Source organism: Rhinatrema bivittatum, chromosome 2, assembly GCF_901001135.1.
Source record: "Rhinatrema bivittatum chromosome 2, aRhiBiv1.1, whole genome shotgun sequence".
NCBI lineage: Eukaryota > Metazoa > Chordata > Amphibia > Gymnophiona > Rhinatrematidae > Rhinatrema > Rhinatrema bivittatum.
This window is the reverse complement of record NC_042616.1, coordinates 412,021,570-412,309,927: the sequence shown is the minus strand read 5'-3', so window position 1 is coordinate 412,309,927 and position 288,358 is coordinate 412,021,570. Positions and strand designations below refer to the sequence as shown.

At 46.0% G+C, this 288,358-nt stretch overlaps 1 protein-coding gene across 8 annotated transcripts; it reads right to left on the bottom strand.

The window, feature by feature from the left end:
• Positions 1-52,566: 52,566 nt before the first annotated feature.
• Positions 52,567-249,821, bottom strand: TRIOBP (TRIO and F-actin binding protein). 8 transcript variants are annotated; one of them, XM_029590109.1, is made up of 26 exons: positions 249,669-249,821; positions 243,390-243,526; positions 242,891-242,975; positions 222,926-223,025; positions 206,761-207,202; positions 198,688-198,808; positions 194,501-194,572; positions 188,825-188,899; positions 188,561-188,644; positions 174,635-174,721; positions 164,670-164,753; positions 163,856-163,951; positions 160,795-161,580; positions 136,337-136,393; positions 134,790-134,858; positions 131,806-131,895; positions 131,216-131,325; positions 123,735-124,308; positions 94,151-94,282; positions 86,951-87,098; positions 82,259-82,379; positions 81,963-82,122; positions 81,540-81,656; positions 80,614-80,700; positions 61,810-61,970; positions 52,567-54,263 (listed from the first exon to the last, which is right to left on the bottom strand). In XM_029590109.1, exons 4-25 carry the CDS (start codon positions 223,014-223,016, stop codon positions 61,812-61,814), a joined length of 3,762 nt encoding a protein of 1,253 aa, XP_029445969.1. In that variant the 5' UTR covers positions 223,017-223,025; positions 242,891-242,975; positions 243,390-243,526; positions 249,669-249,821; the 3' UTR covers positions 52,567-54,263; positions 61,810-61,811. The 8 variants fall into 8 exon arrangements, with proteins under 8 accessions (XP_029445969.1, XP_029445973.1, XP_029445976.1 ...); XM_029590113.1 differs by lacking the exons at positions 160,795-161,580; positions 163,856-163,951; positions 164,670-164,753; ... (8 more) ...; positions 243,390-243,526; positions 249,669-249,821 and adding an exon at positions 138,542-138,797; XM_029590116.1 differs by lacking the exons at positions 160,795-161,580; positions 163,856-163,951; positions 164,670-164,753; ... (8 more) ...; positions 243,390-243,526; positions 249,669-249,821 and adding an exon at positions 138,459-138,513.
• Positions 249,822-288,358: the final 38,537 nt, after the last annotated feature.

Below are 288,358 nucleotides of genomic sequence, written 5' to 3'. Positions count from 1 at the left end.
AGCCGGCGCCATTTTCCAAAATGGCGCCGAAAAATGGCGGCGGCCATAGACGAAAAAGATTGGACGGCAGGAGGTCCTTCCGGACCCCCGCTGGACTTTTGGCAAGTCTCGTGGGGGTCAGGAGGCCCCCCACAAGCTGGCCAAAAGTTCCTGGAGGTCCAGCGGGGGTCAGGGAGCGATTTCCCGCCGCGAATCGTTTTCGTACGGAAAATGGCGCCGGCAGGAGATCGACTGCAGGAGGTCGTTCAGCGAGGGTTCCGGCGCCTCGCTGAACGACCTCCTGCAGTCGATCTCCTGCCGGCGCCATTTTCCGTACGAAAATGATTCGCGGCGGGAAATCGCTCCCTGACCCCCGCTGGACCTCCAGGAACTTTTGGCCAGCTTGTGGGGGGCCTCCTGACCCCCACGAGACTTGCCAAAAGTCCAGCGGGGGTCCGGAAGGACCTCCTGCCGTCCAATCTTTTTCGTCTATGGCCGCCGCCATTTTTCGGCGCCATTTTGGAAAATGGCGCCGGCTGAAGACGACAAGATTCAGAGCAGGAGCCCGTTCCGGACCGCTGCCGTTCCGGACCGCCGCTGGACCCGCAGGTTATTTAAGTTATTTGGGGGGGGTTCGGGAGGGTGGGGAATTTAATTTAAAGGGTCGGGGGTGGGTTTTAGGGGGTTTTAATGTGCCGGTTTTTCGATTTTTCGATTTTTCGATTTTTCACGATTTTTAACGATTTTTCACAATATTTTACCCCCCCAAACGGCAACAATACGATTCCCTCCCCCTCCCAGCCGAAATCGATCGTTAAGACGATCGAGGACACGATTCACATCCCTAGAATTTGTACACCCCATGAATGGACGAGTGTTCAGACTTTTTTCCTCATCTGACTGTACCACAAGAGGTGTCATTTATGTCATTAAATGCCCCTGTGGCCTTCTTTATGTTGGAAAAACCTCCCGCATGCTTAAGACACGCATGATCGAACATTGTTCGAATATCAGGTCTCTTAGAGTGGATGAACCCCTAGTCACCCATTGGATACGATTTGGTCATCCCATCTCTGCTCTCGCCTTTCTAGTGTTGGAAGTAGTCCTGTGCCCCGTTCGGGGAGGGGACTACCCCAGCATACTGGGTCGGAGGGAGCAGCGATGGATCTTCATCCTCGACACAGTTGCTCCGAAAGGACTTAATAAGGATATAGAATGGCACCTGTTCTGCTAAGAGAATAGTTCCGCTAGCTCTCGCGAGATTTTTCCTTTCGTGCCTTTTTTGTGTTTGTTTAGCGTTTAAATGGCTGTCAAATGCTTGAGGGTGCTTGCGTTCCGGACACTAAAGTTTAAAGGTATGTGACAGCTTGTGCAACATATTTCCCGTAGTCTTTTGCTTCCATTATTGATTTTAGTTTATAATTTTGTTATATTGTAGATTTTGACTGTATATTGGTCCCTCCCGATGCAGCAAGTGCGAAACACGGGACCGAGTCGGGGGACTTCAAGGAAACTATGCTATTACTGATGGAGTTGCTATAATGAACTTTTGTTATTTTCCATATTTTGAATAAACATTTTTCATTGGTATTCACTTTTGTGGAAGTGAGAACTTTTTCCTGCACCAGTGTTTCTGTGGTAATTGAAATCTCCCATTATTACCGCACTACCAATTTGGTTAGCTTTCCTAATTTCTCTTAGCATTTCACTGTCCGTCTCACCATCTTGACCAGGTGGACGGTAGTATACCCCTATCACTATAGTCTTCCCCGACACACAAGGGATTTCTATCCACAAAGATTCTATTGTGCATTTAGTCTCATGCAGGATGTTTATCCTGTTGGACTCTATGCCATCCCGGACATAAAGCACCACACTGCCTCCTGGGTGCTCCTCTCTGTCATTGCGATATAATTTGTACCCCGGTATTGCACTGTCCCACTGGTTATCCTCCTTCCACCATGTCTCTGAGATGCCAATTAAGTCTAAGTCATCATTCACTGCTATACATTCTAATTCTCCCATCTTACTTCTTAGACTTCTGGCATTAGCAAACAAACATTTCAAAGTTTGTTTTTTGTTTGTATTTTCATTCTGCTTTTTCATTGATAGGGATAAGTTAGAATTTTTTTTAGCTCAGGTGAGTTTTTAGTTACAGGCACTTGGACTACTTTTCTTATTATTGGAACCTCACTGTCGGGATGCCCTAATTCTAATGCATCATTAGTATCCTTTGAAGATACCTCTCTCCGAACCATACGCTGCTGAGCGACTGTCGGCTTTCCCCTTTGTTCTAGTTTAAAAGCTGCTCTAATCTCCTTTTTAAAGGTTAGCGCCAGCAGTCTGGTTCCACCCTGGTTAAGGTGGAGCCCATCCCTTCGGAAGAGACTCCCCCTTCCCCAAAAGGTTCCCCAGTTCCTAACAAAACTGAATCCCTCTTCCTTGCACCATCTTCTCATCCACGCATTGAGACTCCAGAGCTCTGCCTGTCCCTGGGGACCTGCGCGTGGAACAGGAAGCATTTCAGTGAATGCTACCCTGGAGGTTCTGGATTTATGCTTTCTACCTAAGAGCCTAAATTTGGCTTCCAGAACCTCCCTCCCACATTTTCCTATGTCGTTAGTGCCCACATGTACCACGACAGCCGGCTCCTCACCAGCACTGTCTAAAATCCTATCTAGGTGACGCGTGAGGTCCGCCACCTTCGCACCAGGTAGGCATGTTACCAGGCGATCCTCACGCCCACCAGCCACCCAGCTATCTACATTCCTAATAATCGAATCACCAACTATGACGGCCGACCTAACCCTTCCCTCCTTGGCAGTAGGCCTTGGAGACACATCCTTCCTGCAAAAGGACAATGCACCACCTGGAGAGCAGGTCCTTGCTGCAGGATCCTTTCCTGCTGCACCAAGTTGATGCTCTCCAATCATGAGACCTTCTTCCTCCAAGGCAGAAACTAAGCCTAGGGCCTGTTGTGAGCCAGCGCAGGATCAGTCTGTGCAGTGACCACCCCCCGTTTCCTAAGTAACAGGAAGCCCGTGCAGCAGGAGAGGGACAGGGTCACTTCAGGAGCTGTGCACGCTGGCTCACAGCAGGCCCTGTTGCTTATTTTCTATTTTTTCCCTTCTTCAGCTGCAGTATGGGCTTTGTGCAAAGGCAACATTCATCCCCATAGTCTTCCTGGATAAACTGAACCAAGCCAGATGACGGAGGAGGACCCAGGATGGGGCTGTGGAAGATACTTGGCAGGGGGTTGTGGAGGAAAGAGGGTAGAAAGTGATGGAAGGTGTTGGGCAGGGGTGGAGTGGCGTGGAGAAGAGAGTTATGGGAGATACTGGGAGGGCAGAGTGATGGGAGATTCTGTACAAGAGGTTATTGAGAGGGGTTGAAGCTGGGAGGGGGAGAAATTGATGGGAGATGCTGGATGGGGGGATAGAGAGAGATGGGGAGAGTGATGGGGTGTACTAGGCAGGGGGTGAAGGGGAATGCTGTGAAAGGGAAGGGGGAGATGTTGAGCAGGGAAGAGAGAGGAGGGGGATACTGGGAAGGGGAGGTGGAGAGATACAGGGCAGGAAGAAAATCAACGTCACTCAGATGTAGGGGAGGAAGTGAAGAAAACGAGGAAAAAGAAGGCAGGAGATTCTGGAAAAGGAGTTAAAAGATAGATAAGAGCAAAGCTGCGAACAAGAGACCAGGATCAATGTGATTAAACCAAGAAAATATGCAGACAGAAAAGGTAGAAAACCAAACATTTTATTTTCACTTTAATGATGGGAATATGCCAGCTTTGTCAATGGGCACCTCTTATATCTTTATATTTTGCTCAGTTCAGGAGAAAATACATTTGTGTTTGTTTCTCCCGCATTGCACTGTGTGTCTAGCTTCTTGGAGACCCGTTTCATTATTTGGTCTGCATATTTCAAATTTGTGGTCGCTTCTTTTCTATTGGGTGAGAGATTCTGCCCAGGCTGCTCTCTAACGTGTGCGCATGTGCAGCCGCGCAGAATCCTTCATGCGGCCGTACCCAGTGCACATCTGCCCGCGCACGATCCGGACCAAGGAGAGAGGGGAGGGGAGGAGAAGAGAGCCGAGCCGAGCCTCTTCCGCCGCTCGTCTGAAACTCGTGAGGCTGGTACTTCCTCCCTACCGATCTCAGGATGCTTGCGGTCAGCACGGAGGAAGCACCGGCCCCACGTGTTTCGAGCGCGCTGCAGCAGGACTGGCATACAAGAAGGAGCAGTGGAACAGGCTCCTCTCCTTCAGCGATCCTCCCCACTTCCTGCAGAAGAGAGAGAGAGAGGGAGGTCCCCGTCGCCAGATTCCATCCCAGCAGCGGCCGAAGAAAGGAAGATGTGAGAGAAGCTGTGGCTGAAGAAAGAAAGGAAGGAAGGAGAGAGAGCGAGCTTGTGTGAGTTTATGTGAAAATGACTTTTCCACGCTTATCTTTCGCCCAGTGATGCAATGCTGCTTCTCCGGTGGATAAATAAAAGGAGACTATCCGCCAATTGTGCACAGTTGATAACATTTTAAAAGAAAAGTTGGTCATTTTAACAATTTATATTTGGAACATTGCGATAGCTTCTATTATGGTTTAGTAGATCATCATTTTAAGCCAAAAGACTGTAAATTAAGTGTGGCCATTGAATACACTGGCACATGATTATTATCTACGGTGGATCACAGCCATTTGTCTTTGGTGTATTATCACCTTGTATGATACCAGTTCTAATAAATTGATTTAAGGTAGTGATAACCTCGTGAGTGGAGATGAGAGTAAATTGATTGATACACTGTGACCCTATTTTTGTACAGTTATCTTGCATTTTACAGAGATGATGATGGAGACCATCAAACTCACAAATGATGATCCTGTGTTCCAAAATCCGTTGTTGTAGCCTCCGCAACGTATAGCAATTGCATAGAAAGGTGCAATCCAGTGTTGCACGCAGAAAAGGGCAGGAGGCCATGCCCTGGGGGTATGCATGATGTGTGGAAATGTTGCTTTGACTTGCCCCTCCATTGCTTCCTGCTGCCCCCCCCCCCCCCCCTCAAAATACCTCTAACTAGGGACAACACTAGTTCTGTCGGGAAGGTGGGGTGAGGGAAGGAGTGGGCCCAGAGCCAGACTCCAATTTAGATATCTTGGGAGATGGGGCCTCAAGCTGCTATGGCCCACTATGTGGTTTTTTTTCAATTAATTTGGAGGGTTGGGATCAGGAACTGTGTCCCAACATAGTTGTACATATATTTGAGAGGTGGGGGGCTAGGGGTTTGCTCTGTTTGCCTGCCACTCTATTTTATTATTATTTTTTACTTAATTGACTATATGCTGTATGTAGCTAGTTAACCCTCAATTTATCTGGTAACTTTAGGAAAGTATATATTCAGCAGGACATATACCTCCTGCTTCAATGGAAACAGGATGCTGGGCTTGATGGACCCTTGGTCTGACACAGTATGGCATATTCTTAAGGTAACCCGGTTAATTTTAACTGGGTAACTTGCTTCTCTCTTCCTTCTGAATATGGACCTCAAAGATTTTAGATAGCCATGCTAAATATTTGGACATAGGGTTCACAGGAGCCAATGAAGATCCATGTCCTCTCTCAGGATCTGGGGCAGGGGGGGGGGGGGGATGATATTAGATTGGGGTTCTAGGAAAGGGAGGGCAGGTGAAAGGAAGGATATAAAAAGTACCTTCATAGATTTGCACCCTCTCAAAGGAAGGTGCAAATGTATGCATTTAAACATGAATAAGTTTTGAAAATCCGATGAATGTATATAGTTTTCTCCTCTGACAAAATCATGCACCTGGGAACACCTACCATTTGAGTAGCTAAATATACCTGCCTAATGACTCTAGGGTTATATTTAGCTGCTCCAGCAGGGAACTGTAATCAGGACGTCAGGTCTAGCCAGTTAACTCCTTTCCTAGCTGGCTAGATCCATTTAAAAACTGCCTGTAGCATACTTAGTTTTCTATCTTCCCCAGCTGTTATGTGGACTGCAATACCATGTCACAAAACCAGTATAAAATGGCATGCCGGTAGGGATGATTGTAAATTGTGTTTGGCTATGATGTAGATTTGAAATTTTATTTTGTTACTTAGGCTTTGACTTTAAAAAAAAAAAAAAATCAAGAGCTTGGCTAAGCGAGTGGGCTTTCCCAGTGCTGGAAATGAGCCTTTCCACTTTTAAATACCCCCTTTCTTGCTTACTTTCTGTAGTTGACCTTACTTTGTATCCGACTTGGCGTTTTCTGTTTAATTAGCCATGTCTGTCCATTGAGCTTTCACTTACCCTGAATTTCCCTCTTCAAAGTTGTACCCACTTTCTCAGTTCACATCCCGGGGCTAATGCAATAAAGTGTACCCAGCCTAGCTAAAAGGTTTACGCGTGTTTTGTACATCCTAGATTAGCACACAATGCAGTGAGGAGATTAGGGTGTCCAAAACGTGCGCCCAAACAAATGCGTAGCCCATCGCATGTAAATTCAATGTAGATGAGGCAGAAAATCGCTGGGCGCCCATCGTGCACTTCTCAACGCGGCAAAATGAAATCCAGCCCCGGAGCTGGTGTTCAGTCAATCCCCGAGTGAAGGGCTATTTACAAATTAAAAATACTGTCTTCTGTGGTTCCTCTGTATCGTTGTGATACCTAATCTACTGCTTGCAGAGTTTAAGAATAAAGGTTTGATGGGTGTGCAAAAAAAAAAAAAAAAAAAATCAGGATGCACAACATACACACTCCAAGCTGATTTTGCCCCTTGCTATTTTGCGTGTATATCATGTATGTATATTGGGCAAAATTGACCTGAAGCGGGATAAAACGAATGCTCATACTGAGTGCCCGTTGCAATTGTGGGCACCCAGCCACGTTTCCTGGGCACCTGATGCATTTCAGCACTAGGTACTCGTAATTCTTCCCTAGCGCGTCCGTTTTAACGCAGTAGCTCACTAAAATATTGCATCGAGCGCTCAGGAGAAGCGACTGTGTGCACATTAGGAAAACGGGCGCTCGATACAGGTGCCCATTTTAAGACGTGTCTCATTGCATCAGCCCGTCAGTGGGCTGGGATGGCAGCTGGAACTGTTCTCTGTTTAGTGACAGTAAAGCTTGACAAGGCACCAGATACATACAACGGGCTTCTTGGACAGTCTGTGTTCACCTGCTCTTCCATAGTCTCTTTGAAGGTTTCAAGAGCAGCCACTGCATGACATGTGGGATGTCTAATCCGGCAGCATGGAATGGATCTCTCTCTCTCAGCTGGTAGAGTTTATCCTTTGAGTATGTGCAGGAATTCCCACACGGGCATTGCTTCATGAGCCCCCTTTAGTTTTTTTTTCCGTCTGGAGCACCAGCACAGACATGTACGTCTATCTTTCTGGGAAGTAAATGTTACTGTGGTGCCCCCTTGGGTCAGCCTTTAGATGGCCCTAGATCCCTGCTTAGAAACCTCAGCCCTGTGAGCCTTCCATCCTTTTCGGCTCCTCCCAACCAGGAGAGCTTGGATTGTTTGCCTCAGCCTATTCAATGCATCTAGTTTAGTGCACTGTGTGGTCATTTGAGTTAGCCTCGGAGCAGTGAGGATGCAGTTTTTTATACTCCCTGGAGAGGCCTCCCAGCTTGGTTATGAATTCTGTTTTTGAAGATGTTCCTGTCTGAAGATCTCCTAATTCTTTGCAGTGAGAGATATTTTCTGGAGCTCTTTTGGGACTTTCATTCAAAGGGATTAAGATCTCGGAACTCCACTCTACTCCCCAGGTGGGCAAGACCAGTGACAGCATCTTCCGAGTGAGATTTTTGATGGCCAAGATGTATTCTGTTTTTTTCAGAAGGGTCATAAGAACATGCCATAGTGGGTCAGACCAAGGGTCCATCAAGCCCAGCATCCTGTTTCCAACAGTGGCCAATCCAGGCCACAAGAAGGTGGCAAGTACCCAAAAACTAAACTGGTTGAGAACAGGTGAAATGTGATCAGCTTTTCTTTTACCTGTTAGAACTCTGGCAGCAGCATTCTGAAGAAGCTGCAAGGGTCTGAAAGATGTTTTTGAAAGGCCGATCAATAGGGAGTTGCAGTAATCCAAGCTGGAAAATATGAGGGCTTGTAGGACGGTTTTGAAATCATGGGGGTGGAGCAGTGGTTTTAGGTGTTTTATTATTTGAAGTTTGTGAAAGCCTTCTTTTATTTTTGTAGAGATGTGTTTTTTGTAGTTTAGATCAATGTCTAACCAAAATCCCAGGTCTTTAACGCTCTCTTTCTATCTGATAAGATGCTGTTAGAAGTTCTTTCCCATTTTTTGTAACCACCTAATGCTATTTTATTGGCAGAATTCAGTCTGTCATTATTTGTGCTTGTAGGTGATACATATCCTTGATATATTTCCTTGAATTGTGTTAAGATCCCCATATGGTGGACTGAGATTGAATTTGGCATTGTTTTGTTTTGTTTTTTTGTGTGTGGTTCTCGAGTTCTTCTTTTTTTTTTTTTTCGTTTTTCTTCTTTTCTGTTTTCACAACAAGAGGATTCTTGGTTTTTGTAATGTAAAATTGCATAAATAAAAAAATTTAAAGGGTGATAATCTATTCTGCCTCATACCCATGGCCAGGGATTCTACTCCCATTACTTTCCTATCTCAAAAAAAAAAAATAAATCCAGAGGATTGAGATAAATCCTGGATTTAAGAAGTCAAACATACTCTGGGAGAAATTCAAAATTAACTCTCTCCACACAGTTCTTCCCTTTATCCACAAAGGAGAGTGAAGGTGTGCTCTAGATCTGAAGGCTACTTATGCTCATATTCCCATCTAGCCCACCCACTGGCATTACCTATGTTTCATGGTGGACTTCTCCCACTATCAGTACAGAGTGCTCCTCTTTGGCCTATCAGCAGCACTGAGGGTATTCACCAAATGCCTAGTGATGGTAGCAGCAAGGCATCAGATTCTTACCATATTTGGATGACTGGCTTGTGATGGTGAAGTCCCCAAAAAGGCATGTTAACCTCCCTGAAAATATCAATATAACTGCTTCAGTTGTTTAGGATTCCTGGTGAATTTTGAGAAATCTTCTCTAATTCCTTGCCAGAAAATAAAATTCAATGGCGCCTGGATACTCTGTCCAAGAGAGAGCTTATCTTCCAACAGATAAAGCGTGTACACTCTCAGATCCATAGTGGATAATCTGTTGAACAAAGATCAGTCGCTGGCCAGAGACATAACAGTGGTTCTCTGCCATATGGCAGCACCAGTACATGTGGTTCCACTAACCTGCCTTCACATATGATTCCTGTGTTGGGACCTTTGTTCCCAATGGGACAAACTCACTCTTACCTTTGGCAACAATAGTGCAGATTTCCAGAGAAATGAAACAAGAATTGCACTGGTGACTAGACTTCTTCATGAAGGAGTAGCCCTTTGGCTACCTCCTCACCAAGTAACATTGGCAGCAGATGCCTCCATAAAAGGTTGGGGAGCCCACACAGGGCTCTTTCGAACTCAAGGGACTTGGCCATTCATAGAAAAATTAAATACAAATCAGCCTTCTAGAACTGAGACCGATCAGGTATGCTCGGACAGCCTTTGCTCATTTTCTACAGGGGAAGAGCATTCTCATTCAAACAGATAACCAGATAGTCACGTTCTGTGTGAACAAACAAGGAGACCACAGGATCATGGGCTGTTTGCCAAGAAGCAATAAAGGTATGGGAATGGGTATGCAGACATCAAGCCATTTTGCAAGTGACTTAACTCCCAGGGGTCTCCAACCCATTGGCAGACCTCCTCAGCAGAGTATTTTGACCACACAAATGGTCTCTATAGCAGTTGACAGCCGACAAAGTACCGTATTTGCCGACGTATAGGATGCACTTTTTCCCCCTCAAAATAGGGGAAAAATGAGTGCATCCTATGTCCAGGTAATTAAATAAATAGCGTCCGGTGGGGGGAGGGGGGAGTGTTGCGGTGGCATAGGGGAGTGAGGGTGTGGTGCCCAATTGGCCGGTGCTGGGCAAAGGGGGCTTGCCGATTGGGGAGTGTTACCGGTGCATAGGACCTGCAGAATCGCTCCCTGATTTATTTTTTTCCTTAAAAATATGTATAAAAAAGGGGGGGTGTCTTATATGCCACTGCGTCCTATGCGCCTGCAAATACGGTACTTAGTTAATGGGGACTTCCAGCCATTGATCTATGTGCATCAGAGCAAAATGGAAAGTTTTGCTCCATTCTTGCCAGCAAACTCAGCTCTACTCAGGATGCTTTTTTGCTCAGTTGGAATGCAAATCTCATGGTCATGTAAACACCCTTGGGCACAAAACTACTTCAGGCACTGTCAAGTTGGTAGCCAGATAGTTAAGCTATTGGGGTTTCCACTTTTAAAAGATGTTATGGAAACAGTTTGAACACCCAACGTGTGTTCACTGTGAAATAGTTAAAATAGAAAAATGATCTCAAAGGCACGTCTATGATCAAATTAATCTTATTTTGTTGGCAAATGGATAACTTTTCAGGTTCTTCACTTCTAGAAACAAGTTTAATTATTGAACAGAATAAACACTTCAATTTTCAATGAAAAATATTTTACTTCTGATGTACAAAACATTTTTTAAATGTTATTCTCACTCTTTTTTTTTTTTTTAACACACTATTTTAAATAGAAACCGGCTCCTTTACAAGGATTACTTCTCACCAAGATGCTATCAGATAAGTATTTTCTTTATTTAGTTTTTCTTAATGGGAACAAGTGTTGTAACTTCAACTTTAATCCAAGAAAATCTGATTCTTTGTGCTAACTTTTTATCGTTACAGACTCTGCAGGATAATTCTAGAATTCTCCAGGCTTCTCCTTCAGGTAAGTATGAACCATGTTTTTTTTCTTTCCTCGCTCTTTTCTGTATATGTGTTGCACTAGCTTACTAATGCAATTAACCACATTTTGTCACAGTTTGTTGGTGTGCGCTATTTTCATTTTACTTCGGGGTAATACATTTTGAGAGTGAAGCTTGTGAATGCTGGATAGAGACTGCTGACTCAGAAATGAAGTGAAGCTTTAGTGGCTTATCAGGGAATAGAGTATGCTGCTTGATAGTGCCGATTGGAATCGACTTCCACTCTTGATTGTGAAGTCTCAGGATACAAAGTTTTACCTAGTATGTTAACTAAAATCAGATAATTTTAGCATCCATTCAGATGAATCCAGGACCAGTGGGTTATGCAACTCTACCAGCAGATGGAGACAGAGCAAACTGACATCACAGATTATATACACATGCAGTTATATCAGCCTGCCAGTATTCTCGGTCTCCAGCAGATGGTGGATGTGCACCTCCATATTGGGGATTGCTTCAGCTTTTAGAAGGAAAATTAATTACCCTACTCTCCGGTGATACCTCATGGTCCCTCCCCCAGTTGTGAATTCCTGAGGTGATTTCCAAGTCCCTCAGATGTGTGCCTTGGTCTGGTAACTGGTATTTCCTAGCATGTAGCAGATGGACTCAGGACCAATGGGTATAGTGTGCTCCTGATAGCAGTTGGAGACAGAGTCAGCTTTCAGTCTGACGTCAGCACTACATATACCCGTACACGAGGCTCTGTTCTTCTTTAAAGAAGAAACAAATCCTTACCTCCAAAACGAGCCCCATTCTCCTGCGGTGATACCTAAAGAGTCCCTCCCTCAATCGAGATTTCCTGAGGTGATTTCAGAGATCCCTCAGAAGTAAGCCTCTGTTCCGGCGTGGACTTAGCCCCCTGAAAAGGGAGCGGATGAGAGGCAGCGGGTACAAAACCGAGCACGGCGGTGAAGATAATTCCCTCTTTCCCCCCGCAGCCGGAGACCGCCCGGCAGAGGACCGGGAAGCGCCGAGACAAGGTAAGGTAGAAAACTTTCTCTAAATCTCTGGTCTCCGAGGCTCAGACAGCTGCACAGATCATCCCTCCAGCATCTGTACAATCGGGTTGAGCAGCCCCGTCCGGACTAGACCCCGATCCGGCAAGGGTGCCCACCCCCCACCTCCAAGTTGCTCCTCCCTGTCGTTGTGATATAGTTTGTACCCGGGTATAGTTCTATCCCATTGGTTATCCTCCTTCCACCATGTCTCCCATCTTTTTAGACTTCTGGCATTGGCATACAGATATTTCAAAGTGCGTATTTTGTTTGTATTAACAGCCTGCTTTTCAATTGACAAGGGATAATTTTGGATTCTTTTAGCTCGGGTGACTTTTACTTACAGGCACAATGAATACTTTTTGCTTTTATTAAAACCTCTGTTGGTTTGCCCTAACTTTCCTGCTTCATTAGTATCCTTTGAAGATATCTCCCTCTGAACCATGCGCTGTTGAACTGCTGTCTTCCCAAAACATGAGAAACCATAGCTTTAAAACATCTTTATTCCTGCAAGTGGTAAACATGAGGCCTTTATTGTGCAGTGCCTGAGTCACATTCCTGCTAAACAGCATTTGGAAACACCCAAGCTAGGTCACAGGAAAGGGAGGTAGAACATCTGGGATGTTGAGAGGTGTGGCACAAACTCTTCCACTGACTCACTGTGACTGGCAGTAATAGTATTTATCTTAACATTAATATCACAGGTAGTGATTTGAGGTGAATATCCAGAGTTGTCAACCATGAAGGAAAATGTTTACGTTCTAGTGATGCAGAGATTAACATTTTTATCATAGGGCAACACGTTTTCATAAGAACATCAGAAGTGCCATGTTGGGTCAGATCAATGGTCAATCAAGCCCAGAATCCTGTTTAATCCAAGTCACTGTTTCCTATAGTAGATGGGACTTTGCTGTGCCTGCAGCTGCAGATCTCCGTCTGGTATCGGTGAGCTGTTACCTCTCTGGTCTGTCATGCTTAGCCCCAAACTTCCTACAGGTGTCCCATCAATTCTGTTCCTCACGAATCCTCTACTCTCCGTGCTTGGGCATGCATTTTCACAGTAGGGATTGCTCGGCCTGGTAGTTGAGCCATGTGTATGCTGTCCATAGCAGCCTCATGAAGCTGGCCTCTCAGCCACTCACAGATCCACACAATTACGGTGATAGAGAGTTCCTTCAACATCCACCAAATATGAGTGGCATGTGACCTTTTGTATGCAGGTAGTCAGCCTTCAACAGTTTGTTAGCTCTCTCAGTAACGGTTTCATGCAGTTTAGCTCACCAGTATTCAACTTGGGCACATCCTAGCAGGTACCGCTTAGCATGACTTACAGGCTTGCCTCTTGTGTCACAGCCTTTCTGATTCACCTTGTATCACACAGGGCTCAGGTAGTTTATTTATTTATTTATTGAACGGCTTTTTTATACCGACATTAAAATACACATCATATCGGTTTATATTGTAACGAAAGGTAGAAATTACAACGAACGGGGAGTGGGGAAACAAGAGAACAATAAACAATAGAAAAGGGGCTATGAGGAGGAGCCAGATATCAAGCTAGAGAAACTACAGAAGGGGGGGGGGAGAGGGATATAAACATATTTACAAAAATTGGAAATGATGCTACATAATATATAACATATTTACAAAATAATTCAGGGAAGGTAAGAGAAATGATTACTGAAATGATGATATTGGTCTTCTTAACAGACTCTGTTCTGGACTGCAATCCATACCTTTATTAATGTTTCTCCAATGGAGTATACCTTTCCAGGGGTCTTTGCCATCTATTTTAACCTTCTTGCCTAGGTTTTCACTATCTTCACAGCTGATTTCAGCTTTACCATTAGCTTACGGATGCCATGGTGATGCAGTGTGACACGCTCACATCCCCAATTGGTAGCAAACCAATTAAATTGCATGTATGAAAATAGAGGCCCATTATCCAAAATCACCTTAACTTGCAAACTATCAGGCAGATGCAGTATCATGTGCTCAGCCTAACGCACCGGTTAACTCTTGATTGGACGCATGTTTTGAATGCGCTAGGCTAACTCCTGATGCAAAAAGGGGATTAGCGTGTCCAAAATGCAAGTCCAAACACGCTCGTAATTAATAACACTCATCACATGCAAATGACATGTAGATGAGGCTATTAGCTATTGCCCCCGATGCAAAAAAATAACAGTGCACATTTTAACATGCAAGAATTAACGCCAGCTTGGAGCTGGCGTAAAGTCTTGCCTCACATCAAGGGCTCATGAAAAATTATTTTCTGTGGCTCCTCATACACAGGAGGCTGTCAGGAGCTAATCGTGGCGCTGCCACTTCTCTCCCTGATGCGCCCTCATCACCGCCACCTATCACCGGTGCCAAACTAGAGGCCAAGGCCATCCTGCTTGCTTCCCTGACAGGCTGGAGAAAGATTGCACTGGCCCATTATTAGAAGCTAGGATCTCCTGGGGAAACAACCCCCTGCAGGGATGGGTAAGCCAGATGCCTTACTGGATCACTGGGTGGTGGAAGCAATCACTGTCCCCAACCACCTGGAGGTGATTTAGCCCAGCGATAGATCCAATCCTAATACCAGAGAAGGTGAGAGCTCCTTAATGAAATCCCAGTAGTCCCGTAATTAACCAGCACACTGGTGAGTGGCCTCCCTATTTTTGCAACTCGGGCTAGAGGTTGCTGTGTAGCCAAGCGAAACCACACCAGAGTTCTCAGCATCCATCTTCTAGGAGATCGAAGTTATCAAGAGGATTGTGTTAAAGTTATTCTCACCCAGCGTGAGTGGCAGTGTGTTGGGAGGTGTTGTGTGCTGGCAGCCTTGGTTGTTCCCCCATGGTCCCAATCAGCTGTCAAAGGGGCAAAGGGGTTACTGAGAGGAAGCGTGCGTGCCGATGCAAAACGCGCAAATAGGCAACCCTGGGTGCCTAATGTGTGTTAATGAAGCAGCTCATTAAAATATAGCATTACACGCCCAGGAAAGGTGGACATGTGCGCGTTGAAAAACACAGGAGCCCACTTTGGACGCACATTCTTATGTGCTCGTCTTATTGATTTGGCCTGATTATCGTGCAGTACTTGATCGTTGCTTCCATAGATATGTCACGTCTGATTAGTAATCAACAGGAAATCTGTCCCAGCAAAGTTGAATAAGTTCATGCTGATAATCTGCTAAGGCTGTGTTGGTATGTCATGTGACAGTTTCCTTCTGTTGCTTGTACTCATGTTTGTTGCAGATAGAATAATGTTGATGTCTTTGATCTCACCTTGCTTGTTAGGCCAGTATCGAGTATTGTGTGTCTCTCTGAAACATGCTTCCCCATCGAAGTGGCTGAAATGTATACATGTTAACAGCTCTGAGGTCCATATTCCGTCACGGTCTGGATAACAAAGTTAGCCAGATAAACTTATCCGGTTAACTTTGGAGGTATAGAGTTCTGTATTCAGTGCCACTTAGCTAGATAAGTCAAAATTTATCAGGCTAAGTGGTAGCAGCTGACTATGTGCCCAGGATCAGTGGCTGCCACTTAGCTAGATAACTACTAATTTGGCTAAATAGTTGGCTTAGTGTCAGGCGAAGCGAGGGTGTAACTGAGAGGAGCTGAATTAGCCCGATAATTATCCAGCTAACTCTGATATCCAGAGTTAGCCGGATAACTCCAACTAATAGGGAGATTTATCAAGCCGTGATTAGGGCTCTAATGCACATTAAACAATGAATATCACGCAATATACGTGGTTTATTGTGCGATAGACGCCTATCACAGATCACGCGATATTTTGCATATTCCTGCTCAGATTCCCTCCTCTTATTACAGTGAGCTGCTTTGCATGCGATTTGCATGCATGAATTTTGCAAATGCATGCAAAACAGCTCATGATTAGGTAAGCTGATATTAATTAACACTGCTGACTCAGAAATTTGTCAGCCCTGGAAGTTTAACACCTCCTGGCCCCAGTCATCAACCGTGCGCTGGTTATTTTTACATGGTGTCCGGCTTTCGTCGGTGCTTCCAGTGCCCGCAGATCATGTCTATCACGGATCTGCATGAGGTTTGCATCCTCCACCTGGGGGGGCCTTGCACAACATTAGAGGGTGTCAGCTGTGTGACCAGATGACCCCCAAGGGCTGTGGTCCCAAATCTCTTGTGTTAGATTTAAAGGGTCATGCAAAATATTGGAAAAAAAAGCCTGTAAAAATCATAAAAAGGTGTGGGGGGGTTAAAGCTGGACCCCCTCCCTTCTAACCCCAGGACCACAACTTGAGGCAGCCCTGACTAACGGGCCGATTCAGTAAAGTCCACGCTAGGAAAATCAAATTTTCATCCCTCACCATGTGTGAACATCAATGCAGCAGAACCTGTTTCTCCAAGACTAACAAAAATGCACCCGATGATGCATGCACGTACCTCAAGTGCAGTGGGTGTCTCATCAGGTCAGGATAAAACAGGAAGGCAGACTCCCTGGCCAAACAAGAACACTTACCTGCCTGAACCCTAGGTCCATGTCAGACCTAGAAAACACAAGCACCTAGACAGCATAATATATAGGGAAGGTCAGGAGCAAAAAGAAATGATGGAGAAGGGTGAAACAATAGCTGCCTTCACCTGCAGAGGTGTGCAAAGTAAACAAGTTTTACCTCATCAGGTAAGCAATGATGAGTCTTGGAGGGGAAATGCCAACAATCTTTTGCCTTTTCCCTTTCACACAGAAATGCATTTTCTCAATATGAGCTATTTCCATGGCAAAAATTTCTCCAGTATGCTAAAGAAGGTTTGTCTTCCAATAAGCTGCAATTATAAAATTAGCTGCCAGCAGGAAGAGACCAGAGCTCTGCGATTTCTAGAAATTGACTATCCCTCCCATCTAGCTAGCAACTCCAGGAAATGGATCTTCAGCTTGGACAAGAGATGACTGAGAAGGGATATGACAGAGGTGTATTAAATCATGATGAGGGTAGAACAGGTAAATAGGGAATGGTTATTTACCTTTACAGATAGTCCTAAGACTAAGTGCAGTTGCTTACCTGTAACAGGTGTTCTCCTAGTCCTCGCAGATGGGTGACATCAGATGGAGCCCGATACGGAAAACTTTTGTCAAACGTTTCTAGAAACTTTGACTGGCACACTGGACATGCCGAGCATGCCACTATCCGCGCCTCCATGCAAGGTCCCCCTTCAGTCTAGTAACATAGCGAAAAATACTAGCAAAAAAAATAAAACAAAAATGGAAGGAGAACCCAACTCCATAGGGTGGCGGGCGGGATTCCTGAGGACTAACATCCTATTGTCCTAGAACACCACCTGTTACAGGTAAGCAACTGCGCTTTCTCCTAGGACAAGCAAGATGGTAGTCCTCACAGATGGGTGAATTCCAAGCTCCAGGCTATCCCTGTCAGCAAGTGAGATCAACAGTTACTGAACAAAGTGCCAACAGGCACAACAATAACTGTGGTGCTGTTGCTCAGCAGGGGACGGCCTGGTTCCAACCAGGGGCTCTAGGCAGGAAGAGTTGGGTTTAAGTATGCAAGAGATTACGCAGGACAGACTGGCCGAAGGCAGTGTCCTGACAACCATCTTTGTCCAAGCAGTAGTGGGCTGCAAACGTGTGAAGGGAACTCCACACTGCTGGCCGGCAAATTTTGGCAAGGGGGACCGCTTGCAGGGGGGCCACCAAGGTTGCCATGGCACGTACAGAATGAGCTTTGATTCGGCCTGCCAGCTGAAGGCCCGCTTGTGCGTAGCAGAAGGCGATGCAATCCGCCAGTCAGTTGGATAGAGTCTGCTTACCCACCACCACTCCCAATCTATTGGTATCGAAGGACTGCCTGTGACCGGCTTTGTGTTCTAAATAGAAAGCCAAGGCCCTCTTACAGTCCAAAGTATGAAGAGCCTGTTCCCCTGGATGGGAGTGAGGCCTGGGAAAGAAGGTGGGAAAAAGCAATGGACTGACTGATGTGGAAATCAGTCATGACCTTAGGTAGGAACTTGGGGTGGGTACGCAAGACCACATGATCATGAAAAAGCCTTGTGTATGGCAGGTACATAACCAAGGCCTGAAGCTCACTGACCCCATGCACTGAAGTAATTGCCACTAGGAATATAAAACTTTCCAGGTGAGGAACTTCGGGTCACATGAGGATGCATGAGCCGTGCCGGGACATAACAGGAGGCCGAAGAGGGGGCTTCAATTGAAGTAGACCCCTCAAAGCGACCCACTAAAGGCTGCACAGATATGGGGTGTGCCAGCAACACCTCAATGGTAGGCATTCTCGGCACTAAGATGAACCCTGACTGAGCTGGTTTGAAGCCCAGACTCGGAAAGATGCCACAAATAGTGCAAGAACTTGGGGAGGGGGCGTGTGAATGGATCTAAGCCATGCCCCGCACACCAACTGGAGAATTTTCTCCATTTTAATCTATAAGATTTCCTGATGGAAGGCTTTCTAGAAGCCACCAGCACCTTGGAGACACTTTCCGAGAGGGCCAGGGGCTGAAGAACTAGGCACTCAACATTCACATCGTTAGGGCCAATGCCTGGAGGTTTGGATGGCACAGGGTGTCCTGGTTCAGATTGGGCGTGGTCCCCAGCCGGATGGGATCTCTGATCCTGAAGGAGAGGGAACCAGATCTGCCAGGGCCAGTAGGGTGCCACAAGTATCATGGTCCCCCTGTCCTGTTGAAGCTTCAGGAGAGTCTTCAAGAGGAGTGGGAGAGGAGGGTATGCATACAGAAGACCCTTCCCCCAGTGAAGGGAGGTGTCGGAGGCCAGATGCCAGTCCCGTGGCAACAGGGAGCAGAAATTGCTCATCTTGTAGTTGTATAGGGAGGCGAAGAGGTCTACAGCTGGAGTTCCCCACCGATGAAAAATCCTGGCTGCTACCACCAGATTTAGGCACCATTCGTGTGGCTGGAAGAAGCGGTTCAGCCAGTCCAGCAGTACATTCAGAGTCCCGGGCAGGTATGTCGCTCGCAGTGACATCCTTTGTACAGGGCCCAGGACCACACCTGTACCGTCTCATGAAAGAGGAGGAACGATCCCGTGCCTCATTTGTTGATGTACCACATCATGACTTGGTTGTTTGTCGAATCAGGACTTCCATTTGTGACAGTCAGTCCCGGAATGCCCAGAGGGCATAACTAATTGCCCAAAACTCTATGAAGTCTATTTGATAAAGAGCTTCTTGAGCGGTCTAGAGACTTTGTGTGTTGAAGCCATCTACATGGGCTCTCCAGTTCTGAGGAGAGGCATTGGGGGCGAGGACCACTTGAGGCAGGGCAGCCTAGAAGGGGATTCCCCGCTCCAAGTTGGAGAGGTTCTCCTACCAGGACAGAGAGATCCTCAGAGATTCCGTGACGGAGAGACAGGTCTCGAGGTCCTGGGAAGCCTGCTGCCATTGCGACCGTAACGTCCATTGTGCCCTTTGCATGCACAAGTGGGCGAGTGGGGTAACATGGACTGAAGCCACCATGTGGCCCAACAAGTGGACCAGAAGGCAGGCACTCACATGGCAGCTGCTGCGCACAAAGGTTGCCAACGAAGTGAGGGCATGAGCCCGATCGCGGGGCAGAAACGCTTTCACCTGCTCAGTGTCCAGCCTGGTTCCTATAAAGTCCAGTTGAGGAGACGGACAGAGGTGAAATTTCGAGTAGTTGATGACAAACCCCAAGGATTGTAGTGTCTGCATGGTCAGGGCTAAAGCGTTCAGTGCCCCTGTGCATGAGTTGCTCTTGATCAACCAGTCGTCCAGGTATGGGAAGATGTGCACCGCACAGCGCCTGAGATGCGCAGCCACCACCGCTAGGCATTTGGTGAAAATGCAAGGAGCCAAGGCCAACCCAAAAGGCAGTACCTTGTACTGGTAGTGAGCCTTCCCCACCACAAAGCAAAGGTATTTTCTGTGGCCGGGGAAGATAGCTATGTGAGCGTAAGCTTCCTTGAGATCGAGGGAGCAGAGCCAGTCTCCTTTTTTGAGGAGAGGGATCAGAGTGTCCAGAGAAACCATCTTGAACTTTTCTTTTAAGAGAAATCGGTTTAACGCCCTGAGGTCGAGAATGGGGTGTAAGCCTCCGGTTCTCTTCGGTACAAGGAAATACCTCGACTAGAACCCTCGATCCTGCTAAGGGCGAGGAATGGGCTCTACTGCTCCTGTCATGAGAAGGGCAGACAGTTCTGTCCGAAGTATGACCTGCTGGGTGGATGAACCCCACGAATTAATATGGGGGAGAGTTCTCTGAAGTCTTCTGAAAGAGAGACTGTACCCCTGGCGGACTATGGTAAGAACCCATTAGTCCAAGTGATGGTCCTCCAAGTGATGGACCATCACTTGGATTAATGGGCGAAGCAAATAAGCCTGGGGGATCCAGTACCAGGAGTATGTTCTGCAGACTCCTGCTGCCAGTCAAAAACCCATAGCTGGGGCTTGCTCGGGTGCCACCTGGGGCCTAGGTGCCCGCTGTTGCTGGGAGCGGCCCCTGGAGCTAGTATGCAGCTGCCTGTAAAAGGCTTCCTGGTGCTTGGCCTGGAAGACTTCCTGGCAGAGGAAAGTGCATCTGAAGTGCTAGCAGAGAGCTGTTGGAGGGTTTCGTGGTGATCTTTCAACTGAGCTACTGCATCTCTAACCTTATCCCCAATAAGGTTGTCACCTGTGCATGGGAGGTCAGCCAGCTTCTCCTGCACCTCTGGGTGGAGGTTGGAAGCCTGGAGCCAGGCTATTCTAGGGCACCAATGCCCACGGTGGCTACTCGGGCCGCTGTCTCAAACAATATCGTAGGTGGATCTCACCTAGTATTTTCCAGCATCCAGACCCTGCAGGTTAATGGCAAAGAGTGACTCCTATTGTTGTTGCAGCAGGCCCTCTGCAAGGTCGTGAACCTGCTTCCACAGCTTTCGGTTGTATTGGGTCACATACAACTGGTAGGCAGCGATACGGGCAATGAGCATAGTGCCCTGAAAGACCTTCCTACCCAGAGCATCTAGATCCCTATGTTCTTGCCTCAAAGAGGTGGAGGCATAGGTGCGGGAGTGCTTGGCCTACTTGAGGGCAGAATTCACGATCACAGACTGGTGAGGGAGGTAACGCCTCTCAAAACCTAAGGCCTGCTGTACCAATTAGGTGGCATCTGCCTTCCTATTTACCAGAAATATGGAGATTGGATGTTCCCACATCTGAAGGAGAAGATCCTTAAAGATGGGAACTGCCACAATTTCCCTAGGAGCATTGACAAATTGGGAGTACTTCCAACATCTTATGTTGCGCATCCTCCTCCGTGAGAAGCTGGAAGGGAATAGCTTCAGCCATGGTCCTGATGAACCCTGCAAAGGAGAGGTCCTCTGGGAGGAAGGGGGGGGGGCCCATACACCTTTCCTCCAGTGGGGAAGGCTCAGAGGGGGGTCGTCCAAGAATTCGGATGAAGACTCCAAGGAATCATCCCCCCCATGGGCCATCTTCTTCATTAAGTCCATCGTGGGGCTTACATGAGAGGCCTGTGGAAGAACCTTAGCCCTGGACTCCAAAGGCACCGCGGGAGGCCAGAGGGCCCAGGTGAAGGCTCGGGGAATCAAGGCCTTGGGAACATGGCACCGGCTGCATCTTCCTCCTCGGAGGACCCAATAATGGGAATCACTCCTGAGGGGGGGGGGGGGGGGGGCCATGGTGGCCGCTGGGGAACCAAAGGTCCCTTGGGCACTGGTTGCATCAGAAGGGTACAGAAAAGGACATCCAGACGCTTGAGAGCAGTGCCAGAATAGACGGCAAAGGCTCCAGCACCAGCATGGGGACAGATGGCAGGGCGGCTCGATGCTCCGCAGAGCTCGGAGCACCTTCTCCTGAAAGTCCAGTGAGGCCAGGAGTGAAGGAGGGGGTGAGGCATCACTGGTGCTTCCCCAGTTCTCAGAGGAGGTACGGGTGCCTGGTACAGATATCTGTGGGGACACCTGGGACTCCAGATATCGAAGAATGAGGCCTCTGAACCATGGGGTCACTTTGGCAGTAAGGCAGCTGCCGGTAACACACTGGAACCAGAGCAGTGTGCCAATGACATCAATGCTTGCGGGAACTCCCACGGTGCTTGACCCGGTCTTTCCCTGGTGCCGAGAAAGCAGAGGATCCCGATGTCCTGGAAACTGGTGAGATCATGGACCACCGCTCACTGTTCCCTCGGTTTTTTGAAGATGTAGTCTGAGGAGTAGCAAGAGGGAGCGTATCGAGAGCCTCCCCTTGACCCCCCCCCCCCCCGGCTGTCGAGGACTCAGGCGGGTGTGGATGGAGAGGACATTTTGGAACTGAAAAACTTCTCCATTTTGTCCAGGCACGCACGACAGCCCTTGGGGGTCATCAGGTCACACAGCTGACACCCTCTAATGTTGTGCACGGCCCCCAGGTGGAGGATGCAAACCTCATGCAGATCCGTGATGGACATGGTCCGCAGGCACTGGAGGCACCGACGAAAGCCGGACACCATGTAAAAATAACCAGCGCACGGTCGAGGACTAGGGCCACCGAGAAGTGGGATCCTGGGAATTGACTGCGAAAAAGGAGAAATGTTCTTCTGTTCTTACCTACCATGCAAAGCAGGGACACAGAGGGACACAGACTATGAAGGGGGACCCAATAACGGAACAGGGAAAAAAATCCAGATTTTTAGACAGAAAGATGAAAAAGAAGCAGAACTCCAAAAACCGAGAGGCAACTGTACTACAAAAGAGACTGAAGGGGGGACCTTGCATGGATAGTGGCATGCAGGCCCCAACACTGGATCGTTTTTGGAATTTGGAGGTTAGGGGGTGCAGGAGGGTGGTGGATTCTAAACTAGAACCCAACAAGTTTTTGAACCATTTGAGGGATCTGGTAGGATTAGGGAGACGTTCCAAGATATTATGGTATTGAAAGGGGGTGGGGGGGGATACACTTTATTGAATTTTGATAGGGTTGGGGAGCTGTCACGCAAACTTTTTTTTTTTTTTTTTTACACTTAGTATCAGGCCGATACAGTACAGTGTGCTCTGACCGAGCGCACTGTTAACCCGCCACTGGACGCGCGTTTTCCCTTACCCCTTATTCAGTAAGGGGCCAAAAACGCGCGTCCAATCCGCAGAACCTAATAGCACCCACAACATACAAATGCATGTTGTTGGCCCTATTAGGTATTCCCACACGATTCAGAAAATAAAATGTGCAGCCAAGCCGCACATTTTACTTTCAGAAATTAGCGCCTACCCAAAGGTAGGCATTAATTTCTCTCGGCACCAGGAAAGGGCACAGAAAAGCAGTAAAAACTGCTTTTCTGTGCACCCTCTGACTTAATATCATGGCGGAGGTCCCGAAACTTTCCAAAAGTTAAAAAAAAAAAAAATGAAATCGGCCGGCGGGTTGAAAACCGGACGCTCAATTTTGCCGGCGTCCAGTTTCCGAGCCCATGGCTGTCAATGGGCTCGAGAACCGACGCCGGCAAAATTGAGCATCGGCTGTCAAACCTGCTGACAGCTGCCGCTACTTTTGCCCGTTTTTACCACCGGGCCTCATTTAAATACAGACTCGCACACACAGGTAGACTTCAGAGAGATCCAGGGAGGTTAGGCACTCTCCTGGTTGTACTGCCATTATTACGGATCGGAGGGTCTCCATGCGGAAGTAGTATCCGCAGATGACGGTTGACATTCTTGAGATCCAAGATGGGTCTGAATGATCCTTCTTTCTTTGAGACGATAAAATAGATGGAATATTTGTTGGGGCGTAGGAACTGGAGTTATAGCCTTCAGATTGAGTAGTCTTGTCAAAGTGCCTTCCACTGCCAGTCTCTTGGTGTGGGAGTGGCAGGATGATATAAATTTGTTCCGAGGGATGCTGCGGAACTCCAAAGAGTAACTTTATCGAATGATGTTTAGCACCCATTTGTCAGACGTGATCTCGACCCATCGTTGGTAGAAGAGGGAAAGTCAACCCCCTATTTCCTCTTCCTGTGGATGGGTTGTCCCATTCTCATTGGATAGCATGGCTGGAGCCTGCCCCCGGGCCTGCTCCTCTCTTGGTTTGTCGGTTCCGAAAGGGCTGGACCTTCCTGAGGGATGAGGTGCCTGGAACTGCGAGTTCCTGTAGGGACAAAAGCATGGAGAGCCTCTGCCCCTAGTTCTTCTGGGGGAGGGGCACTAGAGATTCATCCCACTTGCTAGCTAACTTCTCCAATTCACATCCGAATAAGAGAGATCTTTTAAAGGGCATTCTTGTGAGATTCGCTTTAGAGGTCGCGTCAGCAGACCAATTCTGCAACCATAACTGTATTCTGGCCGCCACTACAGAGGCTACTCCTCTGGCTGAGGTACGCACCAGATCTGAGCTTGCGTCTGTCAGGAAGGCTTCTGCAGGTTCAATAGTTTCACCAGCATACATGCTGGAGTTATTTGCCTCTCTCGAGAAGAGCAAGCAGGAACATGCCACCAGTGCACAGCAGGAAGCAATCTGCAGTGTCATTGCTGTTGCATCGAAGGCCTACTTAAGAATGGATTCTAATCATCTATCCTGAGTATCCTTCAATGCAGCCCCTCCCTCAATGGGAATGGTTGTTCTCTTTGAGACTGTGCAGACCATGGCATCCTCTTTCGGGAAAAGCAGGTGTTCCTTGGTTGCTGGTTCCCGAGAGTACAAGGCTTCTAAGGCCCAGCCTCCTTTAAAGCTGGCCTCCAGAGCATCCCACTCCAGATCAATCAGTTCCTGGATGGCTTCCATCATTGGGAAGTAGCATGAGGCCTTATGAAGGGATATCAATATGGGGTTCTTCTTTGGTTCTGCCATAGGATCCGTGCCTGGGATACCCAGAGTCTTCAGAGTCTGGGAAACAAGGGCTGGTAATTCATCCCTGTGGAAGAAGTGAAGCATGGTTCTGTATGGTTCCAGGCCTGGAGGGATTTCTCCTTCTTCCAGAGAGCCACCATCATCTGAGGTGTCCAGGTCCCTGTCAGGGAAATTCTTGGTTAGGCGAGGCATGTCTTGAGGCATCCGAGCAAGGCCGGGAAGATCTTATTGCGCCTGAATAAAGGCTTGCAGCTCCTGGAAAAATTCTAACCAGGAAAAGGTCCCTGGGTCCATGTTAGTCCCAGGGGGAGTCAGAGTAGGTGCCCTCTTGTGGAGAAGCCATTTCGGAGTTGTATAGATCTGGGATGCTATCGTATGTAGTAGTTCAGGACCTATCCTCAGACAGTGAGGACCAGGCTCTGGTCCCCTCAGGGCTTCTTCGCAATGATGACACAGACAGGACTCCAGTTCAGGCTGCGCAGCTCTGATGTGGCAGGCTGTGCAAAGTGAGTGCATTCTGGGCTGCTTAGACAATGGTGCCATTGCCTCTGTATAAAGGTGCACAGGTAATGTGCTGTAATATGCGCGGATATGCGCGAGAAAACAATGCTCGTGTGTAGTTTTAAGCGCGGCTATGCGTGTAGTTATGCGCACAGGTGTGCGCGCGTCTACGTTAAAGGCACACAAGATAGGCACACAGACCGTCCGGTCTGCCCCGCACGTACCGCCGGTCAAGAAGGGAAGATGGCGCAGACGCCCCCCCCCCCGTATGTAAGATGGCGCCACCTCAAGGGTCTCCTGCACCGGACCAGGGCCTAGCCCAACCAAGGCTGCTCAACCCGATCGGTGCTCCCTTTTACCTCACCGGATGAAATACTAAATTGGTACAGCACTCCAAGTCCCAGAGACCTTAATTTAAGGTTTTCAGCTTACCTGGTCTCGGCGCCTACCCTTCTCGTGCCGGGACGGTTTCCAGCTGCGGGGGGGGGGGGGGGGGAAAGAGTTTTACCTTCACTGCCTCGCTCGGTTGTGCACCCGCTGCTTTTCAGCCGCTCTAGGGGCTAAGTCCATGCCGAGTTGCCAGCTACCAGACCAAGGCACACCTCTAAGGGATCTTGAAAATCACCTCAGGAATTCTCAACCGGGGGAAGGATCCTTACAGGAGAGCGGGGCTTGATCTTAGTCAAGGTAAATTGTCTTCTTTGCTGTAATTTCTTAACACTATGCTAGTGTGTGGGATAGTGTCCGCATCTGCTAGGAGATGGAGAGGTGCTGAGGTCATTGCAGGTGTATATCTAGGGTGACATCAGCTTTGAAATCTGACTCAGTCTCTCATCTGCTAGCAGAAGAGCACTTAACCCACTGGCCCTGAGTCCATCTGTCTACACTAAGGAAAACAAAATTATCAGGTAAGTAATTTCTCCAATGTTTGGTGGGCTTCTCTCGCGGAATGCTGCACTCACCACCTCTGTTGGCCATCCTTCCCGGTCTCTCCCCAACACGGTGAAGGCCACTGTTCAATCACAAAGCAAAACTCCATCAGCGAGATGCTGCTGACTTCCTCCTGCCATGACCTGCCATAGGCACATGTGCCCAAAGTTGCTTTATTTAAGGGGCCCGTGGTGGGAAAAGCCCCGTGGTGCTCACTGATGGATCTCATTCAGTCAGGCCTATAATAGGGCCCTCTCACCCTCCCTCTCATTGCCTCAGCAACAGGTCTATCTGCTCTGTAGTAGTGCGAGTTGCCTAAGTGTCTGGACTTCAGTGGCTTATCTTCAGTTCCAGTGTCTTCAGTGTCTTGTGTTAAGAGGTCCTTGCCTGCCTGCCCTGCCTATCCGCCCCTATTCTCCTTTCCTTTTGGATAAAGTTTTGGTCTGACCTCAGCTTGTTCTTGATTCCTCTGACCGCTGTCTACATCTGACCATTGCCCGGACCTTGAACTTATCTGATTTCCACCTGCTGTGACCCAAGCTTACCACGGACCTCCGCCCTTATGTTCAGCAGAGACCCCCACCTAAGTCCTGCCAGCCCTGGCACCCAAGGGCTCAACCCGAGGGAAACGAGGGCTGATATAGGCAAAGGCCCTGACTGGTCTCTGCTGTGCCTGAGTCCACCTGCCGATGGTGAGGACCTGCAGGGCCCCTCCCTGCAGCAGTACCAACCTTGCCTTGGCCCAAGGGTCTACTAACGCAACACAGTTGCCTTGCAGAAGCAGAGAAGAGGTGATAATTGCTTTGTTTAGTTGGTCAAAACCTTTTGGGGAAAGGGTGGTGGTAATGCCTTTGCTTTGCATTCCTGGTCATTTGCATGTGTCAACTGTTGCTGTCTGCGCTCTCCTTTTGTCTTTTGGCTCTGTTCCCTGCGTTTGGCTTTCTGCATGATCATGCTGTTTAGCTGCATGCAGTGACTTATTTTTCCAAAAATTATTTTGAGATACTTGTACAATAATTTATTTCAGGTTTGGGAACCAGAAAATAGGTAAATTGTCACAGTATAGAAAGGAGTTGGAGTCTGATCCAGATCTGAATACATGGATTGCCCCCATTTCAACTGATGAGACAAAGGCCCGTTAATCCATGCACATCATCAAGATTTAAGAATGCATGCAGCAACAAATGAGCATCGTGCGAATTGTACACCTTCTGCAGGATTGATAACATTTTTTGGTGTTGCTGCTGCTTGACCAAGTACCAGAAACACCAGGCATTAAAGATCGCAACTTAGCTGCTAAACATCTATAAATGCAGTGGATGAGTTGGAGGAAATTCTTCAGGATGAAACTTTAAAATGCATCACATAACATGCACAGCAATTAACTTCATTTTACAACCACATTTCAGACAGTTGCTTAATGTCAGCACAACTCCATATTCTCTACTGATTGATAAATCAACTGACATTTCCGTGCAGAAACGTCAGGCATGTCAACCAGAAGTTTGTCAACACATTCCTTGGCAGTATTGAATTATCACAAGCAAGTGCAACTGATACAGCACATGCTATTGTTATTTTCTTACAAGATACTGCTACAGATGAAGCTAGTGTAATATGTGGCAGGAATCACTCTGGGAACAATTTTAAGAGGCAGCCTGCTCTACAACTGATATAGTGTGTTTGCGTTTGCCATTCCCTTGTTACTGCTAAAAAAAAAAAAAAGCCAAGCAAAGCCTCCCTAACATATAACTTTTTCTTATTTTGCAAAAAGATGGGCTGAATACAGAGAGTTATACCAAACATTAGATGGAACCTTGCTACTTAAAGTAAGTTCTCCTAACTGATGGCTTGTTTCGACAGATTGTGATGAGTGGATCTTGCAACGATTTGATGCACTGAAGTTGCACTTCAGCCAGCCATCCTATGTGGAGCACTGCTATTCTGCTCGGCTGCTAAATTTAAAGGTACAAAGAGGAGGTGAACTTTCTTTACTTGACTTTTCTGAAGCCCATCCTATTTACATAGTAACATAGTAATGATGGCAGAAGAAGATAAAATGGTCTGTCCAGTCTGCCCAGCAAGTTTGTTATGGAAGTAATTGCCACTTCGAGCTTTCTGTTAAGGGTAGTAACTGCCTCTTTCTTTAAATTTTAAAGTAGTCTATGGTATTTTACAGCTGGAATCAGAAGCTATATCAGCCATATTCCGTGATCTGCATAGGTGTTATGTCAACTTATGAACAGGGCTTAATATGTAGATGAAAAGGAAGTGGAACTTGAAGGATGTGAGATTACACACACACACACACCCCACACACCCACACCCCTGTTCTGGGTTGTTGTGTCAGACGTTAAGCCCTTGGTAATAGACACACAAAGCAGCTGGATTAATACAAGTTTGAAAGTTGTGAGCAGTAGTGCCATTCAGAAAGGCCAGGGTTGAAGCCTGGACAATTGGCATTCCTGCTCACAAGTTTCACATTTTGTGCTAATTCAAACCTTTTTTTTTTTTGGGGCCTGTTCTTTGCTCTGCAGTGTCTGCTTCTGTATCACCCCCATCCTCTTCTGTTCCCTGCAATACAGGAGAAGAGGTGGGGGAGGGGTAAAGAGGAGATGGGTTGGATTAGGGAACAGAGTGGATGTTTTCTTCACCCCCTCTCTTATATTTCCTGCAGACTGCCTAGAGGGGAGGGCCTGGAGCAAAATATCCGCTGCTGCTCTCTCTCAAGACTGAAAAGATATGCTGGAGTTGTGGGTATACATATTCAGATCCTTCAGCTTCTCCTCAAGTCTTCCGATACAGACCCCATATCCTTTTGGTCACCCTTCTCTGGACCACCTCCATCCTGTGTCTATCCTTTTTGAGATATGGGCTTCAGAATGGAACACAGTACTCCAGGTGAGGCCTGGCCAAGGACCTCTCTCTATGCAGCCCAGCATTCTTCTGGCTTTAGCTATCGCCTTGTCACATTGCTTTGCAATCTTCAGATCTCCAAACACTACTACGCCAAGATCCCTCTCTTGATCTGTGTGCAACAGTCTTTCACCACCCCGTCACATGCATGACTCAGCACTTCTTGGCACTGAATCCCCACTGCCAAGTCTTTTTCACCACTCTTCAAGCTTTCTTAAATCACGTCTCATTCTCTCTACTCCTTCAGGTGTGTCCACTCTGTTCCAGATCTTAGTAACCTCTGCAAATTGACAAACTTTGCCTTCTATCCCTTCTGCAATGTTGCTCACAAAGATATTGAACAGAACCAGTCCCAACACTGATCCCTGTGGCACTCTGCATAACACAGTTCTCTTTTCAGAATAAATCCCATTCACCGTTACATGCTGTCTCCTATTAGTCAACCAATTTGTAATCTCTGGCACTTACTCCCTAGCTTCTCATTTTATTCTCAGGCTTCCTATGCGGGACCGTATCAAAAGCTTTGCTGAAATCTTAGTAAATCACATTGAGTGTTTTTCCTTGATCCAATTCTTTAGTCACGCAATCAAAAGAAATCAGATTTATCTGACAGGACCTTCCCCTGGTAAAATTCAAGCTGCCTCTGGTTCAGCAACCCACTGGATTGTAGATGGTTCACTATCCTTTCCTTCAGCAGAGTCTCCATTAATTTACCCACCACCGAGGTGAGGCTAACCGGTCTGTAGTTTCCAGCCTCCTCTCTGCTCCCACTCTTTTGAAGCAGGAATACTACCACTCTTCTCCAATCTTGCAGCACCACTCCTTTTACTAGGGATCTATTGAACAGGTCCTTCAGCAGACCCACTAGCACATCTCTGAGCTCTCTCAGTATCCTGGGGTGTGTATCATCTGGCCCCATGGCCTTGTCCACTTTCATTTTTCCTAGCTCCTCCCAAACATTCTCTTCTGTAAATGGAGTTTCTCTATCCCATCCCCATCCTACGGTCTTGTGAACCAGCAATGGTCCTTCTCCAAGTTCTTCTGTAGAAATACTGAACTGAAGTATTTTTTAAACATTGCCTTTACCACCAATTCTTTTTCTCTCTCCACACATTGCTCCTCTTCACTTTTCAGTTTCCCTATACCACTTCTGGTCTCCCTTCTTTCTCTCTCCACCCATTGCTCCTCTTCACTTTTCAGTTTCCCTATACCACTTCTGGTCTCCCTTCTTTCTCTATCTGAAAAATGTTTTGTCACCTTGCTTTACCTCTTTCGTAATTTTCTTCCACTTGACCTTTTGCTTTCCTTATTTTTCTTCGTTTCACCAGATATTCTTCCTTGTATCCCTCTCTTGTGATCCTTTATACTTCTTGAACACTGTTCTTTTTGCCTTTATTTTTTTCAGCCACCTCATTAGAGAACCAGAATGGTTTACTTTTCCTCTTACTCTTGTTTACTTTTCTAACATATAGATTTGTTGACTTTGTAATAACTCCTTTTAATTTGGCCCACTGTTGTTCCACCTCATCCATTTTTCTCCCAGTTTTCCAATTCTTCCTCCAGTTATGTCCCTATTTTGACAGTCTGCATTTGTGAAATTCAGAGCTCGGGTTTTTGTGTGACTTCTGTGTATCCTGTTTAATCTCGAACCGTACCGCCTGATAATCTCTGGTGCTCAGCTGAGCCCCTACCTGAACATTAGAGACATTATCCCTATTAGTGAGCACTAGATCGCGGATCACACCCTCCCTCTTGGGTTTCAGTACCATTTGTTTGAGCAGAGCCCCTTGAAAGGGCATCCACTACCTCTACTTCTTATACATGCTGTGGAAGGGATACTCCAATCCATATCTGGCAGATTAAAATCTCCAATGAACAGCGCTTAGCCCTTCTTTCCCACCTTTTGGATGTATTGGATGAGTTCTCTGTCCAGTTCTTCAGTATAGTAAAATAAACATTACCAGTACTACGTGCATAGAGTTCATAAAGGTGCTGCTTATCCAGTGTCAAATGTGACTTCCGGTATCATTGGATATGCTGAAGAAACTAGGGATGAGAATCGTTTTTAGTGTTCGGGTCGGGCGCTCCGCGGAAAATATCTTTCTTAGGCTCGGTATTTTTTTTTTGGCATTTTGTCGACGAAGTGCGTTAGTGCATCCTAATAGAACTTACAGTGCACTAAGTATGTAGTAGTGCGCTACAACTAATGTTAGTGCGCACTAAAAAATTGCAACTTAAAAATTAAAATGTATCAATTCAGAGGAGTTAGCTAGAAAGACAGTGCGCACTAATAGATATGTAGTGCGCAGTAACTCCGTTAGTGTGCACCAACATGAAATACGATTTTTTGCCGAATTTTTGTCAAAATGTGCTTCGGTTTTTGGGGCTAATGAACAATCATGAATTAGACAATATCATTGATATTTTCTAATTTGTGAAAAACAAATGCACATCCCTAGAATAAACGAGCTTTTAAGCCCAAAAGTGACTGTCTAATGTAAAACCATCTGTGACTGAACTTCCAAGATGTTTTTTTTAAATATCTGACGGAAGAGCGTGAATCACAATGGCAGGCCATGTCTTCATGTAAATTTGTAGAATAGAAAAACATGGAAGGATTCCAGATAGTGCCATACAAATACACAGTTGCTGCTGCAGCTTTTGAGGTGGTGTTGGGCATGATCAGGATGCTATCACTTCCAGTGTCAAAAGCCCAAGTATAGCAATTTGTTTTTCAGATGATGCTTCTGAAAGATAGTAGCACCTGTAACAGATTGGGACTGAAACTATTCTCATATACTGCACATTCAACTTGGATGGTACAAAAATGGCTTGAGCTCAGCATCATTTGTGCCTCCTCATGAGCTGCTGACAAAATTTGACAGTTCCATGTATGACAGGTAAATTTGAATTTTTTTGCATGAAAATGACTTTTGAAAATGTTCATATTGTACAAAGTATTGTGAACACTTAAGGATTTTTTCACTACAAAGTTTCTTTCAGTTTTGCTTGATGCAATTTTATATCCCGCTATTGCCATACTGCAAGTACACGACAAGTTTGTATGTTTAATACATCAGAAATAAAATGATTATTGAAACTGACATTTATATTAGCTTTTATTTCATCTCTTGAAGATTGGGCTACTTTTTGGGCTTGATCTTCCTTTCTGTGAGTTGCTTTTGCTAATTTTGGGATAAAATGTCTTATCTTGGGCCCTAAAACCTATTTAAAATCTGGCTACACTGGCAGGAGATGAAGCTGACTGCCACGGCAGAGGCGGTCCGATATCGTGATGTGGGACCCAAGCTGAGAAGCTTCACTTTAGAGGACCAGACTGGCTAGCTTAAAACTGTCATGCTCTTCTTCAGAATATTGTCCTGTCTGCTAAAGCTGAGAATCTGGAAAATGCCAGCAGGAGGAACTGATGAATTTCTTCAGTTTAGATCACCTCTCTGAGAGATGTTTAAGCACTATTTATGAGACGCATTGAGTGCTATCTCCCTACAGCTAAATGCTGCTGTAAAGACCAAAAGGTAAGCAGCTGATGGACAGTTTAGCACTGTCCCAATTCTTGGAATCCTTCCTGGACGAAGGATTTACTAAGGCTACCCTTATGGTAACACTTGCACTGGAGTCTGATAAGGAACTGATTTGATTTACTTAAAAATTGTATAACCTGCTTATCACCAGTTCTTGGCAGATAACAATACATACATTAAACTTTGTGGGGGTTTTTTGGAAATAGAACTAATAGGCTATAATGTTTTGGTTATTCCCAGATGTGTCAGGTGATTCAGGTTAGGCACAAGAAGTTCTTAGTGTTGTGCAAGCAGTGACACCTCTTGGGGGGGGGGTTGAGGGATTTTTCTTCTAAAATTCCCTCACAAGTGCCTGCTCACTTTGCAGGGGAACTGTGCTGTCTTGTTGTACCCTGCTCAGTTAGATACATTCTTAAAGGGTAGGGCTGCTCTTCCCTAGAACTGCTGATTGTTTGGGGAATGTTTTGAGGGAGAAGGGGGGTTACCAAGATGGTTTTGAGATGCTAGAGGGGAAATGTATTTATATACATTTGGATAGGGTTACTTATTCTGCTATGCTTATTTCTTTTATCTTCTTTGAGGTTGGATCCTCTCTCCTCATTTGAGGACTTGATAGCGCTGTTTATTTTACCCTTTAATGGCTGAATTTTCAAACGCGCTTGTGTGCATAAAACACAATTTTGTGTGTAACTGGGCTTTTGAAAATTGCACTTTTGTGCTAAAACCTCAGGGGCATACAGAAGCGATTGCGTGCATGCTTTTACGCGCGCTGCAACGAGGTGTTCTAGGACCCAGAATTAGGGTGGGGGGGATACTGTTTTACAAACATACTTGTGATTTTTCTAAAGTATGTGTGCAAATCTACTCTCACACATTTACGCCAGCTAACAAGCAGGTGTCCGTATGCTGCATGGCATTGGGCGCGTACTTGCTAATTTTTAAAGCGGACTTGTGCCCATAAGTCCACTTTGCAATTTCAGGTTAAAGTCTGCAGGTGCCACAGACCTGCAGACTTTAGCCCTCCGTGGGCCACCAAAAATTCCTCTCCCTATTTTGGGGGAAGGGCTACTATGGTGACACTATAATGTTATCTTTTTTTTTTTTGCTGTAAGAAATTGATATTTCTTGTGTTCAAGCTATTTTGAAAGCATTATAAATAAAAGTAATAGATTAGAATAAAGGGTGGGTGAAATCGGGACATGGGCATGTCAGATGGTAACCTTCTCAGCCAGTGGAGAGCCAGGCAACATTTTAAGCATACAAGAAGAAAAGCAGATACTGTGCTTCTCTTTCAATGAACCACACCATTTCTTGAACGGCCAGCTGAATACTAGTCAAGGTGAAGCTGGACTCATCGTTTTCCTCCAGGACTAAATAAAAATAAAATAAAAAATAAAATCTTGAGTTTCACAACTCAGTTATAAGTATTATTGCATATGATTTAATGTTACAGGGTAAGAAGTGCTGAGAGCACACAGAAAAACATCTGCGTGCCAAACAAAAAATTATAGAAGTTCATAGACTGCACATATTGGGCTGAATTTTGAAAGCCTTTTATGCACATAACACACAGCTGTATGTCTGTAAATGCCTGTTCTAAAATAGCCTGGGGCTCAGTGTAAAAGTGTTGCATGTGACCTGATTTTGCACTTTTTACATGCACTGGAAGAGGCGTTCCAGCAGTGGCACTTAGTGCACACTTTTTAAAATAGAGAAGAAGAGGTAATTTTGTGCTGGTGAGTTTATGCGTATGCTGGTACGCTTACAGAGGAGTTTCCAAAACAAACTTACACACGTGAGTTCACTTTGAAAACATGCGGTAGAGCCTGTGTACATCGCATTGATTTACATTTGGTTAAGAAGTTGTGATAAATAAAGAGGTGAATTAGGTGACACGCACATCAATTAGGGGATTTGCAAAGAGGATGGGCCAGCATGCGTCGAGCAGATTTTAAAATGTGCATATCTTCCACCACGCATACAAACAAATTTCTGAAAAGTTTGGTGTGTGGGCATTCTTGGATTTCAAGTTCAAACTTGCAGGTGAATACCTGTGCACACAGGCATGTGTCACAGTCCCCTGCCATTTAACTTTACTTCTGATATGGAGGATGTGTAAGCAATAAAAGAGAGAAAAATAGATCAGCGGGGTTTTAAAGGTAGGCGCTTCTAACCGGAAATGGGAGGCTATTAAACTAGGAGGGTTTGGAAGTCCTATCCCTTGTCTGGGCAAATTGGGAACAAACTGCGAAAACTGGAACTGGCGCCATGCATGTCTACTAAAATCTTCCTGCTTACACAGTAGAAGCGGCATTTGCATGCATAGGCATGTGCCCACTTAAAATTGTGTGCACGCAGTCAGTCTGTTTTATAAGATATGCGCATATACGCACGTATCTTTATAAAACAGCAGCATCCCCAGACGCGGGCCGAACGTGCACCTGTGCCTGTTTAAAAGTTTCGGTCTTGGTAAATAAATGAGTAAGAAAAGTTTGAACTGTGCATGGAACTAGATAAAGGAGCCGGTGGAGTGACTTGAGAGTATTAAATGGTTGCAGCAAGATTGGTGAAAAAGTTGTACAGCTGCATTGTGAATAGATCATAGTGGAGAGAGATGGTCAGTGGAGACTTGAGAGGAACGGGTTACAGCAGCCTAAGTGGGACATCTTTGTGAGGTTCGCTTTAGAGGTAGTGTCCGCTGACCAGTTTTGCAACCTTAGCTGTCTTTTGGCTGCCACCACTGAGGCTACTCCTCTGGCTGAGGTGCATACTAGGTCCGAGCTTGCATCCACTAGGAAGGCTGCGGCGGACTCAAGTCTCTCTGATATGTGCCCCTGAGCTATCTGCCTCTTGAGAGAAGCAGACACGAACGAGCCATCAAGGCACAACAGGAAACGATATGCAGCGTCATTGCTGTCGCGAAGGCCTGCTTAAGGATGGATTTCAACAGCCTATCATGAGAATCCTTCAAGGCCACGCCTCCCTCTACTGGGATAGTTGTTCGCTTTGAGACGGCAGAGACCAGGGCATCCAATTTTGGGAAAGGTAGGCGTTCTTTGGCCTCCGGGTCCAGGGCCCGACCTTCTTTAGAAGTGGCTTCCAGGGCATCCCAATCCAGGTCAATCAACTCCTGGATGGTTTCCAGCATCGGGCAATAGCAAGAGGCTTTCTGTAGACACACCAGGATAGGATTCTTCCTTGGTTCTAACAGAGTCCCATGCCAGGAACTCCCAGGGTCTGGGAAACCAGGGCTGGTAATTCATCTGTGGAAAAATCAAAGCATTATCTGGTAAGGCTCCAGGCCTGGAGGGATTTCCCCATCCTCCAATGAATCTGCATCCCCTTCACCATCCAGGTCCCTGTTAGGGATACACAGTGAGGTGAGGATTGTCCCGAGGCATGCTGATAGGGCTGGGAGGGTGAGGCCTTCCCAGCTGGAGCTCTGGCCAGGAAAGGGCAGTAGCCAACTGCACCTGAACAAAGGCTTATAAGGACCTGAAAGAATTCCAACCAAGAGGTCACTGGATCCATATTTAGCCCAGGAACTGGGGCAGGTGCCACTGACCTGCCTCTCCTGGGGGGGGGGGGGGGGGGACACCACCCCCCCAGAATTGCTTAGGTCCAGGGTACTGCCTGTTAAGTGTGGATGACCCATCCTCCGACTGGGAAGGGCCAGACTTGGAAAAGTTCTGAGAGTCCAGCCCTCCCTGGGCTTCCTCAGTGTTGACACAAGGATTCCAGGTCAGACTGTACAGCCCCAATATGGCAGGTAGCACAAAGGGAGTGTCATTTGAGCTTCTTTGCTGCCGGTGCCATAATACTCTATAGCTTGTGCGTTCAGCCGGATAGTGTCTATTGAGCACACACAGGCCCTCAGCACGCGTAGATCTGAGCGGCTGGTTGTGTGCGCAGTTATGCGCACAGGAGTGCGTGTTAGGTACACAAGGGCCAGCCTGCACCACTCGTACAGACAGACAATGGGGGAAAATGGCACCTCCATGGCCAGCCATGTGGAATGTCCACTGAGCCTGGAGTGGGGCCTAGCCCATCAGGAGTCGTTCAACCAGCTCGGAAACCCCCTTCCTTTGCCCTATCCAGGGTCGGGAACAACGTCAAAATGGTGTGCCGAACAAGGAGTCCGGAGGAAAGACTTACCAAAGCCCTTCCATGGCTCTGGATAAGAGGAGGAGTTCTCTACTTACCTGGGCTGAGTAGAGATGGTCTTTGGCTTGGGAGGGTGGGGCGCTTAGGCCATCACTGCCGCACTTGGCTTCCTGCACCTGCTGCTTCAGCAGCAAAGTCCATGCTGGGAACCAGCTACCGGACCAAGACAAACGTGAGGGATCTCAGAAAATCGCCTCAACAATTCTTAACTGGGGGAGGAACCCTTAGGTATCACTGCAGGAAAGTAGGGCTCGATCTTCTCCAATTTAAAATTAGAAATTTGAAGGTAAATTTTCCTCATCTAAAGAGTACTGTGTTCCAGGTAGGAGACAATCCACATCTGCTAGGAGACAGATACTGAATGGCTGCGGTCACTGCAGGGGTATATCTAGGGTGACGTCAGCTTTGAAACCTGCCACAGTCTACATCTGTTAGTAGGGGAGCACATAACCCATTGGTCCTGAGTCCATCTGGTTACAAGCTACGGAATTAACAAATAGAACAAATAGTTAAAAACTTTAAAATGTTCCAAACACCCATACATATTTCAAAACAAATACCCAATAATTAAAATTAGTAATAATTTTAAAGAATTCCCCCCTCTCTATACCTAGGAAAATTTGATTTCCACATGCCCTGAGATTTGCCATGGATTAGCAGGCAGAGAGGAAGGGGGGTCGTTGCACACATGTTTGCTTTCTCACCCTCCCACACATGAAGTCATCCACCCTTATTGGAAGAAATGTCTCAGACCAAACCATCGCCCACAACTCTCTTCTAATCAACAACATATCCATACCTCTAAAAAGCTCAACAAAGGACCTCGGCGTATGGATCGATAAAGATCTCAACCTAAAAACACACATAGCAGCCAAAACCAAGGAAGGTTTCTATAAACTTCATGTACTAAAACACCTAAAGCCGCTCCTCCACCATCAGGAATTCCGAACAGTTCTACAATCCCTGATCTTCAGCAGCTTAGACTACTGCAACTCAATGTTATTAGGTCTCCCCAAATCCATCTTAAAACTGCTGCAGTTACTGCAGAATGCCGCTGCAAGAGTACTGTCCGGAAATAAAAAATCGGATCACATCACCCCAATACTAAAAAGCCTACACTGGCTACCAATCATTCAGAGAATTGAATACAAAACCCTGACGATCATCCACGACGCATTACACAATTCAGTTAACTCCGCAGTCAGTAAAATGTTCCACCCCCACAAACCTCAACGGAACACCAGAACTTCTGATAAACGTCTACTCGAAATACCCACATATCCCATGGCTAAGCTTACTAACACCAGAAATAGAGCTCTCTCCATAGCGGGGCCTAAACTCTGGAACGCCCTACCATGCTACCTCACCACTATCATCGAAAATAAATCATTCAAAAAAGAACTGAAAACCTGGATCTTCAGCCAGACTTTCAATGATGATTTAAGCAATCCACAATTGTGATGCCTTAAGCTTCTCATCCTTCTCCCCTCTTCTCCTCATACCTACCCCTTCCTCCTTCCATTACCTACCCCATCCCCCCCCATCTCCTTCTTTTCCCATTCAGACTTTCTTGTATTCAGAGCACGAGTTTGTATATACCTTCCTCGTTTTTCGTTTCTATTTTCATTTTCGTTATTTGAATTAAATTATTTTTAGTTATTTCCTGTTACATCCTTCTCCATATGCTAGTTGCATATACTTTTGTTTCTCAAATTGTTCTATGTATCATTGTTTCGTTCCAATGTAAACCGGGGTGAAGGCATGTGCTAAACCTCGGTATATAAAAGCTTCAAATAAATAAAAAAATAAATAAATAAATGTTCTTTCACCCACACCTACTAACTCTGGCTCCCTAACACACACACAGTAGCCTCAGAGCCTTTTATTCCTCCACTGCCATTGTCACCGTGTGTCATTTGTGCTGCTGCTCCTCCTCTGCAGGCACCGTGGTACTAAAAATTTGCAAATATAGCACTTCCTCCATGTTGATCCTGTGTATCGTGAGATCAGCACGGAGAAAGTGCTGCCCTCATGAGCTTTTAGTACTGAGAGGTCTGCACACATGACAAGATGGGTTGTTTGCCTGGCAGTGCAGATGTGCAGGTTCTGCACCATCAGGCAAACTGAAGATATGGGTCTCTTCTCTTCAGGTAGGATGGGGTCCACCAGCAGCCCCATTGCACTTTTTAATTGGTGGACACTAGGGCCATGTGGCTTTCCCTACACTACCAATGAGAGATGCATCCCCTCCAGCCACCAACATTCAGATCAAAGTAATCCACTAAGGCCTGCTATGTCAGGCCATTGTTTATACCATCACCATAACACGGCAAGATTCGCTGTAGCCTGAGTTATTGCGAACAAAGAGACCTCATACAAATGTGGCCGGGTTACCGTTTGCAGTGCCCAAGACGCCACTCAGGTTGTGCGGTGATAACTTTTCAGAGTACACCGTCATCAAAGTTCAAATCATCGGTCTCTTTGTTGAAGGATGAAAGTAAGGACAACTTGTGTCGGTTTACTAGGAAAAGTTAGGCAGTGAGAAATTATTATCATAACGTTTTACTTATCGTAGCGTTGGTAGCGTTGTAGCGGAGTGTGCAGTAAGGATATAAATGTTGGCCCGACACGGCTCGTGTTTCTTGCACCAGCTTCCTCAGGGGCCTCACAATGCCACTACTGAAAATAGAAATGCACAGTTATCAATTCCTTACTAAACTGCAAAAAGTAAAGTCCGCAATGCTTAATACCTACGATTCCAAGCACTGCCGCTCTGCTCTGCTACTAGGCTGCAGCTCTTATCGGGCAGCCGGATCCGCCATTTTACTCAATGATTATATACCTACCGCGATAGGAGGAACTCATTAATTATGACGTCAGAGGGAATTAAATTGAAACAGACGGAGTTACTTAGATAAGCGATGTCCATTCAACAGAGTCGTTCAGACCATTAGGTGATGTAGATGCCAAAGTGAAAATCCACCACTGTTCACGCATATTAAGAATTTGATTGATATCGCCACCCCGGGTATTGGGTACAATATGTTCAAGGATTGTCTCTTTACAATTGTTTTTTCTTTGGGTCAACACAATAGACAAGGATTTACAATTCACCACACAGTACAGTTCCACAAACTTAGCGTTTTTAGATATTGCCATCTCTATTGTTAATCAGCATCTCCATACGTCCATTCACCGCAAACAAACAGAAAGGAACAACCTGCTCAGATATCACAGCTTCCATCCCAGAGCGTTCAAACAAGGTTTACCCGTGAGCCAAATTTTTAGGCTCAGACGCCTATGTTCATCGGATGGCGATTTCAAACTACAAGCTGGCAAACTGGCAGAAAGATTCTTCTCCAGAGGATATCCGTATGGTGCTGTCTACAAAGCCTTTAAGAGAGCATGGCACTCCCCACGGACAGCTCTATTGGAATATAAAGTACAAGACCCGGTGACTTCGGATATATGTGTCCTTACACATACGGAAAAATCCTACTTAATCGTCAAAAGCATTCAACAACATTGGCACATCCTTCAGCTGCATCATGTATTTACTGACCTGCCAATTTTTGCTTATCAGCGGAGTAAAAACTTAAAAGATTGTGTAGTACATGCGGCTGTCACCCCATGTGATACTGACCGCTCGCAAGGATTGCACACTGCTTGTGGCAACTGCGATATGTGCTCCATTACTATGGAGGGACCGTCATGGCAACATCCCAAAACGGGTTACATCTTTTATAAACGATCAGTTACAACTTGTAACTCCACTTTTGTGATATACCTGATACAGTGCCCCTGTAAATTAGTATATGTGGGTAGAACCAGCAGAAAAATCAAAACTCGGCTCTTTGAACATCGGAGTCGTTTGAACACACTCAGTATGGAAGCACCTATGGTAACACACTGCACCACTTTGAACCACACGTTCGACCAACTCCGCTGGACAATCCTTGAACATATTGTACCCAATACCCGGGGTGGCGATATCAATCAAATTCTTAATATGCGTGAACAGTGGGGGATTTTCACTTTGGCATCTACATCACCTAATGGTCTGAACAACTCTGTTGAATGGACATCGCTTATCTAAGTAACTCCGTCTGTTTCAATTTAATTCCCTCTGACGTCATAATTAATGAGTTCCTCCTATCGCGGTAGGTATATAATCATTGAGTAAAATGGCGGATCCGGCTGCCCGATAAGAGCTGCAGCCTAGTAGCAGAGCAGAGCGGCAGTGCTTGGAATCGTAGGTATTAAGCATTGCGGACTTTACTTTTTGCAGTTTAGTAAGGAATTGATAACTGTGCATTTCTATTTTCAGTAGTGGCATTGTGAGGCCCCTGAGGAAGCTGGTGCAAGAAACACGAGCCGTGTCGGGCCAGTGCCAACATTTATATCCTTACTGCACACTCCGCTACAACGCTACCAACGCTACGATAAGTAAAACGTTATGATAATAATTTCTCACTGCCTAACTTTTCCTAGTAAACCGACACAAGTTGTCCTTACTTTCATCCTTCAACAAAGAGACCGATGATTTGAACTTTGATGACGGTGTACTCTGAAAAGTTATCACCGCACAACCTGAGTGGCGTCTTGGGCACTGCAAACGGTAACCCGGCCACATTTGTATGAGGTCTCTTTGTTTGCAATAACTCAGGCTACAGCGAATCTTGCCGTGTTATGGTGATGGTATTTAGAAATTGGTCAGTTTAAGATTCCATCTCTTTGACAGTTTTTTGTTTTTTCAGGCCATTGTTTATGACATTGTTGCAAGATGCCAGCAGGTCAGCGATAAAAGGGGTAAATTGAGGAGGGCAGGAAAATCTGTCGACCTGCAGGTTGTAGTTTGCCCATCCCAGTACTAAACCAAGCCTCATTTTCCTTTTTTTTTTTTTGAGCATTCAGCTCTGCAGGAAATCTTTGTATCAACTACAAAACCCCCCCTCCCCTTTAGCCCTATTATAATATCACTAATGAAAATAGGGAACAGAACCTAACCCTGGCTTGATCCTTATTGCAGCCTCCTGATTAACCCCCACTGTAATTGTAAAGCATTAGAGGATGTTTAGTGGATGGACTGGGGAGGTACTTCTGCAGAAAAATTGCAATATAAAATGCAGCATATAGGAAAATTGGTTTTTACCTGCTAATTTTCATTCCTGTAGTACCATGGATCAATCCAGACAGTGGGTTATGTCCCCCATCCAGCAGATGGAGTCAGACAAGGCTTCGGAGGGTGCTGCCATATGAACCAGTGCACCCTCTGAGTCCTCAGTATAGAAGATATCAGAGCCAGAGAAGGATGGATCGAGCTCACCAATCACACCATCGTATGAGAGAGAAAAATCACATGTAAAGGAAGCAACTGGTGCCACAACTTGAACTTGCAAAAAGAACTGTAAAACAGCCTCGAAAATGCAGAGGTGAAAACCTGAATAAGATAACCAGAATAGAGAATTCAGATAGATCGAGCAGGAAAAGACCCCAATCCCCAAAATTGTTAAGGAGGGCATCTGGACTGATCCATGGTACTACAGGAACAAAAATTAGCAGGTAAGGAATAATTTTCTTTTCCCTGTATGTACCAGGATCAGGCCAGACAGATGTACCAAAGCTTTCCTACATAGGGTGGGCCCCTGAAAGCCCTGCTTGAATGATCCTGTCACCAAAATAACCTGAAGCTGACGACTGGAGCTGTAACCGATAATGCCTTGCACATGTATGCAATGACTTCCAAGTGGCCACCCGGCAGATCTCCTGAGAGGAAACAGACTGACTTTCCGCCCAGGACGTCGCCTGAGACCGAAGGGAATGGGCTTTGACACTTGGAGGTGGTGGACCTGCTCCTATGTATGCCACCATAATAGCTTCCTTGAGCCATCTAGTGATCGTTGTCTTTGTAGCCTTAGAGCTCTTCTTTGGTCCTGACCAAAGGAAAAACAAATGGTCCGAGACCCAAAATTCATTTGTGACCACTAAGTAGCGGATCAGGCTGCGCTTGACATCAAAGTGGCAGAGAGACAGTGACTCGTTGGCCGAGAAGGACGGGAGTTCTATCTGATTCAGATGAAATGCCGAGACCACCTTCGGTAGGAAGGAAGGCACTGTACGCAAGGAGACCCCCCCCCCCCCCCCCCCGAGTCAGTAAAACAGAGATAAGGCTCCCTGCATGACAGTGCTTGTAGCTCTGAGACCCTGCATGCAGAACAACTGGCCACCAAGAAGACCGTCTTGAGAGTGAGATCCTTGAGGGTGGCGGCACGTAGAGGGTCAAAGGGAGGGCCTACCAGAATCCTGAGAACTAAGTTGAGGCTCCAGGAAGGACAAGGATGCTGGAGTGGAGGCCTCAGGTGTTTCGCCCCCTTGAGGAAGTGGGTGAGACAAAAGTGAAAGATGGTCAGGCAACTGAACCAGTGAGCCAAGAGCAGACACTTGTTACTTGCAAGGAGTTGTAGGCGAGTCCCTTCTCTAGGCCGTCCTGTAGGAACGCAAGGATCTGAGGCACAGAGGCCGTTCTAGGTACACCAGGATTCGAACACCTTCCAGACTCTTACGTAAGCGACTGAGGTTGAAGTCTTCCTAGCCTTGAGAAGGGTCTTGACTACTGCGTCACGGTATCCTTTGCGCTGAAGACGCTGCCTTTCAAAAGCCAGGCCACAAGACAGAAGCGTTCTGCCTGTTCGAAAAATACTGGACCTTGGTGTAGTAGGCGAGGAAGATGGCCCAGGCGTAGAGGGCCATCCAGCACAAGATTGATTAGGTCCGCGAACCAAGGACGGCATGGCTATTCCGGGGCCACCAGAATGACAAGACTCTAGTGCAGTTCTATTCTCCGAAGGACTTTGCCCACTAGTGGCCACGGGGGAAAACACGTATAGAAGGAGATGACGTGGCCAGGGAAGTACCAGCACGTCCATGCCCTCTGCGCCGTGCTCCCGTCTGCAACTGAAGAATCGCAGTGCCTTGGTGTTGTGGAGAATGGCCATGAGATCCAGGCGAGGGGTCCCCAAGCAAAGAATGAGAAGCTGTATCGCCTCTTCGGAAAGTGACCACGCCCCGGGATCTATTTAACACTTTTCTATACCGACCTTCATGGACAAGAACCATATCGGATCGGTTTACATCGAACAGGGTAAACAACTGTAGTGCCAACTAACTTAAATCAACAAAAGTGTGGAAGAGGCAAAGTTACATTCAACAGGGAGTAAGAACTTGGGAGCTTAATCAGCTGGAAAGATAGGTTAGAGCAGGCCGAAATTTATAAATATAATACCATTGTTAAGATAGACCCCCGATACTCCTAAGCACCTTATGCACTATCATACAGGCAGAAAATAAGGCTGTCATTCAGGCATAGAGTAAGGGCAGACTAGTGAATATCAGGGGGTCGGCTCAAGAAGTCCACCTGAATGTTGTCCATGTCCACAATGTGGGAGGCTGCCAGATGGGAGAGATGAATCTCCACCCACGACATCAGGTGGGCCGTTTCCAGCTAGACATGCTGACTCCTCAGGCCACCCTGGCGGTTGATGTACACTATGGTCACGTTGTCAGAGAGGATCCTGACCGCACGAGCGGGAGGAAGCGTATGAGTGCCAGCCAGAGTGCTCGTTTCTAGACAATGATTGGCCACATTGCCTGGGTCTTTGTCCACTGCCCTTGTGCTGAACTCATTTGGCACACTGCCAAATGCCCCAACCAGCCAGGTTGGCATCGGTGGTGACCACCACCCAGTCAGGAATTTCTAGTGGCATGCCCTGTGCCAGATGGAGCGGGTCTAGCCACCAGCTCAAGTTGGCTTTGACGAGCTGGGGGAGAAGGACGAGCTGGTAGTCCTGCGAGACCAGTTTCCAGCGAGAGTAGTGCCCCCTGTAACATGCGCATGTGTGCAAATGCCCACTGTACAAGATAGATAGTAGATGCCATGGATCCTAGGACCTGTAGGTAATCCCAGGCTGGGAGAGGGAAGACGGGCAAAGTGTTGAATCTGTTCCCGGAGCAGTGTCAAAGCGTGCCCCCAGAAAGTCCAAGGACTGTAAGGGACAGACTGCTCTTGGCGAAGTTGACAACCCAGCCTAGGGATTGAAGAAGTTGTACTACCCAGGTGACTGCTGCATGACCCTGTGAGTGTGTCTTTGCCCAGATATGGATGAACTAGGATCCCCTCCCGGAGAGCTGCCGCCACAACTACCATGATCTTCGTGTACGTCCGCGGGGCTGTCGCAAGGCAGACGGGGAGGGCTTGGAATTGAAAATGCTGTCCAAAGATCTTGAAGCGGAGGAAAACACTGATGCGCTTTGAAAATCGGGGGTATGAAGATAGGCCTCCATCAGATCGAGAGAAGCAAGGAATTCTCCCTGATGTACCACCGCAATTTACTGAGCGCAGAGTCTCCATCCGAAAATGAAGCACCTTGAGATCCAAGTTTGGACGAAAAGATCCTTCCTTTTTGGGTACTACGAAGTAGATGGAATAACGACCCGAGCCCACCTCGGAAGGGACAGGAAGGATGGCCCCGAGATCCAGGAGTCTGTCCAGAGTCTGCCGTACAATGAGCTGTTTGGACGTGGTCCGCAGGGAAAGAAGAGAAACCTGTCCCTTGGGGGGGGAGGGGGGGGGGGTGTTCGAACAAAATCCAATGCGTAACCTCGCCTTAGGATGTCTAGAACCCACTGATCTGAGGTGATTCGAGCCCACTCATAAAAAAGTGAAATTCGCCGCCCCCCCCTGGGGGTTGAAGATTGGACAAGTCTGGCATCATTGAAAGGACTTGGGGGAGCCCCTTGGGCAGCCCTGTCCCTAGATGGTCTGCAGCCTCGAAAGGAACGAGGCCACGACTGAGATCTGGACGAGGGAGTCCGAGGCATCGTCTGTCTAGGATTGCGATATACCAGCATTGTGCGGGACCGGCTTCTAGAGGGATTAAATGATCTCAAGGATCACGGACAGTCCTCTGGCAGGCGATGTACCACATTCTCACCAAAGGACTTAATGATCTGGTCAAGATCCTCCCCGAAAAGAAATGTGCCCTTAAAGGGAAGAGATCCCAGAGTGGACTTGGAGGAATCAGCTGACCAGTTGCGAAGTCAGAGAAGCAGACTCGCCGCTATCACCGAAACCATGGATCTTGCCAGTACGCCTAAGGTGGTCATACAGGGAATCCGCTCCGTAGGCTATGACAGCCTCTAGGGGGTCTGCCTGGCTTGCTTCCTCCGGTGGTAGGTCCTGAGAGGTGAGGAGTTGCGGAACCCAGCGGAGCCCCACTCTTTGCGCCAGTGAACTACAAATGGCCACTCGGACTCCAAAGCAGAAACCTCAAATACCCTTTTGAGGTAGACTTCCAGCTTCCTGTCCTGTAGATCCCGCAGGGCCGTGCCTCCTGTAACCAGGATAGTTGTCCGCTTAGTAACTGCTGAAACCGCGGAGTCCACCTTCGGAACCTTAAGATCTAGGAAGACTTGGGAAGAGGATATAGCTTTTCCATCGCTCTGCTGATCTTAAGTGAGGCCTCGGGCCTATCCCATTCCCTGACCAACAGCTGTAGAAAGGTGGGATGGGTAGGGAAGGCCCTGGACAGAGGGCGTAGACCTAGTAGGACTGGATCCCCCTTCTTGCTCGAGGAGGAGGTGCCCGAGGTGGAGGGTCCCGGTGGATCCTGGGGAGGCTCGATGTTCAGCTCTTGTAGAATATGAGGAATGAGGGCATCCAACTCATCCTTCTGAAAAATCAGGAGCACCCTCGGGTCATCACCTTCCATCTGTGCAGCAAGCAAGGAATCATCCTGGCCAGGCAGGGGGTCATCCCCAGCCGGATCCGGGGCTGGGCCAGCCCCTCCTGCCAGTGGAAGGGTGAAACGCACCCGGGAGGTCCTGTGAGTGGCCCCCGGTGCCCTCCCCCCACTGGGTCCTGGACTCCCAGGGGGGTATCCGCTGCCCTGGGGACTTTGGATGGAGGAGGTCCCGCTGTGGGTTCCGTGGACTGGCCCAGCCTTGCCCGGTAGGCATTGCGCATTAGCAAGATAAAGTCCATAGAAAACGGGGGAGGACCCGGGGGGGGACAGGTTAGCAGAGTCTCCTGACTGTGCCTGGGGTCCCAGTGGCGGAACCGGAGTCAAAAATCCGCAGGGGGATATCCAAAAAAATCATCCCCGTCTTCCCCTGATGGCTCCTGCATTACTGGCTCCGGGACCAAGATGGCCACCGCTCCCGCACGAAGTGGCAACGGGGCCGGCCCCTGCTTCCTAAGGTGCACTTGATCGCACGAATCAAGAAGTCCCAGCGGATGTGAGGTGCCCTCCCCACCACAAGCCCCGTTCCCCACACGCCGAGCAACGGAAGGCCCTCTGCATGCTGACGCTTGGAGGGGGAGAAATCGAGAGCCGCTGCAGATCCTGGAAAATGCCGCAGTTAGCGGGAAAACGCGTCCACTTCGCCTCTGACCCCATCAGTGGCAGCAGAGGAATGTGACCTTTCTGCTGTGGCAGCCCTGGGGAATGCGCGTCTCAGGACCGCGGGTTGGGCCTCGGCGAGGGGGAGGAGAGGTTGAAACCTCCAACATCCACCCCCAAAGACGAGAAGTCCAGGGAACTAGGAGAGAGATTTGCAAAGAGAAATCACAACAAAGTAAACACCAGGAACTTACCCCACCAGGGAGAGAATTGAGAGAGAGAAGAGAGGTTAAAGACAGAACCGTCTGCAAGCCAATAGGAAATCCCTATGCTTGAAAACCCCCCCCCCCTTTTTTTTTTTATAACTTGATCCATCTTAAGTAAAAAACACAAGATAAGAAGTAAAAAAAGAAGTAAAGAGAACAAAGTGTCTCCAAGACAGGGGAAGCCAAGGTTCCCCTATTCCTATCTGCTGGAGTCAGGAAGATACGGAGGACTCACAGAGGTTGCACTGGTTCATATGGCAGCACCCTCAGAAGCCTTGTCTGACTCCATCTGCTGGACGGGGGGACATAACCCACCATCTGGACTGATCCTGGTATATACATGGAACGCAAGTTTTGCACCACCTCCATCTGCTGGAGAAAGAGAAATACTGAAGAGATGTAGGTGGCACACCGGGTTACAAGGCGATGCCTGAGAAATTTTCTGTCTCCATCTGCTGGAAGGGAAGCAAAACCCAGGAATCTGGACTGGTCTGGTTATGTACAAGGAAACACCTTTAAGATGTAGTAAGCAGTGCTGGAATTAGAGTAGGATTAAATGGTCTGTTTTCATAGTAGAAATAGGTAAACAGTGAGTACCTCAGGGATCTGTACTAGGACTGGTGCTTTTAAATATATTTATAAATAATCTGGAAAGTGACGAGTAGGGTGATCAAATTTGTAGATGACAAAATTATTCAGAGTAGTTAAATCACATGCGGCATGCAATAAATTGCAGTATGACCTTGCAAGACTGAGCATCCAAATGGCAGATGAAATTTAATGTGGACAAATGCAAGGTGATGCATATAGGGAAAAATAACCTATGCTGAAGTTACATGATGTTAGGGTCCTTAGTAGGAGTTACCACCCAGGAAAGATATGGGCGTCATAGTTGATATTACATTGAAATCATTGGCTTGGTGTGCTGTAGTGGTCAATAAAGCAAACAAAAAATTTTAGTAATTAATGATGGGAAATGCAAATAAAAAGGAGGATGTCAATGCCTCTGTACTGCTCCAGTTAGACCAGGGGTCGGGAACCCATGGCTCGCGAGCCAGATATGGCTCTTTTGAGGGCTGCATCTGGCTCGCAGACACTGTCGCCATACTTCGCGGTTCCCCGCTGACCCAGCTGCTCCCCGGTCCTCCGCCGCCCGGGCTTAAAATGCTGTCAGCCCGGGCGGAACGCGGCAGGACAGCTGGAGTCAGCGGCACCGGCGTGCTCTCTTCTCCTCCCCCCCCCCCCGCGGCCCGGAAGAGGAAGTGGAGAGCATCGGGTGCCTGCGCGGGAAGAAGAGACCACACTAGCGTGGTCTCTTCTTCCGCGCAGGCACCCGATGCTCACCACTTCCTCTTCCGGGCCGCGGGGGGGAGGAGAAGAGAGCACGCCGACTGGAGTCATCCGGGTGCCTGCGCGGGAGTCATCGGGTGTCAGCCGGGTGCCAGCGCTGGAGTCATCGGGTGCCTGCGCGGGTCTTCCCGCGCAGGCACCCGATGCTCTCCACTTCCTCTTCCGGGCCGCGGGAAGAAGAGAGCACGCCGGTGCTCTCTTCTTCCCGCGGCCCGGAAGAGGAAGTGGAGAGCATCGGGTGCCTGCGCGGGAAGAAGACTGCAGCGCGGCTCGGAGGAAAATGAAAATCTTCAACCGCGGCCGATGGGACTCCGCCTTCGCCTCCGCGAGGGCTGAAAATGAAGGAGGTTAGCGTTGGGAGGTGGCTGCTGCTGCCGCGAGTTCCCGGGGGGGGGGGGGGGGGGGGAAGGGGGAGAGAGAGAGTGAATGAGCGAGCAAGCATGTGTGTTTGAGATCCTGTGTGTGTGAGTGAGAGATTGCATGTATGTGAATGATTGAGAGCCTGTATATGTGAAAGAGAGTATGTCTGTGATTGAGATCCTGCCTGTGAGAGAGAGAGCATGAAAGTAAGTTTACCATTGGGAACCTGTATGTGTAAGTTTGTAATTGAAAACCTGTTTGTTTGAAAGAGTATGTGTGTATGATTGAGATCCTTTGTGTGTGAGAGAGATCATGTGTATGTATGATTAAGAGCCTGTGTGTATAAGTAAGAGAGAGATCATGTGTGTCTGTGTCTGATTGACAGCTGGTTTAGGTGATGGAGCATGTGAGTATGTGATTGAGAGCCTGTGTTTAAATGAGAGAGAGAGACCATGTGTGTGTGTGATTGAGAGCTGATTTAGGTGAGGGAGCATGTGAGTATGTGATTGAGAGCCTGTGTGTAAATGAGAGAAAGAGAGGACATGTTTGTAAGCATGTGAATGAGAGTCTGTGTGTGAGAGAAAAAGACAGCATGTATTTATGTGATTGAAAGCCTGTGTGTGTGTAAGCGTGAAAAGATAGACAGCATGTGTGTAAATGTGTAATTAAGAGCCTATATAAGTGAGAGAGAAAAAACATTTGTATATGTGAGTGACTGAGAGCATGTGTGTATAGGTGTGTCATTGAGAGCCAGTGTGAGAGAGAGCGCTGGTATGTGACTGAGAGAGGAGAAAGTTCCAAGCAAACCACCCCACCTCCTGCTAATTCAGAACAATCTCAGGACACCTGGATATCAAACGTTCCCAGGTATGCAGAGCAAAAAAATTTTTGTATCCTTATTATTTTTCATTACTGGATCTTTGTGTCTGCTATTTTGAAATATTTTGTTGGTATCTGGAAATGTTTTATATGAGTTTTTAATTATTGGATATTCCACTCATCAGCTGTTTCGAAATATGTTCTTTTTGTTAGTACAGTTTTACTGCTGATGATTTTATATTTCTTGATTTGTTTTATAAGGATGTGTGATGTTTCTTTTTTCCTTTGTTACACTGCATACAGAGACTCTGGCTTGTTGCAGTTTCCAATTCAGTTTTTGTCTGCATGCTTCTTGTTATGCGTTTTGGTCTCTTTATTCTATGTTAGGTGAGGGGCAGCACGTGATTCAGGTGAGGTTTTCTGCTGGCGTGTAGTTTCTGTGTAGGACTCTATAGCAGCCTGACTTGGTCCGTTTTCCTAATAGGAGATGTATTGGTGTCTTAAGGCCTGGTGTAATATTTTCAGAGACTTATTGTACTTTAAAAGTGTGATCTTACATAAAATGCACACATTTACTTGTATTTAGTTTTAAACATATTGTATGGCTCTCATGGAATTACATTTTAAAATATGTGGCGTTTATGGCTCTCTCAGCCAAAAAGGTTCCTGACCCCTGAGTTAGACTGTACTTTGAATACTGTGAAATTCTGATCACCACATCTCAAAAAGATATAGTTGCACTGGAGAAGGTACAGAGAAGGGCAATGAAAATGATAAAGGGGATAGAACTGCTCCCCTATGAGGAAAGGCTAAAGAGTTTAGGGCTGTTCAGCTGGGAACAGATGGTCGAAGGGGGATATGAGAGGTCTACAAAATCATGAAAGGACTTGAATTGGTAAATGTGAACTGTTATTTACTCTTTTGGATAACACAAGTACCATATTAGGGGGCACTCTATGAAGTCAGCAAGTAGCACATTTAAAACAAAATTCTCTCACTCAAAGTCTGATACTTCACTTTCAACGCATAGCCAGCATAGCTCTCTGCTTCAATGGCAGGGGCAATATAGAAAAGAGCTACAACCCAAGAAAGAGATCTAGGTGTCATAGTGGATAACACATTGAAATCGGTTTAGTGTGCTGCGGCAGTCAAAAAAGCAAACAGAATGTTGGGAATTAGAAAGGGAATGGTGAATAAAACGGAAAATGTCATAATGCCTCTGTATCGCTCCATGGGGAGACTGCACCTTGAATACTGTGTACAATTCTGGTCGCCGCATCTCAAAAAAGATATAATTGCGATGGAGAAGGTACAGAGAAGGGCTACCAAAATGATAAGGGGAATGGAATAACTCCCCTACAAGGAAAGACTAAAGAGGTTAGGACTTTTCAGCTTGGAGAAGAGACGGCTGAGGGGGGATATGATAGAGATGTTTAAAATCATGAGAGGTCTAGAACGGGTAGATGTGAACCGGTTATTTACTCTTTCGGATAGTAGAAAGACTAGGGGGCACTCCATGAAGTTAGCATGGGGCACATTTAAAACTAATCGGAGAAAGTTCTTTTTTACTCAACGCACAATTAAACTCTGGAATTTGTTGCCAGAGAATGTGGTTAGTGCAGTTAGTATAGCTGTGTTTAAAAAAGGATTGGATAAGTTCTTGGAGGAGAAGTCCATTACCTGCTATTAAGTTCACTTAGAGAATAGCCACTGCCATTAGCAATGGTAACATGGAATAGACTTAGTTTTTGGGTACTTGCCAGGTTCTTATGGCCTGGATTGGCCACTGTTGGAAACAGGATGCTGGGCTTGATGGACCCTTGGTCTGACCCAGAATGGCATGTTATGTTAGGATCTATATATAGACAACAACCAACAAGGACTGAATTACATAGTCGAGTAAACAAAAGCATGGGTGTTGCTTGCTTATTGAGGCAGTTACTACCCCTAACTAAGCTACATATTCAATTAGATGCAGTTCCAACACTGCTCTCTGCATTAATGGTGGGGTGGAAGGGAAATAGAACTAAAAGGTACTAAGAGCCAAGCGTAACAAGTAAGAGGGAAAAAAATGCATAGCTTGCTGGGAAGACTGGATGGGCCGTTTGGTCTTCTTCTGCCGTCATTTCTATGTTTAATTAAGTTCTGGAATTTGTTGCCAGAGGATGTGATTAAGGCAACTAGTGTAGCTGGGTTTAAAAAAAGGTTTGGATAAGCTCCTGGAGAAGACTTTAAACTGCTATCAACAGGGAACCACCAGTACTTGTTGCTGGCAATAGTAGCATGGGATCTATTTAATGTTTGGGTACTTGCCAGGTATCTATAACTTGGATTGGCTACTGTAAGACAGAGGATACTGGCTTGACAGACCCTTGGTCTGACTCAGTATGGCATATCTTATGTTCTTATGTAAAGTTTTTAAATTATAAAACCAAGGCAGCCAACCATGATATAAGAAAAGCCATACTGAGTCAGATCAACAGTCTATCAAGGCAAGCATCTTGTGTCTGTCAGTGGCTAATCGGGTCACTTGGAAGTAAACAACAGATCCTAAATGGGGAGATCCAGTCCCTGGTGCTCACATCCAGCTCCCGACATTTAAGGGGTCATGTTCCCCAAGCTTATCCAGAAACACTGTATTAAAGAACTATAGCAGAGCTCATTTCATATTGTACAATTTTATTAAGTTATAGAAGTCTGTGGTTTAACAACCTTTGAGATAAGGTGAAGCAGTCATTCACTTGTGCTCCGGCAATCAGTCTTAACGTCAAAGCCGGCAATCCTTCACCGAGGGGGGGGGGGGGGGGGGGGGGGCGGCACAAGATTACATGCCTTTGCAGGCCAACTGATGAAAAAACAGCAGCACACTTCACTGAGGAAGCCTCCTACCCAGACACCACCACCTATGTGTCCTGCAATATGTTGCAAGCCAAGTAGTATAAAACTTGCATCAAATGTTCACATGGTAAGATGTAGGACACACCCAGATTGCAAATTTAACAAAGAAAGAGGAAGTTTAGGCTGTTGCCCACACATGAAATGGGCTGTCAGTAGTGTCACAAGAGATGACAAATTAATCCATACAGGCAATGATCTAACTGAACACTGGAGTACGCACACCCATTTGTATGGTGTCATCAGCAACAGGACCAAGAACACAGCTACCAGAGGATTTGTACATGAGCTGTTTAAAGACACCAAACCAACTCTTGCCAAAGCACCAGGCTGCACAGAAAGGAAGCTGTACAGCCTTCAGATATCCCTGCATAGGATCTGCCAAGACTTCTGTAAAGGGGAGACCTAAGCAGCTAAGTTACAAGATGCATGCATACAGGAAAGTACAGGGGCTACACATTTATTCTATTTCACAGATTCTTACCCCAAGCTACAACTGCAGTCTAATAAAACGTGCCCATAGGCAAACAAATGCATTGGCAGGGTAGGCAATTTGGCTGCTCTCTATGCATGAGGCTCCGTGTAGAGTCCATGGAACTTCCCAAATCACGGCATTCCCAAGTTCACTTGTGCTGGAGTTTTCCTGTAAAAATCAATTCCTTAAAGCATAATTTCTAATTCACAGAACAGGTACTTCTGCTCAACCATGAAAACCTCTTAAATCTTACATATTAAGCTTTTGTCAGGATAGCTTATTTCTCATCATGCCATGGGTGGTAATACTAATTAAAAAAAAAAATATAGTTACAACTGTCCAGTAATAAAAAGCCTCAGTTTTACTGGGGCAATAAAATTGGAAATAAATATAACCTAAAACAGAGTCCAACCCAACCCCCTCTCCCTCCACCTTCCTTGTTCTTGTCCACCATTTTCATAATCCTGGACACACAAAAAAAAAAAAAAAAAAAAGCAAACGCGTCACACTTCAGCCAACATTCGCGCACACAGAACACCACCACAATGCTCCTCGCTATGTATGTACAGACGCAGGTGGACATCCTGGTCCCAAAACCTATGGGTGGGTGGGTGGCTGCCTGCCTCCCCATCTGCAAGGGGATGGGAGCCCACAGAAAAAAAACCAAAAACATTTTGAACAGTTTTGAATCCAAAGAGGTAAATTCAGGATTTCCCACAAAAGTTAAAAAGTTCATTTCAAAATTGTTTCTTGGGGCAGGGAGGGAGAGGGAGAGAAGGGTTTAAAAATTTCCATATAAAAATCCTGAAAAAGGTGCATGTGGCGCATGGTAGAAAAGTTGTGCTCAGCAGTTTATTTCGTTCTGGATGCGTCCTCTCAATGCTCTTGCTGTGATCAGCTGCGGGGCTGACAGAACGTGATCCCTAGTTGGCTGGGGGAAGGCACTTTTCAGGAGTCCCTGGAGATGCTCTGCAGGAGTGAGGAAGCATCTGGAAGCAAACAGATGGCAGGTTATAAAATAGGGCTGGCTAAGGGCTTTACACTGCCTCCCCACCCCCTCTCCTATTCCTGCTGAGAGGAATAGGACAGCAGGACCAGTTTGGCTCTTGCACGGCACCCAAGTTACCCCCCTAGGGTGAAGGTGAAAATGGAAAAGGGATGAATTCCTTTAAGTCAGGAACAATGGAAAATGCAAGCACCAAAAAAAAATTTACATTTTCTATTGGTTTAAAAAAAATATATCACAATAGTTTTGTGTGTTCTATCACAATAGTTTTTTTCTTCACGGGTCCATACCACACTTTAGGCTGTTCTTTGTTGAAGTGTGAGCAGGCAGGATAGGAAAGGGGGAAACAGGATACATCAGAAGCAGATAAAGGAAACAGGTTAGTTAAAAGGGGAAAACAAGAAGCCACCACCAGAATGGCAAAGTAGACTTAACATCTTTCAGCAGACTAAAGTTTAATTTTATTTTGAAAATTCAGAGGTTCTATCAACTTCTAGCTTTTTTCTTAAAACAGCTATTCCAATACAGTTGATTAAAATTGTGCTATGTTGAACTGTGCTGCCACCGATTTTAGGCAAATTTTAAAGTGCAAAAGGTAAAATTAGATTTCAAACGTGCTAATTTTCTTTCCTCGAGTCCTACCAGACCAGTCCAGATGCACGGGCTTAGTACCCCTGCCAGCAGATGGCGCTAGCACAAAAGCTTTGCTGGAAGCAGCCTGCAGTCTCTCAGTATTTCTTTCCCAAAGCAGACTTTGTGAACCTTTCAAACAAATGGACCTTAAAGACCAAGAGGTATAAGATATTATATATATATGATTTGTTAGGACGCAAGGAAAGAAAATTAGCAGGTAAGAATTTTTACCTTCATCATCCATACCATACCAGTCCAGCACATGGGATGCACCCAAGCCACTCCAATCTGGGAGGGACCCTGAAAGTCCTGCTCTCAAGATGCTCCCCTCAAAAGAAGGCTATGCCCTGAGCATTCACATCCAGATGTCATTCGATTAATCCCAGAGATTAAAGCAGTTAAGGAAGCTCTTAAACATTATCTGTTCCTCCAAGCCTTCCCTGATCTGTGTACCACATACATCTCTTACAGATTTTATTTCTCATGATAGTTTTAAGCTAACATATAATCTAAAATGAAATCATGTTATTTTTGTTTTTAGTCTGTAATGTTAGTTTTAACCATATCATGTATCTTTGTAACCTGCTCCGAACCTTGGAGGGACAGGATATAAATGCTTTTAAATAAATAAATCTGGTAAAGGACTGTAATGAGGACCAAGCAGCAGCCCTACAAATTCCCTGTGGTGACACCAGAAACGTTGCCCATGAAGTCACATGGGCTCTTGTGCACCCACCGACCTTCCGGAAGCATCAGGCCTTTGCAAATGAAAACAGAAGCAATTGTTGCTCTAAGCCATCTAGCAATAGTAGCTTTTAGAAGCCTGCTGACCTCTTTTCTCTCCTAAATAGCACATACAAATCATCCAACCCGCAGAAACCATTCACCACCTTCCAATACCTCGATAGCGTTCTATGCACAACCAAAAATGTTCTGAAACAAAGGAAAAACCACCTCTGGCAAACATGACAGTATCGAATCAAGACCTCTTCCTTCAAAATCTTTACAAAGAGGTCCCTGCTGGACGAGGCTTGTAGCTCCAATACACAAAGCTTAGCTCCTCCATTGGACCCTTGTCCTTTTGGGGTTCTTGTAGGTTTGAGAGACTCCTTCATAAAGATCCTGAGCAGACATGGAAGGGGCATTTGCAGATTGTTTTTTGTAACGCCCCGTTTTAAAGAGTGCTCAGCTAGCACTAGATAGCCCTGCCAGTTACAGGGTGCTTTCAATACTCCCCCTTCTTTAGGGAAAATTGAAATAATTATCCCGGTTTGATAACTGGAACACAATATTCTCCACGTGAAACTATGTGGTTTTTGTGCCAGTAACGGCACTGAGACCCTTTTGATTTCAGTCTAATTTTTTGTAAGTTGGACCAGAAACAACCTGTTATTGCTATCTTCCTAGATGTTTTGGCCACCTTTGACTCTATATCACACACCGTCCTGTTACAGCGCTGGACTGAGATTGGGTTGGGTGGAGCTGTCTAATTGGTTTCAATCTTATTTAGATAATTGCCATCAAGGTTTTGTCTTTTTTTTTTTTTTTTTTTTTTTAATAAAGCATTGGACAAAAATCCTCAGACTGGTCTCAGATACTCTAGTGTGCCTCAGGGGTCCTGTCTTTCCTCTCTTTTTAATGTTTATGCATGCCTCTATGTGAAATCTTGGCGTTCATTTTAAAATATATGCTAATGATATATAGCTTCTGTTTCCAGTTTCAATGGGAGTGCCTGAGATGCTTCCCTTGGTGTGCCGGGTTTTAAATTTGATTAAGTATTAATCAAATTTAAAACCCGGCACACCAAGGGAAGCATCTCAGGCACTGGATGAAACCACCTTTTGCTGAACTTGGCAAAAACAGAAGCTATACAGATTGTACATGCTCCTCTGTAAGCGTTGACGTCTTCATTAACTGACACTTCTATTCTTTTTTCTAGTGTAGTTTGTAACTTAGGAGTGTTTGATTCTTCGCTCAAATTTAACTCCCAGTTGAAATCAAAGGGGCTTTTTAAAATTAAGGCATTAGAGAAATCTGAAATATACAGTGGCTTGCAAAAGTATTCCACCCCCTAAATAGTCAGTAGATTTTACAAATGACACAGATTGTTCGACAGTATATTTATTGCAAACCAGTATGTTCTTAAAGTATATTTTCAAATTCATTTTTCTGCATTTTTTGTAAAATAAACCAAAAAATGCTGCTTGTATTAAATATTCAACCCTTTCAGATTAGTACTTGGTAGAACCACCTTTTGCTGTTTAAGTCTGTTGGGGTAAGTTTCTACCAGCTTTGTATACAGAGTGATTTTTGACCATTCTTCCTGGCAGATTTGCTCTAGGTTGTTCAGGTTGCTTGTAAGACACTTACAGACTCCAGTTTTCAAGTAGTGCCACAGATTCTCGATTGGATTGAGATCTGGATTTTCACTTGGCCATTGTAGAACATTTACCTTTTTGTTCAGCCACTTCTTGTTGCTTGGGATCACTGTCCTGCTGAAAGATGAACTTTCTCCCAAGTTTAAGTTTGAGCAGACTGAAGCAGGTTGACTTGCAACATCTCCCTGTATGTTGCACCACCCATCAGAAGAACATGCCATACTGGGTCAGACCAAGGGTCCATCAAGCCCAGCATCCTGTTTCCAACAGTGGCCAATCCAGGCCATAAGAACCTGGCAAGTACCCAAAAACAAAGTCTATTCCATGTTACCATTGCTAATGGTAGTGGCTATTCTCTAAGTGAATTTAATAGCAGGTAATTGACTTCTCCTCCATCCATTCTTCAATTTTAATGCCCATTGCGGAAAAGTATTCCCACAACATAATGCCGCCACCCCCATACTACTGTTGGGATGGTGTTTGCTGAAGAATGGGCAGTGTTAGGTTTGCACCACACAGTGTTTTCAATTTTGACCAAAAAGCTCCATTTTTGTCTAATCTCACCACAAAACTTTATCCTACATTTTAGCTGGGTCTCTGATGTTTTCTGGCAAACTCCAGATGTGCTTTGATGTGGTTTTTCTTCAATAATGGCTTCTTTCCAGCCACCTTCCCATGCAGGCCAGTTGTATGCAGAGCTCTTGATATGACTGATTGTTGCACCTCCACTCCAGTCTCAGCCACTGAACTCTGTAGCTCCTTCAAATTGATTGTCAGCCTCTCTGTGGCTTCCCTCACAAGTCTCCTCCTTGCTGAGACGCTGAGCTTTGAGGGACAACCTTGTATAAGCAGTGTCTGAGTGGTATATGATGCAGCTTCCATTTCCTCACAACTGATCCAACAATACTCACTGGGATATTCAAGCACTTGGATATTTTGTAGCCTTTTCCTATCTTGTGCATGTCTATAGCTTTATCTTTACTTAGAATGGTCTTTGGTCTTCATTTTCACAGCTTTCTTTCAGATGCACAGCCTGATCAGTGACACTGGAATTAGAGGGTCTTATGCAGAAAAAAAAAAAAAAAGATAGATAGATATGAAAGGTAGAGGGCCAACTGTAAGCTAATTGTTAGGGCGATGATATCTTTGTAAGCTTGGGAACTTCCATAGCACATGGGGTTAAATATTTATGCAAGCAGCATTTTTCAGTTAATTGTATTTCACAAAAAATGCAGAGAAATAATGAATTGTGACTTTGAAAATGTACTTTAAGAGCATACTGGTTTGCAATAAACAATACTGTCTAGAACAATAAGTGTCATTTGTAATCAACACAAATCTGACTTTTTAGGGGTCTGAATACTTTTGCAAGTCACTATTTTAGACCTCAGTGATTTTAGAGCTGTAGAAAAACTGAAGAAAGATCGCATGGGGGTCATACAGACCCATTTCGCTTATTAATGTAGACAAAAATCTTAGCAAAAACACTGGCCTGGAGATTGGTAGCTTTAGCATCTTTGTTGAAACATAATGATAAAACAGTGTGGTTTTTTTGTCCAATACTTAATTTTTTGATGATTATCTAAATAAGATAGATACCAACTAAAGACAGCTCCACCCAACCTCAGTCAAACACTGTAAAAGGCCTGTGTGTGATATCAAATGAAAGGTGGCCGAAACATTTAGGAAGATGGCAACAGGCTGTTTATTGACCTTGGGAGAAAGGACGGAAGGTCACAGCATCTGATGAAGTCACCAGAAATAATTCAAGACAAAGCTTGGAGCTCTGAGACATGACGTGTGGCATAGATATCCACCAGAAAACCCCTCTTTCAATGACAGATCCTTCAATGAAATCTATATCAAGGTTTGAATGAAACCCCCACCAGGGCCCTCAAAGCCAAATCAAAGTCCCAAGGGGGCACACCAATGGGCCAAAAAGATGGCCAACATCCACTTCACCCCCCATCAAAAGTCAGGACACATCTAAGTGTGCAGCAATGGAAATGCCACCCACCTGACCCAGTAGCATGAAATAGCCACCACCTGCACCTTCAAAGAAGGTGCGGCCAGCCCTTATCTAAACTGCCTTGAAGGAATGCCAAATACACTGCACTGTGGCGAATCACAGAATCATCCTCTGGCCCCGAAGGAACACCCCCCCCCCCCTTCCAAGGATGCCGAGCTATTGGCATCCCTGGGATTCTCTGCATCCTCCCCACGAGAGCCCTGAAGCCTCAATGACACCCTGTGTCCTCTTAGTGGGAACCTGGGGGGACAAATCAGACAGCAAGCCTTCAGAAGCCTTCTCCCCAGCGCCATGTGGGGCCTCCCCTGGCTAGGAAAAAGCACAGAAGGCCTCCTGTAGAAAGTGGAAAAACTCTGGGGAAAAATCTCCACTGGACTCTAGAATCACCAAGGATGAATTCTCCATCAAGGATCCCACTGGAACCACAGCCAGCACAGAGTAGGTGGTGTGTCTGGTACCCCACAAGCATCAGCCACATCTTGAAGCCAGAGGCCTATATGCAATGTAGAAGCTACTAAAATGGCTGCTGGCTCTGAAGTACATGTGGCCAGCCACATGTCTGCCTTGGTGCAGAGAGAGAAAACTACTGGGAGGAGAAGGAGCTAATCCAGCCATGGAGCAAATCACTGGGCTTCTCCTTGGTCCTGACACATGCAAGGCAAATGGGCCCCTTCTTAGCCGCTGCCCCATAGGCCTCTCAGCACTGCATACAGGCCCACTCCATCCCCCCTCTGTCTTGACGCTAGCGCTACAAACAAGCCACACAGCCCCCCCAGCTGCCAGGCATTCTCTCCTCCCAGAGCCATGACCTCAGACTAACTTACACTCAGTTGTCTCAATACAAGTCCTGCAGACTGACTTTGCCTCTTTTTTCCAATAAACATTACACACATGGAGGCTAGGCTGGAGACTACAAGGGAGGAGAAGACAGGGCAGGAGAGCTTAAAAACTTCCTCTCAGAAAGACAGGAAAATACAAAAATTCTTTTTCCCTGTTACTGCTCCTTTCATCAAGCTCAACCACACACCAATCTGGGACCAGAAGCGGTGTGGTGGGATTCACTTCTGGCTGAAACCAATGGCCAGGCCCCAAGATCTGATCACGGATCCAACAAGCTGCTGCACCAACCAGCCCAACCATCTGCTGGAGGCAGAAGATACTGGATTCTGCTGCTGGCAGGAATCCAGTATCTTCTGGATTCCTGCCAGCAGCAGGAAAAACCAAAAAAAAAACCACCCCATAACTGTCTCCATCTGCTGGAATGGAGGCAAAATCCAGGAGTCTGGACAGATCTGGGTATGTACAGGGAAAGCCGGTCTTCCTTTAAAATGGCCACTTCAGAAGCTCACACCAGTTCTCCCCTCAAGGAGCCTGTACATGTAAAGTAGGTACAGCCAGACAGGTTTCCCACTGCAATACCATGATGTAGCAGCCCCCACAAGCGAGACATTGTTTTCCTGTATTCTGTGGAAGTGACCATCTTGGTTGCACAGTGCATTTCTCAAGAGGCCTCCTGCCACACAAGTCTACCTCTGTCTCGCCCCGAAATTCTTCCAAAACTCCCCCCCCCCCCTCCCTTGCATGGCAGGGCTGTCAGGTTTCAGCCCTACACCTCCAGGTCCTCCATACAGACTTCATTTTTTTTTCTCCTCTGAAGATACAGGCAGTCAGCAAAAAGAGACTCAGGAACACCCTCCCCACCCCGAATAAAGAAAAAGGGTACTTCCCTTCTCCGGTGTCTTCTTATTCCAGAGGTCACAAGGCCAGCGTCACATGGAGGTAGGGGGAAGAGCTAGTCCCACTGGTTTTCAGTTTCTCACCAATATCGGGGCATAGCCAGAAAAAGTCAAACCCCCCCCCCCTGCTCGTCTCTTCTCAATCAGTGGATAGTGGGTGGGCCCAACTATGCCACCCCACTGAGAGTATATCCAAGTCCTCATGACTGCAGGTTTGGCCCCTCTACCACCTGCCAGAGGCAAATACTGAGAGGCTGCAGGTGGCACAGTCCCCGCTAAGGCTTCCAGCAAAGCTTTTGTTCTCCATCTCCATCTGCTGGTAGGGAAGGAAAACCCAGGTGTCTGGACTGATCTGGTATGGACTGAGGAATTAGCCTTTTCTTGTCTGGAGGGCAATATGCAATGGCCCCAGCAGCTCATACAAGTGCCAGCAGTTAAAGGGCTGACTGAAAAGCAGTCATCTCCAGAGGATTTCAGAGCATAAAATAACCATGTGATGGCACAACAGGTGGGGGTGGGGAGCAGGACATACTGCTTCTGCCTTTCCTGTAGCGATACAAACTAATTTAAAACAGGACAGGTTCAAGTTACTGTCAAGCACCCTGGGAATAAGAAGTCAATCTGACATGGAACCAAGCATGACTGGAGATGAGCAAAACCATTCATAACCAGAATATCAAAGTCACAGGAACTACTAGTTCATTTTTCAGCTAATAATCAAACAAATCCCAGTGTCGCAGTTTCAAGTCTCACCATCACTCAATGCTGTTGCGCACTGTGGCCTCCTCTTGGAGTGCAGCCATGGCAAGTCGCAGGTGCTCCTTCAGCTGCTCAATCTCCCGCTCCGAGCGTGTTTTGATGTTGTTCAGCTCTACATAGATATCGTTATACTTATTTGACGCATATCGTTTATCCTGCCACAAATGAACACAGAAACCATACAAGTTAGAACACGAGCAACGGGAACCACTAAGAGGTCTACTCAAATCTATCAGTACCACAATTCACATACTGAGAAATGATTACTTACCTGATAAAAGAAAATTATTACTTACCTGCTAATTTTCGTTCCTGTAGTACCATGGATCAGTCCAGACAGTGGGTTATGTCCCCAATCCAGCAGATGGAGTCAGTCAAAGCTTCGAGGGGGCGTCACCATGAGTACTACTACCCCCTCTGCAGGAGTTCAGTATCGAGAATATCAAAGCCCGAGTAAGCAAAGAACCCCCAAATTGGATCAAGTTTAAAGTAACGGCAACCATAAGCCGCATAACATAAGCAACTAAACCGAGCCCGTCCCACCAACGGGAGGGAGGTCGGAAGGTCAGCGTGCCAACCCCAAAACGGAACTGTGACAAACAGTGAAAAACTGAGAAATCGTGAGAGACAGAAGGCACTACCGTCCCATAGAGGAAAAGACAGTCGAGCAGGAATAGGACCCAAATGTGGTGGGCGTCTGGACTGATCCATGGTACTACAGGAACGAAAATTAGCAGGTAAGTAATAATTTTCTTTTCCCTGTACGTACCTGGATCAGTCCAGACAGTGGGATGTACCCAAGCTTCCCTAAACCGGGTGGGGTCCTGCGAGACCCGCTCGTAAAACCTGCTCCCCAAAGTGTCCGGAGACCGATGAAGCAAGGTGTAGACGATAGTGTCTCGAGAACGTGTGTAACGACTTCCAGGTGGCCGCTCTACAGATTTCTTGAGAGGAGACCGAGCGAGTCTCCACCCAAGAGGCCGCCTGAGATCGTGTAGAATGAGCTACGATACCGGGCGGGGGAGTCCGCCCCACCCCAATGTAAGAAGCGGCAATGCCGGCCTTCAACCATCTGGCAATGGTCGTCTTCGAGGCCCGAGATCCTTTCCGAGGGCCGGACCAAAGGACGAAGAGATGGTCAGAAGTCCGAAAATCATTCGTAGCCTCCAGATAGAGGCGCAGGGTGCGCTTGACGTCCAGTAGCCGGAGAGACCTCGGCTCCGAAGAGGAAAAGGAAGGAAGTTCCACCGTCTGATTCACATGGAACGCGGACACCACCTTCGGAAGAAAAGAGGGAACAGTGCGAATCGAAACCCCGGAATCCGAGAACCGGAGATAGGGCTCTCTGCACGACAGGGCCTGCAGCTCCGAGATGCGCCGAGCGGAACAGATAGCCACCAGAAACACCGTCTTAAGAGTGAGATCCTTGAGCGTCGCATTCCGCAGTGGTTCAAACGGAGGTTCCGACATGGCCCGTAGCACAAGGTTGAGACTCCAGGAGGGACAAGGATTCCGCAACGGCAGCCGCAAGTGCTTGACACCCTTGAGAAAACGAAGAATGTCCGGGTGTTGTAGCAGAGAACTCCCGTCCCGCAGGAGCGACCCAAGGGCGGCCACCTGAACCCGGAGTGAGTTGAAGGCAAGCCCCTTGTCCACCCCCGCTTGCAGGAACTGAAGGATCTGAGGAACCGAAGCCTCCGTGGGACTCGTGTTCAGTCCGGCACACCACAGCTCGAACACCTTCCAGACACGCACATAGGCCACAGACATCGAAGTCTTTCGAGAACGCAGCAGCGTTGACACTACCGCCTCCTGGTAGCCCCGGCGGCGGAGGCGGTGCCTCTCAAAAGCCAGGCCGCAAGACAGAAGAGTTCTGCCTGGTCGAAAAATACCGGGCCTTGGTGAAGGAGGCGGGGGAGATGTCCCAGACGGATGGGTCCGTCGATCACCAGTTGAAGCAGGTCCGCAAACCAAGGTCGTCTTGGCCACTCCGGAGCGACGCAGATCACAGGTCCCTGGTGGGCCTCTACGCGGCGGAGTAGTCTTCCTACCAGTGGCCACGGGGGAAACGCGTAAAGCAGCAGGTCGGTCGGCCACGGGAGCACGAGAGCGTCCACGCCCTCCGCCCCTCGCTCTCTCCGGCGGCTGAAGAACCGGGGCGCCTTGGTGTTTCGTGCGGACGCCATGAGATCCAGGTGGGGGGGGTCCCCACCGCCGGACGAGCAGCTGCATTGCCTCGGAGAGGGACCATTCCCCGGGATCCAAAAGCTGATGGCTGAGGAAATCCGCCTGTACGTTGTCCACGCCCGCGATGTGCGAAGCCGCCAAGCGGGCCAGATGTCGTTCCGCCCACTGCATCAACATCTCTGCCTCGAGCGCGACCTGCGGACTGCGGGTGCCCCCCTGTCGGTTGATATAGGCCACCGTCGTCGCGTTGTCCAATAGGATCCTGACCTCCCGGTTCCGAAAGAGTGGCAGGAAGTGCTGGAGCGCTAGTCTGACCGCTCTGGTCTCCAGTCGATTGATGGACCACTTCGATTCCTCCGCGGACCACGTCCCCTGCGTGGCGCTGCGGTTGCAGACCGCTCCCCAGCCCAGGAGACTGGCGTCGGTGGTTACCACGACCCAATTTGGGAGATCGAGAGACATGCCGCGGGCCAACTTCTCCGGATCCATCCACCAGGTTAGACTGTTCCTGGCAAACTGCGGTAGAGGAGCACCTGATAGTCCTGCGAGAGCGGTTTCCACCGGGATAGCAGTGCCCTCTGTAGAGGCCTGAGGCGCGCAAAAGCCCAAGGGACCATGTCGATGGTGGAACCCATCACCCCCAGGAGCTGCAGATAGTCCCAGGAGGTGGGAACCGATAACGCAGAGAACCGTTGTATGTGTTCCCGCAGTGCCTGCGCCTTGTCCTGACGTAGGAAAACCGCGCCAAGACGGGTGTCGAAGGTCGCCCCCAGGAAATCCAAGCGCTGCGAGGGTACCAGGGAGCTCTTTGAGAAGTTCACCACCCATCCCAGGGACTGCAGAAACTCTATGACTCTGGCCACAGCCGCTTGCCCCTGGCGAAAAGACTTCGCTCGGATGAGCCAATCGTCCAGGTAAGGATGAACTAGAATCCCCTCCTTCCGCAAGGCAGCCGCTACCACCACCATGATCTTGGTGAAAGTACGCGGCGCCGTTGCGAGCCCGAACGGGAGAGCCACAAACTGGAAATGTTGATCTAGGATCTTGAATCGTAGAAGACAATGATGCTCCTGGCGAATGGGGATGTGTAGGTAGGCCTCCGTCAGGTCCAAGGAGGCCAGGAATTCCCCCCGATGCACCGCCGCGATCACCGACCGCAGCGTTTCCATGCGGAACCGAACTACCCGGAGTGATTTGTTGACTTCCTTCAAGTCCAGGATGGGGCGGTAGGATCCGTCCTTCTTTGGTACCACGAAGTAGATTGAATAATGGCCCGAGCCCACCTCTCCGAAGGGCACGGGCGCAATAGCGCCTATCTCCCAGAGCCTGTCCAGAGTCGACTGCACCGCCCTTCGCTTGGTGTCCGAGCCGCAAGGGGAGAATATGAACCGTCCCCTTGGAGCGCGGGCAAATTCCAACGCGTAACCTTGTCCGATGGTATCCAAGACCCACTGGTCCGAGGTGATCCGCGCCCACTCCTCGTAGAAGAACGCCAGCCGCCCCCCGATCCTGGGGACGGCGGAGTGGGCGAGCTGAACATCATTGTGAGGACTTGGGAGATGGCTGTCCGGCTGTGGGAGCGGGACACGCGGGACGGCGCCCGCGAAAGGAGCGAGACCAGGGTTGAGACCTGGGGGTTGAGACCTGGGGGCCGAGGACCTGGCGGCCGCCGGTCTGTAGCTCCGGTAGCGCCGTTGCGCCCTGGCTCTGGTCCGAGAGGAGGAAAACGCCCTGGTGGAGCGATATCTGTCTTCCGGCAGGCGATGAACCGCGTTTTCCCCCAGCGACTTGATGATTTGATCCAGATCCTCCCCGAACAGAAACTTGCCCCTGAATGGCAGGGATCCCAGACTCGACTTGGAGGACGTGTCCGCCGCCCAGTTGCGGAGCCATAGGAGTCGGCGTGCTGCTACCACCGAGGCCATGGTGCGGGCGAGGACCCGAAACAGGTCATAGGAGGCATCAGCCCCATACGCAACTGCCGCTTCCAACCTATCCGCCTGGGCGGCCTCCCCGGCCGGTAGAACCTGGGAGGTGAGCAGCTGTTGCACCCAGAGAAGGCTGGCCCGCTGTGCCAGCGAACTACACATCACCGCCCGCAATCCTACCGCGGAGACCTCGAAGACCCGCTTGAGGAACACTTCCAGCTTGCGATCCTGTGTGTCTCTTAAGGCCGCTCCCCCCCGTCACTGGGATGGTCGTCCTCTTCGTGACCGCTGTCACCGCGGAGTCCACTTTAGGTACCTTGATGAGATCTAGGAAATCTTCCGGCAGCGGATACAGCTTCTCCATGGCTCGGCTGCCCTTAAGTGAAGCTTCCGGGGCATCCCATTCCCTGGTGAGGAGCTGAAGGAAAGACTCATGAATGGGAAAAGCCCGAGCTCTCGGTCTCAGGGCTGCCAAGACCGGATCCCCCTTCTTTGAGGAAGTGACCACAGCGGGCGCTACGGGAGCGGGCGGCTCCGGCGGTGGATAGAGGTCCAATTCTTTAATAATTTGTGGGAGTAGGTCATCCAGCTCTTCCCGCTGGAACAGACGCAGCGTGTGCGGATCATCACCCTCGGAAGTGGAGTCCCCTTGACCCGGGTCCGCCGGGTCCGATCCAGGGGAACCTGGTCCTGTGGCCGCTGCCCCCGAGCCCACCGGGAGCCGGGCGCGAGCGGGGGGTAGGGGGGCCCCCACGCCCGCCGGAGCGGGGGGGGGCCGGGGAAGGTAGCGAGGGCCGCGGTATCTTATTTGGAGGAGGTCCCGTGGGAGCCTCCAGGCCCTGCAGATATGCAGTGTGCATCAAAAGAATAACTGCCGGGGAAAACCCCGGTCTACCCGAGGGGACCTCCGAGGGGGGGGGCCCCGGGGAGCCCTGCCCCCGCGTGACCGTCTCCGGGTCCGATTCCGGAAGCAAGCGTGGAGGAGAATCCTCTGCATCCCCGGCCCCAAGCGCTGCCTGTTCCCCTTCAGGGCGCATAGCATGTAAAATGGCCGCCGTTCCCGCCAGGAATGGGGGAGGGGCCGGCCCACGCCGCCCGGGCAAGCCTGCCATCCGAGGGAAATCGTTGAGGGGCCCCGAGGTGCCTTCCTCCCCGGGGAGACACCTCGCACAGATGCCCTCCCTAGAAATCCGCGAGCCGGGCTCGCCGCAGGCCGAGCAGCGCGCTGGCCGTGGCATCGGAGCCGTCAGAAAGCACAGCCCCGGCAGGCAAACGAAAAACCACCCGGCAGAGCCTCGGGGGGGGCGGGGGGAGGGGCTGAGAGAGAAAGCGCCGCCGCGGGGGGCCCGGACGGCCTGCACAACCTGCCGAAAAACGGAGCGGCACTGCGGGGGGGCCTTCCTGGCCGCGCGACCCGCCGACGATCTCCCTGCCTGCCTCTGCAGCCCACAAGGAGCCGCGAAAATGGCCGCGGGCAAGGGAGAGAACGCGGCGAGGCCGGTCCTACTGGCCTCCGCGAGTCCCTCTGTCGACGAAAAGCTGCAGGGAAAAAGCAAACCAAAAATACTGCACTTACCCCGCTCGCAATAGAGAAGAAGTAGAGAGCAAACAAACACAGAGGGAAGCCACGCCTCCCAATTAGAACCCTCTAACCTCTATTTTTTTTTTTTTTTTTGTCAAACAAACTTGATCCAACAAGAAGTAGGCAGAGGAAAACAAAACCAGATAAGAAGTACCAGAAATACAAGAAATACAAGAAATGCCTAAGGTAATCGGGAGCAACCCGAGTTCACTACTCGCATCTGCTGGAGTCAGAAGATACTGAACTCCTGCAGAGGGGGTAGTAGTACTCATGGTCACGCCCCCTCGAAGCTTTGACTGACTCCATCTGCTGGATTGGGGACATAACCCACTGTCTGGACTGATCCAGGTATGTACAGGGAATTTCCTTTTCTTTAGGACAGTCAGATGAATCCAGAACAAGTGGATTATGTACCTCTACCAGCAGATGGAGCAAACTAATGTCACAGTATATATATATATACAGCTGCAGTGACATCAGCCTGCCAGTATTCTCTTCAAAAGAAATTGTGGACAGACTAACAAACACTTGATTAAAAACAGAACCATTTCAGTACTCTGCCAATAGAAACACTGAGCTCAGATTAAGAATGTAAGAACATTAGACTAGGAACTGGACCAATAATCCCTGTCATATGTAGTCATACAGGAGGACCATACAACAATCATCTGGCAGCCAAGGGAGGGAAGCTGGATTCATCTGAGTGTCCTAAAGAAAAGGAAATTATCAGGTAAATAGCAATTTCTCATTTCTTAGCATCCAGACAGATAAATCCAGAACCAGTGAGATGTATCCAAGCTGCTCCCAAATAGGGCAGGAGGTTGCCCACGGTCCTGTCAAAACTGCATGTGGGCCCCTCCTGGGCCTGCACTTACACCTTTTCCAGGTATTATCGTCTGCAAGGAGGACCACGTTGTAGCTCGGCAAATGACGGGAGAAAATCTAAGTTCCGCCCATGATACTGCCTGAGACCTAGTGGAAAGGAAAATTAGTTTCTTACCTGATAATTTTCGTTCCTGTAGTACCAAGGATCAGTCCAGGACACCTGGGTTGTGACTCCGCACCAGTAGATGGAGACAGACTAAAACTTGTGGGCGGAGCCATATATGCCCCTGTGCCAGTCACAGCCCCTCAGTCTTACGGAATGTCAAAGTAGAACACAACCAGAGAAGGAAACCAAACTAGATACCGCTAACTAACGGGGAAAGAAACACCCCTTCTGGAAACGGACTCTCCAACCGAGAGAGCGAACAAGCGGAACAGAGCAAATCAAAAAACACAGAGCGGACTCTCCATTACTTCAGCGCAGCACTGCGGGCGGGATCCTGGACTGATCCTTGGTACTACAGGAACGAAAATTATCAGGTAAGAAACTAATTTTCCTTTCCCTGTACGTACCAGGATCAGTCCAGGACACCTGGGATGTACCAGAGCAACCTACTGAGGGTGGGAAGCAGAGAGTCCCGCTCGGAGTACCCTCTCTCCAAAACCCCCAGAATCGGTAGCCCGGACATCCAGCCGGTAATGCCGGATAAAAGTATGCAACGACTTCCAGGTGGCCGCCCTACAAATCTCTTGAGGCGACACCTGAGAAGCTTCCGCCCAAGACGCTGCTTGAGAACGAGTCGAGTGAGCCCGCAGCCCCACGGGAAGAGGTTTGCCCCGCACCAAGTAAGCCGAACCAATGGCCTCCTTGAGCCAACGAGCAATCGTTGTGCGGGACGCTGCAGCTCCTTTCTTTGGTCCAGAAAACAGGACAAACAGATGATCTGTGACCCGAAACGGATTAGTGACCTCCAGATATCGGAGAAGGGATCTCCGCACGTCAAGCTTCCGTAACTCCCTCTCTTCAGTAGTAGAGGAGTCTCCGCACGCAAAGGCGGGCAACTCCACCGATTGATTAACGTGAAAGGACGAGACCACTTTCGGTAGAAAGGAAGGGACCGTCCGTAAGGAAACCCCCGATTCAGAGATACGCAAGAAGGGTTCCCTACAGGACAGGGCCTGTAACTCGGAAACACGCCGTGCCGAGGCAATCGCCACTAAGAATGCCGTTTTTAAAGTGAGATCCTTAAGAGTCGCGCGTTTCAAGGGCTCAAACGGCGCCATGCATAGAGCGGAGAGAACCCAATTGAGGTTCCAAGCCGGACAAGGCAGACGTAACGGGGGGCGAAGGTGTTTAGCACCCCGAAGGAAACGAGCAATATCCGGGTGAATCGCCAGAGACTTACCTCGCAAACACCCCAGCGCCGCCACTTGGACTCGTAGGGAACTGCACGCCAGACCTTTGGCCAGACCCGCCTGGAGGAACGCCAGAACCTCAGCGACGGAAGCCGAAGTGGGGTCCACCCCGCGCTGCACGCACCAGTCCTCAAAGACAACCCAGACACGGACGTAAGCCAAAGACGTCGACTGCTTCCTGGAACGCAGTAGCGTGGCCACCACCGCATCTGAATAACCTTTTCTCTTCAGTCGATTCCTCTCAAAAGCCATGCCGCGAGACAGAAGTGATCCGCATCCTCCAAACAGACGGGGCCCTGATGAAGTAGGGCCGCCATTCCCTGGAACCGAAGGGGTGCCGCCACTGCCAGTTGTACGAGGTCTGCGAACCACGGCCGGCGAGGCCACTCCGGTGCCACCAAGATCACGTTGGCCGGATGCAACTCTATGCGCCGTAGAATCTTGCCGATCATCGGCCATGGGGGAAACACGTAGAGCAGCACATCCGTCGGCCAGGGAAGCACCAGCGCATCGACGCCCTCTGCCCCCCGCTCTCGACGTCGACTGTAAAATCGCGGGGCCTTCGCGTTGTGCCACGTGGCCATCAGATCCATGTGGGGTACTCCCCACATTTCGCAAATGAGAAGAAAAGCTTCGTCCCCCAGCTCCCACTCTCCGGGATCTAGACGATGACGGCTGAGATAGTCCGCCTGCACGTTGTCGACTCCCGCAATGTGAGACGCTGCGAGGTTGCTGAGATGTAGCTCCGACCAGGCCATCAAGCGCTGAGCTTCCTCCGCCACCTGGGGGCTCCGGGTCCCCCCCTGCCGGTTGATGTATGCCACGGTGGTCGCATTGTCCGACAACACTCGGACCGCCTTTCCCCTCAGCAATGGTAGAAAAGCCTGCAGGGCCAGACGGACCGCTCTGGTCTCTAGGCGATTGATAGACCACTGGGCTTGCGACACCGACCATAGGCCTTGAACTGAGCTCCCTAGGCAGACCGCTCCCCAACCGGAGAGGCTGGCATCCGTGGTCACCACTGTCCAACTGGGCACCAGGAGGGAGACTCCGGCGGAAAGGTGACTGGGGTCCAGCCACCAACGCAGGCTGGATCTCGCGTGTCCCGGTAGAGGAAGTGGTAAGTGGAAATCCTCCGAGACCGGCTTCCAGCGGGAAAGCAAGGATGACTGTAAAGGTCGCAGATGAGCGAACGCCCATGGCACCAGCGCCAGCGTGGAAGCCATAGACCCTAGGACCGTAAGGTAGTCGCAGACTCGTGTTTGGCGGAGAGACAACAAGCGTTGTACCTGAGTTTGCAGTTTGACCATCCGTTCGAGGGAAAGAAACACCTTGCCCTGCTTTGTGTCGAAAAGAGCTCCCAGATATTCCAGGGTCTGCGTTGGTGTCAGATGACTCTTGCTGAAGTTGACCACCCATCCCAGGGACTGCAACAGATGGAGGACCCTGGCCACCGCCATCCGACACTGATCCTCGGATTTCGCCCGAATCAACCAGTCGTCCAGGTACGGATGGACATGGAGACCTTCTCGGCGCAGTTGCGCCGCCACCACGACCATCACCTTCGTGAAAATACGAGGGGCCGTTGCGAGCCCAAAAGGGAGCGCCCGAAACTGGTAATGCCGACCCAGAATGCAGAATCTGAGGAAGCGTTGGAATGACGGCTGGATACCTATGTGAAGATACGCTTCCGTGAGGTCCAGGGAGGCCAGGAACTCGCCTGGCCGGACCGCGGCGATGACGGACCGGATGGTCTCCATTTTGAAGCGAGGAACGCGTAGGCATCGGTTCACCCCTTTGAGATCCAGGATTGGTCGGGACGTGCCGTCCTTCTTCGGAACGATGAAGTAAATGGAGTAACGGCCCTTTCCTTGTTGGCTGACAGGAACGGGGGAGATGGCTCCCAAGTCCTCTAAGCGGCGGATGGTGTCTAGCACCGCCGCCTTCTTCTCGGGAGCCTTGCAGGGTGAGACCAGGAACTTGTCCACTGGAATGCGAGCAAAATCTAATGCGTAGCCGTGTCTTATCACGGTGAGGACCCACTGGTCCGACGTTATTCCGGCCCATCTCTCGTAAAACGACAGCAATCGCGCCCCGACGTTGGGAACAGCGTGCCGAGGCTGCTGCGGGAGAAGGGCCGACCCTCTTTCATTGTGAAGACTTGGGCGCCGTGATGGCCAGGGCACCCCCTGGTCTACCAAAACGCCTCCCACGAAAGGACTGCTGCTGCTGCTGCTGCCACTGTGGGGTACGGGAGGAGGCAGACCTGAACGAGTGCCCCGACGACCTTTGAGGCCGTGCCCTCCTGGGCCCACGAAAGCGGGACCTGGCTGAAAAGGAAGGCCGCGACCTGGATCTATCTTCGGGCAACCTGAGAGCCCTATTTTCCCCCAGGGAAGCCATCAAGTCATCTAATTCCTTGCCGAACAGCAATTTACCCTTGAATGGCAGCGCCCCGAGGTGAGCCTTTGAAGAGCCATCCGCCGCCCAGTTGCGTAGCCACAGGAGGCGGCGAGCCGAGACCGACGCCACCATGGATCTAGACGAAGTGCGCAGTAGATCGTGGAGTGCATCTGCGCCATATGCTATTACCGCTTCCAACTTATCCGCTTGCGCTGCCTCGTCTGCCGAAAGGTCCGCATTGGCTTGAAGGACCTGAGCCCAGCGTAAGCCCGCTCTCAAAGCGAAATTCGTACACATGGCGGCCCGAATTCCTAGCGCTGAAACCTCAAAAATCTTCTTGAGCTGTACTTCCAGCTTCCTGTCCTGAAGGTCCCGAAGGGCTGTAGCACCCGTAACCGGGATAGTAGATCTTTTCGTTACCGCCGAAACCGCCGAATCCACCTTGGGAAACTTGAGAAGGTCCAGCGCATCCTCCGGAAGCGGGTAAAGTTTGTCCATGGCCTTGCTGACCTTCAACCCTAACTCCGGGGTGTCCCATTCCCGGAACATGATGTCTGTTGAGGAAAAATGGAACGGAAAAGCAACTGCTGGACCCGTGAGGCCTAACAGGACCGGATCCATGTTCGCTTCCTGACGAACCACCGCCGGAGGGGGGTTTATTCCCAGTTCCTGGATAATAGCTGGAATTAGAGGTGGCAATTCATCCCTACGGAAGAGCCTGACCACTTTGGGATCGTCTCCTTCCACAGCCTGTGAGCCTTTGGCTACGCCGGACGTAGCGGAGCCGTCCGCTCCTACATCGTCGGGCCCCTTCTGGGTCTCTTCAGGGGAATCAGCGTCCTCCTCGGGGGAGGAATCGGTGTCGGCCTCCTGCGGAACGCCACGTGGAGGCCGCTTCCCCCGCGAGGTGCCCTGGGGTCCCTCCGCGACCCCCGAAGGCTTCCGGGACCTCTTCAGCGGTGGAGCTCTGCGAGCCTCACTCCGGCCGCGCTTGCTTTTTTTGTATTTTAGGACCTTGCGCAACAAAAGCGCAAGGTCCTCCGAAAGAGAGCCCGAATCAGATGAAAAATCATCGGGACTCCCCGGGGACCCTGTGTCCCCCGAGGGACCCCTTCCGACCGCGATTCGCTGCGGGGAAAGCGCGGGAGGCAAGGCCGAAGGCCCTGCCGATTCCCGCGCCATTTCGCGGCCCGTGAAGAAAAAAATTCGAACGGCCTCCCCCCGTCGGCGGCGCCCCCCCTGCGAGCGGCGCCGCGAAGCAAGAGAGAGCCGGCAGAAAATAAAAGCAAACCTTTTTTTTTTTTTTTTTTAACAAGAAAGCCTGTCGCTGTCCACGGTCCTGGAGCCCTAATCCAGCAGGGGTGAGTGAACCGGGCTCCCCGGTGTCACCCCTGACGCTGCTACTAGGCCAGCTGGGTCCTCGACCCTAGCAGCGGCCTCAACCAGGGGGGGGTGGTCCCCTCAGAACCTCGCAACCCCCCTGGGAGGCAGGGCGAAGGGACCTAAGGGACAATTTGGAAAATTACCCAAACAGAAAACAACGTAGCCTAACTGGCCTAAAGGAATAAAAAAAGAACCGACCCTGACGGAGTACCAGAACCAGGGCAGGCAGGGCTGTGACCGGACCTGCACCATCTACTGGAGACAGAGTAAGACTGAGGGGCTGTGACTGGCACAGGGGCATATATGGCTCCGCCCACAAGTTTTAGTCTGTCTCCATCTACTGGTGCGGAGTCACAACCCAGGTGTCCTGGACTGATCCTGGTACGTACAGGGAATGCGCCTTAACCTTACAGCTAACAGCTTGCCAGCATCAACTTATGCTTCCATGACTACCTCCTTAATCCAGCAGGCTATTGTAGCCCATGAGGCCAGTGCTCGTCTAATACTGCCGTGAAGAACAAATAGGCGATCTATTTTCCGTAATGGCTCAGTAACCTACAGATACTGGATGATACATAAGAACATGCCATACTGGGTCAGACCAAGGGTCCATCAAGCCCAGCATCCTGTTTCCAACAGTGGCCAGTCCAGGCCACAAGAACCTGGCAAGTACCCAAAAACTAAGTCTATCCCATGCTACTGATGCTAGTAATAGCAGTGGCTATTTTCTAAGTCAGCTTGATTAATAGCAGATAATGGACTTCTCCAAGAACTTACCCAAACCTTTTTTAAACACAGCTACACTAACCACATCCCCTGGCAACAAATTCCAGAGTTTAATTGTGCGTTGAGTGAAAAAGAACTTTCTCCAATTAGTTTTAAATATGCTACATGCTAACTTCATAGAGTGCCCCCTAGTCATCCTATTATCCAAAAGAGTAAACAGATTCACATTTACCCATTCTAGATCTCTCATGATTTTAAACACCTCTATCATATCCCCCCTCAGCAGTCTTCAAGCTAAAGAGTACTAACCTCTTTAGTCTTTCCTCATAGGGGAGCTGTTCCATCCCCTTTATCATTTTGGTTGCCCTTCTCTGTACCTTCTCCATCCCAACTATATCTTTTCAGATGCAGCAACTAGAATTGTGCACAGAATTCAAGGTGCGGTCTCACCATGAAGCGATAGAGGCATTATGACATTTTCTGTTTTATTCACCATTCCCTTCCTAATAATTCCTAACGTTGTTTGCTTTTTTTTTTTTTGACTGCTGCATCACACTGAGCCGAAGATTTCAGTGTGTTATCCACTATGACACCTAGATCTCTTTCTTGGGTTGTAGCACCTAATATGGAACCTAACATTGTGTAACTATAGCATGGGTTATTTTTCCCTATATGCATCACCTTGCACTTATCCACATTAAATTTCATCTGCCATTTTGATGCCCAATTTTCCAGTCTCAAAAGGTCCTCCTGCAATTTATCACAATCTGCTTGTGATTTAATTACCCTGAATAATTTTGTATCATCTGCAAATTTGATTACCTCAATTGTATTTCTTTCCAGATCATTTATAAATATATTGAAAAGCTCGGGTCCCAATACAGATCCCCGAGGCACTCCACTGAGAAAATTATCCATGTAATCCTACTTTGTTTCCTGTCTTTTAACCAATTTGTAATCCATTAAAGGACATCGCCTCCTATCCCATGACTTTTTACTTTTCCTAGAAGCCTCTCATGAGGAACTTTGTCAAACGCCTTCTGAAAATCCAAATACACTACATCTCCCGGTTCACCTTTATCCACATGTTTATTAACCCCTTCAAAAAAGTGAAGCAGATTTGTGAGGCAAGACTTACCCTCGGTAAAGCCATGCTGACTTTGTTCCATTAAACCATGTCTTTCTATATGTTCTGTGATTTTGATCTTTAGAACACTTTCCACTATTTTTCCTAGCACTTAAGTCAGGCTCACTGGTCTGTAGTTTCCCGGATCACCCCTGGAGCCCTTTTAAAATATTGGGGTTACATTAGCCACCCTTCTCCAGTCTTCAGATGCAATGGATTTTAATGATGTTTCAAATTTTTACTAACAGATCTGAAATTTCATCTTTGAGTTCCTTCAGAAGCCTAGGTGTATACCATCTGGTCCAGGTGATTTACTACTCTTCAGTTTGTCAATCAGGCTTACTACATCTTCTAGGTTTACTGTGATTTGGTTCAGTCCATCTGAATCATTACCCATGAAAACTTTCTCCGAACGGGTATCTCCCCAACATACTCTTCAGTAAACACAGAAGCAAAGAAATTGTTTAATCTTTCCGCAATGGCCTTATCTTCTCTAAATGCCCCTTTAACCCCTCGATTATCTTACAGTCCAACTGACTCCCTCACAGGCTTTCTGCTTCAGATATATTTTAAAAAGTTTTTGCTGTGACAGCAGAGAGTGTTGGAGTGGCCATGTGTGCCCTCGCCCACGGTACTATTTCCAGGGTTGACGCCATCAGGCCGAGGATCTGGAGATAGCTTCACACCCTGGGGTACACTGTGTTAGTCAACCAACGTACTTCATACATCAGTTTCCTTATCCTCGAGGGAGGGAGGAGACAGTGCCCCGCTTGGTGTCGAACCAGACACCCAGGTACTCTAAGGACTGGGAGGGCTTGAGGCTACTCTTGTCTATGTTCACGACCCAACCGAGTTCCTGTAGGAGGGACCTGACCCTGCTGGTCACCTGGTGGCTCTCTTCCAACAACTTGGCCCAGATCAGCCAGTTGTCTAAGTAAGGATGCACCAGGATTCCTTCTTTCCTCAGTGCCACTGCCACGACCACCAAAATTTTGGAGAATGTTTTGGGGGCAGTTGCCATGTCAAAGGATAATGCTCAGAACTGATAATGGCGGCCCAGTACCGCAAAGCGTAGGAAATGCTGGTGGTCTTGACTGATTGGAATATAAAAGGTAGGCCTCCAAGAGGTCCAGGGAGGTTAAGAACGCTCCTGGTTGTATGACCATTATAGGTAAGATGAAATAGATGGAATAACACCCCGTATTTACTTGGGTTGTAGGTACCAGGGTTATAGCCCTCAGACTGAGGAGCCTTATCAATGTGGATTCCACTGCATGTTTTGTGCTGGGAATGGCAAGGTGACAAATATGTCCCTAGGATGCTGCGAAATTCGAGAATCTCTCTCGTATGATGTCCAGTACCTATTTGTCCAACGTGATCTCAACCCACCACTGATATCCACCGCTGACATCCCTCTTCTATCTCCTTGTCCCGTGGAGAGTCGACCAAACTTCATTGGGAAGTTTGGGTCGAACCTGAGCCTTAACCAGTTCCTCTTTTTGGTTTTCGGCTCTGAAAGGACTGAGACTTTCCTGAGGGCCAAGATGTCTGAAATGACGAGTTTCTGTAGGGCTGGAAGTGCTGTGAGCCCCTGGCCTGACCTCTCATGGACGAGGGGCACTGTGACCTCTTTCTTATCTTCCAGTAGCCGAGGCACTGGAGATTCACCCCACTTACTGGCTAGCTTTTCCAATTTGCTTCCGAATAGTAGGGATCCCTTAAAAGGGCATCTTTGTGAGGTTTGCCTTAGGGTGAGGCCCTCCCAGCTGGGGCTCAGACCAAGCAGGGGCAGTAGCTGACTGTGCCTGAACAAAGGCTTGAGGTCCTGAAAGATTTTGAACCAAGAAAAGGCTGCCAGGTCCATATTTAGCTCAGGAGGAACTGGAGTAGGACGCAGCCCCAGAATTACTCAGGTCCGGGGTGCTACCAGATAAGGTCGTGGCTGACTCGTCCTCCGACTGGGAGGGGCCAGCATTGGAAAGGTTCTGAGAGTCCAGCCCTCCCTGGGCTTCCTCAGTGCTGACAGGAATGATTCCAGGTTAGACTGTGCAGCCCTAATATGGCAGGCAGCACAAAGGGAGTGTCGTTTGTGCTTCTTTGCTACCGTGGCCATAGTACTCTGTAGCTTATGCGTTCAGCCAGTTAGCGCCTCTTTAGCACGCACAAACCCGCCTCAACACATGTAAGTCTAAGCAGCTGGTTATGCGCCAATGAATGCATGTGCTTATGCACGCACGAAAGGCGCACAAAGGGCCAGCCCATGCCGCGCTTACCAACGGACAATGGGGGAAAATGGTGCCGCAACAAACCACGTGCAAGATGGCACCGCTGCAGCCCTCCACGTGGAGTGCCCACTGAGCCTGAAGCGGGGCCTAGCCCATTAGGGGGCCGCTCACCCTGCTCAGAAACCCTCTTCCCCTAACGGGATCTGGAACGATGTCGGTACGGCACTCCGAGCAAGGAGACTGGAAGAAAACTTAGCAAAGCCCTTCCATGTCTCTGAATAGGAGTTCTTCTCTACTTACCTGAGCTCAGCGCTTACTAGCTGAGTACAGAGATGGTGTCCGGCTGCGGGTGGGGAGAGGGATTAGGCTATCACTGCCGCGCTCTGCTTCCTGCACCTGCTGCCTTTCAGCTGCAACCTCTATGCCGGGAACCAGCTGCTGGACCCAAGGCACACCTCCTGAGGGATCTCCGAAATCACCTCAGGCATTCTCAACTGGTGGAGGGACCCTCTAGGTATCACCGCAGGAGAGCAGGACTATCTTTCTCCCAATTTATAGGTAAAATTTGAATTCTTTCTTCAAACTAGTGCTGCAATCCCGCTAAACACTGCTGCTGGTGCGGGGATAGCACATCCATATCTGCTAGGAGACGGACAGATACTGAATGGCTGAGGTCACTGCAGGGGTATATCTAGTGACGTCAGCTTTGAAACCTGACTCCATCTCCATGTGATAGCAGGGGGAACATAAACCCACTGGTCTTGAGTCCATCTGTCTACATGCTAGGAAAATGTGATTTCTCTTTGGCTCAGACACTGAAGCTGCCCCAGGAACTCCAAGCATTTTCAAGGTCTGGGAAATCAGAGCTGGTAGTTCATCTTTATGACAGAACTGTAACAGTTCTATATGGTTCTAATCTGGGTGGAATTTCACCATCCTCAAGGGAGTCAAGATCGGCATAGTCATCCGTGCCACCCGGATCTCTATCTGGAGGTCCCACTGCCTCTCTAGTACTTCTGCGCTTCATAAGAGGTCCAAGCAAAGGTACCCACTTGCACCTCTGCTTTGGGAGCATTGGTCAGGGCTAAGGACTGTGCCTGAATAAAGGATTGCAACCCCTGGAAAAATTCTACCCAGGAAAAAGGTAGAAGTATCCAGACCAAGAGGTACCTGAGGAGTACTCTGAGCAACCTTCCCCTGCTGATGAACCAGCCAGGGGAGTTGCAAGGTCAGGCGCTCCATCTGAGTCATCTTTACCCAGACCCACATCCTGAGAAGAACCAGGCTTAGTAAAATCAGAGTAAGACAATTCTCCCTGAGCCTCCAAACAGTGCTGGCACTCCAAGCTAAGATGCCCAAATATGACAGAAAGTGCAAAGAGAAAGATGCTTAGGCTTCTTGGTACGGGTGCCATAATGCCTGACAGCATGTTGAGCGGCGGCCGGAGGCCTACATCTAGCTGGGTTTTTTTTTTATATATATATATGCACTCAACTAGGCACTCCAAAATTATATGTGTCCAAGACGTAGGCACATACACCTAGGTACTTACCTAGGTGGCCAAAATAAGTTACGCACATAGGAACTTGGGCGCCCAGCACTATCTGGATGCATAGACTACATGGTCCAACAGTGCGCTCAAAACTGAGCACACAACCTGGCCCGAAAATCCTGTAGAGGGAAGCCTTAGGAAGTGTATGAAAAGCTGTTGTGGCCAATCGTCCAGCGAAACACCTCGGAGCAGGGCCTAACCTAAGGAGGCTGCTCAACCCTCCCACGTCACTCAACCTCCACAGAGTGGGACAAATATCAGACCGACACACCAAGCACGGAGACTGGAGGAGAAGAAAGCCCTACACAATACAAAACCTCCTAGTAAGTCTCTGTATAATTTTTTTTTTTTTTTAATTTACCGGCGCTCAGCCTTACCTGGCTGAGTACAGAGATGGTCTCCGGCTGTGCGAGGGGAGGGTATCTGCTATCACTGCCGTGCTCAGCTTTCTGCACACGCTGCCTTTCAGCTGCTCAAGCAGCTAAGTCCACGCCAGCTGAAAATCAGCTAACGGACCAAGGCACTCATCTGAGGGAGCATGGAAATCACCTCAGGAATTCTCAAAGAGGGGAGAGACCAATTGGTATCACCGCAGGAGAGTGGGGAAAATTTACATACCTTATTTCTCCTTTTTCAAACCGAAGCAATCCCCAGTAGGGAGATGCACGTCCATCAACTGCTGGCGATGGAGAACACAGGCAGGCTGATGTCACTACAGAGGTATACATACTGTGACGTCAGTTTGCTGTCTCCATCTACTGATAGATGTGCATAACCCCACTTATACTGGATTCACCTGACTGGATGCTAAGAAATCAAGAGTGTGAACAGAGGGAGGTTTATATTGCGCCTGGTTGTGCTAAGCAAGGAAATGCAAACCCCTCAAAAACAGAATTCATAGCTCAGGAGATGGGAGATTCACTTCCAGAATATTTAATCTTGAAACTCCTCATCCTTTGGTGTCCTTTATTTCCTACTGCTCAAATCACCTTCCACACAAATTCTGGGTGTTTTTTTTTAATGCGATGTTTGCTCAGATACTGATCAGATTACACTCTATGAACTCTAGCAGCTAACATTTTCATTAAAAATGTTACTTCCTAAACTCATTCAGTGGCTGCAATTGGGCTTCCCTGATTTATCTCTGTGCCCTTCAGATACTCCTGAAAAGCAAATCCCCTCAGTGGGTGTTCCATGAAACATCATGACACAAAATGCCTCAAGCAAGCATAAAAAACATTGCAGTCACCTGGCAAGGCTGGACATTCATTTAATCCAAGTCTTTTTTTCCACCATAGCCTGATCCATTTTTTTTTTTTTTTTTTTAAATTCTAAATGGCACCTTATCCCATTCACCCCTAGGTTTCCTGTTCTAGCCCCAGGAGACTCCCTCATTCCCCAAGCAGAACTGGGCGGGGGAAGGTATTCAGGTCCATCTCACGTACATTCTGCATAGTCTGAATCTCTTCCCTCAGGCAGCCAACTTGCTGCTTCAGGTACTGCAGTTCTTTCTCCTTCACTCGCAGTAGAACCTGGGAAACCCCAAAGGGAGGAGGCAGAACAGAGCAACACATTCAGTAACAGAAGAGAGAAAGGCAAAATAAATTCTCTATCTATATATAAAGGGCATGAATCATACTGTCAAAATGATAGCTTGGACACATTGGAAACTGTTGGAAACTGGAGGAAGTCTGTTTTATGGCCCAGAAGCATGAAAGGACTGCTGTGTTGGGGAGACCCATTTAAGTCTCAGACCCCCCCCCTTCTGCTCAGTGGGCTACGAGGCTGCAATTACAGACATGGAGGGAGGATTCCCAGTCAGCACTCAAACGTTAAAAAAACAAAACATACAGACTGGATTCAGGGTGCACGCACACACAGGTTTAAGCGCCAGTCAAGTGTCTACATTTCCTTCAATCAAAGAGTAGTCACCATGATGGCTGGTCTATACAGAGCAAGGGGGTAGGGTGAAGGCAGGAGCTCTGCTTCAAGACACTTCATCTGGTGTAAGAAGGACTGGAGCAAGTTATACCAGTCTGAAAGTCCAGGTGTGGCATAAGGTCAGCCAGCTCCCCTTCCACTGGAGCTTAAGCCAATACACGTACTTCCAAGAAATACGATAAATTAGGACAACTATAAAGACTGCAGAATTTGTAACCTTTGCTCGTTCTTCCTCCCCTGCACCCCTATTTCAGCCTTTAGAAAAATATGCATCTCTCCCTCTATCAAATCAAGACAATGCTGCAGGAGGCGGCCAGGGAAACTCCTGGGGGGGATCTAGCTCCACCGCCTCCCTCCTCCCCGCAGCAAGTTCTCGCCCTGCTCAGGTCATTAGCATTGCTTTCAGAACGGCTACCAAATGCTCTCTTGCCTCAAGTTCATAGGAGCTTCTACCACTGTTCTGGGACAGCACGTCACCATCGGCACGATGCTGTGCCATAAACGAACGTAGCTTTTCGATCTCTTCCGACAGGCGACTGTTCAGCTCCTGGGAACAAGAGTTAAAAGGAATCAACATTCAAGCTGCACACTCCAAAGCCGCTCAGGCAGCACTGGATGCAGAAACGGACAGGAAAGCGAATGCCTATCACTGGTAAGCTGTTACTAAGGGGTTAGGTATTTATCCCTAGGGTTTTATAATAGCTTATTCTCCTTGGAACTACTACTAAAACGGCCCTGGATCTGGGGGATCCGAGACAAATACTTAAATCACACCCCCATGCCTCTAAACAGTTTTGTAATGTTCCTGAACCCCAGTCATGAGAATAAGAGTGGCACGCAGGTACTGCCTCACCTGATTCTGCCGCAGCAGCTCTCGCCCTTCTTGCTGACACCTCAGTAACGTTCGATCTCTTTCCTCAGCTGTTTGAGTCAAGGCATTAATCTCCAAGCACTTCTGTGAGTAACGCTCCGAGAGGGCTTGCAGGTCCCGTTTCAGGGACTCCACATCTGACCTGCCAGGCACAAGAAGGAAAGACATCTCAGCACTGGTTTTAATTTTCAAGGCTCAAACTTTCACGCGTGGCTCCTCAAATCCCCAAACCCCCCCCTAAAAGCCAGTGAAGCATGCAAAGTACAAAAGTTCCATACTGGTGCTGCCGACGAAACGCCTCTTGGCTTGAGCTGCTGCTTCCCCCCTTTGGGAAATTCTGAGCTTTCTCCAGCTCCCGCTGAAGTTCCTCTTTGTGCGCTTTCCTCATGGCTTCAATGGCTGCAAAAAAAGAGGAGGTGAGAAAAAAAGTAATAAAAGTGAGTTAAAAAAAAAAAGTATGTTTTAGTTTAATCATTTTCTTGCTTGCCTCTGACGTGAAAAAGCAATTTACAAAATTCAAAATGAACAATGCAAAACAAACTAAATTCAAAACATTGATAAACAAAAGTGATCAGAATATACCTTTTCCAGTAGATTCACAAAGGAAGTTAAAAACTATCAAATTGAACAGGCTTTTAAAAGCTAGATTAAATAACCTGGCTTTAATCTGTTTCCTGAATTTAAAGTACTCTGTAAAGAATCCTCAGAGGAGAGGCATAAGAAAACCTAGGCTCCCCTCCAGTCTAATCTCCTTAGAAGGCCTTGGAGAAATTACTTACCTGATAAAGCAGAGTTTCTTACCTGTAACAGGTGTTCTCCAAGGACAGCAGCATACTAGTCCTCCCACATGGGTGACATCAGATAGAGCCCAGCACAGAAAACTTTTGGCAAAGTTTCTAGAAACTTTGATAGACACACTGAGCATGCTGCTAACCACATTTCCACACGAGGTCTCCCTCTTCAGTCTTATAACATAGGGTTTGCAAAACATAAAACAAAACCAAAAGAAACCCAACTCTGCAGGGTGGTGGGTGGGTTTCGTGAAGACTAACATCCTGCTGTTCTTGGAGAACACCTGTTACAGGTAAGCAACTCTGCTTTCTCCAAGGACAAGCAGGATGGTAGTCTTCACACATGGGTGATTATGTAGCTATAGGCTGCTCCCAACATAAGCAGCATAGAATAGGTGCCAACATGAATAACTAGAGCTGCTAGAACCAGGGGAGCAAGCCTTCACACCCAAGGAAAGGGCCCAAGGCAGGAAGAGTTGGGTTTTCATGGCTGAAAAAGGATTAGAGGATTGACTGACCAAAATGACTGTCAAGTCGTCCATCTTTGTCCAGACAATGAGAGGCGAATGTTTGGAGGGAACACCAGGTTGCCACCCTGCTTAACTTGGGAATGGGGATGGCACACAAGTGAGCCACCGAAACTGACATGGCTCAAACAGAATGAGCCTTGACGTGACCTTCAAGCTGCAGGCCCCCTTTGAGCATAGCAATAGGAAATACAGTCCGCTAGTCAATGAGATAAGGTCTGCTTAGACACTGACTCCCAACTTGTTTTTGTTGAAAGAGACAAAAACTGAGTGGACAGGCGCGAGGCACTGTCCGTTCAAGGTAAAAAGCCAGGGCCCTTTAACAATCCAGAGTATGCAGTGCACATGTGCCCTTGGGGAATAAAGGAAGGCAACACAATGGGCTGATTGAGACTGAATTCTGTGACCACCTTTGGAAGAAATTTCGAATACGTACGCAAGACCACCTTATGACAAAACTTTGTATAAGGGGGGTACAACACCAGAGCCTGCAGCTCACTAACCCTGCGCGCTGAAGTAACTACCACCAAGACAACGATCTTCCAGAACAGGTACTTCAGATTGCAAGACTGCAGGGGCTCAAATGAAGCCTTCATGAGCTGGGACAGGACTACACTGAAGTCCCGGGAGACTGCTGGGGGCCGAGTAGGAGGCTTAAGTTGTAACAAGCCTCGCATGAACCACCCCATTAACAGATGGGTGGAAATGGAAGCACACCATCCCTCCCCTAGTGGTATGCTCCGATAGCACTAAGGTGAGCTCTCACCAAAGTTGTTTGCAAGCCAGAGTCGGAGAGGTGCAAAAGGTAGTCCCAAAAGCTTCGGGAGGGAACAAGAGAAGGGATCCGAACCGCGCCCAGAACACCATGCTGAAAACCTCCTCCATTTGAGACCGTAAGATCTTCTTGTGGAAGGTTTCCTGAATTCCAAGAGGACTCTAAACACGCCTTCCAAAAGGCCCAGTGCACTTCCAAGCAATGAGGGACAAGGCTTGGAGGTTGGCATGACGAAGCCTGCCCTGATTGATCAGATCGGAACAGTCCCCAGCCGGATCGAAGGGCGAGAGGTCAGCTCCCGTAGAAGAGGGAACCAGACCTTGCGTGGCCTTAAGGATGCAACCAGGATCATGGTGCCTCGGTCCTGTCGGAGCTTTTGGAGTATTTGAGATTAACAGAAGGGGAGGATAAGCATACAGCAGACCAGTGCCCTAGTGACGTGAAAAGGCATCCGACAATCTCCTACCGCCCATCTCAGCAAGCAGAAATTGATCCACAGTCTTGTTTTCTGGGGAAGCGAACAGATCTATGTCTGGGGTCCCCATAGGTGCAAGATGAGGTTCGCTACCTCTTGATTCAGGGACCATGTGTGGGATCGGAAGGCCCACCTGAAAGAGTTCCAAGATGTTGTCCATCCCGGGGAGATACATAGTCCAGAGGAAGATGCTGTTCGAGGGCACATGACCAGATCTGGACTGCCTCTTGGCAAAGCAGGTACGACCTTGACCCTCCCTGCTTGTCCAGATACCACAATCACCACCTGATTGTTGGTCTGAACCAGAACCACTTTGTTGTGTAGGTGCTCCCTGAACACCTTCAGGGAGTAACAGATCGCCATAACTCTAGGACATTTATCTGGGAATACCTTTCCTGCAGGGACCAAAGATTAAGTGTGGAGATCTGAAACATGGGCCCCCCAAAACTGTGTGAGATGTGTCTGTGGTGAGTTCGATCTGAGCTGCGGGCTCCCAGAAGGTCATTTCTCGCTCTAGATTGGATAGGGTTTCCCACTACACAAGGGACTGCCAGAAGGGAGTGGTGATCAGAACACAAGTCTGAAGATCCTGGGTGGCTCGACACCACTGGGAACGTAACGTCCACTGCACCCTGCGCATGTGAAGCCGAGCAAATGGAATGACATGCACCGTTGCCACCATATGTCCCAGAAGCCTCAGAAACTTTTGCGGCAAGACATGGGGGCACCCGGAGACTACTTGAGCAAGGGCAACAAGGGTTTCTGCCCTGCCTTGAGGCAGAAAGGTCTTCTGAACAATGTTCAGTCTGGCCCTGATGAAGTCCAGTTGCAATGATGGCTGTAGATGTGATCAGAAATCCCAGATTTTCCAAGGCATGTCTGGTGGACTGCAGGGAATGCAGTGCGCCATGCCTGGAGACACTCTTGATAAGCCAATCGTCAAGGTAAAGGAAGACTTACTCCTTACCTCTGAAGATAAGCCCCCATTATCGCCAGACATTTGGTGAAGATGTGGGGCGCTGATGCGAGGCCAAAAGGCAGTACACAATACTGGTAGTGCTCTTCCTCTATCAGGAACCGTAGATACTGCTGATATTCCGAAGAAATGGGGATATGGGCGTATGCGTCTGACATTGAGGGAGCACAGCCAGTCCCCAGCTTTGAAGAAGGGGATCAAAGTGCCCACAAGACCATCTTGAACTTTTCTCTGACCAGAAACCGGTTTAATGCCCTCAAGTACAGAATGGGACGAAGGCCACCAGTTTTCTTGGGGAAATATAAGGCAAAAGACCTAAACGCAATGTAATGCACAAGGATTTTGAACCTTTTTCAAATGAAGGTGACATGATCATACTTTTACTTCCCAAAAATAAAGTTTGGCAGCAGTATTTTGTAAAATCTGAATTCTTAAGCAACTTAAAAGACAGACCTTGATAAAGAGAATTGCAACGGTCAACATGACTAATAACCAAAGAATAAGCATTTTCAGGTCGTGTGGATCTAAGAATGGACACAACCTTCGAATAAAACATATGAAAGAATGAATTTTGACCAATATTTGAAATTTGATGGGCAAAAACTAGATCTGAATCAATATTGACCCCTAAGAACACAACTAGATTTTTAAGTGAAATCAAGCATCCTGTCATGCAATGTGACAGGATGCAGAGTTATCCTCTCTCCACATGGCTTCATATTTATCATGATTTAACTTTTGAGTTTAGACTGAAAACATTCAGCAATATTCAGACAGTCATGGAATTTAACAATTCAGATGAATTTTACCTAAAAATGATATCTGTATTCTGTCAGCATAAAAAACAGCTATAACAGCTCTTACTTAGCTGCTCTGGATGGGTGACAAAGATTGAAAAGTGCGGGCAAGAGTCGCGAACTCTGTGGTACCCCAAGCTTCCGTAGATTTGAATGTTCTACTCCTTTACATACATGATAACCTCTTATCACTAAGAAAAAAAATTAACCAGTTTAGAACAATTTCTTTTAAACCAGCATCCTAAGATACCAAATTAAAAGCTGGTGATCAATAGTATCAAATGCCAAACTCGCAGCTAGAAAAATTTGCGAATCCAGTTTAGCGAGCATGTAACGCAAGATCCACAGCATAAGCAGCAGAAGTTAATTGTGTCAGTAGCAAAATCAGATCAAGTTTTATGAATTTTAGCCTCAAAAGCATCTGCAGACATTTCCAGAGGGCTAAAGTTAGATGAATTTGCGGCAGCACCAGAAATTAGTTTAAAAACCTTTGAGATCTGTTCTCTTACTTTTGTCTTTAGCATAAGGAAAAAATAAATAAAAGTTTGTTACTTAGCCCCAGAAGAGTATTGCAGAAAAGTAACCAATAAATACAAAAAGGTAAAGACCAAGCTGCTCCCAGCCCTTACCTGCAACTGTTGCTGCCGTCTCTTCTGCCAGCAGCTCCTCTTTCTCTTGCCTCAATCTCTCCAGCTCCCGCTGGTGATGCCGCTGTAGCTCTGCCATGGCCTGCTGATGGGAAGATTCCATTTCTACCAGGCTACGCTCGCATGCCTCCTGAGAAAAGGAGTTTCGCAATCAAAAAGGGGCAGCTAGAGGATGGATGTAAAGGATAAACTATGTCTCTAGAGTTAATAACCTCAGAAGACAGCATTAAAAAAGTGTTGGGACAGACAGGGCTCAGAATCCAACTACTCACACATCTCCCAAACTTACATTTAAGAAATTCTCAGCCACTAAGTGGCATTAGAGCTAGAGCAACCTCTGTGCTTAGACAGAACGCCCCCCCCCCCCCCTTTGACCATGGCTATTCATCCGCAGCAACAACTTAAGAGCAGTTTCCAATCCCATCTTCAAGTATGTCTTAGCCAGTCAAGCAGCAATGAATACCTACTTAAAGTGGAGGCAGTGCACACAAATATATTCCATGCATATTCACTGTGGATAAGCTGAAAACTACCGACTGTGGGTCCCTGACGACTGGTCTTGTACTCAATGATTTAGAGTTTGGTTTTTTTTTACTGGAGAAAATGGAGAACAGTTAAACAAACTAACGATAAGACTCCTGAACAGTTACATACAAGTGAGATTAGCTACCTAAGAGCTGTCTAATAAAAGACGACGAGGAAAGTTAACAAAAAAAAAAAAAAAAAGCAAGTTTGCTTACTGTAAACAGGATTTGCCTTAATCAGCAGGATGAATTAGGCATGACACTTGGGTGTCATTCGGCAGTGCCAAACGGACACTCCTCCTGGGTCAAGTAAACTCGTGGATGCCAAAGACCAGAGGCATCAAGAAGCATATGTGATCTGGCATCACCAGAAAATTCCTTACTTGAAGAGTAAGGACGGAGATGAGGACAGAGATGGAGAGAGATAAGTAGTTAAACCACCCTCAGCGCCCCTTGATATTTCCTGCCTCAAATGCACTGACTGAGCCGGGTACTGATGCTCCAAATAGGAAGATTGGTTCTTACCTAATTTTCGTTCCTGTAGAAACATGGATCATTCCAGGCTCCTAGGTTTATGCATCCGTGCCAGCAGATGGAGATAGAGTGTGTAACTGACACTGCTTGATAAGCATTGGTGCTACCTGCAGTTCCTCAGAATTGATATGTACCCAATCACAAAACCTCACTTGCAAAAACTTGTAAAAAAAAACACAAAAAAAACAAACTTGAACACTTGTTAAAGCTCTGAAGAAAAATCTGCATAGCAAAAAGAGCACAGCTGAGTGGAAGACTCTCCACCTCCATCAAGCGGGCGGGCTCTGGAACGATCCGTGGTACTACAGGAACGAAAATTAGAAGGTAAGAACCAATTTTCCTTTCCCTGTACATACCTGGATCATTCCAGACTCCTGGGATGTACCAAAGCCCCCTAGCTGGGGTGGGACCTGGAGAGTCCTGCTCGCAAAACGCTTGCCGAAAGAATGAGTTTCCGGATCCCGGACGTCTAGGTGATAGTGTCTTGAAAAAGTATGCAGCGACATCCATGTAGCCTCCCGACAAATCTCTTGTGGTGACACCAACTGAACCTACGCCCATGAGGCTGCTTGCGATAGAGTAGAATGAGCCCGTAAACTGTCCGGCAGCTGGCGGCTCTTAAGAATACAGGCTGACCCAATAGCCTCCTTGAGCCACCTCAATGGTAGCTTTGGAAGCCTGGAGCCCTTTCTTTGTGCCGCTCCACAAAACAAATAGGTGATCAGATCTCCAAAAGGCATTGGTCACCTCCAGATCTCTCAGTAAGGCCCTCCAAATGCCCGAGTTCCCTTGCATGAGGAGAAGCAGCATCCAAATTGGGAAAAGTTGGAAGTCTGGCCATCCGATTAACATTAAAAGCTGAGTCCACTTTGGGAAGAAAAGATGGAACCGTCCATAAGGACACCCCCCGAATCCAAAATCTATAGGAACGGGTCCCTGCAACTCAGATATTCTCCACGCCAAACAAATGGCTACCAGGAAAACAACCTTCAAGGTCAAATCCTTAAGAGTTGCCCTACAAAGAGGCTCAAAAGGTGGTTCACACAAAGCTTGAAGGACCAGATTAAGATTCCAAGATGGACAAACCTTCCATACTGGAGCACGTAAATTCTTGACCCCTCGTAGAAACTGTACAACATCAGGATGAGAGGACAAAGATCTTCCATCAATCGTCCCTCGCAAAGAGGTCAGAGCTGCTACCTGAACTCTGAGTTAAATGCTAAGCCTTTGCCCAAGCCATCTTGCGGGGAGGGTAAAATCTGGGACAGCGAAGCTCACAAAGCCGCAACACCTTTGGCCACACAAAGCCTCAAAAACCTTCCAGACTAACGTAAGACGAGGTAAATGTGTGCTTTGCATGCAGAAGGGTAGTAACAACTGGATCTGGGTACCCCCTGTGCCTTAAACGTCACCTCTCAAAAGTGAAGCCGCTAGACAGAAGCGATCTGCCTGATTGAAAAATATGGGACCTTGATGGAGCAGATGAGAGGTGACTGAACCATATCGGGCAGTCCACGGCCAAGTTGTCGAGATCTGCAAACCACGGACAACATGACCACTCCGGAAACACCAATACAACATTCCCCGGGTGTCATTCTGTGCAAAATCTTGCCCGCCAGAGGCCACGGGGGAAACACGTAAAAGAAAACTCCCTGAGGCCAAGGAATCACTAGAGCGTCGGCTTCCTCGGCTCCATAATCTCTTCTGTGGCTGAAAAATTGTGGTGCGACACCAGATCTACATGTGGACAACCCCACTTTTCACGAATGAGCTGCATTACAGACTGACAGTTCCCATTCGCCCGGATCTAGAAGACTGCGACTTAGAAAATCTACCTGGACATTCTCGTTGCCCGCAATATAAGAGGCCACTATCTGGGTCAGAGTGTGCCTCGGCCCAGATCATTAACTCCCGAGCCTCTTGAGCTACTATCTGGCTCTTGATACCATCATCTTGTCAACTGATATAAGCCATGGTCATCGCATTGTCCAACAGAATTCTGACAACGACCTTGGACCATCGGTAGAAAGGCCAGCAACACTAATCACGCCGCCCTGGTCTCCAAGCAGTTGGTAGACCAGGAGCGCTCTTCCGGCAACCACACACCCTCAGCCAAACTGGCAAACTGCTCCCCAACCAGACTGGCATCGGTAGTAACAACGATCCAATCCAATATCTCTAGAGCAACCCCCCCCCCACCCCGAGGTGGTGAGATGTTTGGAGCCACCAAGAGAGACTCTCCCTTATAGGAACATCCAGCGATACCGGCTATTGAAAAAGCTCCATCAGTGGATTCCATTGTGCCAACAGAGCTTTCTGTAATGGTCTCATATGCGCAAAATCCCAGGGAACCAATTCGAGGGTAGAAGCCATGGATCCCAGAACCTGCAAAAAAAAAAATCCCAAACTCTGAGCACCCGCTACACCAATAGCCGGTGGATCTTTGACTGCAATTTGTTCACATTCTCGTCTGTCAAGAACACCTTGCCCACGCTCGTGTCGAACCGGGCTCACAGATACTAGAGACACTGGGTCGGATTTCGATGGCTCTTGGCAAAATTCACCACCCTAGTGACTGAAGGAGTTGAATGATCTTCCTGACCGCTGAGTGACGACTGGCCTCCGACTTTGCCCTGATGAGCCAATTGTCGAGATAAGGATGTACCAGAACTCCCTTGTGCCATAAGGCCACCACCACTACTGCTGACCGAGAACCATGAACCCCATGACGCTGGTGATCCCAACGAATGGGGATATGAAGATACGTCTCCGTTAGATCCAAGGAAGCTAGGAACTACCGCAATCACAGACCTTAGGGTTTCCATGCGAAATCTTGGAGCTTTCAGCGCTGCATTTACTCTTTTTAGGTCTAGAATAGGCCAAAATGTGCCCTCCTTTTTGGGAATCACAAAACAAACGGAATACCGCCCGGTGTCCCGTTCTTCCAGGGAAACTGGCACCACAGCTCCTAAACCCTGCAACCTGTCCAAGGTCTCCCGAACTGTGCATCGCTTTATCAACGAACCACAAGGGGAGACCAAAAAGTTTGCGGATGGGATGAGCAAATTCTAAAGCGTAATGGTCTCTTATGATCGAGAGGACCCACTTTTCCTGAATGAGACTGGCCCACTCCTCACAAGGGGGCATCTAGTGCTGCGGCTAATTCAGTGCTGCTTATCAACAGATAACAGAACAAAGACAACCCCAGGAGATGAAAACAAAAAAAGATGAAAGGCAAAGTATTATTTCAGAAATAACCCCTCAAATTCATTCAAGATAAATGTAAAGTCCTGATAGCCAGGGTCTAGGTAGTGTTTTACTTGCATAGACTGAACTCCATGCTGCAACTCAATTTCAGTAGTGCAGGCTGACCTGAATGTTTAATGAGGTTACCATCAACTATGCAGAAATGGCCTTCGTGTTTCCCCATCAGTTTCAAGTTTGCCAGGGCTTAATGAAGAGATACAATCTGGTAGTTCTCAGAAGCCAAGTAACAAGAAGGCATCTTTTATCAGCAGGGCCAAAACACTGATATTCTAAGACAGTTAGGTTTACAAATGGAGATATCAAATGAAAGTTTATATAAATCAAACAAGACAAAAATATGGAAATGCCAACTGAGGGAGCTTAACTTTAACACTTTAAGGATTTCTTTCCTAAAGTCTAGCTGGTAGCATGTGAAGAGGGAATTAAAGGTTCATCGGCTTGCCAAATAAAGATCCCTAAAATATTAAACCTGTGAATACCTACTCTAGGGATGGGGGTGTACCCCCCCCCCCCCCCAGTCTGAGGACCACAAACCACTCTGCTTTTCATGCCTAATGAATATGCATGAGATAGCTTTGCATACAATTAAGGCGGTGCGACTGCAAAGATATCAAAATGTATATTCATTAGGAATATCTGGAAAACCTGACTGTGTGTGACCATCAAGGATTGGAGATTCCCCATCCCTGCTCAACCCTAATTAAACTAGGCTGGGGAGATTTGGATCTGAGGTTATGCCCTGAGTTCTGAGATATTTGTTGCGGCAAGGCAGCTCATCGAATGGGATATGCTAAAGGCTCACTTGGCCAATAAGGGGCAATCAACATCAAACCTCTTTCTCCTGAGCTCTGGCAACACATCTAAGAAAAGGAAGACAGAACACTCAAAGGGAGCAGTCAACCGCAGCCAGAGAACCTTCCAATTTCCTTTTAAATAGAAAGCTAGTATATTCCCATACAGAAATTAGGGGGGGGGGAAAAAAACTACATCAGGTTTCTCTTTTCTTCACTTCACAAGACAGATCTCATTTGCAATTCCCTGAACAAGGGCTCATTAATGAGGGTGCAGTAGATCTTGGTTTGCTCATCTACTAGAACGTTTCTTTACCTCACCAAGTTTATGGTCAGTAGGACAGGCTCAATATGCAGTCCTACACCTTGAGAATGTCCTGATATAAAAAGGTGGAATCCTATTTCTTCTCATTGGCTCAAGCAGAATGGATTACTTGGCTGGTTAAAATAACTTTCATTGATCACCATTTCCGAAAACCTCTAACATGTTCGAGATAGCCCTCATCTCCAGAAGGTTTGACATCTAGTTTCCTGCAGGGACTAGGAACCCATGTTCATAGCTCTAAGCAAGCTTCAGCCTCCAACACTGTTACATCTACAGTCAGAACTATTTGAGGAACTAATACTTGGAAGGGAAAGTCTCAGACTAGAACAGGATGACCAAGACTGATCTACAACTCTATGACCTATGAGTGATCCTAGCAGCATCAAGTGATCTGCAACCTTAATATTCACTGGGGTTATTTCATGTGAAGACAAGCCACAAGAATGACAGATGCTGGTTATTAGACCTATCATCATCATCATCAGTAGAGATCTGACAGTTGTGGGACAACTATGAATTTCCGTGGCTCAAGTCAAAGAGGCATTTCTAACCAAACATCCAGGAAGGAAAAAATGCACACATTTGTGCAGATGAGCCACAACAGCTTTTGGTGAACACATGTAGTACCAATACCAAGCCAAAAGGCAGAATATGATAGTGGTAGCATTATGCGCATACATTAGATCTTTAAATACACCCAATTTAAGGGAAGTTATTTGAGTAAGCCACCTCAAAGTCCACACAAATATTATCCGATTTAAGAGGCATCTCCCAGCCCAGAAGCAGTGCTGTACACTATCAGATGGTGAGCCAGGACTCTGCTTCTCAGACTGGTTGAAGTTGGGGGAAGCTGAGGCAGCAGCATTCACAGATCCTGGGAGGCCAAGTACCATACGATACCTAGTGGCCAGATTTAAGTCCATCATTGCAGAGCTCCACAATTTTAGTTGAGGCCTATTGCTGCAATGAACAAACTAAAGTTGAGAGGGGACAAAAAAAAAAATAGGGGGAAAAAAAATCCCCATATAGCTGCAAATCAAGGTTCATGGCACTGGGTACCAGGTCCAGTTTAGATTGATCTGCAATGCCAAAAGGAGAAAAAAAAAAAAAACTGGCAATAAGAATCCAATGACATACAAAAAAAACAAACCAAACTCTGCCCTTTCCAGATAGAACCTCCAGAGTGTGGCCTGCCATAAAAGTAAAGGTGTTGAAGATCAGTCCAAAAAAAAAAAAAAACCCAAAAAAACTCAACACTAAAGTCTAGGACACAGTTTTATTGTCTTTAGCAAAAAGCTGAGGCACACTGGTACAAGAACCTCATGCGAGTTGCAGAACTCTGAGGTAGCTCCTCTCATCGGCATCTGACCAGTCAGTACAACCATCCAAGCCGGGGGTGGGGAGCCTGCAACGGAACGAGCCACGCTTGCAAATGCTTGCCATGGACTGTACTGCAAGTTCTGCGCAACCATAGTATTTACAGAAAGCATCAAGGTTGCCCAAAAATTGGCTATTATAGGATTGCTGCAAGAACTGCAAACCTCCCCATCTAAGGGACTTGTAAGCTTCCATGCAACCACGATCGAGAGCTGCGAGTTTCCTGTTACTATAGCAACAGGAAGGTCTACAGCAAGGCCCTGCCCTCCCTCATTTTTCAGGCAAGCCAGGAAGCCGCACTATGAATTATGAGCCGAGCTTTGGGCAACGGGATTCAAGAACACCTCCCCACCCCCCCACTTACCTGAGAAATGTAGCCTCTGGGCACGTGCGCCTCCTTGCGCGATTTCACTTGCTCATGGACGCGACCATTGTGCGTACGGTAAGAGTTCAGTTCTTGCTGCGCGCTCTCCAACTGCGCCTTCAGGGTTTGGATCTGCAATGAAAATGGCAATCGAGTCAGTGAAAGCAAGGTCTGAAATGTCATCAAAATTATAGTCACACAGAATCAATGGTGGGCGAGGATGAAGAGACTAAGTGGTGAAGAAAAAAAAGGGAGCAAATGCTCCTGATGGTAATAGAAAGTGAGGCTGCCCAAGAGGCATGGAGGGCACAGCCAGATCGAGGTTTAGCTGCTGTCAATGGGTATATACATGTAGAAAGCACGAACCCTAATATTTAACCATGGGAATACCTAAAAAAAAAAAAGTGGATACTTACAGCTGAGAAGAGATGAAAAACTAATGTAGCTGGATTTCTTCTATCCTTACAATCACAGCAATGCAACCACTCTTAAGGCTAAGAGGAGGCGGATAAAGTTTTGTTTATATCCAGTGTCATAATGCTTAGACAATCCTTCCTCCAAATGTGAGCTGTGAGATCCAAGCCTAGGGGGGAACCCACGCAAAGCTCCAAGTTTGGTTGCTTCAAGATTTACCACTGAATCATAATTCATCCTCACGGCTGCACAACAATAAAACGTTTGTACTTGAAAAACCTGCTGAGGCAGAGCTTGAGTTAACAGTTGGAAGCATAATTTTACTTTAAAAAGTCCAAATAAGAAAAAGTATTTTAAGATTTCCTTCCTGGGCCATGAGGTTGCCTCATTTCCACAGGGAAGACGACATACAACTACAGAAGTACAATGTAAACAGGGATGGGATGGAATTAGGAATATCTGTAGAGGCCAGGTGACCCCCAACTAATTTTAGGGGCAAATATGGAGTCCAGGATCCCTAAAGGCTTTCAATATAGTTTTCATAGGCACACAACGGAGAACAGTCCACGTTGAAGTTTCTAAAGTGTTTTTTTTCCCCCCACCTTTCACTCATTTCTTCTCACCAACCTTCTTCATCTCCCATTTATTCCTCTACTCCTTTCAATTCTCTTCCCTTTCTATCTTGCCATTCTCCCTTCAGTACTAATGACAGATTTGTACTGAAATGTTAAGTCATGCAATATAGTGCCTTGTAAAAATCTTACATTATACAGGGTGGCCCATGGAAAGGTAGCCCACCTCCAATACCAGTGGATTGGAGACAGGCTGCTTTTCCATGGGCCACCCTGTACGTTTTCACATTCAGCTGTCAAATACAAATCAAAACGCAAAGAGCTTTGTTTCACTGATCTACGCAACACACTACACTTTCATCATGAAATTACAGAACTATTCCGAAAGAATAAAAAGAACTTGATTGCATAAGTTCACCAGTTGTATCATAGCAAGCTCAAATGAGCTCCAGTTCACAAAAAAGTCACCTTAAAAGTCCATAACGTAAATAGAGCTCATCTGTCCAATCATAGTGGCTGAGCCAATTCAAATACTCCTGGATAAAGAATCAAGCTGTTTCTACGAAATGAATTTGAAACATATCATCAAAACCTGTCAAAAATGGAGTTGCCAAAAGAACTCCAGGATAAAGTTGTTCAAATGTACAGACTGAAAGGCTATAAAGAACATTTCAACGTTTGAATACTCCTTCCAGCACTGTCAGGTCCATCACTGTAAGGTGGAAATGGTCTGGCATCACCAAGACACTGCCGCAATCAGGTTGCGACTCCAAAAGTTAAGATTAAGGAAGCTAAGGAAGGTAACAGAGGCCTAAGTTTACTTTAAAAGCAATAGAGAGATCTCTGCCTAAGACCAGGGAAAATGTTGGCTATTCAACAAGTTAAAGATTACCTCACAAATATGGCTTGTACGGGAGGGTGGCAAGAAGGAAGCCACTGCTGAAGAAAAGCTATGGGATGTGCTGCACTGTGTTTGCAAAAAACACACATAGGGGAGGCACTGCACACACGTGGTAGACCAAAGTTGAACTTTTAGGTCTCAATACTAAGGATATGTGTGGTGTAAACCATAGCACATCCTCCTGGACAGGGAGACTCCCGAAGACTGAATGGAAGATGGATGCTGCCAAGTACAGGCAGATCCCAGAGGAAAACTTGTTCGACCGCCTGGGACAGAGAAGATCCACCTTTCAGCAGGACAAGGATCTTAAGCACAAAGCAAAAGTCACAGCGGAGTGGCTCAGCAGAAGAAAGGGAAGGCCTCCAAGTGAAAGCGCAGACCTGAAGACTGCAGTCCACAGATGATCCCCAGCCAACTTGAAAGAGCTTGAGATTTCTGCTCTGAAGAACAGGCAAAAACCGCATCATCCCACTTATCCCAACTCATTCATGGCTATTACCACTGCATCAAGAGGTGCAAAGAGATTCAGGACTTTGGTTTTTCTTAACTTGCGGGTCTGATATCTAGGCCACTTATCTAGCTCAATTTAGCCAAATAAAAAAGGGGTGTTCTGGGGTGCAGCTACATTACCCAGCTAATTTAGCAGCTGATTTTCAGCTGTATCGGGCTAAGTTAGCCAGATAATTTCAGGCCTGCCTTAAAGCAGTCCTAAAGCTAGCTGCAATGTTTGGCCAGAGGCACCCAGGTCTTTCAAGCCAATTTCCAGCTCCACCTCTGATCAATGTTTACAAAAAAATGTGCCTTACTGGTCTGTGCCTCTCTCCACCAACTCCCTCAAACACCTCCAATTTCAGTTAAAGAAAATGGGCTTGCAGCATCTCACGATCCCAGCACGATCCCCCCCGAGTTAAGCTGCTGCCTAAACTGGGGCAGCGGGAGGCTAGCAGCAACCTATTGTTTTCTTTAAAAATAAATAAACTGGGCTTGAAGGGGTTGGAGGGGACAGGGAGGTCAGCACAGCAGGGGACATTTTAAACACTGAACAGGGGCGAGCTGGAAATTGGATCGATAAGTTATTCAAAAGATAGCTGGTTAGGTTTTAAAGTTATCCTGCTAAAAGATGGCCAGATAACTTTAATTCAGGGATATTCAGCGGAACGTTTATCCCGCTGACTTCTCCAGCGAACTTTCCATTGTTCTTTCACAATGAAAGTGTAATACTGCTGGGCAGATCAACAAAACGCCTACTTTCATGCATTTTGATTTTGGTTTTTTTTAGACCCAAATGTAAAAAATGTACAGGGGTGTGAAGATTTACAAAGCACTGTATATGCTGTGCCTGTATTTACAGACCTTCCAACCTTCTGGTTCTCCAAACACGGGACAGCCGACATTATTCAGACAGATGTAAAAAGCTAAGTTTCAGAGTGATGCATGCTGCCACTAAGTCTGAGAAATTTAAATGCTTGCTTTCACAAACAGCAACATTTCAAAGTTCAATGAGAGCTGGGGCAAATTAATATACTAAGTAGGACTGCAAGACTGCATACCCGCCAATTTTGGAAATTACAAATTGGAGTATTACTGTGAACTGATTATAACCCCTCTCATACAGATGTTCAGATGAGACTCCCTCCCTTCAAATTTGTGTCTAGTTTTTCAATTACGTTTCTCCTTTCCCCGTGTCAGTTCACTGCTTCATCTATTTTAGTCTGTTCCATTACCTTTCTTTTGTGCCCATGTTTCTTATTTGTTTGTATCTTTCCTCCGTCTCCCCACACTTGAAGCCTGTCTGCTCTCTTCTCGAGTGGGTTGGAGGAAACTCCCAGCCCACACTGACTTTAGGCTCTCCAACTCACTAGTAATCTGCCAGTTTGTGGCAGAGCTGGTGAGCAGACAGGACTGTCCTCCTCTTCCTGCCTCTTACCAGATTAACTACAACTCTGGTTTCACACCAAAACCTACTACTGCTCCCAGACTGTCCAAATCAGGGCAGGGAGGCACCGAGTAAGACTTATGCGCAATCTACTCCCCACCTCTTACCAATTAAAAGAAAAAGCCTGCCAGATTATAGATGTGCCACCTGCCAATTACACAAATAGCTTAAACTATTTTTAAGACTGTACAAAGCAAAGGTTTAAAAAAAAGAAAAGAAAAAAAAAAAGAATTCCACCTGTGTTTCTATAGAAACTATGCAAACCACAATTATTTGAAAAGTGATGGTGAGCAGTCGTGACTAGGACTCAGAAAAGCTTTATCTCAATAGCTGTTTTGTTAGCATCCTTCATTATAGCCACAGGTCTATAACTTAGATGACACCAAACAGTGATGAATTAAAAAAAAAAAAAAAAAAAAAGTTAGCCTGTGAAATGTTTCTCTTGAAATCGTGCTGTTTTAAGTCCATAACACTACTCAGCCATTCAACAGTGGTTGCACTGACTGTGCAACAAAATCACGCGATTCACTGAATACAGTGCACTAGCCCAAAAACTAGCCATTCGGGTTAGGCTCACTGAACAGAGAAATTTACATACCAGGAAGAGACAGGCTCCGACAGTCAATCATTTAATGCTTCAGCATGTGTTTGATCAATTAAAGTGGACTATTGAGTATGTTCCTGAATGTGGCAATGAGGTTCGGCTTAAGCATAGAGATCTTGGAACCTTTACACAATGTACAGCCACAAGGACTCCATGAAGTGAGCGACGGGTATAGTTTATGATGCAATCTTTTTCCAGGAACAGTATTCCACTTATTTGACATTTTTATATACCGAATATTTGTTTATCACTTCATGTCTGTTCACAATATGATGGGGCCAGGTCTTAATCTTAGTCCAATACAACAAATAAATTAATTTTAGTCCAATACAACAAATAAAAGTTAACTATATAAAATTAAAATTAGCATTGTAAATAGATTTATAAGATGTAAAATAACTTAAAATAAAATAGGAAGCCCAGTAAAAATCCTAAATTAAATATAAAGTTACCCGATTAAATGAGATTACAAACTTAAAATACAAAAGTTTTTATAAAACCTGCATAAGGCCAGTAACTAAAAATACTAACCTTCCTGTCAAACTAAAAACCAAATAAATAATGGGAGTGTCAGCAAAGAGGATTAACCAGTTGGAAAATAGGACTGCTCAAATAACCATGTTTTTAACATTTTTTTGAAAGAATGTATGTTTGTTTGTCGGATATCTAGCGGAAGTGAGTTCCAAAGTTTTGGTCCAGCTCTCTCTGAGTTCAGATGAGCGGATTTTGTAGAGGGTATGGAAAGAAATGCCTTGCCTAAGGATCTTAGATTACAAGCAGGTGTATGTATTCATAAGGATGCATTTAACCAGTGTTTTATCCATGAACAGTTTTTTGAATTAATGTGTGTCACTCTGTGACAAGCTCTTTAATGAAGCTGGCAGACTAATTTGCAGTCCCTGTTCCTTGTGCAGATATATGCTGGATTGCAGAGATATTATCATCCCCTGGAGTACATTCTTTGAAACAATACTGTTGAGTGGTACAAGCAACATAAATTTCAAGAGAAGCATTTCAGAAGTTATAATTTTTTTTTTTTTAAATTCATCACTGTTTGGTGTCAATAGTTTTGTGCACTATTATGTAGACCGATGGCTATAACGAAGGATGCTAACAAACAGCTAATGAAGAAATATACCTATTCTGAGTCCTAATCATGACTGTTCATCGCTTTCTCCAAAACAATCGTGGTTTGCATAATTTCTATAGAAATAAGAAATTGGATTTTTTTTTTTTTAATATATATTTGTTTCCATTTTTATTGGGTTCTTTTTTTCTCCTCTCAAAAAACTTACAAAACCAAAACCAAGTATATAAACTGAATATACATTGTGCATTCAATTTGCATTTTTCCCCCATTGTTCTGTGTTTCTCCCCTCTGCCTCCACCCTGCTTATTCTCCTTCCCTTTCACTTAACCTTTCCGTATATGTATGCCTTTTCCAGAGTGGAAAGAGTGAAATTTGTTCCCATTTGATCATTTCCTTTTCTTGAATCCAGCTAGAGCAGTTCAGATACATGGCCTATTGCCCCTCCGTACAGATGAAGACAGATCAGACTCGCTGACACATCTATATAGGTTCCAGTCTCAGCCTTCCTGTAATAAGCTAAGAAGATTACACCAAAAATCTCCCTCCCTACCCAGGAAGCTTCTAAAGGATAAAAGAGTAATGACAAATCTTAACACAAAATTCAGATTTACCTGAATCAAGATAAAAAATAATGGTCTAAAAATTTAAAGTATTTGCATAAAACTGTGTTTGGCAGATTAGGGTGGGTCCTTGAATGGTCTGACAATTCAAGGAAAGGAAATCAGGCAAGAACAAGTTTCATTTTCCTCTTCATCCAGCCAGACCAGTCTAGATGCATGGATGTATGTAAGCTACTCCTCGAGAGGACGGGGATATCGCCAAATCTGCTCTTAAGACCTCAGAGCCAAACACAGCCTCCTTTTTGGCTCAAATGTCAAAACAATGCTTAACAAAACAATGCAAAAGATAACCATGTTGCCACCCTGCAAATCTGCAACAGTGACACCAACCGAAGCTCTGCCCACAAAGCTGCTTGTGCTCTGGTGCACAGAAGCCTTTACTGTTTTAGCTAACAGACCTCTCTGTACATAGGTTGCACAGATAATTTCCTTAATCCAGCGTGCTAAAGAACCCGTTGAAGCCACTTCTTTCCTGGACCTGGCAAACAGGAAACAAATGGTTTGACTTCCTAAATCCATTTGTGACCTTTAAAGAACACAGTAGTATTCTGATTACATCTAATGCAGGGCTTCCCAAACCCGTCCTGGGGACCCCCAAGCCAGTCAGGTTTTCTGGATATCCACAATGAATATGTATGAGATAAATTTGCATATACCAAGTTTCCATGGGTATGCAAACGGATCTCATGCATATTCATTGTGGATATCCAGAAAACTGACAGGTTTGAGAAGCCCTGATCTAATGTATGGAGCTGAGGAAATGTCCACACAACTGCTTATGAAAGGAAGACAGACACTATACTAAGGTGAAACAAGACCACCTTTAGATGGATTGACAAAACTAACTCCCGGGGGAATTCTGCGCAAAAGGTTTTTTTAAATTCTGCAAACATATTGGTCAAAATATCACAATTTACATGACAGTCTAAGTAATTACAAATTAAATTAATACAGAAAAAAGTTATTAAAGATGCAGAATTTTAAATATTTTGAGCAGAATTTCCCTAGAAATTCACTGTAAGAGTGTCCCTTCCACTCACTCTCCCTACTCCCCTGGCCACTTTGCCCTCTCAGGCCCCCAAATCTTCCACCTGCCAGTATCTCTCCCCTCCACTCTATCACCAGTCCCAGAGTTTGACCCCATTCTCAGTACTGCCCCTCACACAGGCTCCCTCTGTCTGTCCCTCCCTCACACACATGCTCCCTTCTCTCTAGTACACACACACACTCTCATACAGACTCCCTCACACACATACATATCCCCTCATACAGGACCCTCTCAAGCTCCTGTTCTCTTTCATGCATTCATCCTCACACAGGCTACCTATATCTTGTCTCACATATGCACCCCTTCACACAGGCTCTCACACATACACAATCCCTTCATACAGGCTAGCACCCTCACATACACATGAGCTCCCAATCTCTCACACACATACACACTCCTTCACAATCTCCTCATACAGGCTCCCTCTTTGAAACCCACTCAAGCACCCCCCACACCCTCTTACCTCCCATGCTCACACCCTCCTGCTCTCACCCTCCCCCACACCACCTCGCCTCTCACCGGGGCCTTCCATTTTCACCGCAAACTGCACACCCGGGCCTTCATCTTCACTGAAAATGGCAATTCTGCGCTCCGCAGTAGCACAGATCTCCCCCGAGACTAAATACTGTATGAATCTTTACTATGTATCAGTGTGCTGCAGCAGTCAAAAAAGCAAACAATGTTAGGAATTATTAGGAAGGGAATGATTAATAAAACGGAAAATGTCATAATGCCTCTATCGCTCCATGGTGAATACTGTGTACAATTCTGGTTGCCGCATCTCAAAAAATATGGTTACGATGGAGAAGGTACAGAGAAGGGCGACCAAAATAATAAAGGGGATGGAACAGCTCCCCTATGAGGAAAGGCTGAAGAGGTTAGGGCTGTTCAGCTTGGAGAAGAGATAGCTTGGGGGGGGGGGGGGGGGGGGGGAGAGATATGATAGAGGTCTGAAATCATGAAAGGTCTTGAACAAGTAGATATAAATCTGTTATTTACACTTTCGGATAATAGAAGGACTAGGGGACACTCCATGAAGTTAGCACGTAGCACATTTGAGACTAATTTGAGAAAATTCTTTCACCCAACACAATTAAGCTCTGGAATTCTTTTACAGAGGGTGTGGTTAAGGCAGTTACTGTAGCTAGGTTTAAAAAAGGTTTGGATAAGTTCTTGGAGGAGACATTCATTAACTGCTATTAATCAAGTTGACTTAAGGAATGGCCTCTGCTATTACTGGCATCCGTAGCATGGGATCTTTAGTCTTTGGGTACTTATGGCCTGGTTTGACCTCTGTTGGAAACAAGATGCTGGGCATGATGGACCCTTTGTCTGACCCAGCATGGCAATTTCTTATGCTCAGTAAACACCAAGAAAAGCATCCTACATGAAAGGGCTTGTAACTCTGAAATACGCCTAGCTGAACAGATCACCAAACATCACTTTAAGGGTGAGGAGATTCACTGAAATCCTCTTAATGGCTCAAAGGTGGAACCTGACAAAACAAGACAAAACAAAATTCAGTTTCCAGAATGAAACTGGCTCCTTAATGTGCTTCACTCCCTTCAGGAAATGGGACACATCTGGATGAGAGGACAATGGTCTACTCCTTATAAGGCCCCTGTAGCATGTTATTGCTGCTACTTGGATCTTCAGGGAGTTTACTGCTAAACCCTTATACAAACCTTGCAAAAACTGCAAAGTGTCTAGAATGGACGTACTTCGTAGTGCACTAATCCTCAACAGTTCAAACCCTGACATAAGCCAAAGATGTAGACCTCTTGCAAGAATGTAGCAGAGTATCCACTATCTCTCAAGATACACTGATTAGGTGAGCCCTCTCAAAGGCCAGGCTATAAAACAGAATTGACTCAGATCCTTGTGCAAGACCCCATCCCCACAAAATCGGACTCCCAACGCAAGAGCAGGGAACTCCTGTCCAACAAATGCACTAAATCTGCATACCAAGGATGTCTGGGCCAATGGTGAATTACTAGGATAAATTGCACCCACAATGGAGATTTTTTTTGCAGCACCCTGCCTATTATCAAAGGCCAAGGAACACAAAGAAGTGAAGTTTCATCCATGTCTGGATCAGAGCATAGATCAGGCAACCTTATCTCTTTGCTTTCTGCTGGAAGTGTTTACTTTGGTCTTCCTGTTGATTGCCATTACATCCTAAACTAGTGATCCCCGCTGTGCTATGATGCAACTGAAGACTTCGCCTAAAAGCTCCCACTCTTCAGGATCCAGCATGCTGTAACTGAGAAAAAAGTCTGCTCAAACATTCTCCACTCCTGCTATGTGAGACAACTAAATACTTAGGTTCTCCTCTGCCCTTGGTTTACATATTTTATTACCCTGGAACTGTCCAATAAAATCCTGACCACCTAGCCTTTAAGAACTGAGCAAACTGAAGTAGTGCTAGTTGGATTGCTCTGGTTTTCAACTGATTGGACGGACCACTTGGTCTCCTCTGCTGTCCAGATCGCCTGAAACACCAGACCTTGACAACAAGCGTAAGAGGCTAGCATCTGTCATCACCTCCTCCTCAAGGAGGTTCCAGATCCACCCCCTTTTCCAAATTTCTAGGTTCGAGCCACCAATTTCAATTCACCCTCACCAGATCTGGGACAAATTCCAATTGCATAATTTTGCAATCATGAGTCCCATCTGGACAGTAGGGCTCTCTGCAAAGGTCTTGTGTGAGACCTTGCCCAAGAAACCAGATCCAATGTCCTCACCATGGATCCTAACACTCGAAGAGAACTCCAAACTGAGGATCTCACAGTGTCCTCTCAAAGACTGAAATCTACCATATAGCCCATACTACTGACCTGTGAAAGACCTCCCCTGCTTAAACCTCAGAGTCTCTAAATCGACCTCTAGAAGACAGCCAAGGAAGGTCCTTTCAGCTTATCCTCTGGCAACCTTGACCATCTTCTCTAGCTCCACTCTAAACAGAAGTCTGCTCTTGAAAGGAAGGCTAAGAGATCAAGTCTGCGGACCAATTTAAGCCACAGCAAATGTCTGGTCACCACAATAAAAGCCATACTTCTAGCACTTTTAGATATCCCTTCAGTGAACTTGGCTAAACTCTGAGACCAGAGAATGTGCCTCTTCAATTGCTGCATCTACACTCTGGAATATGCTTCAAGGATTTTAGAATGGCCAAATGCTCCCCAAAATTTAAAAAAGTGTTTTTAAAAACTTTTATTCAAGCTAGCATTCTTATTTTACCCTTTAAGATGGATTGCTTTAATGTTTTTATTCAGTTATTTATATGTATTAATTCTGAGTGCGCTATTAAGTTATGTTTTATCTATTTTATTATGTATGTTTTACTGTAAGCTGTGGCAAACCTTGGTATAGGTGGCCTGTAAATGCAAACAAATTAGTAGCCTCAGTATGAACCAGATCACAGAAAGCAGCTACTAAAAATGCTGCTCTTGGCTCCATTTGTATTGCATCATCCAAGCCAGAATCAGTGCCATCCTGCAAAACCTCCTGCATTTGCCAAGACAAAAGGATCTGCTCTAGCCACAATAGTGCTACACGTGGCAACCTGAAGCACCATTCTAGAAGCCTCAAAGGCCTGCATAAGTACTGACTATCGTTCTCTGAGCCTCCAGCACTGCATCACCTGCCACAGGAAGTGGCCCTCTTCAAGACAGAGCACACCAGTGCATCCACCTTGGGAAACTGTAGCCTCCTCTTGAGAGAAGAGAACACCGCTTTGACAGATAGCAACCCCCTTTACACCAGTTAGCTTCAGAAGAAACCCATTCTAAAGTTAATTAAATCTAACAGAGGCGTGCAAGAAAAAAAGCTTTCATAGCCTGTTTCCCACCCTCTGGGCAACATCATCAGGGCCAATCTACTAATGGCTTGTGCAGACACCAGAGGTGCACGTGTACGTGAGCATGACAAAAGGAACTCCTTTGTGATTTATTGTTTTTGTGCATGTTTAAGTTAGGGGTGAAGAATCAAATTCTATCATGACAGTTTTTTCTGCTGCCTCAGATGGGTTTTCTATCCCTCTGTTAATAGGCCAAGGAAGGTATGGCTTACTCTAATACAGAGCTTTCCAAACTTTTCATGTTGGTGACACTTTTTAGACAAACAATTTCGTGACACAGTAATTCAGTCTACCAGCAAACCAGAAGTTAAAAGGTTAAACGAACAAAATGTATTTCAACAATTTATGTATGTTTCCTTAAATATATACATAAATAAAATGTTTCACAACACAACCTATTTCATAATAAATATTTGCAGGCTTCCACTTCCTCCATGCTGATCTCGTACATTGTGAGATCGGCATAGAGAAAGTGCCACTCTTGCACATTCCCAAAGATTACATGTGCCAATCACTAAAAAGTAATTTTTTTTTTACCTTTGCTGTCTGATCTTAGTTTTCTAATCGGTTGGTCACAGGCTTTTTTTTCCACCTTTCCTTTCTTGGTTTTTTGCCAATTCCTTTTACAGGGTCTTTTTTTCTATTTCTTTTCTCTCCATCTGTCTTCCCTCAAACACACAATCAGGTTCTCATTCTCACATGCTATCTCACACATTCTCACACACACAGGCTCTCACTCACATGCAATCTCACACATCCACAGCTCTTACTCTCACATGCCTCTCTCATACATACATACATACTGTCTCTCTCGTGCACATGCTGTCTCACTCTCACACACACAGGCTCTCTCACTGCTACATGCTCTCTTGCTCAAGCACAGGCTCTCACTGGCACATGCTGTCCCTCTGCACGGGTTGCCGAAGGATGGGCTCTTCAGAGGCCCTGATCTTCCCTGGCCGTGACATGGGATCTTCAGCGGCCCTGCTATCGGGTTTCCTCCTCTTCTCGGGCCATCGCGACGTGGGATCCGCATCGGCCCATTAATGCTGCTCTTCTTCTGTACGCAGCAGATGCTCCTCCTCCTTCCTGCCCACGCGGCTCCGGCAACGTTTTTCTTCCAGGGCTGCACAGGCAGGAAGGAGGAGGAGTGAACGTGACCCTTTTCTTCGGGCCGTGGTGATGTAAGCTCCACCACTGCCCGCCGATCTTCCTGCTATAGTTCCCTGCTTCCGCCAGCCCTGTGGACCGGGCGACACACCTCCACACTACAGGCGACACACTAATGTGTCCCGACACACACTTTGGAAAGCTCTGCTCTAATAGATGCTTTAAATTTGTCTCACAATGCATAGATAGTGTCTATGCAATGATTTCTGATTTTAATTTCCTGTTATCCATACTTATAAATGCCCAACTAATAAAAAATTGATTTCTAATTTAATATATGATAAATCCCAATTGTTTATGCATAATTGGAACTTGGCTGACCAGTACTGAGCACAACCTATTAAATCAGGTTTGCTCACAGGATTATTCTATAATTTCTCAACTGTAAACAATGTGACTGATGATCTGGCACCTATATATTCAACTGTATTGAAAATAAAAATTGAATGCCATCCATCTACAGCAGAGAATATAAGGCGGCTTACGCTGATTGGGCAACTTATTTGTCAAGTTATCAACACCGATATGGCCTCATTTACATGATATGAACTAATTTGTTGAACTGCTATTAACAACTGATGGTAAAGCAACTCAAATAGAAATCAGTGTATGATCCAACCATTCATCTACTCCAAAGGAAGCAGAAAGATTAGGTAGATTAGAACAGAAATGCAGAAACAGCCTAGTCCACTTTGTCTTAAACTAGAATCAAATGGCTCTTTATTGAGCTATGACAAATGATGCTAAAAGAAAATATTTTCTTTCTAAATTTTGGTTAGATAGAATCGCAAAAAGCTCTTTTGGACTGTAGAAAATTTGACTAAAGCAACATTTGAACCTAGGATCAATATAAAGTCCTGCTTACGTCCAAAACACTAAACAGTTTTCTCTCCTTTATAAAGAAAATAGCTGATCTAGGCAATAACTTTCCTCCTTTACTTGATATCCCTGCTCCAGCATCTGTTGCAAGTAGTAGCTGGATTGTTTTGCTATGTCAACTACTGAAGTCTCCCTGATACTAACAAACCAAGTCATCTTCTTGCCCTTTGAATCCTATACTCATGTTGAAATTAATAAGGGAAGAAGCAAGCCTGCAATCCGTTAACTTTATCCAGTTACAAGCTAATCTCCATTTCTTGCTAAATTCATTGAAAATGCTGTCTTGAAAACAGTTAAATATTGATGAGCTTTCAATCTGTGACCAAAATCAATTTGGTTTAAAAAAAAACCAAAAAAACAAAACCAAAACACTAGTAGACACTTTTACTCATTTGATATAGATGCAGCTTTGATAATAGCCAGAAATTCATCCTAGTATTGTTGGATATAATCAGCCACTTTTACTTTTGATACAGATTTTAATCAATTGTTTACAGGAAGTTGGGATAAGTGGATGTGCACTAAAATAGTTCTGGTTTCTTGTCTTGTCACACACAAGTTAGAATTGTTTCAGCTACATCTTCTTGGCCTCCTTTAACAAAACAGGAGTACCACAGGGATCTGCTTTGTTAGCCATGCTATATACTTGGCACCAATGGGCAAGTTGTTGGCAGGTTTAGGGTTAAATTTTATGCTGACAATATTCCGGTTTTTTATTCCTGTTTGCAGTTCTTGGATCACCACATTCGAGCATGTACCCATCTGTTAATCTCTGATCAAGAGATGGCTACATAATAGATTTTCTTCATATTGTAACGAAGCACAACCCTGTATGAGGCAGGAAAGGCGGAATGGTGATAAGAAAGGGAGAACCGACACCAGAGTTAGACAGCAGACGGCACTAGAGAGGGTGAAAAGAACTACAACTCCCAGGTTTTCGGAGGCACAGTTTGACCCATGGGCCAGCAAAGAGGCAGCTGTGCAAAGCAGTAACGAATCATGACACACCTGAACCCATGGCAATAGAGGAGGGCATGCCTGAATAGTGGACGTGGCAAGACCAGCTCCTCAGAGCAAGAGGAGGACATGGATACAGACCGACAAAGGAGTCCTCAGATTCAGCCATGGAAACAGAGTGAGTGACATGGTTGGGGGAAGGGCAGATTTAAAATGTTAAGAGGAATGTTTTTCTTAAGTTAAACTGTAGGTTGTTTGTGGTTTGTTTGGTTTGGGAAGGCCACAACTTGCTGCACAACAGAGGGGAGTTGGGGCGAGTTGTGCTACTCCCAAGCAGGGCGGTTTTCTGGCTGGGAAAGCCCGAATTTGTAGCTTTGTGCCAAAAGGGAGTTCCTCAGTCCTACCACAGGCTGTTCGTAAAAGAACTTTATAAGAGAAACTATTATGTTCTGATTCTGCACTGTTGCTTTGTGTTTTACCTGGGGGGAAGTGGCAGGCCTGTGGGCCAAGCTGTCCCGGGGTTTAAGGACCTGTTGTACAGAGGCCAGGAAGCCTGAGGCCAGGCCGACCCCCAAGGAGCTACTAGGACTAGCAGCGGAGGCTACCAGGAAGGAAAAAAAAAAGTCATAGTTGAGGACCACTTGGAGCTGGACAAGGGATCTGGGAGTGACTTTGGAGGTACACCACGACAATATGTTGCCAAAAAAATCATTCTGAACAGACCTCCTTTCTCAGCTAAAATACCTATAATCAAGGTCATACCGTACAAATTGCACATATATTCAGACTCTCCAAGTAAGATTAGCCCCTGAACTTTCAATGAAAGCACAAAGGCTTTATAAAGCTGGATATCATCAATTACAAATGTTGCAACGTTTGAAACTCCTTTTGGAGCCCAGGGATTTCCATACTGTCCAAGTTCTTTTGAACTCTGGGATCAATTATTGCAATGCACTTTTACTTGAGCCTTCCAGAAAGTACATTAAGATTCTTGCAAATTTTTCAACACTCTGCCACTTGTATTTTATCTGGCAAAAGTATCTATGAACATTACACCTATACTGTACCATCTGCATGGATACTGATCCGCTGGAGAATCAAATATAAGGTCTTAATATAAATCAATAAATTACTTAATGTGTTAACTCTGTGGCTATCTTCGCGTTTACTTTTTCATATTCTTTCACATTCCTTAAGATCAGCAAATAAAGGCTTGCTGAAGAGCCCATCTTCTTGTGGAAACAAGGTCATGCATTCTCAGTTGCAGGACCCATTCTTTAAACTTGATGCCTGAGCAGTTACATGTCAGTCAAATATCAGCACGCTGAGAAAGGCTCTCAAGATCTGGCTGTTAAAGCAGGCGTTTGACACGAAAAATTCTCTGTGATAAGACTCCAGCAGCCATGTGCTTTTCTTAAAGATCTATAGTCCTTACAGGTGAATAGCTCCTCAGTTTATCTGCCATGTTTTCTGTCCATGATTTTAAGTTTGTTCGTTTGTGTTTTTAGTTTTGTAAATTGATTATGCATGTTTTATTGTAAGCCATCACAATCTTTGGAGCATAGCATTTGATAAATTATTTTAAATAAATAAAAAACAAGATTAATAGTAGGATCCACTACAGACAGAAACTTTCTTCCACTTGCTGATCAGTAATATTAAAGACACTTAAAACAGTGGTTAATTACAGAGGGCCATTCCTCTGTGAAATATGACCATAGAGGAACCGTCCTCCACCTCAGGGTGATACTCCCTTTTTTCCCCCCAACTCTCCCTACCTGCCAGAGGAGCTTACAATCTAAGGGCTAGATTCATCAAAATATTTCATGTGATAGGAAGGGGGCGTGTTTTATGGCAATAGCCTATTTATCGCAATGTGCGTTATCTTAGCGCTTCGCATAGGTATTACCGCAAAGTGAATTAACGTTTCGCACTGTGCAGTAATACCACAATTATTGCATTTCCTACCTGCAACCAATGGGTAGAGTGATAGAGAGCCTATCTATAAGGCCCTTGTATATGCTACTATAGAAGGCCCACCTAGTAACTGGAGGTGAGGTTTAGGTAATAGTATAGGGTTAGAGGCCACTTTGACATGCAGAGTGAGACTTACGAACAGAACAGTGCACTCTGGAAATTCACACAACGATAAGATTTGTATAGTGTTCTCTCAACCTAGCTTGATGTTACCAAGGTAGAGCATCCAGGTAAGGGCCTTATAGATTTGCTCGCTCGCTCTCAAAACAGACTTTGCGGTGAAAAAAAAAAACAAATCGCAAATCGCACAGCTTAACGCCAATGAAAAGGATGTAGCTACTTGCATTAAAATTGTGTGATATCATGCGTTAGGGCTTCGCCCTTTGCGAAGTCAGCCTACTTTTACAAAATTCCCGCCCCCGACTCCACTCCAATCCCTCCCCTTTTAAAAATTAGCATCACACCATACATTATGGTGCTTTTCACATGCATTAAGGCTTTTTTGCCCCCATTTTGCTTGCCCAAGGTCACAACGAGTGGCAGTGGGATTTGAACCTCATTTCCCTGGTTCGTAGCCTGCTGCTCTAACTACTAGGCTACCCCCTCCACTCCAAGGGAGCAGACATTGCTCCCCTCACTGCCCTGCTTGCTTAAACAATGCCTGGAATAATTAAAATACAGAGATTCCATTCACTGCGGTCCAGGTACAGGCTCTGACTGCCTCGATGGCCTTTTAAAAAGAAGCCCGCTGTGTTCCTTTTATTTTTTTTTTCTATCAGAAAGACAAAGCAGAGGGAAAAAGGAGGAATTAAAAAAAATGATAGGGAGAAAGGCAACTATCTGAAGTGGTCCTGTTGGTAGGGGGGGGGGGGGGGGTTAAGGCAACACCAGAAAAATTTGGAGCCCAAACCAAGCTCTTGGAAGTCCCATGGTCTACTGCTACATTCACAACTGGGGGAGGGAGCACAAGGCTTTCACTGCAGGAGCTCTTCCATAAAACCTGATTATTCAGTCTAGCTAGGCCTCAGCTCTCCTACTATCTGTTAGAGACGGAGAATACAGGATACTGGAAGGCTGAGGTTGGCATGGGAATCTATATAGACTTATGTCAGCAAGTCTGTTAATCTCTCTCTCCATCTGGACTGGTCTGGCTGGCAGAAGAGGAATATTTAGAGAAGCAAGCTATCAGGAGCCACGGAAAATATGAGTTGATGTTTTCGTACAGGCACAGAACCTGAGTCAGATTGATACCACTCCAGCATAAAAATGCAGCCTACAGGGGTTTTTTGGTCCCCTTCAGTTTCTCCTACCACCTTCTTCCTTCTGTAGCCTAACAGCTATTCCCACCATCTAACTTCACTGCCCCAACCCAGTTCTGGCTGCTGCCACTCCTCTTACCACAGCAGCCACTGTTATCCCCTCTTAAACCCAGTAGCACCTCTTTCCAGCCCTGGTGTACAGCCAGTGCCGTTCTCCCGGACCTGGCAGCTGCTTCTCTCTTCTGGACAGTCCCTCCTCTCAGCACCTAATCTTCTTTGCCCCCATCATAAGTGATACATTTTCCAGCACTGCCTTTCTTCATCTCCCTTTCCATCACTTCCCACCCCTACCATCTGCGCCTTCTGCGGTGCCTGTATCCCCACTTCCAATTGACTCTCTCCCCTACATCAGGCTGCAGTGACATCAGTCCAACACCGACAGCAAGAGGAAGCATCACAGGAACAGAAGCAAGCGCAAGGACAGGCCTAAGGCACTTGCCCCTTACAACAGAACAGCTGCAGGCACAGGAAAGCAAGCCTGGCTTCCTGAAACACTTTAGCTCCAGCTCATATTTTAAATCTGGGCGCTTTTGTTCAGTGTATAATGATATATTACCGCCATGCACACCTACAAAACTGCAGCCTAGCCGATTAGTGGGCTCTCTGTCCAACTGCTGAATTCAGAGGAAATAGGAGCAAGGTTACAATGCCTGCAGAGCAATATACAGATGGCTTCTTGCCCCTTAAATGTGCACCCTTTACTTGCATGTGGCTCAAAAGATTGAACAGTCTGCCAGCTAGACAGTTATGTACAAGAGACACCCCTGCACGCAAAACATCAGCTGACGTACAAACACAGACCAAAGTTCCTGTCACAGAGCGTGAGACCTCAGGCTGTGAGGTGGTCGATACAGCAGATGAAACCAGCAGGACCCACGCTGACAGCAATGCGAGACAAACTGGGACTAAGACTGGGCTTCAACTATACCAGCCTCTTCCCCCACACGTTGAGCCCTTGGGTTCAGAGGCCAGCAGGACTCCAACGGGAAAGCGGTCAGGTGGAATTGGTAGCCGGGCAGATGTCAAGGCTGGTGGCAATCAGGAGGAAGAGGAAAAGAAAAAAAGAAAAAAAAGAAAAAAGAAAGAAAGAAAGAGAGAGAGAAGTGGAATACAGGGGAAGCAGGATGAAGGAAGCAACACATACTGTCGGCAAGGCACAGCAGGGGACCTGTCACTGAGGTGCCAGTAAACGGGAGAGCTGAGGTTTAAATACCCCACCAGCCATGACGTCATCTTCAGGTGCTGCAGCTGGAGTTCTTGCCACAGAGCCCACAAAGCTGGAAGAGGCACACGTGTATAGAAGAGAGCCCTGCTGTCCTGCCGCAGGAATGACTGTCAGGGAGAGTGAGGCCAACCACGGGACCGCTCTACATTCGACCAAACATAGTTCCATACAAAAATCAGAACCTGTGGATTACTACTATCCAGGGACTATAATTTGAGACTAGCAGGAAACCCGAAATCAATAACACGCAGCCTCCAGGCCTGCCTCCTGCAACTTCCCCCCCCCCCCCCCCTCAATCTGAGCTAGCATTCTGGTACTATGAGAAACCTCTCAAAAGAGCATCAAGAAGGCATTATCTACAGATAAGCCAGAAGCTTCCAATCTAGTTATTAAAAAACAAACTCCTAAGAGCAAGTCCTGATTGCTGTAAAAGTTCCTGAATAGGAACGTACTAAATGGAAATATTTCATTCTCTTATAGCAATCATGACCTTTTATGGGATGTAACAGCAGTACCTCATGCAATGAGATTTACAGCAGCCTAAAGTATTTCTCCAAGGCCAAATTTACTGATGCCAATTTGTCGAGCAATATTTTGATAAGGTACAAAATGAGCCTTACATAGACTACCCTTGCATTGTCTATGGAAGAAACTTGCATTCTACAGATAAAAGTGAGAAACTGCTCCAAGGAAAAAAAATAATTTTAATAACTTGTATAAAAAGCAGCAGACAAATCCATGGTGGTAACCCTCAACATGAGAATTAATTTCTTAGCACCCTGAAATATATAGTCTCTTCCAAATACCATCTCTCTGTGCCCTCTTGAGATCCTGACCTGAATATATGGAACCTGGGTTAGTGTTATGTTGCCACTTAGTACTTCTATTGAAATATTACATTTGCAGATTTACTGCATTTCAAATACTTGGTTAAAGTCTAGATCTGGCTTCACTGTTTAAGCACCGCATTTTCAGACAGCAGCTCCCCTCTTACCTGAGCCCACAGAGAAAGCATTGCCTTTTCACTTTGCTCAGTTGAGTATTCAAGCCTTGACCCACCTCTTAATTTAGAGACTCTGCTCCACTTTATTTTTGTCTCCATGTCATTCTCCAGTAAGATCTATGGTCTTTCAGTTTGTTTACTTCAATAAATATTTTATGGAGCTTAATAAGTGGTCTATCCTCATATGAAGCTGAAAAAAAAAAACTTTAGCTATCTATACAGTTGTGTAGCAAGGACAGAAGAGATCAAGAGCTGAAGTTGTGCTCTCTGTACAAAGTGAGCAAAATAACTTCCTGGCCAATACTGAAGAATTAACCTTACAAACAAAATTCTGACAGCCCACGAATTAGAAAGGGAAGTGTGAGTCAAGGGCCATGTTTAGTGGCAGCATCTGCACCTGCAACTACTGAGCAGCTTCAGCTGTTCTACAGGTAACCTATAGAAAAGAGAACGATCAATAAGGCTTAACCAGTGAAAATGACAGCAAGCAACAATGTTAATAAGCTAACATCTCCGTTTGAAGATGTGACAGCCGCTTCAGTGTAAGGGCAGTTGTGAAGGAGGTCCTGTGTCAGCCTACTGGCAGAGCTGGCCTTTTACAAGCAGTCTGGCTGGGAAAAAAGGGGTTAGAGAAAGGTCAGTGCCGCCAAGGCCAAATAAAATGTTTTCCCGCATTAAATTCAGAAGCGTGCCCGTAATTTAGAAATTATTTGATGTCTAAATTTTGGTAGACTGCTGCTCGAGGCCAGAATAAAAACTTGAGGCCTGCTGTTCAGGGTAAAAAGCTGAAGCACAGCCACAAGTCTCCCACATCCTGAAGCCACAGCACACAGTAGTGCAGCAGCAGATTAAAAAAAAAAAAAAAACCTGAGTCAGCATCCAGTGTGAAGTGCAAGCCAGCACAAATGCCTCTTGAAAAAGCAGCATTCCTTTATGAAGGGCACGACAAACTTGTCCCCCTTGCTGTTCAAAGCTCACAAATTTCCACATACTTTCAATTCAACTGGAGGGCGAAGACCAGGAGCATGATAGTGCGCTTGCAGAAAGCAAGCCAGTGTCGAGGATTGCCAGAGTTTTGCTACAATACCAGTAGTACTTGAGCCCTAAAAGGCTTTTACACAATTTCATGACCACATCTGAAAGGAAGTAAGAGGGACTGGCTCTGTGACTGAAGTGGTAGCACTGCGGCATGGGGGATCTGGGGTTTGAACTACCATTCATCAGGGCTGGGTAGATGCAGGCACACTGAAGAGGTGGCATTCTCAAACCCAGGAGGGGGGAGAAGGGAGAGAAATGTTGCCTCTGCCACCGTATCAGCTTCCCACTGACCAAACAGCAGTGCCAAGGGTGCACCTCCTAGGAAACATGCCTCCAGCTAGCAAGGGTCATTAAGCTGCTGTGTGTGTGATGGGAAACGAAACAAGAAGAAAAAATTCAGACAACTTTGCAACCGCAGCTACTTAAACCAACAAAGTGGAGCTCACTCCACTTTACAGTTTCCAATTTTATGCTCAATTCACACTAATTCAAACTTGTTTTTATCACACATTTTCAAATAGCTCTCAACCATTTTAAATAGCAGTTCGTGGAGAAATTACTTCCTGATAATTTTGTTTTCCTTAGTGTAGGCAGATGGACTCAGGACCAGTACCCCGGCCCTTTGGCCAGGCCACTGCCCACAGAACATTTTCCACGATTATGGTGGTCGTAGTGGCAGCGTTGAGAAAAGAAGGAATCCTGGTGCACCCGTACTTGGAAGACTGGTTGATCTGGGCAAAGTCTGTGGAAGAGAGTCTCCGGGTGACCAACAGGGGGGCCTCCTTGCTTAAGGAACTCTGTTGGGTCATAAATCTGGACAAAAGCAGTCTCAAACCCTCCCAGTCCTTGGAATATCTGGGAGTCCAATTCGACACCAAGCAGGGCAAGGTCTTCCTTCCGACTGCGCGGATAAGGAAGTTGATGTCCTATGTGCATCGGTTGATGAGCACAATACGCCAACAGTGCGGGTCTATCTTCAAGTTCTCTGTTTGATGACAGCAATCCTGGAAGTAGTCCATTGGCGAGGGCACACATGCATCCTCTTCAACACTCCCCATTGTCAAGTTGGAACCTGCAGTCTCAAGACTATTCGATTTGCCTCCACTTACTTATGGAAGTATGCTCTCGGCTTCAGTGGTGGCTGCAGGAAGCTCATCTGGGCAGGGGTGTACCCCTGTCCTCTCCGAACTGGTTGGTCCTCAAAACAGATGCGAGCCTCCAGGGCTGGGGAGCTCACTGCCAGGATCTGACAGCCCAGGGACGTTGAACCAAGGAAGAGGCCCTCTGGAACAAAAACCGCCTGGAAACCCGAGCAATCAAGATTGGCGTATCTACAATTCAGTCACATACTCCAGGGCCAGGCGGTCTGTGTAATGTCAGATAATGCAACAGTGGTAGCCTGCATCAACTGCCAGGGCAGAACCAAAAGCCAGCAAGTGTCACAGGAAATAGACCTCCTCATGGAGTGGGCAGAAATATATCTACAGAAGATTATGGAATGGGTGGAAATATACCTACAGATGATCTCAGCCTCCCACATTGCAGGAAAAGACGTCAGAGCAGACTTTCTAAACTGGGAGAGTCTGGATCCAGGCAAGTGGGCAAATTCTTGGCCAAAGCCTTTCAGCTGGTAGATCGCTAGGGTCTCATCCATTGACTTGCTGGCCGCATATCACAATGTGAAGGTTCCCCAATTCTTCAGTCACAGAAGAGGTCAGTGGTCCCTGGGAATCAATGCTCTCAGACCTGGCCAGAAGAGGAGTTGCTATACGCCATCCCTCCGTGACCCCTCCTGGGCAGGGTCATTCTCAGAATCAAGCACCACAGGTGATTAAGTCCAACTCTCAATGAAGCTCAAAACCCATCTAAATCCATACATCCAGGTATAGATATTAGAAATAGCCAAAAATTCTCTGCCACTCAAGTCCAAATCAACAAAAATCCACATTAATAACCTGATTAAATCTGGCTTCGACAAGATGTGGATCCCGAGTAGACAAACCTTTATTAGCACAACAGATTTTAGAACAGTATTACAAACTAATATTCTCAAACCTTGATTACTGTAATTCTTTACTTCTGGGTCTTCCAGAAAGTCACTTAAAACCATTGCAGCCGGGTTGAATGTGGATGCTGTGATGAGTATGGTTGGGATGTATGCAGGGGATGAAGTCAGTACTTGGGATGACAGGTTAGGAGAGTGGGGGTTGCTAAAACAGAGAAAAGCGGGGATTGCATTATATGCATTCAGCTGACTGGTTTGTGTTTTTGTTACTGTTTGACATGCTACATTGTTGTGATATGCCTTTGCTGGAACTGATTTTGTACTATACCGTTCTAACTGGCGCATGAATGCATATTCTTGCTGTTAATAAAAACTTATTTTGGGGGAAAAAAAACCCCATTGCAACTACTGCAGAATGCCATAGCCAGACTACCAACTGGATCAAGGAAATATGACCACATCACCCCTACACTGGCTACCTATTCAATCAAGAATATATTATAAAGTTCTAACGATATTATTTCAAATTAACACTAACAATAATGAACTGATTGGAATATCATTTAAACTGCACAATCCCCCACGAATCTAAGATCACAAAACAAAGGCCTCCTAGAAATCTTCACAATAAGACATTCTCATCTAACAAAACTAGAGACACTTATAGAAATTGTTAGCCCAAAACTATGGAAATTTAAAAGTGACTTTACAACATGGCTATTCAAAAATGCCTAGAGCTTGACATAAACCTCCAGTTCACCATGATCCAGTTAACCGAACATGATCTGAGCAAGACCATTCCCTCTAAACCCCATTTACCCCAGTTCTGTTTGATTCTGTATGTCTGCCAATGTAACACTTCCTATAACTATGAATGTTGGCTGGTTTTCATTCTGGTATGTCTACCTTTGTAACATAAGTATAAATACGAATCGTTAACCTGTAAACCTTTGTGATCTAGTGATTCTCACATGGACCGACAGTTATGTAAAATATCTAAATACATAAATCTCTGAACTACAGGCCTTGCGTCAAGAACTGTTCTTCCGGATGACTCCAGAAGTGTTACAGCTTCGTACCGTTCCATCCTTCTTGTCCAAGGTAGTCTCGGGCTTTCATTTGAATCAGTCCATTTCGTTACCATCCCTAGATAAGCACAAGGACGTGGAAGAATACTGCCTCCTCTACTGTTTGAACGTCAGTAGGCCTTTGGTGTGGTATCTGGAAGTTTCAGAACCGGTCTGAAAGATAAGACTGCCTGTTTGTCCTTCACGGTGGAAGGAAGCAGGACAAACAGCTTCGTGGGCTACCAAAGCTTGCTGGATTAAGGAGGTGGTCACGGGAGCCTATGTGGAGGCAGGAAAGCCAATACCTTTCCAGGTTAAAGCTCATTCCACTAGGGTTCAGGCAAACTCATGGGCGGAAGTTAGACTGCTATCCCCCGTCAATATCTGCTGAGCGGCGACATGGTGGTCCTTGCACACCTTCTCCAGGTTCTATCACCTGGGTGTACAGGCCCAAGAGGACGCAGCCTTTGCAAGGGTGGTGTTAACCGGACCGCGGGCAGCCTCCCACCCCGATCGGGAGTAGCTTTTATACATCCCATTGGTCCTGAGTCCATCTGTCTACACGCTAAGAAATGGAGAAAATACTTACCTGATAATTTCGTTTTCCTTAGTGTAGACAGATGGACTCAGCATCCTGCCCATGGCTGCCCAAGAATGGTGCCAAGGATTCGGTCATGGCGTGAATGTCGATTCTAAGAGATTATGGGTAAACAGTTATCGGGTCCCTAGATCAGGACATTTATAATCTAACTGGGGTTCCGTGTTTATGCTTGGTTGAGTACAGTTATGGTTATCTGTTTTTAATCAATTTTTTTCAATAGTGTGTCCACAGAAGTTGTTTGAGAATACTGAAGATCTGAGGTCACTGCAGGGATCTATCTAGGGTGACGTCAGCTTTGAAATCTGACTCAATTTCCATGTGCTGGCAGGGGAGCATAACCCATTGGTGTTGAGACCATCTGGCTACATGCTAGTAAAACATTTTTTATTAATTTATATTATATTTAAATGTGATTACCATACAGTACCTGTTTGCAATCTCAAACCATCACTTTTATCATATTATGAACACATATGCTCCTACTCTGGAAACCTCCCACCTGCCAGCTGGCTTCCTTCTTGCCTCTGCTCAAGTAGCCCAACCACATGCTATCCCCTGGTTTCTAGCAATACTGGGATCCCACACAATCCAAGGGTCAGAGATCCTAGAAATACACCCACAGACTATCTACAAAAAATACTGGGATCAAACAGTCCAAGACAAGCAGCTCTTAACAGTCTTAACAAAATGTACGAACAAGGAATGGGAAAACATTAATTCTGCAAATAGGAACAGGTAAAACAAGAATTAAAACAGTAAAAGTTAGCTAGACACTTTACACCACACCTGTCAATGCCCAGGGAGCTTCAGGAAGTCTGATGTCCAGATTTGGAGCAGGGTCTCAGCATAAGAGATCTGCTTTCTCCATATGCCCAACAGAGACCACAGAATTGTAGCACCTTCAAGGCTTGTTCTCTGTCTGAAGGGCCGATCAGTGCAAACTACCAGCAATGGCTTTCTGATCAGTAATAGATGTCTGGCCAATGGCAGTGCGGGATGTTAAGAGTCTCACAGCTCCCTAAGGATTCTGGGATATGAATGCTGCCCAAGCAGCATTCTGAGTCAAGCCAGCATTCAAAAGCCTCTGTCTGAACTACAATGCAGAGGTCAAAAAAAACCACCAGCAGGCCAGCTCAGAGGAAATGAACTCTCTGGGGAAGAACGGTCTCAGAGCGAAACAAATCACAAAGCATGCAAACCCATTTCACCACAACCTTCAAATGCTACTATGGCATCCCATGCAATAAAATCATGAAGTATGTGTGCTTGCACTCGAGCTTCACTTAAATGCTACTGGAGGATTACTCAAGCTTCGGAAACAAATAAAAGCCTGGTTATTTTGGTAGGGTTTTTTTTTTTAAGACTGTCCTTACATCTTGTGTGAGTTTGTTACAGAGAATGTATTCTGATGCATGCGTCAGATCTTAATGATTCAGTGGCTGAATTTATCATTTAAAGCAGTGCTTCACAACTTTTTCAAACCAAAGGCACACCTATATTAACACAAATGTTGTGGCACACCAACCTCCATGGAGCAAGCAGAATGGACAAAGAGTTAAGAAAGCAGTGAAAGCGCCCAGAGTTTGTCTTCCAAATTTTAACACGTAGAGGGTGGAGACACACATGGCCCTGTGGTGTAGCAGTATTCCAGAGGCACTGAAATTAAGTGATGTGGCGTAGTCACCTAGTGGTTAGCACAGCAGGATGAGAACCAGGAAAGCCAGGATTCAAATCCTGCTTCTCCCACTTTACACTGCTTGTAAACTACGGGCAAGTGACTTCACCCTCCACTGCCTCAGGTTCAATTCAGATTGTAAGCCCTTTGGGGCAGGGATATAGTACACTATCTGTACCAGAAAGGCGAGTAATCAAATCTAAAATCCAAATTCAGATGTGCCTGTCTTACAGCAGGAGGCTCCGGTGGCTCCCCCACATCAGCTGTGGTTACCTGTGCATACGCAGAGAGAGACAAACAAGCATACATGCACACAGCATGCAGATAACCGCTGCTGGTTTGTGCCTCCAATCCTTACCCGTGAATTCCCCCCCCCCCCCCATGGCTCCTCTAGCACTGACAAATGAGATACAAGGATGCATTTGTGGGTTTCCCCCCACAGCTCCAGTGTGTTTTCCACTTAAGTTTTTCTGGGCTTCACCATACAGGAGTCTTGCCTTAGAGGCCCCTTCTGCTGCCCTCTTACCTTCAGTCTCTTTGCTCTCAGTTGTCTAATAACATGGGTAACATCGCCCACTTGCCCCAGCTCTTCACCCTGAAGACACTTCTGCAAACTCCTGAGGACTACTGCTCCTCATTATGGATGGACTCTTCTCTTTACCCTATTCCCTCTCCTTGAGAAGGCCTCCCCACTCCTGAACTCCAGGGTCCTTCTACTTGTAAGAAAAAGCAGATGTGCAGTGTGAGCAGCTGGCTTGGATTAGTTACCTTAGCTGCCAGAACTCCATTCGCTGTTACTCCCACTTCTCACAGGCCAATGCAATACCGCGCTCAAGGCCGTGCACAGGTTACCCTGCGGTTGGACTCGTGTTTTGGACACGCGTCCCGTCCATAACCCCTTACGCAATTAAGGGATTACTATGTCCAAAACAGCGCATAGCTAATAGCGCTCAGCACATGTAAATAACATGTTGATAAGGCTATTAGCTAGTACCCCCTTAAGTAAAAAAAAAAAAGAAAGAAAGAAGGATGCGCCCGACGCGCACATTTTTACCCTCAAAAATTAACCCCAGCCCCAGAGCTGGCATTAAGTCTCGAGGAGTCCCAAACGTTTACATAAAAGCAGAAAACACTGCTTTTCTGTGGTTCCTCAATGTTGTGAGGATATTAAGTCTGAGGACCCACAGAAAACCACAATGTGAAAAAACTTTTCTAAAAATGTCTTGCCAGCAGTCAGGTTAGGAAAACGAATGCTCAATTTATGGGCACACAGCTACTCCCTCCTGGATGCCCGATGCCATGGACTCCCTAGTGCATCCTTTTTAGTGCAGCAGCTTGTTTGTGTATTGCATCGAGCTCCCAGGAGAGAGGATTGTGCACGCATTAAAAAAAAAAAAAAAAAGTGAGTTCAATTTGTATGCACATTTTTAGCGCATCAGTCTGACAGCGAGTCACATCTGGTGCTCAGTGCATTCTCCCCATCTCACTCCGTCTGGGGATAAGAGAAGCTGGAAGGACGCAAAGGAGGATACTCAGGAAGGAGCACTATGTGCAGAGCCAGCTAGCCATGCCCTGCATGCTGCCCATTAATTCCCATACTCCACGGCTCATCCTATATCAAGGAAGGAGACATGTGCAATTGCACACATGCTCAGAAGTGTGCCACCGCAGGTGTCTTGCTGCTGAGAGCAGAGCCCAGGTACTCGCCTGGATCTGAGTATCAGGTACACCTGCTGGAAAAACATTCATTGAGCGATTATATGCTGCTTGCCATTTTATGGATTTTTATGTGGTTTTGACTTCTATCATCTTTGGCTCCTGTGCCTTTTAATTTACTTATGGAGATTCTACTTATCTACTTTAGTTATTTAATGTGATTATTTTCTATAACTTTCAAATGAATTACTTTACTTGAAATAGATACTACTTTATAACCTTAAAAAAGGTAATATGTTTTTGTATAAATCACCATGGTATTCTGATTAACATTTGCTAAATTTAAATAAAACAGTAGAAGCACTTATTTTTTATATATTCTTATGGCACCCTGACCACAGAATCTTACAGTAAGTGTTAGCAAGATGAGATAAATGGTACTGTGTAAAACAATGGAAGGTCAAGGCGGCAGCCGCAAAATGCTTAACCGGTGGGATAAGCAGGTTCAGGCCAGAAAGCAGAGGTGTAGCATCTAGGATATTCCAGAGGGAAGCTTGCTCCAAAGAGCACAGCCCAAGCCTGAAAGTGTCATGAAAGAAGAAGGGGAGGCTTGCTTAGAGCAGGGGATGCAGAAGAAAGTAGAAGAGCGAGAAAATCCATAACTGGGGAGAAGAAAGGAAAGACTCACTTATAAGGGAGAGCATGAATGCACTTATCAGCAACAGCCAAGTGTCAGTTGCATAGTGCTTCACAGAAAGCAAGTGGAGTATAGCAAGGTAACAGGAGGATAGGATGGAAGGCAGTAACCGGGTAAAAGGATTTCAAAGGCAGTGAAATGGGAGCCATGCTGTGTCACTCCATCTCATGTGCATTCACTGTAGACAGCCTGAAAATCCAACTGATTTGCAGCACTCAAGGATCAGAGTTGTCTAACCCTGAACTAGAGTAATAGGCTGGGAACCAGGAGACCAAAGTTCAAATCCTGCTTCTCTCCTAATGACCTTGGGCAAGACATCTCTTGGTGCCTCATGGAGGCTTATGTTGATTAGCTGGGGGGAGCTGAAGGTAGCTCATTTCAAATTCTGTGTTTTGTTTTAATATGATCTGAGCTGTGTTTTTACATTGTGCACTCTGCTTTGGGCAGCCTTGAGACTGGGAAAGCTATTTAGAAGCGCTTTTAAATAAAATAGTACAATGACAAGCTCACTGAGGCAAGGACTTCTTGTACTTGTATGCAGTTTGTTGTAATCCACCCTAGCATATAGCGTGCTACATAAAATGCCAAAGGACGAGGAGGGATCTCAACTGAAGCTGGAAAATCAAGAGACAGCAAATTTACGGCCATATTTCCCACAGACATAAAATGGGAAAAATCCTTTAGTAAATAACCCCCTTAGAGGGGGCTAGAGCAACAAACAGTGAGCACAGCCAGACAAAGCCGTGTGCGCAAAGCAGGGAAGAGGTAAGGAAGAAAAAAAAAAAAAAAAAAAAAAAGAGTCATGAGCAAAGAAACTTCAAAAAGGCAGCGTTGAGGGCCCCCCACGAGCAGACCCCACTGAATTCAGTTTTCCGACTACTCCCAGGTCTTAATTTCAGTGAAAGCACTGTGTTCAGAATTACTCTCGGCTGCAAGCCAGTAGCCTCAGGTGCAGTTGGAATGGAAGAGGAGAATTACGAGGCGGCAGCAGTGGACCCAGAGTTCACATAACACTAGTGCTTCTGATTTGGTGGCTGGTCTCAGATTACATTCCTCAAAGTAGTAGCAAGCCACAGGTCTCAACTGCAACAGAATGCTAGGGGCAAGCTTTGACCCAACCTTATGTTACATTCACCTTTGGTGTAGTGTGACCGACTATACCCAAAAACCAATTATCGAGCGAAATAGCCCTGATCATGATGTCAAAAGGTGCTGAAAAGAGCCCTGTGTATGCATGCTGGAGCAATGGGGGCACGGGAAAATCCTCTTACCTCTTTTTCAAACAGCTCCTTTGACTCCGAGGTGGTCCTTAAGCTCCCTTTGCCCTGGCCCAGAAGGGCCGTCAATGGGATCTGCTTAGACTCCCTCAGCGGCAGACGCTCCAGCTCCAGCCACTTCCTCTCTATCTCTTCGGCCAGCTTCTGTCTCTGCTCCACGGAAAGGGAGGAATTTAGGGAAGGCCGGTCCCCCACTTTTCTGAGGAGGTCGCTCCAAGCTTCATCCTGCCTGGTGCCCCCGGGAACGGGACCCTCAAACCACTTGCGCCTCTCCTCCGAACGGAGCCCTTGCTCCCGCTCCAGCTCGTCCGCCTTGCTTAGGTTGTCTGGGGCGCGCAGAGCCGCTCGCGGCCGCAGGGAGTTCTCCTGACTCAAAGGTCCTTGGTGCAATGGAGCCAGCTCCACGTAACTGAATGGCGTCTGGCGCAGGTTTGCCGCTTCCAACTTCTTGTTTGCGTTCTGGGTGATGACCTCTGACACTGGACCCAGACACTGTTCCTCTGACCGGACCATGACCTTTTGGGAACTATAACTCCGGAACGAGTTTTCCTTGTTACTGTCAGACAGCCTAAAGCCAAAAATAAAGAGGCAATTGTGAGATGGTATGAAAAGGATGTGTCAAGGCTGCAAAAGAGGGACAGCACCTGAGAGAAGCAGGCTCAGCACGAAGGTGGGGGCAAGGGCAGACATAGAATAAGGAATCCAGCATCAGGGAGGTGAGGCCTGGGCATAGAGTCTGCGCCTTTTGGTGAGGGTAACAAGTATGACAAAATTTCACAGCCTTAGCAAACATTGCATTTTCCACACCTAAAATGCACTCTTGCACTGAATCTGCAAAGATTTAGTCCATTTGGGGAACCTGAAGAAAGCAGTTTATAAGGAAAAAAAAAAATCAGTTTGCAAAGGCTGCTCTTAAAGCAATCCATTCACAGACATCTGCCTGCTGGACTATTTTCTCTGTTTCTTACTTCTGAAATCTATCCACACTACCACCTGGCACTTTTGGGGGTTCTAGACAACTCCTTTTGCAAGTTCCATTAGTATTTTTCTCCTATCCCCATAAATGTGTAAGAATTTCTGAAAAGACCACTGGTATTCCCCCCTTTTCTTTGCTCAAGGCTTTCTTCTAGATCAGCTTTATGAAATATTCTACCCGTCCCTCTGACTGTGTGTGTCTACATTTTCTCCTGGAGCCTATTCCCTGTGGCAATCTCTCATTAACTATGTAGATTTAACCAATTTAAGTTTCTCTTGAACACCCCTCAATAACCAGGTCCCTCTGTGCTTTGATTCACTTCACCTTCATGACATGAAAAGTTATTTTCCCTATTTTCCCACTGAAGCCAGGGCTGATCCTATGCTGCACTGCTTAGCCACCCAGCCTTCTGCACAAGATGAGGCCCTTGTGGACACTAAGCTGGCCAGCACTCACTTCTCTGAAGCACTATGAACTTTTTTTGGCAATGAATTCACTAAGGCAGCCATGTAATCTCTCTAAAGGAGATCCAATGGAGAAATTACTTACCTAATAATTTCATTTTCCTTAGTGTAGACAGATGGACTCAGGACGAATGGATTTATGCTCTCTTGCCAGCAGATTGAGACGGAGTCAGGTTTCAAAGCTGACATCACCTTAGATACAACCCTGCAGTGACCTCAGCCCTTCAATATTCTCTTCAAAAGCCACTGGGGACACACTATTGAAAAAACTTGATTAGAAATGGATAACCATAATTGTACTCAACCAAACACTGAACCCCATAAGTTTATAGATGCCCTGATCTAGAGACTGGATGAGGGCTTACCTGTACTCTCTTGGAATAGATATCTATTCCACAGGCAAATCCTTGGCCAGCCATGGGCAGGATGCTGAGTCCATCGGTCCATGCTAAGGAAAATGAAATTATCAGGTAAGTAATTTCTCCATTTTCCAGCGTGTAGCCAGATGGACTCAGGACCAATGGGATGTACAAAAGCTACTCACCATCGGGGGAGCGGGAGGCTGCCTGCAGCCCAGTTAACACTGCCCTTGCAAGGGCAGCTTCCTCCAGGGCCTGAAAGTCCAGACATCAAATCCTGGAGAAGGTGTGCAAGGACCACCATGTCGCCACTTGGCAGATGTCGACGGGAGACCGCAGTCTAGCTTCCACCCATGAGACTGCCTGAGCCCTGGTGGAATGAGCTTTAACATGAAGGGGTAATGGCTTTCCTGCCTCCACCTCTTTAATCCCGTGAGCTATGGTAGCCTGTGAAGCTGGTTTGCCCTGCTTCCTTCCACTTTGAAGGACAAAACAGGTGGCCTGTCTTTCAGACCGGTTCTGAAACTTCCAGATACTGCACCAAAAGCCTGACATTCAAACGGCAGAGGAGGAGGTATTCTTCCACATCCTTGTGCTTATCTAGGGATGGCAATGAAATAGACTGATTCAATGAAACTCCAAGACTACCTTGGGCAAGAAGGATGGAACGGTATGAAGCTGTAACACTCATGGAGTCATCCGGAGGAATGGTTCCTGATACAATGCCTGTAGATACGTGCCGAGCATATAGCCACCAGGAACACCGTTTCAGGGTTAATAAACACAAGGAAAGACAGCGTAGCGACCGAAAGGAGGGCCCTACCAAAAACTCCAATACTAGATTAAGATTCCAGAAGGGAACCGAGCCACTGTAGGGGTGACTGGAGGTGCTTCACCCCTTTCTGAAAACAGGTCATGCCCGGATGAGTCGACAGGCAGGTTCCGTTCACCTTGTCCCTGAAACAGGAGACAGCCGCTACCTGGACCTTCAAGGAGTTAAGGGTCAAACCTTTATTCAAGCTGTCCTGCAAAAATTCCAGAATAAGTGAGATTTTGACCGGCCGAGGAGGGACACAGTGTTCCTCGCTCCAAGCCTCAAATACTCTCCAGACCCGCACATATGCTAGGGACATAGAGAACTTGTGTGCGGAGTAAGGAGACAATTACTGCTGCTGAATATCCTCGCTTCATCAGGCGAGCCCTCTCAAGGGCCTGCGTAAGAGAGAATTTAGTTGGACCCTCGTGAACAACCAGTCCTTGCAGTAGCAGATCCCTGAGCGGTGGGAGGGGGTCTCCACCAGGATTCTCTGCATGTCCACATACCACAAGTGCCTGGGCCAATTTGGAGCTACTAGTAGGACTAATCCCCTATGGGAACTAGATTCTGCGAATGACCCTGCCCAGGAGGGGCCCACGGAATGACTGTGTATAGCAGCTCCTCTTCCGGCTAGGGCTGAACGAGAGCATCAATTCCCAGGGTCAACTCTTCTGTGACTGAAGACTAGGGGAACATTCGTATTGTGAGATGCGGCCAGCAGGTCGATGGACGGAAGACCCCAGTGATCTACTACCAGCTGAAAGGCTTTGGCCGACAACACCCACTCTCCTGGATCCAGACTCTCCCTGCTTAGATAACCTGCTCTGACATTGTCTTTTCCTGCAATGTGGGAGGCTGATATCATCTGTAGATGTACTTCCACCCATTCCAAAAGGAGATCTATCTCCTGTGACACTTGCTGGCTTTTTGTTCCACCCTGGTGGTTGATGTATGCTAACATTGTTGCATTGCCCGTCATTACATGGACCGCTTGACCCTGGAGTATGTGGCTGAATTGCAGACACACCAAATTGACTGCCCGGGCTTCCAGGCGGTTGTGTTCCAGAGGGCCTCTTCCCTGGTCAAACGCCCCTGGGCCGTCAGTTCCCGACAGTTAGCTCCCTAGCCCCAGAGGCTCGTGTCTGTTGTGAGGACCTACCAGTCTGGAGGGGACAGGGATACACCCCTGCAGCCACCACTGGAGCAGAGAGCATACGTCCATCGGTAAGTGGAGGTGAATCGAATAGTCTTGAGACAGTGGCAGCAGGGAGCGTTGAAGTGGTTGCATGTGTACCCTCGCCCATGGCACTACTTCCAGGATTGCCAAACAGAATACTGAAGATAGCTCCACACCAACGGGTGTATCGTGTTCATACCCACTTGGGACATCAACTTCTTTATCCGCGTGGTCAGGAGGAAGACCTTGCCCTGCTTGGTGTCAAACCAGACTCCCAGATATTCCAAGGACTGGGAGGAGACTGCTTTTATCCAGGTTTATGAACCAATTGAGTTCCTGAAGCAAGGTGGTCACCCTGAGACTCTTCCATAGACTTGGCCCACATCAACCAGTCATCCAAGTAAGGATGCACCAGGATTCCCTCTTTTCAACGCTGCCACTACAACCATCATAATCTAGAAAATGCTCTGGGGGTGGTGGCTAGGCCTTAGGGCAGTGCCCGTAACTGATAATGGTGATCCAGTACTGCAATGTTCTTGCTGGATTGGAATATGTAAGTAGGCCTCAGATAGGTCTAGGGAGGTTAAGAACTCCTAATTGTACAGACATCATGAAGCGTAGAGTTTCCATGCGGAAATGAATCACTCATACATGTCTGACGCTCGATGTCCAGGATGGGGCGAAAGAAACCTTCCTTCTTGGGTACAATGAAATAGATGGAATAGCGCTCCATATTTTCCTGGGGCGCAAGTACTGGAATTATAGCCCTCATCCTGAGGAGCCTTAACAGGGTAGTCTCCTCTGACTGCTTCTTGTGCTGGGAGTGGCAAGGAGATATCATGAATATATCCCAAGGAGTGCTGCAAATTGCAGCACATATCCTTCTATGACCTCCAGTACCCATATGTCCAAAGTGATCGACCCACCATCGGTAGAAGAGGAACAGTCAACCCCCTATCTCCTTGTTCTGAGGGTGGGTCAGCAAAACTTCACTGGGGGGTTCAGGACAAACCTGAACCAGAGCCTGACCCAATTCGCTTCCAAAGAGGAGTGATCCTTTAAAAGGCAACTTTATGAGATTTGCCTCGGAGGTTGTGTCTGATGACCAGCTCCACAGCCATAGCTGCCTTCTAGCTACCACCACTGAGGCTACTCTTCTGGCCGAGGTACAGACTAGATAGGAGCCCACATCAGCTAAAAAGGCAGCAGGTTCCATAACCACTCTGGAATTCGTCCCGAGTCATCCACTTCCCGAGACACGAGCAGGCACAAACGAGCTACCAGGGCACAACAAGAAGCAACCTGTAAGGTCATTGCAATTGAGTCAAAGGTCTGTTTAAGGATGGACTCCATCCGCCTATTGTGTGCATCCTTTAAGGCCGCTCCTTCCTCCACTGTGATAGTTGTTCGCTTAGAGACGTCACAGATCAATGCATCTACTTTAGGGAAACGCAAATATGCTCTCGCTGCTGGATCCAGTGGGTATAGATCTTTTGATGCTCATCCACCTTTAAAACTTACTTCTTACTTACTTACTTGATTCCAGGTCAATCAAGTCCTGAATGGCTTCCAGTACTGGAAAGTAGCAAGAGGCTTTCTGTAGGGAAAGCCAAATGGGATTCTTCTTTGGTTCCGTCACAAAGTCTGCCCTGGGCTCTCCCAGCATCTTCAGGGTATGGGAAACCAGGATCTGCAATTCATCTCTATGGAAAAACCGTGTCTGATACAGTTCTAAACCAGAGGGATTTCCCCCATCTTCCAAGGAATCTGGATACTCTCCTTTGTCCATGCCGTCTGGGTCCCTGCCAGGTATACCCTTGGTAAGTCAAGGCATGCCTCAAGGTCTGCCGACAGGACTGGGAGAAGAAGGGTTTACCGACTGAGGTTCTGTCCGGACAGGGGCAAGTGAGGTAGAAGACTGCGCCTGTATGAAGGCCTTGAAAGAATTCCACCCAAGCGAATGCGCCCGGGTCCATGCCTGGCCCAGGATGTACTGGGGTAGATACTGCTAAACTTCCCTCTCCCATGGATGACCAGATCCGGGGTACTCTCATTTAAGGCTGTGAATGACCCATCCTCTGAATAGGAGGAACCGGGCTTAGCAAAGTCTGGGGAGGCCAACTCTCCCTGGGCTTCCTCAGTGCTGACATAAGTAAGAATCCAGGTTAGACCGTGCAGCCCTAATATGACAAGCAGCGCAGAGAGAAAGGCACTTATGTTTCTTTGCTGCCGGAGCCATTGGCAACGGTAACTGCATGTTCAGATGGCCCGCGCTTAAAATTTTTAATGCACAGATTTCAGGTGCGCAGTGAGGCGCACGCACAACCCATGCGCTCGGCATTACTTGTGCACGTACGTACGTGAAGTTATGCTCGTAGCCTGTGTGTCATTATGTGCACACCGAAGCTCTATGTGGGCAATACAGGCACAAAAATGCACGCAAGATGGAGCCGCCATGGCCTACCACACGGTGTGCCGACCAAGCCTAAAGCGAAGCCTAGCCCACAGGGGGCCGCTCAACCCGCTCGGAAGCCCACTTCCCCTTACCCCAACGAGATCAGGAACGACACTGGTACAGCGCTCTGAGCAAGACAACTGGAGGAAGTCTTACCGATACCCCTCCAATGACTGAATTGGAAGGCAAATCTTTAAAAAAAAAAAAAATTTACTTACCTGGGCTCAATGCTTACTGGCTGAGTACAGAGACTGTCTCTGGCTGTGGGGGAATTGGGCTTTGGCTGTCACCACCACGCTCAGCTTCCTGCATCCACTGCATTTCACAGCTGCTTCAGCAACGAAGTCCATGCCGAGAACCGGCTACCGGACCAAGGCACACCTCTGAGGGATCTGAAATCGAATTCTCAACTAGGAGAAGGACCATTAGTTATCACCACAGGAGAGCAGGCCTCAATCTTTTCTCCAATTTAAAAGTAGAATTTCTTCTTCCAAAAGGTGCAGCAATCCCCATATGGAGAGCAGTCTGCATCTGCTGAAGATGGAGAAATACTCAAGGGCTGAGGTCACAGCAGGGGTGTATCTAGGGTGAAGTCAGCTTTGCAACCTAACTCCATCTCCTGGCAGGGGAGAATAAACCCACTGGTTGTGAGTCCACCTGGCTACTCACTAGGAAATGGAGGATTCAAGATTTACCAGTACACTGCCAACAAGGATAAGCTCTGGAACTACAAAGGGCACACGCATACCGGCAAGTCATTTTCAGCATACAATTTCTTGATGTAAAAACTATGTTAAGTCCCTTAAAAAACAAACCTACCAAAATGTGCAGACAGGCTCCGAGTCAGGGGTGAGCCTAAATCAGCTACCATCTGCGGACTTTAGTATAAAACATACCAGGATGTTGCTAAAGGAAATGTTTTGATTATGCATGGCGTTTTATTTGTGTTTCAAAACCATAAACGACTTTGGATTCCCTTTTAGGGAAGGAAGCAGGTATATATTCCTAAAATAAATTTAAAGTGTAAAAGTTATTCTTCAGAAAAGAATAAGTAGTTAAAGAACCCCATCATAAAGTTATTCTTCAGAAAAGAATAAGTAGTTAAAGAACCCCATCAGTACTCACGCCTTCAATAACCATAGCAAAATCTGAGAAAAGAAAGGCATACCTAGAAACTTAGTGCAATACTGTGTGCGTAGGTGATATGGGATAATTAAAGAGACATACTTTGTGACATCTGGTGCACTTGTAGGACGGACATTTTTCCTCAGAGCCTCAATCCAGTTCCTCCGAATGCCCGATGTCATTGCTGACAATGTGAAAACTGCCTCCTTTGTCTAGGAAGGAAGAAAAAAAATGGTATCTGTAGCAGTGCTAGAGGTACCTTGAAGAAGAACAGCCTTGTTGCTAATAATTTAGAATGAGCCAGATGCAAGAATCATCACACTGGGAGGGGCAGAGCCAAGCTGTGAAATTACAGGCTGTAAATAAGGTTATGAAATAGTGACTGCTTACTAAAAACTCTTCAAGTTTTAATCCTCAAACACTAAGGCAGGGCTTCCCTTTTCTGATATGCGCTGCAGCAACTCAGGCCATGTTGCTATTGATCAGTCAATAGAGCAAGAGGGCACATCAGAAGTCTGTAGACATGTTACTGGGGGAATGAGTAGAGAGTTAAGGGGGGGCCCTCCTTTCACAGGTGCAGATGACTCATTTCTCAAGGTATTTGTTTAAACGGTTAGCCACTCAAATTTCAGTAGTTTAAGTAATTAACTTTTTAAACAATATTTACACTCTTAGCTGTAAACCACACTCACATGGATTTGGAAGCCATAATTGCGCTGAACAGCGAACTCCGTTACATCCAAACAGGATCGCAGATCAATCTCACCATCCAGGTCATCTGCCTGAAAGAAAAAGTATGTGGGGTTACAAGTTATCAAGCAGCATACTCTGGGATACCTCACCATAGGACACCAGTATGAAACCCTGCACCCCGAACTAGACAGCGTATCTTATCAATCCTGTAAAAAGTATTACTGGAAAAGCTAACCATTTGTTGTGAAAGTGTTGGATCATATGACAGGCTGCACATGTGAAAGCTTCAGTTGAAGGAAGGATTTTATCAATTGAAAATTCACATGTATTTGTGGTATCTTGTTGATCTTATGGACAAAACCTTGGGTCAAAGAAAGAATAAACAGATCACAAGCTGGCTGCTTTATATAGAAATCACTGATCTTGAGGTGCTTGGTTATTATACCAGTACCATATTCACAGTACTGAACCATAAGAGGTTTTCTAAATCCAAAAAGATACTGTACCTACAGAGCCAAACACCCGAGATACCTCAGTAGAGTCCACACAAAGCACTTCCTGGGGAGTGCACCAAGAGTTACCTTCTGTGTTATGTATTTGTTGAATCCTTGGTGCAACAGAAATCTTACTGCGTTTCAGTGGTAGTTTGGCCATTTAGCAAATTGGAACCCAAATATGCATGTTTTCCACAAACCACTGTATTTCTGATATACTGTACATATCCTGAGCATGCAACCACCAAGACTCTAGCTGTGGTAAAATAGAAACCAAGCTGCATACTGTTCATGAGTGCCTAACGAAGATCACTGCCAGATCACAAGATCTGCATTATATGACCATGAAGAACTCTTATCACATGGCTTAGCAACTATGCACACTGAATGAATTACACAAACTCATGTGATGAACAAAGGAGATGAAAATATTTTCCCTGTGCAATGGGTAATGCTCTCACATATACCCACACAAAATCTCACCTCCCCCCCTCCAAAAAAAACAATTATATATATTTCTCTTAAATTAATTTTTCCTCAAGCAAATTTAGGTTTGGCAGACCACTTGGGTTCCTTTGCCCTTCCAGGTCAATAGAAACCAAAGTCCACAGCATCAACAGACTTCGCTTAACTATCCAGGGCTTCTCCCCTCTCATCCAGTCTTGACGCTGCAATTATCAGCCAGATGCTACAGATCACAGCACGTGGACTCCAGAGTCCAGCACACATGTACCCCAAGTCTGGCCCTGTGCTTACTATTACTGAAGAATGGAAGACACTTCCCCTCCCAGCTCCCCAGAGGGCTATTCATCTTCACCTCTGCAGTATACCCAGCCACAGCCAGACCAAACAGCAGAAGCCATGCCAGGGAATCAAATCTCATTCTTTAATACAGCACTGGCTCTCCAAATATACTTTTAAGGCACTTTTATTTCTGCAGTACCACAGACCTCTCTCCTCCTCCATATTTAGTCAACAAGAGCTCACATTCCACAATGCAACAGGAGAGGATGACTACAAACTGAAAAAAAAAAAAAACCAAACAAACACCACACTAGCAGTCACATAATACAAGCCCGGAAATTTAATTTTGGGAGAAAACTTCAATTACTCCCCCAGCCTTTTTCTAGGAGTGCGGAGAGACTTCCTCGTCTAGGCTACTTGTGCTAATCAAATTCATTTTGAAGGCCATCCAAGCAGTCCACCAACAAGAAAGCTTAGCAGATGTTCAGACAGGGCAATGATATGCATGCACACTGGCTGCTTTCACAACCCAGTGACACCTATGACCTGCTTCAGGTCAAGCATGTGAAAATATGCAGGAACTTAAGAGGCCACTAAAGCAGTGGATTGATTTCAATTCAAGTTTTAGCAAAATAAAAAAAAAAAGCAAATGACCAGGGAATGATGCTAATGACTGCTGGAGAGTTCAGGGTAGGGCTATGGAAAACGTTTTTTTAAAGCCATGAGAAGAGTGGGACCTTGGCCTTCAAAAAAGTATTTTTCAACCTATTTAGAGAATGCTAATGCAAAGAAACAGGCAGGACAAGGCAGAAGGTCACTACAGGCCTTGCTCAAACATGCCCAGAACCGAGCATAAAGAGAGCACTGCTGCCTCTCTAGCCTTACAAGGCATACTGTACCTGGGAAGGAAACAAAACCCACCCACAATCCAGAAAACCCAAGTCTGTACCAGCTCTCGTCCCATCAGCAAATTGTTTTGCAAAACTGCCATAAAAGGTCAGTCATGTAGAACTGGCAAGTCCCATGGCATTTTTTTTCCCCCTAGCAGCCCTAAGGGGAAATCAGCCAGGTACACTGCCGGGCCACATGTTTCACACACACACAACAGCCCAAACAGCTCTGAAACTGAGCTGGCAAAGCCATTTTATTTTCAAGCTGTTTTTCATTGAGTGGTTTTGGCCCACCCTTCCTTTTCTTTCAAAGGCAAAAAGGGGCGGGGGGAGGGGGGGCGCAAACTTGTGAGATTATCAAAAAAACACAGCACCAGCTAAAAGTCGGAACTGTACCGGGATGTCACTAAGCATTGTGAAAGCTGGACAGCACATTCTGCCACAGGATTGTGCCACACCATTTAGATGTCATCGCTGCATTCCAGAACTTATTAGCCAATGAGAAGGCTCTGGCACCATGATCGCTGAGAGCACCATCAGGCTGTCAAGCACCTGAGAGCGGATTATACAATGCTCCATGTAGGAGCACCGTGATCAGCTCCTGTACTTTGACAAGTGTTGACTAGAACACAATGCATGCTGACAAAGCCCCTGCCAGAGCAGCCTCTCCACTGACTGGTATCACACTGACTGGACTGTATCAACTCATTTACTTGGGACTAGCAATGAGGATTTCTCAAAGTTATTTCATAACATATGAATTGGCAGGGAATTGGCCTCTGTGCCAGTCAGGCTTGGGATGAGCTACTGGAAAGGAGCCGCCCCCCCCCCCCCCCCACCTCCAGATCTGCTTACCTCCTCAGCATTGGAGTCCCTATAATAACGCAAGCTCGAATCTGTCAGCACAAACCAGCGCTTCTTCCACTGCAAGGTCAACAAAAGGGAAACAGTACATATTTTGTCACCACACACTTCCTACAAACTGCATCCCAAAGAATCTTGTACACACATTTGGAAACTTAGATTGCAAAGCCCAAATCTTACATCGCTATGCCTAAACATCCAGACGCTTGAAAATCTGTCTTTATGGTTACTTTCCTGCTCTGAATTTCCAGAGACAGAATCAGTTGTAAAATGGAACCTTAGGCTGTGGAACCTTATTTCACCAATATTAAAATAAAACATAGGGCAGCAGTATCTGAGCTTTCTGCATCTCCAAGGATATATGTTGCCTTGAGAATTCATGAACTACAATGACCTTGGATAATTCTTATGCTGGTCCAATAAAACATATGACACTTTACTAAGAAGTCATTTTTCTCCAGGCACAACTAAGAGAGCTCTAACCCTTCTGACATAGGTGGAAAGATTGCTTCCTTGCCTCAAGATTAAAAAATGGCATTAAGTTTCTGGATCAGAAACTTCTCATACCATCAAATTTGCAGAATCCTACCCACAAAGCTAGATTTGTTCTAAAGACTCTTCTAATTTCACTGTCATTGTAACCACAATTTCCAACTAGTGCTAATCCTTTCCTCTGAAGGTGCTGAAACCTACATAAGTGCAGGCTAGGTCAGACCAGTAATCCACTGAACCCAGCATCCTGTCTTCAGTATCTCTTGGAAGTACTTGAAAGATTCCTTCCTTGTTACTTGTTCCTAGAGATAGGAGTGGTCATCCCTAAATCTGCTTTGTCCAAATCTTTTTTAAACTCAGCTATGCTATCAACTTTGACCACATCCTATGGCAACAAGTTTCACAACTTAAGAATTTTTTTCTCAGTGTACTTAAGTTATTTAAAAATCTACTTCATAGTTTCATGCAGTGTCTTTGAATCTTAGCACTAACTGAAAGGGCAAATAACCATTCCCTTTTTATCTGTTCCACCCCCCTCTATCACATTCCATCAGTTATCTCTGCTTTAAGCCTCTCTTAAGGGAGCCCTTCCCTCACCGTTATCATATATATATATATACACACACTTTTTTTTTTTTTTTTAAGATTGAGCGAGCAGAACTAAACACAACACTCAAGGTGCAGTCACACCACAGATCCATTTTAACTTTAAAAAATGTTCCTTTAGCTCTAAGTCCTAGATATGGCTCCAGGGTAGAATATCTGCAAAGTCCATTGGTACAGGTTCATTTAAGTGTATCCCAGTTATAGTCCAGATCAGAGTTTTTCATTGGACAATCTTACAACATATGCACACTTGTTTAGCTTCAGTTGGGTTCCCATAGGGTATTAGTAAAGAATCATTTGCATTTTAAAACCAGTGCACAAAGCAAAACATCAGATATGAAGAACTGCACATTACTCAAAGGGGCATAAATAAGAGCTTCCCAGTCTCTGTCTGTGCTATAAACACATACAAAAATAACAGAAAAATGAACCAATCTTACCTCTTTCTGATCATCCAGCAAGGACATCCATCCTTTCTTGAAGTTCAAGAGATCTGGCTATGGAGGAAAAAACATGAAATTGGTGAAGATTCAGTATAAGAATAGGTACTGCAAGTCAGGTGTGAAGTAGTCTTTGGAGGGCTGGGTATGTACAGGCTGGGGGGGGGGGAAGGGTCTCTGCTTTGCTGGAAAAGCAGGATAATTTTAGTTTATTTAAATTATATAATTACATGAGCAAAAAGCATTCTGAAATCATCTGATAACACTTGTTTCCTTTAACATCCAGGTACTGCTGTCAGGTTACCCAAAATGCTCCCCAGATTTGAGGTGCTTCAGGTTAGGATTGAGAGACACAGGCAGATCTGTGTGTGGGATCTCGGTAGGCAACGGGTACACCAGATCAGATTTAAGTACATTACAAGTCAGGATTATGAAGCTTTGGCGAAAGTGGGCGGTGGGTGCGCTTGTGTTTGTAAGACATCAGCTCCCTGAAGTTAAGTTTGCAAACTGTTTTACACCCAAAACAGGGCGGAGGAGATTCAAACAATCCACACACCCGTACTCGCCAACTCCAATGGAAAGAAAAAAATAACTTGAGCAAAGAATCCACAGATTCCCCCCCGGTACTCAGCGCGGGCCCGGCAGTGGTCAAGAAAGGAGCCGGGACAGCGTAGTGCGTGCAGGGTGGTGGAAAGAAGCGCTCCAGAAGCTGGGCGACTCCCCCTCCTCTTCTCCCTCAGACTCGAACGCCGCCCCTCCCCGGTACCCCCTGATCGCACCTCTCCCGCCACCGCCGCTCTCCCGCCGAGCTCCATGAACCGCCCCGCGCGTGCCTCTCCTGCCCGGGAAGCGCGCGCCCCTCGCAGTCTTCCCAGCCCCCACGCCCCGCCCACAGTTTCGCCAAGCTACCTCTCATTGGACAAGCTCAGGGACACGGGGTAGGGGAGAGCAACCCCAGCCAATCGCCACGTTGTCCATCCCTGTGACATAGGAGGGGGCGCGGCAGGGTAAATTTACACATAGGGGAAGGACGCCCGGGCGTTCTTCCCCCTCCGTCTCACCCATCTACGACCTCCCGCACAGCTGCCACTTTTCTCTCTCTCCTCCATGGTCCTGCCAAGGCATCTAGCAGGTTATTTTGGCGTCAGGTGAAAGCTTGTGTTTACACTTGCACTTCCCTGAAAAGACTCGGAATAATTATGAACCTGGCCAAAGGCAAACGAGGAGTCAGGATACAAAACATCTAAGATTAAAAAAAAAGGGCCAGCGTAATCCTAGATTACGAGCCGCACATGCGCACATCTCCCTTTCCGGATCTGGTCGGCTTTCCTCCTTTTAACGCATCCCGTATGGATCACGTACATTAAAAAAAAATGAATTAAACTGCCGCATGCACCGTAAACACAGGTCAACATTTCTGCGACAGCTGTGTGGAGCGTAAGTGAAATCTGATGAGAATCCCGGTCAGCCCGTATACGGCCACTCCACCTCACCGTTTCCCTACAAACAGTTTCACGCAGTCAGCAAGTCTGGTTGAAATTCTTAAGACACCGGACATGGGGGCATCGGCTCTCACCACATCTGATTATTATTCCAGTTAGATGCACAATAAGAGTATATTACTGTAACTATTGAGAAAACAAGCCGCATCGGACGTGTTACTGGGTTTTCCAGAATAAGTGTGTGAAATAAATTACGTTTTAAATATCCTACCCAGCCACCCCCCCCCCTTTTTTTTTTTTTTTTAAATGAAGGGGGTCAATCATAGATCTACAAAATACAAGTCTGTAGCGACCAGAGTGAAACTGCACTCCTTTCCCCTCCAAGCCATCAACAGCTCCTTCCCATTTGGTACAAATTAAAGTCTCTGCAAACTCCGATCGCTATAAATGCTAACTTCGCTGTTTTTCACCTTCCCGTTGCAAAAACCGGTGGGGGGGGAGAGAGGGACTACAGGTGGTAGAACACCGGTCGGTTCTCGGTAGGCTCTAGCGCCTTACAGAAGGCTCAAAGCTGCTCCCCCCCCCGGAAGCCCACCAACACTGTAAGCAGGATGACGGAAAAAAAGTCTCACATCCAGACCAAGCGCAACGGCAGCAGCCGCCACCAATAAGGGCCACACCTTTGCACGACGGCAGCGGCTCCGCCCGCCCCTGGAGAAAAAGAGCTCTCGCTCACCGCCGGGACACTCATTCACGCACTCACCGTCATGGTGCATAAGCAGGAGCCGCTCCTACTCCCTGTCTCTGGGGCCTTCTCCCTTCTAGTTTTAAAACGTTACATTAACCATTAAAAACAAACAAAAAAAACAAACAAACCACTCTTGAAACTTTAAATTGAAAAATTCACTCATAATTTCCATGTGTTAATGCCCCGCCCTCTCCGACTTTGCTTTCACCAGTTCGAGGTCTACTCTATCTGCCCAGAACATTTTTTTTTCTTTTTCTTTTTTTTTCACTTTGCTTTTAAAACTTCTTGGGAGCGGTCATGCAACCAATGGCATGCCAGCAATGGGATAAATATATATATATTTAATAAAAAAAAAAAAAAAAAGCCAAACAAGGCGCCTAATTTGCCCGGTTGAACCAATGAGGAGAGAACGTAGGAAGTTGAAAACCCAATAGGAAGAGACAGAATTGGTTAAACCAATGGCAAGAGGTGGTTTTATCTGGTGACCCAATAGCCAGGCAGGATGGTGAGGCTGAGGCAATGGGGGGGAAAGGGCGTGCGCTTGGCTGGCTCCTCCCCCGTGCTGCCTTTATGGGGGAGGGGGAGATTTGTTTTAAAGTGTAATAGTTAGGTTGGGTAAAAAGGACTCTTTTTAGTAAATAATTAGTAAGTGTATATGCATATCGGAACGTTTCTAGGGGTTTTGGGAGAAAGAAACGTGTTCTATTTTTTTTTTATTTTTTTTTTAAAGCTTAAAATTACCAAATGTGCTTTTCAGCCCTGCCTCATCTCGAACGTCAGTATTGGGGAAGAACGGACCGGAGTGGGCATGAAGGCTTATGTGATCTTCAGCTCTTCTTTCTCCTCTTTTAGGAAGCAGTTTTCCCCCACCCGAGTAGATATAAAATGCCCAGGCACGTTTGTATACGTGGATCTGGCAGCTCGTTTTCCAAAGGAAGCTAGCCGGCTAGTTTCCTATTGAAAGTTAGCTACACGGTATGTGGATTTGGCATCTATCTGCACTGTGAATACGTACAAGAAAACACGTGCGTGTATTTGAAAATCAAATGTTCTCATGTCTGTTCCCCTCTTCTATCCAGGGAAGGCCCAGCTGAATATATGCAGTCTGAGGCTATATCCTTTAAAACGTGTTCTTCCTTGGGAGTTAGCCCTTGGTGGAATGAACCAGAATTTTTTTTTTCCCGTGGGCTATAGCGGGAGCTCGTTCTTGTCTTGGTTGCCCAACATCAATTGACCGAAATGTATCCTCCCAGCAAGTCATTTTAGGGCCAGACACACTAAAGAGCTTTTTCCCATTTTGTGCCTGGGAGTAATGATTTGTACATCTGGTCCTTAGCCTAGCAACTGCAAGCTAAGACTGTATTTATCCATTCAGCTCCTGGAGACTCCAGCATGGAGGACTACCTAGCAGCCTGACTTGTACTCCAGGGATCAGCATTATAAGTGAAACTGATTAATTTCCATGCAAATTTCATTGTATTAGAAATATGGTTATCATGGAAATAGATAAACAGTAAAGTCAACATAACAGTTGTAATAGCAACATAACACTTTAGACCAAAGATAGTGGAGAGTGAAAATCTTGCCTTTTTGTTTTTTTCTAGACATTCAGAAGAGTTACTTAATGCCTTTATTTCCCATCCTTCCCTTCTACTAAAAACACAGCCACTATGTCACAACCCTAATCTATATTACTCTTACTGTGGATGCATAGAATACAAACTGTGAGCAGTTTACATACATACCTGAATGGGCTGAAATCCCTATAGCTTTCTGTCCTTGCATTAGAAAGCACTCATTTTTACCTGTAACTTTATATAGTATATGTGCACAGCAGAAAGTAAAGTTGCTTACCTTTAACAGGTTTTCACCATGGACAGTAGAACAAATCAGCCACACACGTGGGGGACGTCATTCGATGGCACTGTGATGGAACATGATCCCTCACAAGTCAGAGGGAAAAAAAACAAAAACTCAGAGCATGCACAAGGCTCCTTAGTCTCTTTACTAGCAAAGCTTCAACTAAGGGGGAGGGCTTGTGTGGTTGATTTCTCCTGCTGTCTATGAAGAGCAACTTTGCTTTCTCTGTAGACAAGCAAGTTCAAATATAGCTGCACAAGTTGGGACTCCCAAGCTGATGGTTGTGTATTTAATTTTAACTGGACAAGTGCAAAGTGATGCATATAGGGAAAAATAACCCTTGCTGTAGTTACACAATGTTAGGTTCTGTCTTAGGAGCTACCACCCAGGAAAGAGATCCAGGTGTCATAGTGGATAATATATTGAAATCGTTGGCTCAGTGTGATGTGGGGATCAAAACAGCAAACAATGTTAGGAATTATTAAGAAGGGAATGGCAAATAAAACGATGGATGTCATAATGCCTCTGTATTGCTCCATGGTGAGACTAGTTTCTTGAATACTGGGTGCAATTCTGGTCGCTGCATCTCAAAAAAAGATATAGTTGCACTGGAGAAAGTGCAGAGAAGGGTGACCAAAATGAGCATGGAACGGCTGCCCTATGAGGAAAGGCTAAAGAAATTAGGGCTGTTCAGTTTGGAGAAGAGACGACTGAGGGGAGATATGATAGAGGTCTACAAAATCATGAAAGGACTTGAACAAGTTAATGTAAATCAGTTATTTACTCTCTCAGATAATAGGACAAGGGCAAATTAGGAACACATTGGCAAGGAAGGCCACTAGGAGGTCTATGGCACAAATTTGGCTGCTAGGCAGTCTCCCTGCTAGCAGGAACCTCACTGGGCCACACTCTGCCCTGCTCTAGCTGCCGCCTTGAAGGCTGCATGATGCAGCAAGTTCTGCCCTATATGAACCCCTCATGGTTTGCTTGGGGCCTCCTCATTGAGTCACCTCAGCTCCTTGCTTTGGCTAACCTTGTCTTGTCTTTCCTTATGGCTTTAGGGGCCTTCTTGCCTAGCATTGTTCCCAATGTGGCCTGTTTTAGGCCTTCTTGTCTGAACCAGTCTTGCCCCTGTTCACTCCCTAGTTCTTGTCTGGGCCACTCTTAGTCTGTTGCTATTTTGTCATATTTACCTTGTCTTGCCATTGGTTCCTTTGCCTGTTTCTGTGTATATCTTGTCCTGTTCTTGAGTTCCTGGCCTGTCATGTCCTGTCACCTTCCTGCTTCCCTTGGATCTCTTGGTGGCCCTTCTTGCCTGTGGGTGAAGTCTCTCAGCGACTTAGCCCATCTGTGTATTTTTACTTTGTGTTCCAATGTGGCCTGTTTAAGCCTTCTTGTTTTGTTCTGTTTGTTCCTGTGTACTTTGCCTGCTTATTTGTTTGTCCTGTTTCCTGTAGGCCTCCCAGTGTCCTGTCTAGGTCTCCCTATGGCCTAGCCTTTCTGTACCTTGTTCCTGTGCCTTGTCTAGTTCCCTCAGTGGTTTATCTAGCCTGTCTAGGCCCTGCTGTGCACCCTTGTTCCAGATTAGCCCACATTTTACCTGGTTTCTGCCTTGTCTCTCTATGCTTCTTCCCTGCCCAGCCTTGCCTTCCCAGTCAGCCTTCATCGGACTGATCTTCGTTGCTGACCCAACTGTCTTTTGATATTACCTCTGTTTGATCTTTGCCAACCCCAGTTTTGGCATTCACTCCGTCCTCATCTGACCACTGCCAGTCCTGACCCTGGCCCTCCATGCACCGTGCCAGAGAAGTCCTGCCAGCAGCTAGAACTTGTGGGCCCAACCCAAGAGAGATGGGGATGGGGGGGGGGGGGGGGGTGGATGGACAAGCAGAAGACCTTGCCCTGTTCTCTTGTAGAGCCCTGTAACACTTTTCTTGGGGGAATACCTGAATCCAGCCTGCCTGATCATGATACCTAGACAAAGCCAAGGGCAAGGCAAGGAACCAAAACAAGGATACTAAGCAAGAGTACATAGATAAGAGGCCAAAGGCAGAGAGGAGACTCCATGCTTAAGTGAGGAGTAACCAGTGATGGAGAGTTTTATAATGCTGATCTTCAAGGTGGAGACTACAGCAGGTCCGAGTAGCCTATTGAGGATCCCTACTGATAGGAGGCTGCCTAGCAGCCAGCTTCATTACAGTAAACTCCCCTTCTAGGAATCCCTCCCCCAAGGTCCCAACTGGCAGGAGGGCTCTGGACATCTAGAGTGGAGCAAGGCAGAAACCAGGTGCCTGGAACAGAGATGAATCCATCAGTTAAGTGGTGACTTGGACACTTCAGATACCACTTGGGATAAGGGCTTGAATGCTGCAGGTGTAACCAAAAACAAAGGCCTAGACGCTGAGGATGCAACCTAGAGCAGAGTATAGACTTGAGCAGTAGGGAGAATAGGCACTGGCTTCATCAAAGTCATAGCAGGCATAGTCTGAAGCCTGGGAACGGTGGGTGCTGCCAGAAACAAAGGCTTAGGTGCTGCGGATGCAGCCTGAAGTGGGGTTTTTGAGTGTGCTGCAGAAATAGCCAGAACAGGAGTAGCTGGATTGGAGTCTGCCTGAAATGGAGTCATGGTAGGAGCTGGTTCAGCTTGCTGTGGAGACGTGGCTGGAAAAGCTAGCTCTGCCTGGAACAGAGTTATGACTGACACTTGCTCAGCTTGGCATTGCAAAGATGTAGCAGAAGCTGTTAGCACTAGCAAAGGCACTGCAAGCTTCATTGGTGGCTGGACAGAGGCTGCTGGAGTTACTGTGAATGGAGGTTTTGAATGGGTAGGCAGCACAGCCAGTGACAAGGTCTCTGGTGCTGCTGTGACAGAACCAGCCTGGAGAAAAATTCTGAGCACAGAGACTGGTACTGCCTGGGAAGCAGCTTGCAGGAGGGTTCGTGGTGCTACACTGATCCCGACCTGGAGTAGCGTCTTGCTGGGAGTGGCAACAGATGCAGCCTGGAGCAGGGTCTTTTTTTTTTTTTTAATTTATTTTTATTAAGTTTCCAAATAAACACAAGTATATACTTGTACCAGAAAAACGAGATACATAAAATAGAAAATATTCTCATCATAATTATTTACCCAAAAGAAAAAAAAAAAGACATCAGATATCTCCATGCATCTCATTAAATAGGAAAAGGAGAGACCAAGGATTTTCAGAGCGAAAAAAGAAGGGGAAATAAGATAAAAGGATGGAGCCAGGGCCTTTGAATCTGTTGTAAGCACTTCCGGGGATACAGTCTTTAAATCTGCTGTGGAAAAAAGCTGGAACAGAGGATTAGAGGCTGCAGAAGAAATATAGACTAAACAAAACAAGACCGTTGCCTCGGAAAGTAAAATATTTATTATAATTAATCCAAATTAAATATTTTACTTTCCAAGGCAACGGTCTTGTTTTGTTTTTTCGATATCTGTGGCTACGCTTGACCGATTTCCGCTTGGTGTTTTTAAAGAAATATAGACTGGAATCTCAGGAAGGGGCTGCTGGCTCAGCTTGGATCAGAGTCTTTAGACATACTCTGGTAGCAGCCTGGACCGGATTCTGTGGAGCTGGAGCTGCATATCACCTAGTCCTAGAGCATGGTCTGACTGTTCTTTTGGGAGGTCCTGAAATTTGGATCCTAGGGGCCTCCACAGGGACAGATTCCTTTGTGACAGAGACTGAAGCAAGGCCTGGCCTGGAATGGAATATGGTTCAGAATTCAGTTTGGCAGATACATAGACAGGGTCTGATAGGATATTAACCACAGGGCTAGGAGCAGGTTTTGCTGGCTGGGACAAAGGCACAAAAACAGGACTGGACCTGGCTTCTGAAACCGGCTCTGGATTGACAAATGGCTTCTGGATGACTGAGGAAGGCTTCACTGAAACTGGAATGAAAGCAGTCTTAGGAGAAGCTGAGATTGAGACAGATTTAGTTAAGGCATTGTTAGAAAAATGGCTGTGGAGAAGGCTGAAGCTTCCTTTCTTGGTGCTACAGCAGATTTAAGTTCTGACTAGAAACAGCTGGCTGGACAGAGATCTGAGCTTATATGCAGGAATCAGATGATTTGAGGTAAAATCACAGATGCTGAACTGAAAATACCAGGATGTATAGGACTCCTTGACATGGAGCTGGGAGCAGCTGACTAATCAGAGAACCCTAAGACTGGGCTGGATCCTGCTAACAGCGACAGAGACACACAAAATAGCAACAGAACTGGATTCCGGAGCAGGATTAAATTTTGCAGGTACTGATTTCTTAGTAGATTGGCTAGCCTTGACTGAGGCTGAAATAACTGCAGGTTTAGCAGAAGTTAGTGTAGAAATACTTAGCTGGCTTGATTTTCAAACTGGTTATAGTGGGGATAGAAATGCATGACTTCTTTACCACAGATCTCTACTGTCTCTGATGTCTGTGGTGCTGAACTAGTTTCAAAAAAGGCTAGAGCCTGCTGCAAGGCAGATAGCAGGCTGTCTGGAACTGAGGTCTGTAGCTCAGGAGCCGGTTTAGGGGCAAAACAAATGAGACAGGTTACCTCAGATAGGGTAGTCACAAACTGGCACCACTTGTACTTTCGCAGGGCAGGACTGGAGAAAATGCACCTGAGACACTTTGGTAGCAGCAGTGGGTTTCTACATTGGAGAACAGGAGTTGGAAGAGCTACAGAGCTAGAACGGAGGAGAGGGTGCTAGGGGTAGTGCGAAAGGTTACCTCAAATTTGAGTCCAATCCACTCAGCGTCTTTTATGTACATTGATCCAACATGGGATAATCTTGAAACAAGGCATTTCTGGAGCAAAAATAGAACTGACTTGCCTAACCACTGGTTGACTCTCCTGGGGGATTTGTCTGACCTCAGCATGATGTCACAGCCATATGGGCCAATTTTGAGGATACCTCCAAGGTAAGGGAATGCAGGAGTCATGAGCAGGCAGATCAGGCGTGAGGTCTTCTGTCTGACCAGCCACCTTTCCTTTAGGTTGGGCGCTCTGGTGCTGGCCGTCCATTGCTCCTACCATGTGACAGAGGCTGGCCAATGGCACCGATATCCCCTGTCACATGGTAAGGGCAAAAGGCCACCGGCGCTATTTTGATTACTGGCAGCCGACGTCCCGAGAGGAGATCGCTCCCGGGACCCCCACTGGATCACCAGGGACTTTTGGCAAGTTTTGGGGGGGTTGTAATTTATTATATTTGAAGGGTTGGGGTGGGGGGGGGGGGTTCGTTTCAGGGGAGCCGAAAAAAAAATCTGCCCGAACTACCCGAAACAAAATTTCCTGTGGCGGGCCGGATCACATCTCTAATGAGTACCAACAAGACAGGGAGAGACAGGTAAGCACAGGGCAGTTTGGGACCACAGACAAACAAGGACTAACCAATGCAGGAATAATAGTAGATAACTCAAGGGAAATGTATAGACAAGGGAGCTACTGGCAAGCCAAGAGAGGACAAGAGCATAGCTAGGAACACACTGGCTAGGAAGGCCACTGGGAGGCCTAGTCAGAGCAAGGGAAAGGCAAGGAACATATAGATACAGTGGGACACTGGGAGACCTAGACACAAGAGCAAGGCAAGGAACCAGAACAAGGATACTAAGCAACGAGTACAAAGACAAGGGGCCAAAAGCAGAGAGGAGACTCAGCGTTAAAATAGGGAGTTACCTGTGAGGAAGGGTTTTTATAGGGTTGGCCTCGTTGCATCGTGCAGCCTTCAAGGCGGAGGTTAGAGTGGATCCAAGTGGCCCACTGAGGACCCCTGCTGGCAGGAGGCCGCCTAGCAGCCAACTTCGTTCCACTTGGATTAGGCTTCTAGACATTTGAGAAGCCTGTCATTGCTGAGATCTCTCCCTAGCTTGAGATCTAGGTTGTTACTGATGTTTGACCTTTTGTTGCTGCTGACTTGGAAATGAACATTGTTTATAATAGGATCATGGATGGTATGTCCTACGAGAATAATACAGCTTTCTATAAGAATATTGTTGGAATTGTTTCTGAGTTGAAGGTCTTTGTTAGATGATGTTAAAGACTGCAGTGCAGAACAATGGTTTCTTCCCTGAGTCCTGATGTCTTACGCCATGCCAGCCTTTTAGTAGATATTATTTTGCAGAAAGTGAGGCAAGAATCTCAGAATAATGATCGCTCATACCAAAGTATAATATAGGTATTGCACCATCTGTAATTGATGGACTGTTATATTGACTGTAACATGGCTGACTGAAAACATTTTTTTTATCAAAAGAGTTCATCAGTTTGACTCCTTAGATAGTACACTTGAAAGAGTTTTAGCTATTTTTTCTTTCATCATTACTGATTCCACTACTAAAGAATCATGTGAGAGTGATACATTATTGAACTTTGTACTTTATATTAATGTTTCTGGCTACAAGTGAAATGGAAAGCGGAGTCTTCTACAACTTGGATTACAAATCTTGCAGGGCTTTGTGTATTTGGTTGCTATGGAGATTGGATAAACTGTAAAACACCTTGGAATTGTTCTGGGTTTTGAATATCTTCTAATTTAAAAGGAATGAACTCAGCCATTTTTAAAAGAAAAGTTGGATATGCCAAATCTTCAGTAGGGATGTGTAGGCTGAGGAGATGGATCAGATGACAACCCTGAAAAGTTTTCTTGTGAGTGACATGAAAATAAATTGAAGGAATAGAGTGACTGCTGGTCAGAATCCATATCAGTATCTGTAGGCTGATTTCTAATAGATTCTGCATTTGGAGATACACAACTAGGAAATGATTGAACCTTGTGATAAGGTGAGATAGAGGTCTGTAATTGAAGATGTTTAAACATTTTTCCAGAATGGGTTCTGTATTGACTTTTGTACTGACCATTTTTATAGATGCAGAAGGCATGTCAGACAGATTTTACAAATTCTGACCATAACCTCTGAATAGAAAGTATGACAATTCAACAATTAGCAAAGCCAACGTAGCATCTTCTCTGAAGAATCGGATTCTGGGACCGGAATTATGGAGGACTCCTTGCCATATCTGATTATCTAGACTTCTGCACCATTCACTTTGGTGCCGAAATACTGGTAGGTGATAGCACCGTAAGCTTCAGTATTGATTTGGACCTAGGTGATGGTGCTGATGTTGATGCTGATTTATCAGCGACAAACTCTTAACAGCACTGATACATGCTCTTGTAACTTGGATTTCTGGGTGCAGTTTTCCAATTCCTTTGGCACCCAAGGGGATGAAATCCTCTCACTCTCACACTCAAAGCAATGTGAGGGGGAATATACTTGACTTCTTCGAGATCTTGTACCCTTGTTCTGATTTCTTTGAGGAAGAATCTTCTTTTTCAGAGGATATAGAAAAGTAGTAATTGAGCTTCTTGTCCTGATAAACGCTTGCTCTAGGGGACATTTTACCACAAGGAGCACACTTGGAAGAATCATGATCTGGACCCAGACACTTAAGACAAAGATCATGTAGGTCCTGAATACCCAACTTTCAACAATATTTCATACACAATTTGAAAGGTCTCATACCCACTTTTGATGATTTGGTTGACATTGTTGAAGAAACGGAGGAGATGTTACAAGAAAAAAAAATCTTTGTTTTTTTAATACCTTGATGGTACCTAAAACAAAAAATTTTTACCAGAAAAAGAGAAACTCTGAGAAAGAGCCAGATAACACACGCTTAGGCAAAGATTGAGAGAGCCAAAAACCAAACAAATATTTCAATGCACAAAAACAGACTGAGGAGGCTCATGCAGCAGCAATGCAGGAATTATCGGGCATGCTCAGAGAAGTGTTTTGGTTTGTTTGTTTTTTATCACTGAGCTGCGAGAGAGCATGTTCTGTCGCAGTGCCATCAGATGACGTCACCCACTTGTGCAGCCGCATTTATACCTGCTTGTCCAGGGAGAAATTTTAAACCAAAATTTTGAAATTTCCTGCCCTATATCATTTTTATCTTTTGCTTGTCTTCAACACTAGAGCTAATTTTTCTGAACTTTGCAGGATTACTGGAAATGGGACTGAACCTCAGTGCTGAATGTCAGGAAAAATAAATATTGGCTGCAACAGAAAAAACTGTCCACAACCCTCTAGGCAGGATATATTTAGAAATCCAGTTTTGTATCTACAGCCTGCTTCTACAGACGTTTTGGGTGGAAGGCCAAAAGAGTAAATCACAATTTAACTCACAAGTGCCATCACAACCAAAGCTACAGTAGTGCTACAACATTGCCATAAGCACTGCCATAATGTTCCATCACTGCTTTCTACATTAATGGTGGGGGTGGAAGGGAAATAGAACCAAGAGCTAAGAGAAACAGATAAGTATGAGAGAAAAAAGTGTGTGAAGCTTGCTGGGCAGACTGGATGGGCCATTTGGTCTTCTTCTGCCGTCATTTCTATGTTTCTATGTTTCTAACTGAAATGCATGGGATGAATGAATGTTTATGAAGAAATAAAGCTGAAAAACAATCAGCAATTAAGCAAATGGCATAAATGATCCCTTCCAAACAGAAACATCTGGTAACCTAATTTTTATTCATTTTGTATATTTGTCTTTTATTTCTGTTTATTTCTCTCTCCTTAGCAGTTACCAAATTCCCTTTGCAGATTGCTGGAACAAGGAGAGCCACCAAAACAATATACAGCCTATCCCAAGGCTTCCCAAACGTTTAGCCAATGTGATCCCATTTTAGCACTTGAAAATTCACAAGACCCCAAAGGACAACCAAACCTAAATAGTGGGGGTGTAGTTCACCTCCAACAAATCCCTCCACTCACCATTCCTGCACTCCAACTGATCCCCTCTCTCAACCTCTATCCCCCTCCAGAGGCCCTCTCAACCTCTCCCCTCCTCCTGATCCCCTCTTACATCCCCCAGTTCCTCTCCCCTTCCCAGCCCAGCCTCTCGCTCACCCACTCCAGCTTTTTACATCCTCCCCACTGAACCTCTCTCACTTCCAAGCCTTTTGTAACCCCCCACTGAACCTCTCTCACTTCCAAGCCATTTTTGTAACCCCAATTGATCTGTCATCCCCTTCCTCTCTCTTTTCTCTATACCTCCCCAGTTGATACTCTCACTCCTAGCTCCTCTCTTGCATCCCCCCTCTCACCTTCCACAGCCAATCCCTCTCCCACTGATCCAACCCTCAAACCCTTCTGTATCTGATCCCTCCCTTCAAACAGCCTCCATCCACACATCCCTTTGACTAGGATCAGCAGCAACATTTTCCTTTGGACCTCAGGCAATAAGTGGATGACAGCTAGTGGGAAGAGAGGCAGGCTGATGACAGGGGCACCATTTTTCTCTTAGATAAGTTCAGTGATGGGAGAAAATAGAGAAGTGACTTGTGAGTGACAACCTGCACAGACCTGTGCACACTTAAAAAAGGCTCCAGGGGTGATCCGGGTAACTATAGACCAGTGAGCCTAACTTCAGTGCCGGGAAAAATAGTGGAAACTATTCTCAAGATCAAAATCGTAGAGCATATAGAAAGACATGATTTAATGGAACAAAGTCAACATGGATTTACCCAAGGGAAGACTTGCCTAACAAATCTGCTTCATTTTTTTGAAGGGGTTAATAAACATGTGGATAAAGGTGAACCGGTAGATGTAGTGTATTTGGATTTTCAGAAGGCGTTTGACAAAGTCCCTCATGAGAGGCTTCTACGAAAACTAAAAAATCATGGGATAGGAGGCGATGTCCTTTCGTGGATTACAAACTGGTTAAAAGACAGGAAACAGAGAGTAGGATTAAATGGTCAATTTTCTCAGTGGAAAAGGGTAAACAGTGGAGTGCCTCAGGGATCTGTACTTGGACCGGTGCTTTTCAATATATATATATATAAATGATCTGGAAAGGAATACGACAAGTGAAATTATCAAATTTGCGGATGATACAAAATTATTCAGAGTAGTTAAATCACAAGCAGACTGTGATACATTACAGGAGGACCTTGCAAGACTGGAAGATTGGGCATCCAAATGGCAGATGAAATTTAATGTGGACAAGTGCAAGGTGATGCATATAGAGAAAATTAACCCTTGCTGTAGTTACACGATGTTAGGTTCTATATTAGGAGCTACCACCCAGGAAAAAGATCTAGACATCATAGTGGATAATACTTTAAAATCGTCGGCTCAGTGTGCTGCAGCAGTCAAAAAAACAAACAGAATGTTAGGAATTATTAGGAATGGAATGGTTAATAAAACGGAAAATGTCATAATGCCTCTAATATCACTCCATGGAGAGACCGCACCTGGAATACTGTGTACAATTCTGGTCGCCACATCTCAAAAAAGATATAGTTGCGATGGAGAAGGTACAGAGAAGGGCAACCAAAATGATAAAGGGGATGGAACAACTCCCCTATAAGGAAAGGCTGAAGAGGTTAGGGCTGTTCAGCTTGGAGAAGAGACGGCTGAGGGGGGGATATGATAGATCGGTTATTTACACTTTCGGATAATAGAAGGACTAGGGGGCATTCCATGAAGTTAGCAAGTTGCACATTTAAGACTAATCAGAGAAAATTCTTTTTCATTCAACACATAATAAAGCTCTGGAATTTGTTGCCAGAAGATGTGGTTAGTGCAGTTAGTGTAGCTGCGTTCAAAAAAGGTTTGGATAAGTTCTTGGAGGAGAAGTACATTAACGGCTATTAATCAAGTTTACTTAGGGAATAGCCACTGCTATTAATTGCATCAGTAGCATGGGATCTTCTTAGTGTTTGGGTAATTGCCAGGTTCTTGTGACCTGGTTTGGCCTCTGTTGGAAACAGGATGCTGGGCTTGATGGACCCTTGGTCTGACCCAGCATGGCAATTTCTTATGTTCTTATGCCTACTCTTCCCCAATGGCTGGTCCAATGCCTGAGGTTGATCTGCAACTGGCAGCAGCATTATTAATGAAAGTTAGCACAAGATCTGTGAACCAGTAAAAGCTCACAGGCCCTGCAGTGGCCCCAGTCCCTCCTCACATGGTTTCCTGTTAACGTGGAAACTCAAGCGAGGGCAGGACCATTGCAGGATCAGAGAGTGCATGCTAGCTCAAAGATCCCATGCTGATTTCCACTACTGCTGCTGGTGATGTCTGGAGAGGACTGCCCTTTGAGGCATTTGTGACCCTGGCTGGAGGTTTTGTGATCCCATTTGGGGTCCTGACCCACTGTTTGGGAAGCTCTGGCCTATACTATCCTTACAAAGAGAGAACTAAGGAGTTCAAGATGTATTTTCAAGCAGACAGGAGGGAAAGGGAAGATGTAATAGAAATGTCAAAATAACTAGCAGGCTTCCATAATGTACTCGAAGGTTGCCTTTTCTGTAGAATGAAAAACTCAACCTATGAAGCTACAGAGAGACAGGTGCCTAAGGAATGTGAGATGATATCTCTCTTTACGGAAAAAGGAGTGGACACTTGAAACAGATTACCAGCATAGGTGGTAGGAGCTAAGTCAGTCACAGAATTCAAGCATGCTTGGGACAAACACAAAGGGACTTTAGTTGCAAGGGCAAGAAAGAAGAGACCAGAGATTTAGGATCTCTGGCAGCACAACAGGCAGATGCAAATGGGAATACTGATAGACTAACTGGTTCTCTTATCTGCCCAGATCTTCTGTGTCACATGGGTCATAGACTCTGGACTGAATTCTCTATATACTGGATTACCATCACCTCACTGGAAATCATTACAGGAATAAGGAAGGAATGGGAAATGCTAAAAAAGTAATAAAAATGATGACTGTATTCATCATAGTAGTCCTTATATTAGCTCAACCATACTATCCTCCTTACCAAAAGGGACCATAAGAAGCAAGTGAGTTAATTCTAGTTTTCTAACTGCAGTTTGAAATTCTGATAGCTTCTTAATATAAAAAAACATGGAAAAGAAAGTTGAAAACCCAGGACAGATTCACCTGTTCCTTATAGCCTTGATTAAGGTAGAACCCTAACCTTGTCCCTCCATGCAAGAAGCCTCTGCTCCTCCAGATTCATCTTCATCTCTCCTGTACAAACCTAGGTTCCCCAGTTCTGTGTTCCTTTTCCTGCTGTGAGGAGAGTCTATGGGTTGGAAATGTAGCCTAGTAGATAAGGAATGGATCAAGTAAAGGATTTTTGGATTACAGTCCCAGCTGTACTATTTATTAACTATATGATCTTAGAGACATCACTTTACCCAGTTCTAAGGAGGTAACATTGTTCCTTCTCCTTTCCCCCTTCAGCAATTGTGCAGGACAAAAGCATCTTGGATCTTGTCTGGATGCATACTGCCATATTAATCCAAATTATAAATTATTCAGATGCTAATGAATATATCATCATAAAAATATGAGGGAATGTGCACTACTCACATGAAACAGCTGCAGATGTTTTCCTCAATGACAAAGTAGAATTGCTTACTTCTAACTGGTGTTGAGGTCAGCAGGATGTCAAATCCTCACACATGGGTGAGATCATCCTTTGGAGCCCAGTACGGAAAAAACTTATTTCAAAGTTTCTAGAACTTTGACTGAGCCTCATTAAGCATGCTCATGTATGTAATATACCATGCATCCTCGCGGGGTTCCCTCAATCTTATATCATAGAATTCAGAAGAATAATAAAATAAATTAATGTAAAAACCCACATGTAGGAAACCCAACTCTGCAAGTTGGCGGGTAGTTTTTGTAAGGACTGACATATGTTGTCCTCAAGGAACACCTGTAATAGGTAAGCAATTCTGCTTTCTCAGAGGACAAGCAGGATGGCAGTCCTCATACATGGGTGAATCCCTAGCTACAGGCTTCCCCCCAACATAAAAAGGGACCAGCAAAACAAAATAAGTGCCAATGGTCACAACAACTAGTTTTATTGGTAACGGGGGTCAGCCTGAACACAAACAATGGGCACTAGGCAGGAGCAAAAGTTAGGTTCTACACATCAAACAAGTTCCAAAGGACAGATTGCCCAAACCTACTTCACGTCTGCCATCCCTATCTAAACAATAATGCAATGAGAATGTGTGAAGAAAACTTCACATCCCAGTGCTGCAAATCTTCTCCATGGAAACTGCTCACCATTGGGCCAGCAATGCTGCCATAGGTCGAACAGAATGAGTCTTGACATGACCCCCAAGATGCAGTCCCGCCTGGGCATAACAAGAGATGCAGTCTGCTAGCCAATCAGAAAGAGTATGCTTGGCAATGGCGATACCCAACTTATTCCTATCAAAAGAAAGAAAATGTTGGGTGGGCTTCTGTCCATTCCAGACAGAAAGCTAAGACTCTTTTGCAGTCCAAAGTGTACAGGGCTTGTTTGCCTTGATGAGAATGGGGCCTGGAGATGAATGTTGGCAGGACAATGGACTGGTTAAAATAGAAGTCTTAGTAGTATAAACACAAAAGGTAACGCCAAACGCAATCACTTATAATTGTCACCATTTGCCAACTCAATTGTATATTCAAAATGATTTCTTAATGAAGTCCGACAAACGGATTAATTTTTTGAGAGAAAACAGGACTGCATCAGCAAGCCATTGTCGATGTGCTCAGTAAAGCCACACCGAGCCATCCGGTCTTTTCAATCATTTGCAGCCTGTGTATTGAAATCACACCGTCCGGTGTTGCTGACAGCGGCCATGTTTCGCAGCCTTTCGGCTGCTTCTTCAGGAGTCAAATACTCTTAATGAAATATCTAGAAAGGAAAAACGAGATCCATTGGTGCTGGATAAAGATAAGACAGGTTCGCAACATTTGCTCTTTGTGAATTATAATTATTAAAATAGAAGTCTGACACCACCTTAGACAAGAACTTAGGGTGCGTACACAAGACCACCCTGTCATGGAAAAACTTAGTGTAAGGTGGATAAGTCACAAAGGCCTGGAGCTCGCTGACCTGGCATGCTGACATGACAGCCACCAAAAATATGACCTTCCAGGTCAGGAACATCAGGTCACAGGAATGCAGTGGCTCAAAAGGAGCTTTCATCAGCTGAGCCTTCAGTTGAGGTCCCAAGACACAGGCCTTAAGGGAGGCTTCAACTAAAACAGGCCCTGCATGAAATGTACAACTATAAGCTATATAGAGATGGGTATACCATCTACACCATGGTGATATGCACCAATCGCACTTAGATGAACGCTAATGGAGTTAGTCTTCAAACCAGTTTCTGATAGGTGTAGAAGATAGTCAAGTAGTTTTTATGGGGAGCAGGCAAAAGGCTCTAGGGCCTTCTTTTCACACCACACAGAAAACCTTCTCCAGTTCAGTCCGTAGGACTTTCTAGTAGAAAGCTTTCTTTAAGCCAAGAGGACCCAAGACACACCTTCCGAGAGATCAAGTGGTTGCAATATTAACCTCTCAACATCCAGGCTGTGAGCAACAGGGCCTGGAGGTTGGGATGGAGCAACCTGCCTCAATCCTGAATGATAAGATCGGGGGAAGTCCCCAGCCTGATTGGTTTCCAGATGTATATCTCCCTGAGGAGTGGAAACCAGACCTGCTTCAACCAATGAGGGACTATGAGGATCACAATCCCTTTGTCCTTGCAAAGCTTCAAGAGAGTCTTTGCTACCAGTGGAGTTGGAGGATATGCATTACAGGAGGCACTCGCCCCAATGGTAGACAAAGGCATATGGGCTGGTTTGCCGCATGACCTGTACAGGGAGCAGAACTAGGAACCTTCCTTATCCAAGGCACTGTGAAGAGATCCACATCAGAGGCTTCCCCAGAGGCAGAAGCTCCGATTCGCGACCTTTTGGTCCAGAGACCATTTGTGCGGTATGAAGGCACGACTCAGTCTGTCTGCTGTTACATTCTCTGTTCCGGCCAAGTACATGGCCCTGAGCACCATCCCATGGGAGAGGGCCCACAACCAGATATGGACCAATTCCTGACACAGGAGGAATGATCCCATACCTCCCTGCTTGTTGACATACCCATTGCCACTTGGTTGTTGGTCTGTATGAAAACAATTTTGTTGGACAACCAATCTCTGAAAGTCCACAACATGTACCTAATTGCCCAGAGCTCTGGGAAATTGATTTGATAGAGACGTTCCTGGGTGGACTACAGATCATTGGTGCTCAGTCCATCTACATGAGCTCCCCAACCTAGGGTAGATGCATCTGTTTTTAGGACATGGGTGTGAGCACTTTGGAAGAATATCCCCCCCCCCCCCTCCCTTTTCCAGATTTGAAATTTCCTGCCACCAAGACAAAGAGTCCTGGAGAGACAGCATGCTCAGATGCGATCCTAGAGGTCTGAGTGGTTTATCACCACTGCAACTTCAAAGTCCATTGGGCCTTTCGCTTGTGCACATGTGCCAGGGGAGTTTTATGTACTGTCACGGTCATATGGCCCAACAGCCTCAATATGTACCATGCTGATGCCTGCTGACTCTATTGAATCCCTGCCGCGATGGTCATCAGATTGATGGCCCATTGCCAGGACAGGAAGACCTTGGCCTGAGCCATGTCTAGCAGGGCTCCACTAAAGCTCAATTGTGGTGACGGATTGAGATGAGACTTGGGGTAATTGACAACAAACCCTAATGTCTCCAGCATCCAGACAGTTGAGAGCATGGACTCATTGGCTCCCGCCCTAGAGGTGCTTTAGACCAGCCAATTGTCCAGATATGGGAAAACATGAACTCCCAGTCTGCAGTCTGAGAAGATGCACCGCCACCAAGACTAGGCATTTCATAAAGACACGTGGGGATGATGCGAGCCCAAATGGCAGAACGCTATACACGAAGTGCTGCTTTCCCACCACAAATCTGAGATACTTCTGGCGACCTGGGAAGATCTCTATGTGAGTGTAAGCATCTTTTAGATACAGGGAGCATAGCCAGTCCCATTTTTGCAAGAAAGGGACCAGGGAGCCCAGGGAAACCATCTTGAACTTTTCTCTTCTGATGAATTTGTTCAAGGCTCTTAGGTCCAGAGTGGGATGGAGTACCCTGTTTTCTTTAGTATCAGGAAGTACCAGTAGTAAAATCCCTGCCCTCTTTGCCATGGTGAAATGGGTTTGACCGCTCTGGACATCAAGAGGGAGGAGAGCTCCGCTTCTTCCTGATATGCTACTGGGCCCCAGAATGGGCTCAGGGGGGCAATTTGGCAGGGTACTAAATAGGTCCAATTTGTACCTTACACGAACGATGGAAAGAACCCACTCGTCTGAGGTTATACTGAGTCACCGGTTCACAAAGAACCGAAGCCTTACCCTGACTGACAGGTCCATCGCTCTGGGTACAGGCTTCTTGACTATGTTCCCTGCAGTCCAGTCAAAACCCTATCGATGGCATTAACTGAGGCACTGGCTGGGGCTTCAGGGCCCTCTGGGGCCTGGGACAGCCAAGCCGGGCCCTGGTGTTGCTGACAAGAAAGAGGTGGCAGAGGGTAGTATCTCTTCAGGCAGAAGAAGGACTTCTTGGGTCCAAATCTTGAAGGCCTCCTGGCTGAAGAAGGCAGGTCCTGAGTGCCAGTGGAGAGCTGCTGGAGTGTCGCATGGTGGTCCTGGATCTGGGCCACCACATCCTTCACTTTATCTTCAAAGAGATTTTCTCCTGTAAAAGGCACTTCAGCGAGTTGCTCCTGCACCTATGGTCTGAGATCAGAGGCCCGCAGCCATGCGAGCCAGTGGACACTGATACCCACTGCAGAGACCCTCAATGATGTTTTGAAAATATCGTAGGTGGACTGGACCCTTATGTACCAGCGACTGGAGGGTGTCTTGCTGCTGCTGAGGCAGTTTCTTGGCAACCTTTTGCACCCGCTTGAGGATGTCATGCATGTACAGGCTCATGTAGAGCTGGTAGGCTGCTATGCCAGCAATGAGCATAGCGGCCTAGAACACTTTCCTTTCAAAAGCATCCATTGCTCTCTGATCCTTCCTGGGGCGAAGAATGGCTCCGAGAGCACTTGGCCTTCTTGAGAGCGAATTCAATGACCACCAACTGGTGGGGCAGCTGACACTTGTTGAATATGAGAGGCTTTTGGATGAGATAAATCACATCCGCCTTCCTGTTCATTGGAGGCACGGTGAGGGGGTATTCCCACATCCTCATCAGTAACTCCACAAGGATCTCGTGCAATGGGACTGCCACGATCTCCTTGGTAGGTCTTATTAAAGCTCTGTTGTTAAAGCTGGGAATTAGCAATCTGTTATTAGAGCTCTGTTGTTAAAGCTGAGAGATAGCAATCTGTTATTAACGGAGTTGCTGGAAATAGCAATCTGTTATTATTTAGAATAGTTGTGGGTGGATCCTTGGACCAGTGGCAGGTGACCATGCCCTCGGGGGAGCTCCCGAGAGGGACCACTGGTCAGGCTTAGTGAAGGAGACAGACACACACTAGTTCTTTTATTAGACAATATATTAAACCACCAGAGGTGGCAGTAGTGAGCTGGAAGCGCCCGGCTGGGCTGTAGTCCCTCAGGTACTGGAACAGCGATCCCAAGGTGGCTGAGCTGTAGAGAAACTAAGAAAGTGAGTAGGCAAGACATGCAGAGTTCAGGAACAAGTCCTTGATGGTAACACTCACACAATAGTCTCTTGAGGCAGCCCAGGAGTTGGTATGCATTAGGCCCTCGAGGAGCGAGTACCTGGTTCCAGGGAAAGCTCTGAGAGATAGATAGAAACTCACTGATGTTATAAGCAACAAGACTTCTTAGTAAGCAATATATTAAACCACCAAAGGTGGCAGTAGTGAGATGGAAGCGCCCGGCTGGGCTGTAGTCCCTCAGGTATTGGAACAGCGTTCCCAAGGTGGCTGAGCTGTAGAGAAACTAAGAAAGTGAGTAGATAGGATATGCAGAGTTCTGCAACAAGTCCTTGATGATAACACTCACATCATAGTCTCTAGAGCAGCCCAGGAGTTGGAATGCAGTAGGCCCTCAAGAAGCGAGTACCTGGTCCCAGGGAAAGCTCTGAGAGATAGATGGAAACTCACTAATGTAAGCAGCGATGACTTCTTAGCAGAAGTGGTATTCAGGAGCTGGTCCGGGACGTGGGCCCTCAAGGAGTGAGTACTGGTTCCAGACTGCAACCTGGAAAAAAAAAGAGAGAGTGAGGCCCCCGAGGAGCGGGTACCTCTAGTGAAGTCTGAGGAGGCAGAGTAGCTAGGTTTGTGGAGAGCGAATCCCATCTGCAGCGACCTGGAGGAAGCGAACCCTTGCTAACTCGTCTTGTTAGTGAAAACTGAGACCTTAAATATCTGGAGCTGATGATGTCATCTCAGGGGGACACCCCTGAGGTTCGCGCCAACGCCGGTACATCAGTCGGGCCGCGCGCACGTGCCCTTAGGCATCTGATTAACCTGGCATCTTGCAGCATCAAGCCAGTCCAGGGACGCCGGAGGAGGAAGGCCTGGAGACGCCGCAGCAGCTAGCCTTCCATCAACCCTGGAGGGAGTCGCCAACGAGGTAAGGTGGGAGAAGCAGAGATGTCGGACAGCGATGGACACAACAGTAGGCTCCACATACTGGAGGATATCTAGTATTTTGTGCCTGGTATTCTTTTCAGTCATCAACTGAAACCCGAACAAAACCTGTGAAGCAGAGGTCCTCCAGTGGGGACTTCCTTCAACCGTCTGGAGGAGATGGTTCTGAGGGGAGACCATCAGAAGCATCATCGGAAGCCATCAATAGCCAGTGGCACCAAGTGCACTGCTGCCTCGGGGAATAGAGAATGTAAATAAACTTACCCAAAAATGTCGAGAAACCTTTCTAGGATGCTAACATGAGAACCAGGGAGACCCCACGTTGATCATGTAGTAATGCAAAAATGAATCGCTGAGAAAAAGCATTTTAAAACTTTGAAAAATTTTTGAAACTCACCCGACCATGAGATGCGAGGCTCCGTGGAAAAGAATAGACTGAGGTGACCCCGCATGGACGCATGGTATATTGCATGCGAGAGCATGCTCAATGAGGCTGTCAGTTTTAGAAACTTTGACATAAGTTTGCCAGGCCAGGCTCCATTCGATGATCTCACTCATGTGTGAGGACTGCCATTCTGCTTGTCATTGGAGAAAATACTTTCTCGCTGGTGGTCTCACATACATATTAAAATCTCCTTTTATCATCACCCAACCAGAGCTCACAAATGACTTTAAGTAGTTGAATCAGTTCAATATTTTGAGTAAAATTTATTACCATTTCACCTCCTTTGACTAGACAAAACATTCATCCTATCCAATGTATTTCAGTTGGGAGTTAAGGCACAACCATACCTGGGAACTTTTGATTTCCAGTCACCCTGAGATTACCGTGAATGCGGGGGGAGGGGGGCAAAGGACCGGATGTACACAAACTTACTCTCATATACATACACATTAACACTCATATGTTCACGTTACGTTTCCACACACACAGTCATTCTTACATGCTCTCATTCCTCATTCTCTGACACATTCTCACTTACAGCTTTACTCCTCTCATTTTCCCACATACATACCCCTCTCACACACATGTTCGTTCACTCACTTCTCTCCTTCTTCCACACACACACTTACACGCCCACTGACCCTCACACCCATGTTCATTCACACTTTCACTTCTCTTCCTCCTTCACAAACACACACACTCTCACAGACATCTTATTTCCCCTCCCCTTGATATACTCCCTCCGCCATGCACACACTCATTTGCATACACACACACACACACACACACACACACACACTCTCAGATCTATAATCAAACACACATGTACAAATACCCTACATTGGCTACCTCCCCCCACCCTAAACTCACCAGTAGAGGCAACCTCCTCCTGGGGTTGATAGGAAGATCCTTCTTCCAGCCAATAGCAGCAACAGCAGCATCTTCTACAGCTGCTTCTGCTATTGGCCTCCTTCTTCTTCCTGTTCCCACAGGTCAATCGGAGGCTTCCTCCCACCTGTCTGCCAGCATTGGTCTGCAGGCTCAGGAAGAAGAAAGGAGGCCTCTAATTGGTCACAGGGCAGGGAAAAGGAAGGAGGCAATTGGCCCGTGTAAGCCAATCAGATGCTTTCTAAGCTAGCTGCTTTCCTTGTGAAGCAGCAGCAGGATACCCAGGGATTACAGCTGTTGGCCCGAAGACCATCAATTCCATTAGAATTCCTGAGTCTCCAGGTCAAATCTGGAGAGTTCCCAGGTATGGGCACAACCAGAACTTTCAACAGTGGTTAATAAGTGACCGTACCAGATTAATTCAGTCCTAGAGTTCTTAAACCCCCCTTTGCTAGCTTCTTTGACTTTTCCTATTGAATACAGAAGACTGCATTCACAAAATCCAGTAGAGTGGGGAGCTTAATAAAACTATGACTAGATAAGTCACTCAAGGTTATACTGAGTCAGATGGCAATAACTAGCACATATTTATGTATTCACATGCCACACACACATATATATATATCAAAGGCCTGTACAACCAGACACTTACCTTCTCGCAAGTTTTACTTGTTGTCAGATAGTAATCTTTGTCATTGGTGTTAGTTTGTCTAGGTGGGGGCTGCTCAGAATTCCTGGAGAGGGGCCCTTCAGAACATACTGGAGGGGTTGCTTCCGAAGCCTGGGCGGGGGATTTGTTGGAGGAGAATCTGTCAGGAGCCCAGGAGGTGGATCTATCAGAATGTCGGGAGGGGGATCTGTCAGAAGATCGAAAGGAGGATCTATCAGAATGTTGGGAAGGGGATCTGTCAGAAGATTGAGAGGGGGATCTGTCAGTAGGTTGGGAGAGGGACCTGCTGGATGCTCGGGAAGGAGATCTATCAGAATGCTGGGAGGGGGATCTGTCAGACACTCGGGAGGGAGATCTGTCAGACACTCGGGAGGGGGATCTGTCAGACACTCGGGAGGGAGCTCTGTCAGACACTCGGGAGGATCTGTCAGACACTCGGGAGGGAGATCTGTCAGACACTCGGGAGGGAGATCTGTCAGACACTCGGGAGGGAGATCTGTCAGACACTCGGGAGGGGGATCTGTCAGGCACTCGGGAGGATCTGTCAGAAGATTGAAAGGATCTATTAGATTGTCTGGAGGGGGACAGATCAGAATTTTGGGAGAATGGTCTGTCAGATGCTTGGGAAGGGGATCTGTCAGAAGGTCGAAATGATGATCTATCAGAAGGTTGAGAGGGGGATTTGTTGGAAGTCCAGGATAAGGATCTTTCAAAAACCTGGGAGGGGAATCTGATGGAAGTTTGGGAGGGGAAGCTATCATGTTGAGACTGTAAAGACAAATAAAGGCAGAATTCAAACAAATGGACATGCACTGTATGTATGCACGCATTATGCATGTGTAGATCTAGTTAAGTATGTTTGTTTTGTGTGTGTATGGAATTATGCATTTGTAATCTATCTATCTGTCTATCTATATAATGCGCTTAGGTTCCACAAGTGATGTTTGTCTGTTGGTATGCACATTTGTTTATATCCGCATGGCTCCAACAGACACCACGTGCAGGAACGCAAGTATATTTTATTTATTTATTTACAAAATTGTATATACTGCATTCTTTACCAACGTCATGTTCGAAGTGGTTTACAACAATAACAAATCATTTCCATACATGAGCTGAAAGGTGGTACGCAGGGTCTGCGAATGCAGCAAACAGTTGTGTCAGTTGGCTTGGTCCATGCAGGCTGGGGAGGGCCACAGAAGTGTTGGGGGGGGGGGGGGGGGAAATGAGCCAGTGGTGCAGGAAGGTGGGGAAGCAAGCAGCAGTGTCGGGCAGGGAGGGGCTAGGTGTGCAGGCTGGCTGGAGGCTCAGCAAGATCAGGGGTGACAGGGAAAGTTTTTAACCGGGTGACAGCTGGTATTTTATAATGCTGTATGGCCTCAATACTGAAAGCAATCTGTTTAGGTAAATTAACTGGCTAAGAATTATCTAGCTAACTTATATGGGATATTAGCAGCACGGTTATGCTGTTGAATATCCCTGTATTTGGCATTTCTTAGCCAGATAAGTTATATCCTGGCTAAGCTAGACCTGTTCTATGGCATGTCTAACTTATTCAATTCAAGACTGGATAAGTACGAATATCGCTACTTTTGCAGCCAAATTAGCACTACCCCGAACCTCCCACTGCCCGCCCATAACTTTTTGGCTATCTGCTTAGTCCCAGAAGTGACCTATCCGGCTAAGTGGCCACTGAACATAGCTGGATATTTAGAGGCTGCCACTTAGCCGGATAAGTCTGACTTATCCAGCTAATTAGCATTTCACTACGGCTCCTCATGTTTAGGTAGCAAATGTGTCTGTGAATATGTATGTACATGTATCTCTAATCATGTGTTTGTAAGTATGATTATGATGTACAGAGTGCATATGCATATACTAGCAAAAAGTGCCTGATGTTGCTTGGGTAGTCTGCTCTATAACAGCCTGTGTGTGTGCCTGTGCCTCTGTGTTTGTTTGTGTGTATGTGTGTCTGCTTGCATATGTGTCTGTGTGCTTGTATCTACCTGTGCATGTGTGTGCTTGTGTCTGTGTGTGTGGCGGGGGGGCCTTGTGCCTGTATGTGTTTCTCTGTCTATGTGTGCCTGTTCCTGTGCGTGTGTGAACCTGTGCAAGCTTGGGTGCACTTTTACGTGCGTGTGTGAGTTTGTAAGCTTGTGTGCCTATGCCTGCCTGTTCCTGTGTGTGGGAACATGAGAGACAGGGCTTCGCAAACAGAGCATATTAGCGAACAGTACCCAGCATTGCTCAAGTTGTCTGGTCAATAACAGCCTATGGATATGTGCTCCTGTGTGTGTGCCTGTGCTTGTAGGTGCGAAGGCTTGAGCCTGTGTGTGTGTGTGGGGGGGGGGGAGGGCATGTATCTATGTGTGGTGTCTGCCTGTGCATGTTTGGGGAAGCCTGTGTGTGTCTGCCTGTATGTGTGTAGGTGCATGTGCCTATGGAAGTGTGTGTCTGCCTGGGTGTGTGCTTTTGCTTCTGCCTCTGTGTGTGTGTGTGCGCGCGCCTTTGTGTTTGTGTGTGTACACCTGAGTATGTGTTCATACCTGAGTGTATGTGTGTGCACGCACGGGCCTATGTTCCATGTGTACCTATGTGTGTTTGCGTGTTTCTGTGTGTGTGTGTGTGTGTGTGTGTGTGAGACACGGCTTTTCAAACAGACCATATTTTCTTTGTACAGTGCATCTTTCACTGTTCCGGGCACCACTTGGTAGTTACAGACAGACACAACAGTGTGACCAACCGAGACAAGCCTTTTATATAAATATATACTAGCTATAATATGTATAGGGATATGTACAATATAGTTGTTTGTATTTTGGTACATATGTAATGATATGTTTATATACGGATGAATGTGTATAGTATAGTATCTAAAAAGATATGTGTGTATTTTATATATGCAAGTTACATATACACATATCATATACATATGTACAGTAACTCATTTATAAAATACATGCATGTATAAGTGTGCATATGTAGTTATATATGTATACATTTAGGGTGATGTGTCACAGAGCGGGCAGCAGTTGCTTTATACCTGTCGCAGATGCATTTTCTCTGGCTGGCTCAGTGACCGTGTGATGTTCTCTCTATTTCTCCAGGTGGAAGGCACAGGCTTTGGGACATCCTCAACCTGCAAAAATTCCTGAGTACTGTTAGTTTGGCTTTGCAGAGTCTAATTTCACCTAAGCACTAACAGAAAAAAGATAAACCTCCAACACAGATCTCTTATCTTCCCAGATGTAGGCCGGCCTATGCACTGAAACAATCTGCTGCTCTTAGTTCACTAGGACAGGTGTCACTGCAGCTGGCATCATGACAGGCATTCCCTGCAGAGTAACCATGGGAGAGTGAAATAGTGAACAGAGAGCTCTCTGTCATGACTAGCAGATGGCTCTAGGGGCATTGGGGAAGACAGAAGAACATCCAAAGAGTGCCTCATCAAATGGAGAAGGAGGGGGAGGGTGCGCAAGATTTTCATCTACTGAACCAAGACAAACTTTACCAAAATCACAATGGATCTTTATATAATGATTTCTTAGGAATGGTTTTCTGTAAGCAAGTGCTGTACACTGTTGGTTAGAGAAAGATTATAGCTTTCTGACAGTATGTGGCTATTATTTGTGAGGTAAAAGTATTTCAAGATATTGTTATTTAATGCTGCATGCACTTTTTGCTAAACAAAAATGGCTTCAGAGGTAGCGCAGGTTAGAAATAAAGGAACAGGGCTACAGTTTGCTCTGGTTAATTGGTATTTATGGAAATGATGTTAGTGTATGTGGGCTATGGCTAGCAGTTTCACATAGATGTATTTTAAAAATAGAAAAGCACTCTTAGAAGAGGAAACTAACCTTAATATATTTGTCCCTAGACTGGGTCCAGTCTGAGCATCCTGGCTGTCTCTGCTTCATGTCTTGGGTTGAAGGGACAATGGTCTAGAAGAGAAGGAAATAAGGGACTAGCAGGGTCTATCAAATATCGTTGTACAGAACTCCAACCCCACATCACCAGTCCTCCTGCTGCTACACAGGGTCTGGGAACTTGTCACACCTTCAAGAAAGGTGACAACATAGCCATTGTGGCTGACAAGAGTCCTTCCTATTAAAGCAAGGAAAGGCAACTGAGAGGAATGGGAGACTAGGAATTTGGGAAAATGTGAAAAAGTATTTTTCTGTTTGGGAATTGGGAGAGAGCACGGGGACACACAGAGGGCAGGGAAAGTATAAATTACAAGTGTGGATGAGAAGCACTATTGAAAAACAGAAAAGGTGTTGCTAAATAGAAAGCAAGGGAATAGAAATGTAATACATATGATTACCATGCAATGTAATATTCTCTTCCTTCATGATCTTGGCATTAGCAGTACCTGCCTGTCACATGAACACTGGCAAAGACAAGTGATTATTGACACTTCAGACAACCCACACTTGTCTATGTCATGCAGGAAACAAACTACATGGATAGAAATTCCATGAGTGATATGTAAGTGTTTGGCAGTGGGGGTATATTATCACCCCCCTGACCAGGATGGTGAGGAGTGTGCAGTGCTAGTAAAGATTAGACAGGCCACTAATGGAAACGCAATAATAGGAGATTTCATTTACGCTAATGTTGATTGGGTGAATGTCACATTCTCCGAGGACAAGCAGGATGGTAGTCCTCATGCATGGGTGACATCATCGGATAGAGCCCGGCACAGAACTTTGATCTCAAAGAATTCTAGAGTTTTCAAACATGCCCTGAGCATGTACAGCTGTAGACATCACCCTATCACTTAGGCAGGGTCCCACAGTCTCTTTTTTTCCATGCAGCCGTGTGGTCACGGTATTCAGCTTTGCTCTCTCCTCATGGTTTAGTTGTGATTTTTTTCTGGAGCTGCAGCTGTTTTTCTTTTCTTTTCCATACTGTTCTTTTTGTTTCTTATTTTACTTTTCTCTACCTGTCAACTTTCTGCCAGCCTAGGGTTGCCAACCTTTCCACAGACCACGACTGGACACTTGAGGACTCTCGTCTGGTGGGGGGTGGGGGTGGGGGGAGAGGAATCGCAAGGAGGTGTGGTTGTTCATCTCTCATTTGCATTAATTTGCATACAATGGTATCAGGCCTATTGTAACATGCATTGTTTGTGGGCTTGGCCCTGAGAAAGCCATGAATAAACTGAATTACTATTACAATATGGTAAACTTCCCAGACAAAAACAAATTGAACTGCCAGCACTCAAACAGTAACAACCTTACTCATAAAAAGGCAACACTGCACTGCAAATATTACACCAGACCTTAAAACACTAATATACTTCCTATTATGGAAAAAGAACAAACCAAGCTGCAATAGATTCCTATATAGAAGCCTCATGCTAGCGACCTCATGCCCATTACACATGCAGACTCAGACATTTGCCAAAAACAGAATAAAGAGACCATAGTATAAATGAAAGCACATGACAAGTACTGAACTGGAAACCGCAAATCTACATGCAGTGCAATAAAGGAAAAACAGAAACATCACAATTTCTCATAAACTAACTAATAAATCAAGAAATATAAAACATCAATTATAATAATAAAACCATATTAATAAATAAATAATTCAAAACATCTGATGAACAGAGCCTCTAATGTTTAAAAGCTCATTTAAACTTAAAAACTTTTTATAAAATTTCCCAACCACCAATAAAATATTTAAAAACAGCAAACTAACCAAATAACACCCAATAGTTAAGGATTTAAAAATCTCTAATTCTCTATACCTGGGAACTTTTGATTTTCAGTCTCTCTGAGACTGTCATGGATTATTGGGGAGTGGAGGGAGGTGAGGGGGATGCACAAACTTTCTTCTCTCTCATATACACACACTCCCTCTCTCTCAATGGATGCACTGACACACAGGCTTGTTGGTCACCCTACCCCTTACAGGCTCTCTCTGTCCTCCTCTCAAACACATGCCCTTTCACAGGCTCCCTCTCTCTCGCAAAACACAATCATGTACCCTCACATAGACTCCCTCTCTCTATTGCACACACCCCTCCCCCCTCAGATAGGCTCCATCTCTTTCTGGCAAACATACACTCACACAGGCTCCTCCTCCCTTTTGCACACTCATATACCTCTGCACATAGTCTCTCTCTCTCACTCGGACACTCCTTCACATGGGTTCCCTTTCACACACAAACACACACCCTCACAAAATTCCTCGCTCACACACACACCCTCACAGGCACAAAGGCTCTAAATCACACACACACACTCCTGTGCCTGTCATTCTGCGCACGTACACACACACAGGCCACGTTGATGTCATCAGCTGCTTACTGCTCCTCGGCTGCGGTCCACCGGCACCTTCCTTGTCTTCAGTCTTGAGCGGCTCGGCTCACGGCCCACTGGGGCTTTCTTCCACTTCACGGCATTCTGCTCATGGCGCACCGGGGCCTCCTCTGTATTCAGCCACGAACGGGATGGGCTCCCTTAGTGGCCTACTGGGTCTGGCTCTGCGGCCGCCAGGCAGCTTAAAATCCTGTCCACCGGCTCAGGCTTCTCTCCTCTCTCTTTTGCAGTTGTGCCAGCCGCCAAAAACAAGTAAACAGGCAGCTGATTGGTGCTATGCAGCCACCACTGATTGGTAAGTAGTCAGGGAAAGGCCACCCTTTGTTCAATCGGGTTTTAGTGTGTCCGGTTACCGTTTGTAACCGGACACTTTACAACAGGCTGCAAAACCGGGCTGTCCGATCCAAAACCCTATGCCAGCCCCATGGCGGGCCTTGGTCGCTGTGCAGCTTGGCAGACTCTACTGCTAATTCTTAGTAAATAACTGCCGCATCTGCAGTTTAGTTTCTGTTTTCCTCTCCTTGTGCTGTTTTTGCCTTCATCTGGTGCTGACAGGACTGACTGAATGCAGTCTGTCGGTGTTCCGTGTAGGCCACTGAGCCTGGGGACTTGCCCAGGCAGGGGTTCCATGTTGTTTCACCAATCTATTGGCATTGATGGAGGCGCAGAGAGTGGAAGTACCGAGGACTCATCCTCCCCACATTCTAAGGAGCTAGTCTCCACGGGCAGGAGCCCTGGACGACGTAGCCTCTGCTCCTGCTTGCCAGTGATGGCAGTGCAGGCTTCTTGTGAGAGAGGGTGAGCAGGAGCCTGCTCAAGTAGTGTTGCTGCTGCATCTTCGGTGCCAGGCCCAGTGTTGGTTGCCCATGCACATCTGGGACCAGTGCACCAATAATCTTACATGTCGATGTCAGGACTGTGTCGGGGACTGGCGCCAGACATCATCATGGTGCCAGGGCACTCTCAGTACTCTTGAGACTGTAAGGGCCATCGAGTGTTGGGCATGCTGTCAATTTACGATTCCAGGCCATAGGCACCGGCAGGCACCATAGACGCCAACATGCACCATGGGCTCTCGATGCTCCAAAGGAACGGTATCGACTCGAGCGTCCTTGATCGCCATAGGCATCAATGCACCAGGATAGCGGCACCGTCTGGTGTCACAGTCTGTACTGTGTAGGGAACCAGGCCAGCCATCGAGCGCCATGGTCATCTTCAAGACCACTGGGGTGCGTGGCTACCCTCAAGGCCATCGAGGTGGGGAGCTGCCCTTGGCTGAGTGCATGGAGGCTATCAAGTGTGTTTGCCAATGATGCCATTCATGGCAGCTTTCAATGATGTTGAGCACAATCGCCCTAAGGCGCCATCAAGTGCCTAGTCGCCCTCCAGTCAATCAACTGCCAAAGCGTGGAGGTCCTGAGAGCCATCGAGCACCATGGAAGCCGTCAGCCAATAGAGGCTTTGGATGGGCTGCCATGGTGCTGTCGAATGATGGGATTGCCATCGACCCGAGGCACCTTAGAACTCTGAGAGAGAATTACCCAGAGAAATCGGAGGATAAGTCTTAACAGAATAAGGTTGTTTTATAACCAGAAATTCAGTATTAGACATGTTCAAAAACAACTTATTGTGGTGCAACCAAGATTGAATCGAAAAAATACAAATTTATAAATGATCTAAAGTTTCTTTCCAAGTTGAACGCATATGAATGAAAAATTGTATATCATCAGCATAGATCTTGTAACCATCACCTCTGGCCAATTCGGTCGCTTATAAACCTCAGCAATCGTAACTCACTCTTCCCAGGAGAGTAGGAAGGGTTTTCAGGAACTGGAGGCCCCGATTCCCATTGTTTTCCTGTCCCTTCAGAGAGGGGAGCTAGGACTGCGTTTCTAGAGGTGATCCTTATGGGTTCCCCTGGGATACTGGGTTGTCTGCCTCTACAAGGGGTGGCCCTTGTTCCCCAAAAAAAGAGATTTCATCACCTGTGATGAGGGATTGCTCTCTGTTCTCCCTGGGATCCGAGAGCAAGCTGGGTATTAGCACTCGTTCCTAGGTCATCCTGAGACACAGCAGGTCTATTTCACAAGGGAGTTATTCCAGATTCGGTGTCTCCATCACACCCGGGGTCTCCCCTTCTGGGCCTCTCCCTGTGCAGAGCACACTATGCGGTGTTCGTGGATGACTGCTCTTGCCAGTCTCTCTCACATACAGGACCCTACCTCAGTGGGGAAGATTCTGGTCTAGTTACATCTCAGTTGGCAGGTATGCTTTTCAACCTCTCACCATTTCTATGGCTGCATGAGTTGGGGGATGAGGGAATACGCAACGGAGGTGCTACATTTTTGTTGCAGTGGCTTGTGAGCTATACTTCCTTTGATTAGGGATAACCCTGAATGTGGACAGGGAAGTCCTGGATCAGGCAACTGTGGGTCCATCTCCTAAACTGGATGATTCCTTTGGGAAAGTATGTGTAATCCTGGCCTTGGGTATTGATACCTGCACCAGGTTGTTGGGCAGTCTGTTCTGAGATCTTGCCCTGGTATCGTTGCCCTGGTATCCTTCGGTTGCCAAGTTGATAAAGGAATCCTGTTTCTATAGGGGACTGCACTCACTGCATCCCTGCTTTCAATCCCTTGGTGGATGTGTTCCCTAGGAGGTTGGCTCTCTGTTTCGGCTGTTCCTGTCATGCTGAGAGATCTACCCCGGGGTGGGGGGGGGGGGGGAGGGGGGTTTAAACTCCCTAATGCAACTAGCATTGAGTTATTGGTTGTTAAATATAGCCTAGTGGCTTTTTCTTATCCCGGCAGCCCCAGGATCTGCCTCATTGTGTTTTCCGCTCCTTCCAGTCAGAATGTTGGGGGGTGGGGAGAAAAAGTAGAGTATTCGTGGTATATCTTAGCGTATACCTGCAGGGATCAGTATACCAAATTTTCCCTGTCCTTTCGCCAAGTTCTGGCCAGAAAGGCCAGAACTGCCTTTAACTTTTCTTACTTCACTGGGTTAACTGAAGTGCCTTCCTGCTCACCTGAGCTATCCTGTGAACTGGATGGATAGGCCTACCCTTGATAAGGGTGAGTATGGGTGAGCTTCAGTCCTAGCTTAACTTCCTCCATGGGAGCTTTTGGGCTAGCAGTCCTGTTCAGGGATTGCTTTGCATCCTCTCACACTCTTGACGTCTGTCCTGGGTAGTCAGATCTGTCTGGTACATTGGCAAGTAAGGTCGGCCATAGACCTTTGTTAGCGCTTCTTCTCCCACGTGTTTTTTGGGTTTTTCTGCCCCTTGTGCCTATCGGTGAATCATTGGGCGTACTTCTACAATGGCATTGTCCGTCATAGGTTAGTGGCCTACAGTTTCTTTCTGGAGAGCTTTCTGACCCTGGTGGGATTTTTTCAGCTGTCTTGTGACACAAAAGGAAACTGCAGTTTTCATCCAAGAATTCTCCTCTTGGTTGATTCTGTAGGCCTTTTCCTATATCCAGAAGGAACTAGACCTACCTTGCTGTCAGGGTTCACTGATCCAAATCCTGGCTGTAATAGTCCCATGAGGCAAATTATGCTTCTCGTTGAACTTGGCATCACAACCATGCCTTAGCTGCCCCTGCTACGCATCGGGGTATTTGTGTCTCAGTCTGTTCTAAGGTTTTCTTTTGTAGAATCCAACTCTTTTCCTGCCTAGACCCGTTTTTGGGTCAGCTACCTCACAGGCAAATGGGGGTTCCCACTTTGTCCTACTTGGGCAGCCATTAGCCATGTGTGAGGACTACCATCCTGCTTGTCCTTGGAGAAAGCAGAGTTGCTTACCTGTAACAGGTGTTCTCCGAGGACAGCAGGATGTTAGGCCGTTACAGGTAGGCAACTGCTTTAGGCCTTACCATGAAGGTTACGTTTCTAGATGCCATAACTAAGTGCTTCCTTGAACTGACGACAGAGAGCGCTATTTTAGATCTGGTTCTCAGTGGAACACAGGACCCAGTGAAGGTGTAACAGTGGCAGAGCCATCTGGTAATAGTGATCATAATGCAATCAATTTTGATATAATTACTGGAGGGAGAATGATAAATAAACATATTCCAGTGGCATTTAAGGGAGACTATGAGTTAGAAAGGACCTCAAAAGAGCAGTTCCGAGAAGTAAAAGTCTGCATGAGGCATGGAGATTATTTAAAAATATTATCTTGGAGGCCCAGATAAAGGCCTTGATTTTAAAAGTGACTTACTGTACATGCAGAAAATCCAGTTTTATATACATAAGTGGTGCTCTGAAAACCAATTAGGGGATTGTGCTGCTTGTAAAAGTACATGCAAAACCCCATTTCACATGTACTTTTACCCGCAATACCGAGAGGCATTGGGGGGGGGGGGGGGGGTAGGCACATGCGGAGTCAGGACGGGGAAAACATTTGTACGCATGCTTTCAATTTTCAAAATCATGCACATCGATGTGCATAGTAGCAGGTGTAACTGTGTGTGCGGTATGCATACATACATACAAGGGCAGCCTACACCTTTTCAAGGCAGACTTCTACATAAAAGTCTATTCTGAAATTTTGGGCAAAAGTCTGTTATAAAATCACTCTACAAGTGTGTTCCACAAGTTAAAAAAAAAAAGTTGGAAAGAAAAACTATACTTCTGCCAGCCTGGCTAAATGGTGCAGTGAAAGAGGAAATTAGGGCCATAAAAGCATCCTTTAAAAAATGGAAAGCAAGATCCTATGGAAGAAAGCAGAAAAAAAAGCACAAGCGTTGACACTTTAAACATAAAACATTAATTAGACAAGCCAAGAGAGCATGTAAGAAGAGACTTGCCAAAGAGGCAAAAACTGGGAGTGAGTTATCCTTTTAGATGATCTGGAAAAGGAAGTAAAATGTGAGGCGATCCGATCTACAGATGACACAGAGTTATTCAAAGTACTCACAACATGAACAGGATGTGAGGGATTGTATGACTGCAGAACTGGGCATGTAAATGGCAGACAACATTTTATGTGGGCAAGGGAAAAGTAATCCACATGGGGAAACAATCTTAACCATGTGTACACCTTGCTGGTTGCAACATTAGGAGTCACTACTCAGGAATAGGACCTCAGAGTACTTGTATACATTGAAATCTTCGGTTCAGTATGTATCAACGGATTAAGAAGCACATACAATGTTAGTAATTATTTGAAAAGAAAATGATAATAAAACAGAGTATCACGAGGCCTCTATCTGTCCATGGTACAACCACACCTTGGGTATTGTGCACAACTCTGGTCGCCCCATTTGAAGAGAGCTTTAGCTGAACTAGAAAAAATAAAGAGCCAGGGCAATCAAAATGAAAAAGGGGATGGAACAGCTCCCTTGTGAAGAAAGGTAAAACAGGTTAGGGCTGTTCAGTCTGGAGAAGAGACAACCGAGAGAGAATATAATTGAAATTTATAAAATCATGAGTGGGGTAGAACTGGTAAATAGGGAATGGTTATTTACCCTTTCAAATAATATTAGGACTAGGGAAAACTAACTGATAGCAGGTTGAAAACACATTTAAGAAAATGTTTTTAGTCAATGCACAATTACAGTGTGGAATTTGTTTCCAGCATAGCTGGGTTTAAAAAAGGTTTGAGCAAGTTTATGGAGGACATATCTGTTAACAACTGTCAGTCAGACAGGCTTAGGGAATGGCAGCTTTTAAACCGCCAGGAGCTGGGAGTGAAGGATAGTAAAAGGATCTCCCCTTTAGGATCTGTTGGTCACTTCTTCCAGTTGACACAGACTGGATGCTGGGCTCAATGGATCACTAGTGTGACCCAGCATGACTGTTCTTATGTTCTTTCTTTTTTTTTTGTGTCATCCAAATCCGTGAGTGCGGGTTTCTCACTGCATCAGCAGAACCCCTCAGTTCCAATAGTGACTGATCACTGATTCACGGTTGTTCATTATCCTCTATGCAATGTGCTACTATAGTATAACGAATAGCTTCTTTATTTACTACTGAATGTATTTTTGGTGAAATGTCAGATTGAATAGTTCTTTTCTTCTCTCTTTGTATTTATTTGATTTTTGGTCATGTTCTGCAGTGGACTACAAACTACATCATGACTCTTGCTTTATCAGCATGGCACAAGCAGGCTCATTGGGAAAGTGGGGACACAGTATAGCTGCACATTTCATAGTTTTCAGATGCTGTCACATTTACCTGCATTTTCTCTTTTTATTCCTTGATTTTGCTAGTCTATTTGCTTTTGTACTGAAATTGTCCTTTCTGTTTCTGAAAGTTCAATACTTTGTGCATTCAGTCGGGCACGGAAACAAACATCTTGGTCTAAAATCTGAACAGTTTTTAGAAGCCACTTCTAATTTCTTTGTGTCTCTAAATGATTAGTTCCCTGTCGTGGAAGCTTTCTGTGCCCTGCCTCAGTGACATCTGGATGCAGCCCCCACTCTGGTTGGGGTGCTGGAACAATGTTTATAGAGAGGGGGGGTGCTGAAAACACCTTCCACACAGCCTGTGGTCACACCAAATACATTCCTGGGCTGAACAGAGCAAAATGGATGCCCCCCCCCCCTCACACTTATACCTCCACCTGCCCATGTCCTGCATTACTCCATCCCAAGCTTCCACACTCACACTGCCCCCCCTCATCTTCCTGATCTGTCCTGACCTCAGGCCTTCTCGTTTCTGCTGGCAGTCCTTATTCCTCCTCCTCTTTAGACAGGCCCCTACTACTCCTTTCTCAGTACCCCCCTTTACGCCTCCTGCTCCTTCCTCTCGTTCCATCATCTCCCCCCGTTCTCTCTCCTTCTCCCTTTTGTTTTCCACCTACTGCCCAATCTTCACCCCTCTGGCTCTTTCAACCCCTCTCTCACCCCTCTCACCATGGCAGCAAGAGAAGACAGCAGTAGGAGCAAGTGTAGGGGGACGACGACAGTGAAAGATGCAGTGACATCTGCAGCACTCGGTTAAAATCAAGTCCAGGATCCTGGGCCCAAGTTTCGGCGAGACCTCTGTGGCCAGGACAGCCAGAGTGATCCGCCCCATGTTTTAGGGGAAGAGTGAAAGGCTACCAGGGGGCAGGCAGGAGAAAGCTGGCTGCTGAATGTTTTTCAGTAACTGAGCAAGCAAGGAGAATAAAGCCGCTGGGCTTGGAATCAAAGGAGCCGGCTGTGTGTGTGTGAAATCTTCATAATGCCCTCTCATAACAGGGGTATAACATTGTCTTTCATTCTTCCACCCCATGCCCGTCTACTTTAAAAGAGAAGCAAGGGAAGGGGGTAAGAAATAAGAAGGGGACAGAGACAGCAAACATGCATCCCTCTCACTGTCTCTTTGCTGCTGCTGCTATTGCTTCACTGTTTAGTTCGATCCCAGTCATGGGCTCTGCAGCATCTCCTACTTAACCCTATTTTTTTTTTTGGCATCACTGGGCTCTGGGAGTGAAAACCTAAACAGGATTTCCGTTCTTCCCCCTGACTGGCCACAAAGCTAAGGGGCTAGAATTGCCCTGAGCTTACCTTGCCGATCCTCTCAGTGGCAGGGGAAAGGCTCCTGTCTCTCCTCATCTGGTTTGGTTCTACCTGCTTCGTATTGGATTTTTCAACCTGGATCATTTGGAACCAAAACCGGAATTAGTGCATTCGAGGAAAAAACAAAACAAAAAACAGGAAGAGGGCAACCAAAGATGGAATAATACTAGACAATAAGTCTTGTGGCAAAATATGTCCTAAGGATGACGTCTCACCCCAGAGCACTTAAAAGTAATTGTTTAACAACATTTTTCTAAACTAAGCAGTTATCTGGTGAAAGATGGTCTGAAAAATCCCAGGTATCTGACCATGGCTGACGGTTTATTGGCTAGCAATCAGAGAAGGAATAACCACTCCAGAAATTGGTGAACAAATGACAGAGTACCTCTGGTGTATATTTAAAGCACAAATCATGCACAACTGAAGAGTGGGAGATTAAAAAAAAAAAAAAAAAAAAAAAAAAGTAGCCGGTACCTCCATAACAAAACACATGTATCTTTTAATACTGAAAAAAAAAGTGTAAACCGTGAAGAAATTAGATATTTTTAAGAACAAAAGGAACAAGGCCTATGAAAGAGACCAAAACACGAGGCTACAGAGCCAGGAAACAGGGAGGCTGACACTGAAAACTCTTCCAGCCAGAACTTCTGTTTTAAGGGTGCCAGAAAATATTTCCGTTCTTACATGTTTTCTTTGTTTTGGATGGTGTCCCTTCTCTGCTTTACTTATTGCTGGAAAATCAAGATATGAAAGGGGTCCCTGCCCTTCCCCTCCCTAGAAGTGGTTGCTCCTGCACCTTTTCAGGCTGCCTGGAGTAATTCTGTCTGGCAGTCAGTTAGTCTGAGTACTGCTGCCGCTGTTGTGCTGGAGCAGGGTAGAATTCAGATGAGCTGCGGTGTTCGAGGAGTCACACAGAGTGCACTGGCACCATGAGAGAACAGGAAGGAAGGAGGAAGGCAGAGAGAGGGCCAGAGCCGGGTCACGTACAATTGCAAGATCATTTAAGAGGAAACTGTACTCTCTGTGCGCTGTGCATTATATAGCGCCGAGGGAAGCCCAAGCTAACAAAACCTCACCACCACTCACACATTGATATTGCTACATAAGAAGAGCAGTTAGACTCTTCCACTGTATTTGGTGAGGAGTGGGGGGGGGGGGAAAGGGGTGCAAAGAGTTAGAAGGGGGACATTTTTATTTTCTCTTTTTTAAAGGGGACATACACGAACAGTCTGCACAGATTTTACATATTGTGCTTCTTACATTAGTACAAGTAAGAAATGGCAGGTTTCTTTTTTTTTATCTGCTGGGCAGTAGGGTGTTTTTTTTAGGTTACTTGTTTCTAAGACTCAGCATCTACCATCTTGCCTTCTTCCTTTGGTTAGTGTCGGGATGTGCACTATCCCAAAATGTCTCTCTCAGTGGCATCACAGTGCTGTTCCCTCTGCAGCCTGAGAGCTGCTGGACTCCTCAGAAAGCATTGTTGGTGCTAGTGCAGTAGTTCTCATCATGGAGGAGGTGGGGGCATATGAGAAAGTCCAAGCATGGGCTTAGGGTTGCCATCTAACCCAGGCCCAACTCTAAAAAGGATGTTGCAATTCTGCTTGCATCCAGGATCTTGTCATTTCCATTTGTCTAGAAAAAGTAATGTGGGCAGATGCTCAATATTTGTTTATTTGTTCAAAAGCAAGCTTCCAGGAATTCTCGCCCTACAAAGACTATGGCGATCTGAGTGCTTTCTGAGGTGAGGGCTCTACAAAGCAAAACACGTTAAAGCACCAAAGTACACCTTGAGCTGCAGGTGTTTCCCACAGGCATCCAGATGGTACTGATGATGAAGCAGATCCTGACTCTCTGAAGGATGGGGAAATCTATCTGAGGCTGGAACCCTATAGAACTATGTTGAGGTTCTTTCATAGAGATGAATTGCAAGCTCTGATTTCCCAGACGTTGAAGATGCTGGGAGTTCCTGGGGCAGATTCCATGTCTGAGCCAAAGAGAAGCCCATTTTGGTTTCTTTGTGTAAAGTCTCTTGTGTTTTCCCAGTTATGGAGAACATTCAAGAACTGATTGATCTTGAATAGGATATCCCGGAGATAATATTAAATGGGGTCGGACCTTGGAAGGCCTGTACCCCCTGGATCCAGTTGTGAGAGAGCGTCTACATTTTCCGAAAGAAGATGTACTTGTCTGTGCTGTCTCTAAATGGACGACCATCCCCGTGGAGGGAGAAGCGACCTTGAAGGATGTGCATGATAGAAAGATTGAGGCCATCCTTAAGCAAGCATTTGAAGCAGTGGCAATGACATTGCAGATAGCTTCCTGTTGTTCCCTGGCTGATGAATGCAAACTCTCCTCCACTATTCTCTGATAAGATGCATTCATCCTGCTATCAAAAAACAGCACAGATCCACCTTCATGCTTCACAGTAGGGATGGTGTACTTCTCTTCATAGGCCTTGTTGACTCCTCTCCAAACGTAGTATTTATGGTTGTAACCAAAAAGTTCAATTTTGATCTCAACACTCCAAATTATTTTGTTCCAGAAGTTTTGAGGATTTCTGGCAACTCTACCATGCAGCCCATTTTTGTTCAAGTATTTCCTTATTGTGCATACTGAAATACCCACTCCACTTTGACAGTTCTTTTGCTTTCCCCATGCTTCAGTAACCACCAAAATCAGTGCAGCCTTGGATGAAATGCACAAGTGTTTTCTAAAAGCTAATAAACTCATTCACTATTTATACACAGACACTAATTACAATCAAACAAGGCACAGGTGTGGATACCTACCCTTCACTGCCATCTCAACCTGTGCGTATCACCTTGAGTGTATATTATCAGCCCAAACATTCAAGGAAATACAAACTTTTGAACAGGACCCTTTTATTATTTCCTCTACTCCTATGGTTTATTTAATGATTGTGCTATGCTGTGATGCATAATAGTTTAATTTGAAACATATTAACAATAACAGACTTGTTTTATCTGATTACTCATGTTCTTTTAAAATGCTACACATCTTACAAATTCTGTCAGGGGTATGTAAACTTATGAGCAGAACTGTATTTTCCCTTATTAATAATAATTTATTGTCCATATGTACCACTGTTTACATTACATTACATTAAAATCATCCATAATAAAATCACAAACAAAATCATAAATATGAACATAAACTACACAGTGATCAATCCAATGGTATTCCATCTGAGGCAAATAGGATAAAAGCCCAAGGGTATAGCCTCCCTGTCAAAACACAAATATTGCAATAATAGTATAATGTTAAAGATATAGTAGCAGCATTAGCTAAATAAATGAATATCCTCACTCCCCTAACATATCTAGTCTGGTGTCACAAGATGAGTATAGTGAGCCCTTGGATTGCTGTTAAGTTTATCCGGCCTATCTTGTGCAAACACAAGATAGGCCTTAACAGGTAGCAGCTGATATGCCACAAGACTAGATCTTCTGCCTCACCAGCTACCCAGTCTCCCATTGGGTTGAGTCCACAGGTTCTGGTGACTGGCAGGGCTTTCCAGGCCGAGTACGAAGAAGGTAGACATACACAAGGTAGGTGGTTGGCCTGAGTTTGGGGCAGGCATAGAGCAAAGCGAAGTCAAGGTCCAAGCTGAGGTCAAGGCAATGAGATATCAGGCCTGGGGGAGAAGACAACAGAACAGACAGAAGAGGGCAAGGCTGAAACAAGGCAGGAACATACAGGACCCAAACCAGAAACAAGGCAAGAACACGCTGTAGTAACTAGCACTGCAGAATGAGCAGGAGACCTATTACGAAGGCACTGGAAGGTGGCTCTTATCTTCCCTTTATACTAGACAGGATGTGATGTCATCTGTGCATGTTGCGGGAAGTCCTGCCAGCAGGGTTTATAAAAAGGGCACAGGCACTGCCGGAAGTTCAGCCATTTCCTGGGATGCAGCACAATGCCGGAGGTGGTTCAGACTAGAGGCGAGGGGCGTTACATCTGGTCATTGCAGTGACAGTCTTGGGCCAGGAACTTTGCAGCAGGATTTCTTCCAGAACCCTCCAATTACGGGCCCTGAATAAGGCCCCACAGCAAAACAACAAGGAGAATGAACTTTAGGCTGACTTGGTGGCTCAAAGCTGCAGCACAATGGTAACGGGGATGTGTGTTTAGATCCCTTAACCCCTTTCATTTGGGTTAACTGGGCTTGGGTATGCCATGGCCGTGGTGTGCTCTGGCCTGTGGAGAGAGGAAAGATGGCTTCTGTTACCGTGGTGAGTCCTGCTAGTCAATGAGTGGTGCTGAATGTGTGCCCTCAGCGGAGGTGCCTCTCCAGCCTGAGGGCCTCTTATGACAGCCCCAGGCATGCTGTCTGTGGAGAAGGAAATAATGACTAATGCTGGAGAAAAATACCCCCCCCCCCCCCCAAAATAAATAAATAAATAAAAGAATTAATAAATTTTGAGAAATCAGACTAACACCCTCAGAGAACTGATAGGAAAGGGAGAGAATGGAGGGACAACTGTTCCTTACAGATGCAAAATTAAAGACTCAAGACAACCATCCTACTGAGTAAGGAAGGATAATGTGAAACAAAGTTTCTGAAATCAAAAGGCCTTAAAAAACTGAAACTCAAACAGCAATTTCACAAAAATTAGTAAATTGCAGGAGGTTTAAAGTCAATTAGTTCTCTTTTATGGATGTTATTCTGCCCCTAGAGAGACTGAATTGCTGCTATAGACTTTTAAGCCTGACATCCTTTGGGGCAAAGAGGCTCTCTACAGGGGACCAAAGACCTGTGAGCACCAGTGATGGATCCTGCTGCGAGAGACAGTGAGGGCAGAGAAGATATCCAGATTAAGATTTAAAGCATTTTTTGGAACTAAAGAGTAGTGGGGAGGTTTCTGGATTCCCCTTTCCCACTGGGATTTCAGCGCAGGATTAATAGCCTGATCCCTAGATTTTTCTACAAGAGAAGTCACTTAAAAATACAGCCGAGGATTAAAGTGCAGCATAACCAAAGGAAGGAAGGACAAGAGAAGGAGATCCCAGCCGGATCTCCCCCTAAGGAATCAGGACATGGGAAAGAAGATCTCGAAATGTAGGATTTTTGCAGTTAATTGGGACCCCTCTCACTAGGATTCCACGGGGCGGCCGCTGGGAGAGTAAGCGCATTTAAAATCAGCATGGGCTCTACCCAGAGGTCTGTAATAAGGACACCTACCTACACCAAGAGAATCCTGTAACTACAGTCAGATGTACACTCATCATTTTGGACAAATTGACTTTATTAATCAGTAAACTTTATTTTAATACCCAGTCCTACAGCCTCATGAGAAGCTCTTAAAGTACATCACACACACTGGCAACCTTCTTTCATCGTCTGGGCCATAAGCAAGCCCTTCCCCACACAAAGAGAGTCCCCCCCCCCAGGGATTAAGAGGCGATTTGGGAGTGAATGGTTAGCCGGAGCAGCCTAGGAAGATATAAATAAGATTGTGTGCCCTTGGGATTTAAAACACCCAACTAAGGGTTACACATAGAGAGATAATGAGAAAAAAAATCACCAAAAGGTCATCTTTGCAAGCACCAATATGATAAAGAGCTAAGAAACACTTAACATGGGCTTGGGAAGAAGAAATTTTCAACCAGCCTAATTTTGTTATATGACAGTGTAACATCTCTAATAGATTAGGGTTTTCTCAGCCCAGTCCTGGAGACTCACCTAAGCAGTTGGGTTTTCAGGATAGCCACAAAGGAATGTGGAATCAGATTGCCCCCAGGACTACTAAAGGGGATGCTAGGAATTAAGGGAGTTGTTCTAAGCAACCAGATGGCTGGAAGCCAAGCAGCGAGGAACTTGTATCATGAAATCTGTAAACCTCCAGGACATCTCGGTAGTCGTTTGCAATCTTCTGCAGCTACAGCAGCTTCGTCAATTGTGCCCTTTTATTGAAAAGGAGAAATTACTACTTACTGATAACTTCCTTTCCTCTAATGAAAGCAGGACAATCCCCATAAATGGTTTATGCACCTCTAGGTGGCATCATTAAAAATATGTTGAAATCTTCTGCTCAGTGTGCAGCAGCAGCAGCAGCAGCCAAGAAAGCAAATAGAATGCTAGGGATTATTAGGAAAGAAATGGAGAATAAAACAGAGAATATCAAAATGCCTCTGTATCGCTCCATGGTGTGACTTTATCTTGAGTATTGTGTTCAGTTCTCGTCACCACATCTCAAAAAAGATATAGCAGAATTAGAAAAGGTACAGAGAAGGGCGACGGAGATGATAAAGGGAATGAACAAGTCCTCTATGAAGAAAGGCTAAAGAGGTTAGGGCTCTTCAGCTTGGAGAAGAGAAGGCTGAGGAGAGATATGATAGAGGTCTATAAAGTAATGAGTGGAATGGAATGAATAAACATTAATTAGTTGTTTACTCTTTCAAAAAGTACAAAGACCAGGGGATACACAATGAACTTTCTAGGTAATCCATTTAAAACTAATAAGAGAAAATATTTTTTTACTCAATGCATAATTAAGCTCTGGAATTTGTTGCCAGAGGATAAGGTGAAAGCTATTAGTGTAGCTGCTTTTAATAAAGGATTGGACAAGTTCCTGGAGGAAAAATCCATTAACAATTATTAAGGTAGAGTTGTAGAAATCCATTGTTTATCCCTGGGATAAGCAGCTTGGAATCTATCTACCTCATGTGATCCTGCTAGGTGCTTGTGACCTGGCTTAACCACTGTTGGAAACAGGATACTGGGCTTGATGGACCCTTGGTCTGACCCAGTATGGCAAGACTTATGTTCTTATGTACCAGCAGATAGAGACAGAGTAAAAGCTGATGTTACGGATATATAGCCCTGCCTGGACATCAGCCTGCCAGTATTCTCTGGAAAAGCCAAACTGTGGACAAACTGATTATATTTGAACATGATTATTAACAATCACCACTTATGCTTCCAACCAATAGGGAACACTGACCTCAGCAAAACAATGAACATTTACTAAACTGAGGGGCTGGTTAAGTCCTCTAACAAAAGCAGGACAACACTCTGCATCGTCCGTACCTAAAGGGCGAAACAAGGCAAAATCGGCAGCTGAGGGCAGGTCAGGGATTGGTCTGCCTTCATTAGAGGAAAGGAAAATATCAGGTAGGTAGTAATTTCTCCTTCCTCTGCACTCAGGCAGGCCAATCCCCACAAGTGGGATGTACCAAAGGTACTCCCGCACAGGACGGGAGGCTGCCCGCATTCCAGACAACACTGCCCATGCGAAAGCGGCTTCCTCCAGAGCCCAAACATCCAAGCGGTAATGCTCGGAATAGGCGTGTAAGAGACCACATTACCACATGGCAATTCTCGACAGGAGACAATAATCAAATCTCCACTCGTGATACCACCTGAGCCCTCGTGGAATGCGGTCTATTCTAATTTGGCAAAGGAATCTCAGCATCCACATAGACGGCCATGATAACTTCCTCAACCAATGGGCTATGGTTGCCCATGCTGCTGGCTCATCAAGTTTACTGCCACCATGGAGCACAAATAGGCAATCACAATTCTGGCCAGATTTAGTAGCCTCTTAGTACCGCAGCAAATGTCACTTGACATCTAAAGAACACAAAAGATTCTCCAAAACCACTTTTGGCAAAATGAAGGCACAGTCCAAAGCTGTACTGCCCCTGGAGTCTTCCGCAGAAAAGGCTCATGGCAAGAAGAAGTCTGCAGCTTAGAAACATGACGTGCAGAACAGATTGCCACTAAGAAAAAAACTGTCTGCAAGATAAGCAATCGCAAGGAGAGGCCATGCAACAGCCAAAAAGTCGAACCTGCCAAGAAAATGCAGACCCAGATTAAGATCTCATAGAGGGATCGGCAGACGCAAGGGAAGATGAAGATGCTTTACTCCCTTCAAGCATCCGGGCCACATCTGGATGGACACCAATGACTTGCCCCCTCTAACAAAGTAGAATTTCCACATGAACCGTTAAGGTATACAAGGTCAAAACTTTATACAATGCTTCCTTTCAAAATTCCAAAATTAATGGAATTTCCACTTCAAGAGGCTGAGAACCTCGCTTCTCACACCAGATCTCAAAAACTCTCCAAACACTATCACAGGATGGTAGTCCTCACGAAACCCGCTCACCACCCCACATGGTTGGGTTTCTCCTATGGTTGTTATTTTTTTTTTTCGTAATTCTATGTTACGAGACTGAAGAGGGACTCCGTATGGATAGTGGCATGCTGGGCATGCTCAGTGTGCCAGTATAAGTTTTCCGTGCCGGGCTCCATCCAGCGATGTCACTCATATGTAAGGACTAACATCCTGCTGCCTAGGAGAACACCTGTTACAAGTAAGCAACTCTGCTTTACTGTGTGGAATTTTCAGTTACCCTTCCTAGGGGCAACTTGTTGTGGTTGTCCCATGGTTCAGATTTTGTTGAAGTGGTAAGGCCTCTGTGGGTCTCAAAATGAGACTTGGGATAGATATGGAGTCAGAGAGCCTTCCTTTATTTCTCAAGAACTATTTTAAAGAACATTTCCTTTCCTAAGCTGGGAGTTTTTCTACCCTCCTGGATTCATGTATTTTTTCCCTTTTTTTCTGTAAAAGCATTTTGTTATTTTTCTTGGGTTCCCATTAACTAGGGTTTCAGTTCTTTGTTCTGATACCAACAAAGCATAGGGAACGGTTGCTTCACTAAGAAAAAAAATCCCGAGGATTGTCTGTATCCAGAGAAGGAATGACTTACAGCTATCCAGAGGAGGAGAGAGGAGAGAAAGGAGTTGGAATTGACCCCCAACAGGGCCCATGAACATCTACTGAAGATCTTAGGAGAAGAGGAGTACAAACGGTATTAATCTGATACTATGAGGGGAAAGGGAGTACGTGTCTGAAACTACTAGGAAGGTAGGAGATATGAGACTTGGCATTTGGACACAAATCTAAATTGGATTTTACTTGCCAATGGGAGGGAGTTTCCAAACTTGTCCTAAACCATGGGGAAGGGAAGAAGAGAATGCTGGCTTTACCATCTTAAAGTTGAACAAGACTAAGAAGTCACAGATTTTATTAAGCAGCTCATTTGTAACAGCTATAAGTGAACTGAACAGCTGTAAAGAATATTGCATCATTTACATCTCAGTAAGCGTAATGTTGGAAACCAAGTCAGCTTCCAGTGTGTTTTTACTGCATAGTGCTCTATTGCTCCTCTGTGCTGTTATCATCATTGCCATATACATGAACTTTGAGCTGAGGCTTAAGTGTTTGCAATGCTGAGTTGAAAGTTTCAGTGTCTTGAAAGTTATCTTTCCTCTCACTCAGGGAATCCCAGATTTTACTGAAGTAGATCATAAAGGGAAGTTTACCGTCAGTGACTGTGATTTGAGATATGTAGCCCAAGGGTTACACTAAGAATCATGACTGTGTGTATGGGGGGGGGGGGAGGGGATTCATTCACGCATCTCCATAATTTATGCTATAACTATGTTCATAAGTTGCGCCAGTTTTCAAAGCAGACTTACGCATATAAATCCGCATTGAAAATCATCCCACCAAATTTACCCCACACAAGTTACACCTATTTGGTGAGCACAAAATTTTCCTAAAAGTTTTACACAGATGAGGTTGAATTTTCCAAAGTCCAAGCCCCACCCCCAACACCAACCCCAGGAATGTCTCCGCTCAATGGTAGGTAACCTTACACAAGAAGATGTCAAATGCACATAGGCAATTTTGTTAAAAGCCACTTCTGCACATAAAATACTAATTTACCTGCAAAAATCCCTTTGAAATGTACTCCCCTAATCTTAAGAGAGCTCCTGCAGTTGCTGGTGGAGTTCAGTTAGAAGTTCAAGGCATTATCACTTATTTTCAGATGCCTCCATTCATCTATGCTGATTTACTTGGCTGATTTACAATCATGGAATAGCCTGGGGAGGACCCTTAGGTCATCACAGCAGGCCTTACTAGTTGTTATATCTTTGATGGCCACAAGATTGTCAATTATAAAGCAAACAGTGCATTTAGTTGCTTCGCACCATTGCTTTGGAACAAGGTCTATTTTAAACCGAGTTACTTAGAAGATAAAGGCATGATTATAGGTGCAAGCATTTGAGGCACAAAGCAAGGGTTTGGACAACACAGATATAATACTCTGAGGGTGGGTGGGTGGGTTGAGAACTGAAGTCCTCTTGTACAGGGGGGTCATAGTTGTTAAACTACTTTGCTTTAAGTTATTCGTTTTAACTGTTTCGTATTTTAATGTATGTTTTTATTTTATTGCTCCTCACTTTGATGCTTTTTTGAGAAATGCAAATCATTAGATTACATAAAGGTACTTTGCACGTTCCTTCCTTAAAAATTGCTCATCTCTCTGCCACCAGGGAACGAGCACTGTCCATTGCTGGCCCTACTTGCTGGAATTCCATGCCCATGAAGCTCCGCATTGAATCCTGCCCAAGCAATTTCAGAAAGCAATTAAAAACCTGGCTGTTTCACCAGGCCTACCCAGATTAGCTTTTCTGCATCCTCTTCCCTACCCTCTTGGTCCTGCTCTCCTAGCCCCTCTCCCCCCCTTTTTTGATTTTCTCTGTTCCACCCACCTCTACGAGGCTGTCCCTCATCATATCCATCCAGAATTTTCTCAGCTGAATCTTTCAAGTCATTTGGAACTTCTAATATTTGAGCTACATAACTTCGTCTGTTAATGTCACCTGTCTTCTTTAGTTATTTTATGTAATGTCATCTTTAGTTAGTTTATGTAATGTCGCCTTATGTAATGTTACCTTATGTACTGTTGCATTGTAATGTTGCCTCACGTAATGTTGCTCCCTGATTATCCCTTCCGATGTAAGGTTTCTTTATACACTGTTGCTTCCGGCAAATTTGATTATATGTACAGCCGTCGTAAGCTTTGTTGATTACTGTAACTGTTTTTCTTTTTAAGCCTGTTCATTTAACCTATGGTTGAATTCTGCTACGTTAACTCAGTTTTTTAGATCTGTATCTTCTTAGACTGTCTTTGGTTATTGTTATCCTGTTTTTTCCCCTTCCCTTGTTACACTGTATTTTCCACACCTTTTGTTAAAATGTGAACTGGCATGATGTTTCTGACAAATGCCGGTATATAAAAGCAGTTAAATAAATAAATAAATAAGTTAAATAAATAAAACAAAATGAGAATAATGTGACTTAAAGATTAGCAGACATTATAGTGGATGTAGGCCCTGTTTAATCTGTTAGGTACCGAGAAAGCTCTGTGTGGTTTCCAAGCAGAAAGGATATATATATATGCTTCCAGGTTCCAGCCTGACAAGTGGGGAGAGGGAGGAGAAAGGAGAGGGTGGGGGACAGGATGATAGCGAGCTGCATCTCATGTGTCACCCTATCACTTGCTTTCTCTGCCTCACCTGTTCAGATTTTCCCACTGGTTTTAGCATACTCTCCCGGTTCCTCCATTCAGCTGGTGAGCTCTTAGTTGGCTTCTTGCTGCCTTAGGAAAGTTTAATGTGCCCGATATTCAGGCCTATCCTGTAAAGTGCGGCCGCGTTTACCCTGCTCCTAAGCCGTTTTTAACTTCGTTTTCGGCCGCGTTAGCCCTTCCTGCGATCCCAAATCCCCTTTAACCTACTCCTACCGCGTCCTAAATTCCCTGGGCAACCCCTTCCGCCCGCGGCATGTATATTGCATGCAAACGAGCGAATTAGCGCGATATTGCATGCAAACGAGCGAATTAGCTATTCACCTGCAATCCCGTAACCCGCGCCCCGACTATCGCTACCTTTCCCTGCCATTTTGTCGCGCGTTTAACCTGGAAACTTACCGCCTACCCTGACCCAGGCGGTAGAGGCATGGGTAAGGGTAGGTGGAAAGCTTTCCCCCAGCCCCCGCTCGCCTGCCCCGGCCGCGATCATGGGTGCCGGTCTCCGTGGCAGCCCCAGTCCTCTCCCCTGCTCCCGAAGCCAAAAAAAAAAAAGTGTAAAAAACGTTGCAGCCCCCCTCCGATGTCCGGACCGGGGCTGCCACGGAGACTGCAACGGCAAAGCGACATTTCAGTGTCCCCCCTCCTCTCTGAGCAGGGCGCGAAAAGCCGCCTTGCTCCGGGAGGAGGGGGGACACTGACAGCGGCGAAGCAACGGCGAAGAAAGCGGCAAAGCGACATTTCAGTGTCCCCCCTCCTCTCGGAGCAGGGCGCGAAAAGCCGCCTTGCTCCGAGAGGAGGGGGGACACTGACAGCGGCGAAGCAACGACGAAGAAAGCAGCGAAGCGACTTTTCAGTGTCCCCCCTCCTCTCGGAGCAGGGCGCGAAAAGCCGCCTTGCTCCGGGAGGAGGGGGGACACTAGCAACGATGAAGCAACTTACTTTTCTGAAGCCATCATCAGGAACACATGCGATCGTAGCTCCTCCCGATGAAGACAAAGATGGCCGCCTGCACGGGGAAAGCGTGCAATTGGCCGCTCAAGACGTGATGTCATGACGTCACGTCTTCAGCGGCCAATTGTACGCTTTCCCCGTGCAGGCGGCCATCTTGTTGGGAGGAGCTACGGGAGCCAGATCGTGTTCCGGCTGATGGCTGCAAAAAAGATAAGTTTTGCCGGCGTCCAAAAGCGACTTACTTTTGGGATCTTGACAGATCCCAAAAGTAAGTCGCTTTTGAAAAAAAACAAAATTTGCTCCCCTTTTTTTTTTTGCTTCGCCGCTGTCACCTCTTCTCCCCCCTCCCGGAGCAGGGCGCGAAAGCAGCCTTGCTCCGGGAGGAGGGAGAACAGACTGACAGCGGTCAGGTCGAGTCCGGTCGGGTCCGGGCTGGGGGAAAGCTTCGCCGCTGTCATCTCTCTCCCCTCCTCCCGAAGCAGGCCTTGCTCCGGGAGGTGGGGAGAAGCGCTGTCGGGTCAGATCAGATGGAAAAGTAAGTTGCTTCGCCACTGTCATCTCTCTCTCCACCTCCCAGAGCAAGGCCTGCTTCGGGAGGAGAGGAGAGAGATGACAGCGGCGAAGCAACTTATTTTTGCATCCGATCGGACCAGACTTCCTGGTATCTGTCATTTCAAATGACATTTGAAATGACAGATACCAGCGTGGCGTGAAGCCTTAGGCCCGCACACCCAGGATCCTGTATAGGCGCTCTATCCAGTAAAATGGGTTGCGCGGGCCTAAGGCTTTTCGGACGCGGCTTACATTTACATATAATTAGGCTTCAGGATCGAGCGGTAGGTGAGCTGCACTGTGCGGGCGGTAACCGCGGGTGCCGTAGGCACTAACGCAGCTCTTCCTACCGCTCGGTACTGGATCACCCTGATTGAAAGTGCATTCAGCATTCGATAGCCAGTTAATTTGGCCTTATTCGGCTATCTAGCGGTCTGCTGAAAATCAGCAGCCTCTAAAGAGCTAGATAAGTCACTTATCTGACTATTTTTTAGCCAGTCAGTTTGTGGGTGGGCAGTGGGTGGATCTGGGCTGCGCTGAATATCTCTTGTAACTTAGTCAGATAAGTCATATCCGACTTAAGTTACTTCCCTGGCCAGAGCTGAATATCGGGCCCAGTACATAGACTTTAACAGACTAAAGTGGCCTTATTTTAATCCAGATGGTTTTCTATTTAAAATCTAGACCTGTGCATGGCTGATCTGGGGAAGGGGACATCAGAATCAGAAAACTTCAACAGTTACCTAATACCAGTTGGGTATCCAGATGGGAAACATACTACTGGGATTAATGTAACCAATTACTTATACATTTATGTGGAAAGCAAGGGCTGGGATCTTTCCTCTGGGATCAACATAAGGAATGCAACACCTGAAATCCATCTCTCTGGTTACTGTGACAAACCTATCACGGGCCAGGACAGAGAAAGTAAGCCCTCCTGCAGTTCGTAACCGCCAGTGCATTGCACATCCAGGACAGCATCTACTGATTCCCTCTCACCTTGTCCCGTTTGCCTGTTGGGTGAAGAAGTCCATCTCTATTCTTCCAGTCTGGCTCTTTCGGCCTTGAAGCTTTCTCAGTCCCCTAAAGGCAGATTTAAGTCAGAGGGAGAGGCATTAAGTAGGAGTATCTCGTACCTACCTTCCCCATAATGCATTGCCTCTCTGGCCTCCACACCCTCTCCATCATGCACTGCCACCTCTGGCTCTTGGAAAAGAAGCCAGCTCCTCTCTTGGAATGCAGGGCAGTGCAGTGGTGCCCTACCTGGTGTGCTCTGCTCGCCAAACGCTGGGTTATGTCTCTGCTCTGTCTCGCCATGAGGCTCTGGATGTTATCCCCCTAGACATTAGTGAGAGAAAGAGAGATGGCAAAGAATGAGCAACAAATTGCTCCCCACCGAAGCAAAAGCCTAACAGAGAAGGGGGGGATAAGATGGGAAATCTTGCTCTTAACTCAGTTAAAACGGACTAGTATCACTCTTGTTCACTGTACTGTGGATCCAGGTCACTGACAATTCATTGCTCTCAGCTCTCTTCTGCATCTTCCTGCTTCTCCAGTCTCAACCTCTCTTCTCAGGTTTCCCAAACTACTTTCTGCATAAAATAACTATTTCAGCATCAGTTCTGGCTTCAGAGAATCAAGCACCAGCTACTCGTGCAGCCCCAGCTCCGAAGCATCCAGTACCAGCTGTCCATGCAATTCTGGTCCTAGCTAATCCAGCACCTCCTGTTCCCCGTTCCCTCTACTCCACCCACCCTGTCTTTCTCGCTTACTCTGCTCTCTCTTGGCACACTTTCTGAATTTGTTTGCCTCGAAGCCAGCTCTCTCTCTCCTCTTCATTCTACTGCTACTTTCATTATCCTGAAAAGTGAATCTACCCTCTCTTTATCCTTTTCTTCTTTAACTCTTCTCTTTTTTCTGGCACAGTCCCCCAAGCTCTTTTAAAACTGCTGTGGTCTGTCCTATTTTGGAAAAAAAAAAAAAAGTTCAATTAATCCCCTAATTTGCAGCTCACCCTTCCCTCGTTTTCTGCTATTGGACGCGCGTTTTCCCTTACCCCTTATTCAGTAAGGGGCGGAAAACGCGCGTCCAACCCGCCGAACCTAGTAGCGCCCTCAACGTGCAAATGCATGTTGATGGCCCTATTAGGTATGCGCGCGGGATACAGAAAGTAAAATGTGCAGCCAAGCCGCACATTTTACTTTCAGAAATTAGCGCCAACCCAAAGGTCGGCGCTAATTTCTTCCGGCACCAGGAAAGTGCATAGAAAAGCAGTAAAAACTGCTTTTCTGTGCACCCTCTGACTTAATATCATGGCAATATTAAGTCGGAGGTCCTGAAGGGTAAAAAAAGTTAGAAAAAAAAATTTGAAGTCGGCCGGCGGCTGTCAGGTCGAAAACCGGACGCTCAATTTTGCCGACGTCCGGTTTCCGAGACTGTGGCTGTCAGCGGGCTCGAGAACCGACGCTGGCAAAATTGAGCGCCGCTCCTGTCAAAAAGGAGGCACTAGGGACGTGCTAGTGTCCCTAGCACCTCCTTTTGCCCGTTTCTACCGCCGGGCCTCATTTAAATACTGTATCGCGCGCACAGGCAAGTGGCCTGTGTGCTCTCCCGCGGACTTTACTGAATCGGCCCGAAAGAATGTGTAATCTCTTTGAGTTTCTTCTCTTCTTCCTTCAGCCCAGGTTTAGACCTTCGCTCTTCACAGAAACTGTTTTCTACTTGTTTAGATATCCCTCTTCTTCTTTTTCTTCCAGTGTTCTTATTCTCTTGATCTCAGAGGCTTTCAATGCTGTGGATCAAAAAATTCTCCTATTTATTCTAGCCTCACTCATTTTTTTCTGGCATTGCCCTTGCTGTTCCCAGTCTTCCCCTCTCCGACTGATTTGTTTTAGGGTATTTGTGGGTAACTGTTCATTAATTTCCTCCCTTGCTTTCTGTTGCTGTCTGGCAAGGCTCTGTCCTGCGACCTCTGCTCTTTTTTTTTTTTTTTTTCACTATATACCAAATCTCTGGGCTCTGTAATTTTCATTCTTGATTGTTCCTAACACTGTTTTGCTGACAGCATCCAGATTTTTCACTCATTCTCTCACCCTTCCCTGTCTTGTTTCCTCCAGGGTCTCTTCATGTCTGTCAGCTATGTCCTCTTGGATGCACGTGCACTTCCTGATGCTGAACCCAAGTAAAACCGAATTCTTACGTTTCCCTGCGTCTTCCAGTATCCCCCACCAGGCTTCCTATCTATCAGCTCCTGTCCTTAACCATTCTGTATCCAAATTTGCCAAAAGTCCTGTCATGATCACTGACCCTTGCCTTTCTCTTCACACTCACATATCCTTACTTTGCACCTCCCTTCGGCATGTGCTCCATAATAAAAATATAAAAACATAAACGGAGAATGTGACAGCAGAGGAGGACTGGACATTTCATCTCAACTTATCAGTCCTTTTTTCTTTCCAGTGCCATAGACCCCAGCTGATCACTGGCTCTCTCTTCACGGCCAGGGATCTTCAGTTCTTGAATTCTGCTGCTGTTCTCGCCTCCACCACCTTCCCTGTTCCATGCATCTACCACCTGTGAAGATTTTTTTTTTGACCTGGCAGTTTTCTCCTGTTACTTCCAGCAGAATCAGCACCGGCCTCTTCTAGATCATGCTGCCATGGGCCTTCATTTCAACTGCTCATGTGTTTTTTTTCCTCTGTCTTATAACCCCCACCTAGTCCAGTCACTGTAGTCACAGTCCTGAACCAGGGGCTGCAGGCTGTCTCCCTCTGGAACCCGGCACACCAGTGCCCTAAAGTCTATCCAGCAGGTGTCACTACTGAGCGATGGCTGAGACTCCCGGCCCTCCAGTTGTTTTTGTTTTTTGTTTTTTTACTGAGTCTGCCAGATTTTTACTGACGATCTTAACTTTTTTTTTACAGACATACATTTTATCATTGCCATTTTGTGCACATCTGGAGTTACTATGGCAATATTCACCCCTTTGTGCACAGAGACGTATTCCCCAGCTCCCGAGTACTGCAGCCTCACAGAGTCTGAGACATAGACACTGTTGCCCATGACATTTTTGCTGACATGAAATTTTTAGGGACATGTCATTTTTTTCATCCGCTTTCTTTTTCATGTCAGTAAATTGGCCAACAAATGGCAAGCCGGCGAAAGCCTCCACAGTATCCCCTCCATCAGCTGGCCCGGGGCGCGGAAGATCTGATCCAGGAATTGGACCCAGGTTCTTCACATGGCAGTGTGCAGCACTGGCCGCCACGTCTGCCCAGAAATCATTTCTAATGTTATTCCTGCATCTACTCCCCTCAAAGCCTCCTAGCTTGACCTCTTGTTCTAGAATTTCCTTTCCCCTGAAAAGGATGTGCTTCTTGTGCATGCTTTGTACCTTTCTCTCTTTTCTAAGGTAGACATATTTAGGTCCTTAAGTGTCATCTCACAGGGCTTGTGGTGCAGACACGTCATCATTTTAGTAGCTGTCTTTTCGACTGCCTCTGCTCTGCCGCCCATCATCCTGTGTACTTCTGTCTCAGGCCACCTCCTTGTCACAAACTGCTTTGCTACCTTGTGCTCTTCGCTCTGAGGTCTCTTTCCTGCTTGCTACATATCAGTATCTCACTCCCCATCATGTACCTTCTCCCTTGAGTTTCTGTGCTCCTTTGGACTTCCTGAATATTATTTTCAAGAGCCATTTTTCTTTCCTTTATGAAGCTTTTTGTCCTCTTCTGTCTTCTTTTCTCACCTGGATTATCATAACAGTATGCTAGCTCAGGGAGTGGGCAAACTATTTTTTTTTTTTTAAATGGGGTCACATAACTGGTGCTTATCAGAATCAGGGGCCTGGGGGGAAGTGGGGGTCCTCATTACAACTCTGAAACCCTAAACCAATTAAGCCTGATACATCACTTTGAATGCATACACAGCGCTGCTCTCTGCTTCTACGGCAGGGGGTAATGTGGAAAAGAGGATTAGCATTCAGACAACAACCAACAAGGACTAAAACTTCATAATCTGGTTAAACAAATAAGCGTGGGGGAAGCTTGCTTATTACGGCGGTTACTACCCTAAACCGTGGCAAGTGTACCGCACAGTGAGAGGTCCAAAGCAGCAATCATACCAATAAAAAGAAGAATTCAAACTGCTAACACCAAATAGTTAAAAACTCATATAAAACTGTTCCTCATACCCATAAAATATTTCGAAATAGACACATCAAATAATACCCAATAACTAGTAAGAATTTATAGAAATTCTCCTCTTTCTATAACTGGGAACTTTTGATTTTCAGTTGCTCTAAGATTGTTATGAATTAGCAGGCAGAGTGGAAGGGGGGCTGTTGCACATGCATGTGCTCTCGCTCTCTCTCACACAGGCACGTTTTTCTCACCCACACGCACACAAACACCCCCACACACATGCTCTCTCTCACCCACACACACACATTATCTCACCCACATACACATGCTCTCTCTAACTCACACACACATATACATGCTCTCACCTACCCTCACAAGCTCTCTCTTATCCTCCCCCCCCCCCACACACACACTCCTCCTCTCACTCACTTTTCCTCCCTCTTAAAGCAATAGCAGCAGTTTCCATCTTCAGCCCCCACAGCTGACAGGATAACTTCGAGCAATGGGGATGACCCAACTGGGGCCTTGATGAGAGGAGAGCTATGCCACACCGCTCCTCCTAACCTAAGGCCTCACCAGACAAGCTGTCAGTTCTGGCAGGGCTGCAATGCTCCTCCTCTTCCTAAGGACCCACCACCTCTCTCCTGGTTCTAGTGAAGCCATGCTGCTCTCCCTACTATGTATGCTATACCTCTGAGAGGGGGACATCATAGCCTACTGTCGACACCCAGGTTGACATCAGCAACAAAAGCCTATGATGTCAGGCCATCGTTGATGACATTGTTTCAAGGGGCCGGAGATAATGAGGCAAATGCATTAGGTAGGGAGACCGGAAAAAGCCTATCATCAAGCTGTATTTTGTCTACCCCTGTGGTAACTGACCTTCCTGATTCTGCTCTTCTCCCTATTCAACTTCCCTAAAACTTGGGTTCCTACATTGTGTCTCCCATGCCAATCCTCTACACTGGCTTCCAATCAAATTCTGTCCCAAATTCAAACTATTGGTTCTTAGCTACAAATGTATCCATGGTCTTTCCCCTTGCTTTGTTCCTCCTTTGTCCCCAGTGTCCTCTAATCTGCTCTTTCCACTCATCAATTTTTTTACTCTTCTTTATGATCCTTGCAGGAAAATGGTTGCCTCTTGCTCTTCTGCATTTCCATACTTGGACTCATCCTCTAGAATAAACTTCCTTCCATCCCCACACCCCTCACCACTTTCTGATCCAAAATCAAAGTCATGTATTTTCTCTGACTTACCTTAATGTTTAATTCCTCATTCTCCGTCCGCTCTGGTTCACTCACTACATATGTTTTTTTTCCTACCATATTGCTACTTTTGTGTCATTATTACTGAAGGTGCTGTGGTTAGGACACCATATAAAAAAGTCAATAACAATAATGATGATAGTGTTGGAGGCAGTGAGGATAGAAGAGCCTCGATGGGAGCTGGGGTGCAGCGTTGCTATCACTCTCGCTTACATAAACCTACGTACACTGCATTAATCTATCTTGCTCCACATCCTGAGGCCAAGAGAAGGGCCCCCATTACACTGGTGTTTTGTCTAAGACTGAATCTAACACTGATGCATTTGCCTTTTCTCTGCCTAAGGGGAAGGCCAAAGACATGAGGTAATCATTTTATTGGCTTTATTGTGTGATTGCCTAAATGTTTCCATTTTAGACTGAAAAATCAATGCTTTGCAAAAATAAATACAGTAAATCCAAGGGTGAACGACAAGTCCAGGAAAAAACATTCTTCTCTGTATCTCAGTCCACTTGTCTTACTGTTCCCGCTCACCTTGTCCGGCTGGGAGAAGGATCGCAGGCTCATCCTCCTGGACATCATTTCCTTTCTTGCCAGGGTTGCCTCCTGTCACCAAAAGTGAAACAACAGATCACATCACATAACACAGTCCTCATTCTGAGAGAGGCCTCCACCAAGCAGAGGCATTCCCCACTCTGTGTATCCAGCCATCTTATTGCTATAGAAGCACATGGCATCGCAAAGGAATTTCAGAGTAAAATACAGCAATCACTGTACTTCCCTGCGTGCCACGATATTTTTGTAGGTCTTTGCCAAAGTCAATGAAAATGTAAATGCTATCAAGAAGAAACGGTTTTGCTCAGTATGCCAGAGGCAGATTTGATTTTGGCTGAGCTCCCTTGCATTTATGGTAATGAGGCCAGTTTTTAAATTTTTTTTTTAATTCATATTTTTTTATTATTTGAGTGTCTCGGATCAGCATTTCATCTTAAAGTATTTCCAGTACTCAAAAAGTGTGTTGAAATCCATGAATGGTACACAATGGACTGTGTTACTGAACTTATAAAATGTTCTGAGTCCAAAGAAATTCACACATTTTGGTTATAGATGAAAATATGTAATTTTTACTGTACATTCTTCTGGGTGATTTGAAACATCAGTGGCACTAGAGTACATTAGGCACTACTTCTGTTGCCTTACTGGGCTAGCGTTTCAGAATGCTAATATATATATATTAACCATAACAAAAAAACACACCACTAAAGTGAAACCTATAAAGCTAATGTATATTTTTTTTGTACTTTTTTCTTTATCTCTATTTTCTTTTTAATAATTACTAAAAAAAAAAAAAAAAAAGAAGGGGGGGGGCGGTAAAAAAGCAAGTTCATAATTTTACTGACAAATCAGTAAGCAATCTTCTGAGCCTGCCACTCAGCTGCCAGCAGGCCTCAAGCGTTTGTAATCAATACCGGCATAAAAAGCCCCATTATATATTTTTTAATACTTTTAACCAGATGTGACACCAAAAGATTTCTTCATAAGAAAAATACAATCTTAAAGAATTTTCAGTTGTAATGAAAATCTCATAACTGATGTTTCCTCCATCCTATAACATAATGCATAGGTGACTTCACTTGTGAAAAGTCCTGAAAAGAACATCGCGGTGTTAAGTCACATTAATACCCCAACTTGAGGCCTCTGTTTTCCCATCCAATGTTTGGCTTCTTCAGAGGGTTATTGATGTAACACTGGCATTTTAAAGCTTCTACAAGAGCAGCATCTTGTTGCAAACGTGGGGGATGCAGTCGCTTGCTTGAGGAGAGTGAGCCCTTGAACCACGGCGTGACCTCAGAGCAAGACTCCAAGGAAAGCACCGTGGGAGGCAAGCGGCTCGGGCAACGGCTGGACTCGAAACTTGGAATGTAGCTTGAGTCTTGGAACACAGCTGGAAGCATGGGACGAATCTCACTCAGACCTCCGCTGACCCTGAACGCACAGAGGGGTAGATTTTAAAAGAATGCGCACGTGCACACACACATGGACACCTGATTTTATAACATGCGCACACAGGTGCACGCATATTATAAAATCAGGGGTCGGCGCGTGCCAGGGGCCTTCTGCAGTTCCCTCCCAGTCCACTCCAATTTAGGAGCAGCCTGCGAGGGTACTTCCCTACCCCTTAATCTATCCTTCCTACCCCTTCCCCTAACCTTCCCACCCCCTAGCCCTATCCTAAACCCCCGAAAATAGTTATCCTACCTTTTGCGCCTGCCTCGGGGCGCAGGTTGCGTGCGCCGGCACCCTGCCGGCATACGATCCCCCGCTGTGCCAGGGGCCTGTAGCCCTGCTCCCGGACTGCCTCGCCCCTTTCCTGAAGCCCTGGGACTTACACACGTGGCCGTGGCACGTGTAAGGCCACCTACGCGCGTAAATCTTTTAAAATCTGGCCCAGAGAGAGACCCAACAACGCAATGCTGATCTCAGGGGTAGCCCTCTGGCTACTTGATAGCCCTTTCGGACTTGCCGCTTGGGAACGATGAATGCATCAGGTCAGTTGAAGGCCAAGGACAGGACATGGCATGACATGGAACTCAGACGAAAACTCGGGGGGCTCAGAAGTGGAGACGAAGACTCAGAGGACTTGGAACGGGACACAAAGACTCAGAAGACTTGGAACTGGAGAGAGTCAAGAACAGGAGGAGTCCTGCCTCTCAGGGCACTGCACCTCAGCGTGCCCTACACAGCCCCCCGTGGGCTGGTCGTGGACCACGCTGTCCCACTGCGCACCCTACACAACCCACCACAGGTTGGTTGCGGACCACGTGGAGAGCGGGACAGGCTCAGGACTGAGATTCAGAAGAGGACAGGAGTCAGGACTATTACTTGGAACTCGGAACAAAGCTTGGAACAAGGAAAGACAATCCACTGGCTTGTCAAGCTCTACGAGCCCGGAACTAGGAACATGGACAGGAACTCGAGACTTATCTTGGAACCTGGAACTCTAGAAAAAGGGATGGACTCAGAGGACTTGATCCAGCGAAGACGGACTTGGAAACAGGCCCTGTGCCAGGAAGCACCCTACACAGCAGCCTGTGGCTAGTCACAGACCACAACGCTGGCACATCTTGAGGAACGATGAGGGAGAATCCATAAGACTGGAACATCAGGAGTTTGATTGAAGAGGCAGATGAGACGAAGATTCAGAAGACTAGCTGAGGGACCAATAGGAGACCAGGAACACAGAACAGGCAATATGACGGAGCTCCAAAGGGACAAGGAAGCCAGGAACCGGAACAGGAGGCTCAGGAATATCCAACGAAGAACAGAGTCTTCTAGAGAAAAGAAGAACACAGACAATCTTGCCGGACGAAGAGACCATGGACAACAATGAAGATCCAATGCGAAGGTCCCGAGGAGTGGAAGCAGAGCCCTTTTATAGTGCTATAGGAGCGATGAGGCGATGACATCATCAGTTGGGGCCATGGGGCTTTTCTTGCCGCTGGCCTAAGTGTTGAAGAGAGGCGCGCGCGCACCTATGCAGGAACCGATGTCGGGGACAGATAGAAGCAACAATGCTGGCGGCGTCCCTGCCACAAAGGAGTCGGTCGAGGACAGCAGCGGGACTCTTGCTGTGAGGGAGATGAAGACAGCAGCGGCTCCATGCCGCAAGGAAGTGGAGACAGCGGCGGCCTTCCCTGCTGCGGACCACAGTGACGGTGGCGGCTCCTCAGCCATAAAGATGGGCAGTCTTGGAAGCAGCTCCAGCTGCTTAAGATGCAGAGAGGCCTTTAGCGAGGCGGGCCTGCTAGGAAATACAGTGGCGGCAGTGACAGTGGCACTCTGGGCTGTGAAGAAAACGTGAGGCCGGCATCGGATAGGAGGGGTGAGTGAGGCTGCTCACGGTCAGGGCCCATAGGCAGCAAGCGCAACACATCTCAAGGCTGCATTTGTAGGGAGTTTGCAAGAATAGTATTTTATCCGCAGCAAGCGGATTGTTCACTAATTTTTCAATAAATTATGAATCAGGCCTTTTTTTAAATAATAATTATTAAAAATAGAATAGAGAAAAAAAATTATACATTATCTTTATAAGATTTATTTTAGAGGTGTTATTTTTGGTTATGGTTAATACACGTATGCACTAGTATAATTGCATCAATAATTAGTACTGTCGGTTGTTATTTTTTACATATTTATAGTGTGTGCATGTATTGTCCATACGTAATCATTTTATACGCATACGAATACAGACAAATACCCTAAATATTATTTTAACATGTGATCAGGTTATCGACTTAACGTAAAAGACCAATAATCTGATAGCAACCACATCAGCACCAGAGATAATGTTAATAGAGCAGGCAATAAATAATGAATGATGTGATGTACACTGATGTTAATAGAGCTAGCAATAACAATGAATGATTGTTAGTAGGATTAGTACTTGTATTCCCATTAGGTCGACCATGAAAATGCACGAATATGAAATAGAATATACAGTAGATTGTGTAATTTCCTAAAATACTTATGATTATGAAAGAGAGCATGTACACAATGTGGTGTCGAACTATATGGTGAATGCTACCACATAGTATGTGATCATTGACCATGAATATGTATGCGGATCTTGTAAACCATTGTGATCTACGTTTGGAATGATGGTATATAAAACGCACAAATAAATAAATACATTTGTTGCCTATCTCCCTTGGTCTTCTTACCTCTCTGTACAGTGTCGGACTGGACTGTCTCCTTCTTTCCAGACCTGCAAAGGACTTCCCTTCCAGCCGATTCAACAGCCCCGCCTCCAGGGCCTGAAATGCTTCCAGAGCCTCGGCCTTCCTGAGAGCCAGAAGCAGGGCACATTCCAAAAGGGGAAAAGGAACATTATTACAATAACAGTCTTCAAAATCCAAGCCGTGCACACACACACACACACACACACACACACACACACACACACACAACTTCCACCCTTGAACGTGATGGGCCTAAGTAATCAAAGGATTCCTGCACATTCTATGCCTCTGGGGAAACCTTTCATCAATGAGGCCCAATAATCTTTACAAATCATAGCTGAAGGAATATCCATCTGTCTGTCTTTCTGTCTCTACATACATTTCTATATTTGTTTGTCTACCAGATTTACGTCAGACGGTGGTATTCGCTTGATCTCTCTTTCCTGGATCCCGTAGGGACAGTTCATGGCGGAGGTGGGGTGCTGGGGAGGGGGGGGGGGGAGAGAGTATATTTCTAGCTGCCACTTCCTGTCTCTATTCTTTGACCCTGGGTCAGCATCCCTTTCCCTCCCCCAGATAAGCAGGAATGCTACCAGTGCCAGGCAGCTCAAACTCTGTACACTGAACTGTGCAGAAATAAGGCTGGGGTGTTGGGTTGTTTTTTTGTTTTGGGTTTTTTTTAGATATGTGCTGCTCTTCTAGGGGAGGGAAAGAGAAGAAAGAGGGCCATAAACACAAGGATTGTGAAGGAAATGTGAGAGAATGGGAAGGGAGGAGAGCCAGAGGGAGAGTGGAGGAAGGGGATGCTATAGGAGGAAGGTGAGCGAGACAAATGGGTGGTGGGGGGAATGGAGGAAGCTGAGAGAAGCCCCAGGGATGTGCTGGAGGAGTTTCTTTGAGATTCCCCAGAGCTCCTTCTTAAGTTCTTTTATGAAGGCAAAGAGTGTCTTCACCCTCTGAAGCAGAGGCGGCAAGACTTACTGACGAGAAATTGGTGGCATACCACTAGAACTCCCTCCCGCTTCCCACTATTTTTCAGCCGCTCTCTTTGTCCCTGATAACTAGCGCAAACTCTCCCTCCAGCACACCCATTTCCTCCCCCCCCCCCCCCGATGCATTTCACTTCGCAGATCTACTAGGAAGTGTTAGCGTCACTTTCAAAAGCTGACAGACGACCGCTTTTCCGGGTATAGCACTAAAGTACCTTAGCTGGCCTGTAAACGGGGGGGCTGGGGGAGAGCCCAGCAGAGGAAAGAGCCAGGGGCTGACGGGAAGAGACATACGGATACAGTTAAAGGGAGAAGAGAGCGGAATCCAAAGAGGGAAAGAAACAACATGAAGAAAGATTTTGCCCATGTGTTTCATTTTGGCTCTTAAGAGGTCAACACTGAGCAAGCTGGGAGGGGCGAGGCGGAGGCAGGAAATTTACCTGGAAGTTCAGTAGAACTAAATCAAGTCAGTGTTCCTGAGAATGAACCCAGATAAAGTTACATGGTATGCATCCTAGGGTACTAAAGGAACTAAAAAATTAAATTTCTGATCTATTAGTTACAATTTGTAACCTATCATTAAAATCATCCATTGTACCTGAAGACTGGAGGGTGGCCAATGTAACCCCAATATTTAAAAAGGGCTCCAGGGGTGATCCGGGAAACTACAGACCCGTTAGCCTGACTTCAGTGCCAGGAAAAATAGTGGAAAGTATTCTAAAGAACAAAATCACAGAACATATAGAAAGACATGGTTTAATGGAACAAAGTCAGCATGGCTTTACCCAGGGCAAGTCCTGCCTCACAAATCTGCTTCACTTTTTTGAAGGAGTTAATAAACATGTGGATAAAGGTGAACCGGTAGATATAGTATACTTGGATTTTCAGAAGGCGTTTGACAAAGTCCTTCATGAGAGGCTTCTAAGAAAACTAAAAAGTCATGGGATAGGAGGCGATGTCCTTTCATGGATTACAAACTGGCTAAAAGACAGGAAACAAAGAGTAGGATTAAATGCTCAATTTTCTCAGTGGAAAAGGGTAAACAGTGGGTGCCTCAGGGATCTGTACTTGGACCGGTGCTTTTCAATATATTTATAAATGATCTGGAAAGGAATACGATGAGTGAGGTTGTCAAATTTGCGGACAATACAAAATTATTCAGAGTAGTTAAATCACAAGTGGATTGTGATACATTACAGGAGGACCTTGCAAGACTGGAAGATTGGGCATCCAAATGGCAGATGAAATTTAATGTGGACAAGTGCAAGGTGTTGCATATAGGGAAAAATAATTCTTGCCGTAGTTACACGATGTTAGGTTCCATATTAGGAGTTACTAACCAGGAAAGAGCTCTAGGCATCATAGTGAATAATACTTTAAAATCGTCGGTTCAGTGTGCTGCAGCAGTCAAAAAAACAAACAGAATGTTAGGAATTATTAGGAAGTGAATGGTTAATAAAACAAAAAATGTCATAATGCCTCTGTGTACAATTCTGGTCGCCGCATCTCAGAAAAGATATAGTTGCAATGGAGAAGGTACAGAGAAGGGCAACCAAAATGATAAAGGGGATGGAACAGCTCCCCTATGAGGAAAGGCCGAAGAGGTTAGGGCTGTTCAGCATGGAGAAGAGACGGTTGAGGAGGGATAGGATAGAGTTATTTAAGATCATGATAGGTCTTGAACGAGTAGATGTGAATCAGTTATTTACACTTTTGGATAATAGAAGGACTAGAGGGCATTCCATGAAGTTAGCAAGTAGCACATTTAAGACTAATCGGAGAAAATTCTTTTTCACTCAATGCACAATTAAGCTCTGGAATTTGTTGCCAGAGGATGTGGTTAGTGTAGCTGGGTTCAAAAAAGGTTTGGATAAGTTCTTGGAGAAGTCCATTAACTGCTATTAATCAAGTTTACTTAGGGAATAGCCACTGCTATTAATTGCATTATTAGCATGGGATCTTCTTGGTGTTTGGGTACTTGCCAGGTTCTTATGGCCTGGATTGGCCACTGTTGGAAACAGGATGCTGGGCTTGATGGACCCTTGGTCTGACCCAGCATGACAATTTCTTATGTTTTTATGTTCTTAGGATAACTTTAGCACAGTGATTTTTCTTTCCTCGGCCAAGTTAATCCGGCTAGCAGTAAATATCAGTGCTAGCTGAATAAACTGTAGGCACTCCCCAGAGCACCGCCTCCGCCTTGCCTCTTTTTATTTGGCTAATTTTTTTTTTTTTTAATTGGTGTTGTTGCAATAAAAATTACAATCTAAAAATATACAAGAGTGTAAGTCCAAGTATTCAGCGTCGAGCATCCACTTTTTAAATGCATAAATAAAGAATGTTAATATGACATATCACATTCCTTGCATCATCCTCCTTTTATAGTATCCCTTCCCTTCATCTGGTAACAGATGTGACAGTGATAAAGAGCATACACCAAGGTAAATTCTCTAGAGCCAACTAAACCCTCAATAACCCGGTCAAGTAACAGAAACCAATCCCCAAATGTACATAGATAGGGAAAATAGAGATAAGAAAGGCAGTGTAATATATTTAACAACACCCATCAAAGTATTGCATTCACAGTCTGTCATATAATTAGAACTACATGAAGTCACATGACATGATGGAGGGGTAAGACGTGTTCTTGTTGAGCTCCACGTTCTCTCCCTCCAGAGAGGTTCTAATTTTTTTTATTTTATTCTATTTTTTGTTGGTGCTTAGCTTCGTGACTCTGTACTGCTCGTCTACTACTCTGAGCGCCTTGCTTTTGGTTTGTATGATGACAAAATCACAATGCTGAGGTACGGCGAAAGTGAATCAGGCGGACCCTAAAATGGTGGCAATATCAAGCGCACCACCGTCTCCCGCAGCCCAGGACATAAAGGTAACTGAGGTCGTTGAGGCAGTAGTGGCTGCAATGGATGTGAAGTTTGATAAGCTGTATGAGAAGTTTGAAGATATAAATCAGCTCCTAGCAGACTCCGTGAAATGATTTCAGGAAATGGAGGCGCGCCTCGACTTAAAGTCAAATCTGACAAGTAAGCTAAGAAGCTTGACGATCTTGAGAACAGATCGCGCCAAGGAAACTTAAGGTTTATTGGGTTTCCTGAAACCATTCATGAGTTTGTCATGGCTGAGATCTTGGAAGGCTGTTTGCCAAGTGTGTTTGATCTACCCAGTAAACATGGCGCCCTCTGGATCGAGCGGGATCATCGTTTAGGCCAGAATGGCCAACCGCAGTAAACTACATCCTGTATCTCCAAGTTTCTAAACTCGGCTCACAAGATGGATATTCTCCAGGCTTATAGGAAAAATCGTACTATCACGTACAAGGGCACTCTGATCCTAATTTTCCAGGATTATTCAATGCTGGTGACTGCACAGAGAAAGGCCTCTGCCCTGGTCTGTGCAAAGTTTGTGCAATGGAAAGTACCTTTTGTTTTACAATTTCCAGCAAAATTAAAGGTTATGTGGCAAAACAAATCCTGGCTTTATGACTCTGTGGAGGAAGTGCTTAAATTCCTGCATTCTGTGAAAATGCTGCCCTTGGAGTGAGTTAAGATAACTAACCTGCAGGCCGATACAGTACAGTGCGCTCCAGTGGAGCGCACTGTTAACCCGCGGTTGGACACACGTTTTCGACGCGCATTTGTCTATAACATGCAAATGCATGTTGATGGCTCTATTAGTTATTCCCGCGCGATTCACTAAGTAAAATGTGCAGCCAAGCCGCACATTTTACTTTCAGAAATTAGCGCCTACCCAAAGGTAGGCATTCATTTCTCTCGGCACCGGGAAAGTGTACAGAAAAGCAGTAAAAACTGTTTTTCTCTACACCCTCCGACTTAATATCATGGCAATATTAAGTCGGAGGTCCCAAAAGTAAAAAATAATTAAAAATAAAAAAATAAAGAAATTTAAAATTAGCTCACGGCTCGCAGGCTGAAAACCGGACGCTCAATTTTGCCGGCGTCCGGTTTCCGAACCCATGGCTGTCAGCGGGTCTGAGAACCGACGCCGGCAAAATTGAGCGTCGGCTGTCAAACCCGCTAACGGCCGCCGCTCCTGTCAAAAAGGAGGCGCTAGGGACATGCTAGTGTCCCTAGTGCCTCCTTTTACCGTGGGCCCTAATTAGCATATTTTTATTTACTGGATCGCATGCACAGGACACTGTGCGCGCTCTCCCGCGTTTCTTTCTGCATCGGCCTGTAACTAACTAACTACTTTCTACTGTTTCCTTTTTTTTTATAATGGCGCATGCAACAGCAGTGAATATTGCCTTTAAAATTAGTTCATGCAAATAAAATAACGCAGCTGACTTAAAATAACAGGGCTAATTATTTTCTATCACATTTCAGGGAGGTGTAGTTATTTTTTCTCGGGGACATTTGGCCCTTTAAAACAGTGGCGGCTCCTTGTGAACTGGGCTGCCATCGTGCATTTTTGCGACTTCTGCCACGTTCCTTTTTTTTTTTTATCGCCGAGTTTTCCTGCAACAAAAAAGAATGCACCAATATCACTGCGATATTTTGTTGGGCAGGGAAAAGTATTATGGGACCACCCCCTCACGATATTTTATCCTTCCTCCGATAAAATATTGTGGCTTAGTAAATGACCCCCTTAGATTGTAAGCCCTCTGGAGACAGGGACATACCTACTGTACCTGAATATAACTCGCCTTGAGCTACCAGTGAAAAGGCATGAGCTAAATAAATGCTATTTACTTATTGCCACCTAGATAAAGAGTTTAGAGAGTGCTGAGGAGGAGCCTGCTTCTGGCAGAATGAGCTTCACCTTAACCAGAGTGGAACCAGGCTGCTGGCACTAACTATTAAAAAGGAGAGAGAGCAGATTATAAACTAGATGATTGAGGAAAGCAGACAGTTGCTTAGAAGCACATGGTTCAGAATGATGTTTCTTTGAAGGACACTAACAAAACAGGGAAGTTAAGGCATCCTGATAAAGAGGTTGCAATAAATGCTAAAGTAGCCCAGGTGCCTTTAAGTAAAGAGCAGACAGAGCAGAAAGATCCCCCCCTCCCTGCCAACTGAGAAGCAGGTTCTTAATACAAACAAAAAACATACCTTGAATTGTTTGTCTATAAATGCTAGAAATCTAAATAATAAGATGGAAGAGTTAGAATGCACAGCACTGAATGAAGAAGTAGATATAACTGGCATCTCAGAAACTTGGTGGAAGGAGGATAACCAATGGGACACTGTGATAGCAGGGTATAAATTATATCACTGTCGGGCCGATACAGTACAGTGCACTGTAGTGGAGTGCACTTTTAGCCCGGGTTTGGACACGTGTTTTCGATGTACTAGCTTTACCCCTTATACAGTAAGGGGTAATAGCGCGTCGAAAACGCATAGCCAACCCCCCAAAACTAATAGCGCCCGCAACATGCAAATGCATGTTGATGGGCCTATTAGTCATTCCCGCGCGATCCAGAAAGCAAAATGTGCAGCCAAGCCGCACATTTTACTTTCAAAAATTAATGCCTGCCCAAAGGCTGGCATTAATTTCTGCCGGCACCAGGAAAATGTACAGAAAAGCAGAAAAAACTGCTTTTCTGTACACCCTCCGACTTAATATCATCGCGATATTAAGTTGGAGGCCCCAAAATTTAAAAAAAATTAAAAACTAAAAAAAAAAATTTTAAATCAGATTATGCAGGCGTCCATTTTCCGAACCCGTGGCTGACAGCGGGTTTGAGAACCGACGCCGGCAAAATTGAGCGTTGGCTGTCAAACCTGCTGACAGCCGCCGCTCCTGTCAAAAAAGAGGCGCTAGGGATGCGCTAGTGTCCCTAGCGCCTCTTTTTACCACGGGCCCTCATTTGCATACTAAATCGCATGTACAGGAGAGTGGCCTGTGCGCACATCGGGAGAGTGGGCGCTCGCCTTGGAGCGCCCACTCTCCCGCGGGTTTTACTGTATCGACCTGAATGATAGGATGCACCAAGCTTGTGAAGGAGTGGCACTATATGTTAAAGAGGGCATAGTGTCAGTGAAGGCCAATACTGTAAAATGTGTGGGAAAACAGCGCCCGCTTTCCTAACGTGCACCCAGCCACCTCTTCTGGGCGCACGATTCTATATTTACATGAGGGGGTCACGCTAAAAAGGAGGCGCTAGGGATGATAGTATACCCCTATCGCCTCCTTAGCAGCAGAAGCCCAGGAGAGGTGGCTGGCTGTGGGTTTGGAAAACGGACGTTCATAAAATTGAGCATCCGATTTTCTAACCTGACCCGCCGGCACATTTAACCTTTTGGTTCCTCTGATTTAATATCGCAATATTTTCTGCTTTTCTGTATACTTTTCTAGGCATCTAAGGAGTTGTAGCCCTCCCTTAGAGCAGGGATGCTCCTATGCTCCCCCCCCCAGCCAGTCAGGTTTTTAGGATATCCCTAATGAATATGCATGAGAAGTATTTGCATACACAAGAGGTAGTACATGCAAATAAATCTCATACATATTTATTGGGGATATCCTGAAAACCCGACTGGCTGAAGGGACCCATGGAACCAATTTGAGCACCCCTGCCTTAGAGAAACTGGAACCACAAGTCTTGTCAGGGTTGTAAACTCAGCCCAGGTCAGCTGAACAGGTTGATCCAGTCCTGGTTTTGTTCCAGCTGCCTGCAGTGATTTTGTTCTGATTTTCTTAGGAATGTCAATGGGAACATCAGGATTACAATTCCATGCATGCAATGGGGCAAAACCAGGACTGGATCAGTCTGTTTGGTTGGCCTGGAATGATTTGAAAATCCTACTACAGGGTCATAAATGCAAAGGGGGTAAAAACCTGCCCTTATGTTGATCCTGTACCTATGATGTGATGCTTTTGACAACTTTAATTTAAGAGAGGATGGAACCTTACAAGCCACTCAGATGGTGACAGCGCTGTGAGATCAGGCAGGAGATTCCTATGCAGTTGCAGAACAGCTGGATCCTTCCCCCTCCTCCCCCATCCTATCATCAAGGAGAAAGCATTCCCCATCTCTGTGGAAATCTGTTCTCACCTCCCATGCATTGTGTCATCGGGAAGCACCGCTTACCTGCGCTCCTGGCCAAACATGCGCTCCACCTCAGCTCTTCCGGGGCTCTGGGTCCGCAGTCCCAGCCCAGCCTGTTTGCGCTCCCGATGGAAGGCATCCTGGCTGCTGATGTGCCTGTGCCTGGGGATGTCAGCCAGCGCTGTGTAGTCGTGCCTCACCAGTCCTTGCCCGCCGCTGCTGCTACTCACCGCTGCACCCCAACTCGACTCCGAGTCCAGAGAGCTTGCAGAAGACGTGAGCCGCCTGCCGGTACCAGAGCTGCTGATGCTGCTGCCGGAGGGGTCATAGCGGGAGGGAGAGCGGCTGCGGCCTTCACCCGTTGGATGCATGGGGGAGGACACCCGGCTGGATTCCGATTTCCGTCGCTCCAGAGAGAAGTAGCCACTCTCCAGGCGGACCCTCTTCCGGTCTTCATTCTGGCTGCTGCTGTTCAGGCTGGAGTCTGAAGGGTGGGGGGAATAACCGAATTATTAGCTCACAGCCTAATTGTTTTATGCCACATCAGAGATTTCCTAAGAATTTCTGTCTCACAATTTTGGAATCATCCTACTGTGCAAAGTAGGAATCGTCTTCTGTAACTGAGCAATGACTTCAGCACAGACATCACCATTAAGGACACCTTAAGGTGCATATTGAACTGGGAGGTAGGAAAGTTATCTGGGTAAATTGAGCCAGATAACTTGAGCCAGATATTTAGCGGAACTTACCCAGATAAGTGTTCTGCGGAATATACCTGGATAAAGTTATCCAGATAATGACTCCAAACAGGCTTACCACCTTTGTCCGGATAGTGCCAAATATCAGAACTGACTGGACAAAGTGAAGCCATGCCCTAGTAACACCCCAGCGCTGCTTCATTTTACATCAGTAAATTTTGCCATGGGAAACAAGTTGCACAGACAAAATTTATCCAGGGAGTGAGGTGAAATATTTAAGCCTTGGGGTTTGTTCAGCTTAACTCCAAAAGTCAACCGGACTAATCCTTTGAATGTTGCTTGCTTTATCTCTACAGGCCACTACTGTTCTCCATACCCACGTGCACTGCAAAGTGTAGCTTTATATTAAAAATAAAACATGATTTCTTTCTTGGCCACAAGGCACAGATTACATTGTTTAACTGGGGGACAAAGAGTAGGACTTAATGGCCAGTTTTCCTAGTGGAGAGAGGTGAATAATGTTCATCCTATTCATTAAGATGGTAACTTTTAGACCGGCATGTGGGTTCATATGTGCATGCATTTGTCAGCCTGTGCCCAGAGACACGGCTATTGTATAACATGCGCGCATATATGCGCACGTTATAAAATAGCGTGGCTGCACGCACACGTGCACTCAATTTTAAGTGGTCGTGCGTCTGTGCGCGCAATTGCGCTTCTACTACGTAAATGGAATTTTAAAAGGCACGCATACCAATGCCATTGCCAGTTTTCTCAGTTTGTTACCAGTTTGCCCAGTTAATAGTCACCCTTCCCCCCTTCCTGAGTGCTCATCCTCCTCCCCTCTCCTCATGCCTTCTCTCCTGCCCTCTTGCCCTTGTCCATGTTCCCTTCTCTAATGCCTTACATTCTAATCTATACCTTCCATGTCCCCTTCCCTGGTGTGTCCCCCCCCCCCCCCCTCAAGGCTCCTTCCTGAGTGCTTTCCCCCCTGTGCTCCTTCCTCCCTCTCCTGTAGGGTCCCTTCCCAAGTACTTTCCCTCCTTCCCTCCCCAGGGCCTCTTCTCCTAGTAATTCCTTCTCTGGTCTCTCCCTCCTTCCCTCTCCCCACTGTTGCGTTTGGTGGTCCGTGAACTAACCCTGTGAACCACTACCCTTACACCTCAAGCCGCGGACCAGCCACACCATCGCCCGATGCAGGGAAGCCCTGTCAGGCTGCCACATGATGAAACAACGCTTTCCAATGCGGAAAGAAACTGCTGGCCATACCACAACAGGACACTGCCAACTCTAACGCACCGTGCCTCTTCTTTGGCGCCTTTAAAGGGACCGGGGCGGGAAAAGCGCCGTAGTTCCTGAAGATGACAGCACCAGAATTGCCCTATAAAATGGCAGCTCCCGAACAGCAACTCGATTCAGCAACAGGTCCAGCTATGCTTTGTAGTTCATATTACTTCCCAGCTTCTTGTCTTTGCTTCAGTTCTAGTCCTGTTTGTCTTCAGTCCTTGTCCTGCTTGTCTTTATTCACGTGGCCTCCTTGTTCTTCTCCTCACCTGCCTGCCCAGCCTATCCGTCCCGCTCCCTTCTCTTGGATGGATACCCGGTTTGATCTTGGATACTATTGACTGCTGCCTATCCCTGACCATTGCCTGGACTCTGGACATGTCTGACCTCTGCCTGCCTGTGACCCAGTCTACTACGACTTCTCCTGCCATCAGCAGAGACCCCACCTAAGTCCTGCCGGTCCCGGCACCCAAAAGCTTAACCCGAGGGGTATGAGGACTGGTATAGGTGAAGTTTCAGACGGGTCTCTGCTTCGCCCGGGTCCACCTGCCGACAGTGGGAACCTGCAGGGCTCCTCCTTGCAGGTAGAGCCAATCCTGCCTTAGCCCAAGGGTCTACAAATACAACACTCACAGTCACATCCCAAATGTTCTTTTATTTATTTGAATTTATTACCCATTTTTTAAAATAAGAAATTCACCCAAAGTGGGGTATAACATATTGGAAAGGTAACAGAAATTCTGAAGGAGACTTTGGTAAACAGTAAACTTGATATTTATCAATGATAGGACTAAACTGGGTAAAATGTAGAACGTATGCTCTATTTCTCAGCAGTTACACTTTGGTTGCCTCCCTTCTGGCAGACTCTCTGTGATGGCCTCTCGGACCCCAGGTTGGGAGCCACTGCTCTACTAGTTATGCCTCTCCCTATGAATCCAACACCCCTTTGGCTCTAGCCATCAGCTTATCTTACTGTTTCATTACTTTAAGATCATCTAACACTATAATCTCAAAATCCTTCTCAAAGGTCGTGCACATCAGTTGTTCACCAACTATTGCATATTATTCCTGCAAATTTGTAAACCAGAGATGCATGCACTTTTTGGCATGGAATCTTATCTGCCAAGCATTAGATCAGTCCTTAAGCTTTCTTAGATCACGCCTCGTTCTATCTAGTCCCTGAGTGTGTTCACTTTGTTGCATTTGCAAAGTAGTTAAGGCAATGAGGCCAGATGGGATACATCCGAGGGAGAAACTTCTTTAGAGTCGGGAGTAGTTCCAGAGGACTGGAGGGGGCAGATGTGGTTCTTCTTCATAAAAGTGGGAATAAGGAGGAGGCTGGGAACTATAGGCTGGTTAGTCTGACCTCTGTGGTGAGCAAATTAATGGAATCGCTGCTAAAACAGAGGATAGTGCAGTTTCTGGAGTCCAATGAATTGTAAGGTCTGAAGCAGCATGGTTTTACCAGAGATAAGTCTTGTCAGACGAATCTGATCAATTTCTTTGATTTGGTGACCAGAGAGTTGGATCAAGAGAGAACGCTAGACGTAGTATACGTGGGTTTCAGTAAGGCCTTTGACATGGTTCCAAACAGCAGACTAATAAATAAATTGTGCACCCTTGGTATAGAACTTAGAGTGACTGACTAGGTTAGAAACTGGATGAGTGGGAGACAACAAAGGGTAGTGGTAATGGAGTTTTCTCTGAGGAGAGAGGCGTTACTAGTAGTATGCCTCAGGGATCAGTCCTGGAACCGGTTCTTTTCAACATTTTCGTGAGCAACACAGTAGAAGGATTGTCGGAAATAGTTTGTCTCTTTGCTGATGATACCAAAATCTGCAAAAAGGCTGATAGCCAGGAAGGTGTGGAAAACATGAGGAGGGATCTAACAAAGCTCGAGGAATAGTCTAGTGACTGACAGCTATGATTTAATGCTAAAAAATGCAGAGTAATGCTTTTAGGGTTCAAAAAGCCAAGGGAGAGGTACAGTACTGGAGGCAAAAATGTTTTAAACACAAAAGAGCAGGATATGGGAGTAATTGTATCTGATGATCTTAAGATGGCCAAACAGGTAGATAAAGTTATGGCAAAAGCCAAATAGATGCTTAGCTGCAAAGGGAGAGGAATGGTCAGCAGAAAAAGGGAGGTGATAATGCCCCTGTATAGGTCCCTGGTGAGACTTCATTTGGAATACTGCGTACAGTTCTAGAGACCACACCTCCAAAAGGTTATAAACAGAATGGAGTCGGTCCAGAGAGTGGCTATTAAAATGGTCAGTGGTCTTTGTTCTAAAGCATATGGGGCTAGATTTAAAGATCTAAACATGTGCCCCCTGGAGCAAAGGCAAAATAGGGGAGATATGATAGACACACTGAAATATCTCAAAGGTTTCCATGCACAGGAGGTGAGCCTCTTTCAATGGAAAAGAGGCTCTAGATTCTAGAAGGAGGGATTTAAGGCGATGGTGATCCCCAAGAGGCTTTAAGGCGATTTAAGGCGATGGTGACACCAAGCTTTGGGGGCCGCCATCATGTGTAAAGGGTCGATGCCGCACTGATTTGCCCTGCACTGTTTCTCTGCAAGACAAAACAATGCAGTCATACTGCCACAATTTGTTATTGGGCCACTATTGTGACAACACCCTTTCCCTTCTCTGAAAAAACATTGCAGCTTAGTGCATCTAGGTGTAAGTTTGTACCTAAGGCAACGGAGGGTAAAGTGACTTTCCAAAGGTCACAAGGAGAGGCAGTGGGATTTGAACCCTGGTTTGTAGCCTGCTCCTCTAACCACTAGGCTACTCCTCCACTCCACTGATGTAGAGTGAAGCACCTTGCTGTGTGGTTTACAGCTCCCTTCTGGCCAACCCAAATGGAAATCTCCCGCTCCAAGGCTAGGATTTTTTTCGTTTCCTGGAAAATTCCTAGAGCAAGAGATTTCTCCAATTCTTTGGAAAATTCTTACTCCTACTTTTCTCCGACTTTAAGACACTATTAGAAACTTTAGGAATGTAAAGCTTTTGCTTTGATTTCCCCTGCCTAACTCCCTGGGTGACAGAGATAGCTCATGGACCCATGCCTTTGGAACTGCATCTGCTTCCTGTATCCAACAGCTCCATTGCTGTCTGTGTGATTCCTTCGCCTCACTGAGCTTTCTGACATCACGAGCGGGCACAGTCCATTAGGGCAGCAGTTCTCAATCAGTGTGCCAATAAAAATGAGACATAGCAGGCCTCTGCTTTCTATAGCTGCCACATGAGCTTGCTGCTCACGGAGAGTGCAGAGTCTAAAACCGTCCCCAAACCAATAGCAAGTGAAAGTCTGTGCATGTATTTTTTTCCAACTCATTTTTCAAAAGGGTATATTTTCCTTTTGGAAACTGGTATAAAGTTTGCGAGTAAAAACTACCTGCAGACTTTATACTTCTGTGCACAGTTTGAAAGCTGCCCCAGAGAGTCTGGTCTCCCAGGGTTTCAGTATTTGGATGTTTCTGTTTTTAATTTATGGCCCTTGAGGTAGAGATCATAGAAACATAAAAACGATGGCAGAAAAAGACCAAGCAGCCCATCTAGTCTGCCCAGCAAGCTCCCACTCTTATTTCCCATACTTACGTGTTTCACCGACCACCAAGTTCAGGGCCCTTGTTGGTAACTGTTTGATTCGAATTTCCTGCCACCCCCTGCCGTTGATGCAGAGAGTAATGTTGGAGTTGATTCAAAGGTGAATCATAAGGCTTAATGGTTAAGGGTAGTAACCGCCGCATCAAGCAAGTTACCCTGATGCTTGTTTACCCAGTCTGCACAAATCAATGCCTTGTTGGATGTTGTCTGAATGTCCATCCTCTTTTCCACATTTCCCCCTGCCGTTGAAGCAGACAGCAACACTTTCAAAGTGAAATATCAGGTTTAATTGGCTTAGGGTAGTATCCACCGCAATAAGCAAGCTACCCCCACGCTTATTTGTTTACCCAGACTGTGTAGTTCAGTCCTTGTTGGTTGTTGTCTGAATGCAAATCCTCTTGTCCACATTTCTCCTTGCCATTGAAGCAGAGAGCAATGTTGGAGTTGCATTAACCATGAGAAGGCTTATTGAGTAAGGGTGGTAATCATCAGGTAGTAGCCACCATTCCAGCAAGCCACCCCCATGGCTCTTCTCTTCATTCCCATCCTCTAGCCTTTATGGATCCACAGTGTTTATCCTATGCCCCTTTGAAATCCTTCACAGTTTTAGTCTTCACAACTTCCTCCAGAAGAGCATTCCAGGCATCAACCACCCTCTCCATGAAGAAATACTTCCTGACATTGGTTCTGAGTCTTCCTCCCTGGAGTTTCAAATCATAACCCCTAGGTTCTACTGATTTTTTTTCCAACGGAAAAGGTTTGTTGTTGGCCATGGATCATTAAACCTTCCAAGTATCTGAAAGTCTGTATCATATCACCCCTGCTCCTCCTCTCCTCTCCTCCAGGATATACATAAGTCATTTTATGAAGACCATCCACCTTTTTGGTCGCCCTTCTCTGGACCGCTTCCATTCTGTCTCTGTCCATTTGGAGATACGGTCTCCAGAACTGAACACAGTACTCAAGGTGAGACCTCATCAAGGCCCTGTACAAGGGGTTCATCACTTCCTTTCTGTTACTAGATATTTATCTCTCTGTGCAGCTCAGCATTCTTCTGGCTTTAGCTATCGCCTCGTCCCATTGTTTCACCGACTTCAGATCGTTAGACACTATCACCCCAAGTTCTCTCTCCTGCTCCCCGCACATCAGCCCTTCACCCCCCATCAAATACAGTTCTTTCGGATTTCCACGCCCCATATGCATGACTTTGCACTTCTTGGCATTGAATCTCACCTGCCATATCTTCGACCACTCTTCCAGCTTCCTTAAATCCCGTCTTATTCTCGCCACTCCTTCCGGCGTGTCCACTCTGTTGCAGATCTTAATATCATCCGCAAAAAGACAAACCTTACCTTCTATCCCCATATGCAATGTCGCTCACAAAGATATTGAACAGGACCGGTCCCACCACCAATCCTTGCGGCACTCCGCTTAACACTGCTCTCTCTTCAGAGTAAATTCCATTTACTATCACACATTGTCTTCTGTCCATCAACCAGTTTGCAATCCAGGCCACCAACTTGGTACTCACTCCTAAGCTTCTCATTTTATTCACAAGCCTCCTGTGCGGGACTGTATGAAAAGGTTTGTTGAAATCCAAGTAGATGACATCAAGCGCTCTTCCTCAATCCAATTCCCTAGTTACCCAATCAAAAAAGTTAATCAGATTTGTCTGACAGGACCTTCCCCTGGTGAATCCATGCTGCCTCTGGTCCAGCAATTCTTCTGACTGTAGATAGTTCACTATTCTTTCTTTCAGCAGCGACTCCATTACTTTTCCCACCACCGTGGTGAGGCTAACCGGCCTGTAGTTTCCAGCATCCTCTCTGCTCCCAATCTTGTGAAGCGGGACCACTGCCGCTCTTCTCCATTCACTAGGCACAACTCCCGTTTCTAGGGATCTATTGAACAGGTCATGCAGTGGACCCACCAAAACATCTCTGAGCTCCCTCAGTATCCTGGGATGAACCTCATCAGGCCCCATGGCTTTGTCCACTTTCAGATTTCTTGGCTCTTTCCATTCTCTTCTGTAAACGGAGTTTCATCTACTCTTCTCCCCTCTAGTTTCTTGTTAACTAGGGACGGTCCTTCTCCAGGGTCCTCTTTAGTGAACACCGAACTGAAGTATTTGTTTAATATTTCCGCCATTTCTTCGTCTCTCTCCACACATTGATCCTTTTCACCTTTCAGTTTCACTATCCACTTCTGACTTTTCTCCTTTCTCTGATGTATCTGAAAAATGTTTTGTCACCTTGCTTTACCTCTTTGGCAATCCTTTCTGCCACTTTACTTTTTGTTTTCTTGATTACTTTCTTCATCTCCCTCAGTTCCACCAGATATTCTTCCTTGTAATCCTCCCTTTGGGATCCTTTATATTTCTTAAACGCTGTTCTTTTAGCTTTTATTTTATCAGCCACCTCCTTTGGGAACCAGATAGGTTTCATTTTTCTCTTGCTTTTCTTTACTTTTCTAACATATAGATTAATTGCCTTGGTAATTACCCCTTTTAGTTTGGCCCACTGTTGTTCCACATCTCTCATTTTCTCCCAGCCTTCTAGTTCTTTCTCCAGGTACTTCCCCATTTCAACAAAGTCCGTGTTTCTGAACTGCAAAACTCAGGTCTTCGTGCAACTTCTCCGTATCCTAATAGGGAGTTTAGTTAGCCAGATAAATGTCAAAGTTAGTCAGGTAACTTATCTATCTCTCTGTCTATCTGATTTCATATATTCCGCAGCCGGACAGACTTATTCAGCTAACTTTTAGATAGCTGGGAATATTCAGCAGCGCAATATCCTGGGCAACTTAATCAGATAGGTTTATCTGACTAACTAGCTCAGGCACATTGCAGCTGAACCTGGACCTTATAAATCCTAGATACAGGACCCCCACACTACAACACCAGGTTCAGCCCCATAAACTTACACTAGCCCCAGAAATGTGAGTTAAAATTACTCCAACCTGCAAAAAAGACACTTGGAACCAAAAGGCCTATTGTACTGTATGCTGAATGTGGGTTTGATCCCTGTTTTGTATTCACAGTCTATTTTATATGTTTTCCTTGTTACACTGCCATCCTGTGTTCTGCGGCTGTATTGTTTAACTTAGTTTCTCTGCAGGCCTATAACTTTTTCTCCAGTAGGTCATTAGAACTGCTGTTTGAATGTTCTGAACTTCCTGAGGGAACATTGCCTGTTTTGCATTTCCTGACTCAAGAGTGTTTTTCTCTTCCCAATTGGTCCCTTTGACCTAAGGCATTCTAGGACAGTTTGTTCCTTTGGAGGGACTTTTTCAGTTTGAAAAAGGCTCTCAGCTAAGCATGCAGCACCTTCTGATGTCTCTATCACAAAACCCTGAGAAAAGGAATTGTTTCTTATCAGTTACATTCCACTAAAGAATTCAGAAAAACCTCAGCACAGCTGTCACAATCCCAGAGAATCTGTGCAGTTACTCTCCACTCCGTTTCATTGTAGTGAAGTATTATTTATTTATATTTTGCTTTTCAGGCACTTCAGAGCAAATCATATTCAAGTACTGTAGGTATTTCCCTAACACCACAGGTCATTCATTGTTCGAATATGTATTTTGGAAGTTAAGAACTGAGTCTGAGTATCTAATGCTGGAATGAAGGTTATCTGATTTATACAGCAGCTCAAGGAAGAAAGGACGTGCGAGGACAGCACAATCCTCAGGAAGCCAGGAGTAAACTGTATTACAATTAGAATATAGTAAACCTCCCATACCAAAACAGCACTAATTGCTAGCACTCAAACTATAAAACCCTGCCTATGAAAAGGCAATACTGCAAATATTAAACCAGGCCCTACAACACCAATATTCTGAGACTTTTTCTTCGAAATAGACAGTCTCTATTTTATGGTCAAAAGATCTGGGTTTACCCTGACCTTACAAAATCTACTCAATCTCGCAGAAAGAATTTTCTTTCTATGCGCCCGGACGCTCTTCAAATAGGGGATAAATTTGTTCTCCGATACCCTTGCAAGTGCTGTATTATGTATCAAAATGTGAGTTATTCCTTTTTTGAGCCTGTACAACTTAGAGCGTTTTTGGACACGCTCACCTAATGGCTGTAAGCTGGTTTGGCAATGAGAGATGTTTGTTGTGAACCTTGCTCAGCTCCCTATAATTTCCTCAGGGATGATAGATTGTAAAAAACATCGCTCCTGTTTCTGAGACCCCCCTTTATCTTTTCTTTTTTTCCAGTGCAAGTTTTATGAATACTGGTATTGTATTTGTTATTTCCTGCTATATGTACTCCTGGGGGAATTTTGCGCAAAAAAATTAAAAATTCTGCAACAAAAAAAATTGAAAATTCTGCGCATACATTTTCTAAATTCTGCACAATTCTGCACATTTATTTTTCAAAATAACACAATATTTTTTGCAAATTATTCTGCATTTCAGTGCAATGAGTGTCCCTGGCAACTTGGCTCATCTGCCAGCAGTGTCAATGGCTGCTGCTGGCAGATGAGCCAAGCTGGCAGGGACTGCTGCAGTTGTTGCTAACCTCTCCACCTGAGTCTGTCCCTCTTCCCCCTCCCCTCTTTTCCCCTCCCTTCTCTCTCTCTCCTCCTGCTCCCTGTTTCCCATTCTTCTCCTTTCCCCCTTCCCTATCAGGGCCCAGGAGGAAGCTAAACCATGATACATGCTATAGGGAAAATTATTAACGCATTCTGTTATTTCTCTTCTGTGCTGTCATCTTTACCATTAAAAATAGAGATTTCATGGATAAACATACAACAGATTTTTCACTGGGGACAATATGGGGGAGCCTCTACGATGGGCTACTTTTGGAAAATCGTTTCTCAGAAGGAGGCTCAAACCGGCTGGGAGCCATGTTTGTGGCGACTGAAGTGCGAGCGAGAGCTGCGCACCCCACTGCTGCCCGGACCTGCTCTGGGGTCACGTGTACCTGAGGGAGCCCTTTGCTCGTAATCTGCTGCGGAACCGGTGCAGGGCTGGAGAGGAAATGGGTTTTGGGGATCACTTGTAATTTTTCATTGCAGGTGCCGTGCTGCGATGCAATGCCCCCGGCATGCTTCCGTTTTTGTTTTTTTTTATCCTTTTCCGGCGCGGGAGGAAATCGCAAGGCAACGGCAACGGTGCGAGGAAGGGCAGCGAGGGAGGAAATCTGCGCAGCAGTGGTGAAATCTAAGAAATCTGCGCCGTGAGGGAGGAAATCTGCGCGAAGGAGGAATTCTGTGCAAATTCTGCATTCCGCAGTAGCGCAGAATTCCCCTAGGAGTAGTTATATGTAATGATTGCTATGCACTGATATTTCTGTACAAGATTTTCTTCTTTAAAATTTAAAAATTAAAAAAAAAAAAAGTTGTGTGGTGCACTAGGCCTCCACAGAGCAGGCAGACCGGATGTGGAGCGGACTCATATGGCCAACAGAAGAGCTAGGGAAGCACTGAAAGCCTCACCAGTCTCTCTTCCAATTTTTAAAACAAGGAGAGAGAGGGGGCAAAGATACACATGAACGTTCACAATGCACCAGCTCCTGTAGGAGCCTCGAACTTTGCAGGGTGCGGGGAAACAAATACTTTTAAATAAATAAATAAGGGAGAAGTCAGTGTGGTGCAGACAGCTGGCTCAGTTAAGTTTCCTTGGCTGCTGCATGTTGCTGCCAGAATTCGTTCACTGCTGCTGTTCTCAGTGCGCTCAGTGAATGCTTCTCAGGTCTCACTCAGCCTGGGGAGAAGACAGAAGCTTAAAAACCTCAATGACATGGAAGATGAGGAGGGGCTGTGTGCACCTTGTGTACTGCACAAAGCGGGGTCCCAGCTAGCCATGTCCTGCATGCTGCCCGTTAATTATAATTGCCACACTCTGGGGCTCATGTTACAGTTGGGAAGAAGAGGCATGCTTGATAACACAGGTTCTCAGAAAGGAGTTCCTGTCAGTTTTAGAGCCTCCACTGGTATCTCTTATTGCTGCAAGGGGTTGAGAGTAGAGCCCAGATACTGGGCTCCACCCAGATACTGGGCTCTATCTGCGCATCAGGCAGTGGTGACTTTTCTGTCACCACTGCCTGATGCGCAGGCAGTGGTGACAGAAAAGTGGTGACAGTGGTGACAGAAAAGTGGTGACAGATCCCCAACTGCAGGTTGGGGATCTGCCAATAACCCTATTCCAGGCCTCATTTCTTCTTTAGTCCACCGACAGCCCCTCACCAGGCCTGTCTTCTACTTCAGGCGCCGGTTGGTTTGTCTACCAATGGCCCCAGGCTGGGCTTCTTGTTCTTCAGCTGCTCCACAGAGCAGCAGGTAGCACCTTCACTGGTGGCCCTGGCTTCTTTGCCAGACTCACTCAATGACAGATAAGCCACTGCACAGTACCACCAATATTGTCACTGCTGGTGCTTCTTAAGTCACTGCGACACTTCTGCTGCTGAGGAAATGGCTTCCAAGTCAATAGCGACTGCTACCCGTTCCTGATTTCATACACCATTTCTGTTTTGCGACTTGGGGAGGGTGAGGATAAAGGGTGATTTATCCAAGTTTTTCCCTTCAGTACAGAATGGAAGGAAACCCTTAAGCAACTAGGCCTATTATCTGGAGGAGGTAAATTGTGAAGGACTCCTTCGTGCTGGAGGAACAAGCAAACTTCATCAGATCTATATTAGTTGTTTTGCTTTGGGTTTTTTTTACTTGTATTTTTTTCCTGGTGGTTTCCTCCTGCTTCTTTGAGCTTTTAGCTCTTTTGGAAACTACCTCTGGCAGGCAACAGAGCCTTGATCTTTCATTGACAACTACCCAGGGGTTTGTCCCCTACTTGTACAACTGACCCTAGTCCAGCCATAGCTGGGGGCCAAGGCACCTGGGGCACGTTAGACATGGCTGTCGTTTCTAAACAACAGGGAAAGCACAACAACATTTATGGGTTTTGTTTTGGATTGTTTCTCATAGGAAATGTCATTAAAAAAAACCCCCAACATTTTATTTTGTTTTGTTTTGTTACTGTTTCAGCAAAATGCAGAAAGGAAAGAAAAAAAAGTTGTAGAGAAAATGAAAAGCAAAACTAAAGTTTTTCCCTGGACGCACCCTTAGTACAATCAGTAAGCATTGCCACTGAGCAGCAAGTGGGACTGCCTCAACCCCAGAGCGCTGTGAACGTGGCCACCGCAGCCATCTCCAGCCCTGGCCAGACCAGGAAGCCAAGGCCCAGCTTGGGAAACCCATCCAGGTCCCTCCACATAGCAGAACACAGCACTTGCCACTGAGCCATGGGATGGGCCAAGTAAGAGCATCCCAAAGCCGTCCCCTTATTAGTAGAGTAGAAAATTCCTGTGCCCTGGTGGTTCAGGGGCTTCTTGGTGGGGTTACCTCTCTCAGGAGAGAGTTACTGGGAAGGTGGTCTTGCCAAGGTAAAAGGACTGCCAGCCCTGCCTTCTGTCTTGGGAAGTAGGTTGGGGCCTAAGGTTGGAGTGCCCAGGCCTTGTCCTGCGGTCCAGAAGTGAAATTCCTGAGATAGTCTGAAGATAAAAGGAAGAGGTCTCTAAGAGGAGGGGAGATGATTATGGAGCTTAAGAAGGATTTCTTCGGAGGTTGGAGAAAGAGAATTCTCTTTCGTGGGAATCAGAGAGAAGACTACTTAAGAGGGGAAAGGTCCCAGTAATTATTTGAAGAAAAAAAAAATCAGCCAGGGGCTTATCTGCTTTTGACCGCTGGAAAAGAGTGAGAGAGAATGAGGGACAGCTGCATCCACTGGAGCAGGAGCCAGGGAAAGAACCCAGAGAGGGTACGCCCTATGCCCAGACTGCCGGGATGTGCAACATCACTATTGCCTGACATTGTGATATTGTTTGGACCTCATTTTTTCCATATTGACTGTACACTAAACCACAGCGTACCTGCTTTGATTTTTGGGTCCTTGCAAATCAAATCTACAGTAAAGGATTTTATTTTTGAACAGCATCTACAGCATGGAGCATGCTCTTTTTGCTAGACTGGTTGTAGAGGAACCCCAGGAAGATAAAACCCTTAAGGGCCTTGAAAGACTGACTCTTTCCTCCCGCTTATAGAACAATTTTTTTGACCTTCCTAAAAGAACTTTGTAAAAGGCTTGGTTCATTTAGTTGTCTTTGCATGTTAAGGACAAATTTGATTTTGATATATGCTAAAAATTATCCAGAGCCTCTCAATTTAATCCAGGATTCTTGAAACTTGATTTAAACTGCAGTCATGACAAAAGCAAAACTGCAAATCACTTGATCTGAAATCTGTGGACCACGAGTTATGGCTCGGTCCCCCTCCACAAACTGCCCTAGTTTGTAAGTACATCATCAGATTGTCTTATGCCTTTTCACAAAAACCATCAGAGAAGCCCCCAGAATGAAAAAAGATTAAACTCTACAGAAGGGCTGGAGTTACAGCAGCAGACAGAATGCAGCTCCAGCATTGCAGCGGGGCTGTGTTCAGTCTGTGGCCCACGCAGTGGCAAGGGTGCTCAGCCAGCCCAGTTCTTCCGAAAGGCAGCCAGTCCCCCCCCTCATGGTCCTTCCTATGCCCTATGTCTCCCTCCAGATCTCCAAGCTGTGGCAACTGGAGCACACAGCAAGAAAGGCAGCAACTGTCCCCACAGCTGCTCCTTTCCTTGGCACATGTTCACTCTGCTTATTCTGCCAGAGTCAAGAAATGTATTACGTTAGTCCAATAAAAAGATATCAGCTTGTGTTTTTTGTGTTTATCTGTTAACCTTTATTTTTGCCGTAACAGAGAGCATATGCTGCAGAAAGAAGCAGCAGAGGGGCAGTCTTCGAGACCCTGAGCGATCAATGTTCAGCAAGCCAGCACGTGGCAAATTATGGGGCCAATACAGTAAAACGTGCACAGAAAACTGGGGCTAGTATTGAGCGCCTGTTGTCTTAATGTGCGCGCAGCCACATCACCTGTGCACACCAAATCAATATTTAAATGAGCGGCAGCGTTAAAAGGGGCGTGCTAAAGGAAAATTGTGTGTCTATAGCATGCAATAGCTTATTGCATCGGGGCGCCCAATTGTAACGGGTGCTCAAAACAAGAATCTGTTTTCATCCCGCTTCTTTTTTTGTTATTATTCACTTCAGCAACCTCAGCAAAAATATTATGCGCCCTTTGCTATGGACGTCTAAATTGCGTGGCCATAAGAAAAGTGGGTTTCTTTTAATCAATTCAAAATATACATTTATTTTTCTCCACTGCAAGCAGTACATTAAAGTGTCACAATGATACTAAGGAGGAGGACACACTTATCACAACAAAACTTTTTTTTTATGGTTTTCATGAGCCCCTCGTCTGCAAGCTGATCTTACTCTACCTCCGAGGCCGGAGTTAAATCTGCTGCGTTAAAAACTGTGCGTTGGGCACCCAGCACTTTCCTGCATCGGGGGTAATAGCTAATGCCCTCATCTACATGGAATTTACATCTGACGGGCGCCATCGGGTACACATTTGTTAGGGCGCACATTTTGGACGCACTAATCTCCTTACTGCATACGGTGCTAGACTAGCGCGTCCAAAATGCACGCTCAACTGTGCAGAAACCCCTGCGCTGGAATGGGCGCACTTTAATGCGTCAACCCCAATGTGCGTAACTTTACCCAGATAAACTTAAGTCTAATTTGTCCCGCCAAACTGATGTGCCGAATACGGCTAACAGTTAGCCCTGCCCCCAGAATGCCTCCATTAACGCCTCTTCTTGTGGGTGCAAAATGTATGCGGTCAGCGGAGGGAAACATGGACTGCTCGTTCTTTGTGTCCCACAACTCAAAAGGTTTACCCGCACACAGGCCTTTCAATAATGAGCTTTGAGTGTGTGTTCTCCCTCTGTCCCCTTCCGCTGGCCTGCTACTGCTCTGAGCCACTGTTCCTGCTTCTACAGCTGCTGCACTAGCCCCAGATGGAAGGCAGGACCGCGCCCAGGGTGGTAAAATTCTGGGGCCAGTAAAGTTTCCAGGGTCACACCATGTTGCGGTGGGTGTCTGGGCCGCAGCGCCCCCCGTGAACTGCCCCATTAGAATATTACGGTCGCACGTCCTGTTGAGGGAAGCAGATTTTCGCAGCTCCCGGTGGCCTGCATGGGGCTAGGGAGAGTCTTGGTGGTATCAGCCCTCCCGCCAACTCTGCAGCTTTCGCCGCACACGTGGAGGCTGCAAGACAAGGACAGAGCCACCCAAGATGCTACCACGAGCCCTGGGGCCATGTCTGACCCTTCCAAAGAAATGATGGGGGCAGCAGCACCAACAGTGCCTGGATGCGGCAAAAACCTAACTCTGTCACTGGTGGCAGGGCCAAACAAACGGCAGGAACAGAGACAAAAAGGAATACGGAAGGGTGAAAGATGTGTTTGAGGGAGGGGGGAGGGGAGGAACTTGGAAGAATGAGCAATGGGGGAATGATGAATAGGAAGCATGAAAGAGAAAGGAGAACATTTTTTTCCTAAACTTGCGAGGATCCTTGGATACTATGCTACACCCAGTAAAAGGAACATATCTTCCTTCAGAGGAGGGGGGTTCTTTGAGCTAAGTTTGGGGGCCACTCTGCTCTCCCCCAGTCCCCTGAGAATTTGGTTTGACCCACTCTGGGACCATCGAGTACGACTCACTCACCTCTGACCCGCATCCCAGCCTGGGGTGCTACCGAGTACATCCTTGCTTGCTTCTCAGGTGTGGGCACAGCAGGCTCCAAGAGTCTGGTCATTTCCCAAGCCTGAGGAGAAGATATAAAAAGAGCTCTCAACATACTCACACTGTACAAAGCAGTCCCTGTGAAAGAGAAGGAGAAAAAATACATGCCCGGGCCCCTCCCAGCAGGAGTCCCTGAAGGGAGCAGTGTAGGAGGCTATCACAGATCCCAGCCTTATCCGGGAGGAGGAGGAGGAGGAGGAGCGGTGAGGAAGGCTTCTAGGAGCTCTGGATGAGGGGAATCATAGAAACATAGAAACATAGAAATGACGGCAGAAGAAGACCAAACGGCCCATCCAGTCTGCCCAGCAAGCTTCACACATTTTTTCTCTCATACTTATCTGTTTCTCTTAGCTCTTGGTTCTATTTACCTTCCACCCCCACCATTGAAATATCTAGCTTGATTAGTTAGGGGTAGTAGGGGTAGTAACCGCCGCAATAAGCAAGCTACACCCATGCTTATTTGTTTTACCCAGACTATGTTATACAGCCCTTATTGGTTGTTTTTCTTCTCCCCTGCTGTTGAAGCAGGGAGCTATGCTGGAAATGCGTGATGTATCAGTCTTCTCCCATGCCGTTGAAGCAGAGAGCCATGCTGGATATGCATCGAAAGTGAAGTATCAGACACATTTGGTTTGGGGTAGTAACCGCCGTAACAAGCCAGCTACTCCCCGCTTTGTGAGTGCGAACCCTTTTTTCTTCTCCCCTGTCGTTGAAGCAGAGAACTATGCTGTATGTGAGAGGGCTTGTGAGAGGGCTTGTGAGAAACTGGGTAACAGCAATGTAAAGAACGGGAATAAGAGCGCTCTAAGGAAAAGGGTGTAAGAGCAATCTAAGGGATGGCAGGCATGGTGTGCAAGTTTGAAAGGAAGAATGTAAAGGTTTGTAAAGAATGCTACAAGATGCACTTGGTCCTTTTGGCTTAGGGGCAAAGCTGCTTACTGCCATGTGGACAGGGCCAGTGCTACCTGTTTTGCAGCCCTGTACAAATGATTACCCTGCCAAACTTCCATGGATTTTCATGGAGTCATTCATTGGCTTCTCTTGTTTTCTTAACAATAACTTTTTTTTTTTGTCTGAACCTTGTTTATAGCACGGTGAGATTAGAATAAAATTATCAGAATGGTGAGCATATCTAGGATACTTTTTCCCCATACTGCCAATAGTAGGCAAGTAGTTCCTTTGCAGGGAGGGCTGGTTATCTGGTGGACTGTCCCCATGAAAAACTGTAGTAATCTACTCTCAAACCATACCTAAACGCACATTCTTTGAATTTTGAAACCACTAAATTTCAACCCCAGTACAAAGCAAAGGGTATGCCCTTTATTCAAGTGAATTAATTATGCACCAGAAAAATTCAAATCAGTCAACAAAATCCAGCTGTTATCAATATGTAAAGTATAAAAAATAAAAATAAAATCAAGAATAAGTGACAAAAAACCCCCACTGTAAATTGTGTGAAAGAAATTTTCTGGTCTTAGGTCCCCTAGGTGAACCTTACATCCTTGTGCTGCCTTTCCCCCCCCCTCCTCTGCCCTAGGCAAGTAAACATTATGAAAAAGGGCAATCGAAATACAGTCTTCTGAGATAAAAATATCTCTTACAACATGTATATTATATTTACATGCACTGTTGTGGAGCCAGTCAGAAAACCTTGCAAAACAGACATTTGGAGCCCATATGCTATTAGGCCTAATGTAATACCTGCTGGGTGTGGGCTTGGGCCTCAAAAAGCCAAAAGTAAACTGAATTACAATTACAAACCAACACACCACGAACTGCCAGCACTCAAACAGCAACTATCCTATGTATGAAAAAGCAACATTGCAAATATCACACCTGTTAGGAAAACAGAGGAATCCAATCTGTACAAAGAACATAAGGAATTGCCATACTGGGTCAGACCGAGCCCAGCATCCTGTTTCCAACAGTGGCCAATCCAGCCTATAAGTACCTGGCAAGTACCCAAACAGTAAGTAGATCCCATGTGACTGATATCAGTAATAGCAGTGTCTACATGATAGCAGAACATCTCACCTCAGTCACATACAGTATACAGAATATAGACACACCCTAACCAAATATAGAATAAAGAGACTATAAAGTATAAATAGAAACGTGCAGACAAAAACTGAACTGAAAACTGTAAGAAGCCAGACTCTGAATGCAGTGCAACAATGGACAAACAATAACATCTCCATTCCTCATAAAACATCAAACATTAAGAAATATAAACCATCACAATAAGAAAATCATACTAATAAATAAAATATTTTAAAACAGCTGACAAATAGAATAAAATCCAATAATTGAAAACTCAAACATTTTTTAAAATTTCCCAAACATCAGTAGACACATCAAATAACATCCAATAATTAAAACTAATATGTAAACTTTTGACATCTAGTAAACCTGAGATTGTTGTGGATTAGTGGGGAAGAGAAGACACACAAACTTTCTCCTCTCTCATATACACACATTCATTCTGTCTTACACACACATATGCTCTCTCTCACACATACCTACAGGGTTGTGTTATATTGGTTCACCTCTTTCTTGCAGGGCAGAAGACAGTGTGTTCAGTTGGGTGATCACTTCTCTTAGCGAGAACTGTCTTCAAGTGTACCTCAAAGCTCTGTGCTGTCTTCTGTCCTGTGCAGTCTCTATCTGTCCCCTTTAGGGCTGATTCTTAAGGCACTGGGTGTGTTATATTTCATTAATGTGGATGACATTCAATTGTTCATGCCTTGTGATGGGCATGGTATCTTTCCTGAGAAGTTCTTCTAGACGTGCATGACTAGTATTAAGGATTGGTTAACATGGAGTGGATTATCGCTGAATATGCAAAAAAATACAGGTTGTTATGGGTGGGTACGTGTCCACCAGGTGGGAACTTCATTTCTTTATCCCATGAGCTATCCCACTGAATATTTTATTTGAGGTGCAAAGCTCAGGGTCATCTTAGCTTCAGCTGCATGCTCATCATCTGGCAAAAGTTACATTTCATAAGTTGAAGATGTTGAAACCTTTGAAATTTTTATTGCCAGTTGAAATGTCTAGCACTGTGCATCAAACTCTAGTTCTAAGCCATCTTGATTAATGTAGCAGTCTGTGTGTTGGCCTGCCAGAGAAGTTGATATGCATATTGAAGTTAGTTCAGCATGAGGCTGCTTGCTTGCGGCTTGGGCTTACAAAGCGAGATCATATAACACCAGTGTTGCAGGAGTTGCACTGATTCCAGGTTAAATGGAGATTCAAATTAAAACTGCTAGTGATAAGCACATAAGCTATTGAATTCTGAATACTCGTGTTCAGTTAAAAACAGAATCCAATGGTATGCACTGCACATTCATTAATGATCATCTGGGCCAAGACTATTACCACACATGCCTGCCTACAGGCAGGAGCAGACATGAACCTCAGCATTCTCACATGTATCTCCAGTGCTGTGGAATGCTCTGCCGGTAGAGGAGAATGATTTGAATAACTTCACAAAGCAAATTAAGACCTTGCTTTTAAGAAGTGTTTGAGTAATGATTTTACGTTGTCTGTTTTGTTGCTATGTGCTGTTTTGCTGTTTTGATTTAATTTTTCTGTATGAATTTTATGATTGTTTATCTGTAATTCTTGCTGGACCTCATTTTTGGAAGCTGTGGAATATAAATCTTTTAAATAAATAATTGAAGATAGTAGCCAGAGCCAAGGAATGCTAGGGTGCATGAGGAGAGGCATGACCAGTAGAAAAATGGAGAAAATGCTCTGTACAAGCCATTGTTAAGACCTCATGTGGAGTATTGTATCAAATTTTTAATATATAGACTGCCACCCCAATTAGGAAGAAAATGCTTTTATAATATGAGTCAATTAGGTATTTACGTCAACGTCTAATTAATCCTGATTTCATCAACTAAGTAATTTCAGTCCTAATCCAGGTCACTGACAAGCTAACATACAATACACCTTAAAATGATTAAGTATACCTGCTCCTTAACAGCTTTAAATAATGCTAACAACTCAACAACGCTAAATTGCAGACAAAGCTCCAACAGAGAGATGGAATCTATCCCGTATTTTACATCAAATGCCATATGTATTATTATGTACCTGTTGGTGAAAGACTGTATATATGCACCCAATGCAAAAAGCTCCTGGCTCACAAAAAATGAGTCCGATCTCTGGAGGTCAGAGTGGCAGACCTAGAGGAAAGAGGCAGAGAGGCATATGGAGGAAACCTTCACAGATATAATATATCAGTTCTTCTGTATTGCATTGGAGGAGTGAGGTCACCTGAAAGGAGACCATCATCTTGGTGTGGCAGGAAGTGATCTTGTAGATAGCACCTGTGATCCAGGTGATGCTTTATCATCTCGCACCAAGGATGTGTCTCCAGGGGCATGTATCCAGAAGGGATGAATTAGGCCAACCATTGTAGTTGGCGATTTGATCATTAGGAATGTGGCTGGTGGCTGGTGGGCATGAAGAGTGCTTGGTAACTTGCCTGCCAGGTTCAAATGAAATTGATCTCATGCATCACCTAAATAGGATTTTAGAAAGTGCTGGGGAGGAGCCAGATGACATGATACACGTGGGTACCAATGACATTGGAAGGTGTGGAAGGGAGGTTATGGAGGCTAAATATAGTCTTTTAAGTAGAAAACTGAAATCCAGAACCTCCAGGGTAGATGTCTCAGAATTGTTCCCCTTTCCATGCACAAGACTCCAGAGTCTCAATATGTGGCTGAGACAATGCTGCAGGGAAGATTTGTTAGGAACATTTTTGGGAAAAGGGAATCTATTTTTCCACCTTAACCAGGATGGAACCCAGCTGCTTGTGCTAATATTTAAAAAGGAGACAGAGCAACTTTTAAACTAGATCATAGGAGAAAGCCGATAGTCTCTCAGAAGTGAACAGTTCAGAGGGAGATATCTGGCAAAACAGGGAAGTCAGAACATCCCAATCGAGAGTTTGTGATAAAGGGTGAGTAGCCCAAATGGATTTAAAGAAAGAGCACATATATATGAATGACTCCAAACTGCCTGTATAAGAACATAAGAACATAAGAAAATGCCATACTGGGTCAGACCAAGGGTCCATCAAGCCCAGCATCCTGTTTCCAACAGTGGCCAATCCAGGCCATAAGAACCTGGCAAGTACCCAAAAACTAAGTCTATTCCATGTTACCATTTGGTAACATGGAATAGACCATGTTATTTAGCAGGTAATGGACTTCTCCTCCAAGAACTTATCCAATCCTTTTTTAAACATAGCTATACTAACTGCACTAACCACATCCTCTGGCAACAAATTCCAGAGTTTATTTGTGCGTTGAGTAAAAAAGAACTTTCTCCGATTAGTTTTAAATGTGCCCCATGCTAACTTCATGGAGTACCCCCTAGTCTTTCTACTATCCGAAAGAGTAAATAACCGATTCACATCTACCCGTTCTAGACCTCTCATGATTTTAAACATCTCTTTCATATCCCCCCTCAGCCGTCTCTTCTCCAAGCTGAAAAGTCCTAACCTCTTTAGTCTTTCCTCAAAGGGGAGTTGTTCCATTCCCCTTATCATTTTGGTAGCCCTTCTCTGTACCTTCTCCATCGCAATTATATCTTTTTTGAGATGCGGTGACCAGAATTGTACACAGTATTCAAGGTGCGGTCTCACCATGGAGCGATACAGAAGCATTATGACATTTTCCGTTTTATTCACCATTCCCTTTCTAATAATTCCCAACATTCTGTTTGCTTTTTTGACTGCCACAGCACACTGAACCGACGATTTCAATGTGTTATCCACTATGACGCCTAGATCTCTTTCTTGGGTTGTAGCACCTAATGTGGAACCCAACATTGTGTAATTATAGCATGGGTTATTTTTCCCTATATGCATCACCTTGCACTTATCCACATTAAATTTATTCTGCCATTTGGATGCCCAATTTTCCAGTCTCACAAGGTCTTCCTGCAATTTATCACAATCTGCTTGTGATTTACCTACTCTGAACAATTTTGTGTAATCTGCAAATTTGATTATCTCACTCGTCGTATTTCTTTCCAGATCATTTATAAATATATTGAAAAGTAAGGGTCCCAATACAGATCCCTGAGGCACTCCACTGTCCACTCCCTTCCACTGAGAAAATTGTATCATCTGCTAATAAGCAGATTGTGACTACACATAAAAATAGAAATACAAATAAAAAACATACTTAAAAATGTCTCTATGTAAATGCCAAAAGTCTGAAAAATAAGATTGGAGAGTCAGAATGTTTGGTACTAAATGAAGATATAGACATAATAAACATCTGAGAGACTTGATGGAAGGAGAATGACCTATGGGATACTCCAATGTCAATTATATTGACATAAAAGAACAGATCAAATTGGTAGAGGGTGGCACTCTACATTAAGGATGGCATAGAGTCAAGCAGGGTAAAAGTTCTGCAGGAAACAAACTGCCCTGTGGAATCTGTATGGATACAAATTCCAAGGGTGATGGTAATAACAATAGTAGTGAGAGTACATCATCATCCACTTATCCTGCATAAGGAAACAGGCTGTAAAATGCTAATAGGGGTTAGACAGGCTAATAAAATTGGGAGATTTCAATTATCCTAATATTGATTGGGTAAATGTCATATCAGAACATGCTAAAGGGAGTAAGGTTCCTAGCCCCTATAAATTACTGATTCATGTAGCAGCTGGTCATGGAACCAACAGCAGGGTGGGCAACTTGGCAATAGTGATTATAATGGCAACCAGGAATGGGGAGAGACAGCCATGCTACAAAAGGAACACATCAAACACTTGTTGTCTTAAAGCATTTATGTTATATGTTTCATCCTGGTTGAGACAGTTGAGAGCCCTCCTCCACTTTCAAGATTTCCGTTCAGTCCTACAAGCAATCATCTTCACTAAAATCGATTATTGCAATTCTCTGCTACTCAGCCTCCCTGCTACCACTATAAAACCTTTACAGATGTTACAAAACACTACAGCAAGGATCCTAACAAAAACTAACAAAAGAGACCATATAACATCCATCCTAAAGAACCTGCACTGGCTCCCAATCCAATTCAGAATTACATTCAAAGTCTTATCTATCATCCACAAGCCATACACAACATCACCCCTCTTGACCTCACGATCCCATTTCAGCCTCGTACTTCCTCCAGACCAGTGAGACAAGCATATGGAGGCACTCTACAGGCCCCCCCTATCAAAACGGCATTAAGGAAAAGAGCTCTCTCTACCGCCGGACCAAAGCAATGGAACTCGCTCCCTCCAGACCTCAGGCTCATACAATGTCCAATCACCTTAAAAAAAAAGACTCAAGACCTGGTTGTTCAACCAAGCCTTCCCTTAACTAGGCATCTCCTTAATGGTACTCCCGCTGTAATAAACCCGAGGTAGATACACTTAAAACCTTTGCCCTTTAACTAGTCACCGAACACTACACCAGCAAGCATTAGGCTCGCCGGTTAATCCTCTTTGCTTATATATTGTATTAAACCCAGTTCTTTTGTATCCAAGTTTGATTACCCTGGTTTAACGTAAGACATCCTCATGTCATGGTTATTGTTGGAATGTAAACCAACGTGATTGGTAACTATGTTACTTGAATATCGGTATATAAAATGCTAAATAAATAAATAAATCCCTCCTGACGCAGCCTTCGGGCGAAACACGGGACCATGCTGGGGGGACTTAAAAGCTTTATGAAATTGATCACTTTCAACAATTGGAGCTTCTTGAAATAAAAAATGATGTATGACTTCATAAACTTTTCCAGTTTTCACTCGAGGACCAATATGCTCTCTCCATGCTTTCCTTCCATTTGATGAAATAGTGATTACAATGCAATTACATTTGACACAGTCACTGAAGAGCAGATACTAAGTTAAACTACTTCAGTAGCATTTACTGTTGTATCCAAACATGTAGGCAGTCCTGGTCAAACTATACATGGTACAAAGCAAAACGCAGCATCTTTCTGTTACGTTTGGTGGTCGGCAGGCTTCTCCCACAGACCGCTGCACTCACCTCCCCGGCCAGGCCCTTCTTTCTTGCTCCCGACGCACCACCCATGCTTGCCGCACTCTGACAGGGCAAGATGCCAACGGCCTCAGTTGCCGCTCTCCACCTTAGGCGCACGCACACCAGACCTCACCCCATTTAAAGGACCAGTGACGGGAAAAGTCCCACTGCACCAAATGATGATGTCACACACCAAGTTCTATAAAGGGCTCACTTGCTCCTGCCCTCATTACCTCAGCAACAGGTCCCCCTACTCCAGAAGTAGAATGTTTTGCTTCCAGTGCCTTGTCTTCAGTTCCTGCGTCTTGTCTTTTGTCTTCATCTCCTTCCACATTGCCCACCTCCTTACTTGCCTGCCCTGTCTATCCGTCCCTCCTCGCCACTCAGACTGATACCTGGTTTGACCTTGGCCTGATCTCAGATACACTTGACTACCCACCTGCCTCTAACCATCGTCCAGACCTTGGACTTGTCTGATCTCTGCCTGCTTACAACCTAAGATATTCAAGGACTCCCACTCCTGTCATCAGCAGAGACGCCATCTAAAACCTGCCGGCCTTGCACCCAAAAGCTGAACCGGAGGGGAACAAAGACTGGTATAGGCAATGATCCCGCTGGGTCTCTGCTTCGCCTGAGTCCGCCTGCCAACGGTGGGAACCTGCAGGGCTCCTCCCTGCAGGTTGCACCAATCCTATGGACCTTCGTTTTTCATTTTTGCTTTATTTTTCCCAGGAATTTATCAGTGTTTATTATAATGAACAAAAACTGGAGAACTTCAGTTGAAAAAATGTCTGCAAAACAAATCCTTGTTATTTTAGATAATGACTTTTGTGTTGAGGTTGTAGAAAAGGTTTCCTTCTGACAACCCTCCTACGTAGATATTGTTGTGTAAGCATGTACTGGGGACAACTACTCCAATGTCAGCTCAACTTTTCAACAGGTCATTTGTAGTGATCTGTGGGTTAAGTTTTACAGATCTGACTAGTTTTTGGGCAGTTCTATAAACAGATTTTTCTTGGTCTTCCAAATCTTGCCTTCACTTTAATAGCTCTGTGTAACTTCTATTTTTTTAGTAATGTTTCTGACAGTAAAAATTGCTAGCTAGAACATTTAGAGATTTTTTTTTATAGTCTTCCCCTCCTTTATAAGAGTGAATTATCTTCATTTTCAAATGCTCAGACTGCTACTGCTTAGAGGGGCCCATGGTTGTTGAACATAGACAAAACAACAAACATAACCTGAGAGGTTAGAGGGATCGGAGTATTAGTTCAACTCTTTAATTGATTTCACCTTATTAATTGAAGTCCTAATGAGCCAATCAATTTTTTTGGGCCTTAACAACTTTAAAAAAAAAAAGTAGTAATGAATCAACTGGAAGGGTGTCCAAATTTTTACACATACCACATTCACTGTTTTATTATTTTCAGTCTGTTAAAAATCAGCAAAACAAATAGTAGTTTTGCATTAAATTCCATAAAGACACATTTAACTTTGTACCACATAGAGACTGTCAGCTTCTGTTCATGGTGAGACCGCACCTTGAGTACTGTGTGCAATTCTGGTTGAGACTTCTCAAAAAAGATAAAGTTGCACTGGAGAAAGTAAGGAAAAGGATGACCTATTAGGAAAGGCTAAAAAGGTTCAGCTTGGAGAAGAGATGGTTGAGGGGGAATACAATAGAGGTCTACAAAATCACGAGAAGATTAGAATAGGTAAATGTGCTTGACTTGATAAAATGGAGAAACTTTTTCGTCCCAAAAAGTCTGCTCCAACTACACCCACATTGGAATCATTGACACCTGGGGGAGCCGCTTGCTCCACTTCCCCTCGCTACACCCCTGGCGGCATCTTCTATAGACCAAGGGGACAGGGATTGGTCCTCCATGGTCTTGCCAATCTCCAGGACATTGGAATCTTCCGCCTTCTCAGCATCCAGGAAAGACCGGGCCGAGCACCATGGGAGATCCCGCAAGCATCGACACCGGTTGCCACTGATGCACAGCTCCGGTTCCAGTGCAGTACCGGCAGCTGCCGTACCGCTACTGAAGCAAATCCATGGTATAGAGGCCCCATCCTCTGATAAACCTGGGAGTCCTAGACATTCCCCACCAATATCGGTGCCAGGTACCGTGCCCCCTCAAAGACCCGAAGAGGCACCGGTGACGCCCTGTCCCCCTCCTTCAATCCTGTTCTCACAGGACTTTCAAGAGGAGTTGGACCACAGGGTGCAGAGTGCAGCTCCCCGAGCCTTTGCCCAGGCCCGCTGACCTCCTGCAGCCCCCATTCCCCCTGTTACCAGAGGAACCATTGATTCCCATCGTGCCCTCGGTGCCTTTGAGGCCCAGGAACCCAGGGCCAGGAATCTACACAGGCCTCACCTGTGCAGGTCCCACAATGGCATCAGCAAGGAAGAAGGCCCTTATGACCCATGGGGGAATGATTCTTCGGAATCTTCTTCCGAGGTCTTGGACGACCCCCTTGTCAGTCTTCTCCACCGGAAGAAAGACATCAGTCCCCTCAGGAAGATCTCTCCTTTGCGGGGTTTGTCAGGGCTATGGCCGAAGCTATACCCTCCCAGCTTCTCATGGAGGAGGATGTGCTTCATAAAATATTGGAGGTCCTCCAATTTGTTGATGCCCCTAAGGAGATAGTGGCAGTTTCCATTCATGACATCTTTAAGCATCTTCTCCTTCGGATGTGGGAACACCCGATCTCCATCTCTCCAGTGAACAGGAAGGCGGATGCCACTTACCTGGTACAGCAAGCCTTAGGTTTTGAGAGATGTCATCTCCCTCACCAGTCTGTAGTTGTGGAGTCTGCCCTCAAAGGCCAAATGCTCCCGCACCCAAGCCTCTGCTCCTCCAGGGCAAGAACATAGGAAGCTGGATGCTTTGGATAGGAAGGTTTTTCAGGGTGCTATGCTCATCACCCATGTTGCTTCCTACCAGTTGTACATGACCCAGTACAACCGAAATTAGGAATTCACAGAACACCTGCTGCAACAGCAACAGGATTCGTTCTCTACCATTGTCCAGCAGGGTCTGAAAGCTGGAAAACACGAGGTGAGATCCACCTACAATGTTTTTGAAACAGCAGCCCAGGTAGCCACCATGGGCATTGATGCCTGTAGAATGGCCTGGCTTTGGGCTTCCAATCTTCAACCGGAGGTGCAGGAGAAGTTGGCTGACCTCTCATGTATGGATGAAAACCTGTTTGGGGATAAGGTCAGATATGCGGTAGCTCAATTGAAGGATCACCATGAAATCCTTCAACAGCTCTCCGCTACGGTGCAGGCGAAAGCATTCTTGCCACGGGATTGAGTCCTTGCCATAGCTTTGTTGGCAACCTTCATGTGCAGCAGTCGGAATGTGAGTGTCCACCTTCTGCTTCACTTGTTGGGCCACATGGCAGCCTCAATGCATGCTACCCTGTTAGCCCGCCTTCGCATGTGCAGGGTGTAATGGATATTGCGGTCACAATGGCAGCAGGTATCCCAGGACCTCAAGGCGCTTGCCTCTGTCACACATCCTCTGAAGATCTCTCTCTACTGGTGGGAGAATCTCTCCAATTTAGAGCGGGGGATTCCCTTCCAGGCTGCCCCACCTCAGGTAGTGCTTACCAGCAATGCCTCTCCTTGGGGCTGGGGAGCCCAAGTGGAGGGACTCGCAAGGTCACTGGACTGTTCAGGAAGCTCTCTGCCAGATAAACTTCTTGGAGCTTCAAGCAATTCGTTATGCTCTCTGGGCATTCCAGGACCAGTTGTCCCACAAGGCAGTCCTGCTTCGGATGGACAACCAGGTTGCGATGTGGTATATCAACAAGCAAGGAGGCACGGGATCGCTCCTCTTCTGTCAGGAGGCAGTACAGATCTGGTCCTGGGCCCTGTTGCAGAGGATGTCACTGCGAGTGACGTACCTACCTGGGACTCTGAATGTGCTGGCAGACTACCTAAGCCACGCTTTTCAGCAGGGTGAGTGGTCCCTGAATCCGGCGGAGGTGGCCCGGATTTTTCACCAATGGGGAACCCCGGATGTGGAACTCTTTGCTTTCCCGTACAACTGCCAGATGAACAATTTTTGCTCCCGGTTCGCATGGGACAGCCGTCCAGCCTCCGACGCCTTCTCCCTTCATTGGGGGTAGGGTCTCCTCTACGGATACCCTCCTCTCCCGCTACTCTTGAAGACTCTTCTGAAGCTTCAACAGGACCGAGGGACCATGATCCTCATGGCACCCTACTGGCCCAGGCAGGTCTGGTTCCCTCTCCTTCAGGACCTGTCAATCAGGTTTCCCATCAGACTGGGGAGCGCGCCTGATCTGATAACTCAGAACTAGGGCATTCTATGTCATCCAAACCTCTGGGCATTAACCTTGACGGCTTGGATGTTGAGCACCTAGTCCTTCATCCCCTGGATCTCTCGGAAAACGTCTTCCATATGCTGGTGGCTTCCAGAAATCCTTCCACCAGGAAGTCTTACAGGTTGAAATGGAAGAGGTTCTTGGCCTGGTGTGTGTGGGGTGTGGCTTAGATCCATTCACATGTCCCCTTCCCAGGTTTTGGACTATTTGTGGCACCTTTCTGAGTCTGGGCTTAAAACCAACTCGGTCAGGGTTCATCTAAGTGCTGTTAGTACGTACCATTGGGGTGTCACTGGCACACCCATATAGGTGCAGCCTTTAGTGGGTCACTTTATGCGGGGTCTGCTTCAACTAAAGCCCCCTTTTCGGTCTCCTGTTGTGTCCTGAGACCTCAACATTATCCTAGCGTGGCTCATGCGCCCTCCCTTTGAGCCGCTGCGCTCCTGTGACCCGAAGTTCCTCAGATGGAAGATTGGGCATCCAAATGGCAAATGAAATTTAATGTGGACAAGTGCAAGGTGTTGCATATAGGGAAAAATAACCCTTGCTGTAGTTACACGATGTTAGGTTCCATATTAGGAGCTACCACCCAGGAAAAAGATCTAGGCATCATATTGGATAATAATTTTAAATCATCGGCTCAGTTTGCTGCAGCAGTCAAAAAAGCAAACAGAATGTTAGGAATTATTAGGACGGGAATGGTTAATAAAACGGAAAATGTCATAATGCCTCTATATTGCTCCATGGTGAGATCGCACCTTGAATACTGTTGCGATGGAGAAGATATAGAGAAGGGCAACCAAAATGATAAAGGGGCTAGAACAGCTCCCCTATGAGGAAAGGCTGAAGAGGTTAGAGCTATTCAGCTTGGAGAAGAGACGGCTGAGGGGGGATATGATAGAGGTCTTTAAGATCACGAGAAGTCTTGAATGAGTAGATGTGAATCGGTTATTTACACTTTCAAATAATTGAAGGATTAGGGGGCATTTATGACTAATCGTAGAAAATTCTTTTTCACTCAATGCACAATAAAGCTCTGGAATTTGTTGCCAGAGGATGTGGTTAGTGCAGTTAGAGTAGCTGGGTTCAAAAAAGGTTTGGATAAGTTCTTGGAGGAGAAGTCCATTAACGGCTGTTAATCAAGTTTACTTAGGGAATAGCCACTGATATTACTAGCATCAGTAGCATGGGATCTTCTTAGTGTTTGGGTAATTGCCAGGTTCTTGTGGCCTGGTTTGGCCTCTGTTGGAAACAGGATGCTGGGCTTGATGGACCCTTGGTCTGACCCAGCATGGCAATTTCTTATGTTCTTATGGTGATCACTTCAGCTCGTAGAGTTAGTGAGCTTCAGGCCTTGGTTACGTACTCGCCAAACATGAAATGTTTTCATGATCATGTGGTCTTGCGTACGCACCCCAAGTTTCTGCCTAAGGTTGTGACTGATTTTCACATCAATCAGTCCATTGTCTTGCCCACCTTCTTTCTGAGGCCTCATTCCCATCCAGGGGAACGCACTCTGCATACACTGAATTGCAAGAGGGCTTTGGCCTTCTATTTGGAACGCACAGCAGGTTACAGGCAATCCCTTTCAGCTCTTTGTTTCTTTCGATAACAACAGGCTGGGAGTTGCAGTGGGCAAACAGACTTTGTCTAATTGGTTGGTGGACTGCATTGCCTTCTGCTATGCATAAGCGGACCTTCAGCTTGCAAGCTGATTCAAAGCTCACTTTGTGAGGGCCATGGCGACATCAGTAGCCCACTTGCAGGCGGTTCCCGTTGCAGACATTTGCTGGGCAGTGACGTGGAGTTCTCTGCACATGTTCACTGCCCACTACTGTTTGGACAAGGATGGTTGACAAGACAGTGCTTTCGGTCAATCTGTCCTATGCAATCTCTTCCAGGTGTAAAAACCCAACTCTTTTGCCTAGGGCTCCTGTTTGGAACCAGGCTGTCCCACTGCTGACCAACAGCACCTTGTTCTGAAACTCTTGGTCTTGATTATTGCCGGGAGCAGCCTGGAGTTTGGTATTCACCCATCTGTGAGGACTACCATTCTGCTTGTCCTAGGAGAAAGCGCAGTTGCTTACCTGTAACAGGTGTTCTCCTAGGACAGAGCTGGGTCATCCTGCGTTTTGTTGTTTTAATTCTTCGCTTGTATTTTTTATCTTTGCTATGAGACTGAAGGGGGACCTCTCGTGGACGCATGGATAGTGGCATGCTGGGCATGCTCAGTGTGCCAGTCAAAGATTCTAGAAACTTGGACAAAAGTTTTTGTTCCGGGCTCCATCTGGTGATGTCACCCATCTGTGAGGACTAATATCCTGCTGTCCTAGGAGAACACTGTTACGGTCCCGGGCCATGCCGTGGTCCCTCCACCTAACTCAGGACTGGCCCGGCCCGCTGAAACGTTTCCCCGGTTGGCAAGGCCCGTCCTGGCTCCTGCCGCGGCGTTCCCTCCTCAAGGGAGATGCCACCGATCCTCCATGCTGGCCCCGTCCCCTAGGCACGCGTGCGCGCGCGCAGGGGCTCAGGATGTAAAGGGGCCAGTGCGGGAAGACAGAGAACAGCCCACAGATGACATCAGACGCTGCAGGGGTATTTAAACCCTGCATCTAGGCCTATGCCTTGCCTTGCAACGAGGTTCACTCTTGTTGAGAGTTACTAGTTGCTGTTCCTGACTTCGGCTTCCATCCACTGGCTTCTGACTTCAGCTTCCGTCCACAGACTTCTGACTTCGGCTTTTGTCCACAGACTTCTGACTTCGGCTTTCGTCCAGGAGGTCTCGCCTAAGTCCAAGCGGCTCGGGTCCTCACGAGCTCCTCTCGGGGGGACCGCGGGCTTCCAGTGGTGAAGTTCCAGTTGGCCTCCTGGCTCCAGCTCTACTTCTCCATCCTCTGGAAACCGTCTCGCAGGAGACCGCTCCTAAGTCCAAGCGGCCCGGGTCCTCACAAGCTCCTCTTGGGGGGGACCTCGGGTCTCCAGTGGTGAAGATACTCCTAGTCTCCTGCCCATGCCGCCTCCCAGCTTTGACACCCACTGGGTATCTCCACAGTGGGCCACCATCTGTCCTAGCCGGCTCAAAGGTCCACGAATCCAACAAACACCTGTTACAAGTAAGCAACTGCGCTTTTTCTCTCTTCCTTGAGGTCAATGGAACAAGCTTCATTGGAGGTAATACGGTCTTTTCTCCTTGTCAGACAGCAGGTTACTTTGGATCTTATCTGGGAGGCTTGGACTAAACTTTCTTCTCAGCCGGGTCAGTTTGTAGGCCAACACCAAGGTCTGGCTACCACTGTTCAGGAATTGCTGGAATAGGCTGCTATTACATCTCAGAAGGTCCTGACTTTGGAAACAAGAGTTACTGAACTTCAAGACTCTACAGCAGGGGTCGGGAACCCATGGCTCGCGAGCCAGATATGGCTCTTTTGAGGGCTGCATCTGGCTCGCAGACACGTGTCGCCATACTTCGCGGTTCCCCGCTGACCCAGCTGCTCCCCGGTCCTCCGCCGCCCGGGCTTAAAATGCTGTCAGCCCGGGCGGAACGCGGCAGGACAGCTGGAGTCAGCGGCACCGGCGTGCTCTCTTCTCCTCCCCCCCCCCGCGGCCCGGAAGAGGAAGTGGAGAGCATCGGGTGCCTGCGCGGGAAGAAGAGACCACACTAGCGTGGTCTCTTCTTCCGCGCAGGCACCCGATGCTCACCACTTCCTCTTCCGGGCCGCGGGGGGGAGGAGAAGAGAGCACGCCGACTGGAGTCATCCGGGTGCCTGCGCGGGAGTCATCGGGTGTCAGCCGGGTGCCAGCGCTGGAGTCATCGGGTGCCTGCGCGGGTCTTCCCGCGCAGGCACCCGATGCTCTCCACTTCCTCTTCCGGGCCGCGGGAAGAAGAGAGCACGCCGGTGCTCTCTTCTTCCCGCGGCCCGGAAGAGGAAGTGGAGAGCATCGGGTGCCTGCGCGGGAAGAAGACTGCAGCGCGGCTCGGAGGAAAATGAAAATCTTCCACCGCGGCCGATGGGACTCCGCCTTCGCCTCCGCGAGGGCTGAAAATGAAGGAGGTTAGCGTTGGGAGGTGGCTGCTGCTGCCGCGAGTTCCCGGGGGGGGGGGGGGGAGAGGGAGTGAATGAGCGGGCAAGCGTGGGTGTTTGAGATCCTGTGTGTGTGAGTGAGAGATTGCATGTATGTGAATGATTGAGAGCCTGTATATGTGAAAGAGAGTATGTCTGTGATTGAGATCCTGCCTGTGAGAGAGAGAGCATGAATGTAAGTTTACCATTGGGAACCTGTATGTGTAAGTTTGTAATTGAAAACCTGTTTGTTTGAAAGAGTATGTGTGTATGATTGAGATCCTTTGTGTGTGAGAGAGATCATGTGTATGTATGATTAAGAGCCTGTGTGTATAAGTAAGAGAGAGATCATGTGTGTCTGTGTCTGATTGACAGCTGGTTTAGGTGATGGAGCATGTGAGTATGTGATTGAGAGCCTGTGTTTAAATGAGAGAGAGAGACCATGTGTGTCTGTGTGTGATTGAGAGCTGATTTAGGTGAGGGAGCATGTGAGTATGTGATTGAGAGCCTGTGTGTAAATGAGAGAAAGAGAGGACATGTTTGTAAGCATGTGAATGAGAGTCTGTGTGTGAGAGAAAAAGACAGCATGTATTTATGTGATTGAAAGCCTGTGTGTGTGTAAGCGTGAAAAGATAGACAGCATGTGTGTAAATGTGTAATTAAGAGCCTATATAAGTGAGAGAGAAAAAACATTTGTATATGTGAGTGACTGAGAGCATGTGTGTATAGGTGTGTCATTGAGAGCCAGTGTGAGAGAGAGCGCTGGTATGTGACAGAGAGGAGAAAGTTCCAAGCAAACCACCCCACCTCCTGCTAATTCAGAACAATCTCAGGACACCTGGATATCAAACGTTCCCAGGTATGCAGAGCAAAAAAATTTTTGTATCCTTATTATTTTTCATTACTGGATCTTTGTGTCTGCTATTTTGAAATATTTTGTTGGTATCTGGAAATGTTTTATATGAGTTTTTAATTATTGGATATTCCACTCATCAGCTGTTTCTAAATATGTTCTTTTTGTTAGTACAGTTTTACTGCTGATGATTTTATATTTCTTGATTTGTTTTATAAGGATGTGTGATGTTTCTTTTTTCCTTTGTTACACTGCATACAGAGACTCTGGCTTGTTGCAGTTTCCAATTCAGTTTTTGTCTGCATGCTTCTTGTTATGCGTTTTGGTCTCTTTATTCTATGTTAGGTGAGGGACAGCACGTGATTCAGGTGAGGTTTTCTGCTGGCGTGTAGTTTCTGTGTAGGACTCTATAGCAGCCTGACTTGGTCCGTTTTCCTAATAGGAGATGTATTGGTGTCTTAAGGCCTGGTGTAATATTTTCAGAGACTTATTGTACTTTAAAAGTGTGATCTTACATAAAATGCACACATTTACTTGTATTTAGTTTTAAACATATTGTATGGCTCTCATGGAATTACATTTTAAAATATGTGGCGTTTATGGCTCTCTCAGCCAAAAAGGTTCCTGACCCCTGCTCTACAGTGTCTGTAATTAAAGGTCGTCTCTATCTAGCTAATAAAACCGAGAATTTAGAGAATGTTATCAGAAGTAAAAACATCAAACTTATTAACTTTCTGAGAAAGAAATGGTTTCTCCTGTTGAAATGCTAAGGTTATATTTTCTTGAGGTGTTGAAAATTCCTGATAATTTAATACCTCCAAATTCCAAAGCTTTATTTTGCCTTTGAAAAATGTATCGCATGAGCTTACTTTACCTCATGTGTCTTTGGATATAATTAATTTGACTGCAGAGATGGAAAAATCAGTGGATAAAACCATAACTCCTGCAACTCTTGTTGTGACTCTAGCTTTGGATTCTGATCAGGACTATATCTTAAAGTTATTTTTTCTCAATAAGACATCTTTGTTTCAAGGTTTAAAAGTCCGTATGTATCGTAATGTGTCCAAAGGGACTTGGAGCAAAAGTAAGAGGTTTTTGCTACTACGTCCTTGTGTTTTGCAATTGGGAGCCTTGTTTTGGCTTCAGGGGGTCAAGTATGTCTTTTTTGACCTTCTCAATTATCTGCTTTCTTAAGTGGGAGGCAATAACAGAGATGGCTCTGAACCTCCTATTCCTGGTGCTGCCTCTTGTCCAATTTGTTAAGGTGCTATAATTCTTTAAGAAAGTCTAACAGTGTTTCCGCCATCTTTTTTGTTTGTCTGTTTATGTAAAGCTTAAAGTTTTATTTCCTTTGATCTTGTGACTCTTCCCCCCAGTTGGGGGTCTGATAAAGCATAGGTAGCAATGCACTTGCCGAATTTGTTCCTGTTTTTTCTATACAATTTTCTTATCTATGCTGTTTCTCAACAAGAATATTACTTGGATTTTGTAAGTTTAAAATTGATATAAATAAAAATATCTAAAAAATGATAAAGGGGATTGAACAGCTCCCCTATGAAGAAAGGCTGAATGGGTTAAGGCTCTTTGGCTTGTAAAAGAGACTGAGAGGGGATATGATAAAAGTTTATAAAATCATGGGTGGAGTGGAATGGGTAAATAAAGAATGGTTATTTAACCTTTCAAATAATACTTAAACATGGGGACATTATGAAACTAACAACCAAAAAATTCAAAACAAAATCAGAAAAAGTATTTTTTTCACACAATGCACAATCAAGCTGTGGTATCTGTGGCCAAGATGATTAGCATAGCAGGGTTTAAAAGAGGTTTGGATGAGTTACTAGAGGAAAAGTCTATAAACAATTATTTTCCAAGTAGACTTGGGAAAGCCACCATTTACCCCTGGGAATAAATAACAAAAAATAGATCTACTTTTTTGTAGTGGGCTCAATGGACCTTGGTCTGACTCGGCATGATATATCTTATGATCTGGTGGCACAGGAGGAGGATGCGGCCTAAAGTGCCACGACTCTCTTCCTCCTCCTACTGTCAGATGGCTCAGTAGCAGAAGAAGCGGCAGAGGGTATTGGCAGGGAAGAGGGAAGAGAATGCGGTGAGAGTGGGGCATCAGCCGGGGAGGAGGATCAGGGAGTGATGGAAGGAAAGAGAGATGTGCACACATTCCTCCCCCCCCCCCTCAACCCAGCTTCTGGTTTCCCCTGATTCTGCTGGGTGCTGGGCTATTCCCTGGCAAGGGCCACCGAATCACAGGAAACCAGGGACCCTGAGTATAAGACATGGTATTAGACCGCCGAAAAGAACAGTGCACAACACTGAATGAAAGGGTTATAAAAAGAATGAGTAAAGAGCAGGAACAGAGAGAGTGCTACACTGACTTGGCAATAGAAATGCTCTCTCTCAGTGCTATCTGTCTTATGAAAAGCTCATATATTACAAATTGGCAACTAAGTCCATGCAGCTTTGTTACAGCAGCCACTCATGACAAGAACTCATCACCCTCCAGATCACTTAGCTTCTGAGTACAGCCTTATGAAGAGCCTGCAGCCCTCCCCTGTGTCTTACCGTGGAGAGAACTCCAGCATCAGTGCTCTCCTGTAAGCTCTCTGCTTTGCTTCTCACATGGGCATACCCTACGGTTTCCTGGCAGCTGTGAACAAAGAGAAGAAACTCATCACAAACCAAAAAGCTTGATCAAACTCCTGCAAACAGAGCCTTCCTCTCCTGGCCGCTCCTCTCCCCCTCACTTTCTCTGACTGCAGCCCTTCTCATGCCGACTCAGCTCTGCTTGTGACCTCGTCTGTCTCTTTCCTTCAAACTGCATCTTTCATTTGCTCTTCCTTCCCCCTTTCTATTTCTCTTCCTGAAGGGTAACACTGCCATACTGCACTGAATGTGGAATTCATGGGTACACTAGCGTCTCAATTCACTGGAGACTTTCTTCATTTAAAGAGGTGAATTCCAATCCCTTCCCCTTATCTTTGCCTTCTGAGAACTAGTATTTAGAGGCTATGCCCCCCCGATATGCTCACCTACAAGAAGGCCGCAATGCTCCTGCACCCACCTGTCTGTGCTCTCTTCCGTGCCCTGGCAGAGGTACAGCTCACACTGAGGGGCTAGAATGCAGAGAGGATCCCAGGCCTCCGGGTCACCAGCCACATCATAGTATGAGGCTCCCAGAACTGAATGTTCCTCTGGGTGCTGCGGGAGGAGAACGTCACAGCAGGATGAGTTCTGAGCACAACAGCCTCGTGTCCCTCACCCACCCATCAACCCAAGGCATCCCCTGTATGAGCAAGAGCAGCGGAGGCAGGAAAAAGGTGATGCTGTGTTTAGGGGACACCCAGTTGTCATCACATGCACACATAAAGGAAAGGGTGTAGATACAGACACGCACAAACACAAATGCTCCTCAACCGCTAAGTAATAATTGGTTGGAGTCTACCTTCTCAACATCATTCTCTTCCTCTCCCTCCTTCATCTAATTCACATCCTGCTTTATTTTCGAGGTATTCAAAGCTCTCCTTCCGAAGAAGGAAGCATAAAAGAGATTTTCCTGCATACACACTTCCCTCCAAAACAGAAACAGAACGACAGACAAAAAGGAAAACAGCAGAGAAATGTTTTCATCCAGTAAAATTTTGTGACAATTATTTTTCCAGCCTCAGCATTCCACTCAATTATTTCCCTCAACTCAGCATTCCACTCTTGGGTGCAGGAGCTCTCCCACATCTCTTCCCCCTCCCTCCCAAGTCCATCTTAGCTCTTCTCCTTCAGGGCAGGCCAAAGCACCCTCTGCTGCTGCCGCCCTCCCCCACATAAATCTGGAGCTTTTCTTATGATCGTTAACTTGTTCATATCTGGGACAGTGCTAGCATCCTGACAAGGCAAAAAAATAGGCCTGCTTCAAAAGATGACCACTCAGAAAACAGCAGACCCTGAGAACAAGAGGAGGGAAGCAGATGAGATGGTACTGCAGATAGACCTGTCCATGGAGGCCAGTTCTCTCGCACGCCCCTCTCGCCTCTCCGCATGATTATCCCTTCCTCATTGTCAAGTGCTGTCTTCAATGTGATGGGGGGCAACTAAGATGCACCGGCTCTTTCTGTGTTCAGTTTTTCTATTTGCTCCGCCCATCTTTCCAGATCTTGATTATTTTTTTTATGTCATCGCCCAGCATTTCTTCAGGGCTGCCAAATGACCCAGTTTCTGCAGGGATATTTTAAGCCAGTCCTGGCTTTCTGATGGGTGTTGTTACCATTTTCTGGACACCATTGTCCAACTACGTGAGGGGCACATAAGAACCACATTCTAATGGAAACCCACGAACTGCCACACATATCTACAAGCCTCCAGCTTCCACCCACCCCCTACCACCATGTCCAATGTCTGCAGCCAAACCCTATGGTACAATCGCGTCTGTACTGACCTCAAAGAGGGACTCCCATGAGGAGAAAATGCAACAGATATTTTTGGAAATACAGTACCCACCCAATGAGGTAAGAAAACAAATCAACAGAGCCAGACAAATACCCAGGAACACTCTGCTACAGGATCATCTCAAAAAATAAAACAACAGAACACCTCTGGTTGTTACCTATAGCTCCCTCACTGAAACATATCATCAAGGATCTACAACCCATCCTGGACAATGAAACCACCCTCTCACAGGCTGTGAGTGGAAAACCTATCCCGAGCTACCGAAAGCTCCCCAACCTCAAACAGATAGTCATTTGCAACCACAAATTGTACAATGACACCAACTCGGAAACCAGACCCTACCAGAAATCCAGAAGCCAATTCTCTACACATATTAACACAAACACCACCATCACAGGACCCAACATCAACTACAACATCCAGTTCTTCTTCCAATGCAATATATTCCATCACCTGCCAGCAATATCCCTCTGTTGCCTACATAGGACAAACAGGTCAATCCCTAAGGAAAATAATAAATGGGCATAAATCTGACATTAGAAATGGCAACATTCAGAAACCAGTAGGAGAACATTTCAACCTTCCAAGACATGTTCTGTCTGACCTTAAGGTTGCCATACTCCTAAAAAGGAACGTCAAAGGAACACTCTAGCATGAAACTGCCGAATTGGAACTCATCAAAAAAATTAACTCCATCACCTTAGGTCTGAAAACAGATGCCGGTAAAATTGAGCACCCGTTCTCCTAACCTGACCAGCCGGCCAGCAGTTTTTTAAATTATTTTATTATTTTTAATTTTTAGTTTCTCCAACTTAATATTGCTAGGATATTAAGTTATAGGGTGTACAGAAAAGCAGTTTTTTCTGCTTTTCTGTACACACATTTTCTGTACACATTTTTGGCAGGCATTAATTTTGGAGTATAAAATGTGCGGATTGACCACACATTTTGCTTTCAGTATCCCGGGTGAAAAACTAATAGCCTCATCAACATGCATTTGCATGTGATGACCGCTATTAGTTTCCATGGGGGGGGGGGCGGAGGGGGGTGTTAGCTGCATGTTTTCGACATGCTAAACCCCTTACAGTATAAGGGGTAGTGGACACGCATCGAAAACGCACTCGGCCAAGCATACCTTACAGTATTGGCCTGTATGAACTTAACTGTTCTCAGATCATTCTGTCTTTTCACACTTACCTCAGGGGTACATTTTATAAATCTACGCCCACACGTACTTTTGTTTGCGCACCAGGCGCAAACAAAAGTACGCTGGATTTTATAAGATACGCGCGTAGCCGCGAGTATCTTATAAAATCCAGGGTCGGCGCGCTGCCCGTTCCCTCCGAGGCCGCTCCAAAATCGGAGCGGCCTCAGAGGGAACTTTCCTTCCACCCCCCACACTTTGCCCTCCCTTCCCCTACCTAACCCACCCCCCCCGGCCCTATCTAAACCCCCCCCCACCTGTGTTTTAAAAGTTACGCCTGCCACAAGCAGGGGCTGCTGGTGCGCGATTCCCCGGCCCGGGACCCATTTCGGAGGCCTCAGCCAAGCCCCCGACACGCCCCGCGGAACTCCCCGAATGTCGCGTCGGCCCCAAAACGCCCCCCGACACGCCCTTCTAGCGAAGCCCCAGGACTTACGCGCGTCCCGGGGCTTGCGGGCCCGCCGAGCCTATTTTGCATAGGCTCGGCGGGCGCAGGAGAGTTTTCAAAGGATTACGCGCATAACTTATGCGCGTAACCCTTTTAAAATCCGGCCCTCAGTTGTTAGTAGGCTGGACTATACTGCTATTAACAGTTTCCACACCCTGCCTGCCTAATTCAGTGCCTTCTCTTTGGAGTCGATGCAATACCATGTGCAGTGGCCAGCACATGGTTTCATGCGCGTCCATAACCCACAATACAGTATGGAGGTTAGCAGGTCCAAAATGCGTGTCCAAATCACTGCGTAGCTAATAGCACCCATTACATGTAAATTCAATGTAAATGAGGCTATTAACTAATCCCTGCAATGCAAAAAAATTCCCGCACAGCCAACGCATCCATTTCAATGCGCCAAATTTTATGCCAGCCCAGGACTGGTGTAAAGGTATGCCACGCTCAAGAGCAAATTGAAAAAAAATTAAAAGCCTGCTTTCTGTGATTCCTCCTAATAATATCGTAGTGATACTACGTAGAAGGAACCAAAGGAGATTTAGTTTAAAAAAAAAAAAGGTTTTGAAAAAAAAATTCTAGACACCCAATACACACACACAAGATACACGGTACAGACTGTATATCTTGTGCGTGTCTATGCCAGTAGCGGGAGAAAACAGATGCTCATAGATTGAGCGTCCGTTTTCCCAACCCACTTGACAGCCACCTCACCTGTGCACTCAAAGCCGAGGAGGCACTAGGGGTGCACAAAACTTCCCTAGCGCCTCCTTTTTTTGCCTGACCCCTAATTTCAATATCGCATCACTTGCCCAGGAGAGGTGGCTGGGCGCGCGGTAGGAAAAACTGGCACTCAACACAGAGTGCCTGTTTTCTGCGCACAAATATTGCATCAGCTCCTTTGTTCTGTATCCTTCCCCCTCCACCCTCCCCATCTCCTTATATTTTACCCACCTCCTGCAACTAGACTTCATGCATCTAATGAAGACTCTGTCCACGAAAGCTCCTGCCTCAATAAATTGATTAGTCTATAAGGTGCCACCCGCTTTTTGCATTTTTGTTACCAAATATAGAAGCAGGATATACATGCCACGATGCAAGTTGGAAAAAACAATAACGACAGAATTCTCTTTTTAGTACCTACCCTTATGCCTATACCTTACAGGGATATTTATGAGACAGGAACTAGTACATGACACGAGTTATAATCTGTCAAATTGTGAAAACGATCTCCCTGCCCACAAGAGTTAGGAAATGCAAAGGACATCTATCTATTTCAGTGGTGGGGCAGTGAGGCCTGGAGCAGCTGTCCAGTAACTGTATTGGACTGGATGCGCTGTGCTTAGTGCACAATAAACTCCATAACCAGCAACGGCAGGATGCACACAAGTTGTTCAGCCTTCACTCACTTTCTCCTTACCTTTGGGTTTCTGTGACAAATGTTTCTGACTCTCATACTCTCGCCAGAGAGCTCTGCCATAACTGAAAATGTTAATGGAGGAGGGTTATGTCACTAGTGACCAGAGAATGATGTGTAATGTAAGTCAACCCAGGCAATTCTCATTCCATACAATATTCCTCCCTCACTACAGGCTTTTGCTGCTACCCCCAAGCTTTCTTAATAGGCTCTCTGTATTCTAACGCTTTTTCTGATATAAGGCTGCTGAAACTCTGTTCCCAATGTCACCGCACCTCATTATAATCCCTAATGTTGCGCTATCTCTGTGCAGGGTTGCGGCTCTGGAGTGTCATCCCAGAGGGCAGTGGGGCCAACTGCTCTGATCCATGCTCGCCCTGCCACCACCCCTCCCCCTCAGGCCCTACCGCTTTGCGTGGGAGATGATGAGCATTAGCAGAACATCACAGCTGGGTACCGTCCTGGCTGTCAGCATGCGCCGGCTTCCATTGTCCTGCTGTGCTCCGGGACGCAGAAACCGGTGCAGACAGATGGGTGCTGTCACCTCTGCTGCGATGTGGGGTGGGGATGGAGGCAAGGGAGCTGTAATCCTACCTAGGCCAAGCTGGAAGCCTCATAATTATTTCAGCAGCCCGGCCCAGCACCTCACAAGGGAGAGAATGGCTTTCAGCCTGAAGACAAAACTGCAGAGGAAACCTCCAGTAAATATGACACCTGTAGCAAGGGCAAGGCTTTGTTCTCACTGAACACTGGTGGCGGTGTTAGGAGGAGGGCTGATGGAGAGCTTTGAGCCTTATTATAGCCAGCAGATTCTTTTCCTCTCTAAGGGTCAGATTAAGGTGGCAAAGGAGAGAACCCCTTTCCTGCAAGTGAATTTAAGCACAGGAGGAGCTTGAGCTGACCTGCTTCCAAATGTATGTTAAAAACAAACAGACATCACCCCTTTAGTTGGCAGTATCTGACATCCACAATTGAATTGTTTTCCCTCTTTAAAATCTGGGGCTCTCAATGTTACTTTAACTTCCAAAACCATGAGAATATTCTCAGGTCTAGTTAATGCACGTTTTTCAGCTTCTAGAATGTAAACTTTCATTGAACTCCTGAATACCGTAGCTCTCTGGCTCGGACAGAGAACACAGGGCTGGACAATCAGACTGGAAATTCAGAGGGATTTCTTGATTAGCCAATCAGGGAAGGATTCAGGGCTCTAAGGGACATGATTGGATGCCAGACACACGATCTGTACTACGTTGTAACACAGTGGCTTTGTCAACACCTTTTTTTCTGTCGTGACACACCTAACAGGTGATGCTCAAGTGTGTAGCACACTGCTGCGCACTAAAGGCTGCAGCTGAACTAAAAAATATTCTAAATATTTTTTTTATTGTTATAAATGATGCAAGAGAAAGAAAATATTCTTCAATTTCAATAATTGCTTGTAAAAAAAAAAAAGTTACTAAATTTGTGACATAACATGAAAACCTGCAAAAAAGACACTCGGAAGCTCTATAGCAAACCTGCCATAGCATCAGAGCACTAACATCCAAGTCTCAAACAGCGACAACCCTACCCATGAAAAGCCAACACTGCAAATATAGAACACAATACACTTCCTGCTGTAAAATCAAAACAAACCAGACTGCTGAAGATCCCTACACAAAACTTACATGCTACACCTCTGTCACACAGGCAGAGCACAGACTGACCCTTACCTCAAGGGCCATAAATTAAAACCAGAAACATCCAAATACTGGAACCCTGGGAGACCAGACTCTCTGGGGCAGCTTTCAAACTGTGCACAGAAGTATAAAGCCTGCAGGTAGTTTTTACTCACAAACTTTACACCGGTTTCCAGAAGGAAAATAATTCCCTTTTGAAAAATGAGTTGGAAAAAAATACTTGCACAGACTTTCGCTTGCTATTTGTTTGGGGACGGTTTTAGACTAAAAACACCCCTGCTCTGCACTCTCCGTGAGCAGCAAGCTCATGTGGCAGCTATAGAAAGCAGAGGCCTGCCATGTCTCGTTTTTGTGGCCCAGTGATTGAGAACCGCTGGGGTGACACACCCAGAGCTAAGCATTTAAGAGAAACTGGGCCGGAGCTAAGAGGGGAGCAGGTTAGGTTGGACTGCCACATGATATGCACCGGCTAAGTAATCAAGTCAGAGTGGTTATTATACCCCTCCTACTGTTATTAAAGTATTAAGACCTTCTCTTTCAGAAAAGGGGTGGGAACAGCCACGAGGACTCTTATGTTCTCCTGTAGCAATGTGCAGCGTCGGAATGCAGTCCTGACCAGGTCCTTTGCTGAATCCGGACTTGCAGTCCTGCTCTTCTTATCAGCAGACACAGGATGGCAAACCCCCAAAACAATCCTTGAAGGCAGTTCCAAAATATCAGGACCAGATGATTCTGTCCCTAATAACCTAGAAGTCTGCGGTCACCCTAAGAAGGAGAAAGATTGCGGCCCGCCCCCCCCCCCCTTATGGCCAGCAATTTAAAAATAAACTTTCTGTATCAATCCACGTTTCTCTCTTAACAGAATTTTACTTTTGTTCTCTCCAATAGCAGTTTGGAATTACGGATTATTTTGCAAAACTGATTGTGTCACCATGATTCCCTTTGTTGCTGTCTCTCTCTCTCTGCAGTACTTCTCTCTCCCACTTTTGCTTTCTCTTTCTGTTCTCACATGTATGTACCTCTCTCTGTTTTTCTCTCCTCCATCGTCTCTTCCCATCTTAGTATCTCTCCCTCACTCTTACACATTCTCCTCTCTTGCCGAAGGAGCAAGCAAACAACAGTGGGAGTAAAAGGGGGAGAACCCCTCCACCACCACATCCCATTTTAGAGCTATTGGTTACTGCAGGGCTGGTGCAAAGGGGGTACCCTAGGTGAGCCTTTAATCTTGTGCCCTCACTCGTTATACACCTATCTATTGGGGGTAGCTCTGGCACAGTATTCCCTCTCTTGCCCCGCTCAGCATCCACCTATCCCTTTCCTCTAACCCTCTGCCAAGTCTTTCTATCCCCGTCCAGAATCTTTCCTCTCTTCTTAATCCTCTCTTTGTCTTAGTCCCCGATCCCCTCTCTCTCTCTCTTCCCTTGCCCCATCCCGGTCGTTAGGAAAAGAGTTGGGTTCATGTTGTATCTGCCTCCTTTGGTGGTTACGGCACACGGCATCAGCAGGTCCTGCGAGACATCAGGGCCCCGTGCATTCAAACCGCAGAGCGAAGGCAGCCAAGAGAAAGAGGCAGACGTGCCATGCAGCACCATATTCCTTTTGTCAGCTAGAGAGAGGGAGCATCGCCCCCCCAGCTTCCCCATGATCCTCCCCCTGAAGGGACAAATGCTATCTGCAAAAACATAAAGGAAGAAAACTGGAAAGTGAACTGTAGGAACTTGAAAAGAAGTTTGTAAGTGGCAGCAGTAACGGGGAGCAGGCAGCCTGCATCTCCTGGACCAGATGGAGGCTCCTGGGCCGCTGGATCCCCCTGCGGCCTCCTGAATCCCACGCCAGATTTCCTGATTCTGAGACTGGAGAAGTGGTCCTGACCAGCGACAGTGCACCGCACACCCCCCCCCCCCCCCCTCCTCTCTCCTCCACCACATGGGGACTTCAGTGTGGCAGTAGGGTGATGGACACCAGCAACCGGTTTCCAGCAGAGATGGCAGGAATCAAAACCAGGACAGAAATCTAGTATGCTTGCAACAGAATCAGAGTCGGACACCCTCCTTTTCCTTTCTCTGCTGGATCCCCCTTCTGACAGTCCTAAAAAGTCAACTGCTCAAAAAAAAAACCCAAACCCAACCCCTCAGGAAAATATTCATCTTTTTTGTACGGGCAGACTATACCTTCACCGAATGATCGGGCTGATGGAAACGCAGGCTGCGCATGCAGTTCTGGCATCGGTCGCTGGCAAACATGTTGGCCTCAAACTTCTCACATGACTGGGGATCATCGGTTAGGTGAGACATGCTGCTAAGGATTACACACAGACACCATGCCAAGAGAGTCTGGCTGAGCTTGGGAGAGACCTGGAGAGCAAACAAGGAGAAGACTCAGCAGACGACCCTCAACACGTCAGGTTCTGGAGAGCTAAATTTACATCGGACAGTCCTGACCCAAGTGTCTTCAACAAGCTTCACTGTACTGTTGCCGGCCCTCTCATTATCTCACTTTTCTTTCATCCTTTGTCTGCCTGACAAGCACCACTGGCTGCCCATCTCTACAAGAATACATGTGTCAATACGGCTCATTCTGCGCTTCTGCTCCCGTCGTAGCAGCACAGTACCCTTCCTGTTTAAGACCTCCGCCTCTCTCAATATATCCCCTAAACTGCTACTGGACCTCCTCAGTTCTAAGAACAATTTTGCTCCTTCTTGATATCTAGTGATCTGCACCTGTCATTACCAGACTAAAATGAAATCCTGTTTCTTCTCTCCTTCCTAAATTGTTCTCTAATCCCCTCTCTGCCATGTGGCCAGAGGCCTTTGCTATTGATGGTTGCTTTGACATTTGAGCCTGGAACTGTACTCAGTGGTCTCTGGGAAGTAACTGACTGGGATATCTTGAGCTAATGGATCCTATAACATGGTTATAACAAATCATAGGTTGTTTGACATACTTCATATCTCTCTATGTTATAAAATAGGACTCCGGGTGAGCATGGCAGCGCATCTTTTCGTGTGCATGCATGACAATGTTCATTTGGAGCAGTGAGAGGGGCATCAGACAGTGGAGCGAGGAACAACAGGCTCGACACCACAAGGCCACTGATGACCAATGGCGGTGGCAGCAGAAAAGTTGGTGGGATTTCCCAATCCCCATAAGCAAAAGAGAAAGGAGCAGCAGCATCAAGGCAGATGAGCTTTCCCAGGCCCCACCAACAAAAATACAAAAGGTACACCAGTGCCAGTAGCAGAAACACTGGTGGATTCCCAGAGCCTACCACTAGCAGGAAGATAAGGTCCGAGCTCAAGATGGGAGGGGAGTAAGGGAGTTAAAGAGTAGGAGGGAAAATGAGTGGAGGGCAGGCCTGGATCTGCCAATAGGCACACTAGGCCTGTGTCTAGGGAGACAAATATCCTGGGGTGGGCGGGGGGGGGGGCAGCAGACTGGCTGAAGATTTTCTGCCTCCCAACTGTGCTGAATTTCACTCAGCCAGAGATCTGCTTCCTGCTCCATCCTCTCCCCGCCTAGTACGGAGATGGGGGAGGGGCATTAGGCTGGAAGGGACAGAGGAAAGAAAAATTATTCTACTCCCTATTCTGTGCAAGGGTCAGAAGGAGAGGGGTAAGTCCAAAGCACACAGCAGGGGGTAAAGAAAAGTCACTCTGCTCCCTAACTCAGCCTCCTCTCCTTCTGTTATTCAGGGACACAAACCGGGCAACTTTCAAAGAAAACTGTAAATGTAACAAAGACCATTTACCCAGTTAAGTGCACTTAATGTGGGTAAAACCTATTGACAATTCAATAGCATATATTGTAGCATGCATGAGTGAGGGAAGAGGTAGGAGGGAGAGATGGGGATTTATCCTGCCCCCTAGTCACCCCTCACCATTCACTCTCTCCCTGATACACCCCCCCCCCCCCTCACTCCAGCCTCACAACACACACCCTGTCTACCCCCGCTCACACACACACACACCAGGAGAGGGAGAAGAAGTGAGAAAGTGGAGAGTGCAAGGTGAAAAGAGTATACACACACACACACCCCAACTCACTCCCCCTCAATATACCCAACGGCACGCACATCACTTTCACTTGCATACAAAAACATACATGCAAATGCAAAGGAGGGTGAGAATGTGGAATGTGGGAAGGGAAAATAATGCACAACCCGCCCCCCCCCCCCCCCCCAACACACACAACCTCTCTCACCTCCACACACACCCATTACCGCCAAACACCCACATGTGAGGAAGAGGAGTGGTGAAAGTGTGTGATGGGGTTGCTTGGCCTAAGTCTGACAAGCTTGACTTAGAAGGTAGACCTCACTTGAATCAGTATTCTCACCACTGATCCCTGCTTCACGTTACTGTACAACAAGTGTAGGGAAGGAAGAGGGAAACAGATGCACAGATTCTGTGATGAGGGAATTAGATTCACACGAGAACACCAGTTATTGTCTCTCCTTGACCCATATTTTGGGAAATCGGATGTGTCTCTCAAAACATGCTTTCAGATGTGCATATAAAAAGGGTATAATTAACAAAGGCATGGAAGGGAGAGGAGAGAGGGACAGACAGAGAGAGAGAATCCCGCCTAATAATTGTAAAAAAACATATTTGTTCTCCACGGTATGCAAATCTATCTGATGCATTTTCATTGTAGGTATCCTGTAAACACCTGGTCTGTTTGTGGCTCTTGAGGATCGGAGTTGCCCACCCCATCTTAGGAGGTCAATGCCTGTGCTGCCTATGCCTAAACATGGGCCTGTCTGCTGCAAAAATCTCTATGTGCTTTTCAACCCTTGGTGGTCATCTTGTGAATCCCCAGTTTAAGTGCACGTGATGAGGCCTCTAAAGCTTGAAAAACATTGTTACTGAAGCCAGTCTGCAGAAAGAAGCTGAAGAGCAAACACCAACTATGATGAGCGCCTGGAATGTTCCAGCTTCTTTTCTTGCTCCTAGATTTTGGGATGTGTGTGGGAGGTCCCCTCAGAATTCTGATCGGGGAATGAGGGGGGAGAGCTGTGTAGAAAGAGAGGTTTGCCCACCTCATCTACCCTTTTTCAATTTGCTCCTCCTATGGCTACTATTAACTAGTAGATCAGCATGATTGGACGCCTGAATGCCAAAACTACCAGACAGCTAAAGCAATGATGATGCTCAAAGATTACAGATCAGAGGCCATTGTTTTCCATTTTTAACAGAGGTGTGAGATCTCGGAATAATTCTCGATTCGACACTCAGAGCTTCATTAAAATCCATGCTCTACAAGCTGCGACTGGTCAGGAGCCTCAGGTACATTCTTCCAGCTGCAGATTTTCAAAGTGTTGTGGAGGCCTTAGTCCCAAACTCAGCTGATTATTGTAATGCCCTCTTTTTGGGGTTGCTAAAATGTCAGCTGCGAGCTGTACAGACTGCTCAAAAATTCACCCGTCTGCTTGATTGCAGGCAGCCTTAAGTTTGATCATATAACTCCACAATTGATCAGACTTCATTAGCCACCTATAACAATACAGATTCAGTATAAATCTTTGATGATATTGTTAAAAGCTCTTAGAGGAAAAGACCTGTTGTATATTAAAGAAACTGGCACAAGAGTTTGTCCCAGTGTGGATGTTGCATACAATGGATCAATCCTTTCTGGTGCTCCCATCGTTTAAAGTTAGTCGCTTGCAAACTAGTAAAACCTAGGGCCTTTTTGGTTGCCGTACGCCTACTCTGGGACATGTTGCCATTGGTTTTAAAACCCATTTATTTTCAATGACGTTCCCATTAACTTGTTAGAAATTGCTCTTGATCAGACTTGACTTGTCATGAAGGTTTGCACATTCCAAATCGTTTTAGAAATGGATGATTTTGTTAACTCTTCTGAATTTTTTAGATTTTAGTCACTATGTTTTGTCCATTTTTAAATGCTTTATTTAAGTTATGATTTGTTATATGTACGTTGATGTCTATATTTAATTGTAATCTGCACTGAGCTTTTTGTAATGTGCGAAATATAAATTTTAAATAAATAAATTGTCCCAGGTTACATTGACAGCTGTGGCAAACAGTGATCCCAGGCATGAAGGGAGCAGCCACTGACCTGAATGCTACGGAGGTTTAAATTCCACATGGATCAGATGCTGGAGAGGCCCTGCAGCAGGTGCAAATGGGAGCTTTCCAAGTTTAAAAAAACAAAACAAAACAGCGGCACCAACTCCCAGTCAGGAGTTGCAGCCCTGGAATGAGACCAGGGAAGGGACTGAGTGGGTGGGAATCAGCTCCAATGGAAGAGAGATCCAACTGGATCAGGAAGCAGCCGGCATGGCTCAGGATCTGCCAGCGCCTCTCTGTCTTACCAATGAAAATGTGACATGGCATGCAAGAGGTGTAGGCGTTCCATGCCATCCAGGGAGCCCACATGAGAAAGGCAGGCTGCAGCATCAAGTCGGTGGTGAACATGGGAGACAAACTGCAGAGTTTGTGCCTGTGGCACCTGCTTACTACTTCCAGTCTCGTGCACTGCTAGCATCACGGAATCCAACCTGCCCAGTCCAACAACTGCCAAACAATCTGACCCCCACAATGCCTTCTCGTCAATTACGGTCTTCACAATAAGAACTTTTAGTGCTACCTTCTATTCATACTATTCGTTTTGAAAGCTCATGTGTAATTTGTTTTACTTACCTATCTCCTCACCTTTGGAATTTTTTACCTTTTAATATTCATCTGGAGAAAGATTTTTTAAAATTTAGGAAGGCACTAAAATCTTATTTGTTTGTACAGGCTTTTTCACAATGGATTTTATCTGTATTTAGATATTTTTTATTGTATTTTTGGGGTTTTTTAAAGTTTGGATTTATAGTTTTTATTACCAATTTTGTTTATTTTATCTGTATATTGCTTTGTTAGCTTTCCCTGTTTAATTTGTACATCGCTTTGTTTTACATTTGTGATTAATTGCAATTGATCAAGTATTAATAAACATAAACACCAACCAGCACTCACACAAATAGCTGTTCACAAGAACAGCTGTTTTTGTTTTGGTTTTTTTTTTTAATCACAGTGGGCCTAACTTCCAGGTGTATCACCATCCTATAGGCAGACACTGATGGTGGCAAACTCGGAAGTCAGGCCAGTGGCAATTACATAAAAACAATTTTTATTTGTGCAACTTGCTCATCACAGGGACTAGAAGGGCAGATAGGAGGAGGTGCATGGCAGAGGAACTGCCAAAGTCTGATAAAAGACATCTAGAGACTATGTTTTGCCCATCCCTGCCCTAGGAGGTGAGCAAACCAAGGAGTTCACCAGATGCCACACATGAAGGACTAAGTTCAGAACGGATACATTAATTGATGAGATACGTCTGGGAAGACTAGGGAGAAAAGTGAATTAAAGACAGTTGTTGGAACCAATACCTTTCATGTCAAATGAATTAACTGTCTGGGAGGACGAGATGCTAATGTGGTTTTCCTCAAGGTACAGTTCTAGGTCTATGTCATAAGGGAACTGTAACATCCAGAGAGAGCTCGGGACAGCATTCTCCAATGAAGCATTCATCCCGGCAATACACCATCTGCTTGACCATGACTGTAAAGAGCCCAGAACATAGAAATATGACAGCAAAAAAAGACCATATGGTCAATCTAGTCTTCCCATCCACACCAACTGCTCAGCTCTACAGTCCTTATGTTCAGACCTAATAAATCCTACACTGATTTACAGTAGATGCAAAATAAGGGTAGTCATTCTCTCTTTTAGGGTAAAGGTTTGCCACTCTGATGAAGAAGATAAATAGGAAATAGTCTTGGTCTCTTTATATAGTGAAAAAGTTTTATTGTGTAATGAATATATACCAAATGTTGAGAAGCATTTGGCACATATACATAACACTGTTAGGTATCATCAAGTCTGGTGACTACTATTCGATGCTGCTCATCCATGTTGGTACGAATGATACTATCAGGTACCATACAGAGTGTATCAAAAGGTGACTTCATGGTTCTGGGAGAAAAGGTAAAGCAGATAGGTGGGTGCACAGGTGGTTTTCTCCTCCATCCTCCCAGTCAAGGATAAAGGCTCTGGCAGGGAAGGTTACATTCTGGAGATGAATGAATAGCAGCGGACAGGGGTCGACAAGAGCATTTCAGCTTCCTGGACCATGAGATGATGTTCCAAGAACTGCTGAGCAGAGATGGGGTCCACCTGACGAAGAAGGGGGCACAGCGTCTTCCAAAACAGACTGGCAAACCTACTGAGGAAAGCTTTAATCTAGGAGCATTGGAGATGGGTGGGCAAAGCCAAAAAGTAAGTTAAAGGACTCAAGAAAGTAAATCTTTAAACACTTATAGAAATATGGGGAAAAAAATCCAATACCTGGAAAGCTGTGTACACTAATGCTCATAGTATGGGAAATAAAGTCCCGGATCTACAGGCAGTCATGGAAAAGGCTGATATGTGGAACACAGAGAACGGTGACTGGGATATAGTTATACCAGGCTATAATCTATTCAAAAAGAACAGGGCAGAAAGAAAAAAAAAGGAGTGGCCCTATATATAAAAAATCAACACTAAAGCAACAGAACTGCAGCATTTACCAGGTAAGGTGGAGGTACTATGAATTAATCTGGAAAAAGAATTGAGCATCCATTTATAGTGGGGCAATATACAGACCTCCTTTGCAGGTAGAAGAAATGGAGAGAGATTTAATTGAAAGCATTCGCAAAATTGCAATGAAAGGTGGTGGTTGCTATTGCTAGGGGATTTTTCACTTTGTCAGATGTTGATTAGGCATATTGGCAGCAGTGTCATCTCAAAGCAGGGAATTTCTGGATTGTCTACCGAAAGAACTATTCCAGCAACTAGTAACAGAATGCATGGCAGGGCAATTCTGGACCTGGTGCTTACAAATGCGGAAAGTGGGGGGTTTTTTGGTTTTTTTTTTTAATTTTTATTATTTTATATTCCACCATTCATGAGTGTAAGCCCTATCCCCAGAAGGCTTACAATCTAAGGGCGATTTGCTAAAGCTTTTCTCCCATTTTGTGTCTAAAGAAAAGGTGCTTAAAAATTAGGCCCTCAGATTTACCTGAGCCAATGGAAGATAAGGTCACAGAATTTGAACCCTGCTGCTCCGACCATTAGGCTACTCCTCCACTTCTAACAGCATAGTGGGAACCCCAAAACGTACTGCGTTAAGATGGCAGAGTACCCCAAGGAGGCATTAGCCGGATGGGATAAGCCAGGGGAAGTAGAAGAGCAGTTGGTAAAACTAAAAAAAGAGACTGTTAAGGGCAACAAACCTTTCAGGCTAATTTAAAACGAACATGCATGTGCCCGAACACGTGTGTATCAATGTGTGAGTGAAGATGTGCTTGAATTTTAAATCGTGCACGTTCTTGCACACGTATGATTTAAAATATGCCTACCGTGTGTAAGTATACTCCTAATTTTGAGAGTTCGCTCGAGCAAATCTACTTCACACGTCTGTTCCACAGCACTTTGCCAGCTTTGATGTGCGTATGCAAGTGGATTTTAAAACACGCTCACGCGAGGGACATTCCCAGTTTTTCCCAATGAGTCCACCTCTTGCCCAGTCAACCTCAAGGTCATCCAGACCCCCCCTCTGGTTCTTTATCCTGCACGACCCCCAGTTAACTTGGACCCCTCACACCCTGTCGTGTAAGGCCAAAAATGTGAGATCTGCACACTAGCTTCTCATCAGGAGCAGCTGTAAAGTTACGCGGCTAACAAGCCACCCCGCACTGCAGCCTCCGGTTTTAAAATGCAGAGTTGTGTGTGTAACAGTTGGCCCCACCCTGGAACGCTCATGCCCTGGCCCAGACTCCGCCCCTTTTGTGTTACTCGTGCACGCGTAGGTAAGCACGTAACGTCCGGCTATTAAAATATGCGCTGCTCGCGCGCAGCCCACATACTCGTGTATTATGGGCTTTTTAGCGCGAGCGATACTTTTAAAATTCAGCCCTCAGCATTTGAAAACTAGATAAAGAGGCTACTGTGATTTGGGAATGAAATTGGTTGAAAAGGTAAAGGAAAAAAAGGTTAGCGATCATAATCTTCAAGAGATCACAGAAAGAGGTAGACAGGCGACCACTGCTGTCTTTCTTGAAAAAATAGATGTGGTACTCACAATCGGGCCGATACAGTAAACCACGCGGGAGAGCGGGCGAGTGCACAGGCCACTCTCCCGTGCGCGCGATTCAGTAACTTAATTTATTTAAATTAGGGCCCATGGTAAAAAGAGGCGCTAAGGACCCTTGTACGTCCCTAGCTCCTCTTTTTTGACGGAAGGGACAGCTGTCAGCTGAATAAGGGGTAAAAGTAGTGCGTTGAAAACGCGCGTCCAAATGCCGGTTAACAGTGCGCGCCACCGGAGCGCCCTGTACTACATCGGCCTGAATTTAGGGCTGGATTTAAGATTTCGTTTCCCATAGGAAGGATCAGAGAGCCAGGGTAGGGGTGGATGAAGTGTCACGGCGGCAGCCCTAAGAAACAGATTCCTCTTGAGCCAGAGTATTTGGTTCCTATCAAAATGTGTTGCGCTAGACCAGAGCTTTCCAAACTTTTCATGTTGGTGACACACTTTTTAGACAAACATAATTTCACGACACGGTAATTCAGTCTACTAGTAAACCAGAGGTTAAAGGTTAAACGAACGAAACATATTTTGACAATTTATGTATGTTTCCTTAAATATATACATAAATAAAATGTTTCACGACACAACCTATCTCATGAAAACCTTAAATTTATATTAAAAATATATATTCCAAGATTCATGTTATTGTTATAATTTATGAGAAACAATAATAAAACAAATTGTCTGTCCCCCACACACTCATCTCTCTCCTCCCCCCAGCACATGTCTGGCCCCCACACACTCATATCTCTCCCCCTCAAGCACATGTCTGACCCCCACACACTCATTTCTCTCCCCCCAGCACATGTCTGGCCCCCACAATCATGTACCTCGTCTTTTTGATTGTTGCCAGTTAAGTGCTTCACTCCCTTCCATGATCACCAGACACTGCTGCTTGCAGTCAGCACTCCTCATGGCCAGGCCTCATCGGCAGCAGCAGCCAATGCAAGGATGGCTGGGCTCGTTCCACCCACCAAGCCCCCCAAAAAAACGCGATTGACAGCAAAAATCACCCAATAATAAGCAACCCATAAACTGAAAAAAAAAGTGAATCTCTAGAAAAAAAAAAGCCCAAACTCACATCAGAGTTGACCGGGCTTGCGCGACACACCTGCACACTGCAGGCGACACACTAACGTGTCCCGACACAGTTTGGAAAGCTCTGCGCTAGACAGTTGCCTATCCCTAAATCTGGACCTGCTCACATGCAGCATGTTATGTTCTTTTTGAGGGACCACAGGGCAAATCAAGCCGGTGGAGAGAAAAAAAAAAAAGTCCCGAGGGCATCAATATCCGGAAAAGTTAAAAACTAGGAAAGTACTTAGGACAGCGAAGGCACAAACGGAAGAAAAACATAGCTAATACAGTAAAAGAAGGGAACAATACTTTTTTTTTCTAGCTATATCAGTGACAGGAGGAAATGCAAAAATAGGATAAGACTCAAAGGTGAAGGGGGGAATGCACAGAAGCTGGCGAAGAGAAAGGAGAATTGCTTAACAAATATTTCTGTTCAGGGTTCACTGAGGAAGAGCTTAGAGTAGGACCACAGAAACCTACCACAAAATAGGAATGGGAGTGAGGTGGACCTCAAACAGTTTTTAAAAGACTATTTGCAAGGAACTAGTGAAACTAAAATGAAATAAAGCAATTGGGCTTCTCAGACTATATTCTGAGGATATTAGAAGCTCTGGCAATTCCACTGGCTGACCTTTCAATGCTTCTTTCTTTAAGAGTTGGGAGTAGTTCTGGAGGACTGGAGACAGGTGGATGTGGTTCCTATTCAAAAAAGGGGAAGTAAGGAGGAGGCTGGGAACTACAGACCAGTTAGCCTGATGATCAAAATAATGGAACCACTGCTAAAAAAAAACCAAAGAAAAGTGCAGTTTCTGGAATCCAATGGATTACCGCTTCCAAAGCAGCATGGTTTCACCAGAGGTAGGTTTTGTCAGAGCAATCTAAACAATTGCTTTGGGTGACCAGAGAGTTGGATCAGGAGAGAACACGAGATGGTGTGCACTTGGATTGTAGTAAGGCCTTTGACACAGCTCCACATAGGCGACATATACAGTAAACAAACTAATGGGCCAATACAGTAAAGTGCGCTATGTGGAGCGCACTGTTAGCCCGGGTTTGGATGTGTGTTTTCGATGCGCTAGCTTTACCCCTTATACAGTAAGGGGTAATAGCACGTCCAACACCCCCCCCCCCCACACCCCCGAACCTAATAGCGCCCGCAACGTGCAAATGCATGTTGATGGGCCTATTAGACATTCCCACACGATACAGAAAGCAAAATGTGCAGTGAAGCTGCACATTTTACTTTCAGAAATTAACTGCTTTTCTGTACACCCTCCGACTTAATATCATAGTGATATTAAGTCGGAGGCCCCAAAAATAAAAAAAAATTAAAAAAAAAATTTTTTTAAATGTGCCCGTGGCCTGCAAGACGGATGCTCAATTTTGCCGGCGTCCGTTTTCTGAACCCGTGGCTGTCAGCGGGCTCGAGAACAGACACCGGAACAATTGAGCGTCGGCCGTCAAACCCGCTGACAGCCGCCGTCTCCTTTTACCACGGGCCCTCATTTAAATACTTGATCGTGCACCCAGGAGAGTGGCCTGGGCGCGTGTTGGGAGAGCAGGTGCTCGCCTTGGAGCGCCGGCTCTCCCGCGGGTTTTACTGTATCGGCCCTTAAATGCCTTAGCAATGGACCTTAAAGAGACAACTGGGTTAGAAACTGGTTGAGTAGGAGGCAACAAAATGTAGTGATAAATGGAGCTCATGCCGATGAAAGGGGTGTTTCTAATGGTGTCCTGCAGCAGGGATCAGTTCTCAGTCCAATTCTATAACATGTTTGTAAACCATGTTGCAAAATAGTTATTCGGGAAGGTTTGCCTTTTTGCAGATTATACCACAATCTGCAACAGGATAGAGACTCTGTAAGGTATGGAAACCATGAGTAGGATCTAGTAAAAACTGAGGAATGGTCTGGAGTCTGGCAGCTAAGATCTAATGGTAAAACTGTGGCGTCATACATTTGGGTTGCAAAATCCCAAGGGAGTAGTGCAGTATAAGGGTGAAGTTCTGTGCACAGGAGTGAGGTCTGGGGGTAATCATAGCTGATAATCTTAAAAGGTGGCTAAACAGGTAGATAAGCAACAGCAAAAGCTAGAAGGAGGCTTGGGTGCATAGGGAGAAGAACAGCCACTAGGAAAGAGGAGGCAATATTGCTTCTAAATAATTTTTGGTGAGACCTCATCTGGAATACTGTGTACAAATCTTGAGATCGCATCTTCACAAGGATATAAACTGGATGGAGTCAATCCAGCTACTAAAATGGTGATGGGTTTTTAATATTAAAGCATATGGAGACAGACTTAAAGATCCTGGAGGAAAGGAAGAAGGAAGTGATAGAGACATTTAAATACCTCTAAGGAATAAATGCTCAAAGTGCCCTTTTACACATTTCCTGCTCAATATGCAGCTAAACTTAGACACAAATGTTATGTTCCCATGTAAGATTACCAAGATCAAATGGAGCCATTCCTGGGTGTGGAGCTGGGGGCAAGATTTGTATTTTTGTGTATACTTTGTAAAATTTCACTTTATGTACATACATTTTCAGGAAAATTGTGTGCGCACCAAATAGCAGGTGTAACTATTGTGGGGTGGATTTTGGAGGGATCATTTTTTCACCGTGGACCTAGGCATATGAGTCCATTTTGCAAACTGATGTAATTTGCATGCATTTTTGTTGATTTTCTTACGTGGTCTGTTTGAAAATGACCCTCCCCCATGTCCAGACTGAACTATTCTCTCTAAGCTTTCTTCCCATAGAGGGGGCGATTTTTAAATCTGCCTACAAAGATCCAAAGTCTACAGGTACTTTTATGTACGGGTTTTGAACCAGTTCTCCTAGGACGAGCAGGATGGTATTTCTCACATATGGGTGACATCATCAGATGGAGCCCGGCACGGAAAACTTTTGTCAAAGTTTCTAGAAGCTTTGACTGGCACACTGAGCATGCCCAGCATGCCACTATCCACGCGGGGCCCCCCTTCAGTCTCTTTATTTCCGCAGAGTTAGTTGCCTCATGGTTTTGAGCTCCGCTCATCTCGTGGATTTTTTCGTTAAAATTTCTCGTATTTTCATCGTATTTCTCGTATTTTCATCGTCGGGTCTCCCTTCTCCAGTCGGTATCCCTTCTACGGCACGGAAGGTTATTTTTACCTCTTTAGCAGTTGATTTCCAGCATGTCGCTCTTTAGTGGCCATTGGCCATTGACCACTCACTGCCTATTTTTCATGGCATCGTCCGGTTTTCATCAGTGCCCTAAGTGCCCATGGACGATGTCCATCACTGATCTACACGAGGTTTGTATCCTCTGCATGGGGGTATCGCACGACGTCTGAGGGTGTCAGCTGTGTGATTAGATGACCCCCAAGGGCCATCGTGCAAGGCTGACCAAGATGGAGAAACTCTTTGATCCCAAAAAGTCCACTCCATCCACACCGGCTTCGGAGATGTCGACTCCTGGAGGTCGAGGGGAACCAATAGATACTCTGTCCCTATCTACTCCCCCGGCAGGTTTGTTCAGGAAAGAGGGACCAGTGACAGGCCATCTCCAAAAATGCTCTCAAAAACACTGGAACCTTCAGCTTCCTCGGCACCAGGGAAAGACTGGGCCAAGTCCCACAAACACCATCACTGGTTGCCGTTGGTGCACAGCCCCGCTGCAGCACTTGTGGCTGCCATGCCACCACCGAAGTGACCCTGTGGTGAGGACGCCCCATCCTCCGACAGACCCAGGAGTCCCAGGCACTCCACACTGATATGTGTGCCAGGCATTGAGCCTCTTTGGGGCTCCGAGAAGGCTCCGGTGACGCCGTCCCCCTCCATCAGTCCTATATCTACCAGACTTCCAGGAGGAGTTGGACTGCAGGGTGCAGAGTGCGGTGCTCCGGGCCCTATGGGGCATCAAAACACCCCCAGCACCGGCCCCCATACCGGTGCCGGAACCTGAGCCAGCGCTATTAGTGCCCCTGCTCGAGTGTCTGGACGTTCTTCTTGGTGTCCTTCCAACGCAACGAGTGCCAAAGGTTCCTTGATGCCCCAACAGTCACCGATGCTCCCCTCTGGAGTGATTCTCATCGCTGGGGCCTCAAAGGAGGAAAACTCACTGCAGCCACCGGTGCCATCAGTTTCTTTGCTACCGATGCTGTCAGTGCCCTTGCCGCCCTCAAGGCCACCGGTGCCCTCGATGCCTTCGCAGAGGGACTTGGATAGGGTTCACCCAAACAGGCCCCCCCAGGGACCTTAGCGAAGAGGAGGGCCCATATGACCCCTGGGGAGATGATACCTCGGAGTCCTCCTCTGAGGATTTTGGTGATATCCTGTCAGAGCGTTCGCCCCCCGATGAAAGGCATAGATCTCCCACAGAGGATCTCTCCTTTGCTGGTTTCTTCCGGGCCATGGCCAAAGCTATCCCCTTCCAGCTCCACACAGAGGAGGATGCTCAACATTATATGCTGGAAGTGCTGCAGTTTGTTGACGCCCCAAAGGAGATAGTGGCGTCGACACCGCAAAGGAGATAGTGACCGTCCTCTGGATCTGGGAACATCCAGAATCAGTTCTTCTGGTAAATAGGAAGGCAGATGCCATTTATTTGGTCCAACAGGCTTTGGGATGCCATCTCTCTCACCAATCAGTGGTAGTGGAGTCCACTCTCAAAAAAGCCAAGCGCTCCAGCATCCATGCCTCTACCCCTCCTGGCTGGGATCACAGGGAGCTGGATGGCCTAGTTAGGAAGGTATTTCAGGGCGCTAAACTCATCATCCGCATCACCTCCTATCAATTGTATATGACCCAATACAATCGGAACCTGTGGAAACAGGTCCAGGAGCTTTCAGAGTGCCTGTCACAGCAACAACAAGATATGTTCTCTGCTGTAGTACAACAGGGTCTAGAAGCGGGAAAACATGAGGTGAGATCCACCTACAATGTCTTTGAGATAGTGGCGAGGATGGCTGCAGTGGGCATTGGTGCCCATAGGATGGCCTGGCTCCGAGCCTCGGACCTCCGCCCGGAGGTCCAAGAGAAGCTGGCTGATCTTCCTTGCATGGGAGAGAATCTGTTTGGGGACAAGGTCAAGGATGCGTTAGCCCAATTGAAGGACCACCATGAGACCCTTCAACAGCTATCAGCTAGTGCCTCTGACCCGCCATCCTCCGCCAGGAAGTCCTCAAGGCAAAATTCGAAGAAATCCTTTTACCGCCAAAAAAAAATATCCTCCCGCCTCCCGGGTACTTACATCCCATGCTGGTTCCAGGAGTTGTCCTTGTCAACAGCGGACCCCCAAGTCCCAACCAGCCCCCCAGAAGAACCCCATTACGGGGTTTTGACTGGGGGCGAGGAAGCGTGAGTCAGCCTGCCATGACCCCAGCATCCTGCCCTCCTATAGAGGGCAAGTTACTTCATTTTGTCCACAGATGGCAACTTGTTACATTGGACCGGTGAGTTTTCACCATTGTCCACCGGGGTTATCACCTGAATTTCAGGGATGTCCCTGTGGACTTTCCCCCATGTCCATCTTGGTGTTCATCTGCCCAGCAAGGAATACTTCTGACAGAGCTCTTCGCCCTTATAATGGCAGGAGTGGTAGAACCCGTTCCCCTCCGCCAACAAGGCCAAGGGGTCTATTCAAGATATTTCCTGATACCAAAGAGAACTGGGGACTACGCCCCATTCTCAAGCTCAGAGCCTTGAACAAATTCCTCAAAAGGGAAAAGTTCAGAATGGTTTCTCTGGGCACCCTGATCCCTCTCCTCAGCCGAGGAGACTGGCTCTGCTTCCTCTACCTGTAGGATGCCTACACCCACACTGCAGTCTTCCTGAGTCACAGGAAGTATCTGCGCTTTGTGGTAGAAAAGGCTCACTATCAGTATCGAGTACTGCCGTTCAGCCTGGCCTCAGCCCATCAGATTTTCACCAAGTGCCTGGCAGTGGTGGGGGTGCACCTCAGATGTCAGGGGCTCATGTGTTCCCCTACCTCGACAACTGGATGATCAAAAGCGCCTCCCAGCAGGGAGCAGTATGCTCTCTACATTTGACCATCCAAGTGCTGCATCCCTGGGGTTTATTATCAATTAGCCCAAGTCCCACCTCTGCCTATCATCCCATCTGGACTTCATAGGGGCCAGGCTGGACACGGTTCAGGCCAAGGTGTATCTGCCCCAAGATCGGGCCCTTGCCCTCTCATCACTGGCTGGCTTGGTGCACAGCAATCCACAGTTCCTGTCTGTCTGCTGCTCCGTCTGTTGGGCCACATGGTTGCCTCTTTCCATGTCACTCCATTGGCCTGTCTCTGCATGTGCAGAATACAGTGAACGTTATGGTCACAATGGCTGCAGGCGTCTCAGGACCTTGAGGCACATGTCTCCATCAAGACACTGCTGCCAGTCTCCCTGTCCTGGTGGGAGAATCTCTCCAATCTGGAACAGGGAATCCCTTTTAAGGTAGTACTTACCAACGATGCCTCCCTCCATGGTTGGGGAGCCCATATGGACAAGCTCCACATGCAGGGTTGGTGGACAGCTCAGGAATCTCTATGCCAGATAAACTTCCTGGAGCTTAGGGCGATTTGTCACAGAACATATAGAAAGACATGGTTTAATGGAACAAAGTCAGCATGGCTTTACCCAGGGCAAGTCTTGCCTCACAAATCTGCTTCACTTTTTTGAAGGAGTTAATAAACATGTGGATAAAGGTGAACCGGTAGATATAGTATACTTGGATTTTCAGAAGGCGTTTGACAAAGTTCCTCATGAGAGGCTTCTAGGAAAAGTAAAAAGTCATGGGATAGGTGGCGAGGTCCTTTCGTGGATTGCAAACTGGCTAAAAGACAGGAAACAGAGAGTAGGATTAAATGGGCAATTTTCTCAGTGGAAGGGAGTGGACAGTGGAGTGCCTCAGGGATCTGTATTGGGACCCTTACTTTTCAATATATTTATAAATGATCTGGAAAGAAATACGACGAGTGAGATAATCAAATTTGCAGATGACACAAAATTGTTCAGAGTAGTTAAATCACAAGCAGATTGTGATAAATTCCAGGAAGATCTTGTGAGACTGGAAAATTGGGCATCCAAATGGCAGATGAAATTTAATGTGGATAAGTGCAAGGTGATGCATATAGGGAAAAATAACCCATGCTATAATTACACGATGTTGGGTTCCATATTAGGTGCTACAACCCAAGAAAGAGATCTAGGTGTCATAGTGGATAACACATTGAAATCGTCGGTTCAGTGTGCTGCGGCAGTCAAAAAAGCAAACAGAATGTTGGGAATTATTAGAAAAGGAATGATGAATAAAACGGAAAATGTCATAATGCCTCTGTATCGCTCCATGGTGAGACCGCACCTTGAATACTGTGTACAATTCTGGTCGCCGCATCTCAAAAAAGATATAATTGCGATGGAGAAGGTACAGAGAAGGGCTACCAAAATGATAAGGGGAATGGAACAACTCCCCTATGAGGAAAGACTAAAGAGGTTAGGACTTTTCAGCTTGGAGAAGAGACGACTGAGGGGGGATATGATAGAGGTGTTTAAAATCATGAGAGGTCTAGAACGGGTAGATGTGAATCGGTTATTTACTCTTTCGGATAGTAGAAAGACTAGGGGACACTCCATGAAGTTAGCATGGGGCACATTTAAAACTAATCGGAGAAAGTTCTTTTTTACTCAACGCACAATTAAACTCTGGAATTTGTTGCCAGAGAATGTGGTTCATGCAGTTAGTATAGCTGTGTTTAAAAAAGGATTGGATAAGTTCTTGGAGGAGAAGTCCATTACCTGCTATTAAGTTCACTTAGAGAATAGCCACTGCCATTAGCAATGGTTACATGGAATAGACTTAGTTTTTGGGTACTTGCCAGGTTCTTATGGCCTGGATTGGCCACTGTTGGAAACAGGATGCTGGGCTTGATGGACCCTTGGTCTGACCCAGTATGGCATTTTCTTATGTTCTTATGTTCTCTTTGGGTGTTCCGAGACCGCTTGGCCCACAAGGCAGTCCTGACTCGGACGGACAACCAGGTAGCAATATGGTACATAAACAAACAGGAAGACAGGAGTCGGTGCAGATTTGGTCCTGGGCTCCGTCACAGGGCATGTCCCTGAGAGCAATGTACCTAGCTGGAGAAATGAACTTCCTAGTCTTCTGCCTGAGCTGTGCGTTTTGGCCACATGAGTGGTCCCTGAATCTGGCAGTGGCAGCCCAGATTTTCCACCAGTGGGGAACTCCAGACATAAATCTCTTTGCTTCCCCCTGCAAATGCAAGGTGAGCAACTTCTGCTCCCTATCTCCCTATTCAGGTCGGATGGCCTTCTAGCCTCAGACACCTTTGCCGAACATTGGGGCACAGGTCTCCTGTTTGCGTAACCTCCTCTTCCGCTGATCATGAATACTCTTTTAAAGCTCCAGCAGGACCAGGGGACCATGATTCTCGAGGCCCCTTATTGGCTCAGACAGGTCTGATTTCTGCTCCTTCGGGACCCGTCAGTCAGAGAGCCCATCCATCTGAGGACCTCTCCCAATCTGATCACTCAGGATCAGGCAGAATGTGACATCCAAACCTCCGAGCATTAGCCTTGATGACCTGGATGTTGAGCACCTAGTCCTACAACCCCTGGACCTCTCTGATGAAGTGTCTCAGGTGCTGGTAGCTTCCAGGAAGCCTTCCACAAGAAAGTCTTACCAACTGAACATAAGAACATAAGAACATAAGAAATTGCCATGCTGGGTCAGACCAAGGGTCCATCAAGCCCAGCATCCTGTTTCCAACAGAGGCCAAACCAGGCCACAAGAACCTGGCAATTACCCAAACACCTAGAAGATCCCATGCTACTGATGCAATTAATAGCAGTGACTATTCCCTAAGTAAACTTGATTAATAGCAGTTAATGGACTTCTCTTCCAAGAACTTATCCAAACCTTTTTTGAACCCAGCTACACTAACTGCACTAACCACATCCTCTGGCAACAAATTCCAGAGATTTATTGTGCGTTGAGTGAAAAAGAATTTTCTCCGATTAGTCTTAAATGTGCTACTTGCTAACTTCATGGAATGCCCCCTAGTCCTTCTATTATTCGAAAGTGTAAATAACCGAGTCACATCTACTCGTTCAAGACCTCTCATGATCTTAAAGACCTCTATGATATCCCCCCTCAGCCGTCTGTCTGGTGCAAGGGACAAGGTTTAGATCCATTCACCTTCCCCATTCCAAGACTCTTGAATTATTTGTGGCACCTTTCTGAGGCTGACTTTAAAACCACCTCCGTAAGGGTCCTCCATGAGCGCTGACAGTGCTTACCATTGAGGTGTTGCTGGCATGCCCATCTCCATTCATCCCTTAGTAGGTTGCTTTCTAAGGGGCCTACTTCATCTGAGGCCCCCCCCCCCCTCCAGCCTCCTGCTGTGTCCTGGGACCCTCAACATGGTCTTGGCGTGGCTCAAACGGTATCCTTTCGAGCCTCTGCACTCCTGCGATCTGAAGTTCCTCACTTGGAAGGTCCTCTTCCTGGTGGCAGTCACTTCAAGCTTCAAGCCTTGGTCACGTATCTGCCCTACACAAAATATTTTCATGATAGAATGCGTCCGGATTACCACCCTAAGTTCCTGCCTAAGGTGGTGACTGATTTTCACCTCAATCAGTCCATTATGCTGCCCACCTTTTTTCCGAGGCCCCATTCTCACCAGGGCGAGTGGGCTTTATATACGTTGGATTGCAAGAGGGCCCTAGCCTTCTACTTAGAACGTACAGCAAGCCACAGACAATCCACCCAGCTCTTCATATCTTTTGATAAGAATAGATTAGGAGTGGCGGTGGGCAAACAAACTATGTCCAATTGACAAGCAGATTCTATTTCCTTCTGCTATGCACAAGTGGGCCTTCAGCTGGGAGGCCAAGTCAAAGCTCACTCTGTGAGAGCTATGGCAGCGTCAGTGGCCCACTTGTGGGTAGTCCCCCATTGCTGAAATCTGCAGGGCTGTGACGTGGAGTTCTCTGCACACGTTGCGGCTTACCACTGCTTGGACAAGGATGGTCGACAAGATAGCAACTTTGGCCAATCTGTCCTTCACATCTCTTCCATGCTTAAACCCAATTCTCCCTACCTAAAGCCCATTGTTAGGGTTCAGGCTGCCTCCCTCTGTTACCAACAGCACTGAAGTTTTTGTGCCCGTTGGCACCCTGTTAGAGGCTGTTGATCATTGTTGTATCCGGGAGCAACCTGTAGCTTGGTATTCACCCATGTGTGAGGGCTACCATCCTGTTTGTCCCAGGAGAAAGCAGAGTTGCTTACCTGTAACAGTTGTTTTCCTAGGACTGCAGGATTTTAGTTCTCAGGAAACCCACCCACCACCCTGCGGAGTTGGGTTCTCCTGTGTTTTATTTTATTTTTTCATTCGTAAATTCTGTTACAAGACTGAAGGGGGGGCCCGCGTGGAAGTGCAGATAATGGCATACTGGGCATGCTCATTGTGCCAGTCAAAGCTTCTAGAAACTTTGACAAAAGTTTTCCGTGCCGGCTCCATCTGATGATGTCACCCACATGCGAGGACTAACATCCTGCTGTCCTAGGAGAACACCTGTTACAGGTAAGCAACTCTGCTTTTTCAAAGGGAAAGTACAAGCATACTTCTTTGAAAAATGCCCCAGGAAAAAGTACTCCCAGACGTTTGCACCTGCTTTAGTCTCTAAGTAATTATTCCCAATAAACTAACGCATGTAGATTTGAAAATGTAATTTAGATTCATTTCCCTCCCTGTTCTAAACACATCCCTGAGCCCTTTTTACCCTACTAAAATTATGTATGTTGTTGTTACTCGTGCATAGTTGGGTAAGGGTTGGCCAATTTTCAGACAATTAGTTTACCTGGGAAAATCAGTATTTACTCAGGGTAATGGCTTCTGAATATTATCCTCAGAATGAGAGGAAAGATTTCAGTTACATTTACTGCTTATGGAACAGACCCATGAGTGGTTGCACTCACCCAAATGTCGAACATGGAATGGCAGCCGAACACTGCCATTCCATGCGGCAGGGAAACACCCCACTCCTGCCCTGCTCCTAGATTCATGTGCCAAGCTATGAAGGCTCCACAGCAGGAATCCATGTTCTTGGTGCCTCCTGATGTCATCACATGGCTGGGTATTTAAACCCCAGCTGTGCAGCACACAGAACTGCCTCAGCAAACAGGTCCTTTGCCTTGCCTTTGTCCAAGCCTTTATCCAAACCCTCATCCAAGCCTGCCTTGCTTTTGTCCTAGCCTGCCTTGTCTTCAGCCACAGTCTCCAGCCTCAGCTTTGATTCGCCTTCAGCCACGGTCTTGCCAGTCTGGTCTTCAGCCTTAGCCTGCTCGTCAGATCTGACCGTAGTTACAGACTCCTGGACCGTATCTTAACCTGACCCATGCAGAGTCTCGTTCACCCGCCAGTAGCACAATCCTTGGGGCTCTGCTTCCGAGGTTGTGTCAGTTGTGCCTTGGCAAGAGGGTCTCACACATACGCAGTTCAACAGGTTGCTGAGGCCATGAGCTTGGTGAACATGTCTCCATGACAGGCCACTGCTGCTTTGGCCACCCAGATGCAGGAGCAAAAAAGTGAATTGAATAGTCTCCTGCACAGATTTATGCAGCAGACCCAGCAGCAACTTGATCTAGCAAATGGGTTACTGCAGACTTTATCTCAGCATTTAGATACAGTACAAACCCAATTTCTGAATCCAGTCCCAGTACCAGGTCTGGTGAACCCTGCACCAGCACCCATCCAGACCATGGAATCCATGATAGAGCTCTCACCTTCTCCAAGGTATAGTGGCAACCCTAAGAAGTGCAGAGGGTTCCCTAACGTTTGCAAAATGCACTTCAAGCTACAGCTCATTTATTTTTCTGATCGTGTCCAGATAATGTACATTCTTTCCCTGTTGGACGGTTCTGCCCTCACCTGGGCTTCTTCCCTGTGGGAACACGATGACTTGCTTCTCAGAAACCTGGATAACTTCTCACAACAGTTTTGCCTGATTTTTGCCCAACTCAGACAGGCCTTGTCTGCTGCCACAAAACCTCTTCGCATTCTTCAAAGCACTTGCACTGTTGGCGAGTACACATTAAATTCTGTACCCTGGCTTCTGAGCTGGGTTGAGGGGAAGATAGCCAAATCAACATTTTTTTGCAAGGATTATCTGGGAAAAATAAAGGAGACTTGGCAGTCTGGGACCCTCTTCCATTCCTAGAAGCACTTATTGCCTTGGCAGTTCATATCGACCTGTGATTCCAGGAACAAGCTCGAGAAAGGAGGGCCTCTTATCGAACCATTCCGGTGACTCCTAAGCTTTTGAACCCTCTGGAGTTTGCCCTAGAGCTAGCAAAGGTTGTTACCATTGAAGAAACCATGCAATTGGGCAGCACACGATTCTCAGTAGATGAAAAAAAAGATGAATTGAAGACTGTATAACTTCTGCTTCTACTGTGCAGAACAGGGACATTTTTGTTAGCAGTTGACCCGAGAAAACAGAAACCCTCGTAAAAAGAAGCCTAGTGGGGAAGGCAGTTTTCCACAGTCCTATTTCATCTCCACAGCTTATGATACCGGTGTCCCTCACCTTTGGAAAACACTCAATTAAAACTGAAGCCTTAGTCTATTCCGGAGCAGGGGGTAACTTTATTCAGGAATCGCTATTACACCAGTATGGGTGCCTTACCACTGGCTTGACCACCCCTTTTGTTATTTCATTCGTTTATGGAGAACCCTTACCTGGTCGCATGACAGTTGCCATGCTGCCTATCACTATGCAGATTGGCTCTCCTCAAGAAAATCTTCAGTTCTATGTGCTCCCTAACAGGTAAATTATAAATGCTCTTATTCGTACACGAGCAAAGATATGCTTAATTTTATATCGTATGTGCAATACACGCGTATCATTTAAAATATCCTCGCCGCACGTATGTGTGCAGCCTTTATGTGCATATTTTAATAACATGCTCACACAAGTGACCATTGGGGGGAGGAAGAGAGAGAGCAAGAGAGCGACTCTGTTAGAGAGACAATATGACACTCTCTATATATCCCACTGTAAGAGGGGCATTTTCAACTCAGGGTGGGTTTTGGGTGGGGCAGTGTTACAAGGGTCTACAGACCCTTGCACCCTAGGCAGGCCAATGTAATACCGCCCCCCAAAACTCACTCTGGTTGAAAGTACCCCTCTTACAGTGGGAGATATATAGAATGTTATATTCTCTCTCTCTCTCTCCCCCCCCACCTCCTCCCAGTGTTCAGGACTCATCTGGCTCAAAATCTCCAGATTTGCTCCTCATCAGGACCAGCAGTTTCAGGCCCCGCCCCTTTTCTGCCACCCTATTCTTGACGCATGCACAGGCTTGTTCGCATGTACTTTTGGGTTTCTTAAAATTTGTGGTGTTCGCAAGCGGCCCATATATGCGTGTATGGGGCCATTTTTACGCAAGCAACGCTTTTAAAATCTGTCTGTAAGACATCCAGCCCTCTTGTACTTGGACTACCCTGGCTTAGACTCCATCAACCATCCATTGATTAACCACTGGGGCCCATCCTAGCAGGTGCACTGTGCCTTCTTCTTTTCTCCGGGCACTCTACTCCAGATCACCTCGCCTGAAGTACTGGATCTGCCACTTCAGACTACATCCTGTTCCAGTGTATATTATGAGCCATGAACAGGAGCCCCAGTACCTTGCAAATCGACTGACCGCTCTAAACCTCTGAAGTCCGTCGTCGTAGAGGTAGGATCCTTCTTTGCAGAACAGAACCAGTAAGTGGATGCTTCTTCAGTTCAACCTCAAAACCAAAGAATCCCAAGACTTCATGTTGAAAACCTCAAGTTCCCCGATGGTAAAGAGTTACCTTCAACATCTCCCCAAAAACTGAAGATAAGATGCTTAGAGCAGGGGATACTGTTATGTTTACTGCTCGCGGGACAGCCCAGCAAGCAGCTGCATTCACCCAAATGCCACCAGCTGAACACTGCAACTCCTGCTCTGCTCCTAGGCATGTGTGCATGGCGCGTGCCAAGTTATGAAGTTCCCATAGCAAGAATCCATGCTCTTGGCACCTCCCGATTACATCACATGGCCAGGCATTTAAACCCCAGCCATGCAACACAGAACTACCTCAGCTAACAGGTCCTTTTGCCTTGCCTTCGTCCAATCCTTCATCTAAGCCTGCCTTGCCTTCAGCCAGTCTCCAGTCCCAACTTTGTTTCATCTTCTGCCACAGTCTTGCCTGGTCTTCAGTTCCAGTCTAGACATCAGCCTTAGCCTGCTCTTTGGATCTGACTGTAGTTGCAGACTCCTGGACCATACCTTAGCCTGGCCCTTGCAAAGGCTGATTTGCCTGCTGGCAGCACAAACTTTGGGACTCTGCCGGTGAGGTTGCATCAATTGTGCCTCGGCAAGAGGGGCTCATGCTTATGCCATACTCAACGACTTTGAAATTCAGGCCCTCAAATTAGTGAAGTTATTGGTATATCCAATCATGCTTCAGTGATGTTTACTCTAGAACTACTTATTAAAAAGGATATGCTACATCTTTGGCGATTTCCTATATGTGCACTCAATAATAAAAAAAATATATCTCTCCTTTTTGAAAACTAAATAAGTGGAATTTGCAACAAAGAATGAAATTCATAGAAATGAAGATCCCATGATGTTCTGGGATACAGCCAAGATGGTTATTAAATTGGGAAGTCATCTCTCACTGTGTCAACATGACGAGAGAAGCCAAATTTAATTTAAATGGATACAGTCTCTCTTAGCAGATAAAGTCCCTTCTAACACATAGCACAGTGGGGGGGGGGGGGGAGGATACAACACACTGAGGGTATTGTTTAACTATTTATTACAGAATAAGGTGATCTCTTCTCTTATGAGTGACAGGCACAGATTCCATTTATTTTGGCAATAAACAAGACAAGATGTTGGCTAGAATCATCATAGGAACTAGGAGACTGAATTATATTCCTGCTACGAAAACCAGATTGGGTGGAAGAATGGTTAATAAAAACTGAGATTGCAGACATTTGTAAAGAAATCTTTCAGTAAAAAAAACAAAACAGCTAATGATTTAGATGGTTTTACTTTTTCTTTTTTTCAAATATAAACCTTCTTTCCTTGAGTGAAGAAGAATGAAGACAATTAAATGCACCTATTTCTACAAGAGAAAGTCAGAAAATAATTAAGTATCTTTACTTGGCAATATAGGCAGGAATGGATGGTTTTGGAGCATAGTTTTAAACTATCTGATCAGATAAAAACCATAGTATGCATAATGATGCATTACAGTGATCAATTGTAGGTACAGTTTATGCATATTCATTGTGGAAACTTTGAAAAACCAGTCCAGTTGGTGGCCCTTGAGAACTGGATTTCCGGGAACCCTTGGTTTAACAGCAGTAGGAAAGGTTGTTTCCTGACTCCCATATTATTTATTTTAGCCATTATGCTGCTTGCCATAAAGTTAATGAGAAGATAGATTATACAAGGGAATGGTCTGGCTTCTCAGAAGAGAAAGTAACCCCCTTCACAGATGACATTCTCTTGTTCAAGGGCATGTTCTTGTTTCTATACTTAGAATAATCAAAATACAATACTTTTGGAGCTTTTTCTGTATTTTCCATTAATTATGCTAAATCTGAATTACTACTTGTATTTAATTCATTACAGTCTCATTGGAAAGACAATGTTGCTATGAAATGGGCAAATTCCAGTATTAAGAGTTTAGGCCTCTCTTTCCCTCCTCAACTTCATAGACTATGGGTCTGTGCATTAAATTTTAGCATGCACACTACAGCTGTTTAGCATGCACTCGGAATCGCAAGATATGCACTAAAATTCTAACATAAACCAGTCCCTCAGGTATGTACTAAAATGAACACATATGCACATGCAACCAAAGGAATGTCACATAAAAAATAGGCTTTAGCGCATGTGCTGGAAAATAACACATGAAGGAGAGCATATTTAGCTTGTACTCTCTAAGGCCTAAAATTTACCGTTTATCTTGGACCAGGTGTAACTTTTTAGTAAGCACGCAATTTAAAGCAAGCAGTGTTGCTGAAAGATGAAACAGAGAGTAGGATTAAATGGCCAGTTTTCATAGTGGAAAAAAGGTAAACAGTGGAGTGCCTCAGGGATCTGTACTTGGACCAGTGCTTTTTAATATATTTATAAATGATCTGGAAAGAGGTACGACGAGTGAGGTAATCAAATTTGCAGATGACACAAAATTATTCAGAGTAATTAAATCATAGGCAGATAATGATAAATTGCAGGAGGACCTTGCGAGACTGGAAAATTAGGTGTCCAGATGGCAGATGAAATATCATGTGGACAAGTAATGGATATATGGAAAATAACCCATGCTGTAGTTAGACGATGTTAGATTCCATATTAGGGGCTATCAACCAGGAAAAAAGATCTGGGCGTCATACCTGATATTACATTGAAACCGTTGGCTCAGTGTACTGTGGCGGTCAAAAAAACAGAGTGTTAAGAATTATTAGGAAGGGAATGGTAAATAAAACTGAGAATGTCATAATGCCTCTGTATTGCTCCATGGTGAGATCGCACCTTGATTACTGTGTGCAGTTCTGGTCGCTGCATCTCAAAAAAGATATAACTGCACTGGAGAAAATACAGAGAAGGGCGACCAAAATGATAAAGGGGATGGAACAGTTCCCCTATGAGGAAAGACTAAAGAGGTTAGGGTTGTTCAGCTTGGGAGAAGAGACGCTGAGGGGGGGATATGATAGAGGTCTATAAAATCATGAAAGGACTTGAATGGGTAAATGTGAATCGGTTATTTACTCTTTCGGATAATACAAGGACTAGGTGGCACTCCATGAAGTTAGCAAATAGCACATATAAAACAAATTGTAGAAAATTCTTTATCACTCAATGCACAATTAAGCTCATTTGCCAGAGAATGTGATTAAGGCAGTTAGTGTAGCTGGGTTTAAAAAAGGTTTGGAAAAGTTCCTGGAGAAGTTCATAGACTGCTATTAATCAATAGGGAATTGCCCCTGCTTGTTGCCAGCATTAGTAGCATTGGATCTAGTTAATGTTTGGGTACTTGCCAGGTATTTGTGACTTGGATTGGCTACTTTTGGAAACAGGATACTGATCTGACCCAGTATGGCATATCTTAGGTTATGTTCTTATGTAAAATCTAAAGATTTTCTCACAAGCACTTGAGTTAACATATCTTTTTGCATTTTTCTTTGGAAAAGGAAAATACACCAACACACACTTTATACCTATGTACACAAATGCACATTTATTGACACAATAAAAATGTCTTTTTAACCAAAAGGTTAACATATGACAAATGGTTTTCAAACAGTGTTGTATATTTCAAAATGTATAAATCACAAGGGTTTTACTGTCTCTAACAAAAGACCATTCCACAAATTCCTATTGAATGGCATAGCCATGGTGATCGTTACCATCTCCAATGTGGTTTCTCAGTCCAAAGACTACTGCAGGCATTCTTTGTGAACCAGAATAGTCCAAAGACCAATGCAATCTTGCTTGATCTAGAAAAGCAGTCTGGGCGAAGAGGGCTTCTTTGAGGTCAACATTTCTTTTGTTTTACTGCAGGGTGGCTGTTAGATGCCGGTGCCCTTCAGAGTCAATGCAGGCGTATTTTCTCCCCTGGCATCCATAGGATAAATATGCCAGTGCTGATGACGTACGTTCTGATGCGAATCCTTCTCCTTCTTGCATACTCTCCTGGCTGGATGTCATTTGAGGATCTAAACTGGGCATCCTGGGAGTATGGCACATCCTCTGGGATGATACCATCACCACCATGTTCCAATTCCTCTACACTTGTCTTCTCCTCCATCTCCTTGGCAGATATCTGTGGTGCATGCTTTTTGGTCTGGATTTTCCTTTCTAGAAAGTCTCTTCTTCTACCTCTCTCACTTCTGCCCCCAGCACTGTCAGCAATCCCATATCTTGAGTGACCCACTCCTTGTTTCATCAGGGAAATAAGCATAGGGAACTCCCGGGCTCCCCACTAAAGGTAATACCCTTAGTACAGGGATTGTAGTGGTATCTGCCAGTCAAAGAGCACCCCCTTGTGTGAACCTGGAATGGATTGATCTTAGAAGCGAGAGTTTTCAGGGAGATGGTGAGAGCAAGAGCTTTCATCCCCGAAGGAAAGGAATTCTTACTTCTGGAGGAACAAGGAAAAATCCTCTCGTATTAATCGAGGCGTTCAATACAGGATCTTTCCAGAGATTTCTAGGATCCCAGTGCAGAAGCTGGTCACCAAAAAGGGGTTAAGGAGGCAAAGTGTGAGTACCCTGCGTCGTACCTGCAATATGTCCATTTGGTGCAGCCTGAAGTCTGCAGGGTGAGAACCAGTTTATGATCCAGGATCTCTAAGTATAAGGGGGGGGGGGGGGGGCTTGTGAAGGGAGTAGTGCCAGAACATATCTTGACTGGAGTTTAACACCACTGAAGCAAGCAGTGGGGATAATGGAAGACATGGAGATTCACCGCAGCATCCCCCAGGAAACTGAAAGCTTAGGTAATCATGCAAGGAAGCCCTGTCCTCTCTGAAACTTTTATGCTTACGTCTCGAAGAGGGTTAAAGCATGTGAATTTGATTTACAGTTACAATGGGTAATGCATGCCAGAGAGTGTTCAGATTCACCTCCTGCCATATACTGTACATGACATTGTCACAGAAGTCACATTTTTCTCTCTTTGGAGCAAGTCTACCCTGTGCTGTTACGGCTATGGCTGCTGTGCGACCGCCTCAACACCAGGGGTCCTTCAAGAGCAGGCTTTCCTGGCTGACCCAATCCATCTGCTCTATGCCCTGGATGTTCCTTTATAACCCTGCCTACCCAAGACTCCAGTGCTTCGGCATCGAGCTCGTTGGACTCCCTGCTCTAGCCTTGCTGTGTGTGGCCTTCGGGCCTTCTGCCTTGCTTTGCTGTGTGTGGTCTTCGGGCCTTCTGCCTTGTTCTGCCTTGCTGTGTATATGTGGCCTTCGGGCCTTCTGCCTTGCTTTGCTGTGTGTGGTCTTCGGGCCTTCTGCCTTGTTCTGCCTTGCTGTGTATGTGTGGCCTTCGGGCCTTCTGCCTTGCTTTGCTGTGTGTGCGTGGCCTTCAGGTCTCCTGCCTTGCTGTGTGTGCGTGGCCTTCGGGTCTCCTGCCTTGTCGTGTGTGTGTGTGGCCTTCGGGCCCTCTGCCTTGTCGTGTGTGTGTGTGGCCTTCGGGCTCTCTGCCTTGCTATAAGGTTCTTGTGACCCTGCCTGGACCTTGACTTTGTTCCCAGCTAGTACTCTGCTCCATATATCACAGCCATCGCCCAGCTCCATTCACTCCTGCCGCATCACATTCCTTCCCAGCCATCATCAGAGACCTTCCAGCTATCCCTGACTCTCTCCACCTGGAGTCACTCCTGAAGGTGGTGTTCACTACACCGGATCACTGCCCAAACGTAACATGTGCCCTGTTTTGTTTGCACAGTGCTAACCTAGTTTCTAATAATGTCACCAGCAGGGCCTTGACTGCAGAACTTAAAAGATAAGACAAGCATAGAAAGTCTCTCACCAAAAAATGCAGGACAGTTGGCCTGAGAACAACTAGGGCCTTCAGCATGCTATAGGACGTAGTCTGAGCAGAGTGAATAGGCCCTGCTTCTATAGTCATTGTTTTCCACATTTTATTCTCTTTTTATTTAAACTATGTGAATTAAAGTAAATAGTGAATCTAGGAGCTCATCCTTATGGCCCAACCCAGCAAAGGTACAACCTGGAGCACCAGGTCCCGAATAAGGAGAAACACTGACACACACAATTCTTCTACCACCCTCAGAACTTGCTCCTAGTCAGGCACAGTTTAGGCACAATAAACATTAACAGGAAAAGTAAATATAGTCAAGGTACAAGGCCTGGCCATAGGATATAGTGGGACCAAGATGGCATCTATGAGTCCTGAGCATTCATGTTTCCCTCTTAAAATGGCATCCATAAGCTAGGGGAGGGTTTTGCACTGATCCCTCTGTGAGACTTCACTAGCAGTAAAAGTTAGTTCTGCTCAGATCAATACTGCTGCCACTGACGGAGCTTATTTAGAGATTGATTTATAGTTCCCTCCAAATGACGAGCTGCTGCTGCTACACATCTTTCCCCATTTGAAATCAGCAGATGACTGGTGAAGGACTGAACTGCAGGTGTCAAGAGGAGGAGATCCTTGGACAGGAAGTGATGTAAAAAAGATTTCCCCTGGCTGCTGCTGTTTGAGAGGAAGTATCCATTAGTTATGAATGTCGGGTACTGTAAAGTAAAGTTGCTTACCCGTAATGGGTGTTCTCCAAAGGCAGCAGGACAAATCAGCTGCACAAGCGGAGTGATGTCACCCAGCGGTGCTGAAAAAGATAGCTTTCTCACAGCTCAGAACGACTGAGCTGCTCCCGTGCAAGTCTCCTCAGTCTTTGTGGCAAGCTGACCTTTAATTCTAAGGGGAGGAAGATGGAATTGTGTGGCTGATATATCCTGCTGTCTATGGAAAACACCTGTAATAGATGAGCAACTTTGCCTTCTCCATGGACAAGCAGGATAACATCAGCCATCCAAGTGGGGCTGCCAAGCTAAGGATTGCAAGAAAACAATTATTACACTTGTACTTTACAGAAGAATATGCAACCTATATAATGACAGAAGCTGGAGGAAGAATTGAAGGAATCAATTAAATAAGCTCTAACATCTGCATAAAACTGCCTGTAAAAAAAAAAATTGTCTTGACATAAATAATTTAGTTTTTCTTTTCCTTGGAGACGGGAGTCCTGATTGATTCTAGCAGTAGGAGATGCAATCGGATAGCCAAGTTGAAAGAGTTCTCTTTATAACTGAAGAACCCTGATTTACTGGCCTGAAAGCAATAAAAGGTTCTGAAGACTTTCTGTGAGAGTTTGTTCTTTATAAATAGTATAACAAAGCTCTTCTGCAGTCCAATGTACGAATAGCCTGCTCGCCCTTACTGGCATGTGATCTTGGAAAAAATTTTGGCAAAACAACAGATTGATTTAAATGAAATGGAGAAGACATTTGGTAGAAATTTGGGATGAGTTTTCAAAACTATCCTGTCACGGAAAATCTGAGTATTGGAAGAGTACAATACCAAGGCTCATAGTTTGCTTACTCTCCAGGCAATTGTAACTGCTATTAAAAATAAAAAATTGTCAGAGATGAGCTTCAGTTCTGCTTTGGCCAAATGTTTAAATAGTGGCTTCATTAATTGAGCCAGAACTACATTTATATATCCCAGCGTGTAGCAGAATCTTTAATTGGAGGTTTAAAATTATTTGGACCTTTCCTGGATCTAGCAACTGTAGGTTGATGAGAAATAGGAAGACACTTGAAATTTTCATGGTATGTCACTAAATTTCTGAGATGAACTCCGCATTAGTCTTCAAGCCTGATTGAGAAAGGTAAGAGCATAAGAACATAAGAAAATGCCATACTGGGTCAGACCAAGGGTCCATCAAGCCCAGCATCCTGTTTCCAGCAGTGGCCAATCCAGGCCATAAGAACCTGGCAAGTACCCAAAAACTAAGTCTATTCCATGTTACCATTGCTAATGGCAGTGGCTATTCTCTAAGTGAACTTAATAGCGGGTAATGGACTTCTCCTCCAAGAACTTATCCAATCCTTTTTTAAACACAGCTGTACTAACTGCACTAACCACATCCTCTGGCAACAAATTCCAGAGTTTAATTGTGCATTGAGTAAAAAAGAACTTTCTCCGATTAGTTTTAAATGTGCCACATGGTAACTTCATGGAGTGCCCCCTAGTCTTTCTATTATCCGAAAGAGTAAATAACTGATTCACATCTTCCTGTTCTAGACCTTTCATGATTTTAAACACCTCTATCATATCCCCCCTCAGTCATCTCTTCTCCAAGCTGAAAAGTCCTAACCTCTTTAGTCTTTCCTCATAGGGGAGTTGTTCCATTCCCCTTATTTTGGTAGCCCTTCTCTGTACCTTCTCCATCGCAATTATATCTTTTTTGAGATGCGGCGACCAGAATTGTACACAGTATTCAAGGTGCGGTCTCACCATGGAGCGATACAGAGGCATTATGACATTTTCCGTTTTATTCACCATTCCCTTTCTAATAATTCCCAACATTCTGTTTGCTTTTTTGACTGCCGCAGCACACTGAACTGACGATTTCAATGTGTTATCCACTATGATGTCTAGATCTCTTTCTTGGGTTGTAGCACCTAATATGGAACCCAACATTGTGTAATTATAGCATGGGTTATTTTTCCCTATATGCATCACCTTGCACTTATCCACATTAAATTTCATCTGCCATTTGGATGCCCAATTTTCCAGTCTCACAAGGTCTTCCTGCAATTTATCACAATCTGCTTGTGATTTAACTACTCTGAACAATTTTGTGTCATCTGCAAATTTGATTATCTCACTCGTCGTATTTCTTTCCAGATCATTTATAAATATATTGAAAAGTAAGGGTCCCAATACAGATCCCTGAGGCACTCCACTGTCCACTCCCTTCCACTGAGAAAATTGTCCATTTAATCCTACTCTCTGTTTCCTGTCTTTTAACCAGTTTGCAATCCACGAAAGGACATCGCCACCTATCCTATGACTTTTTACTTTTCCTAGAAGCCTCTCATGAGGAACTTTGTCAAACGCCTTCTGAAAATCCAAGTATACTATATCTACTGGTTCACCTTTATCCACATGTTTATTAACTCCTTCAAAAAAGTGAAGCAGATTTGTGAGGCAAGACTTGCCCTGGGTAAAGCCATGCTGACTTTGTTCCATTAAACCATGTCTTTCTATATGTTCTGTGATTTTGATGTTTAGAACACTTTCCACTATTTTTCCTGGCACTGAAGTCAGGCTAACCGGTCTGTAGTTTCCCGGATCACCCCTGGAGCCCTTTTTAAATATTGGGGTTACATTTGCTATCCTCCAGTCTTCAGGTACAATGGATGATTTTAATGATAAGTTACAAATTTTTACTAATAGTAATGAACCATTACTTGAAATTATGGGTCGTAAAGGTGGATTTCTAAGAGTCTTATGAACTTTAGGGACCCCGTAAAGTAATGGCATTCTTGGATATGACACATTAAGGAATTGTCTTTCCTTTTTTGTCAAGAATGGTGTCTTAGTTTCAGTTAGGATGGATTGAATTTGATCCTGTATTTCCAATGTTGGATCTTCTTCCAACTGCTGGTAATATTTAGAGTCTTTTAGTTGTTCATTACTGGAACCGCTGGCGATTATGTTGGATAAATTTCTTCAACCATTTGTGAAAAAGACTCAATCATTCGTTCAAGACATTACCCAAGTTCTTAAAAAACTATCTGAGATAATATTACCATCACCTTCAGTGAAACTTGTCTCGATGGACGTCGTTTCATTATACACTAATGTGTCACATGCAGTAGCAATAGATGTTATACATGAAACCTTATTGGCTCATAAACATCGTATTCCATCATCTTTTCTTTTACAATTGGCGGTCATAGTTTTGAAACATAATTATTTCTTCTTTAATGGTCAGTTTTTCCTCCAAAAGCATGGTATTGCCATGGGGTCATCAGTGGCACCCACAGTAGCAAATTTAGTTATGAACCGGCTAGAAATGAAGATCATTTACAAATCCCCATACTTTCAAGAAACATGTCTATGGATTCGATATATAGATGACCTCTTTTTTATTTGGAAATCGGATATAGCTCAATTAGAAAAATTTTTATCTTGGTTAAATGTAATTGATGAAGACCTGAAATTTACATCTTTAATATCAGATAAACAATTGCCTTTTTTAGACATATTGATTAAAAAGAACAGTGTAATAATTGAAACAACTTTATACCGTAAGGAAATAGACAGAAATAATCTATTACGATTTCAGAGTTTTCATTCTAGAGCATTCAAGAAGGGTCTCCCAGTCGGGCAATTTTTCCGAATACGTCGAATATGCTCTTCATTGAAAGACTTTAAAGTTCAAGCTTACAATCTAGCAAGGCGTTTTTTTGAAAGAGGGTACCCACTAAATACAGTTAAATCAGCCTATAAAAGAGCAAGGTACTCCTCTAGAGATTCATTACTAGTATATCGAGACAAGAAACCATTTTCACAAGATGTATGCGTGTTACAGTACACTGATAAAGTTGGGGATATAGTGAAGAGTATACATGTACATTGGCACATACTTCAATTACACAATATATTTCAAGAGTTTCCTTTAATCTCCTTTCAAAGGGGATTAAATATTAAAAATCAACTAGTAAGAGCAGCTTTGCCTTCTCCTTCTATGTTGGAAACCGTCGGTTGTCATTCTACTTGTGGAAAATGTGATCTATGCGATATGTCAATTACTGGAGTCATTTGGAGAGATCCATGTACTGACATTATATATAAGAAAAAATTTCTAACGAATTGCAATTCCCATCAAGTAGTATATGTGATCCAATGCGATTGTCCTATGCTATATGTAGGAAGGACATCAAGACCGGTTAGGGTACGACTTAGAGAGCACAGAAGTAGATTAAACACCAAAAATCTAGAAGCCCCTATGGTCAAGCACTGTATTTCAAAGGGACATAACTTTACTGAGTTACAATGGACTATTTTGGATATGGTCCCACAAACAGTAAGAAAAGGAGATGTACATTCCATCCTCAATTATAAAGAACAGAAATGGATTTTTAAACTGAAATCGGAAGCACCACAGGGAATGAACGATGTGATTGATTGGCCTTCGTTGATTTAAAGGGACATTTCAATATTCCAGCTGCTCTCTAAATTAAGAACATTCTGATTGGTTTATTCTGAATGCGAACACGTCTTTAAAACGCCAGCGTCAAGATGGCGGATCTGCACTAGCCGCATACTGTGATTGATTCTCCAATGTTGTAAGTCTCTGCTTTTTTGAAGAGGGATTTTAACATTTTAAAAGTTGTGTCTAATATGTTTTGTTCCATCTTTTCAGCATTTAAGCCCCTGACGAAGAATTTACTTCGAAACACCAATGGTGTCGGGCAAGCTAGCAGAGCGGGGCAAGCTAGCAAAGCGGTTTGCAGTTGAGCTTTGGGGACTCCTGCTTTTCCACTAAAAAGATTAGTGGTTTTTTTCTCTCTAAGTAAAAAGTTGTAAGAGAGACTAATGTGAATAACTATCTTTAAAAAAAATAAGAAAATTTGAAAAAAAGAAAAAAGGAAAAAATTTGAAGAAGAAGATATTCTATGAATCATCCGTTTTTGTTAAAACAAATGGCGGTGTTAAATATGATCTTTTCTTAAAAAATGGGCAGCCAAAGCGGCAGTTGTACCTAAAAGTTAAAAAACGCCGGTAGGCAGAAGTGTGCACTAGCCCATAAATGAGGGTAAAGAAAGCCGGCATGGTGAGTGAGTCTGCTCGCGGGGGAACCCGCGGGCAGCAGTTCATAACAATAATAGACTGTCTTTCCATCTTAGGTGTCAATGACTCTAAAATAGGAGACATCTGCTCTAAAGGAAGAGGAGGTTGCATGTTAGTAAAATAATGTTTTATCCAGTCCATCCACATCTTCCCACCCAATGGATCTTCTTGTAGGAAGAACAATAGAGGAGTTATTTGATTCAGGAATCAAAATCAGGATTAAAGTGTTAGGAATTGTGGACCCTTGCCACGAGGTGGGGGTAGGTACTACCTGCGGGGTTGAGCCCCACAGGTCCCCACCGTTGGGAGGAGAGGCTGGCCGGGAGCAGAGGCAAGCAGGAACTTCGCCAGTACCAGCCCTTGTTCCCTGCAGGTTGAGCCCTTGGGTGCCGGGGCCAGCTGGTCTTAGGTGGGCCTCTGTGAAGGTGGTCCACGAAAAAACAGGCGGCTAGAAGTAGGGAGAGTCAGAGAGGTCAGATTCAGTCCAAGGTCGAGGTACCCTCGAGGAAAGAGAGAGAGAAGGCCTCAAGTGATGAGATGCTACAGCAGTTCTGGAAACAGTAGAACAGGACCACGTGGGGCAGGCCCCGCGGAAAGGAAGTGCAGGAGCAGAGGCCTGAGTAATGATATGCTGAAGCAGGCTGTTATGATCCTGCTCATGGAGCCCATCCCGCAAGCAGGCCCTCCACTCACCTCCATTGCCGACGCTGGCCTGACACAGTCTGATTTCTTCCTGTGGCCTAGGCCGCTTCCAGACCATGCTGCCACCCGGACTGCTGCTTCTGCCTTCCACGGCAGACCGCCGCCGCTGCCATCTTTGCACAGCCCAGGGGCCGTGGCTGTCACCTGTCTTCGCAGCCTGGCCGCTGCCGCTCCTTTCATCTTCGCAGCCCAAGCACTGCTGTCGGTTTGCGGCAGGAAGCCGTCGACGCATCCTCTCTTCGCGGCCTAGTGCCGCCGCCAGGCCCTGCTTTTCTTCACGGCCTGGAGGCCGCCGCTGTCCGTGGTCCTGCTCCACTCCCTGGGCCCTCCTCTAGGCGCCGGTGCGTACCTCTTCTTCTGATTTAAAGGGCCAGCGGCGGGAAAAGCCCGCGGCTCCACCAGAATTCCTCATCAGCTTCACTACCTGCTTCAGCCCTATAAAAGAGCTCAGTTCCTGTTCCTCAGGGCCTTCGGATCCAATCTTCACAGTGTCTGTGGTCTTCTTTGGATCCAGGTCCTCCGTGGTCTTCACTTGTTTAGATGGCTCTTTGTTTCATGTTCCTGATCTCCTCGTCCTGTTGTTCCTGGTCTTGTCCTTCGTCGGAGCTCCTTCGTCACCTGTTCCATGTCCTGATGTTCCATAGTCCTGATGTCTAAAGTCCTGATGTTCTGTGGGTCCATTCCTGAGAGTCCTGATGTTCCAGATGTCCAGATGTTCTGTGTTCCTGATGTCCTGGTCCTGATGTCTTCATCTTCACCTCTGCAACCAGTTCCCAGATTCCTTGCGCCACCTTTCCTGCATGCCACCGTCGTGGTCTATGACCAGCCTATGGGGGGCTGTGTAGGGCACCTTGTGGCACATTGCCTCCTTCTCGTCTGCAGCGCAAGCCTCCAGAAGACTCCTGTTTTTAATGCCTTGCTTCTGAGAATCCTGAGTCTTGAACCCTGAGTCTTGAATCTTGTCCCGGTCTTCGGAGTTCCTTGTGCCTACTTCCGTCCATGCCCAAGACTCTGCCAGAACCTGCTCCGCTCCAGCATGGTCTGTGACCAGCCTCAGGCAGCTGTGTAGGGCGCGCCCCAGTGCAGGCCTCTACTGAATCTTCGACATGTTCCAGTCTCAAGTTCCACTTCTTCGCCTGGAGACTGCTTCGCGTTCAGCGAGGTCTGCGACCAGCCATGGGCGGCTGTGTAAGGTGCGCTGCAATGCAGTTCTCACCCAGTACTTTTGCCTGAGTCCTGAATCCTTGCCTGAGACCTCCAAGTAACCTGAATCCTTGTCCAAGTCTTCTGAGTAACCTGAATCCTTATCCGAGTCTTCTGAGTAAACTGAATCTTTGAGTCTTCTGAGTAACCTGAGTCTTCGTCTGAGTCTTCTGAGTAACCTGAATCCTTGTCCGAGTCTTCTGAGTATTCTGAGTCTTTGTCCGAGTCTTCCAAGTTCCTGTCTTGTCTTGTTCCTGCCCTCAGACTCCGTCTGGCCTCACGCAC

Bases quoted from the DNA above. Each gene is read 5' to 3' on its own strand.
- TRIOBP (XM_029590109.1), bottom strand. From the start codon at position 223,016: ATGACCAGACTCTTGGAGCCTGCTGTGCCCACACCTGAGAAGCAAGCA. The intron at 134,859-136,336 runs GTAAGATTGGTT...TTGACCTTGCAG, and splicing joins TGCTGGATGATCAGAAAGAG to TGGAAGAAGCGCTGGTTTGT. The intron at 82,123-82,258 runs GTATGGAACTTT...TGTGCCTGGCAG, and splicing joins GCGTTTCGTCGGCAGCACCA to GTCAGATGTGGAGTCCCTGA.